Source organism: Panulirus ornatus, chromosome 40 (assembly GCF_036320965.1).
Source record: "Panulirus ornatus isolate Po-2019 chromosome 40, ASM3632096v1, whole genome shotgun sequence".
NCBI classification, from domain to species: domain Eukaryota; kingdom Metazoa; phylum Arthropoda; class Malacostraca; order Decapoda; family Palinuridae; genus Panulirus; species Panulirus ornatus.
In genome coordinates this window covers 9,364,355-9,602,477 of record NC_092263.1, presented here as the reverse complement: position 1 = coordinate 9,602,477, position 238,123 = coordinate 9,364,355, and the positions used below count along the sequence as shown (strand labels likewise).

Below are 238,123 nucleotides of genomic sequence, written 5' to 3'. Positions count from 1 at the left end.
AGTGAAAGATTTATGTATGCAAAGATAGCAAAAGAGGCTGAGTGACAATGACCAAAGATAAGAGTAAATGAAACATAAGGCATGGAAGAGGAGTGGAAATTTTTAAGGAAAGCAGTGCTTAAATGTCCAGATGAAGTATGTTTGTCATGTAGATGGTGGGATGTGGACATATAAGAATAAGTAGTGAGTGGTTGAACTAGGACATTTAACTGTTAGTGAAAGAGGAAAGGGAATGAAGTGTTAAGTTGTTGGAAGCAGTACAAGAGAAAGCAGTAAGAGATACAAAGACTGATAAAGAGGGCAAATAGCAGATAGAGTGAGAGGATTGATGAACTTTAGATAAGATAATGTTTTGGAAGGAGGTTTACAGTTGGAGTGGTAACAGCTACAAATATGAAAAAGAGTTTGAGAGAATATTTTGAAGTGCTGCTGAATGTAGAGCATTTGGGAACAAATAACTTGAATGAGAAATTTGTGATGAATGGTAAGGTAAAAAGAGAAGAAGCAGTGGAAGCCTTGGATAAGATGAAGTGTGGATGAATAGTATGTGTGACTGATATTAGATATCTCAAGAAAGATGATGATAGTGCTCTTAAAGGGGTAGTCAGGCTATTTGGTATTTATATGGCTCAAGGTGAGGTGGTTGAGGACTGGTGCAATGCATATGTAGTGCTTCTTTATGAAGACAAGGATGTCAAAAGTGAAGGATATAATGATAAGAGGTATAAGTCTGTATAGGAGTGTGGTGATTGAAAGGGTGGTGGCATATGACTAGAGAGAAGCATTGCAGATTAAGGAAAAATAGATGTGTTGAAAAATTATATGAGAAGTATTTGGAGAGAAATAGTAAATTTTTATGTCTCATTTATGGATCTGGGAAAAAAAATTGAATTGACAGAGTAGTCTTGTAGAAGGTGCTACATATATGCTGAGGTGAATGGATTTCTAAGGAGAGTAAGGCATATGTGTTAGGAGGAAGAAAGGAGAGTGTGGTTCCCCATAAAAGTGAATGTGTGATGTCACTGTTTATGTTTGATCTCTGCATGGACAAGGTAGTAAGGGAGGCAAATGCAAGGGTCTTGGCATGAGGAGCAGTTCTGTGGTTTGTGAGGTCTGAGTGTCAGGTGAGTGTGAAGTGTGAGTGCGTATCAGAAATAAAGGGAGGAAGGATGGAGGGGAGGAGGTTTTAGGATTTTGAGGACTGAACATTCAGAAGGATGAAAGGCACATATTGAATAGAATTAATTGGATTGATATGTTACAAAGGAAGTAAATTACTATCATCGGGATGAACCTAGGGCATGTGAGGTGGTCAAGGTAAACCAGAGTAGTCAGTGGGGTTTGGTTCTGGGTGGTTTGGTCTGCTTTAACTACGTTATTTGTAACGGCTTAGGGACTGGATGTGTGAAAATGAGACAATGATGTGTTTGTTCCTGATGCTACCCCAGGGACAGAGAAGAGGCAGTTAGATGTAAAGCAAAATGAATAACTTCACTTCAGGGGTCATCTTGCAAGCAAATAGGTTGCAGTTCTAAGTGACTGCAGTTCTAAGCTCCAGGGTCACAGTAGAGTGACAAACTATGTACACAGCCTGGTTGGTTTCATGCTGAGCTTAAAGAAATCACCAACTTAACTGGTATTGGTGATAAGAGATAAAATATATCTTTTGTAAAGCTTCATATGGTAAAGGATAACATTTTATATCAGCAAATATATGTAGGCATTTTGTAACTGTGTGATGCAATGCAATTGTCATACTGAATTGTGCTCCAGATAGTTTTTGCGGAAAGGATGAAGGAGTTGCATTAGGTAACAGTGATGTAAGAAAAAAATTTCCACTTTATTGATTCTGATATTTTATATCACATTTACTGCTCAAAGTGCTAGTTTTGTGATGCAATAAACCATGATAAATGTGGTACATAAAAGTGACTCTGTGCACTTACATTGGAGAATCACCCTTTTAGAAAAAGCCTTTACTAAATTTTGCCTGAACGTAGCTTTAACTTGATCCATGTAGTGGCAAGCTGAATTAGTCCGGAGGATAGTTCCCCTTTATTTTTGTATTTTATAATGCAGTCATATTGTCCAAGTACTAGAGTGACTGTTTAAATGTATACAGGTTTTACTGTACGTGAAAGTAGAGTTTGTACTTGGTATTGATATTGGTCACTGTAGATGGCACCAAGTAATGTGATGCTTCTATGTTCATGTTATCAGAGTATCCAAATGTTGATATGATAGATACTAAAATGTTGAGAAAAGACCTTTTGAATGTCAGGATTTTTTTCTTGTGCTTTGCTATTTTTTGAACTAGTTTTGTTAAAAGGCAGTTATGATTTGAACAGTGATGTGAAGTTTCATACAGTATATACATATACATATATACCAATATAAGCAATAGATTGATTCCTAGGAAAGCATATGTTTATAAGGAAAAGTAGGAGTAATGTAAAATGAAATGAAAAACTTCTTGACATCATTTTCAGAAATCTCATTTCATTATCTGGCTTTTGAACAGAAAAACGTAGAACAATTACAGTTGACAAATATCCAAGTATTCATTGAGTCCTTTGGATGTTTGTGTTTTTAAGGCCACTTCTCTGGAAATTATTTTTGCCATGAAAATGATTACATGACCTTTTTTATTATTCTTTCTCTGTGAAAAGATATCAAAGTTTCTCTGTCTGGTGCTGAAAGTGGTTGAAATCATTTCTTTTGGTGAAAGATAGGGTTTTCATCAAAACATCATGGAAAATGCATAAGTTTTCTGCAGTGGTTAATATAATAACTGGCCCACTTCATTTCAGTGAGGTCAAAGGATGGATAGTCATAACCCATGTATTTTTAATACCATAAGTCTTCATGATATTCTCTTACTTGTATGCACGAATACCTTTTGATCTGAGAAAAAATTTGCTGTAATATTGGGGCTTTGATTCAGGTTGATTTCATGTAAATCAGCATACAAAGTACAACAGTGTGATTTTATTAAAACAGATATATGAAATATGATGCTTACATATTATGTTATCTCAACAATGCCCCAGTCTTTAAGGAAACTTCCCTGTAAGAGATGGCCATAACAGAAAAATCATTATTGTATTGTATAGTATCAATATACTAGTACTGTACTGTCCTTTGCTACATAAAAAGAAAACATTTTACTTAAGTCTACATATCTGTATATATGATAAAGATAGGAACACAGATGGCAGTTCATTTGGTGTGGCATTTGAAACTCTTGAGTGGTGTCATCAAAACTGCAATGGAAGCATTTTTTCACTGCTTTGGAAGAGTCAGACACTGTGCTGAATATTACTGGAAATTCATTAGACTGCAGTCAAAGGGCATGACTAAGGCTAAAGTATAGACCTGAAAGAACTTAAGATGAATATATGAAGATGCAGTCAACTAAAGACAAGGCTTAGTAATGATAGCATAACCCTGCAATTAAAATTGATAAAAGAAATGTGGAGTACAATGAACCACTTTCAAACAGCTTTGTTTTTAACCTAAGGATGGTTTTTTTTTTAGAAGCTGTCCCCCACAGATGGTGGATTATTAACAAAAACTTGATATCTTAAGCTACTTCAATAACCCAGGCATTTTGAACACAGTGTCACATAGATATTTAAATCTTGTTTCATCGCTAAGACTTTTGAATCTTTGCATATTTACTCATTTAATCTATTTGTGTACCCAATTACTCCAGAACATGATATTCAAGTCCCTATACTTGGATATTGAGTCTTTTAATAATATTTTATTCAGAATCACACTTTTTGGTCACATGACGTGTTAATTTGAACCATGTATAATTGTTTACACTGCATAGTAGGGCAGAGGCCTGGGTTCAGGGAATGCAGAGTGGCTTCCCACCTTGTTTATCTCTGTGTGAATGAGCTTTGTTGATATTTTTGAGCATTAGAGTTATAGGTGAACATTTGGAATCTATACGTACCTCTTGGCAGGAATTTTTCTTACCAGTGCCCACATATGTTGCAGGAATAGTTCATAGTTCATTTGATCATCTCTCCATCTTTGTGATTTATGTCAGTCATGATTATATAACTTTTACTAGCTTTTTTAATATCTGCAGCCTCATTTAGACATTCTAAATTCTCTTAACCTGACATTTTAAGTTTCCTCTTCAAAACTTAAAGCACTTTTCCCAGACCTCATGTAGGCAGCACTTGGTACAACCTACTCTTGTAATCCAAGCAGTCAGAGTTTGCCACCTGCATTTGAAGAAACCTATGTTTCCTTAACTTATGAAAGGTGTGTGTTGATGCCAGATGTCACTCCTACTAGGTGCCAACAAGGTTCAGTTACCCAGAGATAACCAGGGTGGGAAGATACTGTGCGCCCACCCCACATAGGCCCCTGCCTGTCAAACAGAGATTGTGTATAGTTCAGTTGATAAAAACAGTGAAGTAGTTACTTGCATGTGTCAAGAGACCGTGTACAGTGATTTTGAATTTAACTAGAGAGATACATAGTTTCCAGGCGTAGTTACGGATTCAATTTAAACTGTGGCAGCACATGAAGATTCAAAAGGCCTTAAGAGATAGTGTTTGAATGGCTGATGTTGTTGAATGTTTCATGATTCTTTTCATACATCTTAAGTTTTGCTAAGATTTAACCATTTGTGGAGACAACCATTCATCAAGCACAGTTTCAAAAGTTAATGAAAACATGTATATTCATATGTTATAATTGGAGTTAAGTTTTCTGTTTGTTGGCCTGGTAATGAGATATGATATCTCTAAATATCATGAATGTTTCTTGTTATCCTTACAATGGTTCTACTCATTTATTTATATTCATATTATTTTACAACCCGAGGACCCATCCACACCATCCAGGGGTTATTGCATTTCTAAGGCTATTCTACACTCACTATCAGGTACAGAATGGTTTTCTTTGGAACAAGAAGTTCTTTGACAAAACTTTACTATTACATAAAGTGAACATGATACAGTTTTGCCAAAGTTGACTTATCATTCGAGGTATGACCTCAGACAGGCAGAACGTAGCCTTCGAGGATGATGAGCACTCCCTGCATTGTCTTTCTTTTTTCTGTTTCATAATTCTCTCTATACTTCAATTAAGGGCCAGCCATCATGTGGACTTTTGTCCGTGACTGGAGCCATCATCATAAAATATGTGTATATGTATATTCTTTTCTATATGTATTCACCATTCCCTGCATTAGCAAGGTAGCATTAAGAAAAGAGGACTGAGCCTTAGAGAAAATAGCCTCATATTTATTATTATATTGTACATGGTCACTGTTTCCTGCATCAGGGAGGTAGCACCAGGAAACAGATGAAGAATAGCCCATACATAAATGCCCATACATGCATATACACATATACACATGACAGCTAGAGACTGAGTGTGAGCGAATGTGGCCTTTGTTGTCTTTTACTAGCGCTACCTCACGTGCATGGAGGGGGGTGCTGTCTTTCATGTGTGGTGGGATGGTGATGAGAATGGATGAAGGCAGCAAGTATGAATATGTACATATGTATGTATAATATATATATGTCTGTGTATATATATGTATGTATACGTCAAAACTTATAGGTATGTATATGTGCATGTGGGGCGTTTATGTATATACTGTATTGGTGGGTTGGGCATCTTTCATCTGTTTCCTTGCTTGGCCTCGCTAACGTGGGAAACAGCAACTAAGTATGATAAATATAATATAGATAATACACATATACATACACATACACAGATATACACATATATAGACATGTACATATTTATACACACTTGCCTTGATCCATTCCTATTACCAAACTTCACCTGCTCCAGGTTACAACCTCAAGGCCCTATCATTATGAGTAAATCTCATCAAAGGACTTCTCACTCTAACGTAGTTTGCATTTCCCTGCTGCTGGGGGTATCACAATCTTGGGCTGCTGGGGTCTTGAGAAAGAGGTCTTCGGTAACGCAAGAACTCTTTCATAGTGATTAGTTCTGGGTAGTAATGAATAGATATATTAATGTACCTGTATATGTACATATGCAGTTTGTGCATATGCCTATAATGAACTAATATGTATTTGTTTTCTCTGTTATTGTTTTGATGTTTATATCTATACCTACATATACAGCAGCCTTCCTTTGATTTTGATAATAATTATTCATTTGGTAAGTTAAGCTTTTATTTACAAATACAAAAAGAAAGTTATTTCTTGGTTGGATTAAGATTTTTTTTTTCATCGTTTTACAATCATTTGCTAATGTTGCCCATAGTTTGTTCAGTGTGTTTTTCCAAACTGTTAGAAGTGTTAAAATAAATGTATGCTCTGAGTTGACTATAGTTCATGAGTTAGTATTTTGTTTTTGGAATGTACTATTTGTTCAGTGCTGTTGTCATTTTGGCAGAGGAGAGGGACATGTTATTTTTGGAAATCATGGAGCGGTGAGTGATTTTCGCAACAGTTTTGTATGGAAGAGTTACAGTTGTTCATGTGAGCCAAAGAGAGTTGCAGATACTCTTGTCCATTGTGGAGGAGAGCGTTTGAGATGTATAATTTTCTGTAAGGGAGAGTAATTTATATGTATATGACAGTCCTCATAACATTCTAGACAGTTGCAGAAAATCACTTTTTTCCGTGATGGTCCTTGAGGGAGGAGGGATGGATATTTCTCATAGACAAAATCTTAAATGTTAAGGATGGCTCAAGATTATTTTTTCATCTATCCTGCAAATGTCAGAGACTGACAGTGGAAATTGAGTCAGTTCTTAATCGGCCCATGTTACTATGTAGTCTAACTTACAGGAATGATATAAAATCTTTTGTATAACAATATTTTCCTTTGAAGAAATGTGATCCTTCATTTCCATAATTTTTCAAAATTAATGAATATGAGTTTAAAAAGGTATGGTCATAATGAAATGAGAATATACAAGAATATATATTTATGTATAAATAAATTTATCACCTGAATTTACTTTTATCATTTCTCCTAGAACAAGTAAAGCTTGTCATAGTAGCAAGATACAGGGCGAGTTATTTAGCATTTAAGCAAGCCTGCGACCAGAACATATACAGTAATTGTTTAGATGAGTAGAAAATAGTCTATGTTAGGAAATAGATGATGTATAGATAGATAGGAATCAAGATGATGTATAGATAGATAGGAATCAAGATAAGGAAAGGTGGGGTAGGAAGGGTTTGTTCGCCACATATCCCTTGAGCTAAAACAGTAAACAGTAAAGTAAATGATTTTTGATGATTAATGTATTATTTTTATGACTGAAACAACTTCAGCCCCTCAAAAGTAAATGTTTTAAGTTTGAATGATTTCCACCAGTAAGGCATGAAAAGAGGTTATAGAAATAAGTTTTATGAATTTTTCTCCTCTATGCAAAAGCATTGAAATTTGTATCATAGATCAAAACTGTCTTGAGTATTGCTACCACCTGTTTTAACATACACTAAAGAATAATTTTTATCCCACTCTGGTTGCCAGACAAAATGAATGTGTACCAAACAGCTATAATCATTTTTATGAGAGTTTGACTAATATTTATGGTTGACTTTACCATCCAAATAACTGGAACAAAATTCAAAGATCTTTGGTATTCGACTTGTTCTTACATTTTTTTATTTTGAGTTTTTCTTTAGCATCATAAGAGATGTCAAGGTCTCCCAGACCTCGCTAGCAGGGGGACATCACCCGCTCATACATAAATGAGATTTTTATATAGTCTTACCAATTTATTGCCACAATTGTGGCCAATTTATTGTGTACTGTCATTTATAATGTGACCCATTGAAATGTGGAGCCTAAGAGGAGTTTAGAATGTGATGCCAAAAAAAAATCGACGTACAGGGAGTGTTACTTATCTGTATACGAAATTTAGTATTATATAAGACATGTTAAATTGTTTATTTGATAATATCAGTTTTAAGGCTATTACCATCTTAAGAAGAGAAACTGTTTGGAAAGAGTGACATGTACAGTAATGAAGTATTCTGCTGCTTGAACCTACTTTAATTACGTTGTTCTCTATATTATTACATGTCAGTAATTATATGCATTTATCAGTAATTATATAAGTATGGAATTGTAGATTAATAGGCCTAGGCTGCTGTGGAATTCATCATGACAGCATGCATTAGAAATCTGCGTTCTTTTACATCGGTGAATAAATATTTTTTAGATATATGAATATACTTTAAAAATAGATTTAGAATTTTTTTTTAATGGTATCCTTTATTTTCTTAACTATCACTGTGGACTATTACATGGTGTTTCTTTCTTTCTCTGGAATGAGTAAAATTTCAGGCAAATGGTAATGTTGTCAGGCCATAAGGGCGCCATTGCGATGCTGTCCATTTACTTGCCGTCCTTGGAAGTAATTTATAGATATATCGTTCCTAGTAAACTAAATCAATAAAGGATACATAGTAAAAGTCCAATTATTTATTGAACAAGTCATTTGGCTTTAGACAGCCACTGTCATATTATAATCACCATTCGAAAAATGACACAATCTTCAGGTGATAAAAGATAATTTTCCGACTGTAATAATTCTCTATATCATGGCCGATGTAATTTTTTTTGCTTGAATCGAATATTGACCAATGAAAACCCTAATTCATGTGACGTCATTAAGCGGAACCAATCAGAATACGTCTTACAAGTTTTCCTGACGACACACCTCCAAGTGTTCCCAACTCCCGGGAAATTCATAATCTAATAAATATCATATCATTTTATGATATAGACACTAGATACATATGAAAAGAACAACGCTTATGTGAATAATAATAACGTATAATTAGAAGGAATTATATTATTAATGAGAGTAAAAATAAAAATTGTTTGATTGGTTTGGCAACTCGAGCAGGTGGTGGCGGGGTTTTGAGCCGGCTGGAGCGGGCAGACGGCTTGGACTGCAGACTACCCGCAAAAGTGAACGAGTCAAGACTGTCATTATTTCCTGCTGCTGATCAAGCCCTTCGAGATGAAGTCCTTCTTGCCATTCACCCCCGACAGCCACTTCCCCATCCAGAACTTGCCCTACGGCATATTTTCGACCAATGACAACGTGAGTAACGATAGTAATTAGATGATTGAGTTGGGTTGCTAAGGGGCCCCACCATTCATGTCTCCCCCCCCCCATCTTTATTATTCACCCCTCCCCCCTGGTCATTACCCGGGCTGCACTGCTTGTCTTTGTCTGGAAGCTTATATAATATTTGCATGACTGTTTCCTCCATAATTCTTCATGTTAAACAAATCTTAAGTGGAACTTGTTTTTTTGTTTTTCTTCAGGTTTGCGAGTCCTTGGCCACACCCCCCCCCTTCCTCCCCACTTTAATGGGGGAGGAAGGGGGATTTTGCCAAGCAAATATTTGTTGTTGTTGTCAGCTGCTAGAAAGTGTTTGATCACAGTGACGAAGTACATTCTGTGTTGCCTCTAATTATATTTAGGATTCCGGGTCATGATGACAATTTAGTATATCCACCCAATCCCTCAACTCGAGTCGAATCACTTTTCCTCCCCCCAATCCTTCAGCTTGAGATAGGTCGAATCATCTTCTTCCCCAATCCTTCAGCTTGAGATAAGTCAAATCACCTTCCTTCCCCCAATCCTTCAGCTTGAGATAGGTCGAATCACCTTCTTCCCCCAATCCCTCAACTTGAGATAGGTCGAATCACCTTCCCCCTCCCTATCCCTCAACTTGAGATAGGTCGAATCACTCCCCCCAATCCTTCAGCTTGAGATAGGTCGAATCACCTTCCTCCCCCAATCCTTCAGCTTGAGATAGGTCGAATCACCTTCCTCCCCCAATCCCTCAACTTGAGATAGGTCGAATCACCTTCCTCCCCCAGTCCCTCAACTTGAGATAGGTCGAATCACTTTTCCCCTCCCCACTCCCTCAACTTGAGATAGGTCGAATCACTTTTCCCCCCTCCCCCTCCCTTCCTCCTCCAATCCCTCAATTCGAGATGGGTCGAATCACTTTCCCCCTCTTCCTACCCCTATTCCCCCAACTCATGATGGGTCGAATCACCTCCCCCTTCCTCCCTCCCTCCCCCAAATCAATCACACAAGATATATAATGATGAGAACTCGGGAATCAGATGAACCTTGAGCTAACAACCCATTGTTATTGCTGTAATGGATGGTTAATGTATTTCCCCCACACTTTTATTATGAATGATATGCATATTTTATTATGAATATTCATTTTCATACATTGGTGCAATCTCTCTCATGGAACAATGAGTTGGTTCGCCCACAAACAATATGGCAAAAATAATTACTGTAAAGTACTATTTTCATGTACTTCCTTGTTCATGCTAATTAGATATTACATTAAGACTCCTGGAAAAGAATTAAAATTTGTTAATATCAGTGACATTTTTCCGCACTCGTTCCTTTGATTCACCGAACAGCATTATTCACATATTACAATGGTGTCATTTTTCATCCTCAGGCAACTCATCGTATTGGTGTGGCCATTGGGGAGATGATCCTGGACCTGTCGCTCGTCTCTCATCTCTTCACTGGACCTGTCCTCAAAACCAAACAGCAGGTGTTCCAGCAAGTGAGTAGGGTCACTTCAGTTGTTTTTGTGCTATATAATTTTTTTTGTCGAGGGGAGGGGATTGAAATGATCTGCGAATTGAGGTTGCTGAAGTGTTGTAGGGTGATGGTTAGTGTTTGAGTGGTTTCATTGTATGGCTGTGTTGAGGCGAGATTGTATCGGAGTCCTTATTTCCTAGTGTAAGTGACAAGTGCTTTTGATTTCCAGGCGGCCTGTGAGTGTTCCGAGTTTGCAGGTTTGTTATGTATGCAGTTATAGGGAAAGCAGGACCAGGCAGGCGGGTGAGTCATAGTTTTAGTTGAGAGTATATATGGATAGAAATATTTGTAATGACTCCCACAGCTAAGTAAGTTTAGGCAGTGCTGAAAGTTTGAACATCTTTGGCAGTCTGTGTCTGGACGAGTATTTACAGCATATGCCACTGTGCTCTGATTTTTTTTTTCCACCCTCAAATTTAAATGTTGATTGCTCAAGTTGATAACTGAATAGGTAGTGAGAGAAATATACAAGCACATGAATGATGAGGTGAAAGGTAGGGTAGGGAAACTAATTGGGTAGTCTGTGAATTGGAAAAACTCGTGTGGAAAATGTACATTAAAAATGCATGTTTTTGGTCGCAGGATACCCTCAATGGACTCATGAGCTTGGGCAGCCCAGCATGGAAAGAAGCCAGGTCAACTCTGCAGACTTTACTAAGGGATGATTGTCCAACTCTGCGTGATGATCAGAAACTCCGAGCAAAGTAAGTTATTTTTTTTATCTTAGTCCAATCTTCATCTTAAGGCTGATTGTTTACTATGTGTAGATCATTTTTCTTATATCCGTGAAAAGAAGCCTACCTAGATTGGCCATATTACTAAGACTTCTCAAAACTGTCAATATTATGAGTTAATAATTCAATGTAACATATTTTGCATTCTGTATTTTCAGAGCCCTTATTCCTCAGAGTTCAGCCACAATGCACCTACCAGCAGAAATTGGTGATTATACCGATTTCTATTCGTCAATTGACCACGCAACCAATGTGGGTACTATGTTCCGAAGCAAAGAAAATGCCCTCATGCCTAACTGGTCAGTAACTCTTTCTAATATATAATTACCTATTTTTATTGTGTGGGTAAGGAGTTTTATGTTCATAAAGCCCCAACTCTGTCATAAATTTCTTTGAACTTGTTTATGATATCTACATTTACCTTTTCCTTGTTATTCCATTCATCCACCACCCTTGCACTAGAAAATAATTCTTTACATCTTTCTTACAAGTAATTTCCTTGATTTCTTATTGCATTTGTTTGATCTGTTCCTGTTTATTTGAATAATTGTTCACTATCTACATAAAGCCTCTATAAAAGCATAGTTTTGATCTGGTCACACCTCACTCCTCACTTTTCTTTTGTAGACAAACGTAACGCCTTTGGCTTTTTTAGAGTAATTCAGCTTTTTAATTTCAGTGCATCTTTGTTGCCCTCTTCTGGACCTTCTTTGTGAATTGCTTCCATTTCTTTTAAGCGCAGTTACCAATCCTTATTCTAATTTTGGCCTAACATAGTATGAGAACAACTTGCTGAATATTTTCAAATTCATTTACTTGAATGAATGGTAATCTAATATTTGCCAACAGACATTTGTTTCATTTACTATTCGCCTACCATGGAACTCCAGTAACAGGCTAAGGTCATTTTATCTCCCAAGTCCACCTCAGACACGCACACACATACACACAGTCCTGCAGCTTCTTTCCTGTTACATTGTATGAGACATTCTTTCAGTGTGCCACATCCTCATTACTTTACATTTACTTGGGTAGAATTTCATCGACCATATATCACACCAACTTTTGGGTGTGTATAAGTCTCCTTGTACGTTGATGCCATCCTCTTAGTTTTTGACACCCCTCATGAATTGTATGTCATTTGCAAATATATTCAGGTAGTAGGCCATATCTCCTACCTAGTCATTCACATAATTCCAAAAGCTATGGTTCCAGAATAAGACCCTGTTATACTCCATTGATGACCCCAACCCAATTTGAGGTTAAAAGTAAAATGTAGTTAAATGCACTTGTTTTGAATTGTTGGTGATGTGTACTCCAACCTTCAGCTCGGGTATATTGTAGAGGCCTTTCAATATAGATCTTTGAGTGTCATAATCAAAGTCATGTATTCATACCCAGCTTTGTTGTTCCTCCATAGGAAACCATAGACTCCTTTTTGCTGTGTTGTTGAAGGCTTTTAGCTCATTGCATCATTTGCCCACCCACTCCTAGTAGAACAACTGAAATGAAAAAAAAAATGTGTTCATGGATATACTTTACAGGAAATACCTGCCTGTGGGTTACCATGGTAGAGCCTCCAGTGTGGTAGTCTCAGGTACACCCATACGCCGGCCAAATGGCCAGACTCGTCCAAAGGATGAGGAACCACCTGTGTTTGGGCCCTGTCGACTGATGGACTTTGAACTTGAAATGGCCTTCTTTGTTGGTCCTGGAAATAAGTTGGGTGATCCCATTGGCATTAAGGTTGCTCATGAACACATATTTGGCATGGTCTTGATGAATGATTGGAGTGGTAAGTACTTTTGGATTTTTTATTTAAGATTTTTGAGTAGAAGTAATAATAGATTTGAAATAATAGATTGATACAACTTCTCAAGAATGAAGGAGTATGTTAAATAGAGTTTTATATGCTTGTAGGACATGTAATATAAATGAATTATCAATGATGTTTATTTAGTGGAAAGCAATAGTATTATAAACAATGTATTCGCTTTCCTGTAGCACGAGACATCCAGAAGTGGGAGTATGTCCCTCTTGGTCCATTCCTGGCAAAGAATTTGGGCACAACAATTTCTCCATGGGTGGTAACCATGGAGGCTCTTGCACCCTTTGTTATAGACAGTTATGTCCAAGACCCCCAGCCCTTCCCATACCTTAAACATGAAGACAAATATTCTTATGATATCAAGCTGGAAGTGGGAATCCGAGGTAAGTTCAATGCTGTACGAGACAAAATTAGTATTGCATTTCTTTTGTTGTCATATATTGAATCATGTCCTAAAAGTACATTTCATTCTTTTGATTCAACTTGGCAGATATAGCATGTTATTTTGCCCAGTGGTAATGATGTCCACATATAAGAATTGCTTTCCTCTCTCAGTATTGTTTCTATGTAAAAAGACATTCCACCTTTTCAGCGGAAGGAAGTAACCATACAGGAACTGTATGTCGCAGCAACTTCCGTCACATGTATTGGACAATGAAGCAACAGTTGGCTCACCACACCATCACTGGCTGCAATGTTCGTCCAGGAGACCTCTTGGCCTCTGGCACCATTTCTGGACCGGTTAGTGCTTTTTCTTTTTCCTTTTTCTGGATAATACTATATTTTACACTGCAGTTAGATGTGCTATTTTTCATAAATGCCTTGCTTATGCTTGTAATGGGAGTGTGCTTGGGTTTTGAGAAGCCATGCCTTGCTTATAGGATATATAAATGACTGTCCGAAGTGTTGCCACTAAAGCAGTTTAATTCTGGTTCTACCTTGAAGAACATTTTTTGGAATGTGATTACTCTTTAAAAGTTCATTGCTAATTAGTGATACACTTAAGTCTTCAGTTAAAAAAATTTGGTAGCTATTTAGATTTTTTAAAAGAAAAAATTTTTGGTAGCTATTCAGATTTTTTTTTTTTTAGCAAATATTCAGCTCTTGTTTGAAGGTATGTGGTGCTGTATGTAGAACATTTAGAACTGCTTCATGATATGATGGCCCTTGCTTTATATTCACCTTGGACAACCAGTATGTTCTCACGAGGAGGTATACTAATCCATTACTATTGCTCTATTAACATTGGATTTTTTTATTTTGATATGTAGCTTAAACTGCTCCGGTAATTTGGAGCATGCACTGAATTTTTTTGCAAAGGCTATTTCTCATTGTATGAAATACAGCAAATATCCATACTCTTGTAAGACAATGCATGCTAGGTAATTAATGGTGCCAGTGCATTTTCTGCTTGATGGGCATTCCATGATATACATTGCGATTGACGAATATATAGTTTGCGTCGTTCGTTTCATTCCTACTAATTTTTTCTAAATCATTCTTCTATCTATCTGTATCTCTGATGGCTGTTCCAACTGGAACTCCCTTAAGGGGTGGCCATGGCAGTAGTCTCCATAACTGGTGGACTTGCCCTTAACATGCCATTGCCAGAGAGCAACTCATCGGTGTTGCAGAGCTTCATACTTAATGTTCCAACTTAATACTACTACCTAACATGTATAACTAATGCTCCTACCTACTGCTGCTACCATTTTGCCAAAAGCAGGTCTTACTGCAGGAAAATCTAGTTATGAAGAATGAGTTGCATGAGTTGACGTGTTGTCGTGTGTTATGCGTAACAAGGAGAGATTGCATGTTTGTGGACAGAAAGCAAATAGTTCATGTGTGGGTGAGGCAGAAAGGAAAGACATCTACTTGGGTCAGAGAAGTGTAACATGACAAGCACTGCAGCGCTGGCTCACTATGCATATGTCACAGATCCTCCCGATACCTAAGCGGGTAGTACTGGTAACATCCCCCCATGGTTGTTGGCTGCTTATCAACTACTACCTACAAAATTATATTCTCATAATGGAGAAAATCAAAATACATACTGTATATCCATTGCAAGTTAAGGCATATGTTTGTGGAAGTGTTATATATTGTTCTTGGTCACTTGCATTGCTGATGCATTTTTGGAGCTTCACTAGATGTTTACAAGTCAAACCACTGTTTGATTCTGCCACTACACTTACAGTGGCTTACAACCTGTTCCATACATTGAAGATGTCTAGAAAAAGACCAGTAAATAAAAATAGCAGTACTGTTGTGATCAGACAGCCCACAAAGCCATTACTTAAGGCGTTATGTTAGAGGTAATAAGTTATATGGTGACTGGTGAAAAGTTCTGCTGCTATCAAGCAAAACAAGGAGATTCATTCACATCATCAAGGCATGGAATTGGTGCAGAAACTTTCACCCACCTCATACCTCCTGCACTTTGTAGAAGGCAATTAAGAGGGACAGGAGCAGGGGTATAGAAATCCTCCCCACTTGACTTTGTAGAAGGCTATTAAGAGGGCTGCGAGCAGGGGTTGTAGAAATCCTCCCTACTTGTATTTTTTCCAAAGGAAGGAACAGAGGAAGGAGCCAAGAAAGGACTTTTTCCTCTGACTCACTTTTCTGTTCTTGATGCTTAAATAGGAAATAGCGAACACACATGAAAGAGAGAAATGTGATTTGATGGAAATGTTGGAAGACATGATGAATGTTTAGAGTGAGGATCAGAACCAGTTTAATATGCCACTCAACACCCTGGTAATTCAAGAGAAGGCAAGATCATTGTGTGAGGATTTGAAGAATGAACATGGAGAAAGCTTACAAGCAGAAACTTTTGGTGCAATCTTGGGATGGTTGAAAGGTTCAAGACTGCACAGCATCAAGGCAAAATGGGAAGCTGAAAGTGCTAACACTTTTGCTGCACCCAAATATCATGCATGAATAAAGATCATTGAAGTTGGCACCTAAAAACTTAAGGAAGCATTTAACGTTGCCGAGAGTGGCTTGTTCTAAAAGACAGAACCATTAGCCAAAGATTATTTCAGGCTCAAACCCTTACTGTACTGTCGTCAACTCTCAGAATTGTAGGACTGTGAACAGCTTTGTCAGGGCTTAGACAATGGTCTTTCCCTGTCCAGCCATTAGTATAGCAATTCTAGCACTTGTGTGATACCATGAAATCAGTCAACATGTAAAGGCCTTAGAGAAATTGAAGATGACTATGAATGGTTTGTGGAAGAAGATCAGGTTCAAGTGTTTGCTCAATTTCAAGTGAACAGTCTGCAAACCATAGAAGGAGACATTTTTAACTTAGCCGATGACTTTGTCTTCAAGAAGGGCAAAGTAGTTTAGAGTTGAACTGGTAATCTTGCAAGGTAAAGATGTAACTAATGAAAGTTAATGCTTCAGGAGAGGAATGTAAAGGTTCCAACAACCCCATCTTAGTTGACTAGACCAATAGTCTGATTTCTTTAAATGTGTTGAGTGTTATTGAAATCAATCAAACAACAGCAGTTATTAATGCAGACTGAAAGTACAGAGTACTTGAGAAGAAAAAATGAGCATTACAGTTAGCATTAGATTCCTGCTTCCAACCAAGACCTACTGCAGTGATAACACCATCTCTAGGAAGGTGATGCTGATATTGACCCACAGGGAGGCAGATGCTCCTACTGCCCCTACCTCACACTCCTTAGAAGCCCTTCACTTCTTAACACCTTGCTGCATGTTCATTTCATGCAATGTGCACCATACATTTGGATTATTGAATTATTTGCTTTTGATTGCATGTCTAGTTTTTATTCTCCATGTTTTGGGTAGAAAATCGTTTCTTTGAAATGCATCGTAGGTTTTAATTGGGCTGCATGGGAAATGTTTTGATATGATTATTCTTTATGTTGAGGTTTGGAAGAACAACCCAGACTTTTATTGGAGGATGCCTGAAGTTTTTATATTCATATATCATGCTTGAACTCTACACGTTTTGTACTTTCTCACTCTTTTACTTCGTCAGTAGAAAGGTTGGGTAATTGTGATGTTCTGCTCAAATAGATGTGGGACAGGGTAGAAGGTATCAGTTAATGCATGTAGGTGCTACTATTCTTGCTCTAAGTGAATAGAAAGGTTGCCATTTTGCTACATTTTTAGAGGAAGTTGAAATTAGTTGAGTAAGAGCTATTTTTAATAGAAGATGAGCAGTTTGTCTTACTTTTCATTGGATATGTGACACATGCTTCTTCTTGCACAGCAGGTTCATATTAGTAATGGTACTGAAATTGATAAATAAATATTCTTTTCCTAAGTTGACTTCAACCCTTACATCTGAATTGTACTCTTGTCTTTGACCATGGCAGACTGAAGAGTCATATGGGTCAATGTTGGAGCTGTCATGGCGTGGGAGTAAAACCATAGACATAGGAAATGGAGCCACACGCAAGTTTCTGCAAGATGGTGATGAAGTAGTAATGACAGGGTACTGTCAAGGAGAGGGCTACAGAGTTGGCTTTGGGCTGTGTACTGGCAAGGTTCTCCCAGCCCATCCTCTTTAGTGTTGTCCAAGACTATTTAGATACAACATGTGTTAAGCAGCTCATAGAATCAGGTTGTAGATTCCTGGTACAAATATTTTGGTAGGTATTCCAAATCTTAAGATTATGCATTCCTAGATAGCTTTTGTTTTAAAGAAATTATATGCTTTATTTTCAGGCAGTTATATTTTCTATCTAATCAATAAGTTTTCAAGCTCTGGGGTGGATCAGGTGCATAAAGGCATTAGTTTTGTAGAAATAAGGCAGGTATGGCCAATTCTTTGGCGAAGGTTTCTTTCTACCCCCAAGTGTACATTTTTGTCTTGCATATGGTATGGGAAGTTTTTTAGATTTATGAGCATAGTAATATGATTTTTAGTACTAGTTTATGCATAAATTTAATGTCAATTTTAGTTCTCACTATAACACCCATGCACTCCTGAAAACAAACCCTACCTTTAGTTCGTGTGATAGATTTATTTACAGAAACCCAAAGTTGAATATTCTGGTTTCCAACTGCAGATTTGTGTGCTGTTTGAAGGAATTTTAGACAGAGCACATGTATTCTATAATAAATGTAATTTGTACGATATCATATATTGCCCTGTTTAAGTAAGCTGAGACTGATGTCTAAGAATTAGGACTGGAATTTGATGCAATCAGTGGGAAAATAATTTATAAAGGGAATTGTGCATCTTTTGCTACTCATGATCATATACTGTGGTGCAATTAAGAAGAATTTCTTACATACTCAAGAATATCTGAATATTTCCTTGTATTCATAACACTTGCCACTCCACATCTCATACATTCCTTCACATTCATGCTATTGTCAATGTAGTTTGAATGAATACAGCAGTTTAATACCTTACTTGTCTGTAATACTTAAGCATGGGAGAGTCAGGAACAAATGAAGAATGGCTGCATTTGCACACTTTCAGTTTGTTACATATAATGCACTAAAACCAGAACCTATCATATACAGTAAAGCTCTGCAAACTGGACTAACTTTGTAAAAACTTTTTTGGCTCTCCTTAGGTAGATTACGCCTCTTTCCTAGTAATGATTCTGTCTCGTTTAGCAGAGGTTATTTTGTGGAAATGGAAGCACGTCCCCCTTATTTGGAGTTCCTCCTCTTGCAGTTCATGTTCGTGCCATTTCTGTTTTGAGGCTATTCAGTCAAGGAACCTGGAAAATTCTCCTTCCTCAGAGTTCCATTCACATACAGTAAGAAGCACTTTTTTCCCCCAAAATTTTTTTCGAAGTTGCCTTTGTGTCTTGTATGCCATACGTTACCATAAGTCAACATCTGTAAGTTGGATTATGAGCAGGAGAATTTAACTTGCAGATGAGTTGAATTGCCATTAGTTTGTTGTGTATGGCATATACACCTTTCCTTGACATGCTTGGGGTATGTATTCCTAGAAAATGTACAAATCAAATTATGTAGATTATACCTGGTATTACATGTCAGAAATGAGAGTTCCAGCACATCTTACCAGGTAAAAGAATATTGGTGATCAGTTAGTATTTTCACTGATTTTGTGAAAACAAGATCTGTATTTTCACTGATTTTGTGAAAACAAGATCTTTGTGTTACTGGTTTAGGAAAAAATATGGTCGAAGCATGCTAATGGATGTTTTTTGTGTGATAGGTTGAGTATCAAATGCTTCCATGAACTGAGGTTTTTTTATTTCTGAAATTAAGGCTTCTTGTATATCAGTAAATATGGTAAAAGGTTAACTTTTTATGGATGCTTTAGAATATGCAAGTTAATCTAAAACAACTCTCATGTACTACATCTCTTAAGTTTTTATATCACCTAATGAGTGGTTTTTTTCTACATCTCAAATTCTCTCATTTCTTTACTTTTTGCTGTCATTCATATGCCACTCCAGTATTAATTCTGTTGAGGGTTACATATGGTACAGTTTCCTGTCCTACTGCATTAATTTACTTGGCCTTTGAGCGGTGTGCTAGACATGCTGTCAGGCCAAAATCTTTTCACAAGTAGGTAGGTAGGCATTGATAATACATCTTGCCTTTTTGTTAGTCATTATTCTGTAGGAGAATCTTATAATACCCATAAAGAAATTGAAACTCCTGTTGTTGAAACTATGTACATATTTACACATACATGACATTATATTACAAATTTTAACAGACTGTGCCAACTTAGGATTAACTATACTTACAAAACTACTGTCACAGATCACTTGAGAAGTGTCACATATATGGCAACTTAAAGCCTTGAGGGGACTTTGGGCAAGAAACTTGTTACAGTGCCATAACGGAAGCCTGCAGCAATGATTAAATGAGATTTAAAGCCATTACTCATACATGTACAGAAAAGTCACATTTACACAATAATTTTTTAGGGCAAGGCTGTTTTACATAAAGTATGATAGTCACATCATCAGAAACATTTTTGTGGAAAGCCTATTTTACATAAGGTTGATTGTACATCCTCACAGACCCTTTGATCAAAGTTCCAATTTTCTGTCCAGGAGAAATGTGATTTGGTTAAGGCTTGACAAGAACATCCCAGAAATAGAGAAAACTTTGGCTCTAACTGATAGTACTGTACATTAAGGTAAAGAAATAGAAAAATTCTTTTTGTCTGACCACATTGCAAAACACTTTAGTTAAGTCAAATGTATTTTTTTTTCTTCATACTATTCGCCATTTCCCGCATTAGCGAGGTAGCATTATTAGATAGAAAATGAATTAATGATTAAAGTCAAAATTATAATGTTTATATATGACTTTCTTTATCAATAGTATGGGATTTTCTGCATGGTATGACTTACACTGATTATCACATATGGAAGTTATGACTGACATATGTACCTATGCCTTTAACATCCATAATTAGTTTGATTATTTAAAGTTGGAAAACAATCTTTTCCTACCACCATAGTTCTGATGAGGATGCAAGCACATTAATATGTGCTTATAATATCACCAATAAATAAAACTAAGAGAGATGCATCAATCCACCCAGAAGGAAAATAGTCATGGCTTAACACAGACATAACACAAAATAAAACTATTTGCTAAAACTAATCACAATTTACAGACTTCACTTTGGCAGAAAGACAGTATTGTATGCTGACAAGCTTACACTTAATTAGGTAGACCAACATTATTGCTAATGTACCAAAAGGCACGACTGTAATGCGAAGCACCTGCTGGTGCATGCAGGAAGTTCATTCAAAGTTGTGGAATGACTAACACAATTACACACACACCTTTGAGTCTGAATAAGTACTAGTTCAATAATAAAGCTTGGCAAATGAACACATTAATTTATAATGGAATATAAGACATCTGAGAAACTCGTTCATAAAAACAAAAAGTTAACAATGAAGACGGCATTAAAAGCATATACTGTACATAGATACACGTAATTTGTTACCATAACCTTTAATGTAACCTAACCAGTAACATGTTAAAATCTGCAAATTTTCTGAAGATCAAACATCTTTCTTCATCACAGACTGATCTTATTTGTATGACATATAGTACACTTGACTATCTATGGGGAAAAGACAAAAAATGGGTTTAGAACAAATAAGTGCTTTGTGTCTTGTAATCTAGGTATATCAACACAAGTCACTTTTACAACAAAAAAAAATATATATAATACAATATAGTGTTGTGACGTAGATTCAAACCCTCGTGATATATTGGGTGAAGCTCATGGTTTGGTTTTACCCAATTTGTAAACAGAAATGTTTCTCAGGAATCTTTCCCAAGTGGAAGGGATACAGTCAACCTTATATTATTACCACAGAAAAAAAAAAGCAATGAAAACATTAAGCCATTAAGGAATATGTACATATTGCAGGATCTGTTACCCTTGACCTGTTAACTAGTATAAGGTATGTACACTTTCATATGCAACCAAATTATATGACTTAAATGTGTAACTTGGCAGATCAAAAAATTTACTACAAAAGCAAACCGAGGAAATGAGTATTTTTTTATAGCTAATTTACTTGAAATATTTAATTCCACTGCTCGTGGAAGTGACTACGTAAAAACTGGATAATTAATGCTCTAAAGCTAGCTTTAATTTTGCAAGAAAACCTCGCCAAAGTTTTGTGAACTGGAAAGGGAGAAACAGGCGGGAAAGAGTCTTTAGTTTAAAACTTGGTATCTTTTAAGCAAGAAATGACAGCTCACATTCTGGAGGCATCTTATTGCCATGAAAACTGATTTGTGGATTATGGTGAAAAATGTGGCAATAAATGTCCTTAAATCTGGTGTACAGAATATGACCATAGACAAAATGAAAAGCCTTTGTATCCATAAGAAAACTATCCTGTGAAATCTCATTGTATATCTGCAATTTTTCGAGTGATATGATCGATGCTTCTCATTACAGGTCCCAATTGTAGTGAGATCATGATCATGCTCAGCCAATCGCCACACTCTCCTTCCTATTGGGTGCTCATGCTGATTCAGTCAGTGATACCATTTGTGGGAACTTTTAGATGTAGTTTCATTGTTTATAATTTGGAAGAAAACATCAATATTATGGAATCAAATAACCGAGCTACCTCAGAAGCTAATTTACCCTCTGGTACAAACAAGCAGCCCAGGAAACTGGAAGAGTGGAAGTAAATGAAGACCAAAAAGTTATGGACAAGTCCAAAACACAGAAAAGTATGTAGAGAAAAATTAGTTAGCTCTGTGCACACAAATTCAAGGACTGCCCAAGATGATGAACACTTCAGTGACTATTGATCCACGTGTAAAAGTGCTTTCTTTAGTATCTACAGCTTGGATGGAAATCATGTGGCTCCTGTTTGTGGTAGTTAGAGGTTTGCTAATGATATTCCTCTTTCTGATAACAGAGAAACTGCAGTAACTAACCAAAGGTGATATCTTTATCGCTGAAATGGATAGGGCAAAAATTGTGAAACCCTACATGTTTAAATGTTAAATTTGGTACCATTGTTTCTGGAATGATTACCATAAAAAAATTGAATCTTAAATTTCTAGAACTTCAGGTAAACAGATAATAGTAACATTCTGTATAATTACTGAAGCTATTGGTACATGTTCAAGAATATGAAAAATACGTTAGTCATTAATCAGAAAAAGGTTCATGGTCCAACAAGATGAAAGCTACAATGTTCATATGGAATTAATGTTGAGCACCAAATTCATATTTCAGATTTAATATTGTATCACAGTGATATTTAACTATTTCATATTCTTACTGGCAAGCAACAATATAAATAAATATATTTTAGTAACTATACTACTGTACATAACACACCAATTATGGCAAAAAACAAAACAATAGCTACAGACCCTTAGGCGTCTAATGCAGACAGTGCAGTATGGGGGTTGTGTATCATAATACTTTCCAGATTTTTTGTTCTGGTGATAAAACACTTTCCAGATTTTTTGTTCTGGTGATAAAACACGAGGTTTCATAGAGACATAATAGACCAACCTAATCAGTAGCCTTTGAAGAAGGGTGACATTAAAAAATCCTCTGGAGTTTTGCCTAAAAGCTTGCCAAAGATATTTAGTTCAGGGAGACCAATTGATGATGAGGAAAGACCACAACAAGGAAAATAAGTAATAGAAAGAGGAAATTGCAAAAGAAATTTCAGAAAAAATGTAAAGATGAAAGAGCCATGTTTTTTAGAAGTCGGAATCTCATTTTTATCTGTAAAAACGCGTAGAAAAAGTTTTCCAGCCTAGTCAACAAAGACCATTATGTTATCCCAACACATTGCAAATACAATCATTTGCAGTGTTTCAAAACAAGGCTGACATCCCTATGGAGGATGACAAATATAGGAGCCAATACCGAATGATTGGGTCTAACTATACTAATAAGTGGAGGCTTAAAAAAAAGTAAGTTAAATCCAATTAAATCCAAAATCTTTAAGAAACTCAAAAAGATTGTTTTAAAGCTTTAAAAGTTTATCATCAGTCAAGCTAAGACTTAATTCTGTATTCAATGTTAAAGAAAGTATATAACTGGAAATGCAATAATATTACCATGCATGACCTGTGGAAGCACAAGAGTTGGCCTTTACAAGTTGAACTTCAGTACTTGATCTTCAAACATGGTCAGGGCAGGCAAGATGACAAAAGGAAGCATCATCATTAGGGGAAATTTCTGATGAGGTTCACAAAATATACATCAGAAATCCAATCAAACCTTTACAAGTAAAGGTTAAATTTAAGATTTCTGAAGATAAAGCATTTACAGAAAAGACAATGTCCATCTAGCTGAAAAAGGCAAGCAACATCTACAAGATAAATGTTACGGTAGAATATTCTACAGAATCGCATTCCGAAGAACAAATACCAACCACAAGTCTGTTGAAAACTTAAGGGGATGATGAAATTATGAGTAGTAGTACTTGAGTAGAGATGCTATTTACAAAGAGATGTATAAGCTTTAGAGTGAAACAGAAGCTTTAAATAAGATCAAGTTTTCTAGAAGCAATTTCATCTAAAAAGATACTGATTTATTTAAAACACAAACTATCATCCATAGACAGCTCCTAATCTTGTATCTTGCTGAATTAATGTGGGTTAAATAATCCTACACTTTTTACAAGGCTTGCCAGTCAAGGAAGAGAGCATCTTGCTAAGCTTTCTTAAAGCCAAATCAGTCTAAAAGCAAAAGCCAACATTTCTACCAGAAAAGACTTGCGAAAAGTTAGCAGGAATGATTAAGGATTTATTACACGTATGGCAGCACTCCTTTGAATAGTTCCAACTTTTACAGCATTATTAAAAGCATTCAAATGATTATTTCGAGCCTTATAAAAACAAGAGAAGTCTCAGGGAAAGTATATTGGACTTAGAAGTCCTCACTCCCTGCAACAGAATATTCCATGGAGATAAAAACCTCTGGTAAAGACATGATCCAAAAGTCATTAATGAATGATTTCAACTAATACTTTTCAATGCACACCCATTCCTTTCTTTATGAAGGACCACTATATGTGATTTTTACTATTCTGTAAGGAACCTCCTTCTACCAGTCCCTTGTTTCATGAGGTCAAAATATGCTAGTATGTGGGTGTTAGCTGTGGAAAGTGTGCCAAAACTACATTTTACTTGTGTTTATTGTTTGCTATATGTGATTTCTCTTTGTGCAAGGTATTCATAGAACATAACCCTCATATAAAGCTAGAGGGATGGTAGTGAATAGCTGAATGGACTGTGGCAAGGCTCATGAAACCTGTCACTAAAGAACACCCATGAGTAATGTTCCCAGTAATGGGAATGGTTCTAAATCTTGTACCGTTGTCTAATCCTTTCATTCCCTCATTATGAACGAACAAGCATGTACTCACTGAACTTAAGTGTTCTCCATACCCATTGAGAGCAAACAGTAACACAAGACGTGTCTGTGCCATCAGTGTCAGAACTATTGCATGCTATAATGCTGAAATATTAATTGTATTGCTATCCAATAAATCTTTAAAAATCCTCAAGAGCTTCAAGAAAAATTTTACTTTGAGAAATTAGTAAGAGAAGTACAACTAGATCTCATACTCAGAAAACCCAAATGTAAGTTCAGAAATATCAATATAGCTCTCCCTCTCCATAGCTTTAGCCAGAGATAATTCCAGAACTTTAATTTCATGCCATCCCATACTGTGAGAAAGATACGGGCTTTGCAGTGTTTCTCGACAAACAGAATTTTTTGATATACCCAAACAACTATAGTACATCGCATCCAGTACAAGAATACATGAATATAAACTGGTTATACAGCTGTCTACATACACAAGATTTTCAGTGTCAGATAACACAATTCAGTGAACTGAATCCCACCCCCTTTTACTAAAGCAAAAACAGATTTAATGTAAAGTCCACCACTTGTGAAAGCCTAGACTGTACATGCACAGGGCGAAAGAAAGGCAAAACTAAGGTAGGTAACATCAAACACGAATTATCTGTTCTGTCTCTACTGTTATGAGCACTACTGTGGATTATAGGATACAACACATACGCACAGTTAGTAAATAAAGGATAACATATTAAGTCAGGTGAAAACTATGGGCAATACCACTAAGCTTGCTTACAATATAGTAACTAACTAACTTAAATCCAAATTACCCAGAAATGGCAATGCAAGAGCTGTCTATAATATATGTTTTGGTTCCACAGTAGTTTGATTGTGAGGACATCTTATACACTGAAAGTAATTAGGAAATACAAGAATATAAAATCTGAACACTCTTGTGTTATAATGGAAGTTATTGCATACATAAAGTGGCAAGGGAAATACTGAAGACTACATTCTGCCATAACCTACCATCAGTGAATTCACAATACAAATATACTCTGCTGAAAAGGTTCAAACTTATGAACCACAGAAAACTTTTAACAGCTCCATATTTTTAAGAAAACTGACCCTCTAGGCAAACTCAGACTATAGTCGATTTTATAGAGAAGGCACTCTATATGGATTATGTATCTTGCTGAAAATGTCAAGCACTTATGTATCTTTTGATTCATTTACAATACGTGTGCTTCAAATATTTCTTTCACTTAACAGATTTTGAAAGGAAGGATTGTCATGTTAAGCAGGAACAGCTAATACACACAGAAAGCACTAGTTATGAGAAAAACTACTTTGAAACAGATCTATTTCTTCCACTGTGCCAATTAGGTCTAACAGTTGCTTTTTTGGAATAACAAACACTACAAGACTTAAGTAAATATGCTTTTAAGTGTGTAATTACAACTCTTGTTATTGAAATAATGTCCTAAGGATATGTGTGCCATTTTTGCAATGGAGGTAGAATGTATAATGGGTTCTTACTCAAATGTTAAGAGAAAGAAAATGAAAATTAATCAAGATGACCCAAACAGTTCTCGGAGAAATTAACCTGTGGGCTTACTAACAATGAAAAACGTTGCTTACAGAGGCCATCAAAATAAAAACATCTGTAGCCCTAATTTTGTTTTAACACACAGGGAAAAGGGAATCGGTAAAATCATTAAATGATGCTTTTGAATTATGTAAACTGAATCCCTTTAAAGGAAAAAGTTGGGTAAAATGAAAAAGCTTAAAGAAGCTTTATAATGGCTTACTTAGCCAGTTCATGAATTTGAACCAAAATAGAGCAACAAATAGGTCTAACTCTTAGAACAGGCATGGTAAATTGTATCCACACTTCTCACTTTCATCATTTAGTCAAAAACCCTAAGACTTACCCCTGCATAGCCCAGAGGTTACAAAGCAAAATTAGGATTGCAAAGGGCTGGAATTAAATGCTATCCAAAGCATAATCCAGAGTAAGTGCATTGTGATTTGTGCAGCTTTCATCTCGCCCCTTTTTGACAAGATTGCATAACGCAAACTATTCTAAAGGCAATTCTGTGAGTGTGGCTCCATATGACATGTTAACCAGGTTACAAGGTGAACAAGACTCCTCAGAGGCATCATGAAGAAATCTTTTCTTTTCTTTCATACTATTTGCCATTTCCCGCATCAGCGAGGTAGCATTAAGAACAGAGGACTGGGCCTTTGAGGGAATATCCTCACCTGGCCCCCTTCTCTGTTCCTTCTTTTGGAAAATTAAAAAAAAAATGAGAAGGGAGGATTTCCAGCCCCCCGCTCCCTTCCCTTTTAGTCGCCTTCTACAACACGCAGGGAATACATGGGAAGTATCATGAAAAAAATACCCTGGAATAAATGAGAAAGATAAAAAGCCCACGAAAGATAAACCATATATTCCTCAAAGACTGAGCTCCCATTATCATTCCCAATTTATGCTCCACCCACTAATACCTCTGTTTGAATTGGGTAGCTTTTTCATGGTGGTCCCAAACCACACTTGATTATAATAGTAGTAGTATAATTGTGAGTGGCATGTGGCTATTGATTTTAGATTTCTAAATCTCCAGAAATCCATGCAACATCTTCAATGCTTTAAAAAGGGAATAATTCGTCTTACAGTGAAGTAAAAAGAGTTACTGTAAAGGCGTTCCTGTTGACACCAAGGCTACTTTGCTTTTATACTGTAGTCAAGAGGCTGCTCTTTAAACTTAAAAGCCTTAATCAGGCTTCCTTAGTCTTCCAAGCTTTGCTTTCCACTAAACTTCTTTTCATGGTACCTTCAAGAATGTAGACAGTATTTAAACTCCGTATTAACAAGAAAGGCTAACATTTAGAAGCAAATGCACCGTGAACATTTCTTTATATAAATAATTTTATGCCAAAAGTCGAGATATGGAAATGTAGCAGTTACTGAGTTTCATCAACATTATTTGAAATGATAATCAATTTAGTTTTTGTTGACCTTTGAAATCTTTGAAGACTTTAAACTGTCATCATAAGTTCACCATCAGGAATGTGGAAAGACACCTGTTGTGCTAAATTTCATGAACAATGAAAAGTAATGCTTCCCCCCCCCCAAAAAAAAAGTCATACATGTAACACCTTAAGAATTATCAAAAGAGTTATTTCACAAAATTGACATACACACAGTGTGATGCATTTAAATACCTTTGTGCCAAATTACATTAACACTGGCTAAAACAAGGGCCAGTGGTGGCCTGAAAAATTAAATTGTGTTGTTTTAGTGACCTCTGACCTCTGACCTCTTCCGAACAAGTGAAATGGTTTACATCATGAATTTACTTTGTGCATTGCAGTGAATTCGCAGAAAGGTATGCATATATTGTTTGGTCTAAACTGACTTGAGACTGTAATGAGCAGGCCAAAATGTGAATTTATTTATATAGACGTATGAAGTCTGACTTAAGAAAATCGTAACCTGGGAGTATAAGCCAAAGAACATGCCTACCAAAATCAATCAGCCCTAAAATGATATAACACAAAACCTTGATTGTGCGGAAGAAAAAATTAAAATGACATCACCCTCCACGGGATGGGATACTTATGGTTATAATGTTAAGTCCCAGTCAATGCCTTTATATTCCAATTACACTCAGATTAAAAGAGGGACCTTCAGTGGTTATGTGCAAACAAAGCCGTCAAACGATAAAATTAGTTCTCCAATTGAGCATAAACATTCATGTAAACTGTTTATGTTCAAAATATGATCCGTAATTCACAAGAGCAGAAGCATAACAAGCACATCAATCATGCTAGAATAGGATGAACCACTGGAAATTGGACTTCAGAAAGTAAAACGACAAAATATCAATGCTTCTGAGGATAGAATATCAATGTTTGTGAGGATGAACACAGCAATGAGAGAATCTTACTGTACCAATAAACACAAATGTGTGAAGCAAGTCATCTGAATAGCAGATGAGTGAGTACTTATCCAAGAGTGTAACTGGATGATTTTTCAAAACTACTCTGAAGATTCACTTTTAGGTACAAGGTATCATAATCAGAGATAGAAATGAAGTTAGATGCCAGTATATGCCATGAACCCTATTCATGAGCTGCAATTTGTCAAACAGGTATGTTCAGTATGTTGCTTCAATATTGGCCATATTTTTTGCAAAAATCTGGGCTTTTTTTTTTTTTTTTCATTCCTTCCCTCAATTATGTCTAAAACACATTCCATCTCTGATAATGATTAACAACTAGAAATACATGAAGCGCAAAGAAAAAAGCTTTTTTTTCTTCCACGTGTTCATAATTTCCTGGAACAGATGAAGAAATGGCCTCATTTGCTCACATCCACTCTCTAGCTGGCATTTTACATGATAGCTATTGAGTGAATGAAGGCATTTCTTTGTTCCTAGTTTTACCTCACTAATGTGAGAGATGATAAACATAAAAAAATAAATGTCATTAGTAAAGTAAACTGAAACCATACATAAAGGTCATGGTAATAACACCTGAGAGGCTGTTTGTTTAAAGTTAACTGAGGAGTCACTGGGAAAGATCTCAAAAAACTCTCCCCTGTTTAAGTAGAGATGTGCCAAGATTTTTTTCCCAAAACAGGAAACAGCATACTAACAGTATTTACACAGTAAATTTTCTGTAATTAATTAGTCTGTGCATAACTTTTACTGCATCTAGTGAACTAAAACAACCTCAAAATGTAACAAATACTCTTCCAGTTCTAATGATCACATATGTATTATCTAATAATATATACGACACTCTTAATATGACCTGAATACCCTATCGATTATCTGTCTGTACATTTCTTTCTGAGGCTTTGTTCTCTCTGGGAACTATACCACAGGAGGGTAAGTGACCATGATAGAAAAGTATTTGGACTACCCAATCAAAGCACACCTCTTCAGCATACTCCATCTCTCTAATCCCTTCATGGATCCTCTTCTCAACATGTGTCCCTAGTCAAGAAACTGTTGAATGGTTTAAAAGTAGAAAGACTAAGATGATTTGACTTCTCAGTATTTAAGACAATCGACAATCTGAGTCTGGTGAATTTAATAATCTGCATGTCATTTGAGACCACTGGGTGAATGGTGCCTGCACTTTGCTTCGTGGTCGAAGGAAAGAAGTTTCTATGGGTTGTGAGGAGGAATCATTCATGAGTTAACTTGTGGAGACATCGTAAAGGCATCACTTGCCCAAGTTATATGAACTTATGAACAAGGGAGGACTTTTCACAAGAGATGCAATAAAGAAAGTAAAAAGGCTGCAACACTTCCACTTGAGGATTATCGAGAGCTTCTAATGATGGGTCTAATTTTCTTAAAGAAAACAACTGTCACGGGGACTTATATTTTACCCTCATGGAACACCTTACCAGTAGATGGCAATGATATATGCCTCAAGATCTATAATTTCCAGAGTCATTTTCAGTGAAGAAAAGAAGACTTATTCTTGAATCTGCCTTGTTCACTGATTTGATCTACATCTAAGCCTGGATTTATGATCAATTGCATAATGATGCAACTGTAAAGAGATTAAAATTTATTTTAATCCACAAAGGTTTACCAAACTGTATCAAAGGCTGGGATGGATGAAACAAGATGTTATTTCTGATGCTTGTGAGGGCAAGAGATAGCTCTCCTCTGTCTCTTTTTAGATGTATTGTCCCCCAATATCAGGCATCTGATGGCTGACAAGCAAAAATGTCGACAAAGGGAACACAGGAGGGAAAGTTGCCCAGCTCTCTATTGTTCACATTTTTCAAATATGCATCAAGTATGCATTCCTGGTTTTCATATCTATACATCTGAGCAGGGACATGTACGCTTTCATGCAAGCTTCTTGCACATACTATACTCAAAATTTTCCATTCAACAGAGCAAATCCACAATATATGCTAAAGCCCCTTCGCTTTTTGACATTCATTAATCCACACCACATACTGTTTTTGAGGTTAAAGGTGCCCATGTTCTTACTCCATGCCTGTAAATTTCAAGGAGCCTTTCACTGCCATATTCTGGTTCCTGGCTGTTGAACATAGTCTCCCAATTTGTTACCACGTAAATAACAAGAGTTCAAAAATTTCCGATCATATATCCTTCTTGAGTCAGGTTTCACTACTGCTCATAATCAAACTCCATCATTACATGATCACTTTCTCCAATTGGTGTATCATATATGATATTCTCAAAACTGACCCATGCTATGTATCAAGATATAGTAAGAATGGTATATCAGTCCTGATCCACGTGTGCTCAGCGACATGCTGGCACAAAATTTTCTTGAGTATGTTGTATGAGCTTACGTCTTCTGGACACTCTGTCTTATACGAATCTCAGTTCCCTGAGTCAGTCTCTTTATAAGTGATATTTCCCATCATAAGTACTGTACTATGAGAGGTGTGTGACATACTGCTTCATGTAGCAGCTTCATTGTTTCTTCATCGTTTGAATTATATATTTGTGTGTGTGTATGTGATTAACTGACAGAAATCTGCAATTTGTAAGAAAATGTCAGTAAATTTAGACATCAAGATGTATCTACAAAGAGCAGGCTAGATATGCAACCGCAACCCAATGCCAAATTTAAAGGATTGAAAAGGATCCCTATTTGACCCCCTTTTACTTTAAACAAAAACTTCCAGAAAAGCATCTGTGTTGTCCTTTGTGTTTCAGAGAAACATTTACCACTGATATTTACAATAAGAACAGGATCTGGGGAGTGTTACTCAATCCTCCAATTGGCAGTTTGGTCAGAGTGCTGTCCAAGGGTAGCATATTGTATCACTAGGGGAGGAAGCCAAGCATAATGATCAGTGTGGAACTTTTCAATATCATGACAACAAACAGATGGATCTGGTCAGGTTGATAAATTGATAAATTATGACAAAATGAAAAGGGGTAGGTTCAGGGGGAGTTGAGGTACACAGGAAAGATTTTGATGTTATAATCAAGGAAACCCCCCAAAAATGAAATGAAGCCCTCTGTCCTTGACACTCTTTGTACCTGGTGAAGATGAACCTATAAAAAACTTTATGCAAAAATGCTCATACTATAAACTTTTATCCTTCTTAGAACAGTGAAGCAGTTTGGCTTTATAACCTGTAACTTTAAAAAATCTTTGTACTTGGTCTATTCACATAAAAATTAAATAATCAAAGCTGCTATTACTAGTAATGGAACTTCTAACTTCTGTTAACTATCAAAGACAGTTGCACTGTTTTTGGGGGAATGACTCCACAACTCTCTGATAAAAGAGGACACACAGGAAATAGCTTTTAGAATTGATCTGGAGTTGGTTGGATCATTGCTAAAAAGTCATTAAAATTTTCACTTGACAAAGCCCAGTGCAGGTGCTGTGATGCAGCCCAGCCCCATAGCTTACAGAGCTGCAGTGTAGTCACAGTTACCTGATGAGTGCTAAAATCCAGCTGCCAGTTGTTAAGTAAACATAACATAAATGAATCCCAAAATTCAGCTGCCAGATGCTGTGCAAAACTATCAAAGTACCTTGTAGCAGCATCATCACCTCTCCAAGACTTCAGCAGCTTGCTTCGCTATGTAATGACCAGGTGGATAACTAACATCAACCATATCCACATTAATTTAGAGCTAACTTTTGGGAAAATGAACTTTTAGAGAATACTAGTACTCCAATTTCTTGGAGGAATGATCCTTAAGACTAATACTTGTAGCTCTCTTTCTTGTGTGTGTGTGTTTTTGCATCTTTAATAGATTTCTTTTCTCTTTCTACTGACAACCCCTTCCCTTTGCATTATACTCCAGACTAATCCCTCCTCATGTAACGTAATGTTTCAGATGACTGCAAACTCCATACCATTTTTATCACCGACATTATATTGGTTCTTGTGAATCTTGGACAGCATATCATCTGATGTCTATAAATATCCAGTTTATTGACACATTTTGTAAACAAATGCTAATCTAAAAAAAAAGTTATATCTCTATATGAATTAATGTGTCTAACCTTAACAAGTAGCACCAGGTTCACCCACAGCATGGGTGGTATTGTGGTAGTGGCACAAGGTCTTAACAATACAAACTATGATCTTCCAAAAATGCAACTCCTGTATCAATTCATATTGAGCAAAACTAGATCACTACTAAACTAAATATTCCAATTAGTGACTTAAATCTCAACAGGACATACTCTTAAGAAATTGGAATCAAAGAAAATTACATGAATAGATATATCATCCCTGAAGTAACGCCGCACCTCTGGTGGTAGTGTGAGTGAATGTGAGAGACGTGAGTGGTCCAAGCCCGCATCAGATCCCCCTAAAGCATGACGTATTAAGTGTGTAGATGCATTTTTGTCAACAGGTTTGAGACTCAAACCTTTCTGACGCTGCTCTAACAACTGGGCAATCTCTCCTAAAGCTATAGCTTGTCTTGGAAATCGTACAGGCTGGAGTGTTTGGCGACCAGACATATACTCTCCAACTAAAGTTACAGAATCTATTGCACTCATGCATTCCCAAAGCCCATCAGAAGCAATTAATAAAAATCTATCATGAGGCCTAAGGCGATGATAAGTAACCTCTGGTAAAGCAGTGAGGTATGGGGGTGTTAAACAATGGGGAATAATAATATCTGATCCTGCATAGCATTGAATTATCTTTATCTGTGTATTTCGATCCCATTTAAAACGAAAATCCCCAAATGCTCGAAAAGGCATAAGCATCCCCAGCAATCTCTGGTCTCTCACCACATGATCTGCCTCAGAGTGGGGATGTTCTGACAGAACCCGTTCTACCTCTGATGGATTTTCCCAGGAGTGGTCATTTGTGAGACGAAGAGCTTGCCAACCTCCACCTGCTTCCTGTCTCTGCATTCCCAGCACTGCTCCACAGTCTCCTGCATGAGCTATGTGGAGGTGTGGACCATCAACATGTGCCACACATGCCACAGCCCCTGACACAGCCACGCGAATTAAGGGCTCCAACACAGGAGAACGCTGGTTCTCCATTACCTCGCGGCCTAAGTCATCATCCAGACGAATGAAAGCATCTATTAATACCTCTTCCATACTGAAATCTTGACTAACTGAAGTCAGTAAAGTGTCACAGTAGCTCAAGAGAGATGCATCATAGATTTCCTGTAGTTCTACTACAAACTGTGATGGGTCATTATAAACCTGAGTGAGGGGAACACGGCCACCTGCCTTCCACTCAGAAACAACACGACGTAACTCTGCACGAGGTAACAGTGCAGCTGCTACATAGTCGAACAACCTCTTGGCCACCACCTGGCTGCATTCTGGACCACCATGTCCATCAAACACACCAAACAGATAACCTGAAAAAATAATGTTTAAGTTATAAAAATTATATCTTTAGTCTAGTTGCATCACATACTGGCAATCGTCCATTAACTGCCGTCAAATAGCACAACAATTATCAACTGCTTTTATAAGTTACTAATATTGTGCATGCTGTACGGATGTTTACTTTAATATTTCTACATCCTCAACTTAGCACCTGAAGACAGGAGTTCCTTCTGACTGACACATCAGAAATTAATAAACCATTCCTGACACATCAGAAATTAATAAACCATTCTGTTGTACATGATGGCCTTTTTATATGTTCTAAAGAGTAACCATCATATAATCCATACAGCTGAATGCAAACAACCTAACACACTAAACAGGAATTCAACAATGACAAAGAAATACCCAACTTTGGATTTACAAGATTTTCAACTAACCAGTGGTGTGAAGACACCGGGCAGCTGCTAATTTGTCTTCTATTGGAGAATTAGAAGCAAGCTGATTGGAATCCACAGCATCTATTGAGTAAGTTGCTGCTGGTACAACCTCTGCTGCCAACCACTCTTGATCTCTACTGCCACTCACCTGGACCACTCCCTCGTTCTGACGCAGAATCTGAGACACCTGTTTGTGGTGAGGAAAAATTTCTAAGAATAAGAACAATAGTGTTAATGAAAGTCCAAGAATTATATAAAATGAATACTCAGCTGGAGTCAACTAAAATACTGTAAAGGTTTCGTACACCTGGAAAAAATGTTGGCTTCATTAATGTAATATTAATACACTTGTAAATATCAACAACTTAGGGACCTCATTCTTAACTCCACTTATCATCCAAAATGATAGTAAAATGGATTTTTTAAACTTGATTGCTGTTTCCCATGTTAGCAAGGTAGCACCAGGAAACGATGAAGGACACATCCACTCGCATATATATATATATATATCTTTTATTTTTTTGTCGGTCTCCCGCGTTTGCGAGGTAGTGCAAGGAAACAGACGAAAGAAATGGCCCAGCCCACCCCCATACACATGTATATACATACGTCCACACACGCAAATATACATACCTACACAGCTTTCCATGGTTTACCCCAGACGCTTCACATGCCCTGATTCAATCCACTGACAGCACGTCAACCCCGGTATACCACATCGATCCAATTCACTCTATTCCTTTCCCGCCTTTCACCCTCCTGCATGTTCAGGCCCCGATCACTCAAAATCTTTTTCACTCCATCTTTCCACCTCCAATTTGGTCTCCCACTTCTCCTCGTTCCCTCCACCTCCGACACATATATCCTCTTGGTCAATCTTTCCTCACTCATTCTCTCCATGTGCCCAAACTATTTCAAAACACCCTCTTCTGCTCTCTCAACCACACTCTTTTTATTTCCACACATCTCTCTTACCCTTACATTACTTACTCGATCAAACCACCTCACACCACACATTGTCCTCAAACATCTCATTTCCAGCACATCCACCCTCCTGCGCACAAATCTATCCATAGCCCACGCCTCGCAACCATACAAAATTGTTGGAACTACTATTCCTTCAAACATACCCATTTTTGCTTTCCGAGATAATGTTCTCGACTTCCACACATTCTTCAAGGCTCCCAGGATTTTCGCCCCCTCCCCCACCCTATGATTCACTTCCGCTTCCATGGTTCCATCAGCTGCCAGATCCACTCCCAGATATCTAAAACACTTTACTTCCTCCTGTTTTTCTCCATTCAAACTTACCTCCCAATTGACTTGACCCTCAACCCTACTGTACCTAATAACCTTGCTCTTATTCACATTTACTCTTAACTTTCTTCTTTCACACACTTTACCAAACTCAGTCACCAGCTTCTGCAGTTTCTCACATGAATCAGCCACCAGCGCTGTATCATCAGCGAACAACAACTGACTCACTTCCCAAGCTCCCTCATCCACAACAGACTTAATACTTGCCCCTCTTTCCAAAACTCTTGCATTCACCTCCCTAACAACCCCATCCATAAACAAATTAAACAACCATGGAGATACACACCCCTGCCGCAAACCTACATTCACTGAGAACCAATCACTTTCATCTCTTCCTACATGTACACATGCCTTACATCCTCGATAAAAACTTTTCACTGCTTCTAACAACTTGCCTCCCACACCATATATCCTTAATATGTAAATATACTCGCTTGCCCTCGTCCATATACTGATGCCACCATGCCCCAAAGGAAACAGCACAAATGTGTGAAGAAAAAGAAAAAAGATGAAATATACATTCTCTTCTCTTCCCTCACACCCAATTGCCATCCCATGCATCAGCCAGGAAACAGACAAAGGAAAGCCACATCTGCTCACACTCATTCTTTAGTTATCAGGTGTAATGCACCAAAACCACAGCTTCCTATCCACATGCAGGCCCCACAGACCTTTCCATGGGTTACCTCAGATGCTTCACATGACCTGGTTCAGTCCACTGACAGCACATCAACCACAGTACTCCACATCATTCCAATACACTCTATTCTGTGCACGCCTTTCACCCTCCAGCATTTTCAGGCCCTGACCACTCAAAATCTTTTTCATGCCATCCTTCTATTTCCAATTTGGCCTTTGGTTCTTGTTCCCTCACCTTCTGACCATTTTAACACATCCTTTTTATGCTCTTCTGACCACCTTTTTATTTCCACACATCTCTTACCCTTTCATTACTCACTCGATCAAACCACCTCACACCACATATTGTCCTCAAACATTTCATATCCAACACATCCAACCTCCTCCGTACAACCCTATCTATAGCCCATGCCTCACAATTGTATGATATTTTTGGAACTACTGTAACTTCGAACATACCTATTTTTGCTCTCCAAGATAATGTTCTCTCTCTCCACACATTCTTTATCACCCAGAACCTTCACCCACTCCCCCATCATGACTCACTCCCACTTCCATTGTTCTATTCGCTGCTAAGTCCACTCCCAGATATCTAAAACACTTTACTTCCTCCAGTTTTTCTCCATTCAAACTTACCTCCCAATTGACTTGACCCTCAACCCTACTGTACCTAATAACCTTGCTCTTATGTACATTTACTCTCAACTTTCTTCTCTCACACACTTTACCAAACTCAGTCACCAGCTTCTGCAGTTTCTCACCCGAATCAGCCATCAGTGCTGTATCATCAGCGAACAGCTACTGACTCAATTCTCTCTCGTCTGCTGCTGGAGACTGCATGACCACTCACTTGCATGGTACCCAATCATGGGGAGGAATATTGTCAACTTGGAGACAGAAAATACACATCATCATCGCTAGGTAAGTCAACTTTCATTTCCATAAGGTCTGTTGATTGTTTACAAGTGTTTTGCCTACTTCCACATTATCCCCCATCATGTCTATGTAATACCTCTTAAATCTAACGCCATATTGATTGTATTATCCAAACACACTTTAAACTTAAGAACAAAACCATGGGAGAGATTCACCACACGTTTACCCGCGGGGGTAAGGTACCTAAATAGCATCCAAAGACGCAATATCTCTGAATAACCCCGTGGGCGTGCGTGGAAGGGCGCGACCATACCTCCTGGGGCGAGATCTTGGGACGAGGGAAGCCGTTGTACCAGACACAGCTGGTGCTGACACTTGAGACCTGACCTCCTCGGGCAGCAGCAGCACCGGGCGACCAGACCCCGTCAGGCCTGGCACCACCAACCTGACCTGCCTCACACGACAGGATCCTCTTGTTCTCAAGACGGCGTGATAATGGCCTCACATTCTGATATAACCGGGAGAACACTTTGGCCATAACGTAGCTGCAGAGAGAGTGGTCGAGTGTGTGCTACCGGGGGTCGTCTTCCGTCACCGACAAAAAAAATAACCCGACTAGAATTTGTAAAGTCCGTCCCCTGCCTCCTCTGGGGGGGTGATGGTGTCTGTGTTGTTTACAAGGTCCTGCAGACGAAAGTGGCGCCAGGGTGGCCAACCCTACCGGACACCCTCCCAGGCCACCTGGCCAGGGCTACCAACCATGATAATTCACACCTAATTTATCCTATTGGAAAAAAAAAAGTTTTAAAATTTCTTTCATTTTCACTCATATGCTCGATTGCTATCGAAAATCTCTGAGTTTATTTTTTGCGAAAAGGGTCATTATATTTGTTACATTATTGTGATGAGTAATGATACAGTCTGCAGGAAGTTCACTAACAAATCCAATTCAAATCCGGATTTTTTTAAATCATGAATTCGGATTTCAAAAGTCTTATGTTTCTAATTCATATATTTGAAGCTAATAATCAATATAAATCATACTAATTGTAGGTCTGATATAGAATTAAATACTGTTCCACTGAATTATGATTTAGTATAACATTTGAAAAAAAATCTTTATTTTAGCAGGTTATTCTCCACTGCTTTTAAGTAGGAAACTATGTCATTTTAAGAACAAATATTTAGATACAAATCTATGCTCTATAGTGAAAATAAAAAGATTTCCTTTGATAGATAGAGTAGATAAGATGTGCCATCTGTAAGATATAATTATAGCGAATTACGATAACACATCAGTTGATGACAGAACTTCGAAGAGGGATTATGTTCGTCTACTGATATGGAACTCTATGTTTCTACTCTGGTACTTAGGTTAGTTCCCTAAAAAAAATAATTAAATCTCTTTCTTTCTACTTTCCAGGCTGTGATATTTGATGTTAATAGTGTCATATTTCCATTATGTCTTACAGAAGGAACATTTGTGGTTTACTTCACCCCCCCCCAGAGTGAGGGTCGGAAACCTGTTGCAGGACTCCACTGGAATTTGATATGTCACGACACATTAACCTACTTCATCCCGCAGCAAAGACTTTTATTAAGGTTACAATCATGTAGGTCAAAATGTAACCTAGTTTTTTTTTTGTTACTCGGCAGGAAATGAAGTGTGGAAAGTCCCATTTCCGCCATCGGGTATGAACACATTGCTGCCATAACTTATTGTTCCTTTATTTTATCAATTAGTATGTGTGTGTGTGTGTGTGTGTGTGTATGTGATTTTCCTGTCTTTCTCTGTTATTTCCTGTCATTCAATGATTAAGTATTTCTGATCCACCGCCGTTCGGGCTTCGGACCATATTGCGCTTAGGGTAGGATTATGAAGATTAGGGAAAACATAGTAGTATTTTTCTATAGTAACGAATGCTAAAAGTTTTTCATTCGTGTAATGATACTTATTGAAACCACAAGATAAGCCAGATTCTACAGTGTTGATGCTGTGTGGAGTATATTTGTTGTCTATTCCTAGCATAAAATGCATCCTTTATTTGGGGTCACGTAAAAATATGAATCCTGGTATACAAGTCCAGTTTAACTACGCATTGCTTTTACATCTGGTTATTGACTGGTCTTGTTTTACTGTGTTCAGGAAACTGAGTAAGAGTGATACAGCATGATTTGCAGCATTAAATTTTGTTCTTAAAAATGAAATAAGGTGAAAGTAAGAAAGTGTGGGGGTCCATTAATGTAGAATTTTGGGATTAATGTAAAATGTAAAGATTAAGTTTAACATACGTACACTTCTCTTAACCCTCCCGAGCAGCCAAGATATATAGGAGAAATATACCAATATTAATATGGTGTGTTGTTGGGCATTGCATGCTATTGCTGTTTGTGAGAAAGTTAGGGTGTGTTGTCTGTTTATTTACATTCTTGGGCAGTTGGCGCAGTACTGATCCTTATTTTTCTTATCCTTCTTTGGGTGTTACAAAAAGATGTATGTGAAATTTGTATCCTTGGTGCAGAATATTTGTAAAGTGTATAGACTGGTAATTGGTGAATTTCCGCACATCTTCTCATTATTAGATTTGTTGAATTACCAGTGTTGCTCAACATCAAAACTATCTTTATGCAGTGGGTGACTTTGGTAAACTAGGGAGGTCTCAAGGGCAAGTGTTCATCAGAAAGTTCTAAAATATATTTTAGTTTCATTGGTTGATTGGAATTAAAAAGTTTAAAAAATCAATGATATCTGGTAAAATGTTCATATTTGTTGTTCTATTAACATTTAGATTTAGTGTGCCACGTATACTAGGTTTATTACGTGCACGTTGACTTTTGCTGATTCATATCATCTCTGCGCTGCTATCACCAAAGGATTACTGATGATTAAAGAACTTCGTCAGTGCTTACAGTTTAACATTCACCAAATTACTATCAACATAGTTTGTGCCCCAGTGTCTTTCATTGATTAGCCACCTCTCAGATATTTTACTAGGAATGCATAAGTGCAGCATCATTAAAAGAAGTCAGTCGTAACTGCCATTGGGTTATAAGAGTGATGATTTTGTGCTTGAGGAAGTAGACATGTTCGTCCAGTTGAAGCTTGATAACCGTTTCAGAAAAGTAATTCAGCTATAACCTATATAGTTTCCTGACAGATGTATTTTTAAAGACAGGCATAATTTTGTTGATAGTTTAGTGAAAAGGCAACAATTTTTTTTCTTGTTTGTCTTACTGTAATTGGACCTAGTCATTCTTGTTTTGTAGTTGACTGAGAATTACTATTGTAGGTAAAGTCATATGTAAATCTTAATTTTTTTTTATCTTAGTTCATAAGGAATGAACTTGTGAATTAGGAAATGATTTTGCATTGTTAGGTTTATGTATATTTTCAGAGCATAATGCAAGCCCAGATAAATGATGAAGGTGGTGGTGGCTATGGGGTGATGATGTCATCCGAGCTGCGCTTGCTCCCATCTTGGGCAAAGTCGCAGCTGGCACACATCCTTGAAGTTACTCATGGGTGGCGGGAAGTGATGGGTCGTGTACCTCATGCTCCCTGGACTCCAGGCGACCCAATCCCTGAAGATGCACATTATCCTCGGAAGTATACCTCAGACGATATTCAGTAAGTATATTACATTTACTGCTGCTAATTTTGTAAATACTGAAGTATGTGATATAATCATTGATCTGAGGATTTCAAAAAACTTTGTTTCTCTGTCATGAAATATTTTGTTAGCAGGAAAGTTTCATAGGCAGGGATGTGGGGAAAGTAAGGCCAAGGAGCCATTAATGCCAGTGGAATGAGAGAATAGGGGTAATGCAGATGATATGAAAAAGGGCCATAGTTATGGATGGTCATTTGGATGTGCTTGAAGATTAAGAAATGCATTTATTTTTGGAAGGAGTGTGGAAGGAGGGAAATAAATGAGAGGACAAGTTGCAGAAACTTACTGGAAGGGCGTAGGGTTATCTTGTCAAGATTGGAGAAAGGTTATAAGGGAAGGTATGGACATGTTCATTTTAGTAATTTCTTGATGGACTGCAAGATTGAGGAGGACAAGTCTGTCTTTACGTAATTACCTATTTACCCATTTGTATTAGCCTTTTTGTACTGTATGGGGAGGGAGTTTTACACATGAGGCCCCATTTCCTGAACACTCTACTATCAAAAAACTTTTAACTTTATGTATGTTGCTTGCATTAACCATGTTGTCCACCACTCTTAAATTATAAAAGTGCTTATATCCTTATTTACAACTTTCTTACTTGATTTCACATTATGCCCTTTAGTTGCTTTATCCAAACATCTCTTGAAGAACTGTCTACTCTCCTCTTCATCAATCTCTTTCAAAGACTCAAAAGTTGTGATCAGGTCACCCCTCAATCTTCTCCCTTCCTAGTTTGGCATACACAAAGCCTCCAGTCTTTCGATGTAGCTTAGCTCTCTTAATTCTGGTACCATCTTTGTTGCTTTCCTCTGGACCTTGTCTGTGAACTCTGTGCTTCTTTAGGTGTGATGACCAAACCTGAGAATCATATTCTAAATTTGGCATGATGTAGGATATTAATAATTTGCTAGATATTTCCACATCCATATATTTTGATATTTGCCAGTGGACAGTCTCTCATTAACTATTCCCCTATATTCTCATATGGGAATGTGGTGACAGGTGAGGGATGTTGTCTACTCACAAGTCCTTCTCATTCACAGAACCCTGAAGCTTACTTCCTTCTAGATAATCATATTGAGGACATCTTTTGTTTTGTTTCATGCCCATTATGCTACATTTGCTTGTTTGAATTTCATCATCCACATTTCAGACCAACTTTAGAGTTTGTTTAGGTCTTTTGTAAGCTGATGTAATCCTCCTTGCCTTTCATTTCCCATATGACCTCTTCATCATCTGCAAACACATTCAGTTAGGATTTCATACCTTCAGACAAGTCATTACTATAGATCAGGAAGAGCAGTGGTCCCAGCATGAAACCCTGTGCTACTTTGCTGGTCTCAACCCATTTTGAAAAAGCTCCTCAAACATGCATCCTTCTTTTCTTCTCTCCTTTTTATATTATCATCAGTCTTTCATGAGAGTTCCCCCTTATTCCTTCTTGGTGAACCTGCTTCTTAATGAGCCTTGTATGTGGTTTATTGTCTGTTTCATGTGCTTTTGCAAGTAGAGACAAGAAATGGTAGTGCAAAGATGAAAAAATTCTGCCATTGGATGGACTCTAAATAATTTTGATATTGCAAGTAAAGAATAGTTATGCTAGAGGACATAGATATAAAAGCAAGGGATAAAAAATGGAGGGTAATATAGGTGGATTGGGATAATACTAGGTATGATTGGTGAGTTTTTGATAGATTTGTGGTCTGTGAAAAGTAATACCAGGTGTGAATGCAAAATGGTCTGTCACAGAAATATGTTTTCTTGCTAGATAACCTGTTTAAACATATTTGATATGTACATGTACATGAAGAAGAGATAACAAGTTAAAGGAATTTGAGTAACAAGTTAAAGGCATTACTCAAATGGTAGAATTGTAACAAGGGTATGGTGGTGTGTGGGTTAGATGAGGGTCCTGGGGTGTCCTCATTCTTTGAAAATTGTGAAAAAACGGACTTATGTTAGTGCTTGACGCAACATCCTAGAGACATTTAAGGGATATGTTTTCAGCAAAATCAGATACTTCTTATTTTTAGTTGAAAAATCATTTACTTCTTATTTTTAGTTTATATTAAAGTTTATTTTTACTCAAAAATGGGTTGGTTGGTTGATTTTGAGTTTACTAGAGGGTGCCATTCCCTTATTTAGGCAACATGGGGGATGTTATCCCCCTTCAGTTTGAGCCCTGATTATGTGGTAATGGAAGACACAGGAGAGAAATATCAGTTATGAAGGTTATAAGGGGAATGTTATTGAAACTGGATAATAATGACAAGATTGTAGGAGAGGACTAAACCAAATTGATTATGTAAATCTAGCATGATTAGAATTGAGGGGATGAGGATGGTGGTGAAGAGACTGAATTGGCAGAAAAATAAGACTGGAGAACCAGAAGAAGGTTAAGGAGAAATTGATGGAGTGGAGACAAGGATGAGGGTGATGTGGAAATTGTATGTTGTTTTTTCAAAGAGATTACAGTGTAATGAAAACCGGAGAAGTGTGACAGGAAAGTCAAAAGGATAGGAGAGGAAGATGGTTGTGCTCTGCTGAATGAAAAGGTGGGGAAGATAACAGAAAATAAGAGAGAGACATACGTAGATTCACTCTGACGAAGAATTTGCTTGGAAACTTTGGTGATGGAATGACACATGAGTATAAGGAATGTAGTAGAAGAATACAGAGGATGACAGGGGAATAGAGTTTCTGCAGGTTGGGTGAGTGAAATAATGGTGAAGTGTATAGTTGTGGGATGTTGAAGAAAAGAAAAGATACAGAGTGTGGTTTGGACAAGTGATGATAGTTTGGTAAAGAAAGAATATGTAGGAGGAAAGTAGAAATCAGAGAAAGGGGAAGACACTTCACAATATGAGTATGAAAAAGTGGTTGAATATGTAGGGGAAAGGACATGGGAAGGTATGAAGGGGGAAGGTGGAAATTAGGTACCTTTTCATGGATAGAGCTGTCTGGAGCCTTTGCTACTATGGCAATCCCCTTAGAGGGGAGTTTGCAAGGGAATGGGATATCGGAGGTATAGGTATATATTTTTCATATATTTAACCATTCACATTTTTATCATGGCATATTGGCTTTGTTTTTGCTGTTCAAGTGGTAGAAAATATTCAGAATTATTCAAGATCATTTATGAGGATGTTTATTGCTGTGTTTGATTTTTTTTTTTTTCCCAACATCAGTTTAATATCTGAGGAGTGTGCTAGAGACCGTCGTGAGGGATTTGAAGTGTTGTTGGAGGAGTGGGGGACAAGTGGGAAGCGGCGACCAACTGTAAGAGACTTGGTGGCCCTCTTGCAGCTATCTAAGCTCTACCGTGCTATGGACTACCTCACTATTAATGTACTGAATGGTATACTTATATTTTGTTTTCTATGAATATTCTCTAAATTGCATAATAGTTTTAAACATGTTTGAGAGATAGTTGAGCATAGAGACCAGTTGCATGTATGTTGTAAAAGGTGACTAAGAAGGGTGGGAGAAGAGGGTTTAAAACTCTTCCCCACATGTATTATCACACCAAAAGGTGTAGCAGATGGGGCAAAGTGAGGATTTTCCCACAAAGCATGATTCTGGAAGCTACCTTGCTAGGGTAGGAAAGGCGAGCACCTGGAAATGAAAGAAGGGAAGAAGCCCCATCTGTAAGCTGCTTTATCCTCTCTGTACCGTATACACTTAGACCTCACACTGTGGTCTGTTAGCCTTGATATAGTCAGGAAAATGTTGTTACCTCTCTCTTCACTATTTTGGGTAAACTAGCAAGTACACATAGAGATAGGCAATGATCAGATTATTCATGGAAAATTCTAATTATTCTACCCATCATCAATCTTGGAAAACAGCTTATTGAAGGCTTCTTTTTGCCTGCACAAAAGTAATTGTTATTCTTTACTACAGTGAATGTAGAGATTTCCCTTTCCAGATTGTGTTTTTTGAGAATTTGTTGTTGGAGAACTTTCTGTCTACTTTATCAGTTATTGTATAAACCTTATTGTACTTACATATGTGTAGATAGATGTGGGAGGACTGAACTTAAAAGAAAAAGGTTGGAAGACTGATGAATATTGACCAAGCAATCTGTTTTTATCTGTATTATTGTTAACATTGTTCTGCTAACACAGTATAGCCTAACATTTACCCTACTTCATTATCTCATGTGGCAACACTGCATCTTGTCTTACAGGTGATGTCTATGTGCCCAACATTTAATTATTCCTTCCTTTCTTGTGTATTACCCCAGTAACTAAAGATGATATTGAGTTATAGTAGTAATAGCTAGCCACAGGAACATTACATAACACAGATGGAAGCCCACAGTTACTACAGACTATTCAGTTTTACTGTCAATTATGAGGTTCCTCTTCTATAAGAAATCTGGACAGCATTTACGAGATTTTCGTGTAGACCTGTCATTGCCAAGATTAAAGAGTCCATTTCATTTGCTGTGTTACATAGTATCTTTATATCCTTAATCCTTTTCTCCTTTTGGGACAGCAAATTTCTGAGAAATACCAAAAACAAGTATTAAAAACCAGTGAGACAACTCAATCATTTAGAAAGTGCCTCATAGAAATTTGTGTCTTGACATCCTGGTAATACCTTAAAATCTTCACATGCCTCTCCCAGCAATACCAGTATGTAATCCTCCAATGAGTTTAACTTATTGTGATTGAAGATTCAGTCTTCCTCAGATGAAATTTTCAAAATGTACTCTGTGGTCTCCTGACAGGTGTAAGTATGATTATTTGCTGTTTCCATTGTTTTCATTACTTAGGAAGATGGCAGCCCAGATGGAGGGGGTTTTATAAGGTGCTATTCCCACCATGATTTTCTCTGGGTAACTGATCCTTGGTGGTATTCTTGCATGTTCTTTATATTTAGGGGTTACATCTCGCATCCTTACTTTCTACTAGTCAGGAGAGGAAGCATGGGATCCATCATGTTATGGTAGGAAAATTTAGCCCACAGCTGTTGCAAGGTTTATCCACACTGGGCAACTGCACCTGTTGTGGGAATTCTCCTGAAGTAGTTAAGTGCTGGCCAGGATGAAAATGTTCTCTTCCCGGGATCTTCCCTTCTTCTTAGTCTATGGGTAACTGAGAGGTGTGAGGATTTTTCCATTGGCTAATTAGATTTGTGGGTGACATGTGGCATCTAGGGATGCCTTTTGGAAGCATGGGCCCATTCAGACATGGTTAAGAAATCTAAACACATGTATACCTCCTCAGCACTCTCCCAGTAAAACATACATATATGCCCACAGCACTTGAAAAGCTAAATGGAGCACATAACACTTCAAAAAATTTTCCTGAGTGCAAAAGTTTAGTTTCCAAAGCTGGTAGTCTTTCACAGACCAGAGAGGTATATTACCAGTACTGCCCTACAGGATATAAGGAGCGACAGTGATGGCTGCAGTGGGAGACAGCACTTGAATGGTTGTCTAGTTACACCCTTCTAACTCAGGTAACTGTCTTTTCTTTCTGCTTTGCCCACGTGTGGACAGCTGGCATTGTCCACAAACTCTTAACTCTTTTTCATAACTATATTTTCTTGTGGTGAGTGCTGTGCACTAACCCCACCATTTGGCCGGTAGGTAGGAACATTTGGGAGAAATATTAGGCGACTATAGCAGGTAGGAACATTAAGTGGGAGCATTAGATAGGAGTAGTAGGTTGGAACATTAGAGAGACTCATTAGATAAAATTAGTTGGTAGTAACACTCGCTAGGAGCCTCGTAAGATACTGTGCTGGAGTTACCCTTCATCAATGGCCTGTTACGTATGAAGCATTAAAGGTTAAGAAGCTGCATTGGTGTTCACCATTTATGCAGACTTGAGGGAGTTCCCTTAGGGAACGGGTATCAGAGATATAGACTAGATAGATTCCATCATAATCTTTTTATTCTTATATCTGAAGGATTTTGTAGTTTTGTCTCATATCATTCACTGTATCAGATATACCGAGATGACCCATTCTCCTTTCACATACATCGTATCAGCTATACTGAGATGACCCTTGCCTCCTTCAGTTTTTGCATGATCAACAGTTTTGAAAAGATCTTTTTCTTTAGAATTGGAAGTTTAGCCAGAACAGCATCAGGATTGGTGTTGCTGTATGAGATATAATCATACAAGAAGATAAAATGGAAATCTAGAAATTAAGTAAAAATTACTGTCTTCCTTCTGACATCTATTTGATTCAGACTCCTTAATCAAAGAGCCATTTCAGAAAAGATGTTCCCTTATGCCACAAGTAGTGGTACCATCATTGATCATTTGTGTAGCATACCAGGCTCACATCACCTGATGAATAAGATTTTGTGGAAATAATTGTTTGTCCTATGTCAAAAAATGTCAATAGATTATGCCCATGTTTTCTGTAATCATAGAATGACTGTATGTGTATGAACTTTTCAAGATTTGCAGGTGGCAGTAGCTAACCCATATGGCTTTTGAATATTTGATTATTTCTTCATGTTATCTAACTAGACCTTAGCAATAGTTTTGCTGTATATTAGTGGTCATTTGAATGTTTATCTCCTCATTGCATCAGATCAGCACAGCAGCAGCTTCATACTTATAAGTTAGCAACAGCAAAAGAGTGCTGTTGACTTGCACTGTAACTCATTCATAAAGGCTCCCAAAGTTAAGGGTCTCCATACTATATTTATGAATGCATTGGTCCATTGTAAGTACAGAGGACTTGGAGTGAGTTGTGATGTGTTGGTAGTTTGAGTAATGATTGCCACCTCATACAGTTTCATCAAGACAGCCTAGGTCAAACGTCACGTTCACTCTGCATCCTTAAGTAGAAATGTGCCTTCCTTATTATAGTTGAATGAATATAATGGAGAATTCTACAATGAATTGAAGTTCATAGTGTTGTGTGTTTAGCCATGGGGAGCAGATGCATTGCACGTCCAAGAATTTCTAGGGTGTGTAGCTTCAGGTTAAAGTAGAAAGAATGAAACAATTTTGTGAAGAGTATCTTTTAGGAAAACTCCATAACCTTTGGACTTAGTGTAATTTTTGCCAGTGGTCACTGAGACTTCAGATTCTCATTGTAAATCGCCTGAAATAGAACATCATAAAGTACTTTAATGTAAGTGCCCTATCTTTTCAGGAGAAGCCCTTCCAAGACAAGAAGGTGACAAGAATGTGGATGACGAGTTAGATAAGGCACTAGAAGAGGGACTTGAGACTCACCTTAGCTTTATCCATGAGGCAGACACATGTGAAGTTAAAGATAACCCAGAAGCCTATGATACACGTGAGCTGAGTAACAATGACCTGGTGGTCAGCAGAGCAGAGATTATGAATGACAGAACAAAAGTCATGGGTGCCACCGAAAACATGACTTCAACAGAAGTCCTAGTTATAGAATCACCACCTCTTGATACCCAGGTTCTGCAGAATCTAGAGAGCTCAGTCTTTACAGAATTCAGTTACTCATTCTTGAAGAAAATTACAAATAACTTTTGTGATGTTCCCATGGACTTGGGAGGCTATAAGTTGGGTGAGGGAGCATTTGGTGTAGTGTACTTGGCAAAATTATTTCAACCAGGATGGGAGAAAAAAGTTGCTGTCAAGAGGCTCAACTCTGGGGAAATCAGGGTCCAAGAACAGTTTCAAACGGAGATTAAAGTTCTGTCAAGGTAGGTAATATCCCGTTGCAGTGTACTGGAGATGCATGCTGTTGTTTATGATGGTGCCTATGAATACAGTTATGTGATGCTGAGAATTATTCTAAATTTATCTTTGGACTTTTCCATCATTTTGATGTGCACATACCATGTATTCTGTTGGGTATGATATTATCTGAAATAATGAATTCAAAACACCATTTATTCTGTTGGTTATGATATCTGGAATAATGAATTCAAAAGGGGGGATTAAGAAAAGCATCGCACTATTACAATAACAGGGTAGTAGAAAAGGTGGGCTGTGAAAAAAAGAGGTGGACACATGTAGTATGTGGATGTTTGGGGGTTAGATATATATCTGGTATGAATGCCAGAGAAATGATTTTCACACTTGTGGACATAGCTGTATGAACGTAAGAGAGATGAGAAGTGTTCTTCCACCATTTTCTTTTTTTTTAAGCATCAGTTGGATTTGATGCCACAACTGTAGTTTGAAATGCTGGGAGGTAGATTTTTCTTTTTCCTTCATTGAAAATTTTAAAGATCATTCTCATTTTTACTTGCTTCCGGGATTTAGTGACTTAGCTAAGACTGCCAGACACTAATGTAGTTGTGCCTGTCCTCTTGTAAAATTCTTTGGAGGTTCACAGAGGTTCATCTCTGTCAAGAAGAAATTGAGGTAAGATAAGTTGCATCTGCTGTGCCTTTTTGTAAGAAGCCTGCACCATTGAAAATATGAAAGGGAGTATGGGAACCCATGAGAACACTTGCACTAAGTTATAACCATACTTAGAACTTGTTATTCTCCCTAATGTGGATCTGGATTAACTTTGTATTAGAGTATGATCCAAGACAAGGGCCAGTTTGTGAAGAGTAAGCTTTCTTTTTTAAGGCTCTTGTTAGATTTTTCTTAAAGTGCCTTGTTTATCACCCCTATCGTGTGGAGTATCCTTATATATCTTGGACTTAATCTGTAGGTGAAAACTGTAGGCTTTTAAGAGTGACGAACCATTTCTCTACCATAGGCAGACCCTTTTGGGCATCTTTGTATTTTCCTATCCTTCGATTCCATCTTTTTTCCAAAAAAACCAATAATAACATTTTGAGACCTGACCACAGCAGGCCTGAGGCACAGACTCATGTGGTCAGTGAATGATGAGAATTGCTGGACAATTGGTGCAGTCTTACTATTGTGCCATGACATCATACAATTAGGTAGGTTGTTTGGTCTTAGTGAAAGAGCTTCTCCCAGTCCCATAGATGTAAGAATGTTTAAAGACTGTGAATCCATGTGGATGCACATTAGTTGAGGTAGTGTAATAGCCCACCTGAGCAAGTGCCATCTCAGATGCTCATAAGGCTCTGCAAATAGGAAAGAATTGGTGCTTCTTGCTTCAGGACGAACATTTTGCTCTTATGCAGTGGAATAAGTTTCACATAGAATTTGTATATCCTGTGAATGGAGATGTTAGTCTCTCATGAATCATCTTACTGTGTAATGTCAAGATTTAAGTGATGCATACATCAGTTTAGAAGCTCATTTGCTTTTAGTGCTATGGACACAAACTAAAGATGTGTATAAGTGAACAGGAAGACTACAAGCAGGAATTGAATTCATGAAAATAGAATGGAACATTCGTGTTAAGGTTCACCTGTTTTAAATGTGTGTGTTTGTTTGACTTATATAGCAGTATAATTATGTGTAAAATTTGTTTTACATTTTGATACACCACTGATTTTCCAGCAATTGATGGTTCGGCACCTCCTTTAGTCCGGACAAAATTATGTGAGGGAATTTGAAAAACCGCGGCCACCAGACTAGTTTACTAGGAGGCCACAGATGGTGTTGTGTGTGTAGGGCATGCTTATTTACATTCTTTACACTGCACTTGTTGGTGGTCATACTGCAATTCTGTGAGATCCTTAGCTTATTTTGCTTAAATTTAACCCTAGCTATGACTTCTGAGACATATGAGAGTGTCAGTCGTGGTGTCAAACGTAAACAGCAGTCCATATTGATCCAAGATAAAGTAGAACTGTTGAAAAAATGAACCGTGGTGTTTTGGTGCATAAGCTGTGTGACATCTACAGTATTGGTTTATCAACTGTTTATGATATAAAGGAGAAAATATTGAAATTCTATGCAGAAAGTGATTCCAAGAAGCAAATGATGATTAGAAAAACTATGAAAGATGGTAAGAGTACTGAGCACGATCAAGTGATGATGGAATGGTTTTGACAGCACCAGAGTGATGGAGTGGACTTGTTAGGTAGCATGATAATGGACCAGGCAAAGCTTTTCCATAAAAAACTTAAATGACAACATGAGCATGACTAGTGAAAAATAGCTTCAAAGATTCAAGAAGCGTCATGGAATTTCCATGAACAAAGTGTGCTGAGAAAAGCAGTCAGCAAACCACGAATGAGCTGCCAAGTATGTTGATGAGTTTGCGAAACTTGTAGCTGACGCGCACCTCAGTCCTGAGCAGGTGTATAATGCAGACGAAACTGCATTAATCTGGTGATGCACACCTAGGAAAACACTAACAACAGAAGACAAAGAAGACCCCACATGATTCAAACAATCTAAGGACAGACTTACCATCTTAGGATGTTCAAACATCAAATATTTGTTTAATTTAAATTTCTAGCAGTCCATGGTTTACTTTAGACACATGGGAGATGTATAGTTAGTGGGTTAGAGGTGTGTTGATGAATTATTATTACGTGACCATGGTTGGTCCAGCAAAAGGGTTGATCCGGTAAGGCTTTGGAACCAAGAGTCTGGAAAATCAATGATGTACCTGTATTAATTGACTGTTAGGTTTTAGTTCAGAAAAATTGTTAGGTTTTAGTTCAGAAAAATTATTCAGAATGATAGATTGGTTAATTTTAAGGTGGTTAGATGTCATGATTTGAATAATTAATGGATGATCTTTATTATTGTTTATTAGGTGCATTCATGAAAACTTGCTGTCACTTGAGGGCTTTTCTTGTGATGGACCTGATTGGTGCCTCGTGTATGCATACATGGCCAATGGTAGTCTCCAGGACCGATTAGCTTGTTTTGTAAGTAAGCTCATTTTACAGTTGAGATGACCTCTTATATTAACCAGAGTAGAGGTAGTTATATGTTCAAACATGATTGTAAGAGTCCTTCTTGTAGCAATGTGTGTTCCATACTTTTATAGGTCATGACTCATGTTAGAAAATTGATTGTAGACCAAGCTCCTTATGGAGACACAACCATCATAAAGTTCTAGCCAAAAAATAGAAATGTCTTATTCATTTTCTGTGTAACGAGATGAGTTCACGTCATCATTAACAGTGGCCTCTCTTAGTAATTATACATTTATGCTGAACATTTACATATGCAAACTTTTGTGTTTCCCTTCCCTTTTGTTATATACTTAACTCCGTCTTTTCACCCATCACAAGTAACAGTGGTAAATTTTTTGAAGATATAATGGCTTCATTTCATAGTCAAGCTTCACTTATATGAAGTTGGATAATTTATGTACATATAATATCTTATACTTAAATTGAATGTACCCTTTACTAGACACACTTAAGAATGAAAATGTATCCCTTTTACTGTAGCATTCCTAATTTCCAAGGTACATTTTGTATGGAGGATATTTTTGGATATTCAAAAAAAAATCTCCATAAGTTGTCATGATTAATTAGAGGATAAGGTGAAACGTTTGAAGTAACATGGTTTGCAAAATGTTACTGTGAAAACAAAACAGAATTCAGCTGTGTGCACAAAAATTATTAATGAAATACAGTCTTGGAATATACAGTAGAGTATTGAGGTTGGGAAAGAGAATAAACAGACCAGACAATGAACACTAAATTGAGGGAAAGAAATTACAAGGGTGCTGTTGTGAAAGGGGCCTAGGAATTGACATCACACTGATTTTATCACCAGAACGTCTTTTGGGGAGGATTGTAAGGGAGGTAAATTGTATTAGGATTAGTGTCAGGTGTTCTTATGTTCTTATTTCACTGAAGTTGGAGTCGTTTCAGGCTGCCGTAAAGGGTCTGAAGGTATTAAACAATTATGGAACCAGAAATAAGTGGAATGGGTTATAAAGATGGGACTGAAGTGCTCATTCTGTTCTCATTAGAAAAAAGTATGATGAGGGGCAATATGACAATCACTTATATAATGAAGAACAGGTCTTTAGAGTAGAAGAGACCCCATGATGGGAGGACATAACAGGAAGCATGGCAAGAAGAGTATCAGAAGGGACACAGGGAAGCATTTCCTCAGCAATAAAGTAGTGGACATGTAGACCAAACTTAACTGAAGATGAAGTAAATGTGAGTAGTTCTGGAAAATCCAAAACCCTTTATGAATCATAGAAAAGTAAAGGTAGAAAAGGAGGCCTCACACATGTAAGTCTCCTGACCATCATGTATGAATAGGCCATTACAGAATGGTAGATACATCATATCTTAAGATCATTCAGGTAATATGATTTTCAGTCCATACTTATAGTGTCCAGCAGATGATATTGATATGTGTCATCAGCAGTATATTGATATGATTTCTATTTGGGCAGCCTTGAAATCAGAATAACATTTTGAAAGACAGACCATTAGATGTGGCTTTGGCTCTTGAGCCAGGCAAGGCAAGATGAATGTTGTTACCCTTGTATTATTTTCCACAGGCTGGAAGTGAACCTCTTAGCTGGCAAACTCGTATACAGATAGGCGAAGGAGCTGCACGTGGCATTGTCCATCTCCACACCTACCAAGAGCGACCACTGGTTCATCGGGATATAAAGAGTGCCAACATTTTGTTGGACAAAGATTTTACTCCCAAGGTCAGTTAATTTGGTAAGACTTGCTGTAACCCAGGGTTCCTGGACTTTTGCCTAATCTTTTCACAATACTAGTCACTAAGATTATTCGTATGTTGGCTGCCATCATTAATGGTTTCTGTATTGTTCTGCAAGTGAATCAGTGATGGATTTTGCCTAACATCCTTTGTGAAAAGACTTGAATCAGTCGATACTTTTTTTTGTAAATACATCTATCTATTTTATGTATATCTCTTAACACTAGTTCCAAATGGAACTCCTTCAAGGGGGTGGCCATGGCAATAGAGTCTCCACAACTAGTGGACTACAGTGCCACTTCTTAGCCTTTAATGCCTTACCCTTAACAGCCCACTGGCAGAGGGCAACTCTAGCACAGTGTTTACAGAGGCTAGATATGAGTTAATCCTTTCATTGCTCCAGACATCATGTGACAAATTATGATACTACTTTTCCACGTCACATTTTAAAATCCCATCTGATGTTTACTTCCACCAATTATTCATAAATGTCACTAACAGCCAACCTCCATGGCTGGGAAAACTACCACATATCTCAGTCACCCACAGATTGTCAGAGAGAGAGAGAGAGAGAGCACTTATTCATGTAGTCATGTCTAGAATAACAGAAAAAAAATTGGTGCATATAGTGTTTATATTTTTGATTGAAATTAGATCATATCCCTTTTGATAATGAATTAATGTCTTCCTCTGTAAGTGATATGTAAATAAGAAAATGCACTTAACATATGAAAACCATATATGTTAAAAAAATGTAAATGATATGAAAGGAAGTGTGAAATTATATCTGAAAAAACATAAAGTGTGTAAATGTAATTAGGTGTATGTAGTATAAAATCTTGCTTATAGAAACCATAATCATTGTATACAGTACTGGGTAATAACATGGGTGAGCAGTATCGATGCTGCCAACCCAGACCCTCCCTTGTCCACTTCACAACCTCCCACACTGAAGTAGAGGTAATATGCTACGTTTTTGGTTTGCTTCATTCAGTTATGACACGTGTATTCCATAGCAAAAAATATTCTATCGTACAGTGGTGAGGGTGACTTTTGAGGAATTACTCAGTGAAAGAGCTGAATTTATATGATAGTGTATTTTTTATGAAAGGAGTGTTTAAATTTAATCCATTTGTTAATATGAAGACTTATCTCACTTGATCTTTGGGAGAAGTTCCCTTTTACTTGAATGAGTCAATCCTTCTAACCCTGAGGAAATGTGAATAAGAAAATTCATTCCTTTTAAGTGATTTCAGTGTCATTATTAGAGAAAGGCAGACATATTATTGATGTCCTTATTTGTAGATAAGAACTTCCTTGGATAGATGTGATGCAAACTGACCATTGAACTCTGCCTGTCCTCTTCCACACTTCATATGCAGATGTGAGCCTAGTTTAACAGCACTCCATCATTTTTAAGTAGCTTAAGTTATTAGAAAATCACAGTGAATAATCTAGATGATATTCTTATTTTTAGATTTCTTAGTGCTTTGGGTTGTGATTCATTAATGTTATAACCCTTGTAGGCAAACTTAGTCACATCACTAATTCTTTTTACTGATATTAAGTTATGGTGTTCTGTTTTCATTAGCTGTCTGGATTTCACAATATCCAAGCAGGTACAGTAATTTATCTGCTTTTACAAAATATGCATCAAAAGTCCTTTTTTTATCTTTAAAAGTTGTCTCTGTCACAATAATAGGCTAATGAGTTGCTCATTATGCCTGGTTGTACCTTTTATCTTTTTCTATATCCCACCTTCAGTTATCTTGTATTTTACATGGTGATACCTTTTCCTCAGTATGTTTATTATGGCTGTGGTTATGATAAGAGGTTTTCTGTACAAAATTCATTTATCCTTCGTTATATTGCAAATTTTATATATTGTAAAAGATGATCATTTCAGTTTATAAAAAAATTTCCCCATTGCAGGTACCCTGTTTAATTATCTAGCACAAAAAGGGAATGTTAATCTTGATGGGTTTTTGTTGTTGTCATGACTCAAATTAGGCAGAGTTTTTGTTCTTCACTGTCTTTTACTTAGTCTAAGACTTTAAAAAATGCCAGTTGATGTGTAAACTCCTCAGATGTAAGTTCTTGACAATGTTGTATTCCCATTGTATATGCCATGACAAAAAAAGAAATTGTACTGAATCAAAACGTTTCTTATATTTCCAGGTTGGTGACTTTGGACTTGTCCATCTTGGGGGCACTGGAACTAACACAAGGACATTGATCAAGACAACGACTGTGTTTGGCACATCAGCCTACATGGCTCCTGAAGCATTTAGAGGCGACATATCTGTTAAAATGGATACATTCAGCTTTGGAATTGTAAGATTTGTCTGCCAGAAAGAGAAAAAAATATTTTTTCAGTTTAGTAGACACACGTCATGAGAAAATTCAGACACTGTAAGAACAAATAGGGGAAAAAATATAAGCCTGTTAGCAAAAGTCTCATACATTTCAGAATATCTCTTTTGATTTTGCATAATTTGACTTATTCAGCTTAAGCATGAAAGATCATGAGCCATCCTACTTAACAGAACTTATTCAGTGAACTTGGGCTACGAGAGATACCCGCTGTCTTTGGAATGATACTTCAATATAATCTCTGTAATACACTGTGAACACCATCTGCCCCTTCAGACAGGATCACCATGCATGTCTTTCTGTTCACCACAGCCCATCTGTTGTCACATCATGAATACTTACCTGTAAGCTTGTCATATAAGCAATTTGAACTCATTCCTTGCTCCCCTTTTATGCTCTTTGTATGTCTTTGGGGTGCTGATTTTTTTTCTTAAGCTTATAATGATCACTACCCTCTACTTTTGTACCTCTTATTTTTGTTTCTTTCCTCTTTTATACTTGTTTGCCATTTCCTGTTTTAGGGGTGTAGCACCAGGAACAGATGAAGAAAAGGCCTCATTCACTCACAAACACTCTCTCGCTATTGTGTAATGCTTTTTCTGAATGTATTTTTAATTTGTTAGGGAACAGTGGGTAAGAGAGTTAGTTCCTACTGTTCTAGTTTCCATGTCTGTAGTTTCCACACCATCTGTGCTATTACTTAGGAACTTTTATTCCCTTATGTTTCCCTGTTATTTTGTATGTTGAAATGCAGTTTTCTGAATGTATTTTTCTTGAGGTTGTTTCCACTTTTTGAATGATATTGAGGCATATTTTTTCTTCCCTTTTTTGTGAGTTCAGTCTCTAGTGTGATCATAATCCCATCTGTGGGCAGGCTAGGTATTTAACACAACAGAAAATGGCTTCTCACTTCATCCAGTATTTCATTCTGATTGAGGTGAGGTGCTCATTTTGTAAATGAAATTCCATGGAACCTAGAGTAATCTGAGAACCTAGAACAGAATTTAGGATCTGGGAGTTCATTTCATAACCAAGGTGCTTTAATTGTAGTTTCATGGTAATTAAGATCAAAAAAGGTCTCTAAGGAGTGCCAATTGACTTTTACCCAGGGCTACAACAACAATTATTTTGTGTGAATCAAATGCATATAAGGATAAAAATGTGCATTATGGAAAATCATTTTTCTCCACTGAATTATTTGTTAATAAGACTGTTACTTTCCAGGTTCTTCTGGAGCTGCTGACAGGCCTCCCATCCTACGACGAAGAACGGGAGGGATGTGACCTGGTAATTATGCATTTTAGTTTCATTGTTTTCGGGCAGCAGTGCACCTGCCCTACCCCAAGCATGTGTGAAGCTCATAGATAGATACACATTTACTATTTGCATCACTCTTCTATTTTATATTAGACTCTTGTGTATGCTTGCTCCTCATGTTTGGACAGCTGATTTTGGCATGTAGTTTAGTTTCTCTCCCTTTAGTATTAAAATCTGTCTTATATATATAGCAATTGATAATACTGTTTTGAAATTATTAACCCTGCAACAGGGACTTACATCTGGAATGACTTACCTAATGTATGGTAAAAGAGAAATCGTACAAAATATCTATTATATGTTATTGAAGAAAATACCCCGAAAAGTAGTATGCTTTCCCTTTTGTTGGTGTGGAAGGGTATCGAGGTGATGGGGTAGGTCCCTTGCTGGTAATATGGATGCTCCTTACAGTGATTGTGGGTTTTTTCTTGGTGCAGTTTCTTTCTTCATACTGTGAACCACATTCCTTTTTATATGATTTTCTTTCTATCCATGATTTTACACATCCTACACTTATCATTCAATACAAGAGATATTGTTTTTTATTATAAAATTGATTACCATATTTGCTGTATGATTTTGGCAGGAAATTGTTTTTTATTATGAAATTGATTACCATATTTGCTGTATGATTTTGGCTTTCTGCCCGGCGATGCCATAACACTCTGTTTGACAACGTATGGGTGACTGATGCATGATATATTTTCCATCTGTGATGTTAGGCTGCTACATTGGTGGCCTTAAGGGAAGGCAAACCAAACAGCTGAATTAAACCCAGCACTTTACAGGCCATGCAAAAAAAATTTTTTTATCAATATATGTGTGATTTTGATTAATTTCTATAATTCATATTCTCAGTATTGGATAACGATACTTTCTTTTTACTTTCATGGGAATTAAGAAAAATGAAACCAGGCCTCTAAGGAGTGCCAATTGACCTTTTTGCCCAGTGTTACAGCAACCCTATTACCACCTCTGGTTGCTAGTGATGTCCATGGATAAGAAATGGAACCATACATCTGCTGGGAATTTAGAATATTAACACTAGAAGTTTTGCCACTATTGGCTTATCACATTTCATGTCTTGTCTAGTGGACCACTCTGCTGGTACATTGCCACCTTAGAAGCATGTTAGCCATTGTCTGGGAAACACCATTTCCTGGTTGAGGGAGGGTCAGCATACCACATGGGATGTGCAAACTGTTTTGTAACAAGGCATGTTTTGTGATGAGAAGGCAAATAAATGTATTATGATTTTATTCATAATTCATGGCAGAGCCAGAGGGTAAAGACCCTATCATTTGATGTGGGCTGCCATTTGAGAGTTAAAACACTGAAGCATGAATTTTGCCTTTCATAAGACAAGAAAGTGTAAAGAATTTTATTAGGGTAACATGGTTTATGAAAGCAGAATTAGGTTGTGATAAAGGTCCGTTGTATTTTCTGTATTGAAGTAATGTCAGGATTGCTTACATACAAAATATGAGGCACTCATCCTAATTCTTTTCACATGATCTGAACCTTTTTTATCCTCCTCTCTGAATTGTGACATTGTGTGAGCTAGAAGGAATGGCAAAATGGATTCTACTTGTTGAATACAGCATTTATGGATTTAGAAATTGTATGGAGTATGTTAGTTAATAGGAGACAACTTCTGGGAGTTTGACCTTAAATGATGTACATGAAAGACTTCTGAATGCTGATAAAGAGCTTTTATACTGAAAGTAGTGCATGAGTGAGTAGAGTGGTATGAGTGGGTGGTTTAAAATAAATGTCGAAGTGCATCAAAGTTACCAGATGTTGCCTCGATTATTTAATGTTTTGATGGACATGATGTTTTAAGGATGTGCACGGTAGGGTGATTGTAGCATGATAATTATCCATGAAGAAGCAGAATGGAAGTTACTGCAGTTGTCATATGCGGATGATGCTGTGTTAGAGAGTTTAATAGTATGATGTATGTGAAAGGGGATGCTGAGAGTGAATGAGAATTTAAAGAAAAAAGATATGCCAGATTGTGAAAAGTATGATTGATCAGAATGAAAAGTATTCTACAGTGTGAAGTAAAAGTTGTGGATGCATGCAAATATTCAGGAAAAAGTTTAGTATATTGATGGTAGTGGGAAGTGATCATGCCAGGGAGAAAACCTCCCTCAGGGGACAATGAAAGTTCTGGTGAATGTATAAAATCTAAGCCTAAAATATGTTAGAAGCTTGCATCCAGGAATACTTCTCCCTCATCTGGTGTATGGATTTGAAACCCAAATGAATATGGGTTAGGTAAGGTGAAAAGCAAAAGCAGCAGAGATGGATAACTTGTGTAATATGGTGTAGATGGAATGAAGACATGATAAGGCTATTTGATGTGAAGAAGTCATTTGAAAGGCATTTGGAGGATGGGTAATGGTTTGATCATGCAGAATGTATGGTTGACAATTGGTTTATCGAGAAGATATAAAGCAATATTGTATGGTAGAAGGTAAGAGAAGTAGACCATGGAAGAATTTGATAGATGTATTGAAAGAATTTTGTTTAGTGAGTGTGGTGTTCATATGAAGATGTTAGTTGAAAAAATGAGAGATGGATGCAATGGAAGCATTTTGTGTATTGGGGTGGTGTGATTGGAAATGTTCTCACTGGGTCAGTCAGGTTAGTATGTAAAGTGAAAATGGGAGAAGCACTTTTCTGAGTGTGGAAGTCCATGTTTCATATTAACATACTGGACATGACTTGAAGACGTATGTGTGTAAGTGATGTTCATAGGAATGTGTTCTTGATAAACTCCATCAACATAGGAATGGAGTAATGATAGTAAGTTTAAATATCTTCTGATATTCGAGTGAGCTACCATTGGTTGAGTTAGAATGGTAGTTGTTGATTGAGTGTCACCTGTTGTTAGGTATCAGTTGACCTTCGTTGATTGCAGTGTTTCATTTTGTAAGATTGTTTATAGGAACCTTGCCCAGCATATTACGGCTTCAGTTCATTCAGCTCACAAACTGTCACATCACAGAGGGAAGTCTTTGAAAATCAAAAGTACTTTGTTATGACATTAATGATTTTGGCCCTTTCAGTTATCCCACATACAGGAGAGCGAAGCTGAGGTTGGAGAGTTGCTGGATGCCAAAGCTGGTGCTTGGGACATGGATGTTGCCTCACAGCTTTTTGCTCTAGCTGAACTCTGTACTGAATCCAAGAAAAAAAGACCAACAATGGTGCAAGTTCTCCATGATTTTTCCAATATTTTAAACAAGTGATAAATAAATTTAAAAAAATGGATATATGAGAAAACCTGCTCTTGCAGATTCTTTGGTGATTCGACTAAGTGCACAGAGAAGTAGAAAAGAAAAAGTGCTTGTATTAGCACAAATTCTTTTTCACTTTAGAACTCTGGACACGGGTTTAGAAGGTTTATGATTGAACTGAGAGGCTGTATGCATATAACCCACCTTACAGGCTTTGGAGTGGAATTATTGGATAGATTTTCAAAAGCACATATTGCAACTTGTGTATGTACTTCTTGGTATTGGATATGTGAATTCATGAAACTGAGGACTAAGCATCAAGTTCTAGGTCCAATGGATTGCATTAAATGGGACTTCTTTTCTTCATTCATTCTACTGGTCAAGTCATTAACTTAGCAAGCAGACTCTGATAGGGTCCACTGATTTTGCTAGACTGGATGCTGTGCCACAAGTTTTAGTAAAGGAATTCTTTGGTTGTTGGATCCATTTAAGGTAGGTTTCTTTATCACAGAAAGCTGATGTTAGGAATCTCAGTATATTTTCCTCATAAGGATTCCTCATCTTTGAGTGTATATTCTCATCAAATTGAAATCATAAATTCAGTGTTATGCTTCCTAATTAATTGCTGATAGCATATGTTTCAAATTTCTTCACTGGAAGAGCGAGAACTTGAGACAGTTCCCTGGTTAAAAGCTTTTGCTTGATTTTGTGTTTTGTTTCAGAGTTAATGAAATCTTATAATTCATTTGATAATTCATAAGTCATGTGTCATAGATGTCAAGGTTTGGGGTCCATGTAATCGTGTTTTCTCCAGTATATAGCCATTTGGATTCTTTAGTTTCTTATCTTATATCGAATGATATTTTTAGTTATGCAAATGATATCATTAACTAGTTATGATGCAAATGTTCAGTTGACGAATACTTGAAAGTTTGGAGTGGGTTTCTTACGTGTTGGAGTTACAACCAAATTACTTTTAAAGCTCTAGATTCATAGAATATACTTCTAGTTTTTCATGCCATTTTTTAAGGTAGCTTTTACTGAATATAAAGTACACAGAGCCATTTGTAGTCCTTCAAGAATCATTTTCTGATACTAATTTTTTGGTAGCTTTGCCAGTAAGAGAAGAAATGTGGCTCCATTAAAACTTATTTCTTTGTAGGTAAGAAAAGGTACCTTTTCAGGTAAAAACTTTGTCCTCTTGGGACACTGGTAATTTCAGACAAAATGTTTCTAAACAAAAACATTTATTTTTGCTTGCTCTTGCTAGACCAGTAATATATCTGCCCTGTCTAGATTCAGTAAAATGAATGGATAAATCCAAAATTTAAATGTTTTCATGGGAAAATCTTTACTCTTGAATAAAAAGAGTTGTTCTCTTAGTATGTAAATTGGTAAAATAATTTACTGATAACCTCACTTGAATATAACTCTCCAAATCATATATTGGTCGGGCTTATTATTTGTTAGCATTAATTCTACGAATCATAGGGTTTAGATGCGTTGGTTTATTTTGTGATAACTACCAGTAGATAGAATAGATTCATTTTCCATGCTTTTCCATTGCAAGTATCTTGTGTTTTATCCGAAGGTCTTCCATGTTCCATATCAAGTTTTGCACACATTGTAAGGGTTGCATTTTTTCTTAAGACTTTTTATGCCTAAATTCTTCCTGTCATTGTCAAGTGGTATCAGGAGGAAGTAAACAATGGCTTCATTTGCACACATCCACATTTCCATCATGTACAGTATGATGAAACTATAGCCCACCATCCACAGACAAGCCCCACTGACCATTCCATGGTTTACCTTGACCACATTAATTTATTCATTTTCTCCCATACATGCCTCTCACCCTCTCTTTGTCTTTCTGCACACTGGTTTCTTTTCCAAATTCACTTCTTTTCACTACTTTCACACATATGTCATTTCCTCGTCTCGTAAAACCATTACGGTACCAAGGAATGATCAAACATTTTAGATGTTGTCCCTCCATTCAAGTTCACATCATATGACATATATTAAAAATCATATATGTATAAGCTGATAGAGAGTTCAGATTTCATTTTTACACATATGTTTAGTAGGGAAGTAAATGTAAGAGACATTTTTTCTGTACTTTTAGAATTAACAAAGTTGACGTGTTTGCTAATCAGCATAGGAAAAATTACTGAAATTTGGATGTACTTTTATACTTGTATAAGTTCATACATTGGTTATGTTTATTGTTTTTTGCTGCATTGCTTGTTCACTGAGACTCTGTTCTACAACGAATAGTATATAGAGAGACTTTCTACTACAGATAATTTTTTACTGAGATTTTATATTTACAGATTTTATATAGATGTATGTAGATTATACTTTTCTGAATCTGTTTCCTTTGAAACATAAAATGTGTGAGCTAGTCTTTCATACTTGATGTTAAACAGTAAGTGGAAGCTAATGTTGATATGTTCTCTGTGCTAAATTGAAATGTCTTCATACCAAAAGTGCTGATTTCTTTTAAAACTGGATATGAAGTCGATCATGCAATAAAGACTTATTCCATATTTGTTAATAAAAATCTTATTCCTTTTGCATTTATTTTCTTTTTCCAGTGTAAAATAAGTAGGCCATTAGTTCAATACATGAAAATGACCAATTATTCCTTTCACTGTTCCATGCCACAGGTGTGGTGCAGAGTTTCCTACCATTATATTAAATTTTTGCGAGACAAATACCTCAGTCTATAACACAAGCCATTCCTTCACCCATCCCACACATGAAAGATATAGAGGAGTACAAGTAAGCTGACATAAAGTAAGGATACTAATTTATAAAAAAGTGAAGTACTTGGAGTTATACTCCTGTGACTTAGCAGTGTGATGTAATACTTGATTACTGTTTCCTGTGTTAGCAAGGTAGTGCCAGGAACAGACAAATAAAGGCTCATTTGCTCATGGAAATATTAGCGAATAATGGTATAGCAGAAGCTCTGAAAAACCATAATGAGAAAGGAAAATTGGTTATGAAAATACATTATTAATCAGACACTTGATGTGTGACTGCAAAGTTTGACTTTATTACATGGCTATCAAAACATTATTAATCAGACACTTGATGTGTGACTGCAAGGTTTGACTTTATTACATGGCTATCAAAGAACATTTCTCTACTGTGTCATTCAGGAACATCTCCATGACCTTCAGACAACCACCACGTGTGCCCTTGCTGACAGATGTGTGCTATCCCAGGTTTTACTGATCACTTGGTGGATGTGGCCAGTAACACTTCTTGTTTTGAGTTAACTTGAATGCTCTTTAGGTGAGTTTCACAATCAGTATACCTATTGTGTCTACATACAAGTTATGTGATTCAGGCCCTTTATTAACTTGGTTATATATGTTTGTTCCATGTGTTGAGTACTTTTCAACCAATTGAAATAATTATTTGTTATCTAATAGGAATTTAAGGCATATTAATGCCAGATATAAAAAATGCAATTTCTCCCAATGTTGAAAAGTAATATATAAGGACATTTAGATACTTTTAAATTTTGGTTAACTGACTAAGATCTTAGTCTGTTATTCATAACATTATTTTTAATTGTCTAACATGGTTTTTGAGGAATGATAATGCAAAATATAGAAAATAAAACTTTCAGTGTTGATAAAGCAATAAAGGTAATTTAGATAGTTTAGAAGTTTTGGATGGATAACTGACTCTTTCCGAGAACCAGCCAAAAGGTAAATAATACAGTGAACAGGTGAATCTCCTTTTTGAAACCTGATCACATTTCATTTAATGACATTCATATTAAGCCCCCTTCTGTAGCTTTTCATTTCATGCCATCTCACACACCTACTTCTTTGTATTCTAACCCTTATATACATCTACCAAATCGTTTTGTGTGTGTGTGATAAAAATGATTAATGCTTGGGTTAAATGCTACCAAACATTCAAAACATGCAAAGAAAATTAGTGTAAAACGTCACACAAGTTGAAGGATGATAAACTATTAATTGTGATGATGTTCATGTTGGTTAGTTTGGGAATACTAGTACAGTAGTCTTCATGAGCTCCAATGGGTTTGATGCATTTGTGTTGCTGAGATGCAACTCAGGGATGAGGGATCTCTGGTGGCTGAAGGCAGTGGTGATGATGGAAGGGTAGCTTCATCCAGAACATACAAATGAGTTTGAGGTGATAGAGGTTCATTGTATTGAAAGCCTCTTTGATGGTAGCGTAAGAGTGATTAAGGATAATTTTGCCTGCCATTTTCTGCATCCTTTCTACTAGTTCCTGCTGTGTAGTGGATAAATGAGAACAGGTGGAGGAGGCATGGGTGAATCTGGATGACCGAAAGTTGTATTGATGTTCCAAACTTTAGGTGGAGGGAGTTCATCTTGAATGAAAGAAGAGTATAGAGATGGTAATTCAAAAATTTTATAATAGTATGTACAATAGTACTGTACTACTATATTCCTTTCAGCTTGATTTGTTATCTATGAACCTGGTGGACTGTACAACCCAGACTGTCCTAGGGCTTGGTGGACTTGGACAACCTGAGGGGATAGGACATGGAAACAAGGTTGGTGTCCAAAATCATAATCCTGGTTTAGCTGGTGGTGGTTTAGCTCTGTTGGCTGTTTTAGAGTGTTCTGAAAGGGCATTGTAGTTGGGAAAGCTTTTGTGAATCATGACACACAGGCAGGGTCATTGATGCCCTTCAGTCGAGCAAGTACATCCGTCAAGATTTCATGTAGGTTGATAAAGTATAAGGGCTTCTCTGTGTCTTGGGATGCCACAGGTGAGATTGGAAGGTGTGTGCATATGTGTCTGTGAATAAACTCTTGAGTATGCTTTTTGCAACTATCACATATATGTATTCGTGACTGTTTTTGATGCCTAATGAACTGCCATTGTGAGTATATGCATAACCAATTTTGAATGTATGATTGAATGTAAATATATGACCAACCAATGAATTTTTTAAATGCCATGGGCTCCACACAGACAAAAGTCTTCGTCAAAAGCTGGCCTTGAATTAGAGAAAAAGGGCTAAAGAAACAGAAATATGAAGAGATGAGACAAATTAATGCAAGTGTTTAGAAGAGAAGAAAATTAGCCTTTTAAGAGTAGGAGGTCATAGTTGTTAAGACAGACATGACAAGGTAAAAGAGTTCCAAAGTGTAGCAGTGTGGGGAAAGAACAAACGCTTCTTTAAACCATTCTTGATTGTCATTGAGCACTAAGTTATCCAAAAAATGGTGGGGGCACACAAGTAGCAAGTTCCTGGGAGAAGAAGCCAAAGTAATGTCTACAGAAGTGGAAAAAGAGTATCAACCCTTTAGTATAGGAGAAGCAACTTAAGTTTTGAAGTGAGACTGGGAGAGTTGATAAGTCAGATTGATTTGGACATGATTCTAGAGTTCAGATATGAATGTAGAGCTAAAACCTCTCCAGATATGAGAGTACCTCTCTTTTAAAGGACAAACCAACCCTTTGAAAAGATGGAACAGCTTTACTGTGAAGAATTTTTATCACGACCAGAATTCTACAGTTTCTTAGATGCTGACTTTGCAATTTGTGTAATGTGGTGTTTGTAAGGCAGATTAAATGTTTTTGTAATACCAAGCACTGTATATTTATAGTGTTGTGTGGGAACATTCCAGAGCCATCAAACGAGATAGAAAAGTCAAAAGGAATGTTAGGAAGAGAAATGAGAAGAAAATGGGAATTAGAAGCATTGACCTTGGGTTGCTTGTCCCACTGGGAAATCCTAACCATATCTCTGTTTATGAAAAGTATTTGTGATGAGAAATAAATCACAAGAGGAGATGGAGTACACCTCAAGGAAATGGAGGAATGCAGTGTTAAGTCCTCAGCATGTAAGTGCATTTGGTTGTCAACTGAAAAGGGAATCATTGATAAAATGGAGAAAGCAGCATGTAAGTGCATTTGGTTATCAACTGAAAAGAGAATCATTGATAAAATGGAGGAATAGGATACTTAACAGGACAAGAGCCCTGATTGATAGGGATAGAGTGCGAGACTAATCCACAAAGAAAGTTAGATATAAGAGTGACGAAGGAAATCCAAAAGAGGGGAGTTTGGAGACCAGACCCTTGTGAATGAGTGACCATAATAATTTGCCAGTTCATATCATGGGTAACAATGAGAGTCTGAATAACCATTAAATGTTTTATGAGTGATGACTCATGAATGGTATGATGAGTGAGCTTTATCAATGTGTACATCTCTAAGTGGTGGTTCTGGTAGGCAATTAATGATTCTCTTCTGGGTGGCCAACTTGTGTGTACAGGTATGAGCGTTTGCAGAGGTGGCTTTTTTGAGTGTTTGAGTAACTATGGTGAGTTATGAGTGACATGAGATGTTGACCAATGATGTAATCAGTCAGTAAGTATTGTGTGTGTATAAGTGACTAGTAGGTTATAAATGTGAGTAATCGATGGTTAATACTTTTTCTGCACAAATTATGAGTATGTGAGTAAAATAAGTAAATGTATAGGTGACCACAAGTGTTCATAAGTGAAAAAATGTAAGAGACCATTTTGATTTTTGAATAAAGATTATTTGCGTAAGAGAAACGACTGAAGTTACATGAGTACGTAAATACTGTGAGCACATGATTCAGTACTCATGCCTAGAGCATTATTGATTCATAAGATAACATGAGTAAAAGTTAAATGAGTATGGGGAAGATGAGTGTGTACTATATTTTAAGAGTACATTTCCTTGAACTGACTCAAGTGATCCTTGTGCTGATAATATGTGTACCACACTGTAACTGTACTTTTTAAGGTATACTATACCTTACATTATGTGTACCTTAGGCTAACATTATGTACCATCTGTTGTGTGCCTAATGCTGATATAATATGTACATTACATTATGACCAAAATATGTACTATATTATGTGAACCTACCGATGTACCACACTATGCACTGACAATGAGTTTGTGTATACCATACAGCAGAGGTATTCTGATCTTATTGTGTTCTCCTGTGACTCAGCCATGTACCATATTGCTACAGCTCCCTCTGTACCGCTCATGTGCTGTACCGCCGGCATGTGTGGATGAGTGAGAGTGGCATGTCGTGAACGCCATCAGTATCAAGTGGCTTTTGTGATAAGTGCACCATAAGTGAGTGTTGCCATTTATTTACTTATATTTCTGAATAGCTACTCCACCAAGAAGTCATCGATCCTGCCTTCTATATGATCAGTTGGAGCCTCACACAACTGTTCGTGACCAACATAAATGAAGGAAAATGCTACCGACTCTCACATGGCCAAAGCTAATCACCTATTCAGGTTAAAAGTGTGGGTCAACATTCTACCATTAGAAAACAGCTCGGGCGCGCGTGTGTGTGTGTAATATATATATATATATATATATATATATATATATATATATATATATATATATATAATATATATATATATATATATAATATATATATGGCGGGGTGGCGTCGGGAATAAATAAGGGCAGACTATGAATTATGTACATGTGTATATATGTATATGTCTGTGTGTGTATATGTATGTATACGTTGAGATGTATGGGTTTGTATATGTGCGTGTGTGGACGTGTATGTATATACATGTGAATGTGGGTGGGTTGGGCCATTCTTTCGTCTGTGTCCTTGCGCTACCTCGCTAACGCGGGAGACGGCGACAAGTATAATAAATGATATATATATATTATATATATATAATATATATATATATATATATATATATATATATATATATATATATATATATTATCCCTGGGGATAGGGGATTAAGAATACTTCCCACGTATTCCCTGCGTGTCGTAGAAGGCGACTAAAAGGGGAGGGAGCGGGGGGCTGGAAATCCTCCCCTTTCGTTTTTTTTTTTAATTTTCCAAAAGAAGGAACAGAGTGGGGCCAGGTGAGGATATTCCAAAAAAGGCCCAGTCCTCTGTTCTTAACGCTACCTCGCTAACGCGGGAAATGGCGAATAGTTTAAAAGAAAAGAATATATATATATATATATATATATATATATATATATATATATATATATATATATAATATATATAACAAACGCCTGACGTGTAGGGTACCCGTTTGGACGGTCATGCCAAGTTTTTTTATTATTATTAACTTTTCCCGTATATACCTCAAGCAGATCCAAAGGCATGGCTCTTGAACTCAAAAGTAATAGTAAACAATGATCACAAACATCACGCAAACTGTATTGACACACAACTAGTGTTAGTTTTATGCATAGAGAAATATCTAAGCTACAGGGTATGTGGATATGCAGTAGTTCATTATAACATTTAGGTGGGCAAAGCAGTACAAACTGTGATAGATTGTACTGTACGTTCTTACACGCTTTTTTAATTACCTATTAGTGTGTGTGTGTGTGTGTTCGAGGATGCCTACGAATTAGTAGTTTGCCTCACTAAGCGCTAGTTTAGAGTAACCACCAAACTTATTACGCCATGAAGTCATTTAACAACGAGTTTAGATGCGTCATTTATAGAAAACGTTTACTACGCTCGTGGGGTGCCATCTTCTCAAACCTGGGCTAGGTACCAGCCATCCACCATCTATGTACTCTAACTACTCATTTCATTTCCCATCTAACAAGCAGCTTGTCATTAAATACTGGCTACTCTGGTGGTGTTATCTTATGACTGTTAAACGTAATGCAAATTGAAGACATTGTCCTTTCTCTCCTCCCTAATGCAGGTCTCTCAGCCTCTAATTATAGTGCATGGTCAGCCCTGTGGTGTATGTGTGGTGGTGTTGGGTCCAGATAGCCTCACACTCATGTCTCTCGGGTCACGGTGGGGTTAAATATGGCTCCAGGCAACCAAGTGGTTCATGACAGGAGTCCCTGGCACAGGAACCTCTTGGCTTTGGTGTTCAAGACGGTGAGGAGTTCGTTCTTCTGCGGGGCGATCATGTAGAAGTTCGAGGCGCCCTTGGTGATGACTTGCAGGTGGTCGGCGGGGAAGGTTTCGGAGAAGGGAGTCCCGTCTCCCCAGACCAATTGGCCATTGTCCTTCACCACGTCACTATGAGCTCCGTCCCTGCACGAGCACGATGGATGTTATTGTACGTCTGGCATCCTTAGGGTCCAATGGTCGCATTCGCACCAGTCATCCCAATATAATTAAGATCAGCCTAATTGATAAGTGTGATTAGTCTCCCCTTGATCAATTAAATTTGATGCTGGATTGAGTGAGGATGTCTTATTTGTGTGAATGTGATCGTCCAGATTGTGAAATACGTCTCTGCTATGAGCGCGCGACGTAGTAGTCAAATGTGCCCTGAACACAAAAAATAAATGAAGCGCAATTTTGACCAAAGTTGGGCGAAATAATTAATTTGAAAGCGCAGCTCTACGAGTTGTGTTGAATGAATCAAACATGACTGCATTTAATCTCACATTGGGACGGACCAACTTGAAGGAGCTGAAAATGCTGTACATATACAGGGATATTTAGGCAGATTGAGAGAGAGAGAGAGAGAGAGAGAGAAACGTACCGTCTATATTAGCCACTTTCATGGTAACGTTAAACTCCCTTTCCGTCTTGACGATGGCCAGTTGGAAGCCCAGGTTGGCGCAGTAGTCCTTGGCCTGGGAGAAAGTCCGCTGTACCTCGGGGCACAGGTACACCGCACCGCCCTCACGCCCTAGGTACGTGTACCCTAGCGACTCTGTGTGTACCCGGGGGGAAACACCACTGTACCATTCAGTTATTATTATACAACAAGTGATATTAAGTTACACCTGGGGGAGCCGGGGAGGACTTATTGTAATCTATGGGGGAGGAGTTGTAACTGGGGGAGGGGGAACATTATACGCCTGGGAGGGACTTACCCTGGGGGAGGTAGATCTTGGCCAGGTTGTTGTCAGTGAGTATGAGGTTGTCAACGTGGGAGGAGGTCAGGTGACACCAGTGGGTGTCAGGGGAGGTCCCTCCTGACACCAGCATGGCCCCGTGGCACCGCGGGTCAGACCAACACAGACTCCGACACTGGCCTGGAATACAGACACACACACACAGTCTATAACCTGACACGGGGGGATGGGGTTGTAGGCCATTGGCCTGAAATTCACCTAAACCTGACACGGGGTGATGGGGGTTATAGGCCATTGGTCTGAAACTGTGCCTGATATTGGCCGTAGGCCATAGTTACTACATGAGCAATGAGGGGGGGGGGCACACTTACACAGGGTTGAGGGGCCACACTTACACCGGGTTGAGGGGCCACACTTGCACAGGGTTGAGGGGCCACACTTGCACAAGATCGTGGGCCACACTTACCACAGGATGGGTGGGCCACACTTTACCACAGGATAGATGGGCCACACTTTACCACAGGATGGGTGGGCCACACTTACCACTAGTTGGCGAGGCCACACTTACCACAGGGTGGGTGAGCCACACTTACCACAGGATGGATGGGCCACACTTTACCACAGGATGGATGGGCTGCACTTACCACAGGATGGGTGGGCCACACTTACCACAGGATGGATGGGCCACACTTACCACAGGATGGATGGGCCACACTTACCACAGGATGGGTGGGCCACACTTACCACAGGATGGGTGGGTCACACTTCACACAAGTTGGCTGGGCCACACTTCACACAAGTTGGCTGGGCCACACTCTACCACAAGTTAGCGGGGCCACACTTACACAGGCCGGCGACAGGGAGGGTCAAGTAGGCGTCGGCTTGGCTGAAGGAACGCTGCAGGAGCAAGAGGAAGTTGTCGAAAACGTTGCTCTCAACCTCCACGTACAATATGGTGGGCGACGGCGACATCATAGCAGTTGGCGGCAGCGACGACATAGTAGGTGGCAGCGACGACATAGTAGGTGGCAGCGACGACATAGTAGATGGCAGCGACGACGACATAGTAGGTGGCAGCGACGACATAGCAGTAGGTGGCAGCGACGACATAGCAGTAGGTGGTGGCGACGGCGACGCAGTAGGTGGTGGCGAAGGCGACGCCATAGCAGTTGATGGCGAAGGCGACGTTTCAGTAACGTTGGTCCTCGCCATCATGGTCATGCCAGGCCCCACCATCATCACCATCACCACCACGACACCCTTCACCAACATGGCCTCTTCCCTCCCTCCTGCAGGAGCACCAGCAATATTGGTCTCGCTAACGAAAAGAGATCCAGAACCAGATTTAGAAAAATATATAAAGAAGCATTTTGCACGACAACACTGGGATGTATGGGGGCAGAGACGAAGGGATGGAACTATGAATTATGTATAAAATGGTGAAGAAGAAAAAAAGAAAGTTTGATTGAAAGAGAAAGTTCAAGAAATGGGGACAAAAGAAAGTTCAAGAAATGAGGACCAAAGAAAGTTCAAGAAATGGGGACCAAAGAAAGTTCAAGAAATGGGGACCAAAGAAAGTTCAAGAAATGGGGACCCCACGAATGTAGGAGCTGCTAAATGGTCACTGATGAAGCCAAACTTAAAAGAACTGATAAATGATAAAGATAATCTATAAAGAAATTTAGACAGGCCCCCCTCCCCCTCCTAAAGTTAGCCAGAAAATGGTGAATGAAGTCCGGGAACTTAAAGAAATGGCAAGTGAAGATGGACATCAAAATTCATGCTACATCTTCTTTTAGGACATTAACTAGGCTAGTTAGCTCATGATTTTGTAACCCATAATCACTATTTAGCCTGTAATCAACTAACTAGGCTATTTAGCTCATGACTTTGTAACCCATAATTACTATTTAGCTTCCAGTCACCTTGCTGCGACACCAATTACAGGATTATAGAGACATAATTACGGTGTAATCATACACCACAATAAACTTCTAGTACAAATGGAGGTATATCGATTCATTGGCCACAAGGTCCACTGGCGAATGACCACCATTAACAAAACTGTAACTGAGGAAAACGGGATTAACTTCAAAGTTCTAACTACTTATTATAATCGAACACTGACAATGGTAACTTTTATTCCAAGTGTTTCGAATTCTAACTCCTTTTAGGCCTCCATTTTCAGGGGTAAAAGTACGTGTAAAGATTGGGAGAAAATGTAAAGTCAGTAAATAACCTAATTCAGAAATATTGGTAATACATGTTATATGATACATGTTAAATAATATATATGTTATATAATACATGTTTTTTTTTTTTTTTTTTTTTTTTTTTTTTTTATACTTTGTCGCTGTCTCCGCGTATTGCGAGGTAGCGCAAGGAAACAGACGAAAGAAATGGCCCAACCCCCCCATACACATGTACATACACACGTCCACACACACAAATATACATACCTACACAGCTTTCCATGGTTTACCCCGGACGCTTCACATGCCTTGATTCAATCCACTGACAGCACGTCAACCCCTGTATACCACATCGCTCCAATTCACTCTATTCCTTGCCCTCCTTTCACCCTCCTGCATGTTCAGGCCCCGATCACACAAAATCTTTTTCACTCCATCTTTCCACCTCCAATTTGGTCTCCCTCTTCTCCTCGTTCCCTCCACCTCCGACACATATATCCTCTTGGTCAATCTTTCCTCACTCATTCTCTCCATGTGCCCAAACCATTTTAAAACACTCTCTTCTGCTCTCTCAACCACGCTCTTTTTATTTCCACACATCTCTCTTACCCTTACGTTACTTACTCGATCAAACCACCTCACACCACACATTGTCCTCAAACATCTCATTTCCAGCACATCCATCCTCCTGCGCACAACTCTATCCATAGCCCACGCCTCGCAACCATACAACATTGTTGGAACTACTATTCCTTCAAACATACCCATTTTTGCTTTCCGGGATAATGTTCTCGACTTCCACACATTTTTCAAGGCTCCCAAAATTTTCGCCCCCTCCCCCACCCTATGATCCACTTCCGCTTCCATGGTTCCATCCGCTGACAGATCCACTCCCAGATATCTAAAACACTTCACTTCCTCCAGTTTTTCACCATTCAAACTCACCTCCCAATTGACTTGACCCTCAGCCCTACTGTACCTAATAACCTTGCTCTTATTCACATTTACTCTTAACTTTCTTCTTCCACACACTTTACCAAACTCCGTCACCAGCTTCTGCAGTTTCTCACATGAATCCGCCACCAGCGCTGTATCATCAGCGAACAACAACTGACTCACTTCCCAAGCTCTCTCATCCCCAACAGACTTCATACTTGCCCCTCTTTCCAAGACTCTTGCATTTACCTCCCTAACAACCCCATCCATAAACAAATTAAACAACCATGGAGACATCACACACACCCTGCCGCAAACCTACATTCACTGAGAACCAATCACTTTCCTCTCTTCCTACACGTACACATGCCTTACATCCTCGATAAAAACTTTTCACTGCTTCTAACAACTTTCCTCCCACACCATATATTCTTAATACCTTCCACAGAGCATCTCTATCAACTCTATCATATGCCTTCTCCAGATCCATAAATGCTACATACAAATCCATTTGCTTTTCTAAGTATTTCTCACATACATTCTTCAAAGCAAACACCTGATCCACACATCCTCTACCACTTCTGAAACCACACTGCTCTTCCCCAATCTGATGCTCTGTACATGCCTTCACCCTCTCAATCAATACCCTCCCATATAATTTACCAGGAATACTCAACAAACTTATACCTCTGTAATTTGAGCACTCACTCTTATCCCCTTTGCCTTTGTACAATGGCACTATGCACGCATTCCGCCAATCCTCAGGCACCTCACCATGAGTCATACATACATTAAATAACCTTACCAACCAGTCAACAATACAGTCACCCCCTTTTTTAATAAATTCCACTGCAATACCATCCAAACCTGCTGCCTTGCCGGCTTTCATCTTCCGCAAAGCTTTTACTACCTCTTCTCTGTTTACCAAATCATTTTCCCTAACCCTCTCACTTTGCACACCACCTCGACCCAAACACCCTATATCTGCCACTCTGTCATCAGACACATTCAACAAACCTTCAAAATACTCATTCCATCTCCTTCTCACATCACCACTACTTGTTATCACCCCCCCATTTACGCCCTTCGCTGAAGTTCCCATTTGCTCCCTTGTCTTACGTACCCTATTTACCTCCTTCCAGAACATCTTTTTATTCTCCCTAAAATTTACTGATAGTCTCTCACCCCAACTCTCATTTGCCCTTTTTTTCACCTCTTGCACCTTTCTCTTGACCTCCTGTCTCTTTCTTTTATACTTCTCCCACTCAATTGCATTTTTTCCCTGCAAAAATCGTCCCAATGCCTCTCTCTTCTCTTTCACTAATACTCTTACTTCTTCATCCCACCACTCACTACCCTTTCTAAACAGCCCACCTCCCACTCTTCTCATGCCACAAGCATCTTTTGCGCAATCCATCACTGATTCCCTAAATACATCCCATTCCTCCCCCACTCCCCTTACTTCCATTGTTCTCACCTTTTTCCATTCTGTACACAGTCTCTCCTGATACTTCTTCACACAGGTCTCCTTCCCAAGCTCACTTACTCTCACCACCTTCTTCACCCCAACATTAACTCTTCTTTTCTGAAAACCCATACTAATCTTCACCTTAGCCTCCACAAGATAATGATCAGACAACCCTCCAGTTGCACCTCTCAGCACATTGACATCCAAAAGTCTCTCTTTCGCACGCCTGTCAATTAACACGTAATCCAATAATGCTCTCTGGCCATCTCTCCTACTTACATAAGTATACTTATGTAATACATGTTATATAATATATATGTTATATGATACATGTTATATGATACATGTTATATAATATGTTATATATACATGTTATATGGTATATATGTTGTATAATACATGTTATATGATATATATGTTATATAATACATGTTATATGATAAATATGTTATACATATGTTATTTAATACATATTATATGTTATACATGTTATATGATATATATAATACATGTTATATTATACATGTTAATACATTATTCACAACTTTTCCAGTTCCTTACACGAGCTGATGGTGTGAATGGCAAACAGTTCTAACTGGTCATTATGGAGTCTTGCCAGGTCCTTTGGTTGTCCTTGGAACTTTGTGAATGACTGACCTGTATGTGGCTGGCCAGGTCCTCAGGTGTCCCTGGACGACGGGGGCGTGACTGACCTGTACGTTGGCTGGCTAGGTCCTGAGGTGTCCCTGGACGACGGGGGCGTGACTGAACTGTACGGTGACTGGCTAGATCCTGAGGTGTCCCTGGACGATGGGGGCGTGACTGAACTGTACGGTGACTGGCTAGATCCTCAGGTGTCCTTGGACGACTGGGGCGTGACTGAACTGTACGGTGACTGGCTAGATCCTGAGGTGTCCCTGGACGACTGGGGCGTGACTGAACTGTACGGTGACTGGCCAGGTCCTGAGGTGTCCTAGGACGAACTGGAAGTGACTGGCCAGGTCCTGAGGTGTCCTAGGACGACTGGAAGTGACTGGCCTGTACCGTGACGGGCCACCTCCTGGAGAACGAGTGACCTGCGCTCTGTCTGACCAGGTACTGTGATAGCCACTGGGCCTCGCCGCCCAGAGTTTACCACAGCACACCACCAACCTGTATATCACATTGAGGGCCAACATTCCTCACCGTTTGAGATGGAGAAGTAACAATATACGAAGAAAAATCATCTCACGAGTATTGGGGGAATGTGGAACACCTGACATTCAAAAATGGCCAGGTATAAGGAGAAGATAGGAAAGACATATGGGGGAAAAATAAGTTCCAAAGTTTAGGCATGAAATGAAGGAAAGAGATATTGTAATGGACCCCCAACCATGGGTTGCCAGTGGCCACGCAGTAATCATGTAGTTTGCCAAGGACCTCTGGGTCTAGCTTATAATGGCACGGACACACAAGAAGCCAGTTTTCTACAGTAGAAACCGGAGTAATATCTACAAAAGAGGGAAAGAGAACCAACACAGTGACGTAGGACTAACTAGGTTAAGTTTAAGAAAAGTCAGAGTGGGAGAGCTAGCTGGTGTGTCAGTAAGCTGTGGGCTCGATTTTCTCAGATACGTAAGTGTAAAACTGAAATATTCCCAGATGTGAGCATTACTTCCTTCATACAAGGCTATAAACGTTCACAAGAGACTGGCATCTGAATAAGATGTAGGAAGGTTGTGAGGGATTATGAGAAAGAAAAAAATGGAAAGAAACTGGGTATGCGCTAAAGAATACTGAGGTGTCTCAGCCCCATTGGGAAATCCTGTCCAAATGTGAATTTATAGTGGAAGTTATGACGAGGCGAGAGGCAAGATGGAACAACATAGAAAGATGGGAAGAATGTAGAGTTGGGTCGTCAACATATGACAGTATTGGATCAACTATTGAAGAGAAATCGCCCATGAATAGGAATCAAAGAGGAAGATTATCAGTGATTGGACACAGGTATCCATCAATAAGTTACGGAAACATGCCGGTCATAGAGGAATATAAATACGAAAGTAGTGTGGGAAAAAAACAACACAAATAAGACAAGATTTGGGATTAGATCCCGATACCAAATCGTATTAGAAGCTTTTGTTATATTAATGGCCACAGTATTAGATTACCTAAAGTCTCCTTTAGAGATGAGGACCCGAGTTCGTAAGAGCAGGTGTTACCCCTGGATTTCTTCTTGTGGAAGCCATACTGATGATGAGAGACAAAACTGAGTTTCAAAAATGCTTAAGGAAATGATAGATAAACTCATGAGCTCTTAGACTATGAAAATAATTGAATGCTGAATAAGAGATCGATATGCTATCCCAATGGATATTTCCAAGAAGGGTCTAGAGAGAGAGAAGTGGTTTTCCGATTGGGCAAAAGAAGATATTACAGAGAGAACTATGCTATTAATAAAAAGTACGCCAAGAGTTGAGGGAATATTAGATATCCAAAGTAGCGTTAGAGAACATATGAGAACCAGTAAATTGTTGTTTTGTGGATAGAACAGACAGGTTTAATATTGTCAGGACGAAAAAAAAAAAAAAACGAATGAAAAGATAGTACAACAGAAATTGGAAATGTTTTCGGGCTAAACCAGAGACGTATCGGTGGTAAAAGTAGACAGGTTATTTCACTTCTTTGCATGGAAATGTGTTTGTCTTGTGAATAATATGTATGCTATGATTTTAAGACAAATTGGAAATTGACTACGAGTTAGAGAATGAGTAGTTTTTTCCAGGTCCATTAATATACCAGGTACTTTGTTGAGATGGGATCAGTTCTGGAATGGTAGAAAGATGGATTGGAAGATGGAGTATTGGAGGATAGAGGGATACAGACATTTATTCCCACAGCAATAAACTATGCTGTACGTTTGGCAGAGAGAGAAGCATTATCCGATAAATAGGTGGAAATTTAAATGAGTGCAGTCAGCTGAACCAATCGGGGCGAGATTATGTAGCTATAATGTTAGAGGAGGAGCGGCTGTTGGGAGAGTGTATATTTGCCCTTTAAATACACGTATGATACACATGGCTTATTGGGCTGTGGTTTGAGTGCATTATTATATGACAGCTAGAGACTGAGTGTGAACGAATGTGGCCTTTGTTGTCTTTTCCTAGCGCTACCTCGCTAACATGCTGGGGGAGGGGGTTGCCATTTCATGTGTGGCGAGGTGGCGACGAGAATGGATGAAGGCAGCATGTATGAATATGTACATGTGTATATATGTATATGTATGTATACGTTGAAATGTATAGGTATGTATATGTGCGTGTGTGGGCGTTTATGTATATACATGTGTATGGGGGTGGGTTGGGCCATTCTTTCATCTGTTTCCTTGCGCTACCTCGCAAACGCGGGAGACAGCGACAAAGTATGATAAATATAATTAAATTGGAGCCATAACCTGCAAGGTTCATGGATGCCATCAACATTACCGAAATATCTTGAACACCTTCTTCCGGCGTTAATATACTTTATGTATATGGCCCGTGTGATATATATATATATATATATATATATATATATTATATATATATATATATATATATATATATATTATATATATATATATATATATATATATTTTTTTTTTTTTTTTTTTTTTTATACTTTGTCGCAGTATCCCGCGTTTGCGAGGTAGCGCAAGGAAACAGACGAAAGAAATGGCCCAACCCCCCCCCCCCCATACACATGTACATACACACGTCCACACACGCAAATATACATACCTACACAGCTTTCCATGGTTTACCCCAGACGCTTCACATGCCTTGCTTCAATCCACTGACAGCACGTCAACCCCTGTATACCACATGACTCCAATTCACTCTATTTCTTGCCCTCCTTTCACCCTCCTGCATGTTCAGGCCCCGATCACACAAAATCTTTTTCACTCCATCTTTCCACCTCCAATTTGGTCTCCCTCTTCTCCTCGTTCCCTCCACCTCCGACATATATATATATATATATATATATATATATATATATATATATATATATATATATATATATATATTATATATATTATATATATATATATATATATATATATATATATATATATATATATATATATATATATATATATATATATATATATATATCCCTGGGGATAGGGGAGAAAGAATACTTCCCACGTATTCCCTGCGTGTCGTAGAAGGCGACTAAAAGGGGAGGGAGCGGGGGGCTGGAAATCCTCCCCTCTTTTTTTTTTATTTTCCAAAAGAAGGAACAGAGAAGGGGGCCATGTGAGGATATTCCCTCAGAGGCCCAGTCCTCTGTTCTTAACGCTACCTTGCTAACGCGGGAAATGGCGAATAGTTTGAAAGAAAAAGTTTGAATATATATATATATATATATATATATATATATATATATATATATATATATATATATACACACACACATATATATTCCAACGGTATCCGTATTCCACTTAGATAGATATATATATCAAGTACGTTAATCATGACGTCTTAGGTACGAAGGCTGGCAGGTGTCGTCGCAGCTGGCCAGTTGTAAACACAAGACGTCGTCTGCTCGAGGCACTGGCTGGCTTCCAGGGTATCTGTTACACTCCTTAATTTCCTCTCTCCGGCACCATGGGCATGTTACGGATATTGCACGGGGTCATGAAGTACAGGAATACGTACAGAGAAGGCATGGTCAAGCAGTTCCAGGTGGTGCGAGATGATCCACATGTAAGTTTATTACTATATTTCATATCCTATTCCAATGAATGCTATTTTTCGGTGTGAAATTTATGTAAGGGCAAGATTACACGTGTTTTAATAATCGTTATCTCATAATGTTTGGGTAAAGGTGTGGATATGCCATTGTTAGATAAGCTAAAATTGGAGATTTTTGGGGGGTAATTACCGCATATGTTACGTAATCGTAAGAGATAAAAAGTTTTAAAGTTATTTATGGAACACAAAACTCAACGAAGTAGAGCATGTGCTGTAAGATGAGGGGGAAAATTTAGGGTGCCAATTTTAATGTTACTTTCCCAGAGCAGGAGCCTTAGGTTAAATATGTTGGAACCTCGAGCAATTTGACCTTGCTAAGGTGTCTATGGTTGAACATGGAAACTCCTTTCCTGCGGAAACAGGATATTGCATGAGTATATCCTGGGAACGCCTGTTTTCTTTTTCATATCACCTGTAACAAATACGATTTGAATTTGATGAAAACAAAATAGTAACATAAAGGCTTAGGATAACAGATGTCTTGTGTTCTTACTACATTAAGAATTTGATGAACAAGGTTCTTTTACCATGTATGATGTTGAAAAAGAAGGTAATATATGGGACTTCATACTAATTTGCAGTAAAGAATATGTGGATATTTGCATGTATTTATACATTTATTACTTTGTTCATAATCCTTAAACTGTCCCCATGTTAAGGGCATGGATCATTTTCATCCAGCCTTTGAACTCTTACACACTTCCTCAACCCATACCCAGCTAAAGGAAGACACGGACTTTCACGCTTGCAAAATTCTTTATTGCTCTTTCACTTTACTTACCACTTCCATACACCTGATTCCTCTATTGCTTCTGATCCTGTCATTTCATAGGATTCGTTATCTGAAATATCTGTGACCATGATAAATTTCCTGATGTCATCTGTCCATCTGTTCTGTGTGGTCTCCCTCATCTGCATGTAACTTTACCTGTGATGTGGTATATCTTGACTGACCTATTATTTACCATGCCTCCTACTTAACCATACCATCCTAAATGACTTTTGTCCACCCACCTCTCTTGTGTTATCTTCACAACCTTATCAAGTCTTTATTCTTCAAGCTTTTTATCCTCATCATAACACCTATGTTGTATACAGTACAAGTTGGCCACCTCTGCTGCTCTTATTTATAACCTATCCCTTTGACCAGGGTTTTCAATGCGCCCCCAGTTTTTCTCCTTTACGTGTCGGCTTATAGCTTGAACTCTCACTCTTGCACCATCTTTATGAAATCTCACTCTTAGGTGAACTCGTTCAAAGCATCCAAAGCTTCACTGTGCAAGCTAAAATGACAATAATCTCCCATCCTTTTCAAAAACTAGTGCCTTACTTTTAGTTACATTCACTTCTAGCATGCTCCTCTTAATTACATCATCGAAATGGCTCATCAGGCTATTCCCTCTTCCTCTGACTTAGCCACTAATACAGTATCACTTGCATACAATGGTTGCAACTTCCATTCTGTTTCTGGTTAAGCTTTACACCATAATCTCTCCACCTCCCTTTCATTTCATGTAAAGCCCCATCCATAAGAATATAAGAAAACCATGGTGACATCAAGCAACCATGAAGCACTCTTGTATTACTTATGGACCACTTACACTAATTACCATCCGCTTTTACATGTGCACCTTTTCCATTACAAAGCATCTGAAAGCCCTTCATGCACTCCATATAGAGTTAGAACTTCCCCAAGCATTTTTTTCTAATTATTTTATCATACTGGTACGCCTTTCATAAATCCATAAATTTGTATGCATCTTCATTTTCAATATCACTTTCTCTGCTACTTGTCTAAAGAGCAAGAGTCTCATCTATGCCCCCTTCTCTCTTCATAAACCTATATTGCTCCTCTCCAGCAAGTTCACTCTCTAATCCCTTTAACCTAATCATTCACAGTCCTTCTTTACTGTCACTTTGCCAGCTTAGTCATTTTTACTTTGTTTTCTGTTATACATTGACCTGTAATTGCCATTGTCTGGTCATCAAGCACCTGATCACTTTCCTGTACTTCCATATACACTTTCCACATCAGCTTCATGATCAAATCACAGACACGCACACACACACACACACGCACTATGCCAAGAAAGTTAGATTTTTCTTTTAATGAATTTTAAATGCACTCAGAAATGTGAAAGAATGAAAAATCTGGCATTATCCAAGTCCCAAGCATTCCAGATTTTTTGATTCATTTGTACTGTAGTGCTATTTCGTTTATTAATTGATTATTATTTCTAGGGATGTCTTTGAGGTAATTTATGTCTGTTGTACGTTTCTTGTTCATAATCTAATAGTGGCCTTTCTGATGATCATTTCAGCCCAAAGCAGTGTTCTTCACATGTATAGATAGTCGGATGCTTCCTACGAGATTCACACAAACTAATGTTGGGGATATGTTTATAGGTAAGTAATCCTGACTGTGGGCACTTGTTTCAAACAAAATGTTTCATCAAAGTTCCCAAATTTCTTGACTTTTTTTAGAAGAAAATTGCAGTGATAATTGGATAATTTTTGTCAGCCATCAGCTTAAATCAGTCTTTTTTTTTTTTTTTCTTGAGTTGGTTCATCTGTACTTCACTGGAAGAACAAATCAAGTGAAGCAAAAAATAAAGATTCAGTAGAACTTTCAGTATTACATACTCAAAATTCAGTATAACATACTTTGTGTCTCTTGTAATCTAGTTGGGTGTTAAGAAGTGCTCTCTTACATCCAGCTCTTTCCTCACTCCTGGAATCTATCACAGTCATGTGATGCCTTTATGAAAGATTACTTAAATTTTAAGGGCTCCTATAGTATCTCTTTTCTTTGCTTACTTTTACTATGGGTTGTTAAAACCATAGGCCCTCCACCTCATCATTGAAATGAAAGCTGGTTCCTACACTTGTGAGAGTGACTGTAGCATGGTAACAGGTTGAAGGGATTAGATAAGATGTACAAAAATTAAACTCGTAGATTTGAAGAAACAGATTAATTTGAGATACAAGAATTCCATGGAATATATCAAAAAATTACTTATGTGAGAAATAGTGAGGAAGCATGAAAAAGTATATCAAAATCACATTGAACAAAAATCCTTAAGGGCAAACAAAAATGCGTAAGGGCCTAGAAAAGAAAGATAAAGACTTTTCATTATTTTGCCTAACAAATCAAGAATTGGGAAGGGTTTAAACCATGAAACTTTCAAAGGAAGACTTGATTAATGGATTAAAATAGTTCCAGATGAATCCAATGTAAACAACCATGAAATTAACGTGGCAACAGAAAACAGTAGCACAATATTGTGAAACAGGCAGGGCATGCTTGCTTCAGATAAAGTCATATTGTAGGAACTCTCTTCGACTCTTTCTCAGTTTTTCACAAAACATGTGCTTGTATATACCCATGTTTTCTTTTTCAATTCCTTGCCAGTTCAGAATAAATAATTCAATGGAAAATATTTAAGGTATGAAACAATGTGAAAAACCTATATTCTTGTATAATTAGGTGGGAAAATATTTTTTTTGTGCTAGATATATTTAGATTCATGAAAATGAATAAAAGGTAACCTTAGCATTAATCAAACCAGTATTTTAAGTATCACCTGATTATTGAAGCCCTATACAGTGCGTAATGCTGGGAACTTGGTACCTCACGCTAATCTGTGTGGCCACGAGGAGATCACAACAGAACCGGCAGCACTTGAATTGGGCTGTATCATCAATGGCATCAAGCATGTCATTGTCTGTGGTCACTCTGACTGTAAGGTACAGTGTTCTGTAGTCTTTTGGTTGCTATTGTAAAACAGCAGATCTTCACTGTAATGATATGTTGTCCTTGTAAAATTAAGTGAGCATATTTTGTATTTAACTTTCCATAGCTAAGGCAGGTTATGTTGTATGGTTATAGTGCTTTATATAGGCTTCATCCAACTCTCTGTGTAGAATTAGCAGATTGTTATTGCCTTTTTTCTTATTACTCTCAAGTCTTTGAGATGTGATAGCATCATTTATAACGTTTGTATTGAAAATTAGCATGCTGAGCAAACAATCTAAGAAGTGTAACTGTTGTTTACAGCTTTCACTGTAAATACAGTGTGCATTGAAGTTACAATAAAACCCTCTTCCCCGTGCTCAGCTGGTGAAAAAATTACTCAGTGGTAGGTAGAGCATATCCACCTTTTATTTAGACTGTAGCGTTTCCTCGGTATATTTACATTCCTTCATTTGTATTTTGAGAAAAGATGCTCATTAGATCACACAAATGGATAGGTTGCTGCAAAATACCCCACACTGCTTTTGTTTCATAGGCGTTGGATAGAAAAATTGTAAATGAAGTGTGACATATAGATGGATGGATAGGGTATAAAAAAGTCAAATGATATATATGTTCGGATAGGATTTGTCTGTTTTCCAGCAGTGAAATTAGAGTGAATGCTTAGATATCAGAAATATGGAAGGATGAAGAATTACCAATACTTTTAGAAAAAGAGGAAGTATAAGGTAACATATTTGATGAGGTTCACCAGGGGGTGTCATGAACCCATGCTGATGAATATAGGTGAACATAAGTGTGTAGAAGAAGACATGGTTACTAAACTGTAGTCTCTTTAGGTGGTATGTTTGAATAAAAATAGGAATAGGGCAAAAATTTATAAAGTTACCTGGAATTTTTTTTTTTTATGTTAGCTGAGACGGCATTGGCAGCTGTGGCCCTAATCAAGGTTAGCACTGCTGTTTTCCTGTGGGGTGGGGTAGCAACAGGAATGGATGAAGGCAAGCAAGTATGAATATGTGCATATGTATATATGTAATGTTTGTGTATGTGTATGCATATGTATGTATATGTTGATATGTATATATGCGTATGTGGGCGTTTATATACATATATGTGTATATGAATAGCGCTACCTCGCTGACATGGGAAACAGCGATTATGTATAATCCTCTTGGTCAGTCTTTCCTCACTCATTCTCTCCATGTGACCAAACCATTTCAAAACACCATCTTCTGCTCTCTCAACCACACTCTTTATATTACCACACATCTCTCTTACCCTATTATTACTTACTCGATCAAACCACCTCACACCACATATTGTCCTCAAACATCTCATTTCCAGCACATCCACCCTCCTCCGCACAACTATATTTATATATATATATATATATATATATATATATATATATATATATTTTTTTTTTTTTTTAAACTATTCGCCATTTCCCGCATTAGCGAGGTAGCGCTAAGAACAGAGGACTGGGCCTTTTTTGGAATATCCTCACCTGGCCCCCCTCTGTTCCTTCTTTTGGAAAATTTAAAAAAAAAAAAAACGAGAGGGGAGGAATTCCAGCCCCCCGCTCCCTCCCCTTTTAGTCGCCTTCTACGACACGCAGGGAATACGTGGAAAGTATTCTTAAACCCCTATCCCCAGGGATAATATATATATATATATATATATATATATATATATATATATATATATATATATATATATATATATATATATATATCTGTTTCCCATTTTAGAAAGTTAAAAATACAAGGAGGGGAGGATTTCTTTCGTCTGTTTCCTTGCGCTACCTCGCAAACGCGGGAGACAGCGACAAAGCAAAATAAATAATAAATAAATAAATATATATATATTTGAAATGAAGTGTGCAGTTGGGGAAACCTGCAGTGTATTGAAGGGTACCAGTTAGGATAGTTGAAGTGTGTAAGTGAAGATACATACAGTGTACTAAAGTACAAAGGATATAAAGTATTTCATGGGATATGGTGTATATATGGGGCAGTGTGCTGTCAATGTACTGAACAGGCATATGATCTGGTTGATGGAAACCTCAGAAAGGTCTTTAGGATCTGGTTGTAGATAGGGGCTTTGGTTCCAGTACATTATATATGACAGCTAGAGGAAGAATGTGAATGAGTGAGGCCATTTCTTTGTTTTTTCAGGTGTTATAATGCAAATGCAAGAAATAGTGAAAATGAATAAAAAAAAGAAATGATTGAACTAATCAAATTAGGATATAGTGGACTGAAGTAAGCGAGTAAGAATAGGTATAGCACTGTGTATGGAGATACATATACTCTTCTCTTGCTTTGCAGTAAGTTCTTTTTTGCACAGATTCAGTATTGCATGATTTATCTTAACACCAACATTTACTTTGCACAGGGGTAGTTCTCACATGCTTGGGTTGCCTAGATAAGGTCCTGGTTTCAGCCCACTCCAAACTAAAACCATGCATCCCTCTAAATCCAGGTGTGGCTAGGTTCTTTGCATGTCATTTTTTTCTTTTTATTTGTTATTTTCTGTCAGTGTAATTACACTTTATAGATGTATATTTAATTTTCATTTATTTTTTTCATGTTTCCAGTGTCTTTTTTGTAGCATTATAATGATGCTGTGTTTCATTGTTTAGTAAATATTAAAGAAATTGCAGTGAGAAGAGGTGTTACTGTTCCATTAGCTTTCTACAGAATGATTAGTCTAAGTGATGATTAGCAGCATTTCATCACCACCCAAGTGGTACATGGCTTTAAACAGTGATTGTATCTCCATTTATGCTAAATATACAAAGAAACAGCATATGAAATAATAAAAACAACAAAATTCCCATGCCAGGAAAGATAGAATAGTTAAATCACAATAAAAGTATGTGGCTTCTTGCTGTTGTTGGTGCTTTCAGGACGTTCACTCTTTTTGACCTATGCTGATCTTGTTGGTGTTCTGGAGAAGGGCCATCAACATGTAATTTTTTATCTTATTGAAATGTTCATAAGATCAAAGAACAATGTTATAACCTTGTGAAAGAAGTACAGAATTATGTCTTAATTAAACATATCCATAAAATACAACAAGAGCAACCAGATTATACGGTATCATAAAACAATGTACTGTATTGATAAAATCAGGGAAGAACCAAATTCTATCATAATTTATCCACTCTGCCACCTCCTTCCTCCCATTGATGGTGCGTGCAGCAGGTTTTAGTCTTCAGCGATAATGAGGACTAAAGGGGAATAGCATTATCTTTACTGTATATTTTTAGTCTCCCTTGTATAATTATACGTAAGTAGAAAAGGTTGGTACAGTATAAACAAATTTGGTGTGAATATAGGTTTCCTTAATAAAATGGGCGTTGCATTTCCAGCCAAGGCCAGAGGTCCCCTTTTAATGAAAATTTTATATTTCATTAAGTTTCCATACACACACTAATAACAGTTTTATCATAGATACTACAAAATGATAATGAATTTGATTATACAGTCCCAGGACTTCTTTTATGGGGCTTCTGCGGGTTGAAGACTGTACTCCAATCAGGAGCAAGGAAATGATGGACTCATTTAGAGGAATAAGTTTCTGTACTTCGTTTCATCCATTGATAATCATACCGTATAAACCCTACTTAAGGTGACTTTTCATTTGTGGTATAACCACATAACAGCAGTCTAGTGACACCAATGATTTTGAATGAAATTACACCTGAATGTACTGTGCTCACCAGTATCAGCAATCCCTATTTAGTGATGGAGTTACATTCCAGGAAAACCTGTTGCTAAGTTTTATCATTAAACAAGCAATTGAAACCATTATATATGAGGAAGTGGATATATTCATGGGAAAGAATTTTTCGTACATACCTCTTAAGTGTGAAACAACTTAGCATTCTCATTTGATTTAGATAATATTTGATGAAGACTTACCAGAAAATGTGGTGATCAAGATATGAGGAGGTTATTGAGTGAAGTGGGATGGAGTGATGGTTACTGGGAGTAAGACGGGAACTAGGATTGACTGTTTTTCCTTGAATTATCTGATGGAATAACTGTTTCAAGCGGAAGTGGTGGAGCTTTCCAGTGTTAACCATGTAGCATGCCTCTGTTTCCTTTTATGCATGTGAAACTTCTGTAAGCTCTCTAGAAAATACCAGACACTCACATTTGGAATCCTTGTTATTACCAGGGGAAACAGCCTTGTCTAACTCATGGAATACTTTGGTGAACCCCTTGGTTGTAAATTGGCTTTGGTACCAATGTTTCTACCCCATCCTCTAGGATTTTTTTCTTCCTCTGATTGCATGAGTTCCTCTTCGGTCAGATCCTCTGGCAACTAAATCCCTTTTTTTCAGCATCTTCATAAATGACACTGTTAGCAATAGTTGGAATTGCCTCCTGGATCTGGGACATTGTTTCTGCTTGTCCAGAACCTGAGAGATGGTGTACACACTTAGGCCATACCTGGTAGAAGCCAGGTGGTGGATTTCCATTAGGCAAGGGTGGAAGGTCTACCATCTCTTAATAGTTCACTGCTTGGCTTTTATCTTCCTCTGTGTTTATGTATATTATTCATCTCAGGTCTCATTGTTCATTATACCTTAATGATTATTTTGATAGTAATTTGGCCAGATTTTGATGGTTTACATTAGCTTCAGACAAGCATAAGTTCTTATTACTTTCAAATGTTTTTTTTTTTTTTTTTTTTTTTTTTTTTTTTTTTTTTATACTTTGTCGCTGTCTCCCGCGTTTGCGAGGTAGCGCAAGGAAACAGACGAAAGAAATGGCCCAACCCCCCCCCCCATACACATGTACATACACACGTCCACACACGCAAATATACATACCTACACAGCTTTCCATGGTTTACCCCAGACGCTTCACATGCCTTGATTCAATCCACTGACAGCACGTCAACCCCTGTATACCACATGACTCCAATTCACTCTATTCCTTGCCCTCCTTTCACCCTCCTGCATGTTCAGGCCCCGATCACACAAAATCTTTTTCACTCCATCTTTCCACCTCCAATTTGGTCTCCCTCTTCTCCTCGTTCCCTCCACCTCCGACACATATATCCTCTTGGTCAATCTCTCCTCACTCATTCTCTCCATGTGCCCAAACCATTTCAAAACACCCTCTTCTGCTCTCTCAACCACGCTCTTTTTATTTCCACACATCTCTCTTACCCTTACGTTACTTACTCGATCAAACCACCTCACACCACACATTGTCCTCAAACATCTCATTTCCAGCACATCCATCCTCCTGCGCACATCTCTATCCATAGCCCACGCCTCGCAACCATACAACATTGTTGGAACCACTATTCCCTCAAACATACCCATTTTTGCTTTCCGAGATAATGTTCTCGACTTCCACACATTTTTCAAGGCTCCCAAATGTACATACAATATATTGATTTGATTGTGCCCGATCACATTAATACTAACTATGGCTCAGTAAATGGATGTGAATTTAGATTAACAAAAGGTAGATATCACAGGTTTGAATTTGGCACTTGTGAATAGGTGTAAGTGAGGAAGACCTGGACAATATCAAGTATTTGCACAGAGAACAGCCACAGGAGGATTGGCTCTTATGATATCCCCTTTCCCCACACTGAGAGTTGTGGTAGTCTCATTCTTCTTTTTTCTCTCCCTCTTCGTATAACACTAAGAGCTGGATTTATGAGCAATTGAGGAGCTCAAATCAATACCCATTGTATTTTTTTACATCAACTTGTTACAGTGTTTAACCTTTTCAACTGTCGTGGCTTTGACTGAGGCATACTTTTGCTGATGCCATGTTGGCTACTTTGAAAAAGAAAGAGACCATCAACTTTGGACTGTCAGTCCTCAGTGGTGTATACTTATTATTTCTGTTTTATCTTGTTTTGTTTTATGTTATATGTCTTAAGTTTTGAGTGTGTATTTGTGAGATGAGAGTGTGAATTTTAGGTTTTGGGTAGGAGACTGAGGACCTTGGAATGCAACCCATTTTTAATCTGTAAAACTAGGTTTGCTGAACATGGATTTACTTAGAACTGACTTTTTTTGGGGGGGTGGGCAAATATCCTCATGCAGAGCAAGGGAATAGCAAGTCCTTCATTGAACACTTTAGTGAAATGGATCTATGGAACTGATTGATGTAGAAAGTGATCTATGTTCTTGTATTGAAATATGTAAATGGGGGTACATTTTGTGCACTGGGGTGTTTAATTGGGATACATGTAATATATATCATTGGGATACATGTAATATATTAAAGAGCATAAGTGTAGTTGGTACACTTCAGTAAAGTTTGCAAATGGGAGTAAATGCAGATACACATATTGTACTAGAGTTTGTAATGAAAATAGATACACTTTACTGAAGTTTAGAAGAGGGAGGGAATATTATAAGTGTGTAAGTAGGAGGGATATGTAATGAATCTAATGGGGATAGACACAGTGTTCTTGGATGTTTGAGCATGGTTCATTATTTTTGAGCATGTAAGGGGAGTACATAGAGTGTATTGAGCATTGTAAATAGTGATGCTTATAGTTTACTAAAGTTTGAAAGTGAGGATAAATGAAGAGTATAACAGTGTGTGCTGGGATACATTTAGTGTCTGAAAGTGTATTAGTGGTAATACATTTAGTGTAGTGAAGTTAGTGGGGATAGATATTGCAATATAACACAATGAAAATTGTGCATTGGGATATGTTTTGTATGTATTGATATGGAGTGGGTGATTGGAAATTTATAGTGCAGTGAGGTATGTTACTGGGGATGAATATAATGCATTAAGATATGTATATAGAGATATATTTATTACACTGAGTATTGTCAGTGGTAGTACTTGAAGGCTGTAAATGGGGAACAGTTCAAAAGATGACCATAAGTACTGGACATTCTGAAACTGCAGGTTTTTCGAGGGGCATGTCAGTGAAGGACTGCAGCATTGTGCCACTCCTGGTGTATGGAAGTGGTAGTGATTGAACTACCTCTCAGCACATCAGAAAAAATGTAAAGGATGCAGATAGTTGTAAGCTTATGTTAGTTATAAGATGTTTCCATAAAAATGTCTCATTGCTTGTCCCAATTTTCAAATCAGTGATGTCGTAGCAATATTTTAATTGGAATTATGGAGTTGGGGAAATGTTGGTGTGTTGCTTTAGTATTTTATCTTTACCCCAGTATTTGTATCCAGGCCATGAACATGCTGCACATGTTACGCAACAGTGACCACACACCACAGGAAATGCTTAAACTCTCCCCTCTTAAGGCCTGGCTTGTTCGACATGGACATTCTTCCATAGCAAAGTTTGCACAGTTAGAACTTGCAAATTACCAGGCTCCTCTAGTATTCCAGGTAGGGCTTCTTTAGCATATGTAATATTGTGTCTCTTAATATCACTTTGTCAGTGATGTGGCATCTATACTTGATCTTTTGTATTTACCAGTGCATGAAAAGTAGTGATTTTGAAACCTCATGCAAGCTTCTCTTGTAATCAAGTACTAGTGGTGAATTGCAGAGTTGTTCTGATTGATTTTTTTTTATATTCTTTGGTGATTCTTTTTATTTGATTATGAAAGTTTCATCTTTCATGAATGTCTTAAATTGTTTCAGCCTCCTTATGAGGCCAGTATAACTGTAAGCATAAAGAAGTGCCTGGAACTCAGCACAAATTTTTTATAAGCATGTTTTTTTTGCAAGTATTAGTGAATGCAAAGGGACACCCTGCTAGATAATAGGAGATAGTATGATAGATAAAGGTATGAATATGTCTACTAAGGTGTGGGAGCTTGCATAGTGAAAGAGTGGTACAAAAATGTGGAAAGAATGGATGTTTAAAAGTAACTAAAAGAATAAATGCAAGTGAAGTGAGTGGTAAGAGATGCTTGATATATACTGTACTGTGAATAAAAACGATGATACAGCAACTCTTGAGGTTTGTGTAGTTAGTGACCATGGCTAGATGTGTGATCGTGTTGTCAGGAGGAGGATTTGCTTTGTCCACCTTACATGAGTGAAGGATGACACAAATTTTCCTTGGAGCATGGAGTTGAATAATGGACATGAATTGCTTTTTTTCTGTAGAGTGATTTATAAAGAAATTAATCAGAAAGACTTTGTGGAAATGGGACAATGATGGATATAAGAAGGAGAAATATGAATCTGCATGAAGATGATAGAAAGAAGTACAAGGAAGAAAATAAGAATAAGTGTTTATGTCCCTATAAAAATTCTTCTATTAGTAATTGCAAGATGTACATTAAAATGGACGTGAGAAGTAGATTGCTTACGAGTTACTGGACAGTATAGTGGCAAAGTAATGCATCATGTATAAAGATAGCACCTATCAGTGGATGGACTGATTCTACACTATTCATCTTGATGATTCCAGGCAGAGACCCCAATGCGCCGCTTCATTGCATATATTGACCCTGAAAACAAGTTCTCGGATGAAGACAAGCTTTCCCAAGTGAACACTCTCCAACAGCTTCAGAACGTTGCCAGTTACAACTTCATGCGGGAGGGATTATCACGGGGTCGTGTGTATATCCATGCTTTGTGGTTTGATATTTATACAGGAGATATTTATTATTTTAGCCGGCAACAGAAGATGTTTGTTGATGTAAATGAAGATAACATGGAGAAATTAGAAGAGGAAGTGCATAGATATTACACATGATTACTGTTCACTTTCTTGAAATTTTTGTAGATAAAAGTTAATTCTAGATTAGATACTGAAAGTATTTTTATATTTAGTTATTTTTTCTTGCGTAGTTGGAGTTTGAGATGAATTTAGAAGGAAGAGATTTATTTTAGTTGTCATTCCACTCTGTATTTTTTTATATACATAAACACTTACTTCAGAAGATGACATACCTCAGTAAATGGGAGACTTATCAGTGTTTTCTGTACCACCAACACTGCAGCTTTACATAATAGATCAAACTTAAACATGTCTTTTTGTGAATAAGCAGTAATGTCAGATTAGGAAGAAGTATGGAAAGTTTAACGTTCTATGCTTTGTTATTTATGTGTCCTGTGACCTTAACAGCAAAAAAGCTCAACAAAAAAGATTTGTTGAATTATGATACACATGAAACTACTTGTGACATCATCTTTGTCTTCCTTCTTATCCAGTTCTTATTTTGTGGCATTTTTTCTTTAAGCTACCGCATGAAAGGAAAATTTAAGTATCGTTTTTGTAAGTTACTGTCATACCTTACACATGTTAATAGGAAAGCCACTGTAGTGGATGCTTCATTTCTAGAGTAGAGTTAGTGAACATGCATGCATTCCTTTTTTGTCACTTGGAGACACGTTATACCACTGGAGAAGAGACTTAATTTTATGTCCAATACTTAATTTCCTGAGTGCTTTGGAGACTCAAAAATGTTTCAGATATCATGTGTATTATAGTGACTCTCCATTTCATTTTGCGGTTTTGGATGTTTCATTATCATTCCCAGAGCTTACATTTTTGTGGGTAAATTCTAAAGTTGTCTTGCTGAAGTCTGATTGATTCCTTGATATTGCTTTTAGGATTATTTGGAAAATGCATAAATCTTTTTCTCATTGGGAATCTCAAGTCATTTTACCTGAAGTGGCAAATTTTATGAAATGCAGTTCACAAATGGAATCTGGTACAGCATTCATTTTTTTTATCATAAGTTTCTTGTTTATCAAGATTCTGATTTTAAGTTAGTGCAGGAAGTTTACGAAGTAAAAGGTAGCATTAGCTTTACCTTCAAAACTGAATTCGAAGGTTTTATATCATCCATAACTAGTTATATTTTTGAAATGTTATCATTTATTGGAGAACCTTTTATCACTGTAGTTGCAAGAAAACTTGCATTCAACCATGGAAAGTCAGTCTAGCATAAGTAAACAAGTAAGTTATATACTTTTTCTAACATAACAAACAGACATTCATGTGAGCATCTGAGAGAATAAATCTCTACTTTTCACAAAAATGGAGCTTATCCATAAGAAAACAGAAAATGGCGAACAAGTATGAAAAAAGAAATTATATCATTGCAAAGAGCTGGGTGGTCTGTTACTCCTATTCACATAGTACTTGCATGTTGGTTCTATTTGGATCTGTTTGTCATCAGCCTGTGGTGTCTCCTTTCTTGATAGTAGGCTTTATATTGATGGCTAGATGAGTATTTTTCATTTAATATGCAGGGTTTTCAGTGATGCCAACCAGAAGTATTTTGTATATCTGATGTGCTTGAGAAAACATATGTATCAGCTCCTACAATACAGCAGCAACTTAAGACATTTTGTTGTGATGATCAGCCTCACCAATAATTATTTGTGTCTTGCATTTGCCTTTTAACTTCAAAATGATTGTAGATCACAGGATGGGCAGTATGTTGGCCACTCTATTTACCACTTCTCACACTAAGTCATGAACAAAACATCATACCAGAGAACCAAGTCTGAGGGTTTCTATCCAAAGAAGGGTCCTTGCTGTACTTCATGGGATTGTTCCTATACATAGAACCTTAATTGTTGAAGGTGTACTGATCATCTTGCAACTTTATGTCACTGTTAAGGGTGATAATGACAGACCCAGAAAGCTAAGGTCCCATGTCACAGTTAGTGTGCTGGTGATTTATTTGAGCAGTGAATAGAGAACTGCAATATTTATTTTATGTCAGTCACTTCACATGTCGTTGTAAGACACTGCAGTAAATTTATTTTACTGAATTTATCATGTATGTGTGGAAAGACTTTAGTTTTCCCTCCTTTTAGTTGATAATGAGTAATTACGGTAGAATACAGGTAAAGTTGATTCATTGTGCTGCAAGAATCATTGAAACTCGAAAATGTGGTGTGAAATAAAAGAGTTAGAGAATCATTGCACCAGAAGAACTGAGGTAGAGGATGGCTACCATAGGGCAATTCTAGTAATACATTGTGTGATTAGTTCCTCTCAGGAACTCACTGAGGTTTTGTCTTCAGTGCATATTATCTTAAATGTTGCTAGTTTACTTCTGAACTTTAGACTAAGAGGAAATCGTCATGCATTTTTGTAGAAGGGGAGGTTAAGACAGACTTTATGGCCTGATGTTTCTGTTTTCCGTTTCTACTGTACTACTGACTCTTGTGGGTTACAAAGAAACAAAAAGATGAACTGCAGCTCAGAGTTGTTGGCATATCATCAAGAAAGGGCCTGGTTGGTGTCTTTTCAAACATTTTGAAGCTAGGTTGAGGGGTCCATTTTGTGATGACCAGCAGTGCAGTGTAGTGTTAATGATTAATAGTTCATGTTATTTTTGGTCTCTTTAGGATAAATTGGTTCATGTTTTCATGTAAGTAGCATCAAAGCAGTAGTTTATTCAAGAATTTTGCTTGGTGTATTTTGTAGTGTTTGGGTAGGTGCTATTTTCAGTCTAGGACTGTGGTATCTGAAAAGGTACTAGGGTCAACTGCTTCCAAGCAGATTTTGTCGTGAGAGATGATTCCTCTTTTGGAATTTAAAGAGGCCATCACTCTCTTATGCTTTCTGCAGTTTTCAGTTCATAGGCAGTAGGGATCAGGACCATAATGTTGGATCAGAATGTGTTGCTTTAAATTATCTGATAAAGATCCTAGGAAGATAGCTCTTAAATTGACTGGTAGTCAAGATTTAGTGGATAAAACAGCTATTGTGCAAAAGGATACTGCTAATGAACCACTTACCTTGAGAGATTTCTCAGACTCTCATAGAAAGTTTTCACCATCAAAGAGGGCTGCAACATTAAGTTTTGGATTCACATGTGCATTTTCTTCAGACAGATGTGTGGATAAAAGTCAGGAAAATACTGCACTTAACAGACAATCTTTTACACGATGCCCTTCTTCCCAGAGACATTACAAGGTGGTTTGGTTATCTTGACAATTTTTTTTTTGTAGATATTCTGAACATTACTTGTAAGTAAAGCAAAATGTTTTGAGTTTTTTCTTGGACGTTTTCATGATAAGAATAAGGGCAGTAACACTATTGCTTCTTATAAGAGCACTTTTTAGGAACTTGGACTGTAAGACATGATATTGTTTATTGGTCTATGTTTCTGTTCCTGTGTGAAGTGGACCAAGATTTTTTTTTTTAAGAGGTTGGTCGTTAGAAATTGTCTAAAACTGTAAATGATTACCTTTTTTTAGCTTTAAGGTTCATATGATTCTACAACATTTAGCTATTAAATTCAGTTCAGGAAGAAAATGCGGAAGTTTGAAGGTCATCTCTTTTCAGTAAGATTAAGAAAAACCCAAAGTTCCTTGCTGAAAATGAGACTGATAGACTTAGGAATCAATGTCTTTTTATATGATTTTAGAAATATTCTTGGAACATCATCCCTTACATCCCTTCAAGACCCCAAAGATTTCTGTTTTTAGATATAATTACTTAGGGTATCTGCTTATTCAAGGTTCATTTAAATCATTATGAGCAAAGTATAATCCTGGTTGGATCAGGAAGGTAGCTCTCATTCAAACAATGACTGGTTTTCTTCAGAGCCCATACCTTAGCTTTCTTGAGGAGCTTCCTGTTGATCGAGTTTAGTAAAAGAGGTTTTGGCATTTGGTAAAAGCCGTTTGATATCAAAGATAACTCCATGTACATTTTGCTGACCTTCATTTTGTGGTTTTTGTCCTGAATGGGGATCAGTTTTCTTTAATCAAGGTTAGTTTTTTCTTCCCTCAAGTTTTTAGAAGTTCCTTCTTTTATGTAGCTATATTTTCAGATGCCTAGTAGGCTGTGTTTGTAGCTGAGAAATGCAGATTGAGAAGAATATTATTTCTCTACTGTGAGCAGAGCCCTTCAAACTTCCCTTCTCTTTCTTCACCTCTTTCTCATTTGGAAACCAATCTCTTGATTTTAAATTATAACAGTCCCAAGACACAGTCACCCAAAGCTAACAAATGAATGTACATGAGAATTTCTTGGCTGTATCTCACCCATTATGCTGTGACTGGCAACATATGCTTGGACAGGTTGCTCTATGGTCATTGAGTCCTTGAATGGGCAACTGGTGGCCTCCTGTATTTTTGGTATAGCTAAGTCTTCATGGACTTTCTTTATTTTGTGAGATAAAATGATGTTTCACTACCCATCAGGCAGATGCCCCTTCAGATTCTCAAAGGATTATGCCTGCATTAGAGAAAGGATTTCTTATTCTTAAATATCCATGATTTTCTTACTTCTAGTAGACTTAATGGTGATCTGTTTTATATAAAGAAGAAATGAAATTGATAGAGCAGCAAATTTATATGCCTTCTGAGAAAGCACATCAGTCTAAGAATGAATTCAAGTTCTTTTCTTGAGAATCTCAAGTATTTGTTGTTAGAAGATTATTATCTTTTCCATATGCCTTATGAAACCAGGACTACCATATATATAGATAAATTTCAGAATGATGTTTAGTTATCCAAGTATCATAGGTAATCAGCACAACCCTACACACTTGCATCCCCTGCATAGTTTATCATTGTTTCTAAATGTCAGTTTTACAAACCAAGCTGGGTCGTTATGCCCTCTAGTTATAGGGTTCTGATTATGCCAAATGTGGGTTTCGTTCTAAAATTATATTTTTTTTCTGCTCTTGAGTTGCAAGTTCAGATCTTCCCATCATGTGGTCCTTTTATTCCTTGTTCTTGTACTTCCTCTAAAGGTTTCTTTGAGTATTTGTTCCTATTTTTTGTCTAATAATCTCTCTGATGGTTGAGAAACACTTAAGCATAAATAGACAGGGAGTAGTAGATTTCATACAAGTAAAGTAATTTACCTTTTGATTTGTATTATGATGATTGACATGGTGCAAGCAAAAATACTCCCTAATTTTGGCCATCTTGGATAACATGACAAAAGAAACATGGAAAAGATTGAATAGAGTCCCTTTTATATTTTTAGATTTGACTGTTCAAGGTGGAAAATTATAGAAACAGAACTCCACATCATTGCCTGTCAAAGAAAGGAGTTATCTAAGAGTCAGTCCCCATGTAGCTGGTCTCCACATAAAAACTGTAGGAGGCAGACACCAGTTGCATGCCATGGGTCCAGTCCTTAGTGGCAGGGTCGTGCAAAGACAGTTTATGAGAGTACTGTCCGAAGCATGTGTTGAACAGAAAGAGGACATCTATACCATACCTTGGCTCTTAGGAAGCAGATTTTGTAGTATTAATTATCTAGGGTTTCCAGGACAGAGTAGAGATTTATGAGTCTTTTTCAAAGGCTTCAAGATAAAGAGATTTTTTTAAACTACTGAGTAAAAATTTTCCCAACCTGTGAATAATTTTGTACAGCATTGCATTTCTCTAAACCACTTCTCATTAACTTTTTCCTCTAATTCCAAGTTATGCTCAACATGTTTGTGTTATTGTAAGGGAGAACTGCATTTTTGAAATTTGATCATAAGCAGAAATTTCCTCAATTATATTTTGTTCTCAAAAATCACTTTAGATTACTGAGAGACTCTTGATCCTGATAGGAGATGGTGAAGGTACACATTGCAGTTCCAGCTACCTCAGCAATGTACTGATTGTAGGCATAATTCATTCATGCACTTAAAGCAAAGAAACTGATATTGATTATTAGGTACTGCATTAAGTTAGACTTAGTTTCCTGTAGAGGATTTTTTTCCACAACTGGATCATGGTTATTCAACTTATTAGTTATAACAAAAGTGTATCACATCAGTCTTCAGCAGTTCAGAAAGTCATCCAAACCATATCAGTTTTTTTTAAAACTTCCATGATAGATTTTTTTTTAATCTTAAGTAATTTTGTCAATCACTGAATCATTTTCTGTAGTATCACAAATCTCTGAACCACTTAACAGCTTCTGCCACTACTGCCAAGTACAAAATTGATATCATACTGTAATGAATGTGAAACTGCTGGGTGTCTGTGTTTGCATTTGATTAAACAAAATTAGAAAAAAAAAATTCCTTTCATACTTTTTCACCATTTCCCACGTTAGTGAAGTAGTGTCAGGTACAGATGAAGAAAGACCTCATTCGCTCACATCCATTCTTTAGCTGTCATGTGTACTGCATTAAACCCACAGCCTCCTATCCACAACCAGGCCCCACAGACAGGAAAGAAAAAAATATATGCTATTAAAAACATGTGTATGTGTTTATATATAAGTGGATCGGCCTTTCTTCATGTTTCCTGATGCTACCTCACTGACCTGGGAAATGGTGATCAAGTATAAAATAAATAGATAAAAAAACATATCATTCATTCTGAAAATGCATTACTTTTGCATGACAGCTCCATTTAGTATTAATCAGAAAAGTCTTACCATTGAAGAAAGTAGACATATTCATCACAATCTTTTATATGTGCATGTACTGTATAGTTAGTTTACTGTGTACAGTTTTATATTTTGAAATAACAAAAAGTCCAGTCTTTAGGTCATATATATGTTTTCTTTTCTTGAAGTTTTGTTTCATTTTCTTTATATTCTCATCATTGGATTTATAATGCAAGGTTAGGACGTTCATCACTATTGAAAATTTTTTTCTTGGTGTAGAGAATGAAATGAAAATATGAAGGAAAAAGAGCAGCTTCTTGATTAACAAATGTAAATACAATAAACTTCATTTGGAAAAAATAGTAGTTTTTTGGGGTAATGAAAAAATTTTCCTTTCTTTATTCGTCTTCCGTTGTAAATATTTTGTAAGGTGATGATAAAATGCTATATGGCATTGAGTATATAGAATAGCATCTTTAGCCAATTCATTGTATAACATGATTGTTCTGTGGAATTTTATTGATACATCAGGGGTTACTTTGATGTTATAGACTTAGCTCAAACCTCTCTAAACTAGTGTAGTCTGAATATAGATATTGTGCACAAAATAATTGTTTGGGTTCTTTCCCTGTCTCATTATTGAACATGATATTAGTATGTGTACTGCATCTTAGGGATATATGTAATCTCTCTACAACTTGCAGTACCTGTGTAAAAACAGCCTTTCTTTTGCCTAAGAATAATTAGAGATAGTCTTAGCTTTGAGTCAGTAATAGCTCTTTGTAAATCTAGTTTCATTCATGAATGGAATAATTTTTAGACTGTGGCAATTACAGTATAAAAGTGAATGAACTGAGAGAAAGTCTCGTGGTTTTACTTTTCCTTTTTAATTTAATACAAAATTACCATATACACACCTTAAAAAAGAACCTTAAAAAAGACTTGGAGCTTTGTTAGTCACTTTTTCTTTTGGAGAGATGGAAACCTGGTAGGTGTTAAGAAGTAGATGGTTGAAACTCTTGACTTAAGACTGACCTGCCAGAAGAAAACTGGTGTGAGTGAAATCTTGTCTGTTGTGTCTACCTTTGTCATCAGGTTCTGATTTTCCTGATGATGTTGCTGTGCTACACAATGGAGTTTTGATAATGCATTTTCATCTTGTGCACATGCATGTTAAGTTTTCTCTATTGATTATGATAATTTTCAGCTTAATTACATTTACGTACAGGTTCCACCAAATTTTTTTCACATTCTCATCCCATTCTCAGTTTATTAAAATGAAATAAATTTGCTCACTTATAATAAAGCTTCTTACTTTTCACTTTACATGTTAAATTGACTCATTAAGAGAGACTAATGTCTCCATTCACATTATACACAAAATTCTCCCTAGTGCATTCAATCCCCAGTGACTCCCAGCAACTTTTCAAAAATATCCTGTTCCAGTCAATTCTTTCACCACATTCTTCCACCTCTTCTAGAGTCTGCCTCTCCCTCTACCTTCTGCTATATTGCTTTATTTTTTTTTTTGACCACCCTATCATCCTATGAGACTTTCATTCATTTGCCTTTCTAGTGATTTCTTCACACCACATACTTTTCTTATTTTCATTCTGTCCATCATCCTAATTCCACCTATACTACACAAATTACCCATCTCTACTGCTCTTATTTTTTACCTATCATAAACTTTATATACACTTAGGATTCACAGCTTTACATCAGTGCTGAGGCAAGTACTCCTTCATGCAAACTTATTGCATCACTACACTTAAATTTCTTCCATTCACCAGAGTTTTTACTACTCAGTAGCCTTTCTCCCTTGCACAGCTGCCTTCAGCTCCGCCCTCTATTACTATCTCTACAAAATTTCATTCCCAAATAATTAAATTCATCACAACTTAAATTTTTTCACCTTAAATGTTGATCTCTCATCCCTTTCAAAGCCAGTCTTATTTTTATTCACAGTCTCTTTTGGCATCCTCTGAAAAAGATCAAGAAACCAGATCACCATCTTATATAACTCATCTTCTGATTCAGCTAATAGCACAGCATCATCTGCATACAACAACAGCAGTAGCCATATGTTGTTTTGTTGTACTAATTTTGTAAAGAATAATGGTGTGGTTGATATCAGTCGCTGAGAGGCATCTATTTCAAAAATCATATTTTATTTATTTTATTTTGCTTTGTCGCTGTCTCCCGCATTCGCGAGGTAGCGCAAGTAAACAGACAAAAGAATGGCCCAACCCACCCAGATACACATGTATATACATACATGTCCACACACGCACATATACATACCTATACATCTCAATGTATACATATATATACACACACAGACATATACATATGTACACATGTACATAATTCATACTGTCTGCCTTTATGCATTCCCATCACCACCTCGCCACACATGAAATAAAACCCCCCTCCCCCCTCATGTGCGTGAGGTAGCGCTAGGAAAAGACAACAAAGACCACATTTGTTCACACTCAGTCTCTAGCTGTCATGTAATAATCATAGCTACTGTATGATCAGTTTGCTATTTACTTTGATTAAAATCAATTTTATATTACGAGTTTGTTGTATGAATGTGAAACTCCATTGCGGTGTGCTTCTTTAAGTTCTTTCTCGTCTGGGCTACAACTGAATCCGTGTCCTTACTCCTAGGACTGATGTGTTATCTTGCCCATCTCGGTGCTCAGCGAGGCTAGCAGTAGGAAGGTTCGACCTCTGAGGTAGTAATGATTGGCCTAGAAGGGTACCTGCGTGGCTCACTTGAAGGGGGTACCTAAGGGCTCAGTTTCTAGTGTTCACTACCTGGGTGTATCTTGTCTGACTGATGATACACTATCATTTACCACTATAATTCCTGAATGATTATTCAACTCTTGGTTGATCTTAAATAATTCTCAGTTCATGGGTCATTAGGATGTTAATCAATCCAAGCAATTATCAATTCTTATTTGATCTACAACAATTATCAATTGCAGCAATGATCAACTCTGAGTAGATTGGAAGAATCATCTATTTTGGGTGATCTGGAAAATTTATCAATTCGTGGTTGATATGGAACACTTCAAATCATGGTTGATCTGGAACAGATGTCAATTCTTGGTTGATCTGGAGCAAATGCCAATTCTTAGTTTGTGGTTGATCTCAAATGATTATCAATTGGTTGATCTGGAACAATGATCAGTTCTTGGTTGATCTAGAACAAATATCAGTTTGATGGTTGATCTGGAGTAATTATCAATTCCTAGTTGATCTGAATCAATCAAAGATTCTCGATTGATCAAGAGTAATTATCATTCTTGGTTAATGTGGAACAATTATCAAGTCTTGGTTAATATGGATACATTATGAAATCGAGGTTAATCTAGTTATTAATTCTTGATTGATCTGGAACAATCATCCATTCTTGGTTGACCTGGAACAGTTTTTCATTATTTGTTGATCTAGAACAATTATAATCATGGTTGATCGAGAATGACTACCAACTTCTGGCTGATCTGGAACATTGATCAATTTGTGATTGAGCTGGAACAATGATCAATTTAGATTGATCTGGAACAATGATCAATTTATGATTGATCTGGAACAATGATCAATTTGTGATATGATCTGGAACAATGATCAATTTGTGATTGATCTGGAACAATGATCAACATATGATTGATCTGGAACAATGATCAATTTATCATTGATCTGGATCCATGATCAAATGGTTAATCTAAAACAATGATCAGTTCTTGGTTGATCTGGAACAAGGATCAGATTTTTTATAAAGTTGATCAGGAATAACTCTTTTGTTGATGATGGAACAATGAACAGTTTTGGTTGACCTGGAACTGTTCTTTAACCGTTCGCTCACTGTTCTTGTGGCATCAGGAGTCACTCCTGCTATGCCTCATTCATTTTCGTTTGGTGTATTTTCAAGACTCGCCTGCTGGTGAGACTCATCTGCTGAGGCAGTAGTAAGGCTCATCTGCTGAGGCAGTAGTAAGGCTCATCTGCTGAGGCAGTAGCAAGGCTCATCTGCTGAGGCAGTAGTAAAGCTCATCTGCTGAGGCAGTAGTAAGGCTCATCTGCTGAGGCAGTAGTAAGGCTCATCTGCTGAGGCAGTAGTAAGGCTCATCTGCTGAGGCAGTAGTAAGGCTCATCTGCTGAGGCACTGAATAATACAACTCTGAGGCAGTAAATAATAAGAGTCACAGACTCGGAGAGTAAGTTGTAAGACTCGTCTGAGGCAGTGATAAGACTCGCCTACTGGGACAGTAGTAAAGACTCTTTACCAATAGTAAGGCTCACTAGTTCAGACGGTAAATAGATTCATCTGCTGAGGTAGTAGTAAAATTCACCTGCTGAGACAGAAGTAAGACGTTGAGTGCTAAGATAGGAGTAAGACTTACCTGCTGGGGCAGTAGTATAGACATAAGTACTAAGACTCACCTGCTGGGGAAGTAGTAAGACTCATTTAATGAGACAGTAGTAAGAGGTACTTCTTGCTGCCGGTGGTAAGACTCATTTAGTGAGGCGGTAGTAAGGCTCATTTAGTGAGGCAGTAGTAAGACTCATTTAGTGAGGCAGTAGTAAGAATAGGGAAGTAGTAAGAGCCTATTACGGCAGTAAGAAGACTCACCTGCTGGGGCGGTAGTAAAACTTACTAACTTGTAGCAGTACTTAACCTGCTGGAAGACTCACCTGCTGGGGCAGTAGCAAAACTAACTTGTTACCGCAACTTATCTGCTGGAAGACTCACCTGCTGGGGCAGTAGTAAAACTAACTTGTTACCGCAACTTATCTGCTGGAAGACTCACCTGCTGGGGCAGTAGTAAAACTAACTTGTTACCGTAACTTATCTGCTGGAAGACTCACCTGCTGGGGCAGTAGTAAAACTAACTTGTTACCGTAACTTATCTGCTGGAAGACTCACCTGCTGGGGCAGTAGTAAAACTAACTTGTTACCGTAACTTATCTGCAGGAAGACTCACCTGCTGGGGCAGTAGTAAAACTAACTTGTTACCGCAACTTATCTGCTGGAAGACTCACCTGCTGGGGCAGTAGTAAAACTAACTTGTTACCGCAACTTATCTGCTGGAAGACTCACCTGCTGGGGCAGTAGTAAAACTAACTTGTTACCGTAACTTATCTGCTGGAAGACTCACCTGCTGGGGCAGTAGTAAAACTAACTTGTTACCGTAACTTATCTGCTGGAAGACTCACCTGCTGGGGCAGTAGTAAAACTAACTTGTTACCGTAACTTATCTGCAGGAAGACTCCCTCTGGGGGTAGTAAAACTAACTTGTTACGTAATTATCTGGGAAGGACATCCACCTGCGGCGTAGTAAACTATGTTACGTAACTTATTGCGAAGACTCACCTGCTGGGGCAGTAGTAAAACTAACTTGTTACCGTAACTTATCTGCAGGAAGACTCACCTGCTGGGGCAGTAGCAAAACTAACTTGTTACCGTAACTTATCTGCTGGAAGACTCACCTGCTGGGGCAGTAGTAAAACTAACTTGTTACCGTAACTTATCTGCTGGAAGACTCCCCTTCTTGACAAGGGGGGGTTACCTAATTTGAATATTGGGAGGGGGGAGGGAATGCCACCCACCTCCCATTGAACTATACAGTAAAATTAATGAATGAAAGAAAACTTTATATATCTCTACAGTTATTTTAATCTTAGTAATGAGAGTTTCTCTCTACCTTGAAAAGAATAAATATATTCGTTTTATAGAACGAAAACTCCCTTGACTGTGGCCATCAGCTGTTTTGATTTATCAAATACCATATATATTTATACCCCTTATAATTAGTTTTATGATGATTTGACTGGTGATTGACTTGCTAAATAACTCAAAAACCTCCAAAATGATGTGTTGGTACGTATCACTCTTGTTTTGAGCTTTTGATCATAATTTTAGGGAATTTCTTCACCTCCACCTCCTCCACCATCAAATCCTGGATACGCATCCAAAATGGTAGGTATATTAAACCTCGCTTATTCAGGGTATTAGACTCATCTGTGGGGGAGTTATAAGACTCACTGCAGCCTAAACAAACAGGGGCATCATTTAGGATCCACATATTGGGCAATAGTAAGCCTAGCTTTGAATAAGGGCAAGACTAAAAACCAAACATTTCAGGGTCACTCGTAATGCTTTCAATGGGTCTAAGATGGGCAGTTTAGGAAGAGCAATGAGACTCATATGTGGCGACAGTAGAGAGCCTCATGGGTAGCCAAGATAGTACTCTCTTGCCTATATTTGAGGCTGACTTCAATCTGCTACGGCAGCATTGAGCCTCACCTCACGGGAAACATTCACAATGAAAGCCTCCTCGGTTGGGGCAACATTAATATTCACCTACTGAGATAAGAAGGAGTCTTATTTCCAGAGGAATAAGGAAAGTTTACTTGCAGGGGGCAATAGAAAGCCTCACCTCTCGGGGCAACAGTAAGGCTCATGGCCGGGGGCAGCAGTCCATACATACTGGGGCAATTTTTTGTAATAATCCCCTCCTGGGGCAGCAGAAGACTCCCTTGATGGGGCGGCACTAAGACTCCCGTGGTGGGTCAGCACTAAGACTCCCTTGATGGGGCAGCACTAAGACTCCCTTGATGGGGCAGCACTAAGACTCCCTTGATGGGTTAGCGCTAAGAACCCCTTGATGGGGCAGCACTAAGACTGCCTTGATGGGGCAGCACTGACTCCCATGATGAGGCAGTACTGAGGAAGGTACTTCGTGGTGAGGCAAGAGGAAGACTCCGTGGTGAGGCAAGAGGAAGACTCCGTAGTGAAGTGGAGGACTCCGTGGTGAGGCATGAGGAAAACTCCGAGGCGAGGCAAGAGGAAGACTCCGTGGTAGGGTAAGAGGAAGACTCCCTGGTGGGGCATGAGGAAGACTCCGTGGTGAGGCAAGAGGAAGACTCCATGGTGAGGCAAGAGGAAGACTCCCGTGGTGAGGCAAGAGGAAGACTCCGTGGTGAGGCAAGAGGAAAACTCCATGTAGGCAAGGGAGACTCCATGGTGAGGCAAGAGGAAGACTCCGTGGCAGGCAAGAGGAAACTCCCGTGGTGAGGCAAGAGGAAGACTCCATGATGAGGCAAGAGGAAGACTCCATGGTGAGGCAAGAGGAAGACTCCATGGTGAGGCAAGAGGAAGACTCCATGGTGAGGCATGAGGAAGACTCCGTGGTGAGGCAAGAGGAAAACTCCCATGGTGAGGCAAGAGGAAGACTCCATGGTGAGGCAAGAGGAAGACTCCGTGGTCAGGCAAGAGGAAAACTCCCGTGGTGAGGCAAGAGGAAGACTCCATAATGAGGCAAGAGGAAGACTCCATGGTGAGGCAAGAGGAAGACTCCATGGTGAGGCAAGAGGAAGACTCCATGGTGAGGCAAGAGGAAGACTCCGTGGTGAGGCAAGAGGAAACTCCATGGTGAGGCAAGAGAGACTCTAATGAGGCAGAGGAGACTCCATGGTGAGGCAAGAGGAAGACTCCATGGTGAGGCAAGAGGAAGACTCCATGGTGAGGCAAGAGGAAGACTCCGTGGTGAGGCAAGAGGAAGACTCCATGATGAGGCAAGAGGAAGACTCCATGATGAGGCAAGAGGAAGACTCCATGGTGAGGCAAGAGGAAAACTCCTGGTGAGGCAAGAGGAAGACTCCATGGTGAGGAAGAGAAACTCCATGTGAGGCAAGAGGAACTCCATGGTGAGGCAAGAGGAAGACTCCATGGTGAGGCAAGAGGAAACTCCTGGTGAGGAAGAGGAAGACTCCATGGTGAGGCAAGAGGAAGACTCCATGATGAGGCAAGAGGAAGACTCCATGGTGAGGCAAGAGGAAGACTCCGTGGTGAGGCAAGAGGAAGACTCCATGATGAGGCAAGAGGAAGACTCCGTGGTGAGGCAAGAGGAAAACTCCCTTGGTGAGGCAAGAGGAAGACTCCATGATGAGGCAAGAGGAAGACTCCGTGGTGAGGCAAGAGGAAAACTCCCTTGGTGAGGCAAGAGGAAGACTCCATGGTGAGGCAAGAGGAAGACTCCATGGTGAGGCAAGAGGAAGACTCCATGATGAGGCAAGAGGAAAACTCCATGGTGAGGGAAGAGGAAGACTCCATGATGAGGCAAGAGGAAAACTCCCATGGTGAGGCAAGAGGAAGACTCCATGATGAGGCAAGAAGAAGACTCCATGGTGAGGCATGAGGAAGACTCCTTGGTGAGGCATGAGGAAGACTTCCTTGGTTCGGGCACCAGTAAGACTCACCCCATCGTTAGGCGGAGGTAAGATTTCCCTGGGAGTGCAGCACTAAGACCCCTACGGGATAAGACTCAGAACCCACTTCAATAAGCCTGACATACATAGTTAAGACTCATCATCTGCGAGGGCAGCAAGCCTCACGAAGGGAAGTAGTAAGACTCACCCACTGAGGCAGTGGGTGAGGCTTACTAGCCTCACTTGTTGAGGTAATGGTAAGCCTCTGTTGTTGGGAAAGTTAGTAAACATCATTTGCTGAGGCTGTGGCCAATACGACCTACTGGGTAAGTAATAAGGTTAACTTGCTAGAGTAACAATAAGACTCCCTGCTAACTTGCCAGAGTAACAATAAGTCTCTCCACTACCTTGTTAGAGTAACAATAAGACTCCCCGCTACCTTGCTAGAGTAACAATAAGACTCCCCACTACTTTGCTAGAGGAACAATAAGACTCCCCGCTACCTTGCTAAGTAACAATAAACTCGCTACTTGCTAGAGGAACAATAAGACTCCCCGCTACCTTGCTAGAGTAACAATAAGACTCCCCATACTTGCTAGAGGAACAATAAGACTCCCCGCTACCTTGCTAAAGTAACAATAACACTTCCCGCTACCTTGCTAGAGGAACAATAAGACTCCCCGCTACCTTGCTAGAGTAACAATAAGACTCCCCACTACTTTGCTAGAGGAACAATAAGACTCCCCGCTACCTTGCTAAAGTAACAATAACACTCCCCGCTACCTTGCTAGAGGAACAATAAGACTCCCCGCTACCTTGCTAGAGTAACACATAGACTCCCACTACTTGCTAGAGTAACAATAAGACTCCCCGCTACCTTGCTAGAGTAACAATAAGACTCCCCGCTACCTTGCTAGAGGAACAATAAGACTCCTCCGCTAACTTGCAAGAGTAACACCAAGACTCCCCGCTAACTTACTAGAGTAACAATACGCCTCCCCGCTAACCTGCTAGAGTAGTAATAAGACTCCCCTAACTTGCCAGAGTAGTAATAAGACTCCCCACTAACTTGCTAGAGTAGCAATAAGACTGAAATCATCACATTAGTTTGCCGCCACATCAGCAGTAATCGTCAATCGCTCGAACAAGATAAGACTCCTACTGCTAAGGCTCGAAAGACACGCATTAAGTGAAATAAAATCTCATCTGCTACCCCGTGAGAGGTAAGCCTCACCTGCTGAGGCTGAAGTAAAGCTCACCTTCTGCTGCACCAGCAGGCCCCACCTGCTGGGGAAGCTGGGAGACACCTGCTGGAATAGCAACTGTAAGACTCACATGTAACGATAATGATAATAATCCTCAGATACTATTCGTACAGCAGTAAAAAGGCTCAGTAGCGGCAGCACAAGGAGGAGCCTCACCTGCTGCGTGGGGGTGGTTGGCCGTAGAGATCACCTGCTGGCCACAGTAGTGAGCCTCACCTGCTGGCACAGCAGTAAAAGGCTCAACAACGGCTGCAGATGTAATAGCCTCACCTGCTGCCACAGCAGTAAAAGGCTCAGTAACGGCAGCAGGAGCCTCACCTGCTGTGGGGGAGGGGTGGTTGGCCGAAAGGATCACCTGCTGCCACAGTAGTAGCCTCACCTGCTGGCCCAGCAGTAAAAGGCTCAGTAACGGCTGCAGGAGGAGTCTCGCCTGCTGTGTGGGGGGCTGGCAGAGGGATCACCTGCTGGCCACAGTAGTGAGCCTCACCTGCTGGCCACAGTAGTGAGCCTCACCTGCTGGCCACAGTAGTGAGCCTCACCTGCTGCCACAGTTAGTGAGCCTCACCTGCTGCCACAGTAGTGAACCTCACCTGCTGGCCACAGTAGTGAGCCTCACCTGGCCACAGTAGTGAGCCTCACCTGCTGGCCACAGTAGTGAGCCTCACCTGCTGGCCACAGTAAGTGAGCCTCACCTGCTGCCACAGTAGTGAGCCTCACCTGCTGGCCACAGTAGTGAGCCTCATCTGCTGGCCACAGTAGTGAGCCTCACTTGCTGGCCACAGTAGTGAGCCTCACCTGGTGGCCACAGTAAGTGAGCCTCACCTGCTGGCACAGCAGTAAAAGGCTCAGTAACGGCAACAGAAGGAGCCTCACCTGCTGCCACAGTAGTGAGCCTCACCTGCTGGCCACAGTAAGTGAGCCTCACCTGCTGGCCACCGTAAGTGAGCCTCACCTGCTAGCCACCGTAAGTGAGCCTCACCTGCTGGCCACCGTTCGTGAGCCTCACCTGCTGGCCACAGTAGTGAGCCTCCCGCCCAACAGATGGCGCTGACGTCGCTCTCAAAGGAAAACAAAAATGGCGACGCTGAGCTCCCTCCAAGACAGACTCCAGGGGCTGGGAACGAGGCTCAAGGCCGAGAATGAGGCCCAGTCCCGGGAAAGGATGAACACCAACCTCAATCTGGACTTTACGAGGGAGAGGCCAGGCTCAGAGCGAAGACCCCGACCTCGTAAGTCCCCCAAATTGACAGATATCGACGGAGGTGTTGCATTGCCAAGGGATGGTGGCGGGGGACCATCTCACGCGATTTCGGCCCTCTAGCCGAGGTTTCCCCCGGCCCTAGGACGGCAAGAGGACACAAGGGCAAGAGGACTACCATCCCTCTTCAGGTGGCGGGAGTAGAAAATGGAATGGAAGTGTTGGGAGGGGGGAAAAAGGGGGAAGAGAATTTGAAGGTGATGGAAGTGTTTGCGAGTGGCTGGGAGTCGGTGATGAATGTCAACACTGGTGGCTCAGGACGGGGGGGTTGTCACATGATTGAAGTTCTCCTCCTCCCAATATTGTGAAGGCCAGGGGTGTGTGTAACCCCCATGCCCAGCCTCGTGCCACCCTAGCCACGGGGAGGATCAGGGAAATTGTTATGGCCCAGTGGTACTGTGGGCGAGAGAAATGTCATCTTGGTCCGGAGGTAAAAATGTCTCTCCGTCAGTAGGCTCGACACCCCCTAAAGGATGAAGTGGCGACTCTGTAAACACCTTTTGGGGGGGATTTTCTTCTATCCTCTTGGCTAGGATGAACTAGGAGATAAACAGGGTAGTGGGAATTGGTGTGAGAAGATTTGATGATGTGTGGGGAACGAAAGAGTTTAGCAGCCAACCAAAATATTTTGGTTGGATGTCATGGAATCATTGTATCAGCAAGAATTTTTTTTTTTATGGAACCTTCAGAGAGTATTTATCACTTCCTTACTGCCCTAGTAGTCTGGGGAATGACAGTATGGGTTACATTAAGGTAAAGGTGATTTGCTTTGGATGAGTCGTAAGCAAGATTCCTCTAGTATTATGTGTAGCATAATGAACTTTACCGTATTATATAAATCCAGTGAAATTCCTAAACTAGAAATTGTCCAGAAGTCTTTTACTGCTTCTTCTTGGTGCAATAAGAATGTACGGAATATTTGGATGGTTGGAACATGATAAATCTAGTCACGAGAACATAGATTCAAGAGACACATCGTAATGTTGGCGTGGAAGATACACATGCTGGCCTTGTACTAAATCATCAAAGTAACATAACCATAGCTGGTGTGATAGAGTGGAAAGAATGTGAAATGAAGAGCAAAGAAGCACTAGAAATATTGGGAAATATCAATATAAATATCAGGGGTCCATGATTGTTCATCTAGCATTTCGTAGACTTCACGAACATCTTGGGACGTCCCCTGAACATTGAAGAGTAACTGGATGCCTTCAAAGTATGCAAGACTGACCAGGTTGCGGGATGTAGCCTACAATCAGCTGTACCTTGATGCTCCAAGTATTCATTAGGGGTGGAGATAGCCCTTGAAATCAGTTGATGAAAGAGTGCGGTATGTATGTATACAGTAGTTAGAAATACATGGTGCCATTATGTTTATGCCAAAAAGAGAAGATTCTGTATTATTGGGTAAGATTTAGAGAGAAAAGGATGGGAGTTGTCCTTCAAGCTCTGTTGACGAAAGAGCATGGAATGCATGTGTACAGTTCATAGAAGATCATGAGGTTCCGTTATGTATACTTACACTAAAAAGAGAAGACTACCTTTGGTGAGGCTTATAAGAGGAGGGAAAATATTCAGAGCAGCAGTTTGAAACATTTGGTATGAATAAGTGAAATTTGTATTATTGATAGTCCAGACCCGTTGCAAATGAACAAGACTTGGGATCGATTTAAAGTCTCCAGAGTTTAACGTGTAGCCTATAGGGAAAGATCAAAGTAAGTGAGACCGCTCTTCTATTATGATGAATTTGAAGGATTTGATGGATGTATGAAGAATATTGTTATTTATCCTAAAATCCATTAATCCTTTAACCTTGCAGTTAAGACCCAAGTGTTCTGATGACATTATTACATCATCTTAAAAAGCTGGGCTTGCATTTTGAGATAAGCTTGTTGCATAAAAAATACATTCTTGTGTTCTGTGTTCAGATAAGCACTGTATGTGTTATCCACTTTAAGAATTGACTAGAATTCGTATATTGCATCATTCGTTGCATCAGATGCGAAAATGAATTATATGTAACTAAATGGTGGGAAGGATTTTTTTTTTTTAGTAACATTCATTGAGTTGCTTTATGAACACCCCATATTTTATATATAACACAGTGACTGGTGCACATACTGGTGGTGCATAATGTAATTTTTCTTTCATTCACTATTGTAGGGAGGGTAATTTCCAAGTATGCATAAAAAATGATATACAACTAGAAATTAGGTATTATTTTTAGTGCTGGTATGTAATGTAAGAGAATTATCTAGAAATAGATACATCAGAAAATATGAACAACTAGTAACATCATAACAGATAAACATTATAGATATTTAATGGCCTGTTTCCACTAACCATTGCACCGTAGATCATCTTTTCTATTATTCCAGGTTATTGTTTTGGCCTCCCCAAAAGTTAGCATTTACTCTTTGTGTTTGTACAGCAGTTTATTTCAAGAGTAAAGAACATTTTCATTACCACCCCTTGTCCCCTTCTCTTCTTACATATGTAGCCACTTTGTCAGCCTTTCCTCACTCAATTTCCATGTCTAGTTCATTCCAGCATGCCATCTTTAGCTCACTTAAGCACTCTTTTCTTATTACCACTGCCTCTCTCTTACCCGTTCATTACTTTCTCGTCAAACCACCACACGCAACACACACACATACACCTTTTTTAAACATGCTAGCCATTTCTTGTGTGAGGGAGTTAGCATCAAGAATAGATGACAGAGCCTGAGAGGGAAAATGCCTCACTTGGCTCCTGGCTCTGTTCCTTCTTTAGGAACGGAAAACAGGAAGGAAGGATTTCCAACCACCTGCTCTTGCCCCCCTTAATCACTTTCTATGGCATGCAGGGGCTATGTCTCTTCCTTGCATATCAGCTGACTTTCTTTATTGTATCTCCCCTGATGATGTGATCATTACACAAAAGTGCACTGGGAACTTAATATGTTTCATTTCCCTGTGGATTAGAAGGAATATACATATATATATATATGCTCACCATTTCCCAGGCAAGCAAATTAGTGTTAAGAACAGATGAAAAAGCCTTAAGGGAGAAATCCTCTCTTGGCTCCTTGATCTGTTCTTTTGGAAAATGACACCCGAAAGGAGGATTTCCAGCCACCTGCTCCTGCCCCTCATATGTGGGCAGTGTTCTTTCTTTCCTATCAGCTACCCTCTAGGTTGCTTTAAAATTTTGAATTGAATGTAATTATAAGTAGAGCTTCCCCTTTCTTATCCATATTTTTAGATTTGTTTATATGTTTGCAACAGATCACTTGATTTAATTACATTTTTGTCTTTCAGTACCAATTGGAGAAGCCAAATTACCGGGGCGACCTAACACAATCTCAGGACGGCAGAGAGAACGACCCAAAATTGAATTGCCTTTGCTTTTCGAACCCCGACAGCAACAATCAGACCTTCCTGAATTAGATGCACATGTTAAAGAAATCACTAGAAAAAATGGTAACCTAATTATAGAGAGCAAGGTATGAGCACAGATGATGTTTTCTTTACATTTACTTACAATAAAATCTTTCCATTTGATACATCTGTATTTCATTTGTTTTTCTCAGATTGGAGTAACAGTTTATTTTTTTTTAGCATGGTGCTCTTAATCATTCAATCCATTGAGCTTTATGTCAACAGTGTGAGGTATATCCCATATGATAGTTTGCTGATGCACATGAGTGGTCATGCAAGAGTGATGTGTTGTGGCATGCACGCTTCTTGAAATTTTGCTTCACTTTTAGTTAAACTCCGTGTAACTGAAGCAAAATACAGGGCATAGGTCATCAACTTTTTTTTCATACTTGTTAGCTCTTTTTTGTGGAGTGAACTTGTCACTTCTAGTAGCTTTTCTTCCATTCCATATGTTCTGAGCACCTTTTGCAAGGCATCTATATCAACCTTGTCATATTTTTTCCCAAAATCCATCCAAACTTTACCCCTCTGCCTCAGGAATCCCTTCAATCTTTTGTGGACCTCTCGCAGGCTCTCTGCATAAATGCCACATACAGATCCCTTTTCTTTTTCGTAGTATTTCTCATACATATTCCCCAAAGCAGACACCTGGTATACACATCCCCAACCACTCCTGAAGCTATTTTTCTCCTCAAACAGATGTTTTGTGCATGCCACCACCATGTTGATCACCTCTCTCCCAAACTGTTCACCAGCTATACTTAAGAGACTTATACCATTGTTACTCAAGCATTCATTTCTGTCCATCTTCCCATTATATAATGGCACTATACAGGAATTCTGCCAGTCCTCAGGCACCTCACCTTGAGTCATATATACATTGAAATCCTAACTAACCAGTCAACAATACTGTCAACTTCTCTCTCTTGGGAAATACAGCTGCGATACCACCCACTCCGCTTGTATGCCATGCTCTGTCTTTTCATCAGACCTTGACTCTCTTGTTGGAGATACCTTCATATCTCAGACATCCCACATATGCTGCTCTCTTATCTAACACATCTCACAGTCCTCCAGAATTCTCAATCCATCTCCTCTTTTACCTCCTTTCCTTTCCTGCTGCCACATTCCCACCTACTCTTTCACTGATGCTCTCTTGTTCTTGTTTTCTTCACAATGATCCCCTCCCATAACATTGTCTTGTTTTTCCAGGAGTTTACCAGTACTTTCACACACCATCTGTCTTTTTTACCCTCTTTTTCAGCTGCATCTTCCATGTGACCTCCTGCTGCCTTCTCCCAATCACTCACACTCCTTCCCTGTACTTGACACCCATACTCATCTCTTTTCTAATTTACAGGCTACTTGACTTCATCTCCCTACCCTTTCTTAAATGCCCACATCTCACCTGCATGCTACATAGATCACCCACATATGTACTGGTAGATAGTGTTTCCCTTAAATACTTTCCATTTTCTTGTCCACTTAGTTTTAGTTACTTGCCCACTTAGTTTCAGTTACTCTAACTTTATGCCATTTTTCACTTCTACACATGATATGTTGACAAACAAGTATCTTTTTTAAGATTACTTGTTTTCACCACCCATGTCATGCCTTCTTTTCTTAAAACTACTACATACTTTAATACTTACTTCCATCAAGAAGTGATCAGACATCCCACAGTTGCTGTTATGAGCACATTCTTATTCTACAGTTTATACTTTGCTTGCCTGTCTGTTAGTACTCAGTCTAGTAATACCCTTTGACCTCCAGCCCAGCTTACATCCACTTATTTATGCACCATTTTTAAACAAAATATTCTCAAGAAACAGCCCTTTTTAGGCACAGAGCTCTGCATGGTGTTTACCTTCCTCATTTATGCTAGGCACCCCATACCCCCTTGGTTGTAGTCTTTAACTGTCACGTCGCCAGGTCTTTCATTCATATCTCCCAGCACTTAAACTCGACCCATTGCATCGAAATTGCTGATGCACTTGCTCAGTTCCTCTTGAAAAACTTGCCTCTTTTCCTTGCTTCTCTGACTATCAGGTGCACAAACACTGACAGTTACCCACCTAATCCTCTCCTACATCAATGTGGAACTCATATTTTTACACTTTTAACATATTCCTACAACTCCTTTAGCAGAAGTGCCACCCCCTCCTTTGTTTTTGCTGTTGCCCTAATCTCAGACTTTGCCCTTTGGGCATTCCCAAACCTCTGTCTTGCCATCCCCATTAGCTTAGTGTTGCTCATGCCAGAACACCCAGGTTCTTTTCCCCTGAAAGTATTCCCTTTCTGTATTATTACTTTCCAATAAAAGGTCCACGAGAAGAGTGGTGATGTCTGAAAATCAGGTTGCTTGACAATCTGATTAAGCACACTCCTCTGAAACATGACTAGGATGTTATGGTGCCCTATTGAAATGTAATTGGTGCTAAAGTTTTGAATTTCTGTGAACTTTGTGAGCACATAAGTATAAGTACCATAATTTATGGTAGGTATACTCTAAGAATTCTGACATTGTTTTGTTAATGTTATGTATTTAAATGATATTCAGATTGCCCTTTTAGTATTACATGATGAATAGCACTTGAGTAATTGCATCATGTCTTTCAGCCAATTTGGCTTTGATTTGAATGCTTAATATTTGACCATATCATGTCAGTCAGTATATAAAGAGAAACAATAGAATGGCATTGTAATACAAGGATAGTTAATCACCACAGTTGTATTTGTTGAAACTGCATGATCTCTGTAAAGGTTATTTGAATATCATTTTAAGGTTAGTGCGGAAAACAAAGGAATAGCCCATCACTGCATTATTTATTCGGTGATACTATGAAAATTTATTTATTATTTACACACAAAGGCAATGAGGTTTCAAAATTTAATTTTCAAGATTGACCAAGAGGATATATGTGTCGGAGGTGGAGGGAACTAGGAGAAGTGGGAGACCAAATTGGAGGTGGAAAGATGGAGTGAAAAAGATTTTGTGTGATCGGGGCCTGAACATGCAGGAGGGTGAAAGGCGGGCAAGGAATAGAGTGAATTGGATTGATGTGGTATACCAGGGTTGACGTGCTGTCAGTGGATTGAATCAGAGCATGTGAAGCGTCTGGGGTAAACCATGGAAAGTTGTGTGGGGCCTGGATGTGGAAAGGGAGCTGTGGTTTCGGGCATTATTGCATGACAGCTAGAGACTGAGTGTGAACGAATGGGGCCTTTGTTGTCTTTTCCTAGTGCTACCTCGCACACATGAGGGGGGAGGGGGATGGTATTCCATGTGTGGCGAGGTGGTGATGGGAATGAATAAAGGCAGACAGTGTGAATTGTGTGCATGGGTATATATGTATGTGTCTGTGTGTGTATATATATGTGTACATTGAGATGTATAGGTATGTATATTTGCGTGTGTGGACGCGTATGTATATACATTGTGTATGGGGGTGGGTTGGGCCATTTCTTTCGTCTGTTTCCTTGCGCTACTCTCGTAAACGCGGGAGACAGCGACAAAGCAAAATAGAAAAAAAAAATAACTTTATCCAGTTTCATCGGTTCTCTCCTGTATATGTATTGAAGAGTTTGTTGATGTGCGGGAATCTCTATGTTAGTGATCTTTCCTAGAACAGTTATGCATGTTCTGATAACTAGTTTTCATAGCATTTTGAAATGTAGGTAAACATGTATTATACTGTTCCTAATGTAATTTTTTTTTGTTTTGCTTCCAGAAATATAAAAGTTCCATAGAAGATATGGAATACATATCAGAATTAGGTAATGGTACTTCTGGCAATGTTGTCAAAATGCTTCACAAAGCTTCCAAAAAAGTTATTGCTGTCAAGGTTAGTGTTTTGAACTCAGCATCAAATGTTTTTTGAAGGAATGATATCTAATCATTTCATCGCATGTATGTTTTCTCTATGCAAAGCTTTCACCACCTCTTCTCATTGTTGCACAGTTGAGGGAGTGGATGGGACTGCATTTAAGTTCCTCAAGAAGGTGGGGCAAGGGTGCAGTTGATTGGTTAGTTAGGTCATTTTAACATAGGTAATGCCCATGCTAAGGTGACAGGACTGGCAGAATGATGTATGGTGTCCTTATATAAAGGCAAGGGCGGGGAGGTTGAGAAATGAATGAAGGATTGAATGACTTAATGTGGTTGTACATATGGAGACTAAGTTAACAAACTAAAGCTAAAGTGAAGGATTGACCGAATAGTTAATTGAATTTTGGAAAGACTTTGTTAACGGAAATAGGACGGTTGTAGATAAACAGTAGATCGGTGAAGGCGTAGTTTGTAAGGGAATGTGTGTTGTTTTGGTAGTGACAGTGAAAGTACATATTCCACTGAAAAATATGAATCTTTATGCTGGCTGTGCTGCTGGTCCTACCCAACATCTGTGGAGGTTTAGGAAGTTCAGATTGTTGAAGAGTTTTGACATTTTTAGCATCTCATAATGTCATTGCATGTTCTTTGCAAATTGATTATTCCATAGAGACTAGCATCTTGGAAATCCGTAAGATTTTTTCAGTTGCTGTAAATGGTTAATATTGGTTTTATGACATGATAAGGTATGAACAGTGGTAACTTTTATATTTCATAGTACACATCAGGCGATTTCTCAGGGCATATCATAGCATAACGTTTCTATTATGACCTTGCGAGAGTAGAATGGAAGGGTACTGGAGGGAGAGAAATGGGTGAAGATTGCATGGAATGGTTTGTAAAGACAGTGATAAATGGAGACTCTTTTGCTGTGGCTACCCCCTTGATGGGAGTTCCCCAACGAAATAACCATCAGAGATATAAATAGATAGATAGAAAGACTGTGCAGAATCACTCAATATATCTTTGAGACTTTACTTGAACTAACTCTTCATATAAGAAAAATTGCCACCCTCATGGGTATTAGCATGATACATGTTGATAATTTGTTTGTAATTGTAACATTACTTTGTAATAGTTGGTGAGGTAATTTGCTGAAGCTAGTATTTCCAGACTTAAAGTATAGAATATAAAAGGTTTATAGGATTTGATAATGCTATATATGCTGAAATAACAAGTGCCACGGATTTTTGTATGTAGTTGAATTAAGAACTTCATGAGGAGGACTTGATCTGGAGGTGTGCTTTATCTATTTATTTATTCATTTATTTTTTCTTCCATCACAGCAAATGCGGCGCTCAGGCAACATGGAGGAGACGAAGCGTGTTTTCTTTGACTTAGAAGTTGTATTAAAATCCCACGATTGTCCATATATCGTACAGTGTTTAGGCTGCTTTATCACAGATTCTGATGTTTGGATATGTATGGAGCTTATGGCCACATGTCTTGACAAACTCACGAAACGTTATAAAAAGCCAATACCTGAACCTATCCTCGGAAAAATTTCTGTAGCTGTAAGTTTATTAGTGTGTCTTTTGTTCTAGTCTACTGATTATTTTTATTACGTGTAATTCTTATTATTATGCACGTCTAACTTATTCATGGTCACAAAGTTGCATATATTCCTCTGTGAAGTACATTATTATAGGTTTCATGAAATTACTAATAGTAAGTTTCCTGTTCTGTTGCAGACTCTAAAGGCCCTTCATTATCTAAAAGAGTGTCATGGTGTGATCCACCGTGATGTAAAGCCTTCCAACATTCTTCTAGATGAAAAAGGAAATATAAAACTGTGTGACTTTGGGATCTCAGGGAGACTAGTCGATTCTAAGGCCAAGACTCGGAGTGCTGGCTGTGCTGCATATATGGCGGTGAGTTTTTGCATGGCAACAGAAAATATAGTGGCCAGGGATGCTGTTGCTTCCTTGCTGTATATGATGTTTCTTTCAAGGCTGAAAGATGTAATACATTCCCCTCCGTGTATCTGTGTGTGTCTGTTTATCTGTCTATCTGTCTATCCATCCACAGTATACATGCATCTATGTGTCTGTCATCAACTCTGCTCCCAATTTCATGAGATGAATCAGGTGTATGTGCAACTTCTTAGATAATGTGCATTCTCAATCCAAGCCCAGTGAGTTAAAGTGGAACATGAAATTTTATACTGTACCTCTACAAGTGCTTAATGATTTTACCTTGACCTCTTATAAGATTTGTCACACATGACCCCCACAAACAAAATGCTTCTTTTCTATCTAATCTCAAGTAATTCCTTTGCCATTCTCATATGAAATATCCTTATCCAAACTTGCCCCATTGCATCCTTCCATTTCTAATGTGGTTTGCCTCTCCTCTTTGTATGTTCATCTGCTGTATTATATGTCATCTTGACCAACTTGTCATTTGCTGTACATTCTACTTAAGTATAGATATATTCATATCTATTTATAGTGACCCCATGAAACCATTCTGTAAGGGTCCTGGTGTTCATTATACTGGGACTCCTTTTCCAGGGGCTCCTGCAGCTCCAAGGCTACACTATACCCATTGATATGGAGAGGATGGACTCCTTTGCAGTGCAAAATTCTTTGACGAGACTCCTCAGTTTTGTCTTGTGGTAAGAGTGTTGTGAGTGGAGATGGTGAAAGAGGATAAGCTATTGGCAGTACCTGATTTAAAAAGGACGTGTAAGTATATGTGTGTAAATGGGATTTTTTTCTTTTTTTTTTTACTAATCGATAGGTGTTCAAAAGACTCTTGGATGTGAATGTGCTGAGAGGAGCAGTTGTTTTGGATGTCTGATTGCCAGTAGGTGGACATAAGGGTGAAGGTTTGTAGAGGCTTTCGGAAAAAAAGGAAATGATGTGGATCACAAGAGTGGTGGTGAAAGTTTGTGAACTTAGAAAAGATGATTATGTTAAGAGATACCATGAGAGATTGAGTTTAGAATGGTAGAAGATGGGGGAAAATGAAGCTTGGAGAGTTGGCAAGGATTTGGAGGCATTTAGGGAAGCAGTGCTAGTAAAAGTGTGTAGCATGTGGAGGTTAAGAGATAAACATATGGAAAAGGGTAGTAAGTATGGGGATGAGGAAAATAAGTGCTAGTGAAAGAGAACAGAGGTGCATTTGTGTTACGTGTAGGAAAGGAGCTTGAGTGATTGGGAAATCAAGTCATAAGGAAGATGCAATGGCTGAAAAAGAGGGCAAATGCGAGTTAGGGTGAGTATGTATCAGCAAACTTCAGGGGGAATAAGAGAATGTTTTGGAAGGAGGTTATAGTATGAGAAACACAAGAGAACAACGGTAAGCATCACTGATTGGGGCAATTGAGGAAGTGGCAACAGGCAAATATTAGGTGCAGAGGAGTGATTATTTTGAAGGATTGTTGAATGTGTTTGATGATAGGGTGGCAGATATGTGTTGTTTTGGACATGGAGGTATGCCAAGTAAGTGTCATGGCAAATAGTTTGGTCAGAAGAGAAGAGGTAATGAAAGCTTTGTATGAGATGGGGCCAAAACGATAAGTGGATGGGACTGAAGTTGAAATTCTTTAGAAAGGGACATCTGTGTTGTTTGTATTGACTATGGTGAGTTGCCAGAGGATAGGTGTTAGAGTGCCTGTGTAGTACCATTGTATAAGGGCATGATTGAGAAAAGTGTATGTTCAAATTACCCAGATAAAGTTTGTTAAGTGTACCTTGTAAGTTGTATGGGAAAGTGGTGATTGAAAGGGTGAAGGCATGCACAGAGCATGAGAATGGGAAGGCACAGTGATATTTCAGTAACTGTAGAAGATATGTGGGTCACTTGTTTGCTGGGAAGAATTTGAATGGGAAATACTCTTGGAAAACAGAAGGATTTGTTTGTGGCATTTATGAATCTGAAGGAAGCATATGATAGGGTTGACTGAGATACTTTGTGGAAGGTGTTACAAATATATGAAGAGCTGGATTAGGTACTTTGTTTGGAGGTCCCAGGACAGTTTGTGGGAGGCCAACTCATCAAGTGCTAAGGTAGTAATAAGGTGTTTGGGGTAGGGGCATAGTTATAAACCCTTTATCATACGAAAATCAATGTATTTCAGACTTAAACTAGCACTTTTGAACAAAAAGAACACATTACTAGATGAGGATATATTTGTTGGTTCTTCATAAAAGAACATAGGTATAAACTTGCCCCTTTCTTTTCCAGAGTTGAAGTCACTTCATGAATTTCTCTCACATTTTACTGCTTCCAAATGAAAAGAGAATAAAATTATCTTTTAACTCATCCAAAATATCTTGTTTTAGGTTTAGAATGGCAAGGTTCACAATCTTTGATTGCCTCCTGGTAAGATCTTTGATGGTTCTTTATCATTCTCAGCTTGGAGGGTACTTAGCATGTTTGATTCAAAGCATTATACAAATGATAAAGATATGAAAGGGCTGCTGTCCAAGCTTGTCACTCCATGTTACTCTCCGCCCTGAGGGCCCTAGATATTCATTTGTTAAATAAGGTTGACTGTTGTAGGGACCTTGAAGGTGGGAGCCCTGGGGTGAATGTCCCAGATGCCAAGCATTAAGCTATCTCAATAAATGGCATGGAAGGAAAGCAATTTGAAATAGTGAAAAGTTTTTACAAGAGAGTAAGTGTTCAAGTAGGAAGAGAGGAATATGAGTGGTTCGAGGTTGAGGGGGTTTACATCAGAGATGTGTGACATCACCAAAGTTGTTCAATCTGTGTATGGATGGCGAGGTGAGAGAGGTGAATGTCCTGGGTCTGGGAAGTGAGTCACTTACTGTTTGCTGATGGGAGATTTGAATGAGAAACTGCAAGAGCTGGCTTTTAGATTTGGAATTGTGTGAGTAAAAAGTTAAGAGTAACCCTGTATCTTTTCACAGGATAAAAAAGAGTAGAACCTCATTAGGGAGCATTTCACTGTAAAGGAGTCCATCTTTACCCAGCTCCTGATTGTAGCACGGCCTTAAGCTTCAGAAGCCTTGTAATAGGGGTTCTGGGTTTGTATTATTAGATTGTATTTGTAGAGATATCATGTAACCTATAAAAGATTGTGAAATAACTAAAGGTTTTTCCTTAGCCGGAAAGAATAGACCCACCCGACCCTACGAAGCCAGATTATGACATCCGTGCGGACGTTTGGAGTTTGGGCATCACACTGGTTGAACTTGCAACAGGACAGTTCCCATATAAAGACTGTCGTAATGACTTTGAGGTAAGCACTGCTTGCATTAACTTCAAAACTATATGTTTGTAATCATTCCTGTATGTTGGTATCACTGTTTTCTCTTTTAAGTAATTACTTTACTTGTCTTCGTAAAGTAGTGTCAGATTGAATGAACAAAGTTTCCTTTGTACACATCCACATAGTGTCAGAATGGATGAACAAACAGTTTCCTCTGTACACATCTACACTAGCTGTCGTGTATAATCCTAGCAGATACCATCCATAAGCCTTCCTCTTCTGTTTTGCTAGTTATATAACTTTTAAGTTGCAGTACTCACTACCCTTACCCATACATCTCCATCCCATCTTATGCATATAGTACACTTTATTTGCACATTTAAGCACTGCTTCCTGAGACATTGTTCCATTTCTCATCCATCCTTAACTTTCACTTCATGTTGCTCTTTATGCAATCTTTCCTGGTATGTCTGCACACAGGTAACTTTTCTAAAGCTTACACATTTTTGCCACCTCTTTCACACATATGTCATTTCCTTTTTTCTTCTGATCATTACGACTTTCAGTCTTGCTTCCACCAGGAAATGATTGGACATTCCACCTGTCACCCTTCCCAGCACATTTACATCCAGCAACCTCACCTGTGCACCTTTTTTTTTTTTTTTTGTCATCACGTATTCCATTAATCCCCAATCACCCTGGTACCACTCACCAACAAATATTTATGTACCATGTGTTGTAGATAACTTTTCTTCTTTCACCAAACAACAAACATTTCCCAGTTTTCATTTACATGTGGGGTTAATTGCTCCCTAGTTTTACCCTCATTTGAGATTTCAACAATGTTTGCATTCAGATATCTTAGCTCATTTTTAGAAATGCTGCTCCTTTCTCTGCTTAGGGTCCCCTCACACGTACCTTCTTCATATTTCTGAACCACTCCAGTTTATTTTGCTCACACTTGGAACATCCAGATTTTTCTTATCAAACATAGCACCTCTCTCCTTTTCTTCTGGATTAAGACCATGCACATTCAGACATCCCAGCCAGAGCCTTCAAGGAAGGATCCTCACTTAGATCCTTTCCTTTGTAACTACTTTTAGTAATTGATAGAATGGGAGAGAAGGATTTCCCATTCCCTGCTTCTCTCCCTCATCCATTTTCTGTGATGTGCTGGAGATATGTGTGTAGCATTCTCTTCCTAGTTCCCAGGGATAGAAGAGAAGTTTTCTTGATGTTTATGATCATTACCCGTTTACTTTTAATTTCTTCATTGAATAATATGATACATTAAGGATTAAGTGAACTGTTAAAGCAAGTTTACCATGGTATTATATTTGGTTCATAGTAAAGAAAGTATGTTCACCAGCAATTTTTCTCTGTACCTTTTTGTTAAATAGAAAAAAAAAAGAATCTCATTAACCTTTTCTTTTTGTGTCTCCCTTAGTTTTACCTTTTCATTTTTTCCTGCTTTTCAGCTTTTGCTAGAAATCCTACCTTAATACTGACACTAATTTTGGTTATGTTGCTGGACTGCAGGTGCTGACCAAGGTTCTCCAGGATGACCCACCCTCACTGCCAAAGGATGGTTCCTTCAGCCCAGAATTCTGTGAATTTGTAAATGATTGGTATGTTAATATATTATCAGAGTGTGATCATTTGGTAGATTAGTACAAATTAACTCTCTTGAAAATAGGGTATATCTTTCATGATATCTTTCAAGCTGTTTTGATTGATAATTAGCTTATTATACAAATATTTACCAGTCAAAGTTTCCTGAATCTTTTCCTGCACATGCATGGGTTGTTAGTTACTAGATTGAGTTACGTATCTGGTGGACATTTTTGCACTCTCTAAATGTCACCTTGTGGTTGGCTAAGGATTTTTTTTTCAACTGTATTTAGTTTTATCCTAGATTCTTTGTCAAGTCCAGGTGATAAAATTAACAACTTGCATCCTTTTGTACAGAAATCCAGAAAAAGTTATTTACTAAGCTTTACGGTAACCTAAGCATATTGTTTCTTGAATCTTGGCCAGAAATTGCATTGGATTGTGAATTGTGTAGTAAGTCCACAAACCACTTCAGAAAAAAATGCAAGGAGGAGTATGAAAAGAGAGTAACTGAAAGTTTAGATGGAACTGCAGTAAATTTAGAGATGCAGTCGTGTATGAATGAGGTTTTTAAAATGTTTAGAGAAAGACAACAATATTAAAGGTTGTAATATTAGTAGTTAGATACATGGTTGTGAGATATAAGAATAAAAAGGGAATTCGTGTTGGACAGATGAGATTAGAAATGCTATGGAAGAGAAGAAAATGACATATGTTATGTTGCTTGAAAGGGATGTACCAGTTGAAGTTCAGCAAAGGAGGAGGGAAGAATATAAGATGTGTAATTAGAATGTTAAGAAGCTGATAGGGGAAAGCAAAGAGAGAGTAGATGAAGGCTTTGGAAGAAACTGGTGAAAAGTTTAGGGAAAATAAGAAATTGTACTGAAAGGAGGTGAATAACCAAAGAGGTGCATGCATGAGTAGGAATGTTAATGTGAGAAGTATGGAAGGGGAAGGAGGCAGAGGGAGCACTATGTGCTATCCCTGGCTTTTGGCAAAATGGTAGGAAAAGTAGATAGAAGTAGTAGGTAGGAACATTTAGGCAGGATCATAAGGTAGAAACATCTGGTGAAGGTTTTAGGTAAGAACGTTAGGCAGGAGTATTAGGTAGATAGTCAGTAGGAACATTAGGTTGGAGCCTCTGCAAACACCACTAGAGTTGCCCACTGCCAGTGGCCTGTTATGGGTGAGGCTTTTAAGCTAAGAAGCAGCACAGGAGTTCTCTAGTTATGGAGACTGTAGTGCATGGCCACCCCCATGAGGGAGCTCCAGTCAGGAACTGCCATCAGAAATATAGATAGAAAGACTTAATGCAACAGCAGCACTCTCAGCTTAGCTATTTTCTAGGAAGAGTATAGGGTCTCTTTGTACTCAAAGCATCTCTTTTTTTTATTTTTCCATTTGTGCTTCACAGTAATATATGCTAAGTTTTTTATGCTAATGATAGAGCCACACTAGATATAGAAATTGATTAAGTGGACGTTTGTCTTAAAGGGACTGTATGATTGAGATTGAGATGGGGGTGTGCAGGGTTATGACAGGTTACAAGCCAGTAGCTGTAGCGGTTTGATAACTTTTTCCGGTTTGAATAGGTCATGTCATACTTATTATGCTCTATAAACATGTCAATTATTGTTATGATGTTCCATTTTCCAGCCTTATTAAGGAGTATCGCAACCGCCCAAAGTACAAGAAGCTTCTCGACTATCCCTTTATCAAGAAGTATGAAAAGAAAGAAGTTGATGTTTCAGCGTGGTTTGCAGGTACATATGATAAGAGACTGCTTATGTTGTTAGTTTTACAGGAATATGTGAACTAGGATAAGTTCGGTATGCATAAGGGATGTGTGGTTCATAGGATGGTTGGAACATGCAAAATGGCGAGATCATAGAGGAAGAGCAATAAGAACAGCACCTGTTTTAAAGTATATGTGAATAATTCCATTTGATAGCTCAACCTGGTAGACTTTTCAAGCATAAGATTAAAGCTTAGAAATGTGTATTATTCATGTTTCACTTTGGAATTTGCAATGATTTAGTGAGGGTAAGTGACATTATAGCTAGAATAAGGAAAAGTAAGCTGGATTTTAACAAATTCTTTTTCAGATAAGTAAAAGTTCTCTCAGATAAAGTATACAAAATGATTGGAAATAAGTAATGCAGATTTGAAGAATTGTATACCTCCTAGGTAATTGTATTTTATATCATATGTAACAGATAATGTCATAAGGAATGCATCTCCATATGTACAGTGTTATAATGACTCCATAGAGAGCTGTTTTGCATAGTGCTTCATTTTCCATGAGCATATCCTAGTATAGTAGAAAATATAACTTATATTGATATAGTGCTGCAATTTGTGATTGTGGTTACATGGCCTACATTTTGTAACCAACGGAGAAAATAGGAAAAATATGATACTGGCTTATATTATTAACCAATCTACTTTTAGCCCTCATAAAAACCTTTGTACATTGGCTTAAAGATATATTTTTTGCCTCAACTTCATTATTTGTAATTTTCAGTTCTACTGCAAGTCTAATATACTTTGGTATATGAGAGAATGATGAGGCTTTGTGGTTTCAGATGTGTGCCGTGCGACGGATGGGAAGGTTCGGAACTCCCCACAGAGAGTAAGTATATTTTCCTCCCCCCTACTCCCCCGAGCCTCTCGGTCCAGCAGCCGGCCGCCAAGTGCCCCCATTAGTAGTGAAGGAGGAGGTGGAGGAGGAGGAGGAGGTGGTGGTGGTGATGGTGGTGGTGGTGGTGGTGGTGGTAGTGGTGGTGGTGGTGGTGGTGGTGGTTGTGGTAGTGGGAATGACTCAGTGCCCCCACCTCCCCCTGTGGCACCAAGAAGACGGAGTCGTACTCCAGAGGTGCATAGCCACGATCGTGTCAGCCATCAACCTCCTCAACAACCTTTACAACAACTACAACAGCAAAAATCGAATCAGCAGCAACATCAACAGCAGCAGCAACTACAACAGCAGCACCAGCAGCAACATTCTCATCAACAGCAGCATCATCTACAAAAAGAGCAGCAGAATGGTGGTGGTGTTAGTAGTCCAAGCAGACACTCTGGGGGCAGCAACAGCAGCAGTGGTGGCAGTGGTGTGGTTAGTCGGTCCCAGCTTCCAGCCTCTCCCAATCTGACCCGCGCCGTATCTGCTTCGCCATCTCGTTCTGGCCCCCCCTTGTCCCCTGCTCCCTCCAGGGCATACTCAGCCTCTCCTCTCCAGAGATCTGTACCCCCTTCCAATGTGCCCCCCCACCCATACCCCGGAGTAAATCACATGGGGCCATACCCCCAGCCCCCTTCATCCCAGCATCAGTATGCTATCCCGTTAACCACACAAACTTTTTCCCCATTTAATTATTCCCCTAGGCCTTATACACAGGCGTATAGCCAGTATTCAAATCCATATAGCCAAGTGTTACCTCCTCGTTCAAGTCATAGTAGTTTTTATAATAATGTGTCTGGTAGTGGTCGGGACATTTGGGATAGCCATATTAGTAGTAGCAGTAGTTATCATTCATCGAGCTCAGGAAGCACAAGTACAACAATTATGTCCAGCGGCGGGATGGGCACGAGCGGGTCCGTGCGGGAGATGGCCAGCAGCTGGCCCACGCCCGGTCACATGGCCAACCTTAGTACGGGCCAGCGAGAGGCCTGGGGAAGCAGTGGCAGTAGTCAAGGGGGGGCAGCAGCCACTACCTCGGTCACTCACACACCCCCCATGCACAGGAAAACTCCTGAGCCAGTAAGGTAGGTTCTCTTGCATCTCTTTCTCTCTATCTGTCTCTCTCTCTCTTTTTATCTCTTTCTCTCTCTGTGGCTGGACCCCCATGCTAAGGAATTTCACATATTTTGTCTGTTGTTTACTTTTATATCAAGTGGAAGGTAGTTCCTGAAATGCCTTTTAAATATACACATCCAAAATTTGGTTATTGAAGTCATACTGGTTGTATATGAAAAGAGAATTTATGATTTAGAAGACAGTGCCATGAAAAGGACATTGCTGAATGTCACTAGCTATAAATGCACTCATTCTTTAGCCATATTCTGGGAGACCATTCGTAGATTTTTGTTTTTCAGAAGTTTGGCAATCTAGTCGAGGGTTGTTGATTTTTCTTGTTAATGATACACATGAAGGAACCATTACTGTGGTGTTATAGTGTTACTCACTACTTATTGAACAGAAGACAAATATGTGACCTTCTTTCCCAGATGGCTTCCACAGTGATTGATGATTTGGAAAAAAAGGACCAATGTAACCCTCTTTATTCTTCCTCAAATGAACACACCTCTTAAAGAATTCCCATTAAATCTCATAGTAATTCTCATAGTAATTTTTGTTTAGGATTCAAGTAATTTTCATCATTCAGTTTAGTGTGACAATATAGACTGTTGGGCAGTGTTAACTGAATACAATACCAATTTGAAGGGAATTCTCTTCAGCTTCATTAACCTTACTCAGTAACTTCTTTTAATCATATGCTAATAATTTCTCATTAGTATGATTGATTTATGTTGACATTTTTCATGCAATTAAAAGGATTAAACAAAGAAAAGTATATTGAGAGACATTTTTCTCATTGAATTATAATTCTTTATAATCAAGAAGTGTTCTTTCTTTTTGGAGAAGTAGCTACAAAGACAATGTAAAGATCAGTTACCATTCATTTTTAAATCAGTCATACTTTTGATCTGGTGTTGTTAATCATTGTACTTCATATATTAACCCAAAATTTAGAATTGTTTGATGCTTGTAAATGAGTAATGACGTGTCTTGTTTAAAGCTGGTTGTAGGAAAATCTGGCACCAGTAGTATACCATCACTGGGCTGCTGTTACAGATGCCGACATGACCGAAAAACTAGGCAACCAGTTTGCTCATTTACAGCCAAACACAACTCTTGGTGTTGAGTCTTGCCTCTCTTCTTAACACTTGCAAGGTCTTGTGGGCTATAGTCTTGTTAGTGGTTTTGTAATATGAGGTGTATAGAGCGCATCACCCTTTCAGATATTATACAGTCAGTGTCATGATGGTAGCTGATAGTACAGTATACATATGGAAAGCTCGAGAGTTTTGAAATTTTGGTTTTATTATACAATTGCCATAACTAGTAGAATTCTCATAGTGTACAACCTTGCTGATTTGTTGAGATATTTTTTTATAAGTTAACATCTTTCCCACATATCTTATGAATACATAAACACATACAGAACTCAAACACTCTTTACTTACTTCCTGCCCCAGGAGTCTTTTCTGTCTTTATGAGACTCCTGAAGTACTTAGGAAGCTGGCAACATCCACTGATCGGGACTGTTGGTTATAAAGTGTTGTAATGCTATGTGTGCATCTATTTGCAGAGAGTGCAGGGCAATTGAAGAGTTAGTGTTTTGCATCTTCTTTATTGTAGTGCATCATGGGCATAAAGGGTCTTAGAATATCTTTAAATGGTGTTTGAAGTATTGTAATGATGGTTGATGTCCAAAGTGTAGACAGGAGAGAGTGAGCCAATCTTCTCTGAAGAGTGTGGTTTCTGATGGGTTTATGTCTGGTGCTTTAGAGTTAAAGATGAGACAGGATATTAATTGTTTAGTACTTGTTGAGTTTGTCCAGTCTGTTTGTCTTTTATCACTGTTATATATGTTGGGAGTGAAGGGGGTCTGTGCGTTGAGTTTCCTGGAGTATGAGGGAGGTGTAAGCTTTTTATTTCTGTTTGGTGATCGTTGGTTAGTTATGGAGTGGTTTAGGTGCTGTTGTATAGATTTGAGTGCTGAGTATGTTGAGGTGGGACTGTATTGGGGATTTTTGTTTCACTGAGATGTTGTGTGTTTGTTGATGTTTGGGAGCCAGTGATTTTTCTGAGTGCAATATTTTGTGTGATATGCAGCTTTGTTATATTTGCATTTGAGAGGGTGGAAAACCAGGTAGGTGAGGTATAGTTTTTTTAAGGTTCCAGTCATGGACAGAAGTCCACAACAAGGCTGGGCCGTAATTGAAATAAAGAGAGAATTATGAAGCAGAAAGAGAAAAGACAAGGGAAATTATTTATGGAGTTTTGAGGACATGAAAGACTTGTCTTGAAATGTGCCAGGTCATAGTTATTGGGAGAGACATGAGAAAGTAGAGAGTTCCAAAGCTTTAACGTATCGGGAAAGAAGCAGTTGTCATAACTGTTCATCCTTGAGTTGTCAGTGGCCACACAGTAATCATGTGATGGAGCAGCTTGCTGAGTATTGCATGGCCTAGCAAGTGTTGGGGGCACACAATCAACCAGCTCTTGGGAGAAAAAACCAAAGTAATACTTACAGAAGAAGGAAAATGAACCAGCATTGTGGTTTAGAGCAAGGGGGTCAGGTTTGGAAGTTAGCCAGGGACAGTTTATAAGTTGGACCACTTTCGACAACTCTGTCAAGTAAGGATACAGAGCTAGAACCACCCCAAAAGTGAGAGCAGTTCTCCATACAAGGACGAATCAATCCTTTGTATAAATGGAGCAACTGTTCAGAAGAGAAGTAGTTTTAACATCTAAACAGGACACCCAGTTTCTTCGAGGCAGACTTAGTTTTTCTTGTAATGTGGGATTTCCAAGAAAGAGTGGATGTTACAGTAATATCAAGTATGTTCATTGAGTCAAGAGGTGGAATTACAGGACCGTTAAAAGAGAGGCAAGAATTGTGAGTTTTTGATAGAGAGATGGGTAGAAATTGGGTCTGAAAGGCATTAGATTTAACTAGATTTTGTTTACCACATTTAGATATCTTGTCCAAGTCTGAGTTTATTGAGGAAGATGTGTCAACACGAGATGGAGATCTAGTGGGAGCAGTATTGAAGAATGTGGATGAATGCATTTTTGAGTCATCAGCCATTGGATTATTTGTGGAGAAGATATGAAGGAGCAAAGGGAGGGAGGAAAGCCAAAAAAGGGGAACTTAGAGATGAGAGCCCGATGCCAAACCCTGTGAAGAGCCTTTGATATGTCAAGGGCAACAACGTATGACTCCCCAAAATCTTTCAAGGATGACTTCCAGACATTAGTAAGATAACAAAGAATACCACAAGTGGATCTCACCTTACGGATCAGAGACAAGACTGATTTTCAAGGTGTTTAAGGATATGGGAGTTGAGGAGGGATTCAAAGGCTTTGGAAATGGTAGATTTCAGAGCAATAAAATGATGGTAGACGAGTCAGAACAGTTTAGAGTTTGTGTCTGTGTTTGGGAGATTGTATGAAAGGTGAAAGGTGAGAGTAAATATGAATAAAAGCAATGTTGATAGGTTTAGCAGTGCTAAGAGACAGGTTAGTTGGGGGTGTCACTTTTAATGGAGAAAACTTGGAGGAAGGAAGTGTTTCAGACACCAAGGAGTAGATGTGACAGCGAATGGAACAATAGGAGCTGAGGTGAGTCATAAGTTGAGTGAAGGAGGTGAAGTTCCTATTTCCATTGAAGAATATGTGGAAAGGGAGGTCATTATCTGGGAGAGCAAAGATGGGCATGTTTGAAGGTATAGTAGTCCTGACAGTATTTTATAGATATAAGACATGGACTCTAGGTGAGAATGCATGAAAGAGGGTGAATGTGTTGTAGTTGAAATGTTTGAGGACAACAGCACTTAAACTTTAGTCTTGCTCTTCACAAACAAACCCTGCTACTCCACAGAACCTTAGCAACAAACTAAACATCTTGTAGCTCGTTGCCAATGGCATTAGAAACTAACACACAGAAAAAGTCAACCAACTCTGAGAACATATCATTCTCATAGCCCTCTGAGTAGGTAGAGTTAATACCCAGCTGTAAAACTTGACCAGCATACCCAACACCTATCTCCCTTCTTCAGCATTCCCCTACAGAGGTAATACCAACTGCAAAACCTGACCAGTATACACGCCATTCCATTTGGCTCACCATTCACACCCGAGATACGCAAAATCCTCCCCTGTCACCTCGAATGGACAATCACGCCCACAGAATGAAACACCAGCCATTCAAAGCATCGCATACAAAACGCACGTAACATTCACTCCCTTCACCAAAAACATGAACACAAAAGTATCACGCAAACTAAATACCTTCAAAACTCATAACTGGCAGTGGATTTGGACAATATAAAAGAATCTCCCAACGTCATCTATGAATATTTCATCTGCTTCACTCTGAACTGTGTTTCACACACTTGGTTGCCCACCCTCTCAAAAGCAAATTAAAACAAAACCTTGAATGACACAGAATAAAGCAATCAGAACAATCACTGGCTGCTTAGCAACGACAATCATTTACACAATGAAACAAAGATCCTCCTGGTACAGTCCCACCTCTGCGTAATGAGCATTCAGTTCTTTGCATGATCCTTAGACCCCTTCCACCCAAACTGCTGCATAAATAATCACCGACACCCCTGCAGAAATTAGAAGCCTACCTCAGCCTCACACTTTGGCAACTTCTCACAGATACCCCACCTCCAGTAGACATAAAACTGACAAAACATGTACACACTGAAATGACCTTGTAAGCCCTAAGAATCCACCCTCCAAGTTCAGTCTTAAACATCCATCTGAAACCACACTCGTCAGACAAACACGTGCCCCACTTCACCCTTTACACTTTGGACATTACCCATCCCAATTTTACTACAAATGCCAATCTAACACATCCCAGGAGCCTTTGTGCCCATGATACAACAGCCACAATGAAGACTCTGAATGCATACTGCTCAGATGCCCCATACTGCACTTTATGATGTATGGTCCCAACCTTTGGACATGGCAGCTTCTTGAGTCCTGCAGGAGTTTCATAAAGATGAAAGGGACTCCTAGGGCAGTAAGTTTATACATTGAATTAAATGTTTTGGGACAATATGTGGTGAGGAAGGTTGATTGAGAAAGAAATGAGTATGAGAAAGATATGTGGTGAGGTTGTACAAAAATGGTTTGCACGTATGAAGAGATTGAATGAGTAGAGGTTGACGAAGAGGATATATGTGTCAGAAGTGGAGGGGACAGGGAGAAGTGGGAAACCAAATTGGAGATGAAAGGATGGAATTTATAAGGTTCTGAGTGCTCTTGGCTTTAGTGTGTGAGAGGGTGCAAGGCAGCGAGGTATACATGGTGCACTGTGCTGTCAGTGAGCTGAACCAGGGTGCATGAAACAGTTGGGGGAAAGCCTGGAAAGGTCTATGGGGTCCTTGGTGTTGATAGAGGCTGTGGATTTGGTGATTTACACATGACAGCTAGAGAGTGGAAGTGAGTTATTGAGACCATTTCTTTGTCTGTTCCTGTTGGTACCTTTCTGATGAGAGAAATGGCAAAAGTATATAAAAAACAAAAATACATATGCAAGGGTCTTGGAGAAGAGAAGGTATGCAGTCTGTTGGGGAAGGGAACCGGATGATAAGTTATTTGTTTGCTGATGACACAGCACTGGTGTCAGATTTAAGTGAGAAACAAGAGTTCATGTCTGAGTTTAGGGATTGTATGAAGAAGGTTGTGAGTAAAAGTTAAATGGTAATAGAAGCAGGGAAAAGAGTATTATTGTTATGGTGATATCTCGAAGTGAGATTTTTAGATTCCTGGTAGTGGATATGGCAGCAGATGGAACCTTGGGAGCTGAAGTGATCCATAAGGTGAGGGGGTGAAGATCTTAAGCATATGAACGAATGTATGGAAAGGGAAGTCAGTTTTTAAGGGCAAAGATGGGTATGTTTGATGGTATAGTGGTCTGTCAGTGTTGTATGGATGTGAGGCATTGACCTTTGTCAAAAATGTATTGAATAGGGTGAATGTGTTGGAAATTAAACATTTGAGGGCATTGAATATGTGGTGCAAGGAAGGTTAGTTGAATAAGAAATGAAAGGGTAGAGGATGAGTGAGAAAAGAATGGCCAAGAGGGGAGACATATCTGAAGTGGAGGGAACAAGTGAAAAGGAACTAAGGAGGAGTTGGAAGGATGGAGTGAAATATGGTTGAAGGCCAGGGCCCCAAACACAATAGAGTTTCATGTGAGCCTTGCAAGGGATATGGTGAATTGGAGCAATGTGGTATGTAAGAGACAACTTAACGTCATTGGGTTTAACCTGAGGAAACTAAGACGGAAAGGTCTCTGGGGCCTAGTCGTGGATAGGGTTATGATACAAGACAGCTAGAGAGTTGACGTGAGCAAATGAGGCTTGCCAGTAGTAACATTACGAGTGAAAAGTCACCTTTGGCAAGGCTGTATCAGTGGACAGAAAAGAGTACAGTACAGTCTCATTGAATAACATCTTGCTTTAAAGGATTTCATTTCCCTGCTTCTTCTTAGGGAGTAACTTTGAAGTTGAAGAAGCCCCAGGGGTCCTTGGGATAATTGAATTGATTATCAATACATATATACACACGAATATATTCACATGCTTAATTTACATCTGGGTAAAGGAAGTTAAATGTTGCTTTATTTAACATGATTACAATTATATTACTCCTTGGATGAAACCCATTACTATCTAATGTGTTAGCCATGCACCGGCTTCCATTTAGGTCTTGCATTTTTTAAAATCATGGTCCTTCACAAGCTAATCATTTGTGCTTTACAGCAGTTAAAGTTAGGTTTCAACACCTTTTAAGGTTTATCAGTGCATGAGATAAAGCCTTTGTTGCACATTGTCTGAAGGTAAGACCTGCTTTGGGTAATGTGTAGGCTGTATACTAGTGGGTCATGGCCTTGCAGAAGCTAAGTTTCGTTTCTATGATAAAGGAGCCTACTACCTGCTGTAACAAAAATATTGAGCCCCAAGTAGCTACAGGGCTGAGTCGCACACTAGTTAAGTCTGATTCCTGCATCCAATATGATGAGGTGCCCCACTTTCTTAGTCCTCCCCAGCCGGGGTCTATGTCTTACACCAACTGAAGTTAAGACCATGCGCAAGAAAAAGTCTGTATCCTTCATGCCTCTATATGGATACTCTGTCTTCTACACATAAAGTATAGGACCTGCACAAAGCTGAAGTTAAAGCTTTGACAGCTGTAGTTTAGGCATATCACTAGTTAAAGTTAATGGTTTCCATTAGCTGACATCAGTGTTCTGCCCTAGATAGTTTCTGCATTGATGTAAGTCAAAGCACTATGTTGCTTATAGTTTAGGATTCTGTAATAGCTAGCCCCTGCATTGTGAGTTTGATGTTTGCACTAGCTACATTATAGACACTAGATTTAAATGCCATATCTGATTACATAATCTGTAATGGGAAAGATTGAAGCCCATTACTGTTTCAGAAAGAAAGAGCATACATTCTGCTCCACTTAAAGTTTTAGGCCCTGTGCTGATTAAGATGGAGGCTTCACCTTAGCAAAGTTTTGATGTTGCAGTTCTTATTTTGAGGTTTCATGGTATTGTAAATGTAGGCCATACATGTGTGTGACTGGTGATGGAAGTATTAAACATGAATATTGAATGTTCAGTGAGCCACTATTAGAAGTTTGAGAAGAAAAAGACCATTGAGTGATGAACAGTAGTAACCTAAAGTTCAAAAAGTAATTATGAACTGGATATAATGAAGCATACAAAATGTAAGCTTTCATGGTTACAGATATAAACTATAGGATGGAAGACACAGTGCGTACTCTGTACCACACTTTAGTCCATCCTCATTTTGAACATTAACTCTGTTCTAGTCACAACTTTATTAAAGATATAGAAAATGAATAAATGCCAAGAAGGCCATCTAAACTATGTTTATTGCTTGGAAATAAACCTTACGAAAGAAGACAGAGATCTAGAATTATATTGTCTAAATGTCTGGCTTGGAGCTTATAAAAGTTTTCATAATACAAATATTATTTGCAGAGTAACTCAAAACTTCTTGCTAAATAGGGATACAGTAACTAAAAGTAAGGGCATGATATATAGGGAAGAGGAAACAAAACATGGAAAAATAGCATTCAGCAGTAAAGTTGTAGATCTTTGATATAGATTGCTCTCATTTGCTATAAAGGCATATTACAATTACAGAGCAAGACAGATAATGCAATGATATTAATTGATTGTTGTTAAGTATGTTTTAGAAGAACAGTATAACATACATGTATTTCAACTTCTTGTCAGGTTTGAGCCTCGTTCATAGGCTTACCTGGCTGCCAGCAGTTGATCAGAATATCCATATAGTTTAGGAATTTAAGGTACTGTTGCTGTCCTCCAGTATGTAACCACATCAGAGACCGGCAGATTTTCTGTTATTTGTCCATCCCATGCACTTTCATAACTAAGTCCCACACTAAATGTTACAATAGTTAAAGTGTGTCTTGCAGAGCTCCAGAAGTTCAGGTCGTAGACTATTAGAAGCTTATGCCTCAAGGTAGTCTTGAGTTTGAGTTTCACAGTAACAAGAGTGTAGGCCACCGTAAAAGTCATGGTGGCCCTGCTGAAGCTGCAGTTGAAGTTCTGCTGTATCTGTTGTTTAGATTCCATGCTTGCTATGGTCCTGGCCACATAGTATCTAAAGTTTAGATCCCACATTAGGTTAGATTCCACAATAGTTAAAGCTTAAATTCATTTTTAGTTAAAGTTAGCATAAGTTGAGGCATCTCATTGTCTAAAGTGTGTTTTGCTTCAGCTCAATCTTGAAACCTGTACTTGACTTTTTATTCTAAGGTTTTACCAGTTTTACCCAAACATATTTAATAGATTGTCTTGCCTTAGTGTAATTTCAACTTGCTGAGACTCTCATAAGAGCTTTTATCTGTTTGCCTGTGTCTCAGCATTTTCCTGATCTAGGCAGTGGTGCATGGTGGATACAAGCATGTAAATTGCATACCATTAAACATGAATGGTAAAGATACATTGCATTCTTTTTTTGATACATGAAAATCTTTTTTAACCCATGGATTACGCTGTCATTCTTATTGAAATGATAACTTTGAGTGCAAAGGCTGTTTGAGATGAGAATGTACATAAGTAAAATATATAGTACAAGGGAATGAAATACATTACCCGCAATGGGTGCTTGCAGAAGTACTACCATGGGAAGCATATTTCTGTATAATCTTCCTCCTCTGTTTTCCCTCTGAGCATTCAGATACACCACAGACATACATTGCAATCTTTGACAATCGCAGACTCAACACCATCCCAAAATCATTGTCTTGCTATTTATGAACTGGCTATTGTTTACTTTTATGTCCTCTACCCTTTGTAAAGTGGTTTCCTCACTTGCTGACATAATCTATAGTGTTCTTATTGATGATAATGTCAACTATTGCCATATGTTTTGTTTTATGATAAACAAGTGTGCACAATTCCTTTGAGATATGTTTTGTGTATTGGTGTTGGGTGTTTGATTCCACATTGTAATTTTCAGGGACAGTTTGTCAGGGAGATATCCCTTTCTCTCAGTTAGGAGAGTGGATGGAATGAATTGAAAAGTAAATAGTTCTCATCAGGGTAGTGTGATATGAATTTATATTTACACAACAACTAATACACCGGAACTAACTTTTCTATAGGAAGATGAATTGCTTTAGAGTACACATTAGATACCAGTATGTCTTTGTGATCTAAAGTAGGTTATAGGATTAAAGTTATTGGACAATATGTCTCACAGCATTTCGTTGTACATTATGGGAAGTAATTTTAGGTCTGATCGTGTGGTGCGCAATAATGTATACTTACTCATTTGGATGGATATGGTTACCAGTATTAGGTGGTGCATGAGAAAATAGGAGACATGTAACCATAATTTTTTTTGCCTACCAATTTTACCCATCATTGCATCATAATAGCCAGGAGGAAGCGATATCCTATAATTTGTTGCGCAGTCTTTCTTGTTGCTCTTTAAGAATTTGTATTTTTCATAATGTGTATTTTACGTAGGTACACAGTGTATCAAAGTTTTTTTCTTTTATTGCCATTATTTTGGTCTCTTGAGTTTTTCCTTTTTCCTAAAGTAAATAGAGGTTGAGAGTGGTAGAGATGCCTATAAACAATATGTTGAATTTTTTTTATTAAGGTTCTTGCCAAAAAATAGTGGTAGGGAAATTATGAATATTTCACATACCTCATTTGATGGGTCTTTTTAGAAATTTACCATTGTCATGGAATGCACGGATGGTTTAGCGAAGACTTGAACTGTGGATCAGCAAGTTTATGAAACAGATAGCCTCTGTGTCTGTTCCCTGTTAACTAGTGCACAGACCTACAGTGGAGAGATGAGCCAATGCTGGGGGTGTTGTGGGGTGGGGAGGGCAGCACTATTATCTTCAATACTTCATCTCACATGGACAATCCCATATTGGTATTTCGTACATGAAATTTACTACATGTAGCACAGCCCTTTGCAGTACATACAGTAATTCCTGTAAGACACAACAAGACAGTAGCTATTGTGTTCTTTCCTGTCAGATGGTAAAAAAAAAATTAACACAAAATAATTACAATGATAAACAGATTTGCTCTCATCAGACATGATGGTAAACTGTATTGTGATTGTGAAACAGTAAAGTGCATGTGTTTGATATTTTCTCGTAGCTATGATTAATGCGTTAGAACCTTGTGTTAAAGAAACCTAACAGACTAACAATGGATTATCTCTAATGTACTAATGATAGAAAACTGTTTGCAATTATGAATGATCTTGAAACTAACATTCACAAATCATTATAAGTTACATAACCTAAGTAAAAATAATTTATAAAACCTCTGGACAACCTTAACATATCTCTGCCCATGCAAGTTGGATTACATAAAGAATTTCCTTTGGGATAAATGAAGAGTCAACCAAATTCAGTGATGGATGAAATGCATTGCAGTATGTGCAAAAACGGTGTTAGCTGGGTTGAATTTTTTTTTGTTGCTTTGACATCATATCTTATAAGGCTTTAAGAGCATTAGGTTGCCCACAGTGTCATAAATTATTATTTATCGTATATAGTAATCTATTTTTTGGATTAGTGTAATAATTTTGTTTTTAGTGGAATGTCATAACTGTTTAGAAAATAGAAATTGTTCACAAGAATATTTGATTGGCAGATGAATACCTAAGACAAGGTTCTAACTGTGTACATGGTTAACTGCTGTAGTCTACTCCTCTAGGGCTTCTTGGGAGCTGTTGCAGTAATGCCAGTGCTTATTGCTATGTTTCCCGTAGTTTGAGTTATGTCTGTACTGAGTCCTTGATTTTTCATTATGCACTTGATATGTATCATTCAGTTTCTCTCTCACATGATTGATATTGGTAGTACCTTTACATCTGTTATGGTAATCACTTGACGTAAATATAAGTAAAAACCTGATGAAGTGCCCAGTAAAATTTCACTTGATGATTTATGCTAAAGCAGTGACGTGGGGAATTATTTCAGTCTCCTACAGTAGTCATAAGGGACTGACATACATTCTTCCTGGTGTTAAAACTTTTATTTTTATTAGCTTTGTAGTTGGTAGTATTTTTGCTGTATCATCAAGTGTTCTTAGGGCTGCCGAGAGCTGTTGCAGGCCCTGGGGAAAGGTTGGCATATTATAGCCCCCTCAGGTTGTCCTAGAGATGGTATTGGGGGCCCCAAGTGAGGAAAAGAATGCAAGAAATGATGATCTCTATAAGATATGTTCACTACTTATATTTTCTGTTGTTTGGTCACTTTATTTGTATTGTTGAATTTTATCTCTTCTCTTTTGGGCCCCCAAATTCCAAGGTGTCAGGGATTTTACCCCAGTTTCCCTGCCTTCTCGGTGGTCCTGAGTATTTGTTTTCAGTAGACTAAGCTGTTGATTTAGTTTAGAGCATAGAGGCATAACTGTATGGCTCAGCAAGTTATAGACATATAGTAGTTGCTGATTACTGCCAAATTTAATTCTTTATTGTGTCATTGAGAACACTAACATCTGGCCCATTTCAAAGTTGCAAGGTCATGATATAGATGGTTGTTATTTATTGTCTTCTGTAAATGCCTTACATTAATTCAATGAGTTTTGAATGATGAAGGCATGGACTTGAGTGTGTCTCAAGCTGAGGCATTTATCAGAAATGGGAATTAGAATTTGAAAATGCTGTTGTATCAATGTAACATTGGTTCACAAAGGTTTTAGCTTTACTTATTGATATTTGGCATTGATATTAGGTTCATACAGAAATGATCATGATTGCATATTGATACTGAGCATCCATTGGTGTATATTACTACTAAAGTAGAATTATTTTGGTATACTTTAACTAAGGATTAGGAAATGCAGCTTGAGAAATTTTTCCTGGTTAGACTCCTAGTAAGTTATTGATTTCCAGAATGACAGTGTTAACTAAAGAAAGTTCGTGATTTAAAATGTAAAGTCTCAGGCTCCATATTCAACTCTTTACCCAACATCATTTTTTAAGTTGCTGCTTACATCATGCTTTAGGAGATTAGAAAAGAGGGGGACCCTTATTAAGTACATCTTTGTATCCACATCGCTTGTGGTTTCCTCCAGTACCTACACCATCTCAGCCCACTTATATCATTCCGTTGTCCTATATATATGCTCTATGTCACATGACCATACAGTCCAAATACATTTAATTTTTGTATTGTGCTTTGTTTCTATCTTAATTTAATGTCACTTCTGTCATTCAGTAATTTACTTTTACCTGTATGTAGATATTCTGCACTTTGTCCTTTATTTTAGGCCAAAGTAGCATCTCTGTAGCAGTATTCTTAGCTTGACCTCAGTTTTTGGCTACTCCATGTCATCTTTCTTATTTTTATTGCTTTTTCCATCTCATTACAAATCATATTAATCCCCTATTAGTATTAAGACCCTTTATGGTACTTTAACTGTTACTTGATCCTCTATGGGACTCTTAAACCTTTCTGCTTTTTGTAATGCTGTTCTTTTCTTCTCTGTACCTCTTATTTACACAGTTTTAATTGATTCTTGTCAGTCTCTACAGTCAGATGGAATGACGTTTATCTTCATTTCTAATAGTTAGTTACCCATGAACTATTTCCTCGCTCTTACCCCACCATACTGCTATATGATATTTTCATTCCTTTTATTTGCTTTCACCCTCTTGATTCCACAGAAAATCATGGCATTGTCATTGTTGTCTGTTTTCCTTAAACAATTGGTTTCCATGCTCAGTCTTTAGTTTCCAATGACCAGTTGTCTTGAAATTTTAGGACTGCGAAAATATCACCACCCTTGCTCCATCACCACCTTCACTTTATTGCTACCAGCCCTCCATCACCACCTTGTGGCCATATCAGGTTCCCATAGGTGGAAGTCTTTAGTATCATTAGCTGATACCACTATTTCAATTCATTCCCTCGTATTCTGATAGCCCCACAGTCTATTAGATTCCCACCCCTCAAGTTTCAGATGATATGCAAAATGCTATTGTAATATTGTAAATTTCATTCCTGTTCTTTTCTATCTTTGTATTATTTCCTTTGTCATCCAGCATATTTTCCCTCTTTGCAAACAAACTGCATAAACCTGTGAACATTGATCTGTTATCTGAAAGATAGTATAGGACCCTTTGAAACTGGAACTTCAAAATACCTAACGGAGTGGTCACCCCTCTGTAACCAAACATCGCCAAGAACCAGCCATTAGAGAGCTGAAGTAACAGGAATGTCTTGTCAGATCCCACAGTGGCTTAATCAGTTACTAATTGATCTTTCCTCCTGGTAGAAGCTAATTTGCCAGAAAGCATAAATCCACCCACCTCCTCAGTATGGCTCATTAAACATTTAGCATGTTTGGTTAGTGAGGCACATAGATTAAGAAACATAATCTGCCACTCTTGTTTCCATGGGATATAGGACGGATGTACCCATTTATATGAAGGGATCTTGATAAATACCTTTTATATTCCCTCAGTGTAAAGGAAAAAGCTTCAGATGGGGAGAAAGTTTCTCAGTATTTTTGTATGTCATAAGTACTGCAGCTGTACGAAAGTCCCTAGTTGCATGTTTGGCTTCGTGCTTCTTAAGTGCTTCAGATTTTGAACATTCCTTGGGCTTTCCAGGTGTTGTAAGCATCAGTTTCATAAGGGCTAGAAGTACTGCAGATTTCACAGGCTTCAAACCCTATAGACCTCACAGGCTTCACAGAAATTTCACTTAGTTGATTCTTTAAAGCCGTATAAGTTTTCCATGTATCATGGTAGGGGTGCTGTGCTTATGATAGTGAAGAAGAATTTCTAGAGGATTTTAATGTCCCAGAAGTGCATCTTGCTCAGTTTGCAACTTTCTGAAGGATTATCACTGCTTCTCCATCCTGAAACCTCTGGGATTTTAGATTTTTAAGATTTGAATCAAGCCTTACTTTGTGATGAGTCACAGCCAAGGACTAACTTGAGACAAGGAGAGAGAAAATTACCAACTTTCTAGACTCACAGTGAGGGAATATATAAATACTTTAGGTGTTTTTAGCTAGCAAGTATTAGGTGGATACTGTACGTGAATCTGTATTTCAGTAGTTGATATTATTATGTCTCATTACTTTGGAGGCTAGGGTAAGAGTTTGTAGGATAATAGGAAAAGGTATAGGTAGGATGAGGGTGAAAGAGAGTTGGTTCGGAAAAGATTGGTTGATAAATAGCAAGAGATGAGAGTAAATGAAACTGGAGGAGTGGATAGGGAAGCATTATTTACATGTGTGAAAGAGGTATGTGGCATGCTGAAGGTGGGATGTAGGCAGGTGAGAAGGAATAGTGAGTGGTAGGATGAGGATGTAAAGTTATTAGTGAAGAGACAAGAGAGGTGTTTGGACAGTACCTGCATGGAAGGAGTGCAGGTGCTTGGGATATGTCCTTGAGAAAGCAGGAGGAGGACAAGAGGAAGGTGTAGGGGCTGAAAAAGAGGGCAGATCAGAGTTGTGGTGAGAGTATTGAAAACTTCAGGGAGAATTAGAAAATGTTTTGGAAGGAGAATGAATGAGAAAATGAGTAAAAAGAGCAGATAGGAAAGTGATATCAGGTAAGGAAGAGATGAAGTGAGTGTTTTGAGAGACTGTTGAATGTGTTAGATGTTAGGATAGCAGATGTATGGTGTTTGGGTTAGGGAGGTATGTGAATGAGAAAGTCACGGTAAATGATTTTGTGAAAAGGTAAGCAGGGGTGGGAGCCTTGCATAAGATGAAATGTGGCAAAGTGGCTGGAGTGGATGGGATTGCAGATTAATTTCTCGAGAAAGGTGATCGTGTTTTTCATTGGATGTGCTAGAAACAGACGAAGAATTGTATGATACGCCAAAACCAGTGCCCCCCACCCACTGCTGAGCCCCACAGATATATAGTATTATATTGATTATGTGGAAGGTGGGCTTTGTTTTTGATGCATTATACATGAGAGGTAAAAAGTAGGTGTGAGCAAAAGAGGCCACTGATTGTCAGTTCTTGGCATTACCTTGCTATTGTCGATAATGGTGAATAAGGTATAAAGAATAAGGAAAGGTAGATGACTTGAAGATCTGGAATAAACCAATAGGTAGCTTGACTTTGGTGTTCACTCTTTGTGCTATCTAGCAAATGAGTCTTATGGTGGCAGCCATTTGTTTTAAAAGTCCTTTTCCTTTGTTAAGATATTTTAATCAGTAGAGGAGAATTTTTTGGTATTAAAGAAAGTCTCAAGTCATTAGAAGTAGTTGAGATGACTTGCTCGATCATGTTTCAAAGTTTACATCTTCATTTTAGGATCTTCCATCAAGTGTAATCACACATTTGTTTATTTTTGTGATGCATGTATTAGCAGGTGTGTTTATGGCCTTCTATCCTCTGTCTGTGATTTTTCTCAATGGATGGTAAGCTTTGTGAGCCTTGAGAGATTCTGTGATAAGATCCCATGAGGTTAAAAACCTCTAATCTCTATACTAGTGACAAGGTTTAATGCCTCCCACCTCTTGCTGACAATCTGTCCGTAGTTGGGACCTTTAGCTTGATCCTGGTCACCCCCATCTGTAACCTCCACTTGGTGTTGATGTCATTTCCCACCACTTGACCCATGGGCCATGCTGGCTGGCACATAATTCTCTGGATCCGTGGGTCATTATGATTTTATTCTCATCTTCTTTTTATTTTTTCCAGCTTACACCATACCAATGATAAACATCTTTGTCACCTTGGGTTTAGTGTTTGTACAGGCAATGAATTATTTTTGCATATTTTGCACTATTATGAAATTATTATGTAAAGTGTTACTGTTTTCTTTGGTAGTGACTGTTCATCCTCCAATCCGCTTCTTCTTTCATTTGGAACCTGGATTTTTGTCTGAAGTTTTTAGCGTACAGGCCCCTTACAGAGAAAAAACAGATATGGACTGGAATGATGATGTCCCAACAAGATGATACTGATTCTATCCCTGGGGTGAGTACAGTCAGGATTGTGCATCAGCCAGTCAAGCCTCCTGTTGTTGATATATAGCTGATTGAATTGTCTGCAATTCGATAGTTTATCAAGCTGCAAATTCCTAGTGCAGATATCTCTTCACTGGAGGCAAAAGGAAAGGGAAATGTCACTTTTAGCTACCTCAGAGAGCTTTCATAGTTTTGATGGAAGATGTCTCTTAGGTCTTTCTTCTTGAAGAGACCTGCTGGACCCCATTGCAACCAAAATGGGATATGGCAAAGGTCCTGGATCTGCTTCTATCAAAGGAATTATCTGGCAATATAGTACCTCCATGGCTACTCTTGAAAACTTTCTGATAACTCTAAGGAAGTGGAGATGAGCTAGAGATGCATGCAATTTCCAGACATAAGAACTGGTCTCATATTCAGTGTTGAATGTTTTTGGTTTGTATCAATCCAAACTCTAGGTAAAAAATAATCAAATTGCCTTAGTATTGATAATGTCTTAGGAGAACACCAGTTCTTTTAAAAGCTTAGTGAGGTGTTACCACACTGCCTGCTTTAAAAGGTGTAACCAGACTGTGCCTGCTTAAATTTGTACTGCAAGTGAAGACACCTTTACCAAGGTTGTATCTACGGGAGTATAGTCATCAAATGAAATCTCTATCCAAAGGAGTTTACATTTACCTGCTATAGAAGTAGCACAGCCTTGGGCTGCAGGAGCCTTTAGAAAGGTCTTGGATCACACCAAAACTCATAGAAATTGGTCTTTGGTCTTAGGATAATTTTGAATAAATGAATAGTTCATTGAGAATGAGAGAGACTATTGCGGGAACACTGCTTTTTTCAAGCATGGAGCCTTAAAACTCACTTTATAAGAAATATCTTGTTTTCAGTTAAAACTGGTTTTGTTGGCTCAACCTGCTTTTTATGTTAAGCCCATGATGTCAGAAAGGTGTCATGTAGGGAATTAACAAGAGGTCTCTGACATTCCTCAACACTTTGTGGTGGGTTGTCCTTTTCAATACAGAGGTTTACAAAGGGCTTTTGGATACATTTAAGCTTAGTGTCTTTTCTGTCATAGTTTTCTCTTGGTTAAAGAAAAAATTTTCAACCATCCTTTTCCATGTAGGTATGCTATTTCAGCTTATGGGACAGACTGGCCCTGAAGAGGAATGTGAGTTCTGAAGAATTAAAAATTTTCTGTCTAGGGTGGTGTTCTTTAAGCAATTTTTCAGGATGCTGTTTCCTACCTCACCTATTCTGATCTTTTAAATAAAGAATCTCAGCCGATGGCAGCTGCCATCAGGGTGACGTCTATTATCCATGAACTATGAGGAAACTGGTGTGACCTGTGGGTCAGCTGGTGGCAGTGAGATCGTTGCCAAGTGGAGGTGCTGATTGGAATGGGGGGAGACTCAGACTGAAGTGAAGACTTTAACTACTAACAGGTGGTTAGCGAGGAGTGACAGGTGGAGGGGGCTCTAACCCCCAAATGATCTCAGAGAATCCTCTACACCTTGTGGGACACTGCCTCAGAGAGAAACAGTTTTTCATTCTGCAAAACTCACCTTTGTAAGCAAGAATATTATTCATGGGTGACGTTTCAAGTCACAGTGAAGATTTGTTTTGTCTCATGAGGATTTACTGGGGTTGTGAAACTCTCTCAAGGCCCTCTCTTTTTTATGAATAGTAGTAAATAGTGGCAGAAGAATTCTTAAGAGATCTGAACTGACATAATCAGGCATTTGAAAGACTAGATAAAATTCTCATTGTTTCGCTTTCAACCTTTGATGGTGTTAAGTGCACAAGTCAATTGAGATCATGTTACTTTGAAAGTTTTTCAGTGAAGCAGTGGTTCTTCACAGAGAAAGTCAGGGAAATAGCTAATTTTGTTTATTTTTCTTTCTTTTTGATGAGTCAGAGTTGCAAGTTTGATATTGCAGCTTTGTTGCCCAGTTCTTCAGGACCTAAACCTTCTTGGAAATCGTCCTTGCTTTTTTCCTCCCTCACTCCCTAATTCTTGGAGATGATGATATAGGAAGAGAGTATTTCCATTTCCCCCCTGCACTTTATCCTCTTAGTCGCCTTGTAAGACATGATATGTTGATAGTATTCATTCTCTTTTACCCCAGGGATTAGAGTATCATATTGGCAAAAGTCTTAAGAATTCCTTAATTTCTTTATGATCTTGAACAGTAAAGTTATATTGCTATGGAATACAGTTCCTTAGTCTTTCATATTGTCACTTTTGGTGTAAAATAAAAGGCACTCTAATCCATTCCCTTGAAGCTTGATTTGAACTTTCAGTTGTTGTTTATGGTAGGAGTTTGGTGAGATTGCTATGTCATATCAAGGCATTAAAGGCTTATCCTCAGAAAACAAATGGACTTGGCATGTAATTCTGTGTCCTTGAAAAATATAGGGTTGAGATAATCACCATGATGTTTTGTTAGGTGCTGCATTGAGCACAGTTTGTTTGCTACCATGGGGTTCTTATTCATAGAATAACTGATGTGAATAATGCTTTGTAAGATGGTGTACAGATGAATGTTTAGATTATTTTTGATAAGCCTCATGAATAATTTTGGAGACTTGTTGAAAAATATGGTAGACAAGTGGCTACCATCCCCTGTCTACTCTTTCTCTGGTTCACCATGTAATGAAGGTATAGGTCTTGCAGGCAGGTGTCTCCCTGTCAACACTTTCTCTGATTCGCTTTGTGATGAAGTTATGTCTCTTGAGTTCATGTGATAGTTATATGACTCGTGGGTTCATTTGTATCGCATAGAATCAAAATTTTAGTTTTGAGACTTTTTGCCAGATCAACTTGAAGACCATCACCAGCTCACCAACAGCTCCATTTCTAGTTGATCTCAGATATGTATGTCTTACTGAGGAACTAATTTATTTTCTGCATATATCTCATTAAGCTTGCCTATGGGACTTGGGTTAACTTCAGTTAGTGAAATCAGTAGGACATGATTTGTTTTTCCCATCAACTTAGTCTTCTGTGAATGTATTCAACTGTTATTAGTCAAGATGATGATTACCGTGTATAGTATTGTTAGACACTTATTTTAAAGGGACTTTGTCCCTTTTTGTGTGACAGGTTACAAGGCACATATCAGTGTTATTCAAACTTGGAATTTGTTTGCAATGCAGTTTCACTTGCTGAATTTTGATAAAGAATATAACTTTAACACTAACATTGATTTAAGTTTAATCTGATATTCCGTAATTTTTATGTTGTGGTTTTGCGTTTATTCCAAGCAAGCAGTTTTGTCTTAATGTGTGAAATGGCTTGATTAAAACAGTTTCTGTCTATGATTATTTATTTGATGGTTCAGAATTCATAATTTTTTTTGTATGGTGTAAGCCAGTGGTTCTTAAACTGGTGGATGTATTCCCCCAAAGGAGGCATGAGAATATTTTTAGGTGGTGTCCTTGAAAAATATCTATAGATTTGGCCAAAATGACAACTGGTAACTGTATGAAGTACTGTATTAGATAAGAATAGAAATGGAAGATGTTTGCTTCATTTATGCTTTGGTATGTTTGTTCAATAACTTAATTGATTTGTCGTATTACATAGTTATTACACTTGAACATAGAAAGGAGTGATGGTTTTGAAATCATCTCGTAGAGCGGCATGGGGTAGAAAAGTTTAAGAACCACTGGTGTAGGCTTTTATGCTGCAAGGTGAGATGTAGGTGCCTTTGTAATCACAAAATGGATATCAGATCAAATACTCATTTTTTTTCCATCATGAATTTCCTTCACTTTAAAGATCAATAAGTTTTGTATTTCTTCACCAAAGGATCGGTCATTTTGAGCATTGAATGGAGAGTGCACTTTTATCTCAAATAGTATGTACCCACCAGGATGTCACCCTCTTCAGCCACCATAATATCTGCGAGGTCAGCTATTATTTATTCTTGGGGGCCTGTTAGTCATATAACAATACACCATGTTATGTCATTGATGTAGTGGTGCAGATGGCACTTCCCTGTGTCACTTGTTCATACGTCTGCAATGGAAGCCCGTTGATGGTTGCTTCAGCTTTCATTAGTCTCTTGGCATGATATTCATGTCTGGCATTTAGGATCTTAGATTTGTATCCAATCCTTTTGTTTGTGTTTGATTGTATGAATGAAAAGTGCAGTGAAACTTCACTGTAATGGAATAATTAAGGAAAGGCAGTTCATTCGGAGTCAAATTCTGTTGTATCCCAAATTTTCCTCACAAATTTTGTTCCACTGATGATGTGGTTTTTTTGTAGATCACCCCTCTGAGACTGGAGGTGTTCAGGGAGTAGCAGATGCTACACCATATTAGAAGGAAATAGCTTTAGGGGTGAATCTTGAGGCTTTGTCTTGAAGATCCATGTCATGTGTTAGAACTCCCTTAACACGGTGCTGCTGGTACCCCTTGAGCACAGCACTTTCATGTCCGTGGTGCTTGCCCATCTTAAAGTTCTCTAGAAGAGTAAGGGCTATTGTCTTGTACTTTAAAATATTTCTTTGTTTTGGCCTTAGCCTTAATGATGTCATGAAATGTGTTCTTACTGAGCTGTTCATCCCTTGCTCATTAGATCTTTTCAGCTTTTTAGCACAGCTGAGGTGTTTCCTGGGCCTCTTAGATGTGCATCACTGTTGCCACTTTTATCTGCTGTGATGTACACAAAAAGATCGTCCTTTGTACCAAAAAAGATGCTGCAATTGCATGAGAACATGAGCTCTGACTTTGTTGATATCTTACCAAGCAAATACTTATCTCATACTGATAGGCAGTTACTAAGCTAGGTCTTTGTTCGTCATGAAATTTCTTCTCATTTGTTTTGAATATTTATCTCTGTAGGTGTAAAGGCGCATGATATAGTATTGCACTATGATGCTAGTGTATTGTGAAACTGTTTGTATGTTAGGCAGAACTTTCTGTGTGAATAAACAAAAAGAGAATTGTGCTGTGAGGTGATGCATTGCAGGCTGTCGCATGTTCACCTGACACCCAGCATCCAGTTCTGGCACGCCCCAGACTGAATTTGCTATGTAGTAGACCAGGATGGCTCATCTGATCAGTCTCTTGTCAGTTCAGTGAGGAATCATGTTGGATAAGATTAGCAAAAGAGGGCTAAAGCATGAGACAAATACTTATTAAATGAAACCTATACTTAAATCTGGTCAACTTTTTTTTGTGGCTTTGGATGGGCCTCATTCAGAAGAGTACAGTCCAGATCAAAAGTAAGATTGGTGAGGGCCTTTCTCAAGGTTTTACATTAATTTTTTTTCTAAGATAGTTCCTGCTTCATGTGGGTATGTTTCCATCATTGATGATAGGACTCTGTCTTTAATTGAGGAGTATTGGTTTTTGAAATTTGACTTGTTTGTAAATCATAGACAGAGATGTATGAGCATCTAATTTTCATCTTATCCCTTTCCTTCATGTTTATCCTTTTTTGAAAAACCATTCCCCAAGACCTTACGGTGATAGCCTGAAATACAGACTTGGGTTGGGTGTAGGTTGGAGTCAAGAAGGCACCACTTATCAGTGACATCATAGGCATGGATGGGTTGCTGTATGGTTGGATCTCAAAATACAAGCACCAGCTGCTCTCATACATATGATTGTGCTTAAAGAGGGTCAAATTCAGATGGTTATTCCCTCTTTAGGGGTACAATGGTGTTTTTCCCATTTTCCCTTTGGTGAGCGAGTGCTGTCTCTAATGCTCATAAGGCCCTGACACCATTACGTAAAGAACTGAGTTCTCATAAATACAGTTTAAAACAACCACTTTGTAGCTTTCTTCCTTGTTATGTATTTTTATTCATTTATTTTTAAACGTATTTAGGCAAACTCCCTCACTTGCCCTCACCCGTTTAGTTCTCTTGCGAGTTTTCAGATTACCCTGGATGAGGGAGGAGAACATGTGATTAACTGTGCCGCAGTTATGTATTTAATGCATACAAAAGTAGATGTAATGGGCCCAGAGGGTGATATGAAAAGTTAACTTAAAGATAATGTTGTAATTACCCGCTGAGATTTAACTACTTTGTATAACTAGCCATGACATCACTCCATCAAAATCCACCACATTCATTTGCCACAAAGCCAGTCTTTCACAGGACCTCATCTGGTGAGGTAGTTAGATTCATTCCAGTTAAGTCTAGAGTTATTACTGAGTTTGCCTTGACTTAGTTTGTGATTTTTGATATGTTGGATATCAAGCCTGTGATATGATAACATCTTCCAAATGAAAGGGATATACATATACTCTGAGTGGACAGTGATGGTGTCACTCTCAGTCATGTTGTAAACAGCAGACCATCCATAGTTGAGTTTCTTTATGAACTTTTTGTGGGTGATCTTTGTTATGAAGGTTGGTAACAAATTGCATTTGGGGAGTAATAGATTACTGATCATTTCTTTCTGATACAGTTTTAACATAGGTGTTATATATCGTGATGATACTTTTTAATAGTTCATGAATGTTGATATGTGGATATATATGTCCTTGGTCTATGAGCTTGAAGTGTATGGCAGTTACGATATTGCCTTCAGACTGTTTTATTGTATAAAGGCAAATTGAATGAAAGAAAATCACCAGATGAAAATGTGTTTGCTCTAGAGGGTTTTGTAACTTTAAGCAATGTGACTTTTTCTTTTGTAAAACCCAAGGTACTCAAAGATTACCTGGGATTTACTGTGGCGGAGATGCCAGTTTTGGGAGTCAGAAAGTAATTGTAGACTTTTGGTCAAATTGTTGCTTCACTGTTGATATCAGTATACCCTTCATGAAAATTATGGTGCCAGGGATTGGTTTTCACAATATGCTGGAATTGTTCATATCCATTCTTACAAAGGATATGGTTAAGATGAAGTTGAGGATAAGTTTGCCTGAGCTTCAACCATTGTTGGCAAAAAATGAAAAAATTTAGGATGGCCAAGAATAAGTTGTGAAATATCTTTGCTTTACTTCAGAGGGACAGAGAGAATTGAGAACCATTTCAAGATACAGACAATTATACAGGAGTCTTCTCTTTACTCAGTGAAACTAATTCTGGAGGATATGAAATTTTTTTAGGGACACATCCATGCCTTGTACAGTTTTTGCACTCTTGACAGTATTTAAAGATTCCTCAGTTTTGTAGTTAGTAGCATTTCTAACTAATGTTCCACTAGTTTAACTTGGATATCCATTGTGAGTGGATGGAATTCTGACCACCCTGCAGTTCCTGTGTTTTATGGATGGGATGTAATGAGAGATCATCTTCACATGGAATTAAAGTACCACAGCCGTGACAGGCCTAGCCATCCAACAGCTTGTAACTCAAGTTACCCGTGGAGTTTTCTTCCTTAGGGATGGTAACGGGATTCTTGTTTAAAAGGGTGCGATACTTTATGGTGAAGACCAAGAATCTTTCTCTTTAGTGCTAGGATTATTTTCATTTGTTCAAGAGTTTTGATTTTTAAGGCTCATATCTTGCAAAATGATCAAATGTTGAGGTTTTTTGATTTTTAATAGAACTTCTGTAAAAAGATATTTGCCAAGTTTTTCACTTCCTTTAGAAAGGTATGTGATCCTGGGTAGATTGAGTTGTACTAGGACCTCAGTTAGAGGAGAGTCTTCTAGATGATCTGCTTAAGGCGAGAATTAATTAGTTGTTGTTAGTTATACTGATGGTAACCTCAAATATTTTTCCTGGCTGATTAGATTCTCTTCCCCCTTAAACTATGTTGTAAAGGCTTCATGGATGAGGGCAAATGAGGGTGTTTATTTAAAACGATGGCTTTGAGCAGGTGAAAATTTAGATTTCCAGTTAGAATCCACTTGCCCGTATCTCTCTTTTTTTTATTCAACTTTCCCAACGGGTTGGGTAACTCTCTGACCTTTGTGGCTTGAGATCAGCTCTGTGGCAACTGAGGAGGAGGGATTTCCATAGTGTGATGTCATAGTTTATTTTGCAAAGTGGTTACAGCATAGCAAGTGAATACATCTTTGTTTTTAAGCAGATTTTAAGATGTTTCTCGGGACACATTGCAGTTATGCTTTTTTGCATGTAATGTGACTGTTCATGACTAGTTGTGTGTTGTCCTCCCTTGCCCAGGGTAATTCGATGGCTCATGTGAGAACTTCATGGGCGAGGGCAACTTAGGAGTCTAGCTTGAAAACATGCTTTTCGCAGGCACGAAGCCGACTTTTGGTAAGTTTTTCGTTCAGAATTTAACTTTTATTTTTCAACGCGATTTAAGGTTTGCTGTTGCCTTGCTTGTTGTTCATGCCTTTGCTTATGTAGTTTTCACTACAGGAGCTGACCCATCTGTTTTTAGAAAAATGCTCACCCATATTCCCATAGACACAAAAGATGACCTAACTTTTTTTTTATCCCATAAACTCGTACCAGTCTTTAAGATTTTCTCTTAAGCATTGAATTTTGAATTACCTTTCTCACTTTAGTCATACTTCTTGATCTTTCATTTTTGGAAGTCAGTGCAGCTGTCAGCAGTGTCAGCATGAAAGCTAAAGACTTTTGGTGTAATCTCTTCCCTCACCCTCATACATCTTTTTCTACCCCTTCCTATCTCAGCCCCCTGATTTCTCTCCAGTCTCCCACGACACATTTTTGAGCAGGAAGGCACACCATGTTAGACTTCAAAGGGTCATATCAAGACAAGTTAGTCAGGTCAGGGTACTTTAGATTTAGATTAGGTATGTCTTTGCCTAGGTGATGACATCATAATGATACAGATACCTAAATCAGGATGTAGAGGATTAGGCAGAGTATAAAAGACAGAAAGACTAAAAAGATCAGATTGCATAATTCATTGCAAAGCCAGAAAGGTATTGTAAGTTGATGCATGGATTGCATTTGGTAATCAGGAAAACTTGAATATGATTTGATCAGAATTGTGCATAAAGAATAAACAACTTTCAGGCAGAAATAGAAGTCACAGGTTATAAGATATAACACAAGGACAGGTTTGAAATTAAAGGTCATTTATGTACAAGAAAATGCTAAATAGTGGTGGTATTGAATATGCAAAAAATGAAAGTTTAGAATATTTATGTTTAAAAATTAACACTGTATATAGTTGTGATAAACTTTAGACACAGACCAAGGAATCCAATGTTTTATCGCATAAAGAAACAGCAGATGCCATGTAGCAAGGAAGAGATGTTTTTACGTTAATGAGGAGTAGAATCTAAAGTCCTGAAGAGACCTGAAGTGATGATACATACACAAATAAAGGAAAGCAGCAGAGAGTCGTGGGAGGAAAATGATTGATAATTGAATTAGCAGATATGTCTTAATGGAGATCAATAAGAGTAGAGGCAAGGTATGTGTCAGGATTGAAACTTTTTTAGCAAGTCGGGAATATGCTTAGTAACACCAGATGAAATATGTAAGAGATGGAGAGCATTTTAAGAGAACTGATTGGAGATGAATTTAGGTGGGTAGAGTGAGGAAAGCAAGTATACAGGAGAGGAAGGTATTACAAAGGAGAGAGTAAAGAAGGACAATAAAGATCTTGAAGAATGGAAAGGCTTTGAGTCTTGATGGAGTAGTGAGTGAGATAGTCAAGAATGGAGGTGAAACTTTGTGGAATTGATCTGAAAAGTGTGTATAGAAGCATAGGAAATGGTTTGGTACCTCATGGCTGGACAAAGGTAGGTAGTATTTGTTCTACTGTATAAAGGAAAAGGGAGAAAAAGCGAGTTTAAGAATTAAAGGGGAATGAATTGTCTTTACATGGTTGTCCAGATGTATGTTAGGATAGCGATTTATTACATTAAAAGGAATAGTGAACTTCTTGTTAGGGAAGAACATACTGGGTTTGAGAAAGGGAAAGGGCATGTGGATGAGATTTTTTTTTTTTTTCACTATGAGAGGCAGTGGGGAAAGTAATAGAGAAAAGGGGTATTTAAGTTGTGGATGTAAAAGAAAAAATGGAAAAGGAGAATGACTTGAACTGTTAGGGTTAACTGAGACACAATATGGCCAAATCTCTAGATACAGATTGTAAACTAGAAAGTATTTGCAGTGGGGAGTTTATTTTTTGGAGGGTAAGGCATTAGTCAGAAGGGTGTATGATCAGTGGTTTTCGATGAGGTGGGTTTGTGTTAAGAGTGTATGATGTCACTGTGACTGTTCAGTCTTTTCATGGACTGGGTAGTGAAGGAGTTTGATGTGGGGGGATAGGGGGGCTTGGGATATGAATCATTTGCTGCAGATTATATAGCTCTGATGGCAAGGTTTGAATAGGAACTCCAGAGGTTGGTGATCATTTAGGAGAATGAGTAAAAGGAGAAGTTTTTAAAGTAAAGGTGAACAAGAGTAAGATGTGAGGTGCAGAGATGCAGCAGCAGCATGGGACAGGATAGTGTGAATTTAAGGTTAAATGGAGGGGGAATGGAGGAAGTGAAGAGTTTTACCTATGGGATTGGATGTGGCAGTTGATAGACCCATGGAGGTTGAAGTAGGATGCAGGGTAGAAGAGAGGGGGGTTAAGATCATGGGTGCATTAAGGAGCTTGTGGAAGGAAGAACTCTGTCTGTAAGGGAAAGGATGGGTAAGTTTCAAGGTAAATTAATCTGAACGGTTTTGTGTGGATGCGAGTCTTGGGCCTGAAATGCAATAGAAAGGAAGGGGTTGGATGTGGGTTAGTTTTTTAAGAAATGATTGTCAAAGAGAGTTGCTGTAGTTAGTGTAGTCTGATTGAGAGGATGAATGAAGGGATATATGGGTCAGTAGTAGTGGACAGAGATGTAAGGATGGAATGAATATTTTGGTATGACTGGTCCTGGACATTCTGGAAGGCAAGAGATATCTTATTCATTAGAAAAGTTGCAGCAATGTGGTATGTTGGGAGGAGGGAAAGCCAGTATATCGATACATTTTTGTTAACTTGTGTAGCAGTTTGCATTCCTGACTGATGCATTCACAGGCTGCCCAAATTCAAGTGCATAGGTTCATGTCCTGGCTGTGACAGTTGGTCCACAGTCACCCCTGTTGTTCATCCACCCCAAGGGGTTGTTTGGTAAAATGGGTACCTGGCTTAAGCTAGGATATATATATATATATATATATATATATATATATATATATATATTTTTTTTTTTTTTTTGTCGCTGTCTCCCGCGTTTGCGAGGTAGCGCAAGGAAACAGAGGAAAGAAATGGCCCAACCCACCCCCATACACATGTATATACATACGTCCACACACGCAAATATACATACCTACACAGCTTTCCATGGTTTACCCCAGACGCTTCACATGCCCTGATTCAATCCACTGACAGCACGTCAACCCCGGTATACCACATCGCTCCAATTCACTCTATTCCTTGCCCTCCCTTCACCCTCCTGCATGTTCAGGCCCCGATCACACAAAATCTTTTTCACTCCATCTTTCCACCTCCAATTTGGTCTCCCTCTTCTCCTCGTTCCCTCCACCTCCGACACATATATCCTCTTGGTCAATCTTTCCTCACTCATTCTCTCCATGTGCCCAAACCATTTCAAAACACCCTCTTCTGCTCTCTCAACCACGCTCTTTTTATTTCCACACATCTCTCTTACCCTTACGTTACTTACTCGATCAAACCACCTCACACCACACATTGTCCTCAAACATCTCATTTCCAGCACATATATCCTCCTGCGCACCACTCTATCCATAGCCCACGCCTCGCAGCCATACAACATTGTTGGAACCACTATTCCTTCAAACATACCCATTTTTGCTTTCCGAGATAATGTTCTCGACTTCCACACATTCTTCAAGGCTCCCAGAATTTTCGCCCCCTCCCCCACCCTATGATCCACTTCCGCTTCCATTGTTCCATCCGCTGCCAGATCCACTCCCAGATATCTAAAACACTTCACTTCCTCCAGTTTTTCTCCATTCAAACTCACCTCCCAATTGACTTGACCTTCAACCCTACTGTACCTAATAACCTTGCTCTTATTCACATTTACATTCACATTATATATATATATATATATATGTATATATATATATATATTATATATATATATATAATATATATATATATATATATATATGTATATATATATATATAGAGAGAGAGAGAGTGTCAATATGGCTTTAATTAAGGCCTCAGTTGTCCGTGCCATCTCGGCTAACATAAATATCAGGTTTATTACCAGTTAGAACACCGTATAAAGGAGAAAAGGAAAATATGTAAGCATAAAAAGCTGTAAATGAATTGAAGATGGGAATGGAAATAAAAAAGGAAATCCACAGTTAGCATAGGGAGGATAGAAGAGCTTGAAGAAAAAAATAAGAAATACCAGTAATGAAGTACTGGAATTGCATAGAAAAGAACAAAGGAATGGAGAGAAAGTAATTTGTAACATTTAAAAAAGAAGAAAATTAATGCAAAAAAAAAAGTATTCTGTTGTATGGAAAAGGATCCAAAATGTGATTCTCATTTAAACAAATCAAGAAAGCTTAGTTTTGGCCTTAAAGAAAAATATGAAAATGGCCCCAAGAAAATATTCATGATGTTAATTGATAAACATAAATCAACATCCTACGTAAACACCAGAAGAAAACGCTCATGAAAACACATTGAATAAGTTTGACAAGAATGCCATCATGGATATTTAACTGATAGACTGTCTGAAAGAAGACTCAGTGCTGGAACAAGATGGAATACCATGTGTTTTTCATAAAAAAGACAAGCAAGTCCAATTATGTTTATGGTCGACACAAAGCTTAGATGAAAGTAGATGGTTGATTTCTAAGCAATAGACTGTCTCAAAGAAGACTTAATATAAAGACCTGTTGGATTACCAGCTGTTTTCCATGAAAAGACAATGATGGCATCAGCAAGAGTGGTGATATTAACAGTTAAGACAAGGTTGATGAAAATAGATGGTTGTTTGAATAATTGACTATCTCAAAGATGACTCAGTCCTGAGACCAGATGGAATACCAGCTGTTTTCCATAAAAAGACAGAGATGGCACTAACAAGATCAGTGATTATATTACAGAGCTGAGAAGAGAGTATCACAGTATAAGTACATACGGTGGCATACATGTCACCAGTGCTGTATACCAGCACCAGCAAAGCCAAACATAAAAGGTTAACCAGGAAAATGGTTCGAGAAGTTCCTGATGGGCAGAGAAATTAAAGTATTGTGCTGTAGTAGCAGCCGGATTGATGTTTGATGATTTAATAGGTGTTTTTTTTTTTTTTTTTTTTTTTTTTTTTTTTATACTTTGTCGCTGTCTCCCGCGTTTGCGAGGTAGCGCAAGGAAACAGACGAAAGAAATGGCCCAACCCCCCCCCCCCATACACATGTACATACACACGTCCAGACACGCAAATATACATACCTACACAGCTTTCCATGGTTTACCCCAGACGCTTCACATGCCTTGCTTCAATCCACTGACAGCACGTCAACCCCTGTATACCACATGACTCCAATTCACTCTATTTCTTGCCCTCCTTTCACCCTCCTGCATGTTCAGGCCCCGATCACACAAAATCTTTTTCACTCCATCTTTCCACCTCCAATTTGGTCTCCCTCTTCTCCTCGTTCCCTCCACCTCCGACACATATATCCTCTTGGTCAATCTCTCCTCACTCATTCTCTCCATGTGCCCAAACCATTTCAAAACACCCTCTTCTGCTCTCTCGACCACGCTCTTTTTAATTCCACACATCTCTCTTACCCTTACGTTACTTACTCGATCAAACCACCTCACACCACACATTGTCCTCAAACATCTCATTTCCAGCACATCCATCCTCCTGCGCACATCTCTATCCATAGCCCACGCCTCCCAACCATACAGCATTGTTGGAACCACTATTCCCTCAAACATACCCATTTTTGCTTTCCGAGATAATGTTCTCGACTTCCACACATTTTTCAAGGCTCCCAAAATTTTCGCCCCCTCCCCCACCGTATGATCCACTTCCGCTTCCATGGTTCCATCCGCTGACAGATCCACTCCCAGATATCTAAAACACTTCACTTCCTCCAGTTTTTCTCCATTCAAACTCACCTCCCAATTGACTTGACCCTCACCCCTACTGTACCTAATAACCTTGCTCTTATTCACATTTACTCTCAACTTTCTTCTTCCACACACTTTACCAAACTCAGTCACCAGCTTCTGCAGTTTCTCACATGAATCAGCCACCAGCGCTGTATCATCAGCGAACAACAATTGACTCACTTCCCAAGCTCTCTCATCCCCAACAGACTTCATACTTGCCCCTCTTTCCAGGACTCTTGCATTCACCTCCTTTACAACCCCATCCATAAACAAATTAAACAACCATGGAGACATCACACACCCCTGCCGCAAACCTACATTCACTGAGAACCAATCACTTTCCTCTCTTCCTACACGTACACATGCCTTACATCCTCGATAAAAACTTTTCACTGCTTCTAACAACTTGCCTCCCACACCATATATTCTTAATACCTTCCACAGAGCATCTCTATCAACTCTATCATATGCCTTCTCCAGATCCATAAATGCTACATACAAATCCATTTGCTTTTCTAAGTATTTCTCACATACATTCTTCAAAGCAAACACCTGATCCACACATCCTCTACCACTTCTGAAACCGCACTGCTCTTCCCCAATCTGATGCTCTGTACATGCCTTCACCCTCTCAATCAATACCCTCCCATATAATTTACCAGGAATACTCAACAAACTTATACCTCTGTAATTTGAGCACTCACTCTTATCCCCTTTGCCTTTGTACAATGGCACTATGCACGCATTCCGCCAATCCTCAGGCACCTCACCATGAGTCATACATACATTAAATAACCTTACCAACCAGTCAACAATACAGTCACCCCCTTTCTTAATAAATTCCACTGCAATACCATCCAAACCTGCTGCCTTGCCGGCTTTCATCTTCCGCAAAGCTTTTACTACCTCTTCTCTGTTTATCAAATCATTTTCCCTAACCCTCTCACTTTGCACACCACCTCGACCAAAACACCCTATATCTGCCACTCTGTCATCAGACACATTCAACAAACCTTCAAAATACTCATTCCATCTCCTTCTCACATCACCGCTACTTGTTATCACCTCCCCATTTACGCCCTTCACTGAAGTTCCCATTTGCTCCCTTGTCTTACGCACCCTATTTACCTCCTTCCAGAACATCTTTTTATTCTCCCTAAAATTTACTGATAGTCTCTCACCCCAACTCTCATTTGCCCTTTTTTTCACCTCTTGCACCTTTCTCTTGACCTCCTGTCTCTTTCTTTTATACTTCTCCCACTCAATTGCATTTTTTCCCTGCAAAAATCGTCCAAATGCCTCTCTCTTCTCTTTCACTAATACTCTTACTTCTTCATCCCACCACTCACTACCCTTTCTAAACAGCCCACCTCCCACTCTTCTCATGCCACAAGCATCTTTTGCGCAATCCATCACTGATTCCCTAAATACATCCCATTCCTCCCCGACTCCCCTTACTTCCATTGTTCTCACCTTTTTCCATTCTGTACACAGTCTCTCCTGGTACTTCCCCACACAGGTCTCCTTCCCAAGCTCACTTACTCTCACCACCTTCTTCACCCCAACATTCACTCCTCTTTTCTGAAAACCCATACTAATCTTCACCTTAGCCTCCACAAGATAATGATCAGACATCCCTCCAGTTGCACCTCTCAGCACATTAACATCCAAAAGTCTCTCTTTCGCACGCCTGTCAATTAACACGTAATCCAATAACGCTCTCTGGCCATCTCTCCTACTTACATAAGTATACTTATGTATATCTCGCTTTTTAAACCAGGTATTCCCAATCATCAGTCCTTTTTCAGCACATAAATCTACAAGCTCTTCACCATTTCCATTTACAACACTGAAACACCCCATGCATACCAATTATTCCCTCAACTGCCACATTACTCACCTTTGCATTCAAATCACCCATCACTATAACCCGGTCTCGTGCATCAAAACCGCTAACACACTCATTTAGCTGCTCCCAAAACACTTGCCTCTCATGATCTTTCTTCTCATGCCCAGGTGCATATGCACCAATAATCACCCACCTCTCTCCATCAACTTTCAATTTTACCCATATTAATCGAGAATTTACTTTCTTACATTCTATCACATACTCCCACAACTCCTGTTTCAGGAGTATTGCTACTCCTTCCCTTGCTCTTGTCCTCTCACTAACCCCTGACTTCACTCCCCAGACATTTCCAAACCACTCTTCCCCTTTACCCTTGAGCTTCGTTTCACTCAGAGCCAAAACATCCAGGTTCCTTTCCTCAAACATACTAATAGGTGTAATAGGATTTAATAGGTGTACCACAAGAAAAGGTATCAGCAGCTGTTTTGTTGTGTTACTGATATGAGACATTGACAGGGAAGTAAAGGAAAATGTAGTAAGATGTTTTGCAGGTAACACTAGCATCTTTAAGTTATGGGGAGGGAGGGAGAAGCTAAGAATTCAGAGTGGAATGATTAACAGTATACTGTATTGGTGACACTCACAAGAGACCGACAAGGAAAGAAATTGAAATAGAAGTAATTGTCTGTGATTTAGGGGTCATCAGTAATGAAAAGGTGGGAATCAAGATTGGAAAGATTATGTTACTGAGTTATATAATGAGAAATGTGATTTTGAAAACTTTCACGACAAGAAATTGAAAGCTGATAGAATTTTTATTGTATATATGAGAAGGAAAATTGAATACTGTTGTTTTGAGCTGTCTTCAGATGACAAGCTGTAATTGATAAGTTAGAGAGAATTGAGAACCACATACAAGTAATGTTGAGGGATTGGAACATATGGCCTTTTGTAAAAGATCAAAAGAACTTTTAACTATACAGTCTAGAAATTTGTGTATGCTGATAGATAAAAGGAATCAGAGAAAATATGCTGAAGTTAAAAGCTATCAGGCTGGAAAATTGAGTGATTTGATGTGCAACATATGGAATATAACAGAAAGGCTTCAAGTGAAAGTATTCAAGAGCCGAGAAGAATGTGGAGAGACTCGTGGTTTTGTCCAATTTGATTAAACGTTTTAATGGATGCTGTACTGAAATGCTTAAAACAAAAAATTTGACAGATGGTTTAGTTCTAAAATGAACCCAGGATTGACTTCTATGAAATGTGTGTGGCTGCAGAAAACAACAGTAATGTGAGTTGAGCAAAAAGTGGCGAGCAGTATGCACCACTTGTGACTCAGGCAAAATCTCGTCATAGGTACTCATAGGTAGGTACACATTCTCTCTCCCTCTCTCATATGTTTTTATGGCTGATAATAGACCAGTTTTATTTTCTAATGAGTGATTAATTTGACAATTCGATTTTGCTTGATAGTTAACGAATGGAAAAATTTTTGTACGCATTTGTTTATATATATATATTTTCTTTAGAAATTGTTTTATTTTCATTTTTGTGATACTTCTTTTAATTTTATCACTTTTACAGATGTCCTATTTCATTGCAGTACTTTTGTCATAATGAGTTAGAGTAACCTGGCTTATGGTTAGTTTTACTGAAGTTAGTAGTTTCTCCTTTGCTACTTTATGATGGGTTACTCATTGTTTCCCTGGTATCTGATCTTGGGTGGGTAAAAATCTCCTTCTCCTGCACCATCTGCCACTGTATATCATATTGGGCCTCGATGACCATGCTTGTGGCTGCACTTGACACTTAGATTCTGAAGTAGAGCCCACGTGTAAATAAGTGGTTTCATGAAGTAGCATGCAGTATATCTTAATATTTATATTATCATTATGTACAATAAAATAATTATAATAGTTAAATTTTTTTTCTTGGGTATTTTGTCTGGTGTATACTAAATTATTGAACCAACAACTTTTGGTTTCTAACACAATCATTATTGGAAATTTGATATAGATCTGATAGTTTTTTCTAATGATAGGAAGTACTTGCATGAAATTGCAGAACCTCTTTAATGCATTTTTTAGTACAAGTGGCCACCATCATAGTTGTCTCTCTGGGTATGTGTATGTGGTGTGTGTCTCAAGTGGGTGTGTGCCTGTCATGTTGCATGTGGTGGTGTCATGTTCTAGGTTCAACCCCGAGCCGTGGGCCCCTCGTGGCCGCTTTGCTCAGCCCGCCCACTCGCACCACTTCCGCTCGCACTCTACTGACCTCTCGACCCGAGGCCTGCCCAGGTACGTACCCTCTTGACCTCGGCATGGACGACTTCGATTCCCCGCGTCCTCCCGCACAGCTTGTTTATCCCATCGCTACCAGCTGATTGTACTTCCCTGCTGTTCATCTAAAGGCTCAGATATGTAGTTTGCTCATGCTCAGCTGTTGTGTATTATGTAGTTTTCTTTTGTACAGAATGTTTTGATGATCAGAAATTCACAGATATTTCATTGTATAAAATAGATATAATGGCATTATTTGCATACAGTCAACAAACTTAAAGTTATTACTGGACCAAAAGATTTTCCTTGTTCAGTCTGTGACATGGCTACAGATTAATTTTTTAATAAATTTATGCTTTTTTATTATTACTTCGTATTTTGGGAAGGCAGTTACAAATACTGGCAGCTTGAGATTAATTTTGTTTGTCATAGAGTATACAGTATTTGAAATCATGAATTATTCCTCACTTAGAGTGTCAAATTTTACAGTGGCCAGTATAGTGACAGACTGTACAGTGGCCCAGTATAGTGATACTGTACATTGGCCAGTATAGTGACACTGTAGTGGCCAGTATAGTGACAGACTGTACATTGGCCAGTATAGTAACAGTCTGTGCAGTGGCCATTATAGTGTCAGACTGTATGGTGAACAGTATAGTGATAGACTGTACAGTGGCCAGTATTGTGACAGACTATATAGTGGCCAGTCTTGTGACAGACTATATAGTGGCCAGTATAGTGACACTGTACAGTGGCCGGTATAGTGATAGATTGTACAGTGGCCAGTATTGTGACAAACTGTACAGTGCCTAGTATAGTGACATACTGTACAGTGGCCAGGTTCAGAATGTCTGCTTATGATGTTGCATGATAATTTTTTTGAACTTGTGACACCCTACACTCAGCTACAGCCTGGGGCAAAAAGTTGGTCATTTTCTTTTTTACATCTTAGTACTGTAGTACACCTAGATGGTACATGTTCATGAGTTATGAATGATGTCTATATTATGTTCTGAACATGTGTTAGTTAAGATCTGAAGCAAGAGAAAGAAAGAGAGCAAGTGGGAAATCTCTGGAGCCGAAATGTGTCCCTTTTTGTATTTCTTTTTTTATTGATATATGGCACCACCTTTCAGTGACAGTTCTTATAAGATGATGCTCAGAATGTACTTTGAATATTCATCAGATGATGTACATGGCATTTTCAGTAGAATGTCACAGTCTAACATCCATCCTTGAGAAGGAGAGATTGGAGAACTGCATTCTTTCATATATGATTTATTTTGATTGAACTTTTTCTCTTTCAAGCAGTGATTTTTGCAACTGAGTATTGAAAGGTTGAGCTGTATATAAGAGTAGAAACTATCATATTGATGATAAAGGATGCATTTTGATGATGATTCGTATAAAGATTTATCATTGATTTCGTTATCCACAAATATCTCATGGGTTTAAAGTAATAATGCGTAAGAAATAGTGGATGATGGAAACTACTGATGTGCATGTTCCTTTTCACAGTTTTAATTGGGTTTTGAAAAAGCATTTATGATAAATAGATGTACTTACACTGATGCTTATGTTGGTATGATTCATGGGATGGTCGTAGAGGAGTTTTTATCTGTTGTGATACATTTTCTCAACCTCCTTTTTTTTTATTTATCTTATAAGTGAAGGCAACTGAAGTAAAGTGTTCCCTTGTAGCAGTCTGTTTCTTAAGTTTATGTTTATTGTAATATTTGCTGTTTGTAGTACATCTTTGAAGGTTGTTGATGTGACACTTACTGGTTTTGTTACATTCCTGAAGGTTAGAACCTCTTAATTTTCAAGAATACAGCATATATCCTGCACCTTTGTTTCAGCTTTGTAATTGTAGTGGTTGATAGAGATGTTTGAAGTTTTACGTAAAACTAATTTTCAACAAATTTTGGTGAATGTTTACAGAAATTTTAGAAACTAGGTAACTTCCTGAAATACTAGAAATCTTATTTCGTATTAGAAGCATTGGAAAATGTAGCACTTATTTTTGTATTGATGTTTTATATCTGATTTCTTTTCTTTTATATTTGCCTACTTTAGGAACAGGTGACAGTTAAATACATCATATATTTCTCTCTCTCTCTCTCTCTCTCTCTCTCTCTCTCTCTCTCTCTCTCTCTCTCTCTCTCTCTCTCCCTCCCTCCCTCCCTCCCTCCCTCCCTCCCTCCCTCTCCCCCTCTCCCGCTCCCTCTCTCTCCTGATCCCCCCCCTCGCTCTCTCTCTTTTTCTCTCTCTCTCTCTCTGACATGCATACACACGCTCATTCAAACTGGGATGCTAGAAGTAGAATCTCCCACAAACAGTGGTTTCACCATAAATCTTTATGCATTTTAGTGTCACAGGTTTAGTACCATTCCACAAAACACTGCTTTAAGAATTGTGTGTGTTTATATGATTGTTATGGAGTCCTACATGACCAATTAATGTGGCAAACAAAGTTAGTAGTTAAGAGGTGCCAAACTAGTGCAGAAAGCCTCACTGGAGCTTGCTGGATACAAATTGAGGATACATATTTGTTAGTCAAGAAGAGGTATGCACGTCATCTTCCCACCAAAAAGGGAACACAGTGAATGAAAATAGCTTGAAGTGGAAGTGAAGCAGCTTATCAGCTGCTTGAATTCTAAGACAGGGAATGCAAGTGAAAAAATATAAGGGGTTGGCAATCCAGCAAGTAAGCAAGCTTGAAGGAGACATAGGGGAATAACACTCATCTTAGTGTGATAGTCCTAAAAAAAGCCATAATGTTGAAAGGTGCGAGAACAAATGAAGTAAACTTACTGAGCCCGTTTAGATGGTAAATTTGCATGCAGGTGAGAAGAAAAACATTACATCTTTTAAGTGGAACTATTTTGAAGATGTAAATACAACCTATTTAGCCCACCTCTATTATTGTTACTATTATTATTCATCAGTGACGATATGGGAGAAAAATTGCTATCAGTGTATCATCTCTTGCATGTTGTAGAGGGTGACTAAGAGGGGCAGGAGTTTAGGGATGTTAATCTTAGTTTCAGTCATCTGTTTCAGGCACTTCCTCACTTACGTGGGATATGAACATATATAAAAAAATACTTTCAATTGTTTTTATCATTATTTATTATTATTGCTGTTTTATTTTATTTATTTTATTATACTTTGTCGCTGTCTCCCGCGTTTGTGAGGTAGCGCAAGGAAACAGACGAAAGAAATGGCCCAACCCCCCCCCCCATACACATGTTTATACATACGTCCACACACACAAATATACATACCTACACAGCTTTCCATGGTTTACCCCAGACGCTTCACATGCCCCGATTCAATCCACTGACAGCACGTCAACCCCGGTATACCACATCGCTCCAATTCACTCAATTCCTTGCCCTCCTTTCACCCTCCTGCATGTTCAGGCCCCGATCACACAAAATCTTTTTCACTCCATCTTTCCACCTCCAATTTGGTCTCCCTCTTCTCCTCGTTCCCTCCACCTCCGACACATATATCCTCTTCGTCAATCTTTCCTCACTCATTCTCTCCATGTGACCAAACCACTTCAAAACACCCTCTTCTGCTCTCTCAACCACGCTCTTTTTATTTCCACACATCTCTCTTACCCTTACGTTACTCACTCGATCAAACCACCTCACACCACACATTGTCCTCAAACATCTCATTTCCAGCACATCCATCCTCCTGCGCACAACTCTATCCATAGCCCACGCCTCGCAACCATACAACATTGTTGGAACCACTATTCCTTCAAACATTCCCATTTTTGCTTTCCGAGATAATGTTCTCGACTTCCACACATTCTTCAAGGCCCCCAGAATTTTCGCCCCCTCCCCCACTCTATGATCCACTTCCGCTTCCATGGTTCCATCCGCTGCCAGATCCACTCCCAGATATCTAAAACACTTCACTTCCTCCAGTTTTTCTCCATTCAAACTCACCTCCCAATTGACTTGACCCTCAACCCTACTGTACCTAATAACCTTGCTCTTATTCACATTTACTCTTAACTTTCTTCTTCCACACACTTTACCAAACTCAGTCACCAGCTTCTGCAGTTTCTCACATGAATCAGCCACCAGCGCTGTATCATCAGCGAACAACAACTGACTCACTTCCCAAGCTCTCTCATCCCCAACAGACTTCATACTTGCCCCTCTTTCCAAAACTCTTGCATTTACCTCCCTAACAACCCCATCCATAAACAAATTAAACAACCATGGAGACATCACACACCCCTGCCGCAAATCTTCATTCACTGAGAACCAATCACTTTCCTCTCTTCCTACACGTACACATGCCTTACATCCTCGATAAAAACTTTTCACTACTTTCCTCCCACACCATATATTCTTAATACCTTCCACAGAGCATCTCTATCAACTCTATCTATAATTATTGATATTATTATTATCATAATATTGTGATTATTATTATTATCATAATGATTAAGATATTGCCTGTGTTGATCAAACTTGGAAAGGTGCAGGTAATAAGCTGATGGGATACCAGTAACCTCTATTGACAGAAGAGTGCATCTTGTGGTCTGATTCATGTACATTACTCTATCCTGTGAAATATGATCATCTGCTATCTATTCAACAGATATATAAGATGATTAACCTCAGAAGACCATGTATTGTAATTCCACATGTTAGTGAAACATGATTATATTGAGGTTACCAGTTGTCTTAAGTAGGTTTTCTTTATCTTCATTCGGAAATCTTTAGTGCAGAAGTGGGTAATCATCAGCATTGTCTGACTGTCATAGAGAGGAGGTGAGTCTAGTCTCTCTCATCCCCTCATGATACTGAAAGAGCTCGATCAGAATGCTCTTCCACATCTGTCTTTGATATTGGTAGAATTGGGCCAGACAACTGTCTCTTATCATTATCATTCCAAAGAATGGTCGGATTTGTTTAGTACACCGCTTCCCACCTCTGTCAGTGGTTAGGCATTGTAAGATGTGGTCACCGCATTGTCTCACTTTTTTATCAACACCATTCATGTTTATTGATGGTGTCTATCAGTCTGTCTTTACCTCTGACACTTGGTCCCTCTGGGAACTCCCATCATAGGGATGGCCACAGCAAAAGAGTCTCCACACATCCCTGATGATAATATTGTTGGATCAAAACACCATTAATATTTGACAAAAAGAAAATGATAGAGTTTGGTCTGAGTATTGTTTTTCATTGCTAGTAATTGATAATGGTGTTGTTTAGTCAGAATTTGTGACTTTGTGATCAGCACTTGATAATGCAGACAATAGGGTTTAGTCCAGGGGTAGGCGGTTATTTCATTATGGGGGCCACTTGGAAAGATTTCACTTAGAATGCTGGCTGTATAGCATTTACATAAAAGCCTTGGTTTTGAATTATAAGATTAATCATCCAGAAACAAAACACACACATGCACACAATTAGTTTCTCAAATATGAATTTTCATTCCATGAACGCGTCTTGCAAATAAACTATTATTTTTATAACTTCGCACAATTATATGCATTATCTTCTTATATATTTGTTTATAACATATCCTTATGTATACAATGAATAGAAAAATTATAATACATGAATTGAATTGATTAAATTTATATTTTGAACAATTACATTTTAGTAGGGCTTTGGGAAGAGCTGACGTGAAGAATGTGTTGATGGTTACAGTCCATATCAGCCCATTTCACCTTTCTCACCCTCACTTCATCTTTCTTTGTCTCTTATGGCACCTATGTCAGCTAAAATTTTGGCCTAAAACCTAATGTGTTTTTTTTATTTATTTAAATACCTAATGCCTTCATGGGCTGGATTACATCTTTTTTTATGGTTTAAATATGGCCTGCAGGCCACCAATTACTTGCCCTTGGTTTAATTGTCATCATGGTATTTGCATCATAATCATCACATGATAGCGATAAATTTTGCCAAAACATCATTGTGTGTCATCATCACTTCTTGATAATGGCTGGATTTAGTCACTTCTTGATAATGGTAAGCTTTGACCAAAACTTTGTCTTTCATATTTTCAATTCAGTTTTTATCATGAGACTAATTTTTTGATTTTGTAACAGGGTTATTGAAGATTGTTTTCTTTTCCTTGTTATGTTGTTGCTACCACGATGTTATGCTTCTTTAGACCAACTTTGCCTAAGTATCAGATACAGATGATGGAAAGATTGTGCAATATCTGAGTAGTTATTTTAACTGAAGATTTTGTTCACAAACTTAACTTTTGTAATGTCTTTGAAATCATGGTTAATTTTGTTTGTAAAGAAAAAGAAACCCATGCCTGGCCAAGTTTTGGTAAGGAGATTAGTATGATATATTTCTTCTGATGACATACTGTTCTGATGTGTTGAATTAGATTCTGCATCCTCAGTTTGCAATTGTATCTATGCAGTTTCTTGTGTTACTGAGTTTTATTTCCTTATGGAGTGTATTGTTTATGTCTCTGCTGAGCTTACCCACTCAGCTCAGTATGAAGCCTTAGGGCTTCATCAGGATGGCGCTATTTACTTATGAGTGTTAGGGGAGTATATCCTGAAAAATGCCGTCTTTTAGCTTAAGATGTGGCAAAGATATTATGGGGTTGTTGTGTTGATAAGCACCACCACAACAAGTGAGTTTGTTTAGTAAATAATTCGCAAGTTTAAAGATTGAAGAAGACGAATTATTTGTTGCGATTAGCCATGTTCTATATTCATTGATGCTTGTACCAGAGGTCACAAATGTGGAACCACAAAATCCATGTGATACATGTACTGGAAGCAAGTTGTAAGATGTATCACTTTCAAATTATTTATTATCGCATATTTTTATGTTTCGAAAAGAAGTAACAGAGATGGGGGCTAAGTGAGGATTTTTCCTCAAATGCTCAGGTCTCTGTTCTTGATGATACTTCGTTAAAGTGGAAAATGGCATATATGTATGAAAAAAAGAATTTGCATCAGGGTATATTCCATTGTTATAGAGATGAGTGTTGTCAGATTTTTTTTGTCAATGAAGAGAATACAAAATAGAGAGCTACTGAATGGCTGTTGTGTAAAACTGTATTCCTTAAGTAACATGCCAGCCTATTCTGCTCAGCGGTGAAAATGCTTGGGGGATTTTGGGGGTAATGCTTTCCCTAATATCTAAAGTACGACTCTTGTTGGGCAATTTTGAATGAGAATAGGCAAGTTTCTGGGTATTGAATACTAGTTATTTTTAATGATGTTAGAAAAGGTAACACCTATACAATTACTGGGCAGCGACAGGACCACGCCCTGTTTATCAGGCACTGATACCTCATGTCCTCCTAAGGAAAATACTCGAAGTTTCACTCTAGATTCTGCTGTAGATATATGGGATACATATCTGTGCCAATCTTTCCAAGGGAAGGTGACCACACCATGATCTGATTCAGAGCATTGCAGCTAGCTTGAACAGAAAAAAAAAGAAAGGAGCATGCCCAGCTGTGCCTTAAGTTACCCATGACAACTTTGCTCTGTTGTTTTGCTTATTAGGACATTTGATGGATGATTGTATCTTATGGTAGGCATACTGACTTTTAGTTTGGGAACATGTATGATTTCTGAGTTGTGGCTTTTTTTTTTATGTAAATTTCTCTTCAAAAGCTCTTACTCCTAGGCAAAGCTGAATTACCAGATAATCTCGGAAATTTAAGCTTAGAGTTATTACACTTAGAATTGTTTACTGAGAAGGTTTTTTTCTTATTCCAGTTTGTTTCCCTTGTTAAAGTCAAAGATGTGTTATTATTGAATAATGATCAGTCTATTATGGTTAATTGTTTTTGTGTTCTGACATTTGCAGTGGAAAGGATAAGACTGTTGATTGTCCTCACATTGCTTTTATGTGTTCAGGCATTTGTGGTGGAAAGGATAGGACTTTTGATTGCATCTCTTTTATAAGTCACTGCTTGGCTTCTGTTTTCATTTTTATGAGGGAACATAGAAATTTTTTAGAAAATATTGGAGACTACTAATTGGCATCTTATTGCTGCTCATGTAATTAAATTTTGCACTTTTTCCAGTTTTTTAAGCTTGTTGTACATACTAGAATAAAAAACATATGGTTTTTAAATGGGCATTCTTGACGTTTGGGCATTCATATCATTCTTTTGACAGTGAGGCTTAAGTTAGTGATATGTTTATGGAAGCTGCTCTTTATACCTGAGACCTACAATGAATTTGGGACTTACATATCTTTTTACTTTCAGGGTAGCTTAACATTTTGTAAGTCTCAGTAATACATCTATTTACTTCTTTCCAGCACTCATTACTGCTATATAACTGCCTGCATAAAGAACTTATTAAGTACTCATGATTTTTTTTTATTCTAGCCAAAAGATAATGATTAAATTATTCTTGTTAGTGGGTTTACAGCACACTAACTTTACACCATGGTTAGACTTCCATATCATCGTATGTTAGAATGGCAGTTTACCATTTTCCTCCTCCACCGTAAACTGTATATCTCTCCCATAGACATTGTTCAACATTATTAATTTGTTGTATGTGTTGGTTCCAAGGGAATCATTGTTTCTATATTTCATCATCCACATATCTGTACTACATGGCACACCTGCCTCTGGTTCTGTTGTAGCTTTGTATTTTCAAAGTCTCCCATATACATGTCTGTATTCTCAAAGTCTCCCATATACATGTCTGTATTTTCAAAGTCTCCCATATACAGACATGTTGTGATAGTAGTAAGGGGGAGCCCATGGCCCGGCCCTTGTGCAGTCTTTGCTCATTGTACATGAATGCGAATGCCCCAAATCTGACATAGAAACATACCCCCCTTATTTTTTCATTGGGAGGGGGAGCTTCACATTGAACAAGGAGGAATACAGATGACACAGAGGCCTGACCATGAGTTTCCTTATTGGTGTTGTCATGACATGCTTGCATGTGAGGAATTTAAAAATTGACAGCTACAACAGAATCATGGAGTGCAACGTGATACATGTACATGAATGACGTATTTGTGATAGATCCCAGGGAAACTAACTTGGACAACAAATTGAAAATGTTGAGTAGTGTAAGCAGAGTTGTACTGTTTACAATGAAAGAGGATTGGAATGGTAAATTGCTGACTATTATGAAAATATGGAGGTATGACCAGTGAACTGTAAACCCACAAGTAAGAATGGTTTTTCTCTGTATCTTTTGGCCCATTGAATAAGATCAAAATCTACTGTAATCAGCTTGTCCTTTCTGTTGAAGGCAATTAGAAAATGCACTGATGAGTATTTTGAAGAAAACAACAAATATATTATTGAGGTTTCTTATTTGTGTGTTATGTGGAGAAAGATTTGCATTCATCATGTCCCATCTTTTAACTGTATGTGAACCGATTTGCATTCATCTTGTCCCATCTTTTAACTGTGTGTATGTGAACTGTTTTCATTCCTACACACACACACACACACACACACACACACACACACACACACACACACACACACACACACACACACACCACACACACACACACACTAGCTTTTGCCAGGTACCCATTGTATTGACAATCCCCTAGGGAAGATGAACAGCTGAGTGGACTGTGAACTGGCTGCTGCAACCAGGCGCTTAAAAAGTTTTGTAACCCTAAAGATTTATTAATTATGCTCAAGGAGAAGGCCAGTGACATGAAGGGAAAGCCTAGGGAGAATATTGAAAGGAGCACAATGAAAATAGGCTGTATGTAGTGGTCCCAAATCCAAGGGAGGCCTCACGTAATAGAAGCTTGCAAAAGGTAATGAATAGTGCTACATTTGTCAGGGATGAAGATAGGTGATGTATTGGGAACAAAAAGTGATAGAAGTATCAATAGGAATAGCATGGCATACTGTATACCTTGTACTGGAAAATAGGGCACAGCATGGGCAAAAGGCTGATACACATCTTCATAGGACATCGAATGCATTTGTTGTCCACAGAGATGAGTATGGACATCTACCAAGGTGGCAAGGGGCTGAAATAACACATAAAGGAATGAACAAACAAGTGAGAAAAGCCTTGGAAGCAGCCCACTTGTGCATAGGAGAAGTGACCAACAACTGGGATGGTTTCATGCATTGGGCAAAACGAGCTGTGATGGAATGTTGGGGGATGAAGTTGGGGACCGGAAGAGACAGCCAGTGGAAGGGGAATGCAGAGTGGCATCCAATGAGGTGAGGAATGCCCAATGGAGATATTTCGTCTTGTGTCTTTGTATCATACTCGATATCAAAGAAGGCATCTGCTCAAGCCAAAATGTTAAGAGGAATATAGCTCAAAAGTTCTCTTTTTTAATCACCATCCCAGTTCAAATGCATACACACCAATGAACCAACAACCACCCTCCCCACATGGTCTTAAGCATCACCTCACCAGACATACACTTTCTCCTTTTACACTCTGAACATCACCCATCCCTAAATTACTAGACACACTGACTGAACACATTCCAGGACGCTACATACCTACAATGCAACAACCATAGTGAAGACACCAGAAACTCATAGTTTATATGCTCTGTATTTTCCCCACAGATATTCGTACACATCACAACACTTTATGACCTATGCTCCTGCAGTGCTGCAGAAATTTGGCATAAATTATGAAATATTTCTATTGTAATTACATAGTGAAACTTGGGAATTATGAGGAACTATGGATATTCTGATGAAAGTGAAATGGGTGTGAATAAAGCCTCCATGTGATGTATACTTGAGACACGCTTGAGTAATTCGTGTCTAGTACTCTTACTGGTATGTCAAGCCACCCAGCATGATATGAAGCCTGATGTTTGTCCCTCAGTACCATCATTGCCATGTTCAGGGATTCAGTGGTGTACTGAAGAAGGATGAGATATTAGTTATATGAATTAAAAGTATTTGCCTGCATCTTATCTGTTAAAGCTGTGAAGATAATGTATTTATGTGGAACAGTGCCTGTTTAAAGGATGTATGATTGCATGGCTGTGAATAGGAAGATATGGTCATTTGCAAGAATATTATGAACTTGAGTTAGAAAATGCTGCCATTTCCTCTTTCAAGTCTGTATAACCATGCATATTTCCCATGAACATTACTTGATTTCCCCTAAAGGATGTATGATTGCATGGCTGTGAATGGGAAGATATGGTCATTTGCAGGAATATAATGAACTTGAGTTGGGAACTGCTGCATAACCATGTATATTTCCCATGAACATTACTTGATTTCCCCCACTTTTTGTAATCAGTGTGTGCTTACGTGTGTGTTTGTGTGTTTGAACATGTGAACAGTATTGTGTAGCTTACATCATTCATTGTATATATCAGCCCTCTGGTTCATCAGACTGGGAAAAGAATGTATTTAGGGTTACGATCAAAAGCATTTGGGAAACACTGGTCAAGGAAGTGTAGTTCCTGATGGCTGTATGTCTGGTGATTTGGAGTGGAAGACTTAGATGAGAGATCAGTGCTTTTTGGGTATTTCACTGTGTTTGTGTTTCTTTATTATGTTTGTTGAGAATTGGGGGGTCTGTGAGTTGAGGTTATTGAAGCATGAGGCAGTGGTAAGCTTTTTATTTCTTATTCAGAGTTGGTGTTCAGTTATAGAGTGAGTGGTTTGGGTGGGAGGGGTTTAGTGCTGTTGCACAAAATTAGTATTGATCGTGTTGTGGTGGGACTTTATTTGGAGGATCTTTGTTTCACTGTGATGGTGTTGAGTTTTTGTGGTGGGTAAGCAACCACTGATTGTTCTGAGTGCACAATTTTGTGTGGTTTGCAACTTCATTACGTTGGCTTTTCAGAGGATGGAAGACCAGACGGACTAGGTATAGTTTAAAGTGGAGTGAATGAATTGTTTATTTAAGATGTAGAGGGATTTTTTTTGTCCAAATCTGGTGCTAGTTAATGTTCAGAGGACGTTTAGATTGTGTGTTGCCTTTATGTTGATTTCGTTGGTTTGAGAAGTGAATGGCATATGTGTGTTCTGTGTGATGCTTAGAATGGCTGATGTTTTGTTTAGTGGGATTGGTTGTCTGTTCACGGTATCTGGAGAGTGTAAGGTGGATTCATGTTTGTCTGGGCTTAGAAAGTGATTGAAAACTTCTGTAGTGATGCAAACATTCTGTTCTGGGTGAACCTTTGTTCCAATTGTATAATGTAGTGCTGCATATGTATAGCTGCTACTTTGGTGCAAGGGTTTTTGATTTGATTGTGAGGTTGTCCACATATGAAAGGACTTTCATGATTAGTATACTTTGGATAATGGGATGTTATGTATAGAGTGATTGAAGAGGGTTGGAGAAAGTTCTGCACCTTTGGGAACTCCATTGTAGGGCTTTAAGCTCTAGAGATGAAGCCACTGTGAGTGACTGCCATGGTGGCCAGTTGTAAGTTAGCCATCCACTTTTTATCCTTGTTGTAAAGGGTGGTGTCAAGTATCTTTTTTTTAAGGTTTTGTCAGGGGACACTATTTAATGCTTTGTTGATCTCTGTTGCCGTATTAATACTGTTGTGCAGAAGGGGACTGATATTGGTTGAAGCTATCTAGGATATGTTTTGTTGAGGTTAGTATGTTGTGTAGTGGTGAAGTGGTTGGGCCTGATGTTATATGGGTAAGAGTGGGAAGTTTGATTTTATTTTATTCTTTTTTCATGCATATTTGCCATTTCCCACATTAGCGAGGTAACATTAAGAACAGAGGACTGAGCCTAAGAGGGAAAATCCTCTCTTGGCCCCCTTCTCTGTTCCTTCTTTTGGAAAAGTGGATAAATTTTTCACAGAATTTAGATACTGAGGATAAAAGTGAAATAGAGCAGTAGGTGAGAGAGAGTCAGGTGGTTTGGAGGGTTTTAGGACTGATACTATGCTAGCAAGTTCCCAGATGTTGGGAATTTTGTTGTTATGCCAGGAGTAGTTGGAGACATCTGTAAGTACTTGGATTGCAAATGGGCCGAAATGTTTTATTTGTGTTTGATATGTTGTCAGAGCCTTTATCTGGAAATTTCTTATAATTGCATTGATTACTTCATTGGGAGTGAATGGTGAGTGGACAGTTTTTCTGGATGGATTCTATGTAATTTTTCATGGCTTTCCTGTTTGTTTGTGGGTGAATTTTGCATAGTTCCTCATGAGTATACATCATTTATTTATATATTTTATTATACTTTGTCGCTGTCTCCCACGTTAGCGAGGTAGTGCAAGGAAACAGATGAAGAATGGCCCAACCCACCCACATACCCATGTATATACATACATGTCCACACACACACATATACATACCTATACATTTCAACATATACATATATATACATACACAGACATATACATATATACACATGTACATAATTCATACTTGCTACTTTTATTCATTCCTCTCACCACCCCTCCACACATGAAATGACAACCCCCTCCCCCTGCATGCGTGCAAGGTAGCTCTTTAAGAGAACAGATGTCATTGGAATGGATCAGGAGTGTTTCATAAGGATGGGGTTGGATTGATGCAGTAAGTGTGGCTTTTCTTAAACAAGCACTAGAGTTTGTTGCTTTGTGTCTTGTAGTTCATTGTGTTGAGGAAGGTTAGTACTGGTGTTATTTAGAGTGTGGATTTGTTTTGATTTCTACTGATAGGGAGTAGTTCTCTTTGAGTAGTTTCTATGAGGTGTGTAACATGTAGGGAGGTATGTGGGTTATATTTCTCCCATGATCTTGTGGGATGTGCTTTTTGCTGGCTTAGTTCGAGATGTTGGTGAACTATGAGGAGCATGGTTTAGGGATGGGAAGTCACCTTCTCTGAAGTTTTGGAGCGTTGCTTCCATGTACTGTGTGAAGGGAGGCCAGTATACTTTTTTGTGGTCCGTTTAAGTATTTTTGGTGGTTGTATGGGTTGGGTGGGACATTTTTTTTTTTTTTTTTTTTTTTATACCTCGTCGCTGTCTCCCGCGTTTGCGAGGTAGCGCAAGGAAACAGACGAAAGAAATGGCCCAACCCCCCCCATACACATGTACATACATACGTCCACACACGCAAATATACATACCTACACAGCTTTCCATGGTTTACCCCGGACGCTTCACATGCCTTGATTCAATCCACTGACAGCACGTCAACCCCTGTATACCACATCGCTCCAATTCACTCTATTCCTTGCCCTCCTTTCACCCTCCTGCATGTTCAGGCCCCGATCACACAAAATCCTTTTCACTCCATCTTTCCACCTCCAATTTGGTCTCCCTCTTCTCCTCGTTCCCTCCACCTCCGACACATATATCCTCTTGGTCAATCTTTCCTCACTCATTCTCTCCATGTGCCCAAACCACTTCAAAACACCCTCTTCTGCTCTCTCAACCACGCTCTTTTTATTTCCACACATCTCTCTTACCCTTACGTTACTTACTCGATCAAACCACCTCACACCACACATTGTCCTCAAACATCTCATTTCCAGCACATCCATCCTCCTGCGCACAACTCTATCCATAGCCCACGCCTCGCAACCATACAACATTGTTGGAACCACTATTCCTTCAAACATACCCATTTTTGCTTTCCGGGATAATGTTCTCGACTTCCACACATTTTTCAAGGCTCCCAAAATTTTTGCCCCCTCCCCCACCCTATGATCCACTTCCGCTTCCATGGTTCCATCCGCTGACAGATCCACTCCCAGATATCTAAAACACTTCACTTCCTCCAGTTTTTCTCCATTCAAACTCACCTCCCAATTGACTTGACCCTCAACCCTACTGTACCTAATAACCTTGCTCTTATTCACATATGAATCATATGATGTGTATATTAGGATGGGTCAGAGGACAGTTTGTGTGGCATGTTCCATGAATAAGTCTTTTTCAGTAAGGCTGTATCATCATCAGTTTATGAAAGGCAGTACAATCTCTTCAAAAAAACTTCTCTCTCCAAATGAGTCCTTTATTTCTTGTTTCTGATTGTATTATTGACTCAAAACTGCATGAATACTATAGAAGGGGTCAGGATTATATGTAATGGTAACATATATGGAAGTTTCCCCTTTCCTATGGGTTTCATGCATCTGTGAATTGGAATCATCAGTGTCTTTTGGTCTTAAAACCTTGACAGAACTTTTCTCTGGTTGTGCATGGGTCTCATTGAAATTTTTAATTTGTGACTGGTAAGTAATGGCTAATTTTTGAGCTATATGATCAACAAATTCTTCGCTCTTTCCATCACACATCCATTATGTAGGCCAGGTTGGCTTAAAGGGACACATAGTCATGGTAGCTTAAACTCTTGAAAATAGTCTTTTCTGAAAATATTTTTGTGGATAATATTCAGTGTTATAATGAATCATACAAGGTCCATTCAGAGAATACCAGAGACCTCTTATGATCGGCAGTGTGCAAGTACATCAGTTATTAAGTATGTAAAGAAGAATGTGTGTACTCTTTGTGCCCATCTAGTGTATTGGTGAGGGACATACACCTGAATTATATTATTTTTTTGTTTTTAGAAATTTGATTTTCTTGTCACCACAGGAGTTTTAGAGCATAAGCATAATTTAGTAGGGAGGCAGGTTAGGTTCCAGTATTATTATTATAATCCATCATGAAAATCCCGACTGAGGTTCTCAACCTTTATGTATTTTAAACTTACCAAAGAAGTTACACTTAGATATTAGACTTGTGTATCCATACAGGAAACAAGATGATTAGCTGAAAGCTAGTTTTGTAGATGATCATGAAGTACCAGGATTTTTAATTGATTTGTGTGATGGTAAATTCCTCAAAATACTGAACTGTTAATATCCCAAAACACACATACTGTAATTTAATTAGAGTGATTGTGATTATTGCGAGGACAGCAGGTTGTTTATTGTCTTAGTAGAATCCAGTGTTGTACAGTAATCGGGATATATACCATTTATTATAGTAACATTGCTATGATTCATATATGAATCATTAGACTGAGATGTATTGACAGACCATGATATTATGATGTCATATTATAAAGATAGTGAGGATTTGTATTGCCCCAACTACCAGAATGATAGGAAAACCCTGCAATAAGTTGACAGAATGGTATTGTAAGTGGCAGGACTCATTTTAGGGCTTTTATTCATGCCCAGTAAAGCCATGTGAATAACCAGGGTCCAAAGGATTCAGAGATAGAAGTGGGTTGGGATTATGTAGCACTTCTCCTGTGGTGGACAAAAAAATCTCTCATTTGGAACTAAAGTATGCACATCTTCCCAATATTATGTTTGGCCATTTTAGTCATATATCTCTGTATTGAATTGTTTTGATTTGAAGCTTGACTTTCCTTTTCCCAAAGATTTAGTGAAATGCCATCGTAATTTCCCTCTCTGTAACCACAGAATGTGTTTTTACATTTGTTATGTTAGAAGTTGCTGGAAATGTGTTTTCCTGTAAAAAAAGTTTGTATCATATGTGAACTAGGCACAGACTTTTTCTTACCATAGAGACCCTGTAGATCTAGATGATAATAGCTGAAGGACTTTTATTTTTATGTACATTTCCAACTTTGTATTTTGAATGATCACTTGCATGTAACATTATATATATATTTCTAGAATGATTAGAAGTTTACTTGAGTAAAAAGTGTAGTTACCAATAAATAGCACAGTACAAGAGAATCAAGTTGAGACTGTGTATAGCTATACAGTTGAAACAAGAATGGGAAAGTAATTATCTTCACTTTGCAAGTTCTGGTGGATGTATTTATAATATGATATACTTATGTTTTGATCCATTATTTTAGTATATTTGTGGTTGATCCCAAAGTTTTAACTCAGTCTTAGTACATAAGATTTTATGTGAAACCGAATGCCAAACTAACACTGTAAGAATTGCTAACCATTAGGCATCCATGTTTTGTCATCAGTCCTGTACGTTCAGTGATCTTATTTACTAGTGCCTTCTGCTTGCTGTGGTTGGCAAACTTCTTAGGGTTTCATTATCAGCATTAACGTGTTTTTATTTGTTAATGTTTTTTTTTTCATATCCAGGACATGCATTTGGCTCCAGAAACACCCATCACTTACACTAGATTAACATTGAAATACCCAGTATCTTCATGAAATTAACACCAAAATATATCGAGCCACTGCCCCACACTAGCACCCAAGATGCTGTGCCACTTTATCAAAACAATACCAAAGGTATTCAGGTCCAACATCAGTCTGACATATGAAATATCCTGCCTCAGCTAATTTGCAAGACTACCCCAGAAATTTTTTATCATTGTACCATAATTGTTTTGTTGAACACCAGATATATCTAACTGATACATTTGAGTAACACCAAATTTCTCCAGCTTTTACTTTAAGCTGGTAGAAATCCCATCCATTACACTTTATACCAGAAATATGTTAACATAGAATACTTAACCATTCCACCGGAAATATTGAGATCATGTATTGAGACTAAAGCCAAGAATATCAAGCTGCTAAACAATTTGCTACACCCACTACACCAACTTTACATCAAAAATGCCCAGCCACCATACAAGACATTCACGAGGAATTTCCACATATTACATCAGATAAGCCACCACTTTGACATAAAGCTCGACTGCAACATATCTCTCAAACCCAGAGTACTTGGCGTGAAAGGGTGTTAGGTTTGGCACATATTCTGGGTAAGAGGGAATAGAAAACCATATCTTTCCCAAGCCAGACTATTTTGGTCTGGATTTGGGATGTACTCCAGGTTCATTGAGAAAAAATGTGCTCTAGTAATCACATCTCTTGGACAAGATGTTCATAGTTCCTCTTTCACTTTCTGTGACCAAGACAAAACTCAAACACTGGCAGGGCTTCAAAACATCTGGGTTTTAGAGTAGCCAGCATGTAAGAGGTTCCAGTTTGGGAGGATACACTGTATGTATATACTTATCATACAAGATGAAAAAGCAAGTAATATTTTACCTCACTTTAATTCATTTCGCTGAAGATACAGCATTGGTGGCTGATTCGGGTGAGAAACTGCAGAAGTTGGTGACTGAGTTTGGTAAAGTGTTTGAAAGAAGAAAGTTGAGAGTACATGTGAATAAGAGCAAGGTTATTAGGTTCACTAGGGGTGAGGGACAAGTTAATTGGGAGTTAAGTTTGAATGGAGAAAAACTGGAGGAAGTGAAGTATTTTAGATATCTGGGAGTGGACTTAGCAGCAGATGGAACCATGGAAGCAGAAGTGAGTCACAGGGTGGGGGAGGGGGCGAAGGTCCTTGGAGCATTGAAGAGTGTGTGGAAGGTGAGAACGTTATCTCAAAGAGCAAAAATAGGTATGTTTGAAGGGAGCAAAAATGGGTATTTTTGAAGGAATAGTGGTTCCAACAATGTTATAAGGTTGCGAGGCATGGGCTATAGATAGGGTTGTGCGGAGGAGGGTGGATGTGTTGGAAATGAAATGTTTGAGGACACTATCTGGTGTGAGGTGGTTTGATCAAGTAAGTAATGAAAGGGTAAGAGAGAAGTGTGGTAATAAAAAGAGTGTGGTTGAGAGAGCAGAGGAGGGTGTGTTGAAATGGTTTGAACATATGGAGAGAATGAGTGAGGAAAGATTGACAAAGAGGATATATATGTCAGAGGTGGAGAGAACAAGGAGAAGCGGGAGACCAAATTGGAGGTGGAAGCATGGAGTGAAAAAGATTTTGAGCAATTGAGGCTTGAACATACAGGAGGGTGAGAGATGTGCAAGGAATAGAGTGAATTGGAACGATGTGGTATACTGGGGTTGACATACTGTCAATGGACTGAACCAGGACATGTGAAATGTCTTGGGTAAACCATGGAAAAGTCTGTGAGGCCTGGATGTGGAGAGGGAGCTTTGGTTTCAGTGCATTACACATGACAGTTAGAGCCTGAGTGTAAACAAGCGTGGCCTTTTTTGTCTGTTTTCCTGGCGCTACCTCACTGAAGCAGGGGGTAGTGATGCGATTTTCCTGTGGGACAGGGTAGTGACAGGGGTGGATGAAGGCAAGCATGAATACGTACATGTATATATATGTCTATGTCTGTATGTGTATATATATGTTATGTATATGTATGTATATGTGCATTTATATATTTTATTATTATTATTTTGCTTTGTCGCTGTCTCCCGCGTTTGCGAGGTAGCGCAAGAAAACAGATGAAAGAAATGGCCCAACCCACCCCCATACACATGTATATACATACACGTCCACACACGCAAATATACATACCCATACATCTCAGTGTACACATACATATACACACACAGACACATACATATATACACATGCACACAATTCACACTGTCTGCCTTTATTCATTCCCATCGCCACCTCGCCACACATGGAATAACATCCCCCTCCCCCCTCATGTGTGCGAGGTAGCACTAGGAAAAGACAACAAAGGCCCCATTCGTTCACACTCAGTCTCTAGCTGTCATGCAATAATGCCCGAAACCACAGCTCCCTTTCCACATCCAGGCCCCACACAACTTTCCATGGTTTATCCCAGACACTTCACATGCCCTGATTCAATCCATTGACAGCACATCGACCCCGGTATACCACATCGATCCAATTCACTCCATTCCTTGCCCGCCTTTCACCCTCCTGCATGTTCAGGCCCCGATCACTCAAAATCTTTTTCACTCCATCTTTCCACCTCCAATTTGGTCTCCCACTTCTCCTCGTTCCCTCCACCTCCGACACATATATCCTCTTGGTCAATCTTTCCTCACTCATTCTCTGCATGTGCCCAAACCATTTCAAAACACCCTCTTCCGCTCTCTCAACCATGCTCTTTTTATTTCCACACATCTCTCTTACCCTTACATTACATACTCGATCAAACCACCTCACACCACATATTGTCCTCAAACATCTCATTTCCAGCACATCCACCCTCCTGCGCACAAGTCTATCCATAGCCCACACCTCGCAACCATACAACATTGTTGGAACCACTATTCCTTCAAACATACCCATTTTTGCTTTCCGAGATCATGTTCTCGACTTCCACACACTCTTTAAGGCTCCCAGGATTTTCGCCCCCTCCACCACCCTATGATTCACTTCCGCTTCCATGGTTCCATCCGCTGCCAGATCCACTCCCAGATATCTAAAACACTTCAGTTCCTCCAGTTTTTCTCCATTCAAACTTACCTCCCAATTGACTTGACCCTCAACCCTACTGTACCTAATAACCTTGCTCTTATTCACATTTACTCTTAACTTTCTTCTTTCACACACTTTACCAAACTCAGTCACCAGCTTCTGCAGTTTCTCACATGAATCAGCCACCAGCGCTGTATCATCAGCGAACAACAATTGACTCACTTCCCAAGCTCTCTCATCCGCAACAGACTTCATACTTGCCCCTCTTTCCAAAACTCCTGCATTCACCTCCCTAACAACCCCAACCATAAACAAATTAAACAACCATGGAGACATCACACACCCCTGCCGCAAACCTACATTCACTGAGAACCAATCACTTTCCTCTCTTCCTACACGTACACATGCCTTACATCCTCGATAAAAACTTTTCACTGCTTCTAACAACTTGCCTCCCACACCATAAATTCTTAGTACCTTCCACAGAGCATCTCTATCAACTCTATCATATGCCTTCTCCAGATCCATAAATGCTACAAACAAATCCATTTGCTTTTCTAAGTATTTCTCACATACATTCTTCAAAGCAAACACCTTATCCACACATCCTCTACCACTTCTGAAACCACACTGCTCTTCCCCAGTCTGATGCTCTGTACATACCTTCACCCTCTCAATCAATACCCTCCCATATAATTTACCAGGAATACTCAACAAACTTATACCTCTGTAATTTGAGCACTCACTCTTATCCCCTTTGCCTTTGTACAATGGCACTATGCATGCATTCCGCCAATCCTCAGGCACCTCACCATGAGTCATACATACATTGAATAACCTTACCAACCAGTCAATAATACAGTCACCCCCTTTTTTAATAAATTCCACTGCAATACCATCCAAACCTGCTGCCTTGCCGGCTTTCATCTTCCGCAAAGCTTTTACTACCTCTTCTCTGTTTACCAAATCATTTTCCCTAACCCTCTCACTTTGCACACCACCTCGACCAAAACACCCTATATCTGCCACTCTATCATCAAACACATTCAACAAACCTTCAAAATACTCACTCCATCTCCTCACATCACCACTACTTGTTATCACCTCCCCATTTGCGCCCTTCACTGAAGTTCCCATTTACTCCCTTGTCTTACGCACTTTATTTACCTCCTTCCAGAACATCTTTTTGTTCTCCCAAAAATTTAATGATACTCTCTCACCCTGACTCGCATTTGCCTTCTTTTTCACCTCTTGCACCTTTCTCTTGACCTCCTGTCTCTTTCTTTTATACATCTCCCACTCAATTGCATTTTTTCCTTGCAAAAATCATCCAAATGCCTCTCTCTTATCTTTCACTAATAATCTTACTTCTTCATCCCACCACTCACTACCCTTTCTAATCAACCCACCTCCCACTCTTCTCATGCCACAAGCATCTTTTGCGCAATCCATCACTGATTCCCTAAATACATCCCATTCCTCCCCCACTCCCCTTACTTCCATTGTTCTCACCTTTTTCCATTCTGTACTCAGTCTCTCCTGGTACTTCCTCACACAAGTCTCCTTCCCAAGCTCACTTACTCTCACCACCCTCTTCACCCCAACATTCACTCTTCTTTTCTGAAAACCCATACAAATCTTCACCTTAGCCTCCACAAGATAATGATCAGACATCTCTCCAGTTGCACCTCTCAGCACATTCACATCCAAAAGTCTCTCTTTCGCGTGCCTGTCAATTAACACATAATCCAATAACGCTCTCTGGCCATCTCTCCTACTTACATACGTATACTTATGTATATCTCACTTTTTAAACCAGGTATTCCCAATCACCAGTCCTTTTTCAGCACATAAATCTACAAGCTCTTCACCATTTCCATTTACAACACTGAACACCCCATGTATACCAATTATTCCCTCAACTGTCACATTACTCACCTTTGCATTCAAATCACCCATCACTATAACCCGGTCTCGTGCATCAAAACCACTAACACACTCCTTCAGCTGCTCCCAAAACACTTGCCTCTCATGATCTTTCTTCTCATGCCCAGGTGCATATGCACCAATAATCACCCATCTCTCTCCATCAACTTTCAGTTTTACCCATATCAATCGAGAATTTACTTTCTTACATTCTATCACATACTCCCACAACTCCTGTTTCAGGAGTACTGCTACTCCTTCCCTTGCTCTTGTCCTCTCACTAACCCCTGACTTTACTCCCAAGACATTCCCAAACCACTCTTCCCCTTTACCCTTGAGCTTCATTTCACTCAGAGCCAAAACATCCAGGTTCCTTTCCTCAAACATACTACCTATCTCTCCTTTTTCACATCTTGGTTACATCCACACACATTTAGACACCCCAGTCTGAGCCTTCGAGGAGGATGAGCACTCCCCGCGTGACTCCTTTTTCTGTTTCCCATTTTAGAAAGTTAAAAAAATACAAGGAGGGGAGGATTTCTGGCCCCCCGCTCCCGTCCCCTCTAGTCGCCTTCTACGACACGCGAGGAATATATATATATATAATATATATATATATATATATATATATATATATATATATATATATATATATATATATATAAACGCCCATACATGCATATATACATACATATACATACACATACGTAGACATATACATTTGTTCACATGTACATATTCGTACATGCCTGCCTTCATCCATTCCTGGCGCTACCCTGCCCCACAGGAAAAAGCATCGCTTCGTCCTGCATTATCACCATCGATACTTAGCCACTGCTCTAGATTAGTCAAGACATGTGAGGCATTTAGTACATCAGACATAACATCAGAAGCATTGAGCAGCTACGCCAGACTAATGATATCAGCTGATGATTATAAACACAAAAGATATCCATGTTCTACAACAGACTAAATACCATGAATACCCAACCACTACACCAAATTAGTGCAAAGAATATCCAGCTACTGTAACATAGTAAGTTAGTACCAGAGATATTTAGGCAGTATGTCAGACTAATGCAATCTGAATTCCAGCAGATCTGCACCATAATTATCTAGCAACTTCACCAGATTGACACAGGAATATATACTTGTGTCAATATTCTAGAACTAGAAATGTCTTGCTACTTCACATGACTGACATGACTGACATGGAAATATGTGTAACCACTTACTATAAGATTTGTCCTGCCACATCACCTTACTGTCACGGAAATATACGATAGCTTAGGTGCTCTAGCACTGAAGGTATCATGCACCTCATCAGATGAATGCAGAAACATCCTGTCTCACCACACTCGAATGTACAGGCATTAAACCTGGTTAATGCAAATTTTGACACCACAGTACATTAACCAGTAATATCCAATAAGTACACCAGACCAACACAAAAAATATTTAGTTATTACACTAGATTAACTCAAAAAATATCATTCCGCTACATGAGGTGAGCAATTGCTTTTCCTGGATTATTATTATGTTGTTTTCTTAGTGTAATTAGTCAGTACTACAAAATAACCGGGAAATTTGTGAAAATGTTTGAAGTAGTTGATTAACCTCTTGAATTTCCTTAAAAGATTTTTCAGTGATATATCAGTGTCTTTATTGAACATTTAGAAGTCTTCTCCAAATATTTCATTTACTGAACATATGTTCATATTGGCCATCACTTATTTGCAACATTAAGAAAATATTTTTAAAGTGTTCTGCTTTTTTATATAAATGTCACAGAAGTTAGCTAGGTGACTTAATGTACACTGAAAAAATTGAAATGTTTGATGAATAGAAGGTTGCCTTAGTGATTTAAAAAGAGTAAAAATCAAAGTAGGGAGATTAGAAATAACAAAATAGTCAAAAGCATCAGTCTGCAAAGGATTGATGAATTTTAGGAATCTTTTATAGCACTTTACTAACTATTAAGAGTTTAGGAGTGCATGGCAGCCATTGGAAGAAGAATCAAAGGAAAAGATCATCCTTTTAGATAAATCCCCTCGTTTCCACATTACACATTATTTCACATCCTAATCAGCTTTTTATACGATATCTGCTGGTATGAACTTCCTCAGGAAAGGAATTCAGATGGGTCTTCCTTAACAGATTTGGCATAACTTAAATAAAAAGTGTTTAGAGAAGACTGAATAGCCCACTGCTTTTACATTGGAAAACTATCACTTAATATCGGTGGATAAAAAGCTTAAGGAAAAATAACCTTTAGACATATAGTAAGTTCATTTAGTTACTAACTGTTTTTTGGGTAAACACTTTGGGATGATGAGTGACTAATGATACCATCACTGAACTATAGAGAAATATTTTCAATGAAGATCGTGAATCACAATATTTTTTGGAGTAGTTATCACTTTGATGTTGATTTATATTTTGTCTTTTGAGTATATATATATATATATATATATATACACAAGAAAAATAGATTGTTAATAATTGTAAATGTTTGGCATGAAAGAGTATATTGTCATGTAAAAGTTTGGTTCATCATCACTTACTGATCCAGCATGCTTAAGTTTGCCATCTTGGAATCAGTGCTTTTCTATTATTTTGTACATTTTTATATGCATGCTGCAGAAGCCTTGTAATATGGACTGTATCTATTATATTTATAGATGTATATATAATTACATTGAAAGGAATTTTAATTTGTTGCTCTGTGTTTGTCATGTTTTTCTCTACGTCAGTCATTGAAGTTTCCTTGAATGCCAGAGTAGACTGAAACCATAATCAGACTGAACTGAACCTTTGCTTAGGGCTCTCACTTGCCCATTACTGTCTTTTAAAACAATTTGCTTAAAAGTTCCATGTACTCCTTTTCTGTTGAATCCATATATTATGGATTTTTTTTAAAGATATTTTGCCAAATCAAAATTAATGTAAAGAAATGACATTCCATTCAGATTGTAGTGCTGAATACTGACCTTACTTTTAAAAGTTGGCTTGCCTCTGCTCCTCTCCTTTCTTGGGGAGAAGTAGCCATTTCTTGCATATCTTAAGTTGTACATTAAAACTGAAGGTCCAAGCAGACCAACATTTAGATCACAAAAGTCATGAGACTTTTCATTGAGAAACAGACTATAAAGCACATGAAATGTTTTAGTATTGTCCATCATCTGCCTCAGCACTGTACTTCACATGTGACTTACTGCAATGGCATGAACTTAAACTGTATTTGAAGTAGACCTTGAGTGGCAAGCCAAGCTAAAAAGTAATTGGACAGCAATTATTTAGTCTTATTTAGGTAAGTTGATGCATTATGAATCTTGATGCGTATTTTAATTATAACTCGATGTCTTCTCCAACAGCAGCCGGTATCCCCCCACTTACCTGCCCCCCCATGTGTCCCCCCTCGTCTCTCGAAGGATCGTGGGGAACAGAGCGGCAGCAAGCAGCAGCAGCAGCAGCACCAGCAGCAGCAGCAGCAACAGCTGCAGCAGCAGTTGCAACAACAGCAGCAGCAGCAGCAGCAGCAACATCCAGCCGGGCCAGCCAGGAGCGTTACCCACCTCTAGTAGCAGTCTGCCTCCTCCCTCTGTTAGTCTCACAACCCCACACTACAGGTAGGAAATCCATTGACCTTCACATAATTTACTTTCTTAACTTACCTATGTGTATGAAATCATTGATTACAGTTATATGAGAAAGGGAAGGGAGAGGATTTCCAAACTGATATGGGATAACTTTGTCTTAATTGTAAGTCGTATGGAATACAGATACTTCATACAAAAATCATCTTATACTCATTGTAATTTCATCACTATAAATTCACATTGGCATGCAACATTAACACAGAATTTCATGATTATTATTCTTTGCAGCCTTAGGACCCTTTAAGTCAATTACGATACAGGAACTTAAAGCAATAAGCATCTTATTATACTCATTTTATTTTTATCACTGTAATGAATTTACATTGGGCTACATCATTAACATACAGTTTCTTTTGGTATATATCATTAACACTGAAGTTCTTATTCACTATTATTCTTTGTAACCCCAGGACCTCTTTTATGGGGCTCTTGCAGCTTCAAGGCTGTGCTCCCACATAGGGGCGGGGAAGGTAGGCTCCTTTAGGATAACAAGGGTCTCAACAAAGCTGTTCTAGTTTTTGTTAGCTGATGGTGATACAGCTGTGTTGAAGATGACATAATACATGCCATGTTATCACTTGCAGGTGGGGCCCAGGAGTACCAGTTTTTTTATTATGATATGCAAAGATAATGCCAGGAAAAAATGAAGTTGATTATGTACAGTTAATGCATAGTATTTTTAAGTGGAGAAGAGGTAAAAGGCAGGTGAGAAGTAACAAAAAATAAGATGGTATGAACATTAGCTAGGAACCTCCAAAATAAATGCACTAGAGTGCCCACTGCCACTAACCCTCAAAGGATGAAGCACAAAAGGCTAAGAAGAGGCTCTGGAGTTTACCAGTTATGGAGACACTTTTGCTAGGGCCACCCCTTTGACAGAGTTCCTCAAAGGACCAAGTATCAGAGATATAAATTCACGGTATAACATTGCCTGTTCATTGTGACTGGGACATATTAGATAAAAACTCTTGAATCACCCACCTTTGCTTGGAAGTTAGATATATAGACATAATTGCTCATAATGGCATCCCATGCATTGTTACCGGATACTACATCCTAAATGGAGATGTCAGAGTGACCTTGCCAAAGGTGCTACAAATATCTGTGGTTGATAGAAAGTTAGTTAATGCAGTGAGGTTTTACCAAGAGAGTATGGCATGGGTGCTTGCATAAAGGGAGAAGCGTAGTTGATTCCTAGTGGAGGAGGGTGTGTAGTAAGGATGTGTGATGTCACCATGAGTGTTTGATTGGTCCATGGATGGGGTGGTGGGGAGGTAAATGTGAGGACCATAGGGGTGAGGGTGCTGGTCTGTAGTATGTGGGGGTGAGGGTTGGGATAATATAGGATGTGCATCAGTTGCTGTTTGTAGATGACACTGGGGTGTTGGCTAACTTCAGAAGCTTTTAAGAGAATTAGACGGGTGTGTGAAAGAGAATGTAATAAATCAGTGTGATCAAAAGAAAGACGGTTGGGTGTGGTGGGGTCAGAATGGCTTGAGTTTGAATTTGAATAGGGTCATACTTGGAGGAAATGGAGTGCTTTAGTTACCTGGGAGTGCATGTGGCAGTATATGGCACTATAGAAGCTGAAATTAGTCATAGGGTTGAAAAGGGGCATAAAGTCCTAAGTGCAATAAGGAATGTGTAGAAGGAGAGGGCTGTAGATGAAGTGCTGCATAAAGTTGGCTGATGATGAATGCATTCCAGAGAGGGTTTGCATGAGCATGAAGATATTATCTTGCGCCTGATGATGCAATGAAATTGGTGATGGTTTCATTGCCTAAAAGGGAAGGAAGTAGAAATTACTGTAAGAGTGACGAAGGAATAAGTCCTTCCAGCAAAATTGGTTAGGCATATTTTAGGATTTCAGTAGATTATTTTGAAAGAGTTAGTTATAGTGATTGACTCAATTGCTTAGGGACTGTTTATTCTAGACAGATGATTGTTTTGTGCGCCATATATTGATTGATTCTATATCAGATTGAGTGCTCAAGTACCCTTATCTGTTTTTAAGCTCTGTTTATGTACCATATATAGATAGATTCTATATCAGATTAAATGCGCGAGTACCCTTATCTGTTTTTAAGCTCAGAGAAAGTTTTCATCCGAAAGTCGTCTATGAGTCAAGATAAGTTGAACTGAAGGTAAATGCAATCACTGGCACCCATTTTTTCCTCTGTGTAGGAAAATATGTACTCAATATTCTCTTAAGGCAGAGCAACTTGAAGTTAAGGTGTACTGCCATCTGATTATATGATCAAGATTTTTTTTTATGAATGGTTGGTGCAGGTTGCTTCTTTGTTATATTATTTCTGTCATGAATGAATGATATGTAATCCAGAGTTATGTCTGGAATACACAGTTGAGCACTAGTATCCATTTCTTGTCCTTTTAGGTTTAGAAAATTTTTTCACTTCTTGCAGGAGTTTTTATCCCTTCAAAGATTGTATGTCCCCTTTTCTACCTGTACCTTCACAGACTCCTCCCTCATACATTTGAGTTAATACCCATCACACTTATTAGTTCCTTTACCTTTCACAGTGAGGGAAAATTCCTGATCATCCTTCCATTATAGGTACACTCAGGAAGCCTACTACAAAAGCCGACCCTACTATACCCCAGAACCACAGCGTAGAATATTTCCTCGTCTGGGCAACCCCTGACCCCCAAGAATACACCCGAAAGAGGCCCATAAAGCCTGCGAGCCTCACCTTCTCAGTAGCCACAAGCGCACAGGATAGGAGCCTCTGGACCAGGCTCTTACTACTTTGGGAGAGTGGCCACCAGCAGCTAGTCATAGACCAGTCAGTTGTAGCACAGATCAACACCTACCTTGTCTAACCTGCCCTACCACTTGCTGATGAAATCAACCAGTCAGCATTTGCTCTTGCCCTCACCTCACCCAGACTGGCCAGCAGTAATTTATTTGAAAAATTAAGTAATATCAAAAGTCTGAGTGTTCCCAGGAGTGGTACCACTCTAATTTTGTGACTTTATTTTGTTAGGCCTGTTTCTTTGTGCCAATGTATGCTTAGTTCAGACTCATCCAGGTTTGATATATGAAATTTTGTTTTGAAAAAATTTTGTATTGTTCTAGAATCAGGTAGATCTTTTCTTTTTAAGATCAGAATTATTCTTGTCTCTTCTGTTTTTGTTAAGAACAAAAAGAATAGCATTGCTGGTTGGTCATGATGTTCCTTTTTTAATCAGTTGCTACAAGACTGCAACATTAATCATCTTTTCATAAATCAAACAATTTTTGTGCTCAGGGGAAATCATTGGATATACTGATACTTTAATCTTTATCATTCTTGAGTAAGAGACAATGCAAACTTCACTGCGTCGTGGTAGTAAGGCCCTCATTCAAAAAGGAATTTATGGTTCAGTGTAAGAAATAGTTCCATTGGGACTAGTAACTGAATGGTCATGTGAGTGGTGTAAGTTTTTGAAGGTAACACATGATTTGTTTTGATACTGATTGTTGTACAGGCTGTTGTTAGGCTATCTAATCATTAATTTTGGTGAAAAGTTGTATCTTCTGGGTGGGAAGTTAAAAGAAAAACGTCCCAGATTGTGATATCTGAAAACAGGTGAAAACTGCAGTTTTCATTTATTTTATTTCACTTACATTAATTTTTTTTATTATTACAGCTTTTGAAATGCTGGACCTCCACTGAGATGCAGCAGCCTTTTGTACAAGAATGAGAGTGAAATAGGTACTCTGATAAGAGTGGGAACCAATTTACCTCAACAATAAGTTTCAACATTTAGGACAACAAAAAATATTAACAACTATTTAAAACAATTTCGTTAAGTTCCGATACTGAGATTAAAGAACATAAACTTATACTGCGCTCACGCACATACACCAAAATGCTCACACACGCACTGTATTATTATTATTATTATTATCATTATTATTATTATGATGATGATGATGATGATAATGATGATGATGTGACCCTAGAAGTCCATGTATGGGGATCCTGCAATTTCAAGGGTATGCTACATTCAGTAGGAGGAAAATGATGGAATCTTTTGGAATGATCCTTGACAAGATTATGTTTCATTTCTTCCATTGACCATGGTACACCCGCACTGAAGTTGACTTGCCACTCACAGCATTACTTCTTACAAGCAGAGTCTGCAACCTAATGTTTGTGTGACATTAGGTTGCAATTGGGAAATTTTCATCACCGCAGATGTATCATCATCTGTGGATGAAACGGAATACAGTTCAACCTCGTCAAGGAACTTGTCACTCCAAAGAATCCTTCATTTCCCTGTTACTGATTGTAGTGCAGTCTTGAAGTCACAGGAACCCTGTGAAAGGGCTCCTGTGGTTGTGTAATGAAAAGAAAATGGCAAATGTGTTAATTTTTTTTCATGTTTGCCATTTCCAGCATTAGCGAGGAAGTGTCAAGAATAGATGACTGAACCGTAGAGGGAAAATTCTCATTTGGCTCCCTTCTCTGTTCCCTCTTCAGGAAAAGTTAAACAGGAGGGGAGGATGTCCAGTCCTGTGCTCCCACCCCTTTTAGTTACCTTCAATGACACGCAGGAAATACTGGACAGTATTCTTTCTCCCCTGTCCATAGGGATGATATATGTATCCCTGGGAATGGGGAAGAAAGAATATTGTCCACATATTTCCTGCATGCTGTTGAAGGAGACTAAGAGGGGCAGCAGTGGGTGGCTGGAAATCCTCCCTTCCTGTATAACTTTCCAAAAGAAAGAAGAGAGCAAGGATCCAGGTAAGGATTTTTCTTAACTCTACGTGGCTCATGCTGGAAATGGCAAACATATAAAATCATATATATATATATATATATATATATATATATATATATATTTGCGTGTGTGGACGTGTATGTATATACATGATTATGTGGGTGGGTTGGGCCATTTTTTCGTCTGTTTCCTTGCGCTACCTCGCTAACGTGGGAGACAGTGACAAAGCAGAATGAATATAAATATATTTATATATATTTATATATTTATATATATATATATATGTATATATATATTAATTGTATGTCGCTGTTTCCTGCGTCAGCAAGATAGCGCCAGAGGACAGCACCAGAAGACAGACGAAGAATGGCCCATCCACTCATATACACATACATACATAAACAACCATATACGCACATATACATACATATACTTATCAACATATACATACATACACATACACAGACATATACACATGTACATATTCATAATTTCTTGCCTTCATCCAAGATAACATTCTCTCCTTCCACACATTCTTCATCGCTCCCAGAACCTTTGCCCCCTTCCCACCTTGTGACACTTCCACTACCATGGTTCCATTCGTTGTTAAGTCCTTTCCAAGATATCTGGAACACTTCATGTCCTCCTATTTTTCTCCATTCAAACTTACATCCCAATTAACTTATCCCTCAAACCATACTGAACCTAATGACCTTGCTCTTATTCACATTCACTCTCAACTTTCTCCTTTCACACACATTTCCAAACTCAGTCACCAACCTCTGCAATTTTACTTTTGAATCAGCCACCAGAGCTGTGCTGTTGGCAAACAACAACTGACTCACTTCCCAGGCCCTCTGATCCCCAGCAGACTTCATACTCACCCCTTTCTCCGAAATTCTTGCATTTACCTCCCAAACCGACCCATCCATAAACAAATTAAAGAACCATGGGGACATCAAACACCCCTGCCACAGACTGACCTTCACTGAGCATCAATCACTCTCCTCTCTTCCTACGCGTACACCTGCCTTACATCCTTGGTAAAAACTTTTCACTGCTTCCAGCAACTTGCCTCCCACACCATATGCTAATAAGACCTTCCACAAAGCATATCCATCAATCCTATCATATGCCTTCTCCAGATCCATAAATGCCACATACAAATTCATCTGTTTTTTCAAGTATTTCTCGCACACATTCTAAAAAGCAAACACCTGATCCACACATCCTGTACAACTTCTGAAACTACACTGCTCTTCCCCTACCTGTTGCTCCGTACATGCCTTCACCCTCTCAGTCAATACCCTCCCATTTAGTTTCCCAGGAATACTCAACAAACCTATGCCTCTGTGGTTTGAACTTACCTGTATCCCCTTTGCCTTTGTACAATGGCACTATGCATGCATTCTGCCAATCCTCAGGCACTTTACCATGATCCATTCATCTGTTGAATATCCTTACCAACCAATCAACAACACAGTCACCCCTTTTTCTATAGATTCTACTGCAATACCATCAAAACCTGCCGCCTTGTCAGATTTCATCTTCAGCAAAGCTTTCACTACCTCGTACTGGACTCTACCTGCTCAAGGTTACACCTCAAGTGAAAAGTCACATTTTACAAGACTTTATCATTGGGACTATAGTCTTGTCAAAGAACTTTACAAAGTTCCCGGTTAACATCAGAACTCTTCCATCATATTGATCCTGGAATAATTATGAATGAATTCAAAAATATTTTATGATAGTCGTATAAATGTGTTAGAAATGAAATGTCTGAAGATAGCATGTGGCATGAGTAAAGTTGGTCGAATATGAAATGGTAGGGTAAGAGAGAGATGCTGCGGAGGAGCATGTATGAGAGAGCTGAAGAGGGTGTGCTGAAATGGTTTGGACACATAGAGAGGATAACTAAGAGGATATACACATCGGAAGTGGAGGGAACATACAAAAGGGGGAAATCAAGGAAAAAATGAAAGGATGGAGTGAAAGATGTTTTTGAGCATTCAGAGCCTGAACATGTATAAGGATGTAAGGTACGCTGTCAGTGAGCTGAACCAGGGCATATAAAGCAGTCAGATATCTCTGGTTTCAGTGCATTGTATACAACAGCTAAAGAGTGGACTATGAGTGAATGAGGCCATTTCTTTGTCTGTTCAAGGTGCTTCCTTGCAAACATGGAAATAGTCAGATGAAATTTTCTTCCATACTTACCTACTTTTCTTGCCTTAGCAAGATAGTGCCCGACACAGATGAAGAAAAGGCCTCACTTGTTCACATCCATTCCCTGTTTGTCATATGTAATGCACTGAAACCACAGCCTCCTATTCACAACTAGGCTCCACAGACCTTTCTGTGGTGTCCACTAGGTGCTTCATTTGCCCAGGTTCAGTCCTGTGACAGCACATCACCCACTGTATCACACATTGCTTCATTTCACTCCATCTTGTGTTCACCTTACACCCTTCAACATGTTCTGGTCCCAAGCACTGAAAGCCCTTTTCATTCCACCCTTTCATCTCCAATTCACTCTCCCCCTCTTCCTTTTCCTCTGCACTTCTGACACATATACCATCTTTATCAACCTCTCCTCACTCATCATCTTATGTCTAAACCATTGCAGCACACCCTTTTTAACCTTCAAAACCATACTCTTATTACCACTCTTCACTCTTACCCTTTCATTTCTTAATTGATAAATTATCATTTCTTAATTGATAAACCCCACTCACACCTCGTGTTGTCCTCAAACATCTCATTTCATGCCTCTTTCATACATTCTCATCTAAAGCCTTCACCTTTCACTCGTACAACACCGTCAGGACTATTATACCATCAGACTTTCCCATCTTTGCCCTCTCAGGCAGTGAAATTATTTTTCCACACATTCCTTGGTGCTTCCAGGACCTTTTTCACCCCCTCATCCACCTTATGACAAGCTCCCTTGGTTCCATTCACTGCCATGTCCACACCCAGGTATATGAAACACTTTACTACAAAGTTTCCTCCAATCAAACTCACACCTCTCCTAACCTTTCTGTTTCTATTGTTAAACCTAATGATCTTGCTTTCATTCTCTTTTATTTTTCGCTTTCTTCTTCCACACACTCTATCAAACTTCTGCCGTGTCTCACACAAAGCCATTAGACTGTACTTGCTCGTGGAGGAGTCACCTCTGGCAAGACTGTTCTTACATTTGACTAAAGAGAGTAGTCTCTCTTCATTGATCTTCATTACCCTACTTTTGATTATAATGCAGAATTGAAGCTGCAAGAGGCCCATAAAAGAGGTCCTTGGGTCATATATAATAATATACACATATGCCATTTACTTCGTCACACTGACTCACCACCCAGTTACCCATGCATGTTCCTTGTGATCCAGGCACTAACATATTCCATATTAGGTTTTGAACGTCATTTACATATCTTGAGTAAAATGAATGATAGTAAAATTATAGAAATGTTTTCATACTGTGGGTTCCAATACCTATAATGTGAAATCTTTATTTGTACTGTTTTTTATTTTTTGTCAGTCATCTTTTTATGTTTGTTTATACTATATATATATATATATATATATATATATATATATATATATATATAATGCACAATCACCACTGGAAAGAGAAAATTAGAAATAATGAGTACTTTCTTTATTACATCCTCAGACAGATGTGATAAACAAAAGTACTCACCAATTCTTATTTTCTCTTTCCTTTGGTTATTGTGCGTATACCACTTCTTCACGGTGGAGTGAAGATTCTGCATATATATATATATATAATATATATATATATATATATATATGTGTGTGTGTTTGTGTAAACTGCATAAGATAATTAGTCCTTGTCTACTTTTTACGGATTTTTTGTGGTTATTAAATGATTTTATGGTTTCTCTACTTTTTGATTTAATAATAGGTAAAGGCTGAGGAGTGATTATCTGATTGAATGGGATGAGTTAAGCAAAATTAACTCTAAAGTATATCTTGAAATATGTCATTGTGAATATATCATTTTTATCTTGGGGTAGAGTCAACTCTGAGTAGGAGAAATAGCACAAACTGCTGAGCACGTTGCATATGGATAGTTTTTGATTATCATGGGACCACTTCCCATATTGACCATGTTTTTTTTTAAGTGAAAAGCTTTTGTTACATTTGTAAAGATAAGGAATCAATCTAAATTTCATTTCTCTATGGTGATCAGGAATTTTTATGTTTAAGTTTAAATGAGAAGTTTTATTTGGTGAAAATTTCCTTTGCAGTCATAATGAGATTACACAAGAGGTGACTATGGCATTTCAAAAACATAGACCTGCAAAAACAACCTCAAAGACTTTACAAAGCTAATTGTTCAAGCTCCTGTGACCTTACATAGTAAGGCATAAAAGTGGAGGAGGTAAGGAGGAACAAGTGGAAGTAACTGTGCTAAGAGGATGGGAGTTTTTACATGCAATTCACAAAAATCCTTAATTATCAGAAGGCTGTGGAACAAAACCCCTAAAAGCCATGGAGAAGTCATATGTAAATATATGTATACATGTATAGCGGATATTAAATTGGTATATTCCCTGCGTCTTCCAGAGTGCCACACTATAACTTTTATCATTGATAAAGGTTTTTTACTGGTCCATGATATATGAAATATCGACTTCAGTCCTCTGTAAAGTTTTGTTATCTATTTTGTTGTGGGCGACAGTTTATTACCTTTTCATCTTATGTGAACTGCTGAATGAACTTGGGTCTAGTCACTCTAGTACTGCCCTATTATTGTGCAGAAACTGTCTTCATATTCTCAGAAGCTTCTGTTGAGACTTGATCAGTTTATTAATGGAACACTCTCGAGCACATGAGCATGTTTTAGCTTCACGTAACCCATTTTTTAAGTCTGCTCATCATGAATCTTGAACTGTTAATTGTTAAACTTTTTTATCACCAGTGGTAACACAATTGGCAGTGCCATTGTCTGTCTTTGTATAATACTTGTTAGGGAAGCCTTTTAAGACAAAATTATCAAAAAGTATTCAAACAATCAGACGTGAGCCTTTTTCAAGGAATTTCTTTTTTCCATGAGTCTAGTGGTCCATGAGATTCATGCAGCTCTGCAGAGAAGTGATCATGCATATACTTCATGTATTTGGAATACGTAACCATGGAGTATGGTTGGTTCCTTTTAGATTTAATGAAGTGCATGACTGACCATGTTATGCAGTTTTTGTCTTACTTTGCATCTGTAATAACCCCAGTAGGTAAGCTTTGAAATAAGGTCAGATTGCACTGTAGACCAACTAGAAATAAAAATTGGCAAGCCTAAGGCAGATCCCGAAAACCTGACCTGTAGGTGTTTGATCTTAGTATATGTAATAAATTTTTTCTTTTTTAAGTCTGGCTCATGTCTGCAAAAAACAAATTGATGGTCCAGACATTTGTGTGTCTCACCAGTGGTGAACTTTTGCATTTCTTCATTATTTTTGTCATTTCGGCTCATATTGCAGAATCATGGAACTTGGTCTTGTTAGAAAATACTTATCTATTGATAAGATAGTAATTACCCTATAAATCTTGTGTTTGATGATCCTCTGCTTATTAAATTTGGTCAAAAATAGATCATGACCATTCGTCATCTAGCATTGGGTCAGTAGTTTTGACCATTAGAGAGAATAGACTGAAATATTGTCCATACCTTCATTTTATTTTTCCAGAAAGCTATATTAGAAAGTTAAAGACAAATTACCGAGATGTCCATGTGACTCAATGAGCAGTGTACTTAAATAATGAAGATCTGATGATAATTTGACATTACATATGCTCACCCTGACAAATGGTTATAAGAATATGATGAATTTTAGCTTTTAAATTCTCTGTATGAAAGTCACTTTAGGGTTAGCAGTGCTGTAAAAAAAAAAGTATATTTTTTTCATTTCATGAAACATTTAACAAAAACTTTCATCTGTGATGATTCAAACTGACTTGGATCTGGATGTGGTTTCTTGATGAAGCTGTTTTACCCCAACCAAAAGTTCAAAGCACAAGAATGTTAGGTGTAGGTGATGGCTGCGCTCCAAACTGTTGATGTGTGAGTCTCAGTTTTTGAAACAAATCAATTCTGCAGACTTTAGCAGAGAGCAAGGGTCACATTTTTTTTTTCTTCTTTTTTTTACATCTTAGAATGTTTAGTTATCCTGGGTCAACATAACTTCCACAGACATTACTGGTAGCCTTATCCAGTTGCTGGGCTCTGTGTCATTGTCTCATGAACCTCACAGCAGAGTAAATGATCAGTAAAAGATTTGCAAGCCCCTCACCAGCTAGGTGTGGATACAGTACAGGTGGAATCCTCATCCACCTCAGCTTCACAGTGGTATTTGTAGCTCGTCAATTAGCCATCAAGAAGTCCAAAAGTAATTTCTCTGTTCCCTGGAGGATGTGATTTTGAAGATTACAAAATATGAAATGTTTGACATTTTTTCTTTGTTCATGTGACATCTAAGTATAGCACAACAAAAGTTACTAGTACTGTTTCTGGCAGCTGTGGTAGCCTAGAATGATGAAATAGTGTTTTTATTATTTAATGCCGGTTCCCAACCAGTTGTAATGTTGTTGCTCATTGTTTCACCCAAACACTAGGAAGGAGAATTAATCCCGAGTGATTTTTTTTTTTTAAGATATAACAATTATTTTTGCATCATCAAATACTGCTGAGTCTTAAATTGGTGATCTTGCTAATCCTAGAAATTTTAGGGTTAGGTCTGCATATGTGATATGGTCATTAATTGTAAGCCAATCTTCATTTTTTTTATGATAGAATGGTTTTATTTCATTTAATATTTTAGGCAGGAAACTTAATGAATTTACTATGTATCTGTAAATGAGAAGATTTAGACCCTTTATGGTATTGGTGGTTCTGTTTTGTCAGTCCAATAACTGTATATAGTTTATTAATTTTTCAGATTGTATTCTTTGATATTCACATGTCATCCTTTACTGGATATTTTGATCTTTTTAATGACCCCTTCAAAGGAGTCTCTTGGTTTTAAATATAAATTATCATTGGTCGTAGAAGAACTAGTTTGGAGTATTAGATAGACTTTATGAATTTTGTTATATTTTTATACGAGTCTATATTGAATGTGATCTCAGCCAGAGTAGCTTTTTAACATGCCTGTATGTATAAGAGTGCAATAGGTCAGGCATATTTTCTTAACTGGGTTATTTCAGTTTCCTTCCTCTTCCTTTCATCTGTAGTGAAATTATCTTGCCCCCACCTTCCCCAAGCAGTCTGTTTTCAGTCTCCCAGAGATGCATTAATCACCATGTTCTGAACTATCTTGTGTTGAGGGACGGTCACATCAACAAGTATCAGCATTTGCTAATGCAGTCCATTGTTGATGTGATATAAAGAGAGAGAGATCCTGCAAACTGTGATTTTTGTGCACAATACATTAGAAATAAAAGTCATGGAAATATTTCAGGAACAAAGGTAGCTTGGTTGCAGACTGAGTTGTGGAGGTAGAAGACAGCCCCCTCCCCCCTAAAAAAAAGCCAGTGTCAGGTATACTGGGAGAATGTTTCTGTCTCCACACCTGGGTGTGTTACGTTTTCAAAAACCTTTATTTAAGCATTATAGGTTTATGGGAATATATATTTCACACACTACCCAAGCCACTGTGTGCAAAGTTCAGAGATGTATAAGAATTTGTAAAGCCACAATGGTTGACTTTTTACCCAAGCAGTCTGTCATTTACCATTTTACTTTTGAATTAAGCCAGTAACTTAGTTAAATAGCAAATAGATATTGATACTTATGTGTCTCTGCAAAAGGACACATCATGTAATCAGTATGTGTATCCTTGTATTGACAAATATTCCTGCATATAAAGCTAAAGCAGGATGGCACATGTAGAATCTGCCTCAAACATTTGATTTTATGGTTCCCTTCTTATTATTTCGATGTTGAAGACCTGCCTGTAATGCACCAAATGCTTCTCAACAAATTGTAGTTGGTTTAATAACTATCAAATTAGCGGAGCAGTTCCAACAGGTTTGGACAAAGTGTTGTGACCATTTGAAAGGAGTGAAAGAACCCTGCAAGTTAAAGGAGGAAGAAAGACATTGTAGCTGAAATTCATAGAGTGAAGTAAAAGCAGAAAGGAGAAAAGTAGTGAAAGAGGGAGAAATTGTGAGATATACAAAATCATGGGTGAAGGGTGAATGGAAGTTCAGAATGTTTGCCAAGCTATTGTTTACATTGGTGCAGAAAAGAACTGTTGAAAGTTGGGTCATTTGCTTCCATAGACATCCAAGATTAACTTGTTGATGATATTTTGTTTTTGGTAAATATCAAATCATTTGATAGAATGATGATACCAGTTTTCAAAGTTTTAAGTTGAAATGTCATCATATGCTTTGGGCTTGGATGTTTGGATGTAAGAGATTAGCTTGTAGAGCATAGGTGATAAAAATTTTTGAGGGAAGTTACAGTGATGGAAGAAAAAGGACAGTAAGGAATTGGGGATACTTGTGGATTTGGAAAAAGAAATGTAGTTAAAAGAGAGGATGGAATGTAGATTTGATACGGGAGGTGGAAAGAACGGAAATAGACAGACAGTGAGTGTGTGCATCCGAGTAACCTAAGTGGAAGTAGTGTGGAGGGAGACCAAAGAATGTCAGAAGGCCATTATAAGGTAGTCTGTTTATATCAGGAGGAACATGGGATGTCCCAGTCCAAGTGTTTGTTGGAGATTTACTGATGCACTCATGCAGTGCGGTGAGGAATGGCATATTAGATTTTAATTGATTGATTGGAGAAAAGTAGAAATTAATTCTTATACATATGAACTGGAACAGTGCTGGGTTATTCAGTTAATTCCTATGTATCGTCTGTGAAAGGATCATTAGCACTTGAAATCTGCCAAGAATTTTCACTTTGCCAGCGGAGGGCGACACAAGCAGTATTGATGTGTTCACCTGGAACATTGCTGAGCATGTTGTTAGCCTCTGTATCAATGACCCCACTCAAAGTATGAAAGCTACAGTCTTTAATGCAGCATAATATACCCTTTCTGTTTCAATGGTATTATATATATATAAAATACAGTACTGACAAAATCAATCATAATAGAATGACTTTATGAATTACAAAGAGGAGTTGTATTTGGAGTCCTTGTGTACTAGTGATGCTAAAGATTGTAACAAGAAGAGGCATCATGAATATGTAATAAGTTGCATATTTAGTTTCACTTAATTGATTACAATAAAGAAATTTTATGTATTGTCATAAATGATGCATAACCTGGAGGAGGAACTAACTTATGTACAAGGGTTTGATGTGATGCTTAAATCACTACCTCTTGTTTTCTGCCATAGGACAGTTATCCTATGATTTTTGCTTAATTAGAAACTGTGAAGAAGGTTTTCATTGATCAGAAAAACTCCCATATATACTCTCTCATTCAAGATATGCACAGGCAGAATCATTCTCCATTGTGGTCATTGTAAGTCAGGTGAGATCCCACAGCAGCATTTAGAATGCTGCCAGAAGTCATTTCATCTTTCAGCATGCTTAACATGGAGCCTTTGGTGTAATTGACTTGAATACAGGTTCTCCAGTGACTGGTATCACAACACGGACACTTGACAGTGTGCGCATTGGCATTGTGTACAGGTTTGCCAGTGTTGCTTTTGACTTGCTTCTTTTCCATATGAGGTCCCAGCGCACTTTCTTCCTGTTTCTGTTTACAAGCTTTAACTTAAAAGTTTCTTAGCGTGGCCATAGGACAAAGTTCCTCTGAACTACCGAGTGTGGATGATTTTTTAAATACTTCTTACTTGAAGCAAGACTGCGAGGGGTGAAAATTTTCCCACATTATTGATTTAATTTTCTGTTGAGGCTACAGGGCTAAGTGATGTTATAGTAAATGCCATGGTACAAAGTGCACTTGCTGTGTCTTATGCTACCTATAATTGTATGCAGTATGTAGCATCCTATCAGGGGGTCTGTATTATATTTTTTCCTTTCCTAGTCGATGATGCATTTGTGGGCATCATTTTATAGGTTGAGAATGCCTATCTCATGGGGTGGGATTAGCCAAGTGCGCTGTGAGCAACACAAGATTCTTGGTGACCAGATCACCTAATCTCAGCTTTAACAGTAAGTAAAGAGACAGGTATTTATGTTCATAAGGAACAAAAGTCTCAATGAAGGAGTCCAGCCTGAAACTTGGTGGTCGTCACATTTCTTGTTGATCAAAAGTACACGGTGCAAGCTGTCACTCGCCTTGCCCAGAGTGAAGTCCAGCAGCTGCTACATTGGTGTTAAATGCTGTTCAGGTTATTATATAATGATAATGTCAAAAAAGAAAACTGGGTAGATCAATGGAGGATACTACTGTGCATCATTCTCAGAAACTATCAAGAAAATGGGTTAAAGATGATTTTCTGGGAAGGGATAGTGGCATTACCTCCTCCTGATCTTTGATTCTAGTATTTGCACATTGTGGCAGGGAGTGTTCAAGCCTTCTCTGTTAACTGCAACAAAATTGAGTTGGACTTGAGCTGTAGTGGCAATAACATGAGCTAGTTTTAATGAGGTGGAGAAATGTGCTGGAGTTAATCACATTGTTCAGTTATGATTTTCTTGCTTTCTGCTGCATATGATATTGCAGTGTTGACATACATTGTTTTTATTTTTGCTGCATATGATATTGCATTGTTGACACAGAATGTTTTCTGCTACATACGATATTGCAGTGTTGAGACTGTTTTCTGATGCATATGATATTGCAGTGTTAGCATACAGTGTTTTCTGCTGCATATGATATTGCAGTATTGACTTACAATGTGAAGGATTTAGAAGCCTTGGACAGCTCTGTATGATATTGCAATACTGACATAGTATGAAGATTCAGAAGCCATAGATTATGGCACTTTTGTTGCTGTGAAAAAGGGATATTTTGTCCAAAAGGATGGAATGGCTTTATACACAGTTTTGGGCCTTGTTCATAGTTATCTTAGGGCTCATTTATCATGGGCTGAGACTCCCAGGATCTGGGAAAGTCAATCATTGGACTCTGTTCTGGTTTGGGGGCGAGTTTCCCAAACGTCATCAACATGACTTGCTAGAAAGTTAAAACACTCAAGAGTTCAAATGAACCTTTACCTCAGTTTTTTGTGAATTACTGTGCCTTTCACATGGATATCACTGGTCGCGCTGTGCTTAGAGCAGTTTCGAGGTCAGACAAGTTTTAACTGCTATTGTTAGACCTCTGCTGACATCTGGCGTAAACAAAACGGGAAGTTGTACCCAACTGTAATTTAACCGAAGATTGGCTGTCATGATAAGATGTTCTCTTAACACACCAATGTCTGTTATCAAACTGTTCCCACTGCTCTAATGTATGATTTGAAATTTTCCTTTCTACTTTTTTTTTTGTAAGATTTAGGCTCAGTTATTGGTTTAGATGAATCTTGTCTTATTTAAGAAAAAAAAATTTGTGATCATAATTTTTTTCATAATTTAGATTGTCTTCGTCTGTGTTTGATAGTCTCTGTTCAAGTATGACTTTGACCCCAACTTCTCAAAAACAAGTCATAGTATGTGACCCAACATCCTAATCTTCCATGGGTATTGGGTAATCAGTGTGTGTGGAACAAAGGAACGGTCACATCCTATGTACAGAATTTGCAATGACAAGATTACATGGCGAGACTAAGACATTAGGCTATGAAAAGGCATAATGGGATGAAAATCTCTACTTAGATAAGGTTCCTTGTGTACCAGCAGCCCATTAAGCCAAGGTATAGCATTTCCTAAACCAATAATAGTGTATTCTGATAACTGTGATGTCACTTATAACATGGATTTTTGTATTTACTTTGTGTTCACTTATTACTTCACACTCATTGTTCAGTTGTCTATCCATGTCGTTTCCATTGTTAGTCTCAGACTTTTATTTAATCTAAACTTTGAAAACTGTAGTTTATTGTTTTTCAATATTGTGATTCTTTTAAAAATGATTATGAACTTTTTACATTTTATGGGTAACTATTTTATTGGATGATTTAACTATCTCATTTCATATCTCATAATTCATTAGTGTGCATTTGAGGAGTGTAATGAGCACAAATCTACCATTAGCATTTTCTACTGCCACATTAGTCACCAGATATTACAAAGTTTAATGCCAGTGATGTATTTATAAACGCCAGTAATATGCAGCAGGGTCTGACAGAAGGTGCAGCCTTAGTCACTAGCAGTGATATTCTCACACGGTGTAAACATCTCAACACAATCAACCAACTCATTCACATCACTTCATGCAAAGTGGATAGGTAGAGTTGAGAAACTTTCAGTATATTTGAGTATTTTGCTCTTAATACATTTTGTTGTGCGAGTCATAAGAAAAGAGATTATGTTATTATAAACTACACAGTTTATTCTCAAACTTGTACATTGTCCTCAGTGACCTATATATATATATATATATATATATATTTTTTTCATACTATTCGCCATGTCCCGCGATAGCAAGGTAGCGTTAAGAACAGAGGACTGCTCACCTGGCCCCCTTCTCTGTTCCTTCTCTTGGAAAATTATAAAAAAAAAAAAAAAAAAAAAAACGAGAGGGGAGGATTTCCAGCCCCCCCGCTCCCTTCCCTTTTAGTCGCCTTCTACACACGCAGGGAATACGTGGGAAGTATTCTTTCTCCCCTATCCCCAGGGAAATATATATATATATATATATATTATATATATATATATATTCATTTTGCTTTGTCGCTGTCTCCCGCATTAGCAAGGTAGTGCAAGGAAACAGACGAAAGAATGGCCCAACCCACCCACATACACATGTATATACATACACGTCCACACACGCAAATATACTTACCTGTACACTCAACGTATACATATATATATACACACAGACATAAACATATATACACATGTACATAATTCATACTGTCTACCTTTTTTCATTCCCATCGCCACCCCACCACACACGAAATAACAACCCCCTCCCCCCGCATGTGTGCGAGGTAGTGCTAGGAAAAGACAACAAAGGGCACATTCGTTCACACTCATTCTCTATCTGTCATGTATAATGCACTAAACTACATACTATCTTTCCATACTATTTACCATTTCCCGCATTATATATATTACCCCCATGAAGCTGGCTACCCATTCTTAATCTCCAAAAGCATTGCTATTCTGGAAAGTCACTTTCATTTGTTAGAATTGTCCAATGGCAAAAGGTTATGAAACATTCTGCAAGAATCTTGTTTGTTTATATGGTCATAGGAACTAGAGATATGTATCATTTGTGTCTCAGTTTTTGGTTTGAGGATACTGCAATTTAAAGTGACTTTTGGAAACCATAACTATACTTGTAGCATACTTCAGTAAAAGTTAACCTTTTGATTTTGCATATTGATTGCATAGATATATATATACTATTTATATTTATTTTATTTTATTTATATTTGATCCCCATTTCCCATATCAGTGAGGTAGCACCAGGGGACAGATGAAGAATGGCCAATCCACTTGTATATACACACACACATACACATACATTTTTTCATACTATTTGCCATTTCCCACATTAGCGAGGTAGCGTTAAGAACAGAGGACTGAGCCTTTGAGGGAATATCCTCACTTGGCCCCCTTCTCTATTCCTTCTTTTTGAAAATTGAAAACGAGAGGGGAGGATTTCCAGCCTTCCACTCCCTCCCCTTTTAGTCGTCTTCTATGACATGAAGGGAATACATGGGAAGTATTCTTTCTCCCCTATCCCCAGGGATAACACAAACACACACGTTATATATATATATATATATATATATATATATATATATATATATATATATATATAAAATCTTTCATTTTTCTTTCATATTATTCGCCATTTCCTGCGTTAGCAAGGTAGCGCTGAGAACATAGGAGTGGGCCTTTGAGGGAATATCCTCACCTGGCCCCCTTCTCTGTTCCTTCTTTAAGAAAATTAAAAAAGAGAGGGGAGGATTTTCAGCCACCTGCTCCCTCCCCTTCTATGACATGCAGGGAATACGTGGGAAGTATTCTTTCTCCCCTATCCCCAGGGATAATTTATATATTATTATTTTTTATTATTATTTTGCTTTGTCGCTGTCTCCCGCGTTTGCAAGGTAGCGCAAGGAAACAGACGAAAGAAATGGCCCAACCCACCCCCATACACATGTATATACACACACGTCCACACACGCAAATATACATACCTATACATCACAATGTACACATATATATACACACACAGACACATACATATATACCCATGCACACAATTCACACTGTCTGTCTTTATTCATTCCCATCGCCACATCACCACACATGGAATACCATCCCCCTCCCCCCTCATGTGTGCGGGGTAGCGCTAATAAAAGACAACATATATATATATATATATATATATATATATATATATATATATATATATATATATATATATATATATTTTTTTTTTTATTATACTTTGTCGCTGTCTCCCGCGTTTGCGAGGTAGCGCAAGGAAACAGATGAAAGAAATGGCCCAACCCCCCCCATACACATGTATGTACATACGTCCACACACGCAAATATACATACCTACACAGCTTTCCATGGTTTACCCCAGATGCTTCACATGCCCTGATTCAATCCACTGACAGCACGTCAACCCCGGTATACCACATCGCTCCAATTCACTCTATTCCTTGCCCTCCTTTCACCCTCCTGCATGTTCAGGCCCCGATCACACAAAATCTTTTTCACTCCATCTTTCCACCTCCAATTTGGTCTCCCTCTTCTCCTCGTTCCCTCCACCTCCGACACATATATCCTCTTGGTCAATCTTTCCTCACTCATTCTCTCCATGTGCCCAAACCACTTCAAAACACCCTCTTCTGCTCTCTCAACCATGCTCTTTTTATTTCCACACATCTCTCTTACCCTTACGTTACTCACTCGATCAAACCACCTCACACCACACATTGTCCTCAAACATCTCATTTCCAGCACATCCATCCTCCTGCGCACAACTCTATCCATAGCCCATGCCTCGCAACCATACAACATTGTTGGAACCACTATTCCTTCAAACATACCCATTTTTGCTTTCCGAGATAATGTTCTCGACTTCCACACATTCTTCAAGGCCCCCAGAATTTTCGCCCCCTCCCCCACCCTATGAACCACTTCCACTTCCATGGTTCCATCCGCTGCCAGATCCACTCCCAGATATCTAGAACACTTCACTTCCTCCAGTTTTTCTCCATTCAGACTCACCTCCCAATTGACTTGACCCTCAACCCTACTGTACCTAATAACCTTGCTCTTATTCACATTTACTCTTAACTTTCTTCTTCCACACACTTTACCAAACTCAGTCACCAGCTTCTGCAGTTTCTCACATGAATCAGCCACCAGCGCTGTATCATCAGCGAACAACAACTGACTCACTTCCCTATATATATATATATATATATATATATATATATATATTGGAAAGGATCACAATTTTGTGCATGATCAAGATATTCTTATGAGTCAGTCCATGGGGAAAATGAAACACGATAAGTTCCCAAGTGCACTTTCGTGTAATAATCACATCTCCCCTGATGATGTGATATTACATGAAAGTGCACTTGGGAACTTATCGTGTCTCATTTTCCCCGTGGACTCATAGGAATATTATATATATATATATATATATATATATATATATATATATATATTATATATATATATATATATATATTCAAACTATTCGCCATTTCCCGCGTTTTATATATATATATATATATATATATATATATATATTATATACGAGAGAGCTTGGGAAGTTTGAATGGAGAAAAACTGGAGGAAGTGAAGTGTTTTAGATATCTGGGAGTAGATCTGGCAGCGGATGGAACCATGGAAGCGGAAGTGGATCATAGGGTGGGGAAGGGGGCGAAAATTCTGGGAGCCTTGAAGAATATGTGGAAGTCGAGAACATTATCTCGGAAAGCAAAAATGGGTATGTTTGAAGGAATAGTGGTTCCAACAATGTTGTATGGTTGCGAGGCGTGGACTATGGATAGAGTTGTGCGCAGGAGGATGGATGTGCTGGAAATGAGATGTTTGAGGACAATGTGTGGTGTGAGGTGGTTTGATCGAGTAAGTAACGTAAGGGTAAGAGAGATGTGTGGAAATAAAAAGAGCGTGGTTGAGAGAGCAGAAGAGGGTGTTTTGAAATGGTTTGGTCACATGGAGAGAATGAGTGAGGAAAGATTGACCAAGAGGATATATGTGTCGGAGGTGGAGGGAACGAGGAGAAGAGAGAGACCAAATTGGAGGTGGAAAGATGGAGTGAAAAAGATTTTGTGCGATCGGGGCCTGAACATGCAGGAGGGTGAAAGGATGGCAAGGAATAGAGTGAATTGGAGCGATGTGGTATACCGGGTTGACGTGCTGTCAGTGGTTTGAATCAAGGCATGTGAAGCGTCTGGGGTAAACCATGGAAAGCTGTGTAGGTATGTATATTTGCGTGTGTGGACGTATGTTTATACATGTGTATGGGGGTGGGTTGGGCCATTTCTTTCGTCTGTTTCCTTGCGCTACCTCGCAAACGCGGGAGACAGCGACAAAGCAAAAAAAAAAAAAAATATATATATATATATATATATATAAATATATATAATATATATATATATATATGAATGAGTGTGTTAGTGGTTTTGATGCACGAGACCGGGTTATAGTGATGGGTGATTTGGATGCAAAGGTGAGTAATGTGGCAGTTGAGGTAATAATTGGTATACATGGGGTGTTCAGTAAATGGAAATGGTGAAGAGCTTGTAGATTTATGTGCTGAAAAAGGACTGGTGATTGGGAATACCTGGTTTAAAAAGCGAGATATACATAAGTATACGTATGTAAGTAGGAGAGATGGCCAGAGAGCGTTATTGGATTACGTGTTAATTGACAGGCGCGCGAAAGAGAGACTTTTGGATGTTAATGTGCTGAGAGGTGCAACTGGAGGGATGTCTGATCATTATCTTGTGGAGGCTAAGGTGAAGATTTGTATGGGTTTTCAGAAAAGAAGAGTGAATGTTGGGGTGAAGAGGGTGGTGAGAGTAAGTGAGCTTGGGAAGGAGACTTGTGTGAGGAAGTACTTGGAGAGACTGATTATAGAATGGAAAAAGGTAAGAACAATGGAAGTAAGGGGAGTGGGGGAGGAATGGGATGTATTTAGGGAATCAGTGATGGATTGCGCAAAAGATGCTTGTGGCATGAGAAGAGTGGGAGGTGGGTTGATTAGAAAGGGTAGTGAGTGGTGGGATGAAGAAGTAAGATTATTAGTGAAAGAGAAGAGAGAGGCATTTGGACGATTTTTGCAGGGAAAAAATGCAATTGAGTGGGAGATGTATAAAAGAAAGAGACAGGAGGTCAAGAGAAAGGTGCAAGAGGTGAAAAAGAGGGCAAATGAGAGTTGGGGTGAGAGAGTATCATTAAATTTTAGGGAGAATAAAAAGATGTTCTGGAAGGAGGTAAATAAAGTGCGTAAGACAAGGGAGCAAATGGGAACTTCAGTGAAGGGCGCAAATGGGGAGGTGATAACAAGTAGTGGTGATGTGAGAAGGAGATGGAGTAGGTATTTTGAAGGTTTGTTGAATGTGTTTGATGATAGAGTGGCAGATATAGGGTGTTTTGGTCGAGGTGGTGTGCAAAGTGAGAGGGTTAGGGAAAATGATTTGGTAAACAGAGAAGAGGTAGTAAAAGCTTTGCGGAAGATGAAAGCCGGCAAGGCAGCAGGTTTGGATGGTATTGCAGTGGAATTTATTAAAAAAGGGGGTGACTGTATTATTGACTGGTTGGTAAGGTTATTTAATGTATGTATGACTCATGGTGAGGTGCCTGAGGATTGGCGGAATGCGTGCATAGTGCCATTGTACAAAGGCAAAGGGATAAGAGTGAGTGCTCAAATTACAGAGGTATAAGTTTGTTGAGTATTCCTGGTAAATTATATGGGAGGGTATTGATTGAGAGGGTGAAGGCATGTACAGAGCATCAGACTGGGGAAGAGCAGTGTGGTTTCAGAAGTGGTAGAGGATGTGTGGATCAGGGGTTTGCTTTGAAGAATGTATGTGAGAAATACTTAGAAAAGCAAATGGATTTGTATGTAGCATTTATGGATCTGGAGAAGGCATATGATAGAGTTGATAGCGATGCTCTGTGGAAGGTATTAAGAATATATGGTGTGGGAGGCAAGTTGTTAGAAGCAGTGAAAAGTTTTTATCGAGGATGTAAGGCATGTGTACATGTAGGAAGAGAGGAAAGTGATTGGTTCTCAGTGAATGTAGGTTTGCGGCAGGGCTGTGTGATGTCTCCATGGTTGTTTAATTTGTTTATGGATGGAGTTGTTAGGGAGGTAAATGCAAGAGTTTTGGAAAGAGGGGCAAGTATGAAGTCTGTTGGGGATGAGAGAGCTTGGGAAGTGAGTCAGTGGTTCGCTGATGATACAGCGCTGGTGGCTGATTCGTGTGAGAAACTGCAGAAGCTGGTGACTGAGTTTGGTAAAGTGTGTGAAAGAAGAAAGTTAAGAGTAAATGTGAATAAGAGCAAGGTTATTAGGTACAGTAGGGTTGAGGGTCAAGTCAATTGGGAGGTAAGTTTGAATGGAGAAAAATTGGAGGAAGTAAAGTGTTTTAGATATCTGGGAGTGGATCTGGCAGCGGATGGAACCATGGAAGCGGAAGTGGATCATAGGGTGGGGGAGGGGGCGAAAATCCTGAGAGCCTTGAAGAATGTGTGGAAGTCGAGAACATTATCTCGGAAAGCAAAAATGGGTATGTTTGAAGGAATAGTGGTTCCAACAATGTTGTATGGTTGCGAGGCGTGGGCTGTGGATAGAGTTGTGCGCAGGAGGATGGATGTGCTGGAAATGAGATGTTTAAGGAAAATGTGTGGTGTGAGGTGGTTTGATCGAGTAAGTAACGTAAGGGTAAGAGAGATGTGTGGAAATAAGAAGAGCGTGGTTGAGAGAGCAGAAGAGGGTGTTTTGAAATGGTTTGGGCACATGGAGAGAATGAGTGAGGAAAGATTGACCAAAAGGATATATGTGTCGGAGGTGGAGGGAATGAGGAGAAGTGGGAGACCAAATTGGAGGTGGAAAGATGGAGTGAAAAAGATTTTGTGTGATCGGGGCCTGAACATGCGGGAGGGTGAAAGGAGGGCAAGGAATAGAGTGAATTGGATCGATGTGGTATACCGGGGTTGACGTGCTGTCAGTGGATTGAATCAGGGCATGTGAATCGTCTGGGGTAAACCATGGAAAGCTGTGTAGGTATGTATATTTGCGTGTGTGGACGTATGTATATACATGTGTATGGGGGGGGTTGGGCCATTCCTTTCGTCTGTTTCCTTGCGCTACTTCGCAAACGCGGGAGACAGCGACAAAGTATAATAAAATAAAAAAAATATATATATATATATATATATATATATAATATATATATATATATATATATATATATATATATATATATATATATTAACCCTGGGGATAGGGGATTAAGAATACTTCCCACGTATTCCCTGCATGTCGTAGAAGGCGACTAAAAGGGGAGGGAGAAGGAGGCTGGAAATCCTCCCCTCTCATTTTTTTTTAATTTTCCAAAAGAAGGAACAGACGGGGGCCAGGTGAGGATATTCCACAAGGGCCCAGTCCTCTGTTCTTAACGCTACCTTGCTAACGCAGGAAATGGCAAATAGTTTAAAAGAAAAGAAAGATATATATATATATATATATAGATATATATATTTTTTTTTTTCAAACTATTCACCATTTCCTGCGTTAGTGAGGTAGCGTTAAGAACAGAGGACTGGGCCATTGAGGGAATATCCTCGCCTGGCCCCCTTCTCTGTTCCTTCATTTGGAAAATTAAAAAAAAATTGAGAGGGGAGGATTTCCAGCCCCCCGCTCCCTCCCCTTTTAGTCGCCTTCTTCGACACGCAGGGAATACGTGGGAAGTATTCTTTCTCCTCTATCCCCAGGGATATATATATATATATATATATATATATATATATATATATATATATATATATATATATATATATATATCAAACTATTCGCCATTTCCCGCGTCAGCGAGGTAGCGTTAAGAACAGAGGACTGGGGCCTTTGAGGGAACATCCTCACCTGGCCCCCTTCTCTGTTCCCTCTTTTGGAAAATTAAAAAAAAACGAGAGAGGAGGATTTCCAGCCCCCCGCTCCCTCCCCTTTTAGTCGCCTTCTATGATACGCAGGGAATACGTGGGAAGTATTCTTTCTCCCCTATCCCCAGGGATAATATATATATATATATATATATATTGCGGGAAATGCGAATAGTATGAAAAAAAATATATATATATAAACACCCATATATATACATACGTATATACAAATCAACATATATACATACACAGACATATACATATATATACATGTACGTATTCATACTTGCTTGCCTTCGTCCACTCCCAGTGCTACCCTGCCCCACAGGAAACAGCATGGCTACCACCAGCTTCAGCTAGGAAACACCAGGAAAGCGGACAAAATGGGCCACATTCGCTCATTGTCATGTGTAATGGAATCAAGAACTGTTATCTGGTCACTTGCTACAGTGTACAGAGCTTGCATACAGTTTTTAACATATTTATTTTTTTATCTATAATTACCCCATGACTGATTTCTAAGAAAGAATCTCCTGCAGCCCAAGGCTTTGCACCTTCCAGTAGCAGGGAAATGTGGACTCCTTTGGAATGGAAAGTTCCTTGACGAGACAGTACTCTCAGTGATGTAGCCTCACCAAAGGTGACATTTCTCTTGCAATGTAACCTCAAGCAGGCAAAGCACGGGAACACCATTTTCATTATATATTATGTATATATAAAATGTGTGTGTGTATTACTGAACTCGGCTTGCTTGAGGTTTTACCACAAGTGACAAGTCACCTTTGGTGTTGCTGTATCACTGGGAGTACTGTCTCGTCAAAGACCTTCTCTCCAAAGGGGTCTACATTAACCTGGTACTGAAATTAGTGATGCCTTGGGCTGCAGGAGCTTTTAGAAAGTTCTTGGGTAACACCAGGACTCTTTCACAGAAATTGGTCCTGTAGGTAATAAAAGATAAAATTACATATATGTGTCATGGAAGATTAAACAAAAATCTTATCACATCTCGTAAGTTTAAGGATTTTGGTGAGTACAGTCACCATCATGAGAACTTTGTGGGATATGAATTTGGATTTAGAATTACAAAAATTTTTAGAATAAGAAATTCATCTTTACCAAAGTAAGAAATTGCATTGTCAAGTCATTAGAACAAATTATATAGCAATATGAATTGATGGTGGAATTGTTTTTTATTTTTCGTAATTTCATCTCAGCTTTTTGATTTTAATAAATTGACAGGAATGTTCTTAGGATGGTGATTACACTCATTGAAGTGTTGACTGAATAAGATTTTGCTTTAGTCAGCTCTCACACCTACATAAATTGCAACATATCACAACAAAAAATACACACATTATATATATATATATATTGTGTGTGTGTGTTGGAAAGGATCACAATTTTGTGCATGATCAAGTATATTTTTAAGAGTCCACAGGGAAAATGAAACACGATAAGTTCCCAAGTGCACTTTCGTGTAATAATCACATCATCAGGGGAGACACAAGAGAGAAACAAAACACCCATTTTATATACAACGAAGAGACATAGCTAGGATGCCATTTGGTAAACATGCGATTGTCCAAGACGGTTTGTCTTGGACAATCGCATGTTTACCAAATGGCGTCCTAGCTACATCTCTTCATTGTATATCAACTGAGTGTCATATTTCTCTCGTGTCTCCCTTGATGATGTGATTATTACACGAAAGTGCACTTGGGAACTTATCGTGTTTCATTTTCCCCGTGGAATCTTAGGAATATGTGTGTGTGTGTTATGAGACTCCACCTGCTTGGGGTTACACAATTAGTGAAAAGTCACCTTTGGTGAGACTGTATTAATCATCAGTTGATGAATCATAGAGTACAGTCTCGCTAAAGCACTTCTTACTTCAAATGGAGTCCATTCTGTCTCAGCTATGAGTGTAATGCAGCCTTGGAGCTGAAGGAGCCCTTGAAAGAGGGGTCCTATGATGTTATATACAAAATTCACAGTTTCATTTTAAGTGTAGAGATGTTCACTTTTAGTAACAGGCTGTAGCTTCCTGTCTGACTTCTATAATTTTATACTCAAACTTTTTTTTTATCATTTTGTTTATAATTTTGCTCCAAAAGTTCCAGCCACTTGAGGAGTTTAAAGGAAAACAATATGTAGAGGTGTAATTGCTCCATTTCATGGATTTCATTGGTTGTGCATTTGTGACATGACCATCGATTTTATCCCTAGGTATGTCAGTAAGACGCACGCTGTGGCCTCCAGGATGCTGGAAGTTGTCTTTATTGAAGTATTATTTAACCGAGGCTTAAAGTCTGTGGTCACGACACACTTTCATAGGTCTTTTTGAGGGTTGTATGTATGTATGTAAGTTTGTATATTATGTGTGAGCATGGTTCTAGTATTCCAGTGCTAAAGTTTGTTTTTATTTATAACAATGTGTAAATGATGTAAAAAATAATAATTAATAATAGCAGAAAGTGTTTTCATTCCATTTGCATGAGATTGTCTTTTGGTTATGGATATAAATTTATTTCTATCAGCCATTAATAAGGAACATTGTCTTCTGCAGATGAAAATGTCCAAAGTCTTTTTGTAAAAATGATGTTTCTAAATGGTAACAGACTGGAAATTAGTACAAATGTGAAGAACATGTTAAGAAATAACCATTCCTTTGTCTCCTATTGTAGGGATTCATCTGCCCGTTAAATGAAATTTGGTATTTGGAACATCTGAGTAATGCTGTCTAATATATTCAGTGAAAGAAAGGTGATCGAGGCTTCTGAAGACTTCTCTTTTGCACGACAGGCAACTTGCATGGCATTTCTCTCAAAGGTATGTATACTTGATGAGGATTTGCTGCAGAGTATTCCTACAGTGTCGTATTTTAGCTTGAATATCCTTCTCACAACTCTATCATATGCCTTCTCCAGATCCATAAATGCTACATACAAATCCATTTGCTTTTCTAAGTATTTCTCACATACATTCTTCAAAGCAAACACCTGATCCACACATCCTCTACCACTTCTGAAACCACACTGCTCTTCCCCAATCTAATGCTCTGTACATGCCTTCACCCTCTCAATAAATACCCTCCCATATAATTTACCAGGAATACTCAACAAACTTATACCTCTGTAATTTGTGCACTCACTCTTATCCCCTTTGCCTTTGTACAATGGCACTATGCACGCATTCCGCCAATCCTCAGGCACCTCACCATGAGTCATACATACATTAAATACCTTACCAACCAGTCAACAATACAGTCACCCCCTTTTTTAATAAATTCCACTGCAATACCATCCAAACCTGCTGCCTTGCCTGCTTTCATCTTCCGCAAAGCTTTCACTACCTCTTCTCTGTTTACCAAATCATTTTCCCTAACCCTCTCACTTTGCACACCACCTCGACCAAAACACCCTATATCTGCCACTCTATCATCAAACACATTCAACAAACCTTCAAAATACTCACTCCGTCTCCTTCTCACATCACCACTACTTGTTATCACCTCCCCATTTGCGCCCTTCACTGAAGTTCCCATTTGCTCCCTTGTCTTACGCACTTTATTTACCTCCTTCCAGAACATCTTTTTATTTTCCATAAAATTTAATGATACTCTCTCACCCCAACTCTCATTTGCCCTTTTTTTCACCTCTTGCACCTTTCTCTTGACCTCCTGTCTCTTCCTTTTATACATCTCCCACTCACTTGCATTTTTTCCCTGCAAAAATCGTCCAAATGCCTCTCTCTTCTCTTTCACTAATACTCTTACTTCTTCATCCCACCACTCACTACCCTTTCTAATCAACCCACCTCCCACTCTTCTCATGCCACAAGCATCTTTTGCGCAATCCATCACTGATTCCCTAAATACATCCCATTCCTCCCCCACTCCCTTACTTCCATTGTTCTCACCTTTTTCCATTCTGTACTCAGTCTCTCCTGGTACTTCCTCACACAGGTCTCCTTCCCAAGCTCACTTACTCTCACCACCCTCTTCACCCCAACATTCACTCTTCTTTTCTGAAAACCCATACAAATCTTCACCTTAGCCTCCACAAGATAATGATCAGACATCCCTCCAGTTGCACCTCTTAGCACATTAACATCCAAAAGTCTCTCTTTCGCACGCCTGTCAATTAACACGTAATCCAATAACGCTCTCTGGCCATCTCTCCTACTTACATAAGTATACTTATGTATATCTCACTTTTTAAACCAGGTATTCCCAATCATCAGTCCTTTTTCAGCACATAAATCTACAAGCTCTTCACCATTTCCATTTACAACACTGAACACCCCATGTATACCAATTATTCCCTCAACTGCCACATTACTCACCTTTGCATTCAAATCACCCATCACTATAACCCGGTCTCGTGCATCAAAACAACTAACACACTCATTCAGCTGCTCCCAAAACACTTGCCTCTCATGATCTTTCTTCTCATGCCCAGGTGCATATGCACCAATAATCACCCACCTCTCTCCATCAACTTTCAGTTTTACCCATATTAATTGAGAATTTACTTTCTTACATTCTATCACATACTCCCACAACTCCTGTTTCAGGAGTATTGCTACTCCTTCCCTTGCTCTTGCCCTCTCACTAACCCCTGACTTTACTCCCCAGACATTCCCAAACCACTCTTCCCCTTTACCCTTGAGCTTCGTTTCACTCAGAGCCAAAACATCCAGGTTCCTTTCCTCAAACATACTACCTATCTCTCCTTTTTTCACATCTTGGTGACATCCACACACATTTAGGCACCCCACTCTGAGCCTTCGAGGAGGATGAGCACTCCCCGCGTGACTCCTTTTTCTGTTTCCCATTTTAGAAGTTAATACAAGGAGGGGAGGATTTCTGGCTCTGTGGAAGGTATTAAGAATATATGGTGTGGGAGGAAAGTTGTTAGAAGCAGTGAAAAGTTTTTATCGAGGATGTAAGGCATGTGTACGGGTAGGAAGAGAGGAAAGTGATTGGTTCTCAGTGAATGTAGGTTTGCGGCAGGGGTGTGTGATGTCTCCATGGTTGTTTAATTTGTTTATGGATGGGGTTGTTAGGGAGGTAAATGCAAGAGTTTTGGAAAGAGGGGCAAGTATGAAGTCTGTTGGGGATGAGAGAGCTTGGGAAGTGAGTCAGTTGTTGTTCGCTGATGATACAGCGCTGGTGGCTGATTCATGTGAGAAACTGCAGAAGCTGGTGACTGAGTTTGGTAAAGTGTGTGGAAGAAGAAAGTTAAGAGTAAATGTGAATAAGAGCAAGGTTATTAGGTACAGTAGGGTTGAGGGTCAAGTCAATTGGGAGGTGAGTTTGAATGGAGAAAAACTGGAGGAAGTGAAGTGTTTTAGATATCTGGGAGTGGATCTGGCAGCGGATGGAACCATGGAAGCGGAAGTGGATCATAGGGTGGGGGAGGGGGCGAAAATTCTGGGGGCCTTGAAGAATGTGTGGAAGTCGAGAACATTATCTCGGAAAGCAAAAATGGGTATGTTTGAAGGAATAGTGGTTCCAACAATGTTGTATGGTTGCGAGGCGTGGGCTATGGATAGAGTTGTGCGCAGGAGGATGGATGTGCTGGAAATGAGATGTTTGAGGACAATGTGTGGTGTGAGGTGGTTTGATCGAGTGAGTAACGTAAGCTTACGGTAAGAGAGATGTGTGGAAATAAAAAGAGCGTGGTTGAGAGAGCAGAAGAGGGTGTTTTGAAGTGGTTTGGTCACATGGAGAGAATGAGTGAGGAAAGATTGACGAAGAGGATATATGTGTCGGAGGTGGAGGGAACGAGGAGAAGAGGGAGACCAAATTGGAGGTGGAAAGATGGAGTGAAAAAGATTTTGTGTGATCGGGGCCTGAACATGCAGGAGGGTGAAAGGAGGGCAAGGAATAGAGTGAATTGGAGCAATGTGGTATACCGGGGTTGACGTGCTGTCAGTGGATTGAATCAAGGCATGTGAAGCGTCTGGGGTAAACCATGGAAAGCTGTGTAGGTATGTATATTTGCGTGTGTGGACGTATGTATATACATGTGTATGGGGGGGGTTGGGCCATTTCTTTCGTCTGTTTCCTTGCGCTACCTCGCAAACGCGGGAGACAGCGACAAAGTATAATAAAAAAAATAAAAAATCCTTCTCACATAACATGGAAAGCCAGGCTGTGCACTGTTCAGTTCCATTAGGGAAGTCATTACAAAGGCACTTCATTATTTCCCAGATGATGAAATGGGGTAAGTGTAAAAGAAACATAATGGGAAATGCATTATAAACCCAGCCAGTCAATCGACTTCATACAATTCTTGCAATCCCAAACTAGTTACGTTTAAGTAATATGAACCTTAGGAATAATAAACAAAATTAGAGTTTCATTTTACTCATAACAATAAGATAAATTAATTACACAATAAATTAGATTTCTGTGAACAACTCACAGGGACTTTAAGCTCTCAAAAATAACACAGCTCCCAATCACGTAATAATCCTTTCTGGATAAAAAGAGCTTGTTTACACCACTGCCCTTTTACAAATGCCTGCTTACAAAGTGAGATATACTTGCAATTTAAAATTTCTGTAAGGACAAGGTATGTTAAGATATACCTGTATTAGAAACAACTATTCTTTTAGCTCTTTTTGTCTACCCATACGAAGGTTTATTTTGCGAGTGAGTCTCTCAATATCATATAGCAAACAAAATTATGAGAATTCTGATGAAGTTGATGTCTAATGATTCAAAATGCACTTTTGATAGCACCTCTAGAAGTCATAATGCAGGTTTTGCAAATATAGCATGGAACGAAATATCCAAAGTAATTCCGTCATATCTCTAAGAAGCTTGCAATCTGCACATGATTTTTCAACCTGATTTTAAACCCTAAAAAAGTAATCTAATCTAAGGACATGGCAATAACAGCATTTATTACTTCATATTTCCAACCCACATTTGAATTCTCTCCCACTGTAAAATACAAACTAGATATGTTTTTGTCTCATTTAGTCAAATGTAACCTTATAAAATATGTAACCGGTATGTTTAGGTACAGAAACATATTTCAAAAGCAGTAACACTGACAAATGTAGATGAATGTCAGAAAATTGGTAAGCATTCCATAAACCTGACGTCAAACTATAAATCTGCCTACTATCGTAACTTAACCAGGTTTGTATCAGGTTTACAAAAAACTTCTGTGCACAAACAAATCAGACTAGTAAATCAGTTACAGATTTTGTATAATCAGATATGCCCTAAGTATAAATAATTTATTATATATAATTTTTCTATGTATTTCTATTGCACAAAAGAAATTTTTACATGCAAAAACATATTCTAATACCGTATGTCTGTCTCATCAATGTACCAGTTTATCAGTAGGCATTCCACACACCATTTAAGAACAAAAATGTATCCAAACTGGAAAAATTTCTCCCAATAGCATGACACAGCAACGTGTATATAGTATGTGTACCATTCCTGAGCTAAATGTAAATACTCGAACCTGCTTAAGTATGCCAGATGAATTACGTCACCTTGGTTATTTCAATTTCAGTATAACTGGACCTTTATTGAAATCATAGTAGTTATCAAAGATACAGGAATAATAAAACTGGAAAATGACAAAGAGGTCAAAATTATGTATGCAGACATTACTGTTCTAATGGGTGAAATACAAGAACTGCTGCCCCATTAATATGGAGTCTGACAAAAATATAGTAAAAGGAGTGTGGTTTCTCAGAAGAGGTATTCCATGAAAAATGGATGAGAAAGTCTCAGAATTTCATGTTTCAGGAAATGACTAATAAATATGGTGAAATGGGCGGTGTATGAGAAACTTGTAAAAAAAGTACTTTTTCTGTATAAGGGTGGTGGATGATTGGAGTAAAATGACTGACATGGTTAAAGCAGACAGCACACATAAATTTAAGGAAATGTACGACGATTGAGAATGTTCAAGAAATGTGGCTTCAAAAGTGTAAAACTGCCTCCCCATACAATACAAATAGGTAAATATATGAGAACGTAGAGTAAGGTAAACAGGCGATTGGAGTTCACTGCAATTGGATGTATGAGAGTAAAATGTACATACATGATAACAGCATGAATGACAATGAAAGCAGAAACCAAGGGAATGGTTCTTCTGAAGTTAGTTGCAATGAGCAAGAAGTGCATAACAAGAATGAGAAAGGTAAAAAAGAAAAAAGAATAGCCAAAAGTGCCCAACATAAAATCTTTACAGATGGTTAGGAAAAAAAAAGAAGGCCAGCAAAGAGAATTCCATGACTGATCCAAATGGAAGACATAAAAAAGGTAACTAAGGGGTGGTATTAAAAGTAAAGCAAGTGAGGGAAAATTAGCGGGCAGTGTATGGAATTGTACAAAAAGTGTATAAATGGATTTGTATGTAGCATTTATGGATGTGGAGAAGGCATATGATAGAGTTGATAGAGATGCTCTGTGGAAGGTATTAAGAGTATATGGTATGGGAGGCAAGTTGCTAGAAGCAGTGAAAAGTTTTTATCGAGGACGTAAAGTTTGTGTACGCGGAGGAAGAGAGGAAAGTGACTGGTTCTCAGTGAATGTCGGTTTAGCGGCAGGGGTGCTTGATGTCTCCATGGTTGTTTAATTTGTTTATGGATGGGGTTGTTAAGGAGGTGAATAAAGAGTTTTGGAGAGGGGCAGGTATGCAGTCTGTTGTGGATGAGAGGGTTTGGGAAGTGAGTCAGTTGTTGTTCGCTCATGGTACAGCACTGGTGGCTGAGAGAAATTGCAGAAGCTGGTGACTGAGTTTGGTGAAGTGTGTGAAAGAAGAAAGCCGAGAGTAAATGTGAATAAGAGCAAGGTTAATAGGTACACTAGGGTTGAGGGACAAGTCAAATGGGAAATAAGTTTGAATGGAGAAAAACTGGCGGAAGTAAAGTGTTTTAGATATCTGGGAGTGGATCTGGCAGCAGATGGAATCATGGAAGCAGAAGTGAATCACAGGGTGGGGGAGGGGGCAAAAGTTCTGGGAGCGTTGAAAAATGTGTGGAAGCCAAGAGCATTATCTCGGAAAGCAAAAATGGGTATGTTTGAAAGTGGTGGTTCCAACAATGTATAAAGGAAGACAGTATGAATTATGTACATGTGATATATATATATATATATATATATATATATTATATATATATATATTATATATGTCAAGATGGATCTGTAAATGAACTGTGTATATTATATTTGCTGTGTATTGTATGATTTATGGTATTGTTTATAAATATGTCTGTGATGTATATATATGTATATGTTGAAAAAAGGCCCAGTCCTCTGTTCTTAACGCTACCTCACTAACGCGGGAAATGGCGAACAGTTTAAAAGAAAAGAAAGAACATACCAACATATATGTACATATATATACACATATACCCAAGCATGAGCCAGGTACCCATTTTCACAGACCAACACCTAGGGAAAGATGAACATGTAGGTTGACTGTGGAACAACTGCCATAACCAGGATTTGAACCTATGTGCTCAACCCTAGGTGGCCTATAAAAGTGTCGCAGTCAGGAACATCAACCGCTACACCACGGGAGTCCAATATAGCTACTGTCTTGAAAGGCACCTCTAACAAATAGGTGGCAATGCCTGAACGTGGTACATACAAACTATCACTATTTCTGTACCCTATATTCCAATTCACCATGCAAGAAAGTTTTTTTTACATAGCAACCTGCTATATGAAAAAAATTATATACTACAGCTGTAAATAAAATAATTTCCAACAGGTATATATCTCTTGCCTATATGTATGGATACTGTCTTCCTGTTATTTCAAAGAATATAATACAACATATGTGTGCTGCATAAGGGGAAAATATGACACTCAGCCACCATTTTGATTAGATCTAGAAATGCCACAGACTTCTTCCCATTTTGGTTCTTACCCCTCTGCAATATGGTGATAAGCCATTATTGAAGTGTGCATACTGAAAAATTTTAAAGAACTCAAGTCCTGAAGGATCACTGTAATAAGAGGCATTTCTACATACTTTTCAACTATTTCTGAAATAAATGTATCACACTTAGATAATGATTAATCCCAGCTGCCAAGTAAGTCATACTGTGGCTATTCGACAGACGTGGACATTCTATTTATTGAAAAGCAAATCAAGAGAAAGTGAAATATTTGTAAACCTCTAAGACTATGAAAATAGGCCAAGAAAGGGTAAGTGACCTGTTATCTGCCTAAGCTAACTTTAGATCTGAGATGTAGTGGGCAAAGAATTTTCCGGCCATACCTGCAAAAACTGGCTGAAACTAGGGGAGACCAACCAAAACGCTTCACCTCACAGGGAAATCTTTCACGCTCAAAGACTTACAACTACCCACATGGTCCATATATAAAGAGTTCCCACCTGGAAATTGATGTGTACACGAACATGGAAGATTCAAGGCAACAGGGAATGAACAGAATAACTCGGGAGTGGTACACAAACAGATTCATGTCAAGAAATGTGATGGATATGCACAAGCTCCTAATCTGACTGCTAATAAGGCATGTAAACTATAAAACATTACTCCATACAAATACTTTTCGAGCACTTCTTCAATATGTAATATAAACCTGACCAAAATGTTCAAGCCAATCTAAATAATCCTGGAACAGACCCACTGATACATAATACTTTCATATATCTTCTGAGGTACTGCAGACTTGTGACTGGGATAAGATACATCCATTAAGCATTTGTGGCTTGAACTCTTCGTGAGAAATAATTGTCTGAATATTTTATAAATTCTATCCACAGCCAGTGAACCATATCGAGCCTAAGCAGTGTAATTCAAATTTCAACTTATCAAAAAATATGACCTACAAACAAGAATAATATGGCATACAAACAAGAATAAGTTAAAAGATGAAGATAATCTACATAATGCTCATAATAGGCACTCCCTCTTTCTCTACATATAAATATACATATATATTATATATCTATATATACCTAAATCTGTAAAGACATCGTTTTCCTCATTTTCGGTACTAATAACACATTCAACTACATTCAACAGGGTATATATACGTAAGGTATCCCATACGAAACCTCCTCACACGCCAGTCACCATACATTCAAAAATGTTTAAGCCTCTCTTACACAAATATAACCTTTCTCCACCTTCCTCTCTTGCCTTCACTTTCAACCCTGTCTTCTACTCATCTGGAATAATCTATGTACTCAACATTTCTACACTTTATCAATAAGTAAAAAAAAAAAGTTGGCTACAGACTTCTGTCATTACATGTTCTATCAAGTCCTCTAAACCTCATCACTGACAAAAAATTTACTGCCCTCATGAGGCAATTCTGTTCTTATACATTTTCACTTTATAAAGTGAACCACATCTATTGCTTTCACTAAGGTAGCATCAGGAACAAATACACGAAAGTCTCACTTGCTTACACATTTTTGTCAAGTGTGAAGCATGTCTATTGCTTTCACAAGGATAGCATCAAGAACACATGAACAACATTCTTGTTTGCCTACACTTACATCTAACTAAAATGAATTGATGCCAATATCACCAATCCTAGTTACCCTCATCCTTGATGAAAACTTTCGAATCCAATTTTCTACTTTTTTTCAATGCATCCTTCAGCACTCAGATGTTTCATTCACTCTAAATATCTGAATGCTCTTTAGCATGCGAGTATTTCAATTCTCATTCTTAATTCTGATACCCTAATGGTATGTACAATATAAAACTATATGAATCCTCTCTATTTCTTGTTGCATTTCTTTGGGGTTTACTCCTACTTTTACATTCAGTAGTGATCAACTTTTTTTTCAACCCAATGCAGACTCTAGCTTTTGGCAACATTCCTCATATTAACTGCTTATTAACATCATCCCTACCTTCCATTCTTCTCCTGTATTCATTTGATTAATCCCTCCATCCATTTTTTGCCATGACATCCATCACTGCTACAAATAAAAATATATAATTGGTGAGGTTACGTACACCTGTACCTAGTTCTGACAACCAACTACTGTAAGCTGCAGTATCCAACAAATTCTAAAAATTTTCTGCTGCCTTCAGTTGTAGCTTGCTTTAGTTCATGTATTTTCACTGTACTCCACAACCCTTGTCTATTCCCTCATTCCTATTCTTTTTCTGTCACTAAAAGGGTACCTGAGCTGTGTAATGCCTCTTTACAATCTACCTTCTCTGGTCCAAGTCATGCTGTCCTCTCAATCTTTCCTTATTGGCTGGTTTCATGAAACTTTCTATCACTAACTTTATTCCAATCTATATGGAGTGCATAAAGAGCAAACAATCTCCCAGCTCATCCAAAGTGCTCCAATGAACATGGGCTTCCAAACTAATAAAAATATTTAATTTTTTCACTGTGAACCAAACTGATTTCTCAAGTCAAACTAATAAATACTTCTCATCATATTTCCATCTTCACACAAAATGACTCCAGTAGAAACAAAAACCATCATTCCTCTAGCATCCTCAACTCAAATGTTTCTAGCCTACACAAATTACTAACTCATTCATATGTCTCTTTGTGGTCTATCTCATAAACTATACGTTATATAACTTCTTCACCAACTTATCTGCCCTGTACTCTAAATACACCACTGATACTGAATCCATGACAAATTGATTTATATATTCCATATTAATTTAGCATATAATCACTCTTATGAATCTGAACGATTATATGACTACCAATCAAACAAATAATTAACCTTCAGGGATGGCACAAGCTGGATACCAAGCCACTTGATGAGAGTATTACCTTATTCAAAAAATATTACCTTGATGTGGTATATGGGAGGTTGTTATGGACTGGATGAGGGCAGATAAGAGTGGGATCCTGGTATCGGTCCATAAAACATAACAACTAAAGACTCGATGCAGATGTTCGCTTCTTCCTGATGCTACCTTACTAAGGCAGGGGAGAGGTATGTTACACTAAAAAGTAGAACCCTCACTACATTAAGCTCTTCCAAAGCCAATGTCACCATATATATAAATAAGCAAATGTACAGTCAAATGATTTGTAATTCTGCAACGAAACTGATACTAAAAAGTCAGTCCCAACTCCTATTACTTGTACCAATTTTGATCTCAGATGTCTGGAAGTCTGGAATGTAAATATTTTTGAACAGAAGATGACAAGCCAATCTATAGGCCTTATAGTTCATTTAACTAACAAAAGAAATGCTATACCTGTACATTATACATCAATATTTACAAGTTTATCTACATCAGTTAGGATTAATTGGAAATACGGCCTTATTTGTCATATGAACTGATCCCTAGTCTAAACTGAGGTGGCAGTTTCATGAGCAGTCTAGTAGCCCAAACAGTGATGTGATGCATGTGTGTCAGGTAAAATCGTACTGCTTAGCCACTTAGTCTTCTTCAACATCAGGAAGATCACAACTGCGTGCTGGGCCAAAGTTTTGTCTGTTCAGCCAGTTCTCTTATTATGCTCATCATCTCCCACCTTTAGGGCATGAAGGCACTTACAAAATCCTCGGTGAATCCCGTTTTTTTACATTTTGTAGATCCTTTTCATATTTTCAATGGAGACTGCTAGACATATTGACAGTAAGCCAACAAAGTTCATACAATGCCTGTTGATCTATAAGAAGTCCAGTAAAATGATATCAACCTGTACAAATAATATAAATATACTTTTCGTCCTATTCCCCTCAACTGCTCGTTGGCCAAACTGAAGCTCTTAGCAAAATCTTGCCGGTTGCTTCGTAATGACTTCCATCACATCATCTTCCCATGACATAGGCAATTTGCATTTTACAAGGAAATTTTGTTTGATTTGAAAACTGATTTTGTTCAGATTAAGAACAGATACTCTAGATGAAAATATGTAAAACATCTTTAAGATACAATAACTTCCCTACAATATATGAGATTAAATTTTACAAAAACACCGAACAAAATCTACCTTTCATTACTAATAAGTAACATCTAAATAGTTTCAATCTTTTTGATTACCTGACAAGTGATTCTCTCAATCCATAACTAAAACAGGCTTCATAGGAGATGCTCCAAATTTCAAGGTCTTGCTTGTCATGAGTAACAGGAAGTCTTACCATATTCTTACTGCTCACGGTAAGCTTTGAGAGGCAACTGATGTTTTCCTAGCAGGAAACCGTTTTGGTAATGTGTAAGATCAGTATAACTATGATGGCTTGCTGGAAAGTACTGGAGCACCAAGGAAGCAGTAACCGAGTTGCTGAGTTACTTGAGGTCCCTCACATCTGTTCAGGGTAAAGCGAAATTAAATTTCGATGGAAAAATCATTTCTGTTTTGCAGTTCTCTAAGGGGAAGTACATACTGGAAATTCTAAACAACAAAAGAAGTAAAAGAGGAAAGAGAGAAGAAAAGTATCTCTAAAGCTCCAATATTTCAGATCACCTCCTTCGCTGTTTTTCCTGCTGCTACAGAAGATGACGACAAGGAGTGGAAGCATGGGGGCTGAAAATCCTCTCCTGTACTGATTTACAAAAGAAGGAACAGAGGAAGGAGCCAATGGAAGATTTTTTCCCTCTATGGCATCGGTTCTTGACGCTCCCCCACCTGCGTGGAAAATTACAAACAAGGATGAAAAAAAGAAAAACAAAAATTTTAGATTTGGATTGTAAAGTCGAATATGCAAGGACTAGTAGCACAACACAAGAGCAAGTGTTTTTTCCTTAAAAGAAAGACATTTCACAAATGAACTATCAAATAACTGAAACATCTAACATAAAGAATTTTTCAAAAAATTAGTTAAAAGTCAAGCAACCATAAGTGTAGCATGTTGATGGCATGACAGTCTGCTAACTGCTGCTTAGAGATGGCAAGCGCTCATCCTGGTTCACCGTTTCCCGTGTCAGCGAGGTAGTGCCAAAAACAGATGAAAGCCTAATTCATTCACACTATTTTCTAGCTGTCATGTGTAATGTACCAAAATCACAGCCCCCCTATCAAAAACCAGGCTCAGTAGATCTTTCCATGGTTTCACACGACTACTTCGTATGCCCTGGTTTAAGCCAACAACAGCACATCATTCCCACTGCAGCCTTAAGTACAGGAATGGACTTTTCCTTTATAGATACGAAGGTCCTCTCAGGCATTTTATTCAAAATACCACAATAATCTCTCATCAACAATGAATATTTGTTATGCAGTGTTTGCTTAGGCAACATGTGTGAAATACACTTACAGAAACAGATGGATTTGTATGTGAAATTTATAGATCTGGAGAAAGCATGTGATAGGGTTGATAGTAATGCCCTGTAGAAGGTCTTAAGAATATACAGTGGGAAGAAAGCTGCTCGAATCAGAGAAGTTTTTATCAACAGTATAAGAAGAAAAAAGAGCGAATAGTTTAAAGAGAGTCTTTCAAGTGAGGGGTAAGTATGCAGTCTGTGGGGATTGAAAGGGCCAGAAAAGTTAGTCATCTGTTGTTTGCTAACAATTCTGCACTGGAGGCAGATTCGAGTGAGAAACAGCAGAAGTTGCTGACTGAGTTTGGAAGAGCATGTGAAGGAGCAAGTTGAGGTAAAGTGAATAAAAGTGGGGTTGAGGGGCATGACTCTGAATGGAAGAAAATTGGATAAAAAGCAGTGCTTTAGATACCTAGGAGTGGACGTGGTAGTGAATGGAACCATGGAAGTGGAAGTGAGTTAGAGGGTGGGTGAGGAGACAAAGGTTCTGGGAGCACAGAAGAACCTGTGGAAAGAGAACATTATTTGGGAGAGCAAAAATGGGTATTTTTGTAAGAACAGGAGTCCTAACAATATTGTATGGATGCAAGGAATGGGATATAGATAAGGTAGTATAGAGGAGGAATGTGTTGAAAATGAAATGTTTGACAATATGTGGTGTGGTGGGGTGGTTTGATCAAATTCAAATAAGTAATAAAAAGAGTGTGGGTCTGAGAGCTGAAGAAGGTGCTGAAATGGTTTGGTCATATGGAGAGAATAAGTGAGGAAAGGTTGACAAAGAGTATGCATGTGTCAGAAGTGGAGGGAACATGGAGAACGGGGAGACTAAATTGGAGATGGAAGGATGGAATGAAAAAGATTTTGAGCAATCAGGGCCTGAACATGCAGGAGGGTGAAAGGTGTGCACAGGATAGAGCGAACTTGAACAATGTGCCATTCTGTGTTGCCTGTCAGCTGAGAGAAGGCCTATCTTAATAAGACGAATGTCACTTTAAGCATACCGCATGAAAAATTATGAAAGGAATCTAATGTCAACAAGTTACAAAAAGACATATGATTTGAAAAAAAAAAATATTGCAGTATTGCACACAAAAAAAAAACTAAGTCCCTTTATAGCTAGAGGAATCATCAAATACTGAACAAAAATGGTCTCAACTACAGTGGGAAAAACACAACATGCATTAAATTACTAACATCTATCGCTAAAGAACATGAACAGTGCACATTTTTCTATAGTTTGGCATGCTAAAGCAAAACCATAATAATTAGAAAAGCCATCTATACGAACACTGGCATGTCATTAACAGGTTTTTCTTAAATTTCCATTGCTGAGGGTTGAGGGATATATGCAGATGCATGAAGGTTTCATTTTTAATATGAAAATCTGATAGGGGTTCTGGATAATGTAGCCCAGAAAAGCTTTGAAATTCATACTTGAATCATTGGACTCTCAAAGATTCTGAGTATGAAACGTGACTGTTGTAGTAGCCATCTAGTAACCTGAACAAAAATCCCCAAAACTATTAAAACTGGATTTTTATCTGGCAACCAAGTTATCTACAACAAAATGCATTACTAGCAATAAAAAAGAAAAAGTTCCATAAAGATTGCAGAGCAACTTGTTTAGTGGTAAAGAAGTCAGCATGGAAGCTACAAAACATGCATCAGATAATGCAAACTATCACTGCAACATACACTATAAGAACAAGACATTGAAAAATGCATATTTCGAACAGCCACATGAGTGAAGGCATTGTACTGAACCAGTGATTACAGCAACAATAATTTCAACCAGAGTATCACCTTACTAAGCTGGTGGTTCACTTGCACGAGGGTTTTTGCTGACTAGACTCTTGGGACGTGTATAACTGAAGGCATTGCCAAATATTTCCTCCAATTCACTATCTGTGCTGGACCCATCAGGAGACGGCTGCCACTGCCTGCTGCTAAAACAAACTGACCATGATACAATCATCTAAATGACAGCTTTTATAATATACATACATCTACTAGAAGGGTCTGATCATGAGGACTGACCGAAGGCAGGTGTGGAAGTTACCAAGACAGCCAAAGTGATGGAGTAGACGTAGCTGTAAGGGATGGATGAAGAATACTGAAGGATGTGTGAAAATGTGATGCTTCAAAATATGTATGCATGAGTCATCCAGTTGTGAGTGTGCAATACAGTATACTGCAGTGGGAACAAAATATTAAAGCAATGTACAATATAAAGTATAAATTACTCCAACCCCATTTTAATGACAGCAAAAGCTCTTAGAAATCCTGGCTTTCACTGGGCCATAGTTAATACACTGCAAATCTTATGTCCACTAAGGTATATTTTGTTTACAACATACATGTCACATTTCACACTTATGGTATGGTGATTCATGCAGAATTTTTAACGAGAACTAGCTATGGTGTATACATAATATGCCTTCATACTTGCACTTGATTAAAGCTTCCCCTGTATCCCTCTGCAAATTCCTCCTAATTACATCTGCTGACGTCTTTCCATATCCTATCGACAGATCATTTCAACATACTCTTCCATGTAAGGCATGCAAAGACAGGGATAAGTGGAGACTCTTCAGCCATGGCCAGCCTTTGAAGGAAATTCTCAGATGGAATGAGCATCAGAGATGCAAATATATTGATATCCCATATCATTTCAGCACTTCACTCTTACAAAAAAATCTACTTTTCTCCAAAATTGCTTGTTTTGTCAACCCTTAATCCATTTTTTTCATACTATTCACCATCTCCCACGTTAGTGAGGTAGTGTTAAGAACAGAGGACTGAACCTCTGAGGGAAATCCTCACTTAGCCCCCTTCTCTGTTCCTTCTTTTGGAAAATTAAAAATGAGGGGAGGATTTCCAGCCTCCCGCTCCCTCCCCTTTTAGTCACCTTCTACGACACACATGGAATACGTGGGAAGTATTCTTTCTCCCCTATCCCCAGGGATATCCCCTTAATCCATACCTACTATTATCAAATACATCCCAAACACTTATTCTATCATTTACCCTCATACTGCAGATCTCTGCATAACTTATGAGGATGGGTGAACCTATCCTCAAAACCCACAATATATCGGTACATTCTCCCTTTTCATTCACTTTTCTCACTGCTCCCAAAATTTCTCTCATCTAAACAGATTTCAACTACCAAGCCTCTCATCCTTCCTCTGCAGCATGTTCTTTATTCAGCTCTGAGCAATATACATCTAGATCGTAAACATCATTTTTTTCATACATGCTCACTGTTTCCCAAGTGAGCAAGTTAGCATAAAAAACAGATGACTGAGCCTTAAAGGAGAAAAATCCTCACTTGGCTCCTTGCTCTGTTCCTTGTTTTGAAAATACAGGATGGGAGGATTTCCAGCAGCCCACTCTTGCTCCTCTTAATCACCTTTTACAAAATGCAGGGAATATATGGGTAATATTCTTTGTCCCCTAATGTAAAATCTAAATTGTATATATCATGGATATCAAACTTTAATTCTATGAAAACCTCTCTGCCACCAAAATTTAACTGACCATAATCAGTATATAAATTTAAATACAAAAAAAAAGTTCTTCATAAACCAATAACATAAAACTTAAATTTTACCTGTTCTGGTTGCAAACAATGAAGGATCTGGTTCCTGTGACAGTATTCGGCAGGACACCTGCAGAGCTTGATATGACCTGAGTGCCTGGTGCCATGGCTGACACCTGAGTTTGTGATATCTGATGTATGGACAACTTGTTGGTTAAAAGATTGTCACTCGAAGCTGGTTCATGAGAATCCTTTAGAGAATGGGTGACTACAGAAGAGTTTGGGTAGCTCACTTTTGCAAAAGCCCTTTGCTCAGTATGGTTTTTAGATATGGTGTAAATGCTGTAAGGACGATGGTTGTCTTCTTTTATCTCGGAAAAAGTGGCTTCCTCACCTCTCAAACTGTTAGACCCAGTCACCTTATGTCCGTTGGTATAAATCCCAGGAGAAACCTGATGAAATCCTCCACTAGGTTGCACAACAAACTGCTTTGACAAAGCTGAGCTTTGAGTACAAGCTTGTGTGGCTGGCAACACTGTAATGACGGTTGAGGATTCCTGATGACTAGAGCCTCCGGTCTTTGTTATCACTTTAATCACCCGAGGGTTCTTTGAAGAGGTGGGACCCAGAGAAGCACCATGAGGACCATGTGGGTAGCCAGTCAGCACAGAACGTCCTTCACTTTTCATCATCACAACTGGGGTAGCGTGAAACCCTTGGTTACTGGTGCAGATGAACTGGTTCAAAGGTTGAACTGGCTTACAGCTGAATTCGGAATTTGTAAAACTTTTTTGAGTGGCTAATTCCTTCCCTGCTTCAAGATGGGAGGCTTTATATCCCTGGAAATAAAGAAAAAAAAAATTCAATTTTTCTAAAGTTCTCTATTCTCATTAAAAACTGATGTAATTATATTACAGATTGATATCTAAAGAAAAAACAAATCACAGTTAAACTAAGATACTACTTCTTTTATTGCCCATATGAGGGATATCATATCACATAAGAAATTTTACTAAAAGAAATGTATTATCATTTTTTATTATACTTTATTGCTGTTTCCCATGTCAGCGAGGTAGCACCAGGAAACAGACGAAGACGGGCCCATCCACTCATACACACACACACACACACATATATATATTGGAAAGGATCACAATTTTGCGCATGATCAAGACATTCTTATGAGTCCACGGAGAAAATGAAACACGTTAAGTTCCCAAGTGCACTTTCGTGTAAGAATCACATCATCAGGGGAGCCACAAGAAAGAAATATAAGTCAGTTGATATACATCAAAGAGACCAAACTAGGATGCCATTTGGCAAACATGTGATTGTCTTGGACAATATTTTCAACTTAAGATGGATTTATCAGAACATAACCCCATCGTAAGCTGAAGAGAATTTGCACTGGATTCATCACACCTTTTAGTACAAAGCCTCTATCCTATTTAGCATTAAACACTTGGTCATGTATGCTGGAAAGATATATCCTGTTCAATTACTGACTAATATCACTTAAATTTTTCATCTACTCAAGTAGATAAAATCATAAAATGAAGGCGAGCCAAAAATGAATTAAAATATTCATAAATTTCAGGGTTATAATGTTTGCAGACTGATCAAGAATGGTTTCCATTCTACAGCACTACTGAAACTCTTCTTTCCTATAAATCTTACCTGCATCCTTTAAGAATTCCCCTTACAACTTGAAAACTTCCGCAATACTTCTAAATATTATCCCTCGGGATAAGACAGAAAGAATACTACCCATGTATTTCCTGTGTGTTATACAAAATGACTTAGAGGAGGAGGAGCAGGAGGCTAAAATCCCCTTTGTCCCGTAATATTACTTTACAAAAGAAGGAAAACAGGAAGGAGCCATACAAGGATTATTCTCCTAAGGCCCATTTATTTGTTCAGGCATTAAAGAAAGAGGAGCTTCTAAGCACAAAAAGTAATGGACATAAATAGCAATGGAAAACTAACTGACAATATAATGCTTTCAAATACCTCTGAATTCTGGTGAAAAAAGCCTGATGTTTGTTGCCCAGCATTTGACTGTGTGACCACTAATGAAGTTCTAGACTTTTCCCCAATTTTGGCCTGTTCTAAACTCTGGCCCTCACATCCCCGTTGTCTGCGACACCCCTGGAAATTAAGGGCCACTGGTATCTTCCCGTGTGAGGTCAAACGACACCGTAGGATTTTTGAAACTGACGCAGTTGAATTAACAGGGTGGCTTTCAGTACTTGTGGTTTGTTTCTCCAACTGAAAGAAAAATGTCAATGAACTTAAATTTGTTCCATATCAGAGAGCATTACTTGTATTAAGTTATTCTGAAAATCCCATCATCAGTTTGTGACTACATATATATATTTTCTATCCCTAATGGCCTCTCCCATCTTAACAAGACAAGAGTCATGGACAAACAATGGCATTATTTACACATATCCACTCTCTGTCATGACAGCAGAGTCTACCATCCACAGTCAAGACCCACATACCACACAATGGCTGTCAATGACCACTTTATACACCCTGGTTCAGTCCATTAATACTAAGTCAGCCCTTCCCACCATGTACTCTACCACATGATCCTCAGTTCTTTCCATCCATTGCATATCTCTCAACTTCCTGAATGTTAAAGGCCCCAATACCCTAACATATCTTTTACCCCATCCTTCCCTCTTGATTCCACTACATTTGACACATCCACTCCATCAGTCTCTCTATTCATTCATCATCTCCATATACCCAGCCCATTTCACAACACCCTGGTAAGCACTCTCAATCACACTCCCCTTGTTATTACACCTTTCGGTGATGACGTCATTTCTTACATGATCAAACCATCTCATACCACACATCGTCCTCTGGTATTTCATATTTACCATTCTCCTTTCCTGTGAACTCAAGGAACAAGACTTACATACATACAACATTTCGGGAACTACTACACCTTTGCCTTGACAGACAATGATTCCTCCTTCCATACATTCCTTAATGTGCCATGGACCTACATCCCCTCTCCAAACAATGTGGCTCACTTTAGCCCTGATGATTCCATGTGCAACCATGTCTGCTCCCAAAACTTAAAATTATCCATCTCCGGAAGGTCCTTATCCAGTTTCACCATCCTATTGCATCTCATGTTCTGACTTATTTTTGTACAATAGCTTTCAACTTTCTTCTTAAACACTCTCCCAAAATTCTATCACTGGCATCTAGAGTTTTTCTCCAATAATCTGCTCTCAGAGTAAAGTCATATGCAAATGGTAAATGATCTACCTGCCATGCCTCCTATCACAATCAACTGTGTAATCATATTTCTTATTTGTGTATCAATGTACTGTCAAAACTGTGGCTCATGATTTCATTCTCGTCTTAATGCAATTCAGGTTTTGTGTCTATCATTAGATTAAGCATGTTTCTTTATCACTGTTCATTCATATAAGGCAAGTCTCAAATCATGAATTGTAACATTAGGGAATTTTCAAAGAAACCGATTTTGTTAAAGCAATTACAGTAATAATGTTGACACTATTTGGCTCTATACTCTTCCAGAGAAATTCCTCCTTTTCACTAACCCCAGAGAAGTGAAATGTCTTCCAAAGCTCATTTATTGGTAGGTCGTCCTTTATTTCCACATATATTTCTTTCATATTATAATAGGAAACAAAAACAAAAAATCAGACAACCTGCCAACAGGCACACTAATTTAATGCAAACTCTCATGAAACTTTTTAATCATGTAACAATTTAAATGCTTCAATACAGGACTTAATGGTCTCTGAAGCATATATCATACCAAGAGCCATATTCAGGATGAAGGATAGGCACTATACTGCGGTGGTGAAGCAAATCTCTTTTCTGAAGAGATATAAAAACAGCAAACAACAGTTCTGGGTAATTTTTCTATTTCCATTATCAACAAGTGAGAGATCTTCAGCTCCTCAGTACTGAGATAGTGGGCAAACATCAACTTAAATATTTGAAAAATGTGGTTTCAGTTGAGTATTTCTTTCACAGATTCTTTATTCATCACAGTACCATTTCAATACTGAGATTCAACTATATGATTTCCCGTCTATCAAATTGGTTTCACTACAGGTTAAGTGTCTGATGTATGATGAAGACAAACTTAAAATCTTTTAAGGTTTATCTGAAATACAGTCAGTTAGCTTTTGCACTGATTTGTCATTTTCCGTTTGATATAAGGAATATCATTTATCAGTTTCTGTACAATACATTTGTTTTCAACTGGATATTAAAAAAACAACACAAGGAAACATTGCTGTCAACCTATCACCATATCTGTTACAAATGAAAGCATGCTGTGCTCATTCACTCCCAAAAAGTATCATTTGATGCATGTTTATTATCTTCAAGTTGTCAGATATCACAACTGTCTACCAGAGACTGTCAAGAAATTTAAATCCACAACTGTACATATATGGAAAATACCAACACATAAATCATTTGAAATTGGAAAAATATCATTACTGTACAGGGAAATTGCATTCATGCATGAGTGTAAGGAAATGTAATACTTGTGCAGAAAAGTATGTGCGTACATACTGTATCACATGGATAGGGATGCACTGTATGTCTGGCAATGACCTTGACTCACTAGGGAAAATATTCAACTGAAAGCCTCATCACACATGTGAGAACAGATATACCATGCTGTCTTATACGTGTTACGTGTTTTAGAAAAAATAACATTACTATGGCATGGAAAAAAAAAACAGCTTTTGAAAAGGCCTGCAGTGGGGATATACATAACATACTGAGACTCTGCATTCAACAGGTTAAAGATGCAAATGTTAGCTGATGCCTACTTTTTTTTGAAGTGATGATGTGCTGGAAGTCTGATCATAAGTAGGTTCACTGGTGGAGTAAGAAGATTGCTGCTGCTCCTTCTGTAACAATTTCTCTCGTTCCACTTCTGCAACCTGTCAGAAGGAATCATTAAGATCTGAAATGTATATCTGAAACTATTTCTGAATTTCAATACAATGTCCTGCAAACAATACCATTTCTTTATATAACAACTTACAAACATCTTACTACTGTCACACATAAAAGATCTATAAGAAATGTTCCCTCTCCTTTTTACAAATACACTTTGTGAGTCCTACCTTACATATGTGAAACACTGATCTACCAAACATCCAAAGAGCTATTTCCCATCTTTAAATCTCAATATATGTACAGAATGGAAAAAGGTGAGAACAAAGGACGTAAGGGGAGTGACGGAGGACTGGGATGTATTTAGGGAAGCAGTGATGGCTTGTGCAAAAGATGCTTGTGGCATGAGAAGTGTGGGAGGTGGGCAGATTAGAAAGGGTAGTGAGTGGTGGGATGAAGAAGTAAGATTATTAGTGAAAGAGAAGAGAGAGGCATTTGGATGATTTTTGCAGGGAAATAATGCAAATGACTGGGAGATGTAGAGAAGAAAGAGGCAGGAGGTCAAGAGAAAGGTGCAAGAGGTAAGAAAGAGGGCAAATGAGAGTTGGGGTGAGAGAGTATCATTAAATTTTAGGGAGAATAAAAAGATGTTTTGGAAGGAGGTAAATAAAGTGCGTAAGACAAGGGAACAAATGGGAACTTCAGTGAAGGGCGCAAATGGGGAGGTGATAACAAGTAGTGGTGATGTGAGAAGGAGATGGAGTGAGTATTTTGAAGGTTTGCTGAACGTGTTTGATGATAGAGTGGCAGATATAGGGTGTTTTGGTCGAGGTGGCGTGCAAAGTGAGAGGGGTTAGGGAGAATGATTTGGTAAACAGAGAAGAGGTAATAAAAGCTTTGCGGAAGATGAAAGCTGACAAGGCAGCGGGTTTGGATGGTATTGCAGTGGACTTCATTAAAAATGGGGGTGACTGTATTGTAGATTGGTTGGTAAGGTTATTTAATGTATGTATGACTCATGGTGAGGTGCCTGAGGATTGGAGGAATGCTTGCATAGTGCCATTGTACAAAGGCAAAGGGGATAAGAGTGAGAGCTCAAATTACAGAGGTATAAGTTTGTTGAGTATTCCTGGGAAATTATATGGGAGGGTATTGATTGAGAGGGTGAAGGCATGTACAGAACATCAGATTGGAGAAGAGCAGTGGATCAGGTGTCTGCTTTGAAGAATGTATGTGAGAAATACATAGAAAAGCAAATGGATTTGTATGAAGCATTTATGGATCTGGTGAAGGCATATGATAGAGTTGATAGAGATGCTCTGTAGAAGGTATAAAGAATATATGGTGTGGGGGGAAAGTTGTTAGAAGCAAGTTTTTATTGAGGATGTAAGGCATGTGTACATGTAGGAAGAGAGGAAAGTGACTGGTTCTCGGTGAATGATGGCTTGCGGGAGGGGTGTGTGATGTCTCCATGGTTGTTTAATTTGTTTATGGATGAGGTTGTTAGGGAGGGGAATGCAAGAGTTTTGGAGAGAGGGGCAAGTGTGCAGTCTGTTGTGGATGGGAGAGCTTGGGAAGTGAGTCAGTTGT

At 38.4% G+C, this 238,123-nt stretch overlaps 6 protein-coding genes and 1 long non-coding RNA gene across 9 annotated transcripts in view; 4 read left to right on the top strand and 3 right to left on the bottom strand.

Annotated features, from left to right (window-relative positions):
• Positions 1–8,916: 8,916 nt before the first annotated feature.
• Faa (fumarylacetoacetate hydrolase) lies at positions 8,917–18,302 on the top strand. The gene is made up of 8 exons (XM_071685442.1): positions 8,917–9,082; positions 10,479–10,589; positions 11,210–11,331; positions 11,520–11,660; positions 12,906–13,156; positions 13,366–13,572; positions 13,782–13,930; positions 17,542–18,302. The coding sequence occupies exons 1-8, from the start codon at positions 8,999–9,001 to the stop codon at positions 17,734–17,736; spliced, it is 1,260 nt and encodes a 419-aa protein (XP_071541543.1). The 5' UTR covers positions 8,917–8,998; the 3' UTR covers positions 17,737–18,302.
• A 5,096-nt stretch (positions 18,303–23,398) lies between these two features.
• Pdp (pyruvate dehydrogenase [acetyl-transferring]-phosphatase 1-like protein, mitochondrial) lies at positions 23,399–38,704 on the bottom strand. The gene is made up of 3 exons (XM_071685441.1): positions 37,920–38,704; positions 34,775–34,961; positions 23,399–34,363 (listed from the first exon to the last, which is right to left on the bottom strand). Exons 1-3 carry the CDS (start codon positions 38,142–38,144, stop codon positions 33,195–33,197), a joined length of 1,581 nt encoding a protein of 526 aa, XP_071541542.1. The 5' UTR covers positions 38,145–38,704; the 3' UTR covers positions 23,399–33,194.
• A 147-nt stretch (positions 38,705–38,851) lies between these two features.
• LOC139761353 (interleukin-1 receptor-associated kinase 4-like) lies at positions 38,852–67,616 on the top strand. 2 transcript variants are annotated; one of them, XM_071685440.1, is made up of 10 exons: positions 38,852–38,980; positions 41,002–41,234; positions 44,469–44,638; positions 48,409–48,940; positions 51,883–51,997; positions 53,605–53,760; positions 55,953–56,108; positions 57,372–57,434; positions 63,877–64,012; positions 65,181–67,616. In XM_071685440.1, exons 2-9 carry the CDS (start codon positions 41,008–41,010, stop codon positions 63,994–63,996), a joined length of 1,539 nt encoding a protein of 512 aa, XP_071541541.1. In that variant the 5' UTR covers positions 38,852–38,980; positions 41,002–41,007; the 3' UTR covers positions 63,997–64,012; positions 65,181–67,616. The 2 variants fall into 2 exon arrangements, with proteins under 2 accessions (XP_071541541.1, XP_071541539.1); XM_071685438.1 differs by lacking the exons at positions 63,877–64,012; positions 65,181–67,616 and adding an exon at positions 60,539–63,284 and having other exon boundaries at positions 38,853–38,980.
• CAHbeta (carbonic anhydrase beta) lies at positions 64,065–99,797 on the top strand. Its single transcript, XM_071685444.1, has 6 exons — positions 64,065–65,279; positions 79,669–79,889; positions 82,259–82,343; positions 83,545–83,684; positions 90,888–91,049; positions 92,086–99,797. The coding sequence occupies exons 2-6, from the start codon at positions 79,791–79,793 to the stop codon at positions 92,371–92,373; spliced, it is 774 nt and encodes a 257-aa protein (XP_071541545.1). The 5' UTR covers positions 64,065–65,279; positions 79,669–79,790; the 3' UTR covers positions 92,374–99,797.
• LOC139761529 (uncharacterized) lies at positions 68,802–70,896 on the bottom strand. The gene is made up of 3 exons (XR_011715534.1): positions 70,582–70,896; positions 70,245–70,418; positions 68,802–69,787 (listed from the first exon to the last, which is right to left on the bottom strand). It is a non-coding gene; the product is annotated as an uncharacterized lncRNA (long non-coding RNA).
• A 9,666-nt stretch (positions 99,798–109,463) lies between the features above and the next one.
• LOC139761352 (uncharacterized) lies at positions 109,464–202,737 on the top strand. Of its 2 annotated transcripts, XM_071685436.1 has the most exons (12): positions 109,464–109,651; positions 112,980–113,164; positions 116,831–116,944; positions 118,275–118,502; positions 118,680–118,859; positions 122,066–122,200; positions 123,710–123,798; positions 125,438–125,544; positions 126,367–127,546; positions 162,153–162,257; positions 187,620–187,874; positions 190,480–202,737. In XM_071685436.1, the coding sequence occupies exons 1-12, from the start codon at positions 109,498–109,500 to the stop codon at positions 190,565–190,567; spliced, it is 2,820 nt and encodes a 939-aa protein (XP_071541537.1). In that variant the 5' UTR covers positions 109,464–109,497; the 3' UTR covers positions 190,568–202,737. The 2 variants fall into 2 exon arrangements, with proteins under 2 accessions (XP_071541537.1, XP_071541538.1); XM_071685437.1 differs by lacking the exon at positions 162,153–162,257.
• A 19,387-nt stretch (positions 202,738–222,124) lies between these two features.
• LOC139761351 (uncharacterized) overlaps positions 222,125–238,123 on the bottom strand; it is a 36,636-nt gene continuing 20,637 nt past the window's right edge. The window contains 5 exon segments of the mRNA XM_071685435.1: positions 222,125–227,129; positions 229,885–230,027; positions 231,695–232,461; positions 233,633–233,890; positions 236,464–236,577. Of these exon segments, the coding sequence (XP_071541536.1) occupies positions 229,889–230,027; positions 231,695–232,461; positions 233,633–233,890; positions 236,464–236,577 (1,278 nt within the window). The 3' untranslated portion in view covers positions 222,125–227,129; positions 229,885–229,888.

Coding starts and splice junctions, on each gene's coding strand:
- Faa (XM_071685442.1), top strand. CDS start 8,999: ATGAAGTCCTTCTTGCCATTCACCCCCGACAGCCACTTCCCCATCCAG. Junction 11,332..11,519: donor GATCAGAAACTCCGAGCAAA/GTAAGTTATTTT, acceptor CTGTATTTTCAG/AGCCCTTATTCCTCAGAGTT. Junction 13,157..13,365: donor CTTGATGAATGATTGGAGTG/GTAAGTACTTTT, acceptor GCTTTCCTGTAG/CACGAGACATCCAGAAGTGG.
- Pdp (XM_071685441.1), bottom strand. CDS start 38,144: ATGGCCAAAGTGTTCTCCCGGTTATATCAGAATGTGAGGCCATTATCA. Junction 34,962..37,919: donor CCAAGATCTCGCCCCAGGAG/GTATGGTCGCGC, acceptor CACCACAAACAG/GTGTCTCAGATTCTGCGTCA. Junction 34,364..34,774: donor CCGGTGTCTTCACACCACTG/GTTAGTTGAAAA, acceptor TTATTTTTTCAG/GTTATCTGTTTGGTGTGTTT.
- LOC139761353 (XM_071685438.1), top strand. CDS start 41,008: ATGCAAGCCCAGATAAATGATGAAGGTGGTGGTGGCTATGGGGTGATG. Junction 41,235..44,468: donor TATACCTCAGACGATATTCA/GTAAGTATATTA, acceptor TCCCAACATCAG/TTTAATATCTGAGGAGTGTG. Junction 48,941..51,882: donor GAGATTAAAGTTCTGTCAAG/GTAGGTAATATC, acceptor ATTGTTTATTAG/GTGCATTCATGAAAACTTGC.
- CAHbeta (XM_071685444.1), top strand. CDS start 79,791: ATGGGCATGTTACGGATATTGCACGGGGTCATGAAGTACAGGAATACG. Junction 79,890..82,258: donor TGGTGCGAGATGATCCACAT/GTAAGTTTATTA, acceptor TGATCATTTCAG/CCCAAAGCAGTGTTCTTCAC. Junction 83,685..90,887: donor GTGGTCACTCTGACTGTAAG/GTACAGTGTTCT, acceptor ATTTGTATCCAG/GCCATGAACATGCTGCACAT.
- LOC139761352 (XM_071685436.1), top strand. CDS start 109,498: ATGGCGACGCTGAGCTCCCTCCAAGACAGACTCCAGGGGCTGGGAACG. Junction 109,652..112,979: donor AGAGCGAAGACCCCGACCTC/GTAAGTCCCCCA, acceptor TTTGTCTTTCAG/TACCAATTGGAGAAGCCAAA. Junction 116,945..118,274: donor AAAAAGTTATTGCTGTCAAG/GTTAGTGTTTTG, acceptor CTTCCATCACAG/CAAATGCGGCGCTCAGGCAA.